General features: G+C 44.9%; 4 protein-coding genes across 5 annotated transcripts in view; all 4 read right to left on the minus strand.

The window, feature by feature from the left end:
* Positions 1–23,958, minus strand: part of LOC144894349 (ribosomal protein S6 kinase alpha-5-like) — a 37,054-nt gene extending 13,096 nt beyond the window's left edge. The window contains exons 1-2 of the mRNA XM_078787080.1: positions 23,882–23,958; positions 1,941–2,012 (exon numbers count right to left, since the gene is read on the minus strand). Of these exons, the coding sequence (XP_078643206.1) occupies positions 1,941–2,012; positions 23,882–23,927 (118 nt within the window). The 5' untranslated portion in view covers positions 23,928–23,958. The remainder of the gene's footprint in view (positions 1–1,940; positions 2,013–23,881) is intronic.
* Positions 23,959–27,431: 3,473 nt separating this feature from the next.
* POLE (DNA polymerase epsilon, catalytic subunit) lies at positions 27,432–153,458 on the minus strand. Its single transcript, XM_068131122.2, has 49 exons — positions 153,320–153,458; positions 151,331–151,469; positions 145,268–145,348; positions 143,231–143,275; positions 142,644–142,736; positions 132,620–132,774; positions 121,452–121,587; positions 119,523–119,603; positions 118,931–119,038; positions 114,758–114,868; positions 111,867–111,952; positions 105,306–105,425; positions 104,478–104,610; positions 104,156–104,269; positions 103,842–104,054; positions 103,474–103,581; positions 98,627–98,755; positions 96,758–96,860; positions 96,477–96,623; positions 95,599–95,744; positions 94,092–94,240; positions 93,504–93,596; positions 88,780–88,924; positions 88,468–88,625; positions 87,527–87,722; positions 87,180–87,394; positions 86,691–86,793; positions 84,844–84,924; positions 84,206–84,328; positions 83,750–83,995; positions 83,414–83,623; positions 83,142–83,285; positions 78,957–79,097; positions 78,688–78,841; positions 76,642–76,748; positions 66,419–66,595; positions 64,082–64,305; positions 62,648–62,874; positions 61,617–61,818; positions 60,877–61,050; positions 52,431–52,556; positions 44,382–44,514; positions 42,694–42,892; positions 38,654–38,770; positions 38,346–38,551; positions 36,329–36,526; positions 33,400–33,519; positions 30,784–30,873; positions 27,432–27,797 (listed from the first exon to the last, which is right to left on the minus strand). The coding sequence occupies exons 1-49, from the start codon at positions 153,376–153,378 to the stop codon at positions 27,696–27,698; spliced, it is 6,867 nt and encodes a 2,288-aa protein (XP_067987223.2). The 5' UTR covers positions 153,379–153,458; the 3' UTR covers positions 27,432–27,695.
* Positions 153,459–162,702: 9,244 nt separating this feature from the next.
* LZTR1 (leucine zipper like post translational regulator 1) lies at positions 162,703–209,224 on the minus strand. 2 transcript variants are annotated; one of them, XM_078787083.1, is made up of 23 exons: positions 209,166–209,224; positions 208,833–208,985; positions 203,922–204,083; positions 203,527–203,589; positions 200,960–201,016; positions 193,052–193,131; positions 192,586–192,697; positions 192,350–192,433; positions 185,105–185,162; positions 183,345–183,484; positions 181,973–182,174; positions 181,675–181,785; positions 178,961–179,053; positions 177,994–178,089; positions 177,697–177,865; positions 174,012–174,181; positions 172,580–172,624; positions 172,375–172,489; positions 171,650–171,776; positions 166,802–166,951; positions 165,336–165,441; positions 165,039–165,119; positions 162,703–164,912 (listed from the first exon to the last, which is right to left on the minus strand). In XM_078787083.1, exons 3-23 carry the CDS (start codon positions 204,062–204,064, stop codon positions 164,784–164,786), a joined length of 2,331 nt encoding a protein of 776 aa, XP_078643209.1. In that variant the 5' UTR covers positions 204,065–204,083; positions 208,833–208,985; positions 209,166–209,224; the 3' UTR covers positions 162,703–164,783. The 2 variants fall into 2 exon arrangements, with proteins under 2 accessions (XP_078643209.1, XP_078643208.1); XM_078787082.1 differs by having other exon boundaries at positions 208,833–209,220.
* Positions 209,225–213,873: 4,649 nt separating this feature from the next.
* RPS27A (ribosomal protein S27a) lies at positions 213,874–232,179 on the minus strand. The gene is made up of 5 exons (XM_068131119.2): positions 231,960–232,179; positions 231,620–231,674; positions 229,961–230,046; positions 227,509–227,640; positions 213,874–214,083 (listed from the first exon to the last, which is right to left on the minus strand). The coding sequence occupies exons 1-5, from the start codon at positions 232,005–232,007 to the stop codon at positions 213,934–213,936; spliced, it is 471 nt and encodes a 156-aa protein (XP_067987220.1). The 5' UTR covers positions 232,008–232,179; the 3' UTR covers positions 213,874–213,933.
* Between the last annotated feature and the right edge of the window lie 32,786 nt (positions 232,180–264,965).

Below are 264,965 nucleotides of genomic sequence, written 5' to 3' on the forward strand. Positions count from 1 at the left end.
GTAAATGTTTCATGATATTTGTTATATTATATATCACCTTTATCTATCAATATTGTAGAAATGAAGATCAAATAGCTGTATGTTGAAATATGTTGAAAAAGTCAAAACTTTACATGGGGTGTACTTACTTTTTCACGTGACTGTATATACCTATTCAGTAAATTTATGGATGAGATTTATCGCCAATACACTGCTCGCAGTTATAAGTAGCAGTTCTTGGGATAGACTAGCCATGAGAAATACAGTTTGATAAAAACGACACAATAGGATGGCATTGTAAGCGGAATGGGTGACGTGACATGACACGACATTGTTGTTCACATACATACTCACATTTGGGGTCTGCCTATTAGGTACGTAAGACATCGGCCATTATAAAGCTTGCAGTGTTCATGTGAGAAATTTATGAGGACATTCCGAAGACTCAATAGCTCAGTGGACTGTCGCTATTGAGTCTTCGCTATTAGTAAGTGATGAAGCCCTTAAATTTGAGTCTTGGGTTGGGTTAGACCATTTTCACACTAGCCCACACAGGAATTTATATATGAATTTTGTGTACTGTGTACAGGAATAATTTATATATGAAGTTTGTGAATATATATATGAATAAAAAAAAGAGCAGTTCCAGAGAAGATGTCCAAAGTTTTCCTTTTTTTCCAAATGGCTGCCATACCACATCACCTATGACATCAGTTATCATTCAAATTCTCCCTGGGTAGACACTCCTATGTTGAAGGCTTTGTGTCAATCGCTCAAGCCGTTGCAGAGAAAGCCAATTTAAAAGCAAATAAATAGTGAAAACGTCTGGCGGAATCACCATTACAAGAATAATCCATACAGATATAAGAGGGTACCCTTCAGTACCCCAATTATAATTGCGAGCAGTTATGCCAGGTACCGAATGCCACCCGTTCCAATGAAGTAGCCATTCCCATGCTAGCCGTTCTAACGACGATGCTATCCTATGACGATGTCGTGTCATGTCACGTCACCCGTTCCGCTGACAATACCATCCTATTGCGTCATTTTTTATCAAACTGTATTTCTCATGGCTCGTCTATCCCAAGAACTGCTACTTATAACTGCGAGCAGTGATTTCTACGTGTGCATTTATAAAACTGCGTGCCACGAAGAATAAAGTTTCATAACTATGACGTCATAGTTCAGCTGGGTCAGCAGCCATATTGAATCAATGGAAAACATTTAAAATCTCTCTTTGAAAGCATTTCACCAATTGATGTGAAACTTCAAATATATCATCCACTAACCCATGGGGATAAATATTTGATAACAATGATGTCATAGGTCACATGGTGTGGTAGCCATATTGTATTGAACAAAAAGTTGCTTTTTTTTATTCCTTCTTTTGAACTGCTTAATCGATCAATTCAAAACTTCGTAAATGAGATCGATTAGTCACATCCTTTAAATGTTGGTATTAAGCTTTAGGAATAACCATGACTGTACAATAAATGAATTAGAATTGACGTGAAGAACAGCTTTATGGAAGAATAAAACAAAATGTGTGCGAGTATGTGGATGTGGGGGGAAGTGGTATACTTTGGAGGGTACACAATTTTTATACATTATAGAGTACATGCTTTGGATGGTACACAATTTTTATACATTATAGAGTACATGCTTTGGATGGTACACTTAGCAAAGTATTTTAAAGAAATACCAGAGGTACCCAAACCATGAAAGTGCCAACTCTCGTCCGGAGGTCAAGGCCGGCAGTTATATTTCCAAAATAAAATTGCAAGAAGCAATTGTCGACAAATGGATATATTATATGACCAAAGTGCCAGTTTTTCACCAAAACCAATGAAGTTGAAGAAAATGATGGAAACAACTCTTTCTTTGCTTGAAAGTAAAGCACTAGCACATGCAAAGAACATAACTTCCACTTATGCACCCAGTGGAAGTCACAAAGGCCTTACCTCCAGTGCCTAAGACTTTCAAAAGTTCAAAGTTTTCCATTCCCACCCGCTCCGCATATCCGGTAAGATTGGCTGTCAAAAGAAGAATTAAAAATTAATGCACATCCCAACAATTTTCACAAACAACTTCCATACAATTATTATTCATAAACATAACAAAACAACCACCAACTACAAATATTTTTACTCATGTGACAGTGAAAAACTCACCAAAGATAAAATAATCAAAAGTAAGCAAACTTTGCCAAGCCGAAACACTGTTTATTCAGCGATGATGTTTGATATGAACGTTTCATTGTAACAACACCATTTTGTCTTTTTCAAAATTTGTTAAAACGTCCACTCAAAATGTAACAAAAACAATGTCAAAATCAACAATCTTCTTCCAGGTGGGTTTTCGCTGCATTCAAACATGCTTCTTTCTACTCCAAGAGCACAACAACAACATGCATTTTAAGGCCATTTTCCCTGCGAGAGCGGGGGTTAGCCTTGCGGCCCCCATGACAATCTTCTCCATTTTGCCCTATTGTCTGCATCTCCCCTTGTTAACCCCCTTGCCCGCATTTCTTCTTCCACCATCTTTAGCCAAGTCTTTCTCGGTGTTCCCCGTCCTCTACTTCCTTCCACATTCATTTCCATCACTGTTCTCACCCAGCCACTTTCATCCTTCCTCAACACATGACCAAACCATCTCAACCTGTTTCTCTTCACAGCATCCATCACAGGCTCTATTCCCATCATCTTTCGCAATTCATCATTTGTCTTCCTCTCTCTCAACGATACTCCGCACATCCACCACACACACCACATCCACCATTCGCATTTCCACCCTTTCCAGCATTCCTTGCTGCTCTACGTTCATTACCCATGTCTCGCTCCCATAAATCATAACACTTCTCACACATGCAGCATACACCCTTTCCCTTCAGCTTCAACAACACTCCCCTCCTCGACAGCACGCCAGTACTCCAAGAGCAATACCTACAAATCCAAGGATACTGTTCGGGATCAGTCATGTCAAAAAACTGCTGCTATTGCCATTTGCAGTGTTTATAGTTCTGGTGTATGCTCTGATGTATGCTCCATCCTCTCCCTTGACACCTCAAATGACTTCACAAGGCTAAAGAATAACTATGCTCAAAGACAAGAAGACTAAAGATCTCAACTCAGTGATTGCCCCCAAAGCTTGTTAACTAGCCCATCCCTCTATGTGAACCTATTGTTTTTGCGATACAAGGGTCCAGCCTCAGGGAGGAACTAAATGACAAAGGGCAGCAGGTTCACAAACAACCAAAGGGTATGTATGGTATGGCAGTGGGTGGGGGTATGGATATACACAAGGAGGAAAAACACAAAAAACGAGTAATAATGGTCCTTAGTGGAACAGAATGAGAAGGAACAGGAAAAAGGAATGAAATGAAATGAAAAGAAACTCGAATGATGATGATGAGACAACAACAACAGGTAAAGGGAAACTTATTTTGTATACATGATCGTGGCTTGTGGAAGAGCCAGAGCAGAATGAAAGGGAAGAAAATTTAAAGGGAGAAACACCAACAGCAGAATATAACCAAGTGTGATATCAAGGAGACGTGGAGAGGTACATGTGGGTGTGAACAAGCTGCATACAAGTTGAATGAAACACAGCAAGAAGAGGAAGGGGAAAAGAGGAATGAAAGAGAAAAAGAACAAACCAACTGACAACCAGCAAAAAAAAAAAAAAAGAGGTGAGGGATGGTTGGTGGGGGGTTCACAATAACCTTGAGAAAGAGAGCACTCAGGAATGGGATAATAAGGGGATAACCCAGGTTGAAAGTCCCATAGAAAGCCAATCGGACAAATCCCATAGGAACATGGACCAATAGGATCTACTGCTTTCAATAAGGAAAGTGAAATACTGGACCAGCATAAAATACCAATAAACTAGAGCAATGCATCTGTGTCGCCAATATGCATCCGCATAGTCGCACAATGGGTAAATGCCCTCGCTCACTGTCCTAAAAATAAACAAGTTTGATTTAAATCCCTTCAGCTGTTTACAAGTATCACATTTTCACCAGCCATGGCAGGTTTCACATCAATCGGTGAAGCGGTTTCAGAGAAGGGATTTTTTTTAAATATCGGCTTTCAAGCTAATATGGCTGCCATAACACATGACATATGACATTTAAAATGTACACACTACATATGTATGGGTCGGGGATCACGTTTGTAAAGTTTCGTGTTGATCGGATAAGGTTCATTTTTCTATCCAAGATGGCTACCAAACCCCATGACCTACAACATCATCATTTTCAAGCTATATGCAACAGTGGTGTTCGATGGTATTTGTAAAATTTCACATCGATAGGGTAAGCGGTTTCAGAGATATAATTATTTAATATTTCCCTTCAATCCAATATGGATGCCACACCATATGATGTTTTTGCGATCATCTTTTAATCAACATGCCTAGTCAATGACACACGTAAAGTTTCGAGTCAATCAATTTGGTGGTTTGGCAGAAGATGTTCTTTTGGGTTTTAGGTTAAATCGAATGATGATGGTTCAGCGGTTCATCTACACAGACAGAGATCTTGTGTTCAGAGCGAACCTGGTAAATGGCAACAGCAGATTAGAAATCTTACTGGAATGCGCAAATCATCGCCATTGCTGCTGGATTCAGACAAACTGCCATCAGAGATCGCACACGAGTTGAACTGTCATTTTGCCCAGGTATGCAATGAACTGCCTGGTTTGGACTTGACTGCATTACCAGCCTACCTCCCTGTGCTGCCTCCCCCAACCATTGAAAGACAGGAGGTTTATAAATGTCTCTGCAGATTGAATGCATCGAAGGCTGGACGTCCGACAGATGTCCCCATTCGACTGTTAAAGGAATTTGCATTCGAGATTTCACTGCCCTTGATCACCATCTTCAATGTTTGCCTTCGCAGTGGTTATTTTCCAAGCAGCTGGAAAACTGCATCTGTGTGTCCTGTGCCGAAGATATCACCAGTCACTGAATTTAGTCAACTTCGACCAATATCAATCACACCGATAATAGCACGTGTTTTGGAAGGCTTTCTGGCACATTTGGGTGATGGCTGATGGCTGATATTAAAGACCAAATTGATTCAAAGCAATTTGGTAACATGAAAGGCAGCTCTGTGTCCCGTTACCCTATCAGCCTGCTTGATGAGCTTCATCATGCCACCATCTGTACAATTGACTTCATGAAAGCCTTCGATCATCGACCACACAAAGGCTCTTCAGAAGCTGATTCAGCTGGGGGTCAACCCGGCCATTATCCCAGTGATCGCTGGCTTTCATTTCGCGATGCCTGCAGACAACTCGATACTGTGGTGCATCTTCATCCGAGCAACAGCTGTCCTGTGTATTTCCGCAGGGGACCAAACTTGGTCTGGTAATCTTCCTGATTATGATCAATGATGCTGCCTTGACTACTGACAAAAGATGGAAATATGTTGCCGACCTTACCATCGCTGAAGTTGTCAATAAATCACATACCAGTCATTTACAGGCTCATGTGGATGCTCTTTTGGAGTGGAGCTGTTTGAATGCAATAAAACCAAAAGCTGAAAAATGCAAAATAATGCATGTAAGTTTTTTGGCAATGGTTCCCCTCCCCCCTTGATTACCATGGGAAATTAAGTTCTTGAATCTGTGTCGACACTTCGCCTCCTTGGTGTTACCACACAGTCGATCCTTAAGTGGGATGCGCAGGTCGAGCAAATCATCAAGAGCGCATCCCGCCGCCTCTACATTTTGTGCAAATTGAAGAGTAACGGTGTTTCAGACAGAGATCTTGTGTTCATCTACACAGTGTATATTCGCCCTTTGATGGAATTCTGTGCACTGGTTTAGAGTAGTGGCCTGACAGTACAGCAGTCTGATAGCATAGAGAGAGTGCAGCGAAGAGCTCTTAGGATGGTCATGTACCCTGATCAACATCATTACGAGGAACTCCTAAGCAGCTTTGGCACTCCTTCCCTGGCTACGCGAAGAAATGATATACTCACCAACTTCGCAAAATCGATCCTGGCTTCCTTGCGACATCGTGATCTGCTCCCAACTGAACGGCAAAGCCTCTCTCGAACTGGACTCAGACATTCCCACCACATACACATTCCTCAATCAAGAACTCAGCGATATAAACAATCTAGTGTCCCTGCTCCAGTGAAACTGTTAAATGTCCAGTTGAAACATGATGAATGTATTTTAATCTTTCAAAAGAATTTTTTTCTGTTTGTTTTGATTTTCTGCATTTCTTCAATAATTTCAAAAGATTTCAACTTTTATTAACAGCATGTGTAATTTAATACAAAGTAAATATATTTTTCCTGTATTATTGAAATAAAATGCATAATTTGGGGAGCATGATTAATGTATTTTAACTTTTTTAATTTATTTATTTTGTTTTTGTTTTGTTGATTTTCCGAATTTCTGTAATAATCTCGAAATATTTTAATTTTTATTAATAGCATGTGCTTCTTGACACAAAGTAAATATATTTTTCCTGTATTATTGAAATAAAATGCATAATTTGGGGAGCATGATTAATGTATTTTAACTTTTTAAATTAATTTATTTTGTTTTTGTTTTGTTGATTTTCCGAATTTCTGTAATAATCTCGAAATATTTTAATTTTTATTAATAGCATGTGCTTCTTGACACAAAGTAAATATATTTTTCCTGTATTACTGAAATAAAATGCATAATTTGGGGAGCATGATTATTGATTAATGTATTTTAACTTTTTAAATTAATTTATTTTGTTTTTGTTTTGTTGATTTTCCGAATTTCTGTAATAATCTCGAAATATTTTAATTTTTATTAATAGCATGTGCTTCTTGACACAAAGTAAATATATTTTTCCTGTATTATTGAAATAAAATGCATAATTTGTGGAGCATGATTAATGTATTTTAACTTTTTTAATTAATTTATTTTGTTTTTGTTTTGTTGATTTTCCAAATTTCTGTAATAATCTCGAAATATTTTAATTTTTATTAATAGCATGTGCTTCTTGACACAAAGTAAATATATTTTTCCTGTATTATTGAAATAAAATGCATAATTTGGGGAGCAGGATTAATGTATTTTAACTTTTTAAATTAATTTATTTTGTTTTTGTTTTGTTGATTTTCCGAATTTCTGTAATAATCTCGAAATATTTTAATTTTTATTAATAGCATGTGCTTCTTGACACAAAGTAAATATATTTTTCCTGTATTATTGAAATAAAATGCATAATCTGGGGAGCAGGATTAATGTATTTTAACTTTTTAAATTAATTATTTTGTTTTTGTTTTGTTGATTTTCCAAATTTCTGTAATAATCTCGAAATATTTTAATTTTTATTAACAGCATGTGCTTCTTGACACAAAGCAAATATATTTTTCCTGTATTATTGAAATAAAATGCATAATTTGGGGAGCATGATTAATGTATTTTAACTTTTTAAAATTAATTAATTTTGTTTTGTTTTGTTGATTTTCCGAATTTCTGTAATAATCTCGAAATATTTTAATTTTTATTAAAGCATGTGCTTCTTGACACAAAGTAAATATATTTTTCCTGTATTATTGAAATAAAATGCATAATTTGGGGAGCATGATTAATGTATTTTAACTTTTTAAATTAATTTATTTTGTTTTTGTTTTGTTGATTTTCCGAATTTCTGTAATAATCTCGAAATATTTTAATTTTTATTAATAGCATGTGCTTCTTGACACAAAGTAAATATATTTTTCCTGTATTATTGAAATAAAATGCATAATTTGGGGAGCATGATTAATGTATTTTAACTTTTTAAATTAATTTATTTTGTTTTTGTTTTGTTGATTTTCCGAATTTCTGTAATAATCTCGAAATATTTTAATTTTTATTAATAGCATGTGCTTCTTGACACAAAGTAAATATATTTTTCCTGTATTATTGAAATAAAATGCATAATTTGGGGAGCATGATTAATGTATTTTAACTTTTTAAATTAATTTATTTTGTTTTTGTTTTGTTGATTTTCCGAATTTCTGTAATAATCTCGAAATATTTTAATTTTTATTAATAGCATGTGCTTCTTGACACAAAGTAAATATATTTTTCCTGTATTATTGAAATAAAATGCATAATTTGGGGAGCATGATTAATGTATTTTAACTTTTTAAATTAATTTATTTTGTTTTTGTTTTGTTGATTTTCCGAATTTCTGTAATAATCTCGAAATATTTTAATTTTTATTAATAGCATGTGCTTCTTGACACAAAGTAAATATATTTTTCCTGTATTATTGAAATAAAATGCATAATTTGGGGAGCATGATTAATGTATTTTAACTTTTTAAATTAATTTATTTTGTTTTTGTTTTGTTGATTTTCCGAATTTCTGTAATAATCTCGAAATATTTTAATTTTTATTAATAGCATGTGCTTCTTGACACAAAGTAAATATATTTTTCCTGTATTATTGAAATAAAATGCATAATTTGGGGAGCATGATTAATGTATTTTAACTTTTTAAATTAATTTATTTTGTTTTTGTTTTGTTGATTTTCCGAATTTCTGTAATAATCTCGAAATATTTTAATTTTTATTAATAGCATGTGCTTCTTGACACAAAGTAAATATATTTTTCCTGTATTACTGAAATAAAATGCATAATTTGGGGAGCATGATTATTGATTAATGTATTTTAACTTTTTAAATTAATTTATTTTGTTTTTGTTTTGTTGATTTTCCGAATTTCTGTAATAATCTCGAAATATTTTAATTTTTATTAATAGCATGTGCTTCTTGACACAAAGTAAATATATTTTTCCTGTATTATTGAAATAAAATGCATAATTTGGGGAGCAGGATTAATGTATTTTAACTTTTTAAATTAATTTATTTTGTTTTTGTTTTGTTGATTTTCCGAATTTCTGTAATAATCTCGAAATATTTTAATTTTTATTAATAGCATGTGCTTCTTGACACAAAGTAAATATATTTTTCCTGTATTATTGAAATAAAATGCATAATTTGGGGAGCAGGATTAATGTATTTTAACTTTTTTAATTAATTTATTTTGTTTTTGTTTTGTTGATTTTCCAAATTTCTGTAATAATCTCGAAATATTTTAATTTTTATTAACAGCATGTGCTTCTTGACACAAAGTAAATATATTTTTCCTGTATTATTGAAATAAAATGCATAATTTGGGGAGCATGATTAATGTATTTTAACTTTTTAAAATTAATTTATTTTGTTTTGTTTTGTTGATTTTCCGAATTTCTGTAATAATCTCGAAATATTTTAATTTTTATTAATAGCATGTGCTTCTTGACACAAAGTAAATATATTTTTCCTGTATTATTGAAATAAAATGCATAATTTGGGGAGCATGATTAATGTATTTTAACTTTTTAAATTAATTTATTTTGTTTTTGTTTTGTTGATTTTCCGAATTTCTGTAATAATCTCGAAATATTTTAATTTTTATTAATAGCATGTGCTTCTTGACACAAAGTAAATATATTTTTCCTGTATTATTGAAATAAAATGCATAATTTGGGGAGCATGATTAATGTATTTTAACTTTTTTAATTAATTTATTTTGTTTTTGTTTTGTTGATTTTCCGAATTTCTGTAATAATCTCGAAATATTTTAATTTTTATTAACAGCATGTGCTTCTTGACACAAAGTAAATATATTTTTCCTGTATTATTGAAATAAAATGCATAATTTGGGGAGCAGGATTAATGTATTTTAACTTTTAAAATTAATTTATTTTGTTTTTGTTTTGTTGATTTTCCGAATTTCTGTAATAATCTCGAAATATTTTAATTTTTATTAACAGCATGTGCTTCTTGACACAAAGTAAATATATTTTTCCTGTATTATTGAAATAAAATGCATAATTTGGGGAGCATGATTAATGTATTTTAACTTTTTTAATTAATTTATTTTGTTTTTGTTTTGTTGATTTTCCGAATTTCTGTAATAATCTCGAAATATTTTAATTTTTATTAATAGCATGTGCTTCTTGACACAAAGTAAATATATTTTTCCTGTATTATTGAAATAAAATGCATAATTTGGGGAGCATGATTAATGTATTTTAACTTTTTAAATTAATTTATTTTGTTTTTGTTTTGTTGATTTTCCGAATTTCTGTAATAATCTCGAAATATTTTAATTTTTATTAATAGCATGTGCTTCTTGACACAAAGTAAATATATTTTTCCTGTATTATTGAAATAAAATGCATAATTTGGGGAGCATGATTATTGATTAATGTATTTTAACTTTTTAAATTAATTTATTTTGTTTTTGTTTTGTGGATTTTCCGAATTTCTGTAATAATCTCGAAATATTTTAATTTTTATTAATAGCATGTGCTTCTTGACACAAAGTAAATATATTTTTCCTGTATTATTGAAATAAAATGCATAATTTGGGGAGCATGATTAATGTATTTTAACTTTTTAAATTAATTTATTTTGTTTTTGTTTTGTTGATTTTCCAAATTTCTGTAATAATCTCGAAATATTTTAATTTTTATTAATAGCATGTGCTTCTTGACACAAAGTAAATATATTTTTCCTGTATTATTGAAATAAAATGCATAATTTGGGGAGCATGATTAATGTATTTTAACTTTTTAAATTAATTTATTTTGTTTTTGTTTTGTTGATTTTCCGAATTTCTGTAATAATCTCGAAATATTTTAATTTTTATGAACAGCATGTGCTTCTTGACACAAAGTAAATATATTTTTCCTGTATTATTGAAATAAAATGCATAATTTGGGGAGCATGATTAATGTATTTTAACTTTTTAAAATTAATTTATTTTGTTTTGTTTTGTTGATTTTCCAAATTTCTGTAATAATCTCGAAATATTTTAATTTTTATTAATAGCATGTGCTTCTTGACACAAAGTAAATATATTTTTCCTGTATTATTGAAATAAAATGCATCATTTGGGGAGCATGATTAATGTATTTTAACTTTTTAAAATTAATTTATTTTGTTTTGTTTTGTTGATTTTCCAAATTTCTGTAATAATCTCGAAATATTTTAATTTTTATTAATAGCATGTGCTTCTTGACACAAAGTAAATATATTTTTCCTGTATTATTGAAATAAAATGCATAATTTGGGGAGCATGATTAATGTATTTTAACTTTTTAAAATTAATTTATTTTGTTTTGTTTTGTTGATTTTCCAAATTTCTGTAATAATCTCGAAATATTTTAATTTTTATTAATAGCATGTGCTTCTTGACACAAAGTAAATATATTTTTCCTGTATTATTGAAATAAAATGCATAATTTGTGGAGCATGATTAATGTATTTTAACTTTTTAAATTAATTTATTTTGTTTTTGTTTTGTTGATTTTCCGAATTTCTGTAATAATCTCGAAATATTTTAATTTTTATTAATAGCATGTGCTTCTTGACACAAAGTAAATATATTTTTCCTGTATTATTGAAATAAAATGCATAATTTGGGGAGCATGATTAATGTATTTTAACTTTCTAAATTAATTTATTTTGTTTTTGTTTTGTTGATTTTCCGAATTTCTGTAATAATCTCGAAATATTTTAATTTTTATTAATAGCATGTGCTTCTTGACACAAAGTAAATATATTTTTCCTGTATTATTGAAATAAAATGCATAATTTGGGGAGCATGATTAATGTATTTTAACTTTCTAAATTAATTTATTTTGTTTTTGTTTTGTTGATTTTCCGAATTTCTGTAATAATCTCGAAATATTTTAATTTTTATTAATAGCATGTGCTTCTTGACACAAAGTAAATATATTTTTCCTGTATTATTGAAATAAAATGCATAATTTGGGGAGCAGGATTAATGTATTTTAACTTTTTAAATTAATTTATTTTGTTTTTGTTTTGTTGATTTTCCGAATTTCTGTAATAATCTCGAAATATTTTAATTTTTATTAACAGCATGTGCTTCTTGACACAAAGTAAATATATTCTTCCTGTATTATTGAAATAAAATGCATAATTTGGGGAGCATGATTAATGTATTTTAACTTTTTAAAATTAATTTATTTTGTTTTTGTTTTGTTGATTTTCCGAATTTCTGTAATAATCTCGAAATATTTTAATTTTTATTACCAGCATGTGTAATTTAATACAAAGTAAATATATTTTTCCTGTATTATTGAAATAAAATGCATAATTTGGGGAGCATGATTAATGTATTTTAACTTTTTAAATTAATTTTTTTTTTGTTTGTTTTGTTGATTTTCCGAATTTCTGTAATAATCTCGAAATATTTTAATTTTTATTAACAGCATGTGCTTCTTGACACAAAGTAAATATATTCTTCCTGTATTATTGAAATAAAATGCATAATTTGGGGAGCATGATTAATGTATTTTAACTTTTTAAAATTAATTTATTTTGTTTTGTTTTGTTGATTTTCCAAATTTCTGTAATAATCTCGAAATATTTTAATTTTTATTAACAGCATGTGCTTCTTGACACAAAGTAAATATATTTTTCCTGTATTATTGAAATAAAATGCATAATTTGGGGAGCATGATTAATGTATTTTAACTTTTTAAATTAATTTATTTTGTTTTGTTTTGTTGATTTTCCGAATTTCTGTAATAATCTCGAAATATTTAAATTTTTATTAACAGCATGTGCTTCTTGACACAAAGTAAATATATTTTTCCTGTATTATTGAAATAAAATGCATAATTTGGGGAGCATGATTATTGATTAATGTATTTTAACTTTTTAAAATTAATTTATTTTGTTTTGTTTTGATGATTTTTCCGAATTTCTGTAATAATCTCGAAATATTTTAATTTTTATTAACAGCATGTGCTTCTTGACACAAAGTAAATACATTTTTCCTGTATAACTGAAATAAGACGCATAATTTGAAATACTTTGATTAATTGATTGAATATTTTATTTTTGTAATGTTATATATTATACCATTTTAAGTCAGTGTACAAACAACAAACAACAGGCATTTTAAGGCCATTTTCCCTGCAAGAGCGGGGGTTAGCCTTTTTATTTATTTATTATTTTTATTTATATATAAATTATTAAATTATAAATTCGGCAGATATATTAAAATTATCATTTTAAGGCCATTTTCCCTGCAAGAGCGGGGGTTAGCCATTTATTTTTATTTTTTAATTATTTATATTTATATATAAATCATTAAATTATAAATTCGGCAGATATATTAAAATTATCATTTTAAGTCAGTGTAGGCTATTTAATACAAATATTTAGATATTTTGAATGTAATTATTGACATTCATATATTGACTGAAGCATTTCAACCTTTTAAATGAATTTCTTCTGTTTTGATTGATTCACCAATGCAAATAGATAATTGATTTATTTTTGGCTGTATAATGTATTTGTTACTGTGTGAAATTATTTATATTGTAAACTTGACATTATTAGTCCTTGGACTACAGTCATGTATATTTTTTCTTTTTTTCTTTTATTCTAATAAAACTGAATTGATTTTTTTTTAAACACCTTTAGAGGCCATTTTTCCCCGCAAAGCGGGGATTGGCCTTTTTCGGGCACCGTGGTTGTTGTTGTTTTTGTTGGTCCCCTTTTTGAAGCAATGTTTTACGACCGGATGCCCTTCCTGCCGCCAACCCTGTTTGTCGCCTTTTACGACTTTTACGACAATAAAACTGAATTGATTGATTGATTGAAATCCAATCAAAGCCAAACCATGTGACCCATGATGTCATAAATTTCACATTTCCATACAAATGGGTCATATATCATGTGCATGCAATTTCAGATTTTTAGGATAAGGAATTCGATTAAAACATTTTTTGTTGGTATACCACTTCACCTATGATGTCATTATCATGCTTTGGTTCCCCATTGGGAGTACTTGACAATGTGCCAAGTTTCAATTTTTTCCATTGAGCGGTTTCCGAGAAATATTATTAAATTATTTGCATTTAATCCAATATGGCTGCCATACCACGTGACCTATGACGTCACAATTTTCATAAAAACATTCTGCATGGGAGTCACTCCTACCCTGAAAGTTTTGTCTCAATTGGACATATTGTTGCCGAGATAAAATAGGTTTAGCCTGTACGGATGGACAGACGGACGGACAACCGAAAACATAATGCCTCCGGCCACCTTCGGGGCGGAGGCATAAAAAACAGTTGTAAAATTTCCTAAGACGTGCACTTTTGTTATAAAGTTGATCTCCAGCAGGAGATAAACTGAAAACCAATACATAAATGACCAGGAACGAAAATAACCAATCGACATATGTGGGAACATTACATTCCCAGACTGGGAATTGAACACAAGTCCCTCTGGTGAACTGTACCAGTGCTCTACCAATGAGCTATCTGATTCTTGCATTCACACATACATTCCAAACAACTTGCATTCACATATACGGTACATTCCTGTTATAAAGAACATGGCTGTAACTCAATTCCACATGAAACTGTGTGGTTTGCATTTGTTTAAAACAAAATAGAATTTAAGTATTTTGGTTGGTATATGGGATTTCAGACCAGTTAACCCTAATGGTTTCCACAGAACCAGTTTAACGTAAAGGTTCCTATTGGTTTCCATGGTTTGTATTGGTTTCAACCGAATCTGGTTAGGTTTCTACTGGAAACTGTACTGGTTCCTGTAGAAACCAATAGAAACCGTGATTTCTAATAGAGACCCATAGAAATGTCCCACTGGTCTCTTTTGGTTTTTATGGGATTTTCGACCTGGGAAATAAAAGTAAGCAGGCAACCAACTTGGGAAGGATGAGAAGGTAAGGGTTGTTTGAGAAAGCATTAGACCTGGTGTGCCTTAGGGAGGGCAGAGGTAAGAGGAGTGTGGCTAGATATAAGCTTGTATAAATGAGAAAGTCTGTCAGCTTGCCACTGGTGGGAGAGTTTGACCCTGGGTATGCACCCCCTGATTTAAATGGTGCAGAAGACCTTCTTTATGACTGCCTCAAAACGAGTAATGTGGATGGCAGTAACGCGAGCTCAGAGTGAGCAGCCATACTCTATGGGACCTCCGTCTGAAAGCCTTATGCACCACAATGAGCTTGGTGTGGCTCGGGAATGCCTCAGCTCTTCAGATAATATCCAAAGGTTGACTTGCATTTGATGCTTGTTTGTAGGTATAATACTCCCACGAAAGTTTATGACAAATAGTGATGCTAAGGAGTTCCCAGCACTGCACCTCTTCCAGTGGGTGCCCAGAGAAATCGATGGGATAGTTCCATTGCTGATTTGTGCGACAGAGTGAGAATGTGTGATTTGCCAGCATTGAATGTCATGTTAGCTTATCTTGTCCTGGTCTGATAAAAGGCATTCGGGAGCGGCTGACTTTTCACAAGAATGATGTACCACTCTGCACAGGGTGGAATCATTGGCAAAGTGGTAAAGTTGGTTTTCAAAAGAATCAGACATCATTAATATCGATTAAGAATAATAACAAGCAAAGCCTGCAAGCAGCCATCTCTTCATGAATGGTCTCCCATATTTACTACACCTGATATTAGCTCAGCCTGGGAATTCTTCCACCGAAACCTTCTTTTTTTTTCGTTTTTTTTTTTTTTTCTCTTTCTCTTTCTTTTTTTCTCTCTTTCTCTCTCTCTCTCTCTCTCTCTCTCTCTCTCTCTCTCTCTCTCTCTCTCTCTCTCTCTCTCTCTCTCTGTCTCTGTTTCTCTCACTCTGTCTCTGTCTCTCTCTCTGCTTGCCTTCTCTTCCTGGAAGGCAAATCTGACCGAAAACAATTTTTTTTAATGGATATCACCCCAGACAAGGCATGCGCCACTCGAGGTAAGGGGCTTAGAGAAAGTCAGAAAAATATAAGGATAAAGCAAAGCAAAATAAAAATAAATAAATTAATTAATTTTAAAAAAAACCCAAAAAACATCCAAGACACCAGAAGTCGCAGAGGTCGGGTAAAATGCGATTAAACCTCAAAGATGTAGGAAGTATGAATTGACATTCCTCTTGAAGCAGAGTAAATCGTAGTATAATGGGAAGCATGTTACAGGTAGTGAATTCCAGAGCGAGACAGCACGAGGGATAAAACTATCTGCATAGCCTTTCGTTCTGCACTTTGGATCAGCTGTAGTGTATGTGTGAGCGGAGATGGCAAACCGAGTCTTGCGTCCAAACACTCGTATGGGAGAAACCAAGTTAGAAAGTTCAACAGAACATTTGCCATGAAAATATCTGAAGAACAAACCAAGAGTAGCAATCGACCTACGGTGAGAGAGCGTTTGAAGAGTTGAACCCATCTCCACCCCAACCAGGTTGACTATGTGTTTCTGGAGCCTATCAAGTGAAGATAAGTGGCAGGCTGGTGCTCCAACCCAAATGTAACAGTACTCCATGAGGGGACGTATAGTTGCCTTATACAGGTACAAAATGGCCTCAGGAGGTAAATACCTCTGCGCTCGATAAAGACAACCAACTTGCTTGGAAGCACTCTTTTCTCAAGTCCTGCTTGGTTCAAAATTGAGGAAATGGCAAATTGCTTGACTGAAAACTTCTCTTGGAAAGGAGAGCTCAAAGCTGAAACAATGTCTGAGTCTCTCAAGTTGGGACATTTGTCAGCAACAAAATCTGCTGTTGGAAATCGCGAAAATCACAAAAAGATAATCTTTCTCCGGAGTGGATTTCATCAAGTATTGCTTTGTTGTTAGATTTGACTCTCAGCTCAAGAACGATCCTGCAGGAAAGAAAGCAGATTCTTCAACTTGTCAAATAATTAAAGCTGAGCTGCGTGACTCTCAGCTACAGAAGTGAGGTGCTGTCTCATATGTCGAAATAAATTGGAAGACAGAAGAACATCATGTTAAGGTTGCAGTGGGTAAGTCGATAGACATTGGAGATTTGCGCAACTTTGTATTTGCCTGTGCTGTTTCCCATAGTTCTGAAGTTAAAGAGGAACTGTGTTGCTTTGACGAGTGGAAATCAATGTGGTTCAATTGCACTACTGAAGAAGCATCTTGGTCAGACGATTCCCACATTTCATTGCATCGCACATCAGGAGTCTGTGTTCCAAGTTGGCAAGAATTAACGAGTTGCAAGAAGTCACGTTAGTTGCATGTTACACGTAGCGAGTTGGCAATCCGATTCCTTTCAGATCCTCACTCCTTACATCATCAGCAGATCCATGCTCTCCTGCGTCGAGGAAGAAATCAAGGCAAATTATTTTGACATTCCTTATTCCAAACAATGGCTGATAGCAGTGTTGAGGTGCAGTTTTGCAATGATGTGTTTGATCTGCTGCAACCAATGTGCAACCTTTTGAAAGAAAAGGGAAAGGCCCTTTTGGAGAAATTGGAAAAATACGAACATTGCTTGCGCTTTTCTTCCCAAATGACCCGAGAAGACATTTAAATGATCTGAACCTTCACCTTCACTGCAAGAACTGGAATATCACTCGGTAAAGCGCATACCTCCGCCAGGCTGAACAGTTTACGATTTGGATCCCACTGATAGGCCAGATCTGCATCTGGACCTGCACCAAAATCTAATTGGCTTGTTCTCGTCACCAAACCAACTCATCCACCTAGTTTTGTCATAATCCATCCACAACCTTTTGAGATATTGTGGTATGTATAATTTTTGGGCCCATGTCTCAATGGTGAAGATTCACTTTTTTAAAACAAATAATAAAAATTTCCATCCAGATGCGGATCTTCGCCAAAATCAATTCAATTCGTCCTCGTCACAAACCCAATCTGTCCACCAAGTTCCGTCCGAATCTGTCCATAACTTATTGAGATATCCTGTTCAGAAACATACAAACAGGAATGAATACATAACGTCCATCCACCTACAATGGCGAAGGTGATAAATAATCATGGAGATGATCACCAAGGTTCAAATGATGCAGACTTCACTCACTTTGCTACATCAGCTCAATAAATGAAGATTGAATTTTTCTGAATGACTGCCACTGTATGTGAGCTTTCTTTGTAGCTTAAAAACCTACATTTTCCACCAGATTCACCGATTTTAAAAATAGAAAGTCACTTCTGATTTCCCGAGAGACCTCTTCCAGTTTGATCCTTCAAGGACATTGGATTCGGCAGGAGTTTTAGACATTGATAGCGGCACTTTTGATACGTAAGCAAACTCGCAGCAGGAGTGAAGAGCCAACGGAATTGCGGCATGCAGAGACTCGCTGCCAGTTTGCTATCAGTGTTTGCTTCAAGGAGAGGACTTGTTCTGCATTATCAAATACGCTGAAGAATAAAAAAGAGAGAATCGTAAATATCAGCTGAGAATGCAAGTGGCTCGTCATTTGAACCCCATTTCTATCAATTGAGGATGAAACAAACTCAGATCGCCCATTAGATTTAACGTACAACTTTTGATAATCTCTAAAAATATAATATCAGCCTCACCAATAGTTTTATTTTCACCCCAAGCAAATAATGCTACCCATATCCATGTGCTGCATACAAAAAAGAACAAGATTTCTTTTTAAGTTTATCAAAGTAAAGTTCCCCCCCTTCCCACGCCTCCTCCCCCCAAGCCCTCTCCCTCCCACACATCTCCCTGCTCTCAAATGTTGTGTTTGTGCGCTTCCCCTTCTCTCCCCATCTTGTCTTCCGCTCCCTCTTTTTATATATTTTGTCTGTCTGGTTGATTTGTTTGTGAAATAAATGTTAGCTCTTTCACGAGCCTCGATTCTGTATACAAAAAAACAAAAAAAGTAAAACCTGATTTCCTGGTCAGGGCATGTAATTTTCCTGCATATATCAATTTAATTAATTAATCCTGTTCATTAATCTAATTGTTTCACTACGCCCTCAGTGTTGTTTATAATAGAGGACATGGATTTGACTCGCCATTGGAGGAAGACCCTCTCGTGTTCAGGCCGTTGGTGCTGCTATGGTTGGCAGCGAGTGCCCCGGAAGCATTGACGGAAAGAGAGTGGCAATCATATATGTGGGAAAATTACATGTTTGGTCGCCCAGACAGCTCAGATGGCAGAGCACTGGTACGGTTTTCCAGAGGACATGGGTTTGATTCTTGGTCTGGGCATGTAATTTTCCCACATATATCAATTTAAAACGGTTTGCCACGGTTTACTGTGGGAGTTGTTGTATGCAGATGATCTGGTGTTGATTGCAGAAAGTATGGATGGACTGAAGGAGAAGATGAACAAGTGCAAGGAATGTATGGAGGTAAAAGGTCTGAAGGTGAATATCGGAAAAACGAAGGTGATGGCAAGTGGTAAAGCATGTGGTGAGGTGGAAAGAAAAGGGAAGTGGCCCTGTGCTGTGTGCAGGAAGGGTGTCGGAGTGAACTCCATTCAATGTATAATGTGCGCTGAGTGGGTTCATCAAAAATGTAGTGGTTTGAGAGGGTCATTAACCAGTGTGGCAGCTACATTCAAGTGTAAGGTGTGCACAGAGGGAGCTGCAGATGGAGGAAATGTTGAGTTGGATCTTGGAGACGGCGTGAAGCTGGAAGGTGTGAAAACATTTTGCTACCTCGGAGACATGCTGAATGCAGAAGGTGGATCAGACTCGGCAATGGTTGCTGGAGCAAGATGTGCATGGAAGAAGTTTCGGGAACTGAGTGGCGTGCTGACGAGGAGGGGAGTGTCGTTGAAGCTGAAGGGAAAGGTGTATGCTGCATGTGTGAGAAGTGTTATGATTTATGGGAGCGAGACATGGGCAATGAACATAGAGCAGCAACGAAGGCTGGAAAGGGTGGAAATGCGAATGGTTCGGTGGATGTGTGGAGTAGCGTTGAGAGAGAGGAAGACAAATGATGATGGGAATAGAGCCTGTGATTGATGCTGTGAAGAGGAACAGGTTGAGATGGTTTGGTCATGTGTTGAGGAAGGATGAAAGTGACTGGTTGAGAAGAGTGATGGAAATGAATGTGGAAGGAAGTAGAGGACGGGGAAGACCGAGAAAGACTTGGCCAAAGATGGTGGAAGAAGAAATGCGGGCAAGGGGGTTAACAGGGGGAGATGCAGAAAATAGGGCAAAATGCAGAAGATTGTCATGGGGACTGCAAGGCTAACCCCGGCTCTTGCAGGGAAAATGGCCTTAAAATGCATGTTGTTGTTGTTGTATATCAATTTAAAAGTAAAACCTTTGCTGCGCTTGGTTCCTTTAATATTTAGGACTATATTGCAAAAATAGAAAGACACAGTATAGAGCATACCTTCGCCAGGTTGAACATTTTACGTTTTGTATCCCACTGAGGTTTGTCCGAATCCGTTCATGACATTATATGTATGTATATATATATATATATATATATATATATATATATATATATATATATATATATATATATATATATATATATATATATATATATATATATATATATATATACTGTATATAGTTTTTGGCCCTATTCTCAATGGTGAAGAATCACTTAAAGATTCTCTGATCCAGATTTGAATCTTCACCAAAATCAAATCAAGTCATCCTTAATACACGCCAAAACTGTCCACAAAGTTTAGTCTAAATCCGTCCATCAGTTTTTGAGATATTCTGCCCCACAGTCAGACATACAAACAGACAGGGGTAAAAACATAACCTCCGTCCACCTGCGGTGGCAATAATGGTCAGAGTTAGAGTCAGTGTTAGATGGCACTGGGATATTTCAGCCAATGAAGCCTGCACACTGGTTGCCAACCTATGATTACCTGTGCTCTATCCTTTTTAAATGTTGAGCATCAAGCAAGGAAGTAGCACGTACCATTTCTAAAGTCTTTGGTATAACTCAGCCGGGGTTTGAACTGCCGACCTCCCAGACGGGGAGGACTGTATGCAACCAATGCACCACCGATCCTCTTGTTCAATGAGCCACCCAATCATGAGGATGTGTGAAGAGACATTGAGGACAGATTTGACAGGTTGTGGTGTTGGCCCAAAGAACCACTCTTTTCGGACAGCACCACAGGGTTTAGCTCGTACACACAGCAGGATTGTCAAAAACTACTGGTGAAAAGCCTATGGAATCGATCGATCGAACACACACACACACACACACACACACACACACACACACACACACACACACACACACACACACACACACACACACACACACACACACACACACACACACACACCTACCCCTCATCCCCCTCTCTCTCCTAGCATTAATCGGTGTTGCAGGGATCACATGACTATCCAAATCCGCATATCTACTTCCTGGCGATGTGAAATACAACAGGGTCGACAGGTAGCCACAGCCACCTGATATTACCAGCCGTTTACTCTCACGTTAAAGTTGCGACAACTTCGAAAGAGATCCCCGTAAGCCACCTGGAGGAAGAAACCGGCTTTTCTGACGAGTATCACTGGAAGCCACCACAGGGCGGTGAAGATTCCACGGGATACGTCGTTTAAATGTTAAATAACATTAACCTCCTTCGTTTTGATGTCCACGTGCCCCAAGGATGGATTTGTCGCACCTGAGGCTGAAGTCACGGCGGCGCACAATTACCACTTCACTTCCATTATACACAGAACAAGCACTTACGGGGATTTATTAAATACATTCAACGTGTGAGAGTTCAAATACAAGTCTATTATTAAAAAGAGGGGTTGGGGGCGGTAAAATGTGAGGTAAATGCTGCGAGTTGGTCACGGTGAGGTAAACACCGAGGTGATTAAGGTGAGAACAATCAGTGTAAAATGTGAGGTAAACAGAGTTGATTAAGGTGAGAACAATCAGTGTAAAATGTGAGGTAAACAGAGTTGATTAAGGTGAGAACAATCAGTGTAAAATGTGAGGTGAACACTGAGGTGATTAAGGTGAGAACAATCAGTGTAAAATGTGAGGTAAACACAGACGTGATTAAGGTGAGAACAATCATTGTAAAATGTGAGGTAAACACAGAGTTGATTAAGGTGAGAACAATCAGTGTAAAATGTGAGGTAAACAGAGTTGATTAAGGTGAGAACAATCATTGTAAAATGTGAGGTAAACACAGAGTTGATTAAGGTGAGAACAATCAGTGTAAAATGTGAGGTAAACACAGACGTGATTAAGGTGAGAACGATCAGTGTAAAATGTGAGGTAAACACAGAGTTGATTAAGGTGAGAACAATCAGTGTAAAATGTGAGGTAAACACAGACGTGATTAAGGTGAGAACGATCAGTGTAAAATGTGAGGTAAACACAGAGTTGATTAAGGTGAGAACGATCAGTGTAAAATGTGAGGTAAAAACAGAGTTGATTAAGGTGAGAACGATCAGTGTAAAATGTGAGGTAAACACAGAGTTGATTAAGGTGAGAACGATCAGTGTAAAATGTGAGGTAAACACAGAGTTGATTAAGGTGAGAACGATCAGTGTAAAATGTGAGGTAAACACAGAGTTGATTAAGGTGAGAACGATCAGTGTAAAATGTGAGGTAAACACAGAGTTGATTAAGGTGAGAACGATCAGTGTAAAATGTGAGGTAAACACAGACGTGATTAAGGTGAGAACGATCAGTGTAAAATGTGAGGTAAACACAGAGTTGATTAAGGTGAGAACGATCAGTGTAAAATGTGAGGTAAAAACAGAGTTGATTAAGGTGAGAACGATCAGTGTAAAATGTGAGGTAAACACAGAGTTGATTAAGGTGAGAATGATTAGTGTAAAATGTGAGGTAAACACAGAGTTGATTAAGGTGAGAATGATTAGTGTAAAATGTGAGGTAAACACAGAGTTGATTAAGATGAGAACGATCAGTGTAAAATGTGAAGTAAACACAGAGTTGATTAGGGTGAGAATGATTAGTGTAAAATGTGAGGTAAACACAGAGTTGATTAAGGTGAGAACGATCAGTGTAAAATGTGAGGTAAACACAGAGTTGATTAAGGTGAGAACAATTAGTGTAAAATGTGAGGTAAACACAGAGTTGATTACGGTGAGAACGATCAGTGTAAAATGTGAGGTAAACACAGAGTTGATTAAGGTGAGAATAATTAGTGTAAAATGTGAGGTAAACACAGAGTTGATTAAGGTGAGAACAATCAGTGTAAAATGTGAGGTAAACAGAGTTGATTAAGGTGAGAACAATCAGTGTAAAATGTGAGGTAAACACAGAGTTGATTAAGGTGAGAACAATTAGTGTAAAATGTGAGGTAAACACAGAGTTGATTAAGGTGAGAACAATCAGTGTAAAATGTGAGGTAAACACAGAGTTGATTAAGGTGAGAACGATCAGTGTAAAATGTGAGGTAAACACAGACGTGATTAAGGTGAGAACGATCAGTGTAAAATGTGAGGTAAACACAGAGTTGATTAAGGTGAGAACGATCAGTGTAAAATGTGAGGTAAAAACAGAGTTGATTAAGGTGAGAACGATCAGTGTAAAATGTGAGGTAAACACAGAGTTGATTAAGGTGAGAATGATTAGTGTAAAATGTGAGGTAAACACAGAGTTGATTAAGATGAGAACGATCAGTGTAAAATGTGAAGTAAACACAGAGTTGATTAAGGTGAGAATGATTAGTGTAAAATGTGAGGTAAACACAGAGTTGATTAAGGTGAGAACGATCAGTGTAAAATGTGAGGTAAACACAGAGTTGATTACGGTGAGAACGATCAGTGTAAAATGTGAGGTAAACACAGAGTTGATTAAGGTGAGAATAATTATAATTAGTGTAAAATGTGAGGTAAACACAGAGTTGATTAAGGTGAGAACGATCAGTGTAAAATGTGAGGTAAACGCTGCGAGTTGGTCACGGTGATGACGATCAGGATCAGTGTAATCCCTGCCGTGCCCGAGAAACGAGTCCAGTCAGGGAATCCGGGAGGACAGGAGACAAGGCCAAGAACAGAGGGTTGAAAACAGAGGGAACGCCTCGACTCGAAAATGAGACGGAGAGCGCGCGAATGCACGATCCCTGCACCTCACTCGGCCCCGTCACGGTCGCCTGAGCGAAGCAGCTACAACCCACCACTCCGTAATTCATGCTCCACCGTCAAGACGTCCTCCTCCTCCATTGCTCCTCTTCCTGCCGTAACCGAGGGCGGGTCGGAGGTGGAAAGGGGGCGGGGCTAGCGGAGACCGTTTCGCTGGAGGAGCAGAAGCTCCGCCTCTTACTCCGTGTCGTCCTCGATTTCGAGTTTTTTTTCAATGATTGTTATCATTATTCTGCTAGTATATGTCATATCTGTACGTACCTTCCCTCGAATTGACGTACACCTTCCATTGGAGATCTTCGTTGAAGTTTGACATGTAAAGAGGCTTATGTGTATTTTCTAGGCTGATATGCAAGGGTAGTGGAGAGCAGGGTCAAGAATAACAGAGAAAGAGGATGGCATTCCATGACTTGGATTCCATCATCACAGTTGACATTAAAAAAATAGTGGCAACACCTCTGGGTTCTCACCAGGTAAAATAAAACAGGAAATGACACTAAGGGTAAACTCCCACCCCACGTACCTGCTCAGACCCTGATTTTTTTTTTAATGCCATGTGCAAATTTTGGTACATCATGGGTGGTGAAGGTTGTTGTCAAGTTTCATCAAAATATTGTGTGTAGTTTTAGAGGAAAAAACAAATTCCTATTTTTGGGGGGGGGGGGGGGGGGGCGACCTTCCCCTCCCCCTCCATAGACTGCCTTGAACCCCGAATTTTTAAATGCCGGGAACAAACGTTGGTACATCATGGGTAATGAAGGTTGTGGTCAAATTTCATCAAAATATTGTGTGAAGTTTCAGATGAAAAAACAAATTTCTATTTTAGGGGGGGGGGGCAACCCTCCCCCAAACCCCCCCCTCCATAGACTGCCTTGAACCCCGAATTTTTAAATGCCGGGAACAAACGTTGGTACATCATGGGTAATGAAGGTTGTGGTCAAATTTCATCAAAATAGTGTGTGTAGTTTCAGAGGAAAAAGCAAATTCCTATTTTTGGGGGTCAAACCTGGATCCACTTTGACCCCCAGTAAACCCCAATTTATTTAATGCCGTGAACAAACTTTAGTCACAACATAGCATACAGGCTTCCTTCTTGTGACTACAGTGCAGTAATCGGTCTTTATTTTGATTGTGCCAAGTTTGGTCACAATCCCATCAGCGGTTTCAGAGAAAAAGTTGCAAGTGTTTACGGACTGATGACGCGCCATCGCATAAGCTCCCCGGAACTGCGTTCCAGGTGAGCTAAGAATCATTCAGACCAGGTTACTCCACCTTGGATATGCTGTTTCTACTCACCCAACAATGGATGGAGGCCCAATGTCAGACATAAATTCAGGGCAGTTTCTCTGGACATATCTGGAGCTTTCGATACAGTCTGGCATCCTGCATTGCTCTCCAAAATGTCTGCCGATGGAATGCAAGGCGAACACCATTCTTCGATTAGTGACTTCCTCGACTCTCACAGCCAACGTGTGGCTCTCAACGGAACCCTTTCTTCTCCCCACCCTGTCAATTCTGGAGTATCCCAAGGCATGTTCGAGGTCCCATCTTATTCCTAATCTTCATCAATCATCTGACTGACTCTGGAAAATCCTCTATCTCTTTGCTGACATCTCCATTCTCTGTCGTGACATCCATCATCCTTCTGCTAAACAGGCAGCAGCCTCTACCATCTCTTCAGACCTCAACAAAATCACAACCTGGTCAAACACCTGGAACGTCTTTCAATCCTTATAAATGCCACAGTCACTCTCTTCCCCTCAGAACTGTTCAACAAACCCTCCCATCAACTTTCTCAACAACCGTCTCAAAGAGTTTCAGTCACTCAAACTCTTGGGTCTCACTTTCAGCCATGATCTCTCTTGGGCAAACCAGATTTCAAAGTGGGCCTCCAAAGCCAGATGCCGACTAGGCATCCTCCGTCGTGCAAAGTCCTTCCTTGGCACACCTGAGCTCCTATCCACCTACAAGGCTTTCATTCACAGCTTGATGGTGAAACCGATGTAAACTTTGATTCGTCGGCCAAGAACCTTGGTGTGGTTTTCGACTGTAACATGACATTTTCCAAGCAAGTACTTCAAACTTGCAAATCAGCATGCTTTCAGCTGCGAAAGATCGCATCCATTCGCCACTTTCTTACTCCTCAAGCTGCTCTAACTCTGGTCTGTGCCCTTGTCCTCTCAAGGCTAGACTATTGTAATTATTTGTATGCTGGCTGCCCTCAGTTTCTCTTGGATAAGTTACAAAAGGTTCAAAGCTCTGCCGCTCGTCTTGTCTGTAAGGCGAAGAAGTCTGACCATGTTACTCCGCTCCTTGAATCTTTACACTGGCTGCCTGTCTCTGCTCGTGTGCAATACAAAATTTGCACACTATGTTATACATCATTGTGTGGAACGGGACCTCACTATCTCTCCGATTTGCTCACTCTCTATGAACCTCGGCGACGGCTTCGTTCAAGCGACGACTCTGTGACCTTAGAGCCGCCGCGCACCAGCACCAAGTCGTTTGGCGAGAAATCCTTTTCCTTTGCTGCACCTCCGCTCTGGAATGACTTGCCTTCCTCTGTTCGACATGTTGACTCTCTTCCTGCCTTTAAAACCTCCCTCAAAACCTATCTGTTTCACAAGTCTTTCAAAGTCCAAGTCCTGTTTTCCCTTTGGTTTGAGGTGGGACAGAGATCGAGAGTATGTCTGTGTACATGTGCGAGGGAGGAGGAGGGGGAGTACACATCTGTGGGTTTTGAATGGGGAGGGAGAGGAATAGGGCAAGAGTGAAGGTGTGTCTGTGTGTGTGTATGTTTGTGTATGTGTGTGCGGTGTGTGTGCGTTCGCATGATAATGTAAAGTGCCATGAGGGTCGTTTACTCTGCTTGATGGGGCTATATAAGACTATTATTATTATTATTGATGGAGTACTGCTCTCCCGCCTGGGCGGCTTTCCTGCTTCACATCTTGCTCATATTGACGCCGTGGAACCCAAGGCTTACAAGATATTTGGAACCTCTCGCGATGAAGCCGAGTCTGTTGTCTATCACTTTGTTATCGCTGACAGGTTGGTGTTCTCTCTGCCTCATTTCTGGTCTTGCTCCCTCTGCCCTCTCTGTGCTCTGTCTCCCCCAAATATCTGCATGATGCACATGATCCACCAGCCACCCACTCCTTGTGACTGCCAAATTCAGAACCACTGCTCACCTCATCCACTCATTTATTCCTCTTTTCCTGCCTGTAGAACCACCATCTCTTTGATCCAATTCATCGCTCCGGATCTTCAAGACAGCTGTTCACAACCATCTCAGGTCATCCACCATCCAAAGCCATGATCTTTTCTACACCTGTTAAACCACCCCCAATCCTCCCAAAATTTTGCTTTTGTATCCATCTTGTCCACCCCTTGCATTCTTCCTTACCCCTCATAGTTACCTACATTCCATGTTTGTCCATCTCCATATACCTTCTCCCTGCCATTGGATTTTCCCCCGTCTCCCACTGTTCCCTTGGTTATGTTGTGTCCTGATCTGTTGTGTCCAAGCTCTCCCATGAGTCTAGCTAGACCATGTATAAAAAAAGCAAAAAACAGAGGCAAGCATTAAAAAATTTTTTTTAATAGTCTGAACAAACATTGAAAAACCACAGTTAAAATGGGAAATTAATTAAATACAACAGAGCCAAAGTGAGTGGAATTTTTTGAAGAGTACCTGCATGTAGCAAGGTAATCACAATAATGTGTTTTCCACTCCCAATCCCATGCTCATGATTTATTTATTTATTTACTCTCATAAACTGCTCAAAACTAAATATACAAACAGCATATTCTTACATACATACACCAAAAGCTAATAACACAGACGTCTCAGTTGACGGCAGACATGTACCACTGGGACATTTCGAGCAGGAATGGCATCTCGTGAAGTTCAGCCACCTTCCAGAACACCTGCAACTGCTCCATAAATCCCTAGCAGGCGCAATGGGAAAACAACAACACAATAAACTATCACCTGCAATACGTCTTGACAATTAAGCATCACAAGCATTCATCGTCGCAATTAACGATCACCTGAATTCCTCAGAATCAAATATTACCTGTGATTCATCTGCACAATTAACAATCACATGTGAATTAACAATCACATGTGAATTAACAATCACAATTAACAATCACATGTGACTTAGGGGTTAGGGTCAGGGAAGATATCCATAGCTACATCGTATTGAGTCTCTGACTTCTGGTGAAAAGCCAATGGAATCGAACAGACATCTGCCTGCTTCACATCCCCGAATCCTCCAAATCCTCCAAACACGGTGGGCACAGTTGTATACAATCATTACCAAGACACTTAATCCAGGAATAGTTGGGTACGACTGGGACGGATGGGTACAGTGAGAGAGGGGTTAGGGACAACATTTTGAAGCAAACACAGAATTGAGGCATCATTCTCACGAGCAGAGTTGGTTGTGGTGCCATTTGATGAGATGAAAGTGATGGAAGGGAAGCATACACCGGAGACAGACTTAACAAGGCACCACCGGGTTTTAGAGGATGGAGACAAGTTTGAAAGTTCATTCTTGAGGTTGGGCAGATGTTGTTTTCTGGCTCTCCTGAGTGGACAAACACTTGAGCGGACTTTATGGAATGCACTGGGATTGCCTTCGGTCGGATCTGCCTTCCACGAAGAGAAAGCCAGTTGCTTTGGAGCTTGCCACACTACATGATTCAGTGTACCATGGGTGGAAAGAGGGGTAGGATAATTGAAGACGAGATGGTATGGATCTGTGCATGAGAGAGAGAGAGAGCAGGTTTCTGTGGAAGAATTCCCAGGCCGAGTTAATATCAGGGCCAGAAACATGTTGCTTCCTTGCTTGAAAAGGATAGAGCACTGACAATGCCCATTGGTTGGCATCCATGGGGAGGAGGAAATGCCCCGCTAAGTACGGTGAGAAAAGCGTTGTTATAACGTTGCTGGTACCCAGAGTATCCCGGGAAGTCACAGTAGTGACGGCACTTCCCTCAAGCTCAGTGGCTGTGTTAATTGTTTGTCTCTTCAGTGTGTGTGCGTGCGTGCGTGTGTGCGTGTATCAGCTCTATTACGAGCCTTAGCCAATGTATAAAAAATATATAAAAACTAAAAAAAAAAGTAGATATGGGAGACCAGTCCTGAATAGAGATGGCTACTTGCAGTCCCTGCCAATCTGCTTAAGTGAACTGCCACACTCGCTGATGTTTGGGACAGCTCACAGAATAGACAGAGATGGGTTGCCTCTCAAGCATATGATCAGATAAATCAATTGGAAGAGAGGAAGTGTAGGAGACATTTGCAGGGGAAGTTGGTCATTACCAAGTCCAGAAGGGAGGATTTGACATTTGGAGAAATCCGGGTTGGAAAGTCCACAGATTGAGTCAGTCCCATGGAGGCACAGAAGTCCTTTACTGAAGTGTCATGGCTGGTGAGAGAGGTACTAGCACCCAGCCAATTTGAATGGTGACAATTGAAATCACCACATGTGAGGAAAAGAGAGTTGGGATGAGTGGTTAAAGTTTGTTCATGTTGTCTGAGAGAGGGAGTGAGAGTGAGAGTGAGAGTGGGAGTGGGAGTGAGAGTGGGAGTGGGAGTGAAAGAGAAAGAGAAAGAGAAAGAGAAGAGAGATGTAGATGGAGTTGTCACCGTTTGGAGGATGGTACAACACACAGACAAACAAGAGGGGGGGGGGGGGCGGGGGGAAACAATATTTATTAACAATAACAATTAACCATCACCTGTTATCTCTTTTAACAATAAACCACCACTCAGTTGATCATACAGGTTAGATGTACTGACCTTATCCACCAGTGACACCTGGAATTTGACACCTGGACTCAGTTGCCCCTCACGCCCGAGTATCAGACGATGAATCGTGAGAGGCTGGATCCCTTATCTGAGAGTCCTGAGTGTCTGTGGTGCTCTAATCCTAATGTAACTGTTGTACAACATCATTTCCCACAACTCGGTAAACATGCCCCTCATTCTGATCATCTGTTCTCACCGGTAGGCATAGACCGAATGCTCTTGCCACGAGGATGGCACCAAGTGAAGCATCAATAAGGAAATAACCCCTAATGGTTCTTGCCAAAGCTTTTAGTATTTGCATGTAAGGATCAGTATTTGGTTCATACATGACTTCAAGGAGTTCTTTCAGGCCTGACCCTCTTATCATGTGTCCTATGCAGCCAAGAAAACCCACCTCCATGTGAAATCCACCTAGTTAGTGTAAATATGTGTTCCTTTTCATCTTTTTCCTCAGCGGAAAATTGGTGGCGCAACAACGCCGGTCTGAATATTTATCTCCGTGGTTTGTACGACGGACTGAGCATGACAAACTACGAGGTATGAGGTTAGGTCTGATGAAATGAAGAGACAAAGGATTTGTGTTGCATTCAATATTTTTACATCCAAATAAATCATGTTCCACCAAGAAGGTTTTTCTGCATTTCATGTTTCTTTAATCATATTTCTGTGTTTGTTGCAGTAAAAATAAATTATTTTGCAATTTGTTTGAGGTTAAATCGTAGATTGACTGGCCCACTATTGCAAGCAATGAGTTTGCGCAACTGCTCACCACCGGTTGCATAAATGTCTGCATACCAGCCATTATATTGCATGCACCCAAGCTATGCAACAGAGCACTCACTCACAGGTGTGGATCCAGCAAAGGTAATCATTGTGCTTCCAGAGTCGTGAACTTTTTTCCATACTTTTCACCATATTATGCTCTTGGTATTGCCAATTCCTATTTTATTTGCAAGTTTCAGGACTGGAAGTAGTTTTCATGTTTTGTGTGCTGAAGGATTAAATTTTTATTTCCAGCACTGAGGCCGACACAACAGATGGCGAAATAAAACAACTTAATGCAGTGTGATAGTGGATTGCAGGCCGTGTTGCTCACAATCCACAGGACAAACGCACTTTTGCAGACAGAGAAAGTTGGAACTCTCCAGCGCAAGGACAATGGTACGGCATGTTAGCTTCTTTCACTCCTCCACACTTGCTGCAGACCTGAGTACAAAACACAAAACAAGTCAGGAGACGACGATGGTTCACGAGCGAGCGGTATTCAATGACAAAGGACGGACTATAACCGAAACAGGCCAGGCCCGGAAATGTCAAAACGAAGGTTACTGACCTTGAAATGAGATAGAAAATATTGTATAATCAGTTATGAGGTTAGTTAGCTACACAATACCGAAAATTCGGTGAAAAATGAAAGGGGAAAAAAAAAAAAAAAAAAAAAAAAAAAATCGAGCTCCGTGGGGCTAGACACATGACATTCGCCTCACCAAATATCGAAACCCCTGTCAGATTCCACCAAACCCCTCGGAGAAGATGTAGCTTGAACTCGATTACCCCCTAAAAAGACATCTTTTTCGGGCGTGGCTCCGCCCACAATGGGCGCAATACGCCCACTCTAGGCAGGATACAACTAGATCATGATATCAACCTCCCACCCAAGTTTCATCAAGACTGGATGATATCATCGGGTAGTTATGCTGCGGACAGACAGACACACAGACACACACACACACACACACACACACACACACACACACACACACACACACACACACACACACACACACACACACACACACACACACACACACACACACACACACACACACACACACACACACACAGACGCACACACATGACGAATATAGTGGTCACTTGATAACTCATGAACCAATACATATAAATTTGCATCATCCGTCTGCCTTTGTGCATCTCCCTTTCTTTGAATCCATTCCAAGTACAGTCGGAGCCACACTCACACTGAGCAATAAAAAGGTCACAAACACAAACGAGTACAGTATACTGTAAATACATGGACTATAGAACAAGTCAAAGTAGCCAAAGGCAAAGCATTGTTTATTACAGTCAATTTACATTGACAAATAACTATGATAGGCAATGTTGGTCCATTGGTTGGTACGCACAACTAGCAACCAGATGCTGCGGGTTCAAATCTAGCTGGACACAGCAACACAAAGTATTAAGATTTTTACATCCGGAAACTGAGCTGAGTCTCAACACTGAATGGTTGTTACCAAATTTCTCATCAATGATGCTCGGGAAGGGGGTCATCCGAGTTGACCCCTGCCTGGTTTAGTCTACAAGTAACTCTTAATGTCATCTGGGCAGGTTGAGGATGGGCATGAAATTCAACCTCCAAAAGTCATTTTTACAAAATGTATCAGGAAACCATTAACCATTTATCAATGAGATATCAGAACTTCAGCTGAAGCATTCTTTGGAAAAATTTGATTAGCAAGGACTTCTGAGCGACAACAACAGCGGCCTTGAGACTGCACCAAAGGACTGGCAATAAATAGCGAGATCGAAAGGGGCGTCAGATGAGGCAACACAATCTCACCAAGATTATTCACCGCATGTTGAGTCTTCAACTACTTACATGAGGGGGAAGAAAGGAAAAATATGTCCACGTCGAATGACTAAACAAACTATGAGTCATGGATATTGTTTTAATTTCAAACATCCCTGAAGAATCAAAGATAATGGAATAGTTAAATTCGGAGTCATGATTACGCAAAGAGAAAAAACAGAGACAAAACACAAAAATAATGTTGAACTGCAATGCAAAAAAAATATAATAATAATCAAGAAATTCAATTGAAAAATTGGAAGTTTGAAGAAACTAGGAGGAATAACTACTTCGACCAAGTCCTAAAAATGGATGAAGATCACTGATGAAATGAAGCGACAAACCAGAGCATGACGGACAGGATTTGGAAAAATCAAAATAAATGTCATTAAAAGGAAACCACCTTGATGTCTGATAAAGAAAGTTTCCAATCAACACTCGATACCAGCGATGACACATGCTCTTGTACAAAGATGGAGCAAAATAGATTACCACGCAAACAGTCAGGGAAAGATGCCATCTCAATGTAACAAAACGGAGAGAGAAACCATACTGAACGCTGTATTGGTCACATTCAAAAATTGAAATGGCACGAGATGGACACGTATCAAGATTAGAGAACCAATTGACCAGAATAATTACAAATTGGCCACCTTGAGGAGACTTGGAGGAATGAGAACAAAACTAAAGATTAGATGGAGAGATGAAAGTTTAAAACGTACTGCAGTACAACGGCCCCGGATTGTTAAGAAGAGAAAACAACGGAACACATTCATAGCACGATAAGAGGTCTGAATGTACATGCATTTGTCATCAGTCTCTTTGCATTTCCTTCTCCATCATCAGACATAGATATACACAACTTATGTTTGCCAAGGGTGATACATAAATAATAATCGACACCGGGCATTGTTCCGAGCTTTCTTTGCTAATCTTGGGGATCCCTGTCCTTCCCTCCTCCTATTTTCTCTCCCCTTACTCCATCTCACCCTCATCCTTTCCTTTTCATGTAAATGTTTTTGGTTTTTTTCCAAGCTGAGACGTAAAGACCAGCCTGAGATGCTATTATGCGGTAAAGCCCTTGTGATAAAACTAGTGCTTCACCATTGCAATGTGAGGTTGATGTGCAAGTTATACTGTACCAGGTCCTGCATGGTGTAACCAATGGCTTTCCTCTGCAACACCTCGATGAGCCGAGCCTCGATAGAGTCGTTTTCATAAGGTGTTTTACAATGTGGACAAAGCCACCGTGCACCCTCAGTCTGCATGGGATGACAACACGCTTGTTAACCTCGGTAAAGTGCACAAGTAAAACACCATGTTAGTTTTTACAAGAGCTCTGCATTACTGTTGTTGGTGTGGAGGTTGTTATTGGGGATTGATTTTTGAAATGTGCACCCATTGGTCGGCTAGCTGCCGGACCACACCCACATCAGTTGCTTGACTCCACCCACCATAGCACTGAAACAAAATGATATGGCCACCATCTTGGTTTTCTGGTGGGCCTAACACAATAGGCCTGTAGGCCTCTGCTGATTAAATACTGACTGTGTTTATTGTGTCAAATTTCCATTTGCTTTGTTTGGGTCATGTGCTGACAATAAGGGACCCCGAAAAATCGAATCATATGTCGAATAATAGTAAGGCTTCATCCAGCCCGTTTAGAATGTATAGCACGTCAAAACGCACGATTAATCAAGGGTTATGTTACACAAATTACTAAAACCATTGGCTTTGTTTGGGTCGAGTGTTATTGATGATGAGGGCTTCAGCATGGAAGGAGAAGACGTCTGAGGCCTTCGGAATCTGGGTCAATACTTTAATAACCGCGACAAAACAAACCCGCCGGTCTCACTTCCGGTTGTACCTGGTTCTGGAAAACTCTCGATCAACCTGAGCTGAAGCATATTTACCTCCACCACCAAAGGTGGATGCAGGTTATGTTTTCACCCCTGTCTGTCAGTCAGTTTGTTTGTCCATTTGTGAACAAAAAATTTTCTTCATTTTTGATGGACGGAAGAAAGGACATCGTCAAACATTGAAGCAGCTTCACCACTAAAAAATCTAAATAAACAGGCAGACATCAGACCAAAACAAACGGAGCGAAACCTGAAATGCAATGTTTTGGCGACATCTTTACCACCAACGTGAACTTGTGCGTAGTTGAAGTGAATATTTTCACAAATCAGGATCTTGAGCACAAATCCAGATAGTTAAGGCATCGACACAGGAACAGAGACTGCTGCTCCCTGTCCTGTTATCTGTTCCATAATGATGATCCGTCGCCACAGACTTCGATTTTGAGCCAATGTTTGTGCCTCTGCCAGTGATGCTATTTGTCTGGCACTGCAATCTGCCTTGACCATCCACCTTTTTGGTGGCCTTCCTCTTGGTCAGGTGCCATTTACTCTTCCATCTATGAAGATTTTTGGAAGTCTGTTCTGGGGCATCCTTTTAATGTGTCCAAATAATGTAATCCTTCTTTGTGTTGTGTTATTTGTTGCTGCATGTTTTACTCCGAGGGTTTCCCTTATAGTATTCCTTATTTGTCCAGCCGAGTTACTCCCATTATTTTTCTAAGGCATACCATTTCAAAAACAATGAGTCGATGTTCATCTTCTTGCTTTAATGTCCAAGTTTCTGACCCATACATCAAAATTGTGAGAACCAGAACTCTATACAGTTCAACTTTGGCGTCACGTTGGATGTCTTTCACCGTCCAAAGCTTTTAGCCACTGAAATGTTCTCAATGCTTTCCCAATTCTATGTTTGATGTTTTCGGTGTCTGTTTGTTTCAAAACTATGCCGTTTATATTGATGTTAATTTGATTTGGGTGGTGCCTACTGATGACTTGTGTCTCTGTTTTTGTGATGTTGACCTTCATGCCCAGAGCACTACTGCTGCTGTAAACACAATCTATGAGGATTTGCAGGTCTTCTGCAGTCTCTGCTAGCAAGACAATGTTGTCTGCCAATCGTAGGTTTGATATAACTTTTCTTTGGATGCTAACTCCTTGCGGCATATCATGTATTGCATGCAGCATTACAAGTTCAAGCAGCAAGTTTAAGAGCTGGGGTGATGTCATACATCCCTGATGGACCCCAACTGTTGTACTGAACCAATCAGTCAGATCTCAATTCACGTTACTGCGCTCTTTGACCTGCTGTAGAGTGCCCGAAGTAGCTTGGTGATTTTAATAGGAAAGCCGAAGAATTTAAGTGCCTTCCATAAGCCATCTTGTCACACAGAGTCAAAATCTTTTTCAAAGTTTTTCTAACAGCAATATACATCCTTGTTCATTTCCAGGTATTTTTATATTATTTGTCTTGATGTGAACTGTTGATCTTCCTGGGCGAAACCTAGTACTCGGCAGTTGTGGGATGTTATTTATCATCTCTTCATTTACAAAGTTTTGTTTGTTGTACATGTCTTCATAGTTTTCCTTCCAGTGCTTTTTAACAGTCTGCAGGACTGTCAGTACTTCCCCTTTCTTACTCTTTACTGTTTGCATTCTGGTTTTTGACTTACTGGTAATTTTATTGATGGTCAAGTGCACCTCTTTGGACTTCATAGTTTGGTGGGCCTTCTCCACATTCACATGTATATCTTTTAGCCACTTGTCTTTACATATTTTAAAGGCCAAATTATAGATTAGTACAAAACACACTGATAGTCAAAAAGTCAACCAATCACCATTACATTCCATTTTCTTTCCAAAGACCCAAATGCATAAAGTACAGTCCTCAAATATTGAGGAGAGAAAAATAATGCCCATTGGAAATGTTTTTGAACAATTCCTTGGTTTCTGTTGGTGTTTTCCAATGTGAAAGACTTTTGCACGTTTGGCATCACCAATCACTGCTCCCTCCAAAATGTTTTCCTAAACCCCCATTTAAAAGGCACCCTCCCGACAGACGAGATATTTCCAGGCAAGCATAAAAACTTCTTCAGCACACAATGGGTAGTGATATTAAATAATCTTAAAACTTTCTTGCCACTTTTCAGCAAACGTTCATAAGACGTGATCAATCGGTTCATCATTGCAAAAAAGAACCCATTCCAAAACCTGCCTGCCCTGTGACGTCACGGCACAGATCAAGATCTCGACAGAAGTTGCAGTTCGCACAGATGACCTCTGGCAAGAGTAGAGAGCGACAAGGGTCTCGGAACTGGGCTACGTCAGAGAACTCGCCCACATCAATGAGGCGCAGGAGAGAGCGCCGTAATCGCTCCACCTCATTGGCTACACTACCGTCGAGTGCCAGCACCTGCAGTAGAAGAGAAGCAGTCCAAAGAACATGGCAAGAAAAAAAAATCTACAACTTCATAACAAACTTCTGCTACAAAGATGAGGCAGAAGCAAGAAACAGAAGAAACTAGAACGACACTCGGTAGAGCGCATACCTTCACCAAGCTGAACAGTTTACGTGTTGTATCCCACTGATAGGACGGATCTGGATCCAGACCTGAACCAAAATCTAATCGGCTTGTTTTTGTCACTTACGCAACTCATTCACAAAGTTTTGTCATTGGACATGCAAACCTTTTGAAATATCATGTCACATATAGTTGTTTGCCCTATCATTGGTGAAGAATCACTTGAAAATGTTTTTAAAACTCTAATATCTGGATTTCACCAAAATTGAATTGATTCGTCCTTGTCACACACCCAACCTGTCCACAAAGTTTCATCTGAATCTGTCCACAACATTTTGAGATATTGTACTATATATCCTTTTTTTGCCCCATCTCTCATTGGTGAAGAATCACATAAGGCATTCTCAGATCCAGATCCGGATCTTCACCAAAATCAAATCTTTCCGTCCTTGTGACATACTCAACCTCTCCACCAAATTCCATGCAAATCCATCCACAAGTTTTTTTAGATATCCTGTTTGCAATCAGACAAACAAGAAGACGTCATGCAGAGCACGATACTTGCAAAATCCAACCCCTCCCCCCCTCAAAAAAAAGGATGCCATTGATCAAATTGTCCATTTCGTCCAGATTAAAATTGATGATCTCGATCAAAGCTCGGGTTAATAGGATGAAAAGTGACGATCTTTCAAATGAAAATGGATGATTTTAGAAGTTTCACCATGAGTTGACCTTTGACCTATTGACCTCAAAAATAGTAGGTTTCCCAATTCAGGGAGGCGCTATGCAAATGTTGTTAAATTGTCAGGTCAATCGGATGAAATTTGACGGTTTTTCAGATGAAAAGTGATGATTTTGGAAGGTTGACCTTGAGTTGACCTTTGCCCTATTGACCTCAAAAATAGTATGTTTCCCAATTTAGTGACTCGATATGCAAATGCTGTTCAATTCAAGTCAATGGGTTGAGAATTGACAGCTTTTTAGATGAAAATTGATGACTTTTAAAATTTGACCTTGAGTTGACCTTTGACCTTTGACCTCAAAAATTGTTCATTTCCCAATTTATTGACTCAATATACAAATGTTATTCAATTTTCAAGTCAATCGGATTTAAAATGGCGATTTTAGAAATTTGACCTCCAGATGACCTTTGACCTCAAAATCAATAGGCTTCTCAATTGGGACGACCTAGACAACTTGGTGAAGTTTCGTGACGATCGGTTTAGAATTGTGACCTGTAGGCGACTGACATACAGATAAACAGACAGACAGAATAACGCACAAAACCAACCAACATACTTGCAAAAATCTTTGATTTTCGCAAGTAACAAACAGAGAGGAGCAAAAAGCATGACCTCCATCCACCTAAAGTGGTGGAGGTAATTAAAAAATAAATAAAGAGTTCCCAATCTGAACCCAATCGATCTGAACTCAATCAATCATTTATGGGATATTCTAGAACAACCCTTCGACAGCGTTTTTTAAAATCTCCATCAAACAGGTGTGAGATGATTGACTTTCTCTTGGAAGAATGGTGCCGCATCCCTTCTGCAGAATTCCAGACTTTGTTGGACTCTATGCCATGGCTCATACAGGCCGCACTAGCCGCACGTGGTGGCCCAATGCCCTTTTTAGTGACTTTACATTGGTGCTTCCATTTTTGGTCCACTACCTGTACAGTACTAAGGAAAAGAAAAAAAATAAATTTACCTGGCAAACTACTTTGACAAATTCCAACACCGGATTGCTGAAAACAAGGTGGGATCCAGGAAGTACAGGAAAGAGGTCATGTGATGTTCCATTTGGCTCCTCATCTTGCCTTCCTAAAATCATCTTGCGCTGAATTTTCTGTGTGAGACTGAACATGGTGCTCGTCAGTTCTCCTTCCACGTACTGCTGGCGGAAGGCCACAGAACCTGTAGAGACAAGTGACGTCACGTTTGAGACACAAAACCTTAAGAGTTAGCATGGTTAAGATTAAAGAGGAAGAAAATAAAGGGGAAGAACATTTGTCCAACCAGGTAAACTCTCAGCTTGAGTAATGTGTTTGTTGCTGGAGCTGGGAGAGCTATTGATGGAGGTTGAAGCAGACTTTCTGTCCTCACGTATACTGTGATAAGACGCCATGATATAGGCTGTGAAAGCATGTGGAGGAGAAAACAAAAAGGTGCCATTAAATAACCTTAACGGGTCAAACATGTAAAGCGTCCACAAAAAATATAATAAAAAACGAAGCAGGTCAAGCTTCCACAAAAAATGTCGTCCGGTCAAAACAATTTCCACATTTAATTTACTTTTCACCCATTAATAGCCATTGCGTTATGGAGTCTGGATGAGAGTGCAGAGTGAAAGGAATCCGAGGAAACAATCTATGGAGATTTAAATTGCCGGTGGAGATCTACGGAGACCATTCTAGGTGGCTGGGAGGTGGCATGATAATATCCAGCGATTCCGTGGATCTGCTCAATCTGCGACCTTCACATCCCAGATCTGAAAACGGTATGTCCTCACGCCTGAAATTGGAAACGTTCCATCCAACCCTCTCCTGTTCCTCCTCCCCTCCACTTAGCCCCACTGGCCATGTTCTCTTGAAAGTCAAAATTATCTGGCTGTTGATAGAGAGCTACCAAAGCATCAGTGTCTGGATATTCACTCAGGTTGACTGGCAGGGACTGCAATTTGCACTCGAGCAAAAGGATTGGTCTTCCATCTCTTCATCCTCACCGAATGTCAAAGCTATCACAAAAACCACCTCCACAAAAGATCGTGCTCCTATCCGTTAATTGTTGGAGGGGATGACACAAGACCTATTTTTCGAAATTATTTCGGGCTCATAAAGCAACATGAACAAACGAGGGTAGTTCAATGTTGATGTCGATTTTAAAGTTTACGTAGGCCAGAGGGGGGGCCCTCCACCTTGTATTACTGAAGAAGCTCTGTTGCAAGTGGCCAAACGAGTTTCCTATTGATCCAGGGGAAGGTCCCTTCACCCCCACCTTGCATCCATTTGATTGAACTTCAAGGGAGAATGAATGATCGGTTCTGCACTTTCAACACTGACATGAAATTCTTCTGAAATAGCAACTATAGTGATCCGGTGATTCACCAAAATGATCCGTTCACCGTTTAATTTCCACTCGAGCGAGTGCAGCTTGTTACATTTGACAATGCTCAAAATCGCTCACCAACTCATGGTCATTTTGAACTCACAGCAGAATGCCATGGCCAACCAGGTGAACGGCATGCATCCATAAACTGTGCAGACGGTCCACTGGGAATTCAAGCCGGTTTGATTTCACGAGAAACCTTCATGAGAAACATTCATTCTCCTTCACGAGAAACCAAACAACACACCTCTCCTCCACAGCACACGTGACTGTTAGCCACCATCACAGTTTTACCCCTTTACTTTGACCAACAATGTCACTCTACCTGTACAACTTGCTCAGGGCCAATCAGCATTTAACTATTTTTAACCCTTGCGCAAACGAAAGTCCAGATCAACCTTGAAGTACCCTCTTATATACTGTGTGCAGATATGTGAAGATTATAACAATTTGTATCACCTTCGATTGTTTACGAGTTGGATTCTTAACTTTATTTATTGCAGACTTTGTTTACAATAGATTGCAGGAATCTTCTGGCGATGTCTGTTCAGTTACACGTCTTTCCTTCTAAGACTTTTGAGCTGTGCGTCGAGCTCTTGAGGTTGTCAAATTTGTCAACCATTTGGAGTTTTTTCATTCACACAAGGAAATTGGGGGATTTATGACTCCAAAGTGCTGCACATTGCTTTCCTACCTGCTACGCCCATTGCTGATCATGTATCCGGTCAGTTTTCCATTCGCACACAATAAATTAGCTACCGCAAAAAGCTCAACGCAGTTGTGCTGTGGCACCGTGCTTGTTAAAATGATGTCACGAACTCGCATCACGTGATCACATGTCATACTTCTGATTCTGGTGTACTGCACTCTGTTTCAGTATGTCGGTGCAACTGAAGCAGTTTCTGGACAAAGGTTATACTGGATGGTTTGTCATTGCCTTCCCAACAGTAGTTGGGGCAGGAATTTGGAATTTGTTCATGGTGCTCGTGATAGCTTGCCTACTCTTTCCAAAGGACACTGTGGGGATCTTTAACATCCGCCAACTAATGCCAGCAGACGGGATGCCAGCTGAACGTGACCCATCCGAGGGACGACTCACGTTGATGAATCACCGTTTGTGAAACACAGTTTATAGCTGGGTCGGCATTTGAACCAGTTTAGAGGCGAGTGCACGTACATCTAGGCCATTCTGCAAGCCCCAGGTCATACTACTTGGTTATAAAAAATGAGGTAAATATGGCTCGAAAGTGATTTCATCGCTGTTGTTACAAAATGTCTTTGAATTGATTGGGTTTTTGTTGATCTGGAGAAAGCATTCAATAGGGTTCCACGTGAAGTATTGACATGAGCATTGAGGAAGTTAGGAGTGGAGGAATGGTTGATCAGAGTAGTGATGGCAATGTACAAAAGAGCGCGCACAGCTGTAAGGACGAAGGACGGGAACAGTGGTGAGTTTGAGGTGAAGGTGGGAGTGCATCAGGGGTCGGTACTACGTCCACTACTATTTGTCGCTGTGATGGAGGTGGTGGCTCAGAACGTAAAGGAGGGTTTACCGTGGGAGTTGTTGTATGCAGATGATCTGGTGTTGATTGCGGAAAGTATGGATGGACTGAAGGAAAAGATGCACAAGTGGAAGGAATGTATGGAGACAAAAGGTCTGAAGGTGAATATAGGAAAGACGAAGGTGATGGCAAGTGGTAAAGCATGTGGTGAGGTGGAAAGAACTGGGAAGTGGCCCTGTGCTGTGTGCGGGAAGGGTGTCGGAGTGAACTCCATTCAATGTACAATGTGCACTGAGTGGGTTCATCAAAAATGTAGTGGTCTGAGAGGGTCATTAACCAGTGTGGCAGCTACATTCAAGTGTAAGGTGTGCACAGAGGGAGCTGCAGATGGAGGAAATGTTGAGTTGGATCTTGGAGACGGCATGAAGCTGGAAGGTGTGAAAACATTTTGCTACCTCGGAGACATGCTGAATGGAGAAGTTGGATCAGACTCGGAAACGGTTGCAAGAGTGAGATGTGCATGGAAGAAGTTTCGGGAACTGAGTGGCGTGCGGATGAGGAGGGGAGTGTCGTTGAAGCTGAAGGGAAAGGTGTATGCTGCATGTGTGAGAAGTGTTATGATTTATGGGAGCGAGACATGGGTAATGAACGTAGAGCAGCAACGAAGGCTGGAAAGAGTGGAAATGCGAATGGTTCGGTGGATGTGCGGAGTATCGTTGAGAGAGAGGAAGACAAATGATGAATTGCGAAAGATGATGGGAATAGAGCCTGTGATTGATGCTGTGAAGAGGAACAGGTTGAGATGGTTTGGTCATGTGTTGAGGAAGGATGAAAGTGACTGGTTGAGCAGAGTGATGGAAATGAATGTAGAAGGAAGTAGAGGACGGGGAAGACCGAGAAAGACTTGGCTAAAGACGGTGGAAGAAGAAATGCGGGCAAGGGGGTTAACAAGGAGAGATGCAGAAAACAGGGCAAAATGGAGAAGATTGTCATGGGGACCGCATGGCTAACCCCCGCTCTAGCAGGGAAAATGGCCTTAAAATGCATGTTGTGTTGTTGTTGTTGTTGTTGTTACAAAATGCCTGCAGAGATTGTGCGTGAACTGTGTGTGATTTTGCAAAGATCTCTTCAGGTGTTTTTCCATGACGTGTCTGGCCTTCAATAAAGGTGTTAAAAGGAAATGTTCAATAAATAGAAAACTTTGCTCATCAACTTAGCACTTTAACAACAAATATCCAACAGAACGTTGTGCCTTTTCTTCAACTTTTAAGTTTAACATTCCACGATTCGTGAGATCGGATGGGTTTCGTTTTTTTAATGTGTCCAACATTGTACCATACCGGATACCATCCTGTTTTGTGAAGAATTCCACAAACCTTACCTTTGTCTTTTATGAGCCACAAATAAATAGCTATAAAAATGAAAACTTAAAATGCACTCAAAGCTTACCAGAGACAACAGTGATGAAGTGGCTTTGACAAGAAGCAGCGGTTGGAATAAACCTCGCAAGCAGCCAGCAGTTTTCCAGGGTTGAATCACCCCACTCTTCGCTCATCTCCCCTTCTTTACACTCATCTTCACCCTCTTTTACAGTACCGTCTCCATCTCCCGCCTCCTCTCGCTCATCATTCTGCCTCTCTTTTTGTGTCTGTTGATCGATCAGCAAGAAATGAATAACATAGAAGAGCTAGAACGGCACTCGGTAGAGAGCATACCTTCGCCAGGCTGAACAGTTAATGTTTTGTAACCCACTGATAGGCCGGATCTGGATTTGGACCAGAACCAAAATCGAGTTAACTTGTTCTTGTCTCCTCACCAACTCGTCCACCAAGTTTAGTCATAACTCGTCCATAACTTTTTATGCCTCCGCCGACAAAGTCGCCGGAGGCATTATGCTTTTGGATTGTCCGTCCGTCCATACGCCCGTCCGTCCGGGCTAAACCCCATTTTTCTCACCAACCATATGTCCGATTGAGACAAAACTTTCAGGGTAGGAGTGACACCCATGCAGAATATTTTTATGATAATTGTGACATTATAGATCACGTGGTATGGCAGACATCTTGGAGTAAAAGCAAATAATTAAAAAATTATTTATCGGAACCGTTGAATGGAAAAATTTGAAACTTGGCACATTGTCAAGTACTCTCAATGGGGAACAAAAGCATAATGATGATATCATAGGTGAAGTGGAATACCAGCCAAAAATGTTTTAATCGAATTACTTATCCTAAAAATCTGAAATTGCATGCACATGATCTATGACCCATTTGTATTGAAATATTAAATTTATGACATCATAGGTCACATGGTTTGGCAGCCATATTGGATTGAAGGAAAATATTAAATAATTATATTTCTGAAACGGCTCACCCTATCGATGCAAAATTTTGCAAATATCATCTAACAGCAATGTTGCATATAGTTTGAAAATGATGTCATAGGTCACATGGTTTGGCAGCCATCTTGGATAGAAAATCGAACCTTATCCGACCAACACGAAACTTCACAAACGTGATCCCTGACCCATACATATGCAGAGTGATGGCATCTACCCGTTGTGGAACTATGCGGAAGCATATTGGGGACACAATCACATTGTTCTAGTTTAAATATCATGTTATATATCGCTTTTCGCCAAATCTCTCGATGGCGAAGAATCATTAAAAAAATTAAATAATCCTCGTATCCGAATCCATATTCTGTCCGATTGAGATTGACCCGATGATGATGATGATGGATCGATATTCAGATCTTCAAGAATGAAGATTATCAAATACAATTTTTGTTCAAGGTTGACTGATGATCATTTGCATCGTTGTTTATGCTTGTCAGTGACAAATGTCGAGGTGAATATCAGCGATTATACCTCGCACAACAGACCAACATGAAAACCATACCATTCCATGTTTAAACTGTATACATAGTACATACCTCAATTTTAACAATCAATGAAAAAAAAAAACTCTTCTAACTTCTAATGACTTCGGTTATCGTTCCGGCTCATACAGGGACAGGCCATTGACAATCCTGCCCGCCACTAATAAAAGGTTGTTGACCACTGTTGTAGAGCAACTAAGTTATGTTTCTCTTTCACTAAATGTGATGCACGCAATGATCCTCGAATAGAAACAAACCATTTGGCTGTGCGCAGATGTAGGTATAACGCCAGGAACTCCACCATAATTTGAAGGGTCCATCCAAATCAAAAGGTTCCAGCAGCGAGTTACAGAGAGCGAAATGGAGTGGAAGAGTTCTCTTGAGCGGATGCTTGGACAAGAGAAAATGGAACACGGAAGGAAATGACAAGTAAATGCTGTGCACAAAGGATTAATCGTAGGCAATAAAATCATGACAGGAACTGTAAAATCAAGGCCACATGTACAAGGATGGATGTACAGGAATATTTGATGCAAGAGGTTACTTTATCCATCATTAGTCTTGCCCTGAAGGGGTTACAAGACTGTGTGTGTGTGTGTGTGTGTGTGTGTGTGTGTGTGTGTGTGTGTTTATCTCCACATGTGGGTTTCATAAGGTGTAACGGAGCCCTCCCAGGTCTTAAAGTAGTCATGTGGGTGTGTTTGTGTGTGTCGGTGTGTGTTTGTGTGCGTGTATGTGATGCAAAACTTTAAACATAAGAGGGACTTCCCATGGAGAATATTTCATTGATAACCGATGTAATAGATCACATGGTATGGCAGGCATATTGGATAAAAGGGAAAAAATTGGACATATTCTTCTCCAATACAGCTCAACAAAAAAAATTGCAGCTTGGCATATGTCATCAAATCCCTATGAGGTATACAGCAGGATAATGATGACCTCATCAGTGAAGTGGTATTCCAACCATAATTGGTTGAATCAAAATCCTTATCCAAAAAGTCTGAAGCTTCATACATCTGATCTATGACCCGATGGGAATGAAGATTTAAATTTATGACGTAATCGGCTATGTGGTCTGGTGGCCATATTGGATTGAAAACAAAAATAAAATAAAAAACCTTCTCCAGAACCGTTTCACAGATCGATACAAAACTTCGTACATACAATCAACTAGCCATGGGGACTATAGTTTGAATTTTTTTCATATTCACCTTTATTGATGCAATTTACCCTCAATGTGCACAAAAGTTGTCATTGAATATCCTAAAAATCAATCAATCAAATCAATAATTGTTAAAGCTACGGATAATGGCAATGTACGTGACTTAATAGGGTGTATTGGTGAGACAGGTATATGGCCACAATAGTTGCATGTTCAGTTAACGATGGTAGTTTTGTTCAGATCGAGTGCTTGAGGTGAGACTATGCACTCTACTGAGTGCCGTTCTGGTTTGATTTTTGTGTCGGCAGACAAGGGTAAGGCTATTGTAGTGATGTAGTACAGCTGATAATCTCTCATATCATAAGAATTGTGCAAATTATGACTAAAGCATGAAATTTCTACCAGTGTTAGTACATGCCATAAGCTTCATTTTAAGATTGGGAGGTAAGGCAGATTTGACCTCTGAGGACCGTGAGAGGTCAATGACCTCAAAATAGCAAAATATTGATGTTTGGCTTCATTCGTTAATGGTAAACATGTTTATGATGTACAAACCATGCATTTGTGTTCCAATAAAAGTGTCTACATATTCCACACAGTGTTGGTAGTTATTTACAGATGTCTAGCATTGACCTCTGAGGACAGGGAGAGGTCAATTACCTCAACATATCAAATATTGATGCCAATGAATGTAAACTGTGGTGGCTGGTACTAACACAATTGTTGTACTTGTGTGTTGCAGGATTCCCTGCCTGATGATCGAAGCCAAGATACAAGCATCCCAGACCTGATCGTCACTATGGCAAAGCGTCATATCCTCATAGACCCAGCCCAGCCCTCTACGTCCAAGCAATCAAGACCACCCCCAAGAACTAACTGGGAGCTTTGTATTCTTTGCCAAGCAGAGACAGATGAACCTTTGCAGTGCCCACTAAGATCAACCATGAAACCGAGTGGTAGTGGCTATGCATCATTGACAGAAGACCTCCTCCAGTTCATGGGACTTCGGCACATGCCAATGGAACTCAACGTGAACAGACTGGATGATGGCGATGGCGTAGAAGCTACCTTGAGGACACACAGTGCTCAGTGGCACAAGAAATGTCGTTTAAAGTTTAACAAAAAAATGTTTAACCAGCAGAGCAGAGCAGAATCAGCTTCAGGACAGCAATCTAGTACCGGTACTCCAACCGTGCACACACGATCAGCAGCTGCCCACAGGCTTCCACAGTCAACCGAGTCTATCTGTTTCTTCTGCAATAAGCCAGCTGGCACTGCAGACTTGCACGGAGCAGCTACAAAGGAAATTGACAAGAACGTTCGGAGATGTGCCACTGAATTGGGGGACACTGAACTGCTGCCAAGCTGTCTGCAGGAGACATGATTGCCATCGAGGCAAAATACCATCGCAACTGTCTCCGTGCATTATACAACAAAATCAGACCAGCCGCACTCAAGGACGAGGATGCGGATCGTCTGCATGGCATAGCCTTTGCTGAGCTGGTGGTATTCATGGAGGACATGCATGCAGATGAGGACAATGCGCCTGTATTTAAACTCTCAGACGTGGCTAACCTCTACAAGACGAGACTGGAGCAGCTGGGTGCCACGGTAACCAACAGAATACACACAACCAGACTGAAGGACAGACTTCTTTCTGTGCTTCCTGATCTGAGAGCCCACTCTCAGGGCCGAGACACACTTCTCTTGTTTGAGAAAGATATAGGTCCCGCCCTGAAGAAGGCCTGTGATCATGACAGTGATGCCATGCACCTAGTAAGAGCAGCACATGTAGTACGTAGAGAAATGTTTGAGACCAGGTTCACCTTTGACGGTGCGTTCCAAGCTGACTGCCAGAAAGATTCTGTGACACCATCCCTCCTTGCTCTGGTGAACATGATCCTCGATGGGGTGAACATCAAGCACCAGACTCAGTTGGCTAACACAATCACCACAACTGCTGCTCTTACAGTATCGCAGCTACTGGTGTTCAACAGTGTAAAGCATGCACGCAGTGTGGTCAACCTCAGTGCGCCACAGCCGCGAGAGAGAAACCCCACTCCCACTCTACTTGTCCCTCAAGATTCACGCTGTGACCAGGAGCAGAGGTCTGATTGACAAACTGTTCAGCCTAGGGATGTGTGTGTCATATGATAGATTCCTACAGCTCACAGCAGACATTGCCAATGGTGTCTGCCAGCGCTTCAACATGGAAGAAGTTGTTTGCCCACCCAAGCTGCGCCAGGGACTGTTCACTACTGGGGCTGTCGATAATATTGACCATAACCCCAGCTCTGCGACAGCCAAGGATTCTTTTCATGGCACAGGTATCTCCCTAATGCAACATCCATCACACACGAATGGCGGACTCGACCGTGGTGTAGTGGTGATTGGGCAAGACATCTCTTCCGCCAAGTCGGTAGCACCTCTGCCATCAGTGTACACAAGTGTGCCACCTGCTGCCATGAAGTCGAAGCACTTCACTGCACCGGCTGTACAACGTCCTGCAAGGCCTCCCGACCTCCTGGCTGCTAAAGCTGCCGTGGAAGAAGAGTATGGGTGGCTGAGGACAGTGAAGACAGCTCGAGAGAAGCAATCCATAGATGAATGGGTGTCATGGTCTGCCTACCATGCCGATGTCCAGTAAGCAGTGATCCCACCTGCCGCGATCAATGCACTGTTGCCTCTGTTCCTAGACAGCGCACACTCGGTGGCAATGATAAGCTGTTCACCAACTGGCTGCCGCCATGAACCCAAGACAATGTGCTACTCTCCCCATCTTTCATGCCCTCACAGGGTGCGACACTGTGTCTTATTTCGCTGGCAGAGGGAAGAAGACTGCCTGGGAGATTTGGAAAGTGTTCCCACAGGTGACTGATGCCTTTGAAGAACTCTTACGCATGCCAAGTGATGTCAGTGAGGAGTCAATGTCACTGCTGGAGCGCTTCGTTGTGCTGATGTATGACCGCACCAGTGACACCATGGAAGTGAACGATGCTAGGAAACAGCTCTTCGCACACAAGTCTAGGGCTCTAGAAAACATTCCCCCAACGCAGGCAGCACTCCAGCAGCACATCAAGCGTGCATCTCTCCAGGGCAACTGCTGGAACCAAACTCTGGTCCTGAATCCAGAGTTACCAATCCCATCTGACTGGGGCTGGACAAAGGAGGCCTCTGGGTGGCAGCCTCTTTGGACGACACTGCCAGAGGCATCAAAATCTTGCCACGAACTGATCCACTGCGGCTGCAAGAAGGGATGTACCGGCTGCTGCAAGTGCACCTAGGCTGCACTCAAGTGCACTGCATTATGTGCATGTTCGGGAGACTGTTAGGTGCAATCAGACACCTTTATATTTATGCGTCTATATCTTACAACACGATTTCATGCAAGCTGTTCTGGACACCACAATAACCTAAATGTATTTTTCAATAAATTTGTTTTCTGAGGTCACTGACCTCATTTAAAGCACTTGTTCAGTCATGGTTGCATCCTGTGATTATGTATAAAGGCTCTCCAGAAGATAAAGGGACCAACACATGGCAACATACCTTTTTAATGATTCCCAAAACAGACAAACTGCACCAGAATCGTGAAAAAATGACAATTTCAATGTAATTGAGGTCATTGACCTCTCACTATCCTCAGAGGTCAAATCTGACTTACCTCCCGATCTTAAAATGAAGCTTATGGTATGTACTAACACTGGTAAAAATTTCATGCTTTAGTCATAATTTGCACAATTGTTATGATTATCTGCTGCCCTAATGGGTAAGGTAACCTATCATACAAAAAGGTGCAAGTATTGTACTTTTGAACGATGAGAGTGTATACCAGAAACTCCATAATCTCAACAACAATGGACTCTCAACACCAAAATGTCACAAACCGGTACATTAGGTAAGCAGGACTACCATTGCCTATACGTATACTCAAAGGAAAGGCACCTACATTTTATGGTTAATTTAAAATCTATAAACAAGATGTACCATTAAGGTCACTTGTGTCCTTTATAAATAATCTTTCATACAGACTGAGTGAGGTTATCCATCAGCAGACTGGTGGCCAACACTGAAATTACTGCTAACATTAGTGGTAAAAAACCCTGGTGTTGGGCTAGCGGCTAGGGTGCCGGTTTAGGATCCGAGGATCCTGGGTTCGAATCCCGGTCGATCGCTGAATTAACGCCAGGGGGGTTGACTCAGCCTGTCATCCTTCCGAGGTCGGCAAATTGAGTACCAGTTCACTGGTAATTCCCTGTTTGTCGTTAAAGGCGGCAAAAAGGGTTGGCGTCAGGAAGGGCATCCGGCCGTAAAACATTGCTTCAAAAAGGGGACCAAAAAACAACAACAACCACGGTTCCCGAAAAAGGCGAACCCCCGCTTGCGGGGAAAAATGGCCTCTAAAGGTGGTTATATTAGTGGTAAAATTGTGGAAAGATTGAAAAACGTTAGATTCTGTGATTATGAGGTAAGTGTCATTTGATGCGGTTTCACTCTTTACGAATGTCCCACATCATTTGGTCGATAAAATCAAACATGAGAGTTTCAAACAGTCCAATGATTAGGAAATGGCTTTTCCAAACAGCCGGCTGACACAGGGCGACCAACGTCTCAGGTCTGCTGGAGTGTGATCTGGATAGTGTGATGTTCATGTGCAAAGCAGCGTACCATCGACTGATTTTTGGAATAGGAATGGGCTCTGGTGTCTGAAGTGGTATCTAATCTGGTAATGGAGGGGTGAGAATGGAAAGTCTTAGGGAAAAAAGACACGTTGTTGGAACAGGTGTGTGGACGATACATTCATCATTGTGCATCGGTACAAGGTTAATCACCTTCTTGTACAACTTGGCCATGTTTTTCCGAGCATAAAGCTGACAAAAGAGATAGAGAAAGATGGGCCCTTATAAATGTTAAGGTTCACTAGCAACTTTATGGTTCTTTGGAGATGTCTGTGCACAAAAAAAAGCCCCAACCAATTGCAAGAAAAGACTAGACTTCAATTTGTATAATCCTATTTGTCCTTAACATAGTGTTTCTCAAACGCTAACATACCATGCATGGTTTATTTGGTCATCCACCGATGCTGTAACCAAGGGGATAAAACAAGTCCATCACGTATTATGGAATAATGGGGGGCTAACAAAGTGGATTCAAGAAATCTAACATTACAAAACGCAAGGAGCTGAATTTGATTGGGTGTGTGTAGAGTACCTGTATAAAGAGAGTTGCGCCATGCGCTGACCCGAGATTTATGGTCACGTGATTTCGTGGCGCCATTTTGTGTCTAACTTCACCGTGCGTGAACGTCAGCTTGGTACGGGAATGTTGTTTATTGCCAAACAAAATGACTGGTTGTTCTGCTTTTGGTTGTTCAAACCAATCTGGGAAATATAAGATGTATAGATTTCCAAGTGATAAAGTCAGAAGACAAATTTGGGAAGCGAAAGTCAGACGAAAGAGCTGGAAAGCGATCGACTCCTCGAGACTCTGCTGACTTGCAGCTTGTTAAATCATTACAATGGAAATTGAATATAAATGTCGATAAAACTAAAGTTGTACACTATAGAAATATGGCAATACCACGTACAGAATTTGTTTTAAGTGTGTTAGACTATATGTCGGCTGGAAGTCCTACACCGGAATTGCTCTCGGCACCCTTTAAAAAATATTGGATATGCCCACACTCCTTTCTAAAAGTTATTAAAATTCAGAGAACGACAGCATTGGTTTGTCTTACTTATAATGTTAGCTCTTATATGCAGTGTTGGCTTGTAATATGCATTGCCATACCACTTTTAATATCACCACACAGCTCTTTTTCACGGCAATAGCTGAGTTTTTGACAAAACAAATATCACCTGTATGTAAATAATAAGACTAAATATGTGTAGTAAAATTTTTTTTAGCAGGTTTAGAATATATCACCCCATATCGCGAATGTACATGTATATCTAATCCGACACACTTAGACACAAAATGGCGTCCAAATTTGAGTTGACACAACTCTCTATATACAGGGACTCGGTGTGTGTACCAAAGGAGTTGGATATGATTGGGTGTGTGTACCAAAGGCATTGGATATGATTGGGTGGTGTGCACAAAAGGAGTTGGATATGATTGGGTGGTGTGTACCAAACTGTGTGCAGGAAGGATGTCGGAATGAACTCCATTCAATGTACAATGTGCGCTGAGTGGATTCATCAAAAATGTAGTGGTCTGAGAGGGTCATTAACCAGTGTGGCAGCTACATTCAAGTGTAAGGTGTGCACAGAGGGAGCTGCAGATGGAGGAAATGTTGAGTTGGATCTTGGAGACGGCGTGAAGCTGGAAGGTGTGAAAGCATTTTGCTACCTCGGAGACATGCTGAATGGAGAAGGTGGAGCACACTCGGCAACGGTTGCTAGAGTGAGACGTGCATGGAATAAGTTTCGGGAACTGAGTGGCGTGCTGATGAGGAGGGGAGTGTCGTTGAAGCTGAAGGGAAAGGTGTATGCTGCATGTGTGAGAAGTGTTATGATTTATGGGAGCAAGACATGGGTAATGAACGTAGGACAGCAATGAAGGCTGGAAAGGGTGGAAATGTGAATGGTTCGGTGGATGTGCGGAGTATCGTTGAGAGAGGAAGACAAATGATGAATTGCAAAAGATGATGGGAATCGAGCCTGTGATGGATGCTGTGAAGAGAAACAGGTTGAGATGGTTTGGTCATGTGTTGAGGAAGGATGAAAGTGACTGGTTGAGAAGAGTGATGGAAATGAATGTAGAAGGAAGTAGAGGACAGGGAAGACCGAGAAAGACTTGGCTAAAGGTGGTGGAAGAAGAAATGCGGGCAAGGGGGTTAACAAGGGGAGAAGCCGAAAATAGGATAAAATCGAGAAGATTGCCATGGAGCCCGCAAGGCTAACCCCCGCTCTCGCAGGGAAAATGGCCTTAAAATGCCTGTTGTTGTTGTTTGTTGGTGTGTACAAAATCAGTTGGATACGATTGGGTGGTGTGTACCAAATGAGTTGGATACTTTTGGGTGGTGTATACCAAAGGATTTGCATCCAATTGGGTAGCAGACATGAGTGTACATCAGTCAACCCAAATCTAAAACAAGGCAATATGAGGCAGATTACCCATTATGGACCATTTGACACACCTGTTGGTGACAAACTCGACGTAGGCCAGGGCATCAGCAACGTTGCGTTTTTTGGTGCAAACCAGTAGTCTGTTGAAGTCTCCATAGACAATGGTAGAACCAAGTCGTTTGAATTCAGCCACTAGCCTGGAAAACAAACAGGTACAGATGGATTTCAGGTTTGGTATTTTAACAACGTGGGGAGAGTGGAGGGAGGAGGATTCTCTATACAGAGAATCAGGTGAAGTCTGGCCCTCGACCTTTACTTCCAGAGCTGAAGTTACAGCTGGGCCAGATGTTAATACCTTGTTGAAGGGACCGTACTCGGGAGTCATGCAATTGACAACGACCAATGCCATTAACAATGACATGATGATGCAACGATTTAGGGCACACGCGCCAGGCCAAATGGAAGTCACATTTTCAAAATCCCAACCGTGGATCAACTGGTGAGAGTTTGTGTGACAACTTTAGATCAGGTGAGACCAATTAAGGTTGGACAATTTCATACAATATTCGAGTCCAGGTGCAAGCCAATAATTTGACAAGAGCACTTATGGAATGCATCCACCCACCTGCCAACCATACTGTGTGCACTTGCTGCGGACCAGTGCTGCATATGAAGAGAGTGTGGCCAACTGAACAATAGGCACCATGTCGCTCCCCAGAGAGCTCGGAGCTTGGAAGCTCGGATCAGAAAATATGGAATAATATCTTTGTGTTGAGTGTGTTAAGGGATTTGTACGAAACAGAATCAAGAAAATGATAGAATTTTATTGGAACAAATTGGGACACCACGATTTAAATCAAAAGTATGAACAAATAAAAAAATACACGACACTTGCGACAAAACACGGAGAATGAAAACAGGAGTTTCCAAACCAACCAACCAACTAACCACCTTTAGAGGCCATTTTCCCCTGCAGAGCAGTGGGTTGGCCTTTTTCGGGCACCGTGGTCCCCTTTTTGAAGCGATGTTTTACGGCCGGACGGATGCCCTTCCTGCCGCCAACCTTGTTGGTCGCCTCTTGCGACACACAGGGAATTACCAGTGAGCTGGTACTCAATTTGCCGACCTCGGAAGGATGACAGGCTGAGTCAACCCCCCTGGCGTTAATTTAGCGATCGGCCGGGATTCGAACCCAGGATCCTAGCATCCCAAGCCAGCACCCTAACCGCTAAGCCAACACCAGGCTTTGTATTCTCAACCAAACCGACACCGTCATTAGTAGTACACGTTTGCGGGGAATCGTAGATAGGACGAACTGTATCACGTGATGACGACCGGTCAGATACGGCTAATGATGCCATGGATGTATATGGAGCATTCGAGTGCCGACAATGATTATAGAATGGTGGTCCAAAATCCTAGCGCTTGACATGAATACAGTCAAAGTCAGCAGTAGAAACAGATCATTTGAGTTTTGTTCACGACAGCACGAATGGACGCACTCATACTGCTGGGTTTGCCTCCAGATTTTGAGTCCTGTATTCTCCACTTCTGATTGTCTAGTTGCTTCTGCGCAAAGATGTGTATAGCCTCACGGTATAAAACTTTCGGAGCAAGTTATCCTTCACATCATGGCAGGATGGAATATGATCACAATTGAGGTCATCAGCTTGCTCAACGAGTTTCATGAATAAGTTCTTCCCTTTCAGCTGCCCTTCAACCTCTCTAAAGTAGCGTTCTCTAGTGATGAATAGTTTCATTCCTATGTCCGAGCAATGGAAGCGACAGCCTTCCTTGCATTTCTTGAGCACAGTCAGAGCTGCTCAAATGAGGAGCAACATGGCACCTTGAAACCACGTGACTGTGATCAGCCAATCACATCGCTCCATGGCGAAAACATAAGATGGCCAGACTCTATATACGGCACTGCTGTGGACTTCACATACATGGAGAGGTAACAGAGTAGAAGTGATGTTGCACACGGCACCAGCACTGAAAACCATTCGCATGAAACACTCTTAACCTATGGTGTTAATGTTTGCTGGCAGCTGTAATGAAAAACCTGGAAGTAAGAAGTTCAGAGCTTTGGTCGCTCGGTATTCTACAAGACAACATACATCGGCAGTGCCATGGATGATCAAGCAGCCCTTTTCACGACAGCACTGCTCACATTGCATCAGAAGATGGCTAGAAAATGTGCCCCAAACATTGCCTGCTTCACCAGGCCAGTACAGCTTCCCATGGCTATTCTCAACTCGAAACTCAAAAGGCACAGCAAAATCATCGCTTCATGATACAGAGCTCCGCAAAACAAAAATCATCACTTGTCCTGAATAAATCAAGGATAGGTAGGGAACCAACTCTGCACCGGTGAAACCAGACTTGCAGATGAATGGCATACCACCAAAAAAAAGGAGTAAGATACACCTACAGGATAGGAACACCTGAAACTTAACCACAGGCATACAACAACAACAACATGCATTTTAAGGCCATTTTCCCTGCTAGAGTGGGGATGCAGGTAGTAACCACAGGCATGACAGGCCAAATTAGTCTTCTCCTTCATACAACCTTATCGTATCATAAAACAAACCTGTATCATTTCAAGATTGCGTGGCAGAACCCCCGACCCCAGATTAAGTGAATAAAGGGTTAACATGATGACAATAAAGAACAAAGACCCAAGACCAGATGGAACACTAACAGAAATGTACCAGCGTGGCAGCTTGACTCTCAGTGACAATGTACACACTGTATTTGTTACAACCAGGAAAGCAGAAACTGTGCCTCAAGACCTGAAATAAATCAGTAATTGCCACCTTTGACAAAATAAAGGTGTAAAATTGGAACTGCAGCATCTATCATGGCATGAGATGTTTTTCCTTTGAATCACAGGAAAGATTCTCATCCAACACCTGCTAGAACATTCCAACATAACACACAGAATGTAGCACCAGAACATAATGTTTTATTACTCGATTAAAGTTTCATCGCAGTGTCAAAATCATTTTGAAAACATCTTTGTCCAGACACCAATGAACAAAGGTGCATTTTTATGTTGGGTATGCGGGTGTCTTCGAATACCTCAGGGAGATGGATGTCCCTGCCTTGCATAATCCCAGGTCAACTGTGGGCAAGGTGTAGTACCTTTCAGGTACTACCTGTCAGGAGACTCGACATCATTTATGCTGAAGGCTCCAGTCACGGACTATATAGACCTCATCGAGGCCAGGCCTTAAATAAAAGAGCTGCATTGATAGAAAAGTGAAGAAAGAGAGAATAGTCTAAGAATTTTTGAGGAAGTAAAAAATCTGCTTTTTGAAAAGGGGAAGGCCATAAGTGTTTGGAAAGATATGGGAAGGTAAAGAGTTCCAGAGTTTGGCAGTGGAGGGGAAGAAACAAACATCATAAGACCCACCCTTGAGTTACCAATGGCGACACAGTAATCATGCGATGTAGTGACTTGTCGAGTATTCCGTGGTCTCGCTAATGGCGGAGGTACACAAGCAGCAAGTTCTTGGGAGCAGAAACCGGAGTAATATCTTTAGAGAAGAGAAATAGAGCCAACTTTGCAGTACAATTCAAGCAGGTCGAGTTTTGAGGTCAGATTGGGAGAGTTGATCAGTCGGATTATTTTGGATTCAATTCTGTCCAGTAAGTATGTGGAGCTAGAACCTCCCCAGGTGTGAGAGCAGTACTCTATACAAGGACGAATCGATCCTTTATATAGTTGAAGCAACTGTTGAGAGGAGAAGAATCTTCGACATCTGAACAGGACTCCAAGTTTCTTTGAGGTAGACTTAACTATTTGTGAAATGTGTGGATTTCAGGATAAATTTGATGTTAGGGTAATACCTAGTAGGTTTATTGTATTACATCGTGTAATTGTGGAGCTTCCAAAGGAGATTGGAGAGTTGAGAGGAGTTTTAGACAGAGATGGGAAGAAATTGAGTTCCAGAAGCATTAAACTTAACTTGTTTACATTTACCCCACTGTCCAAATATCTTGTATATAATATCCAAATAATATCTTGTAATATCTTGTAAATATCTTGTAACAAATATCTTGTATAAATATCCAAATATCCAAATATCTCCAAACTGATATCTTGTCCAAATCCAAATTTAAAGAGGGGGCTGTGATCAAATGAGATGTAGATCGAGTGAGGAAAGATGGGGCACATGGGAAATACGGAAATTACAGAGATAGCGTGGTCGGAGGGAAAACTCCAGAAGAGAGAGCAGAGTGAAGGAAAAAAGCTGATAGAGGGAAGCTTGGATATCAGACCCTGATGCCAAACCCTGTCAAAGGCTTTTGAGATGTCAATGCCTACAACAAAGGATTCCCCAAAGTGTCTCAGAGAAGAGGCCCAGACATTCGTAATGCAAGAAAGGATATCACCGGTAGATCTTGCCTTGCGAAAGCCATATTGATGGACAGATAGAAGATTGTGAGATTCAAGATGCTTGAGGAAATGGTTATTGCAAAGACATTTTAAGACTTTGGAAATAGTAGAAGTCAGAGCAACAGGACGGTAGTTGGAAGGGTTTGAATGGTCACCCTTCTTTAAATAGGCTGCACTAAGGCACGTTTCCAGGAAAGAGGAAAGGTTTGGGTTTTTAAACGAAAATAAAACAAACAAACAAGCCAGAGAGCAAGTTCTAAAGCACACTCCTTCAGGATACGAGGAGGAATGCCATCTTGTCTGTATGCTTTACTTGTGTCCAGAGAGAGGACCACTTTTTGACTGCATTGAAAGAGATTATAGGGAGGGGCATGGGATTGGTAAGAGGTGCATCAGAGGGAGATGAAATGTTGGAGTCATCCAGTGTGGAATTACAGGAGAAAAGAGAACCAAAAAGAGTTGCTTTATCTGACGGAGAAACAGCGATAGTACAATCGGAACAGAAAAGCGAAGGAAAGGAAGAGCGACAGAAGTTGTTGGAGATACTTTCAACTAAGGACCAGAAAGACATATTGGTGGAGGAAGATGAGAGGTTGTCACATTTCTTTTGGATAAAGGAATGCTTCACTTCACGAATAACATGTATGCAATGATTTCTATCAGATATGAAAGCTGAATGTGCGAGTCGGAGGAAGAAGAGTTTTTGCATGTCCAATATGCCGCATCCCTTGCACGAATGGTCGCAGAGCAGGAACTATTGAACCAATAGTTGGTAGGAGAGATAGACTTGAAAGAGAAGGGGATATAAGCCTCCATTCCTGCAACAATAACCTCAGCTATACGTTCAGCAGAGATAGAGGCATCGCCCGACGAGAGGCAGTAATCTTTCCAGGGGAAAATCAGAAAACAAGTTTTGTAAACCCATGCAATCAACGCTATTGAAATGCCAATACTGGTGTTCAGTCGGAGCAGGAGTGGTAGTAAGTAAAGTAATGTTCACTAGATTTTTGTCAGAATAAATAATTGGAGGTGAAATTGTGTAGCTATAACGTAACGGATTGGAGGTGAAGAACAAATCCAAAGTATTGGAAGAGTGGTCATGACGATCTGGGATATGGGTAGGGTGGGTGATAATTTGTTATGACAAAATGCATAATTTAAGAAGCAAAAGGGCCCAGAACGGTCTGCTGATGCTTTCATTGAGGTTCACAATTACACTAACCTACACTACATATCTACAACTACCTCCAACATAGACATCTACATACAATTACACCAACCCACACTACAAATCTACAACTACCTCCAACATAGACATCTACATACAATTACACCAACCCACACTACAAATCTACAACTACCTCCAACATTCTGCATACAATTACACCAACCCACACTACAAATCTACAACTACCTCCATCATTCTGCATACAATTACACGAACCCACACTACAAATCTACAACTACCTCCAACATAGACATCTACATACAATTACACCAACCCACACTACAAATCTACAACTACCTCCATCATTCTGCATACAATTACACGAACCCACACTACAAATCTACAACTACCTCCAACATTCTACATACAATTACAGCAACCCACACTACAAATCTACAACTACCTCCACCATCTACATACAATTACACCAACCCACACTACAAATCCACAACTACCTCCACAACATGCTACATACAATTACACCAACCCACAGTACAAATCTACAACTACCTCCACAACATGCGGCAAACAATTACACCAACCTACACAAGAAAATCTACAACTACCTCCAACATAGACATCTACATACAATTGTGACTATTCTCACCTATGACGAAGGCCGGGAACAGTGGTGAGTTTGAGGTGAAGGTGGGAGTGCATCAGGGGGTCGGTACTAAGTCCACTACTATTTGTAGCTGTGATGGAGGTGCTGGCTCGGAAAGTAAAGGAGGGTTTACCATGGGAGTTGTTGTATGCAGATGATCTGGTGTTGATTGCGGAAAGTATGGATGGACTGAAGGAGAAGATGAACAAGTGGAAGGAATGTATGGAGACAAAAGGTCTGAAGGTGAATATCGGAAAAACGAAGGTGATGGCAAGTGGTAAAGCATGTGGTGAGGTGGAAAGAACTGGGAAGTGGCCGTGTGCTGTGTGCAGGAAGGGTGTCGGAGTGAATTAAATTCAATGTACAATGTGCGCTGAGTGGGTTCATCATAAATGTAGTGGTTAGAGAGGGTCATTAACCAGTGTGGCAGCTACATTCAAGTGTAAGGTGTGCACAGAGGGAGCTGCAGATGGAGGAAATGTTGAGTTGGATCTTGGAGACGGCATGAAGCTGGAAGGTGTGAAAACATTTTGTTACCTCGGAGACATGCTGAATGGAGAAGGTAGATCAGACTCGGCAACGGTTGCTGGAGTGAGATGTGCATGGAAGAAGTTTCGGGAACTGAGTGGCATGCTGACGAGGAGGGGAGTGTCGTTGAAGCTGAAGGGAAAGGTGTATGCTGCATGTGTGAGAAGTGTTATGATTTATGGGAGCGAGACATGGGTAATGAACGTAGAGCAGCAACGAAGGCTGGAAAGGGTGGAAATGCGAATGGTTCAGTGGATGTGTGGAGTATCGTTGAGAGAGAGGAAGACAAATGATGAATTGCGAAAGATGATGGGAATAGAGCCTGTGATTGATGCTGTGAAGAGAAACAGTTTGAAAAGGTTTGGTCATGTGATGAGGAAGGATGAAAGTGACTGGTTGAGAAGAGTGATGGAAATGAATGTAAAAGGAAGTAGAGGACGGGGAAGACCGAGAAAGACTTGGCTAAAGATGGTCGAAGAAGAAATGTGGGCAAGGGGGTTAACAAGGGGAGATGCAGAAAATAGGGCAAAATGGAGAAGATCATCATGATGACCGCAAGGCTAACCCCTGCTCTTGCAGGGAAAATGGCCTTAAAATGCCTGTTGTTGTTGTTGTTGTTGTCGTCACCAATGACATTTTTGTCAAAAGTGGCAATCTTACTATAATTCACCAAATGTCCGTCCATCCGTTCGAAGGTACCGCAAAAACGGCTCAACCGATCGCAACGATATTTTGGGTGGGTATTCCTGGGACCCCTGGGAGTAAAATAGGCTGAATTGTTTTTCGAATTTTTCCAAGTTTTTCAATTTTCCAGTTTTTCCAAACAAGATGGAATAATATTTACCGATATGAATAGTGATGTGGCTTTTGTTGAAATTCTACAAATACTATTTATTCTACGTACCAGGAGAGAGTAGATCGACTCCTGACGAACTCTTCCTATATAAACGTGCGGCTCCGAAGTAACATGGCAGCGTGTGCAAAGTGACTGAGAAATGGGTGTAGTGGCCGCTTCCATGTTACAGATTCGGCGCGCACTCTTCATACATAAACGTGCGACTGAGAAAGACGTGTAAGCGGCCGCTTCCGTTTTGCAGATTTGTCGCGCGCTCTTCCGCATCTCAACGGTTCTGTTGTCATTGGCATCATTCATCACAAAATGCAACTGAATGCAAGTTTAGAATACAAGTACACGGAAAAAAACGAAATACAGTTTACCTGAAGAGATATGTTTTTAACACGCACAAAAGCAATATGACGTCATTGACCGCCATGAAAATCCGCGAAGTATTTTACGGTATTAAAACTGAGCCGCTCTTTGCATACTTAGGGGCAAATAAAAAAAACACCAGTTGATTGTCTGGATTTAAAATAAATAAAAAAAGGATGAGGCCCTTTTAATTCAATCTTTTTTCAAAATGGGTGCCATGTACTTTTTAGATTTTAATGATTTGCGCGTGATACGATTTAATGGATGTTTACATAAATCGTTTAAAATAAAAAAGCCTTCAATTTCTGATATTTTTCCTTTTCATTTGGGCTTCCCAATTGAAGCCCCGCCCATATGGCGGGTACCGTTGCTCGTAGTCACAATTGACCAATATATGACAAAGAGTGAAGACCCAAAAAGTCAGGGAGCATTACAATTATACTTCGTCCCACTTCAACTCCATCGTGTTGGTAAGGTCCTGCGATATTTCCTCAACCACACAACCGTCGCTCACCACAGTCTTCCCACAGTGGAGGACTCACTGTAAGAACAACTTGCTCATCATGCTGTGCAGCGAACGATGCAGTGCCGGTTCGTAGAGCAGCGACGAAGGAAAACTCAGCCAACGGTAGAAGTGAATCAGCTGGTTATCAGCATGCACGTTGCTGTACTGAGTCACCTCTTTCACCCAACCAGCCACCATCCCCTTCACAAATCTGCAAACAATAGACAAAAACAAAAATTTGGAAAAATTAAATTAAAATAACATCACTTTGCAAAACATATCTTCCTTTTCACAGATCACTCCACATTATGTTGTGCAATACCCCCATCACTCTAACTGCCGGAGAGTAGCTGTGTCACGTGCTGTTCATTTGGAATTTACAAGACGCTGGTGTTACAAATGGAACCTGTCCTTCAATCCTGAAAAAAACTCACAATCGCTCCGTAAGGATCATCAATTAATCTGGATGAAGTCATTCCTTCAAAAATCACAAGAACTCATCATAGGTCATTGTTGATCACTCATTGCAGTACTGCTCTCACTATGGACTGGGACCCCACAATCACACGTCTCTCCTGCATTCTGTGGAATCGAAAGTTATCGACGTTATTAATTGCCATCTCCCATAATGAGAGCAAAGCCCAATTCCTGTTGCTCTCATAGCAGACACGTCGTTGGCCTGTTTTTAATCCCGTCTTCTAAAGTCTAGTTCCCACTGCTCTCTCTGACCTCCAAAAGCGAAAACCCTCCGGAGACGAAACCGAACGGTACACATGCCTGAAGGCTTGGGAGCAAAGTGCCGTCTCGTCGTAACTGGGTATGCTTGGAGCCGGGCCACCAGACAACATGTCAGGAAGAGAGGTAGCTGGCATGGCATCGAAGGAGAGGCACGCAGCACCTCCTCCTTCCATGTCGTTGACGTGATGTGACTGCAGCAGTGTGTTCACAGCCAGGAACTGGAGTTGCAGCTCCACACACACTGTGCGGACACAAAAGGCTCAAACAACCAATATTTCTCACAAAAGGAACTCTGCAGAAAATTGCAGACATCTTGAGACAAAATATTGGCGATCAAATATTCAAATCAAATTCAAATCAAATATTGATCAAATATTGGTCGAGAATCAAAAGGATGAAAGATTTTGTTTCAAAACTGATAAAGAAAAAAAAAAAAACTTAAATAGGGGCAATACCCCGTGGCGCTCACCTGGTAGAACAAAGCAGTATACCACATTGACTAGAGGTATTTTAAACAGTATCACGGTATTTTAACAAATTTCACTGGTTGCTAGAAGACAGGGCAGCATGTAGAATCATACAAACGTAATCATAAAACTTTAAACAAACAAAACAATAGCTATTGTGTGGGGCAACCCTCACCCCCCCCCCCCCCCCCATCCCCTCCTCCCAGCCCCTCACCCGTATACCTCCTCCAACCCCGATTTTTCTAATGCCTTGAACAAACATTGGTACATCATGGGTGATGAAAGTTGTGATCAGGTTTCATCAAAATTGTTTGTGTAGTTTCGGAAAAGAGAGCAAATATCTATTTTAGGGGGTCAAACCCCCCACAAATCCCCTGAAACCCTGATTTTCTTAGTGCCGTGAACAAACGTTGATGCATCACGGGTGATGAAGGATGGGGTCAAGTTTCATCGAAATAGTGTGTGTAGTTTCAAATGTAGTTCCCTCTCCTTTGACGAGGATAATTAACACGAGGAAAACGTTCAACATTGAAGAAGAATCTCTAAAACTGGCAAGAACATCATGAACTATTAAACCAGAAATCGCAGGAACATCTTCCGTACCACTATCGTAAGCACCGGACTGTGAGAGCTCAACGGATGAGCAGCGGCCGCCGGCTCCCTCCGCCACCAACATTGCTTCGTCCACTTCGCGGCCTCCTAGGTCAGGCCGTGACCCGGGAGCCAGCCAAAGGAGGTGGCCCTGCTGCTGAAGGCGGCGAGACAGGAAGAGGTCACAAGCAAAGGTCGGCACGTCTTCGGGTAGATTTCCCACCGGCACAGACAGGTACCTGTATAGGTTGGATGAAAGGTTTGAAATGAATGAAGCACAAACGAGGCAGAGAGAAGGAAAATAAAAAATAAAAACAAACCCTTTTTTACATGAACAATGGCAAGAGAGCGGATTGGGATTTAAATTTTTTTTTTACTCTGTCTGCCTGCCTGGCAGTCAAACCAAATTGAAAATCATTCCAAACAGGAAATTTACCGTTTTAAATTAAGGACATCATAACGTACACAATTATCAGCAATGAAGAACTAATGTAACGTGTTAGATAAGGTGGTGTAAAAGACGCTGCTTCATCGGCGGTAAACCTCTTGCTTTTTTTTCTCGACGACCTTTAAAACCTTTATTTAATTTAGATTTAATTATATGCTCTACTTGAACACTGCAGAACACAAATTGCCTTTTTGACACCTTCAAAATCCTTCCGTTTTGCAGTACGGTACTTGGACATGTTAAATAAGGTGGTGTATAAGACACCATCAATGGCGCTAAACTTCCGGACTATTTTCAAGACGACTTTTAAAATCACTCTTTTATTTCAAGTGAATTATATCCCTGGTGTTGGGCTAGCGGCGAGGGTACCGGCTTAGGATCCTAGGATCCTGGGTTCGAATCCCGGTCGATCGCTGAATTAACGCCAGGGGGGTTGACTCAGCCTGTCATCCTTCCGAGGTCGGCTAATTGAGTACCAGTTCACTGGTAATTCCCTGTTTGTCGTAAAAGGCGACAAACAGGGTTGGCGGCAGGAAGGGCATCCGGCCGTAAAACATTGCTTCAAAAAGGGGACCAAAAAACAACAACCACGGTTCCCGAAAAAGGCCAACCCCCGCTTTGCGGGGAAAAATGGCCTCTAAAGGTGGTTATTTCAAGTGAATTATATACGTTGGGTAAGATGTTCTATGAATTCTCCAGTTATGATATGCAAAGCAATTCGAAAATCTAGCATGTGCTTCAGGTGATTATAGAGCTCCACCAATGGAGCAAAAGCAATTTCTATGTCTGGATTTGAATATTTATTGAACACGTATTACTCTGTGGTAGGAGAGGAAGATCCAGGGTGTAAAGTAATAGCCTTACAAAAGAAAGACCATACGAGGAGAGAAGGGGTAATTGTCGAAAGAACAAACTACATTTGCAAAAAGTGTTGTAGAGAACGACTGAATGAAGTGGCTGTGTAATGAATGAGGGAGACAGACAGACAGCACGGCGACCTGGCCATGTGGAAGGCCTCGGTGAGACAGGCGTCGAGCGAGAGGAATCCCTGAATCATGTGTCGAGCTGAGTGGCGCTGCCAATCGAGGGGGGAGAGCGATGAGTGCACGGCTGGTCCGATACACACGCACGGGAAGTCCAACAGAGAGGGTATGCAGGAAGCCAAGCGACTGCACGGCCACGGAGAATGGACAGACACCAAGGTGGGACCGCGGCGTTCATCCTGAGAAATTAAAATGTGATAAAAAGGCAGGAAAAAACACATTGCTACTGAAGACACAAAAGCACCAAACAATCAATTCCATGTTGAACGTCCAAAGGACACAATCAGGATTTATACCACGAGGCTCTCGGGAAACCGTGACTGTCACACATTGCCAGGTGTTTCAAACACAATGCAAGGTTGTCCTTGTAATTCCAAACACAATACTCAGGCTGAGGCAAAAGTAAAGAAATAATTAAATAATCACGACGACAAAATAAAATTTCCCTATTGAATGTTATATATTTTTTTACAAGGGCTGAAATAATTTCAAAAATGCATCTGCGAGGGCATGCTTCACAGAGGTGGTTAAGCTGACCATCCTATATACTCGTACAACCACGTAGGATGTGGAAAGATCGAAAAGATGTGGAAGGAAAATATCGTTTTGTTTTTTTTGTTTGTTTTTTTGTATATAAGATCGAGGCTCGTGTAAGCGCGAACATTAATCACAAAATGACAAACTGACACATAAAACATATGATAAAGGGAGCGGGAGACAATATGGGGAGAGAGAGGGAAGCACACAAGTACAACATTTGAGAGCAGGGACATCAGAAGATCTGTGGGAGGGTGAGGGCTTGGGGGGGGCATGGGAAGTGGGGGGCAGGGAGTGGGAGAGGTATAAAACACATTGACACTGCTAGGACTTCCAGGAGAAAAGTTGGCATTTCAAAAAAGTGGATCAGGGGTGAATTAACGGGGGTAGAAAACATCAAGGTTTTGGATGGGGGAAGATAAGAGATGGTGGTGAACAGCTGTTTTAAAGACCTGGAGGGAGGAGTGGGATTTAAGAGAGTGAGGGAGTTTGTTCCAGAGGCGGAAGAAAAGAATGAATGAAAAAGTGGAGTTGAGCAGAGTCTTCATTTTGACAGTTTAACCATAAGAGGGTTGCAGGCAGATCTTGTGCAACCTGCAGGAATATTTGGGGGACAGAGCACAGAGAGAGCTGGGGGAGCTAGGCCGGAGAGGAGTCGGTAGAAGACAGAAAGACCACCAACCTGCCTGCGGTGAATGAGTGAAAGGCCCTCGGAGTTAGCTTCATCGCAGGAGATTCCAATGATTCTGAAAGCTTTAGTTTCAACAGCGTGAAGCCGAGCTAGGTGTGAGGCAGGAGCACCGGCCCAGAGGGGAGAACAGTATTCCATTGAGCTGCAGATGAAAGCCTTGTATGTGGTGAGGAGCTCAGGTGTGCCAAGGAAGGACTTCGCACGACGGAGGATGCCCAGTCGGCGACTGGCTTTGGAGGCCAGCTTATAAATGTAGTTTTCCCAGGAAATATCATGGCAGATAGTGAGACCCAAAAGCTTGAGTGATGGAACTTCTTTGAGAGGATTGTTGAGAAAGTAGATGGGAGGGTTTTCCAGCCGGTCTTTTTGGAGAGACATAGTAAGAGTGTGAGATTTGTCAGGATTGAAAGACATGTTCCACTTGTTTGACCAGTCTGTGATTTTGTCCAGGTCTGCAGAGAGTGAGGAGGCTGCAGACTGCCGATCTGAGGGATGAGGAATGGAGCGGCAGAGAGTGCAGTCATCAGCAAAGAGATAGAGAGGATTTTCTGTAGAGTCAGAGAGATCATTGGTGAAGACCAGAAAAAGCACAGGGCCCAGAACACTGCCTTGGGGAACTCCAGCCTGAACAGGAAGGGGAGATGGGAGAAACCCATTCAGGGCCACACGTTGACAGCGACCAGAGAGGAAGTCCGCAAGCCATGCGTGGAGATTCCCATGGATACCATAGGAGGAGAGTTTGGAGAGCAGAGTGGGGTGCCAGACCATGTCGTGATGTCGTGATCCATTCCTTGTTCCAGCTCCTCCACAAGCCGAAACTCTGCATCCAAAATAAATAAATAAATAAAAATAATGAAAAAGTCAACCCAAAGATGGACCAAATGTCATTCGTGCATCCTTGTGTACAGGGGACATTACTGGTCAGCGATTTAAAAAAACATTGTTCTGGTCACATGTTCTGGTCTGGGTTGAAATGTTTCTTTAAATGCCCCCCTCCCCTCTCCCCCAATCCTAACACAACACTTTTCACGGGACAGTACAACCCGGAAACCACAATTAGTCACCTTGTATGATATCAAGAGCTTGTGCAATGCCTTGTAGATGGTACGAGGATCAGTCTCAGCACGGACCTGGAAGGTGGTGCCAGGTGGAGGCAACATTTTGTCACCCAGCACGGGCAGCAGGGCAGCCCTCTCAGTAGCACACAGAGCTGACAGACTGGGCAACTGGTTGCTGCGCACCTGCCAATGTATAGATATATATTTGAAAATATACACAATAACAACCTCGACTCCACGGTATGTCTCAGAACGCGTTCTATTTAACACCAATTTACACACATGGCAACCCTAACAGAAAAAGCACCACTAGTTGATCAAGAAATAAGTTTCAGCAAACGTGTTAACTCACAAATCATCAACAATGTAATGGGATCAATAACTGCAGACGATACGGTCATCGAGAGAGCAATTGATCAGCTGACCTTTGCAAAGCAGACTCTCATTAGAAGAATGGTGCTGGGGGACTTTGTGTGGTTATAAGCTGTTGTCCACATTATAGTTCATTCTAACATATAAATGGAAAATAACAAATACGTACAAGAGGAAGTAGAAGACAATTCCAGAAAAGCCATGAATGTTTACAGCTGGCCCATATTGAGAGGTTGAAGACAAATCCTTACTCAAATGCTTGGGACCTATGGGGTCCTTAGGCCAGTTTGCAATTTCATAGGTGGGTAAGGGTGCAACATACAAGATTTGGAAAGAGAATAAATTTGGACACAGGAGGAGGACGTTTGGCCCATTATGTCTGTGCTTTACTTAATTTCATTGGGTATGTGGCAGGGTGAGGGAGGAGGGAGAGGAGAACAGTGGGGCAGGCACAGCCAGAGGCGTTATGATGGGGGAGAGGGTAGGAGGGGGCAACCGCGCCAGGCGCAAAGTGGATGGGGAGCCAAATTACACCCTCAAAATACCGTTTTCATGCTCCATTTGTTTGTATTGTGTATCTTACTATAATTCACCAAATGTCCGTCCGTCCGTTCGAAGGTACCGCAAAAATGGCTCAACCGGTCGCAACGATATTTTGGGTGGGTATTCCTGGGACCCCTGGGAGTAAAATAGGCCATATTGTTTTTCCAATTTTTCCAAGTTTTCCAATTTTTCCAAACACGATGGAATCATGTTTACCGATATGAACAGTGATGTGGCTTTTGTTGAAATTCTACGTACCAGGAGAGAGTAGATCGACTCCTGACGAACTCTTCCTAGATATAAACGTGCGGCTCCGAAGTAACACGGCAGCGTGTGCAAAGCGACTGAGAAACAGGTGTAGCGGCCGCTTCCGTGTTACAGATTCGGCGCGCACTCTTCACACATAAACGTGCGACTGAGAAAGACGTGTCACGGCCGCTTCCGTTTTGCAGAATCCAATCATTTTTCAAAATGGGCGCCATGTACTGTTTAGATTTTGATGATTTGCATGTGGGTATGATTCAACGGATGTTTATATGAATCGTTTAAAATTAAAAAGCCTTAAATTTCTGATATTTTGCCTTTTCATTTGGGCCTCCCAATTGAAGCCCCGCCCATAGGGCGGGTACAGTTGCTAGTAAATTATAATACAACAACGAACTCGTGAGATCATGAAAAGCAACTTTCAGAACTACGTTTTACAGTTTAAACTCCGTGCTCCGTGTCAATGTGTCATGTCGATGTTTACAAACTCCTTACATCCGGATTCACTTTTTTCCTAATTCCTATTTCTATCACCTCCATTATTTACCTCAGCGCATTTCAGCGCACGGAATTAAAGCAGGTGGGCGCTGATTCGCTCAGAGCGATCACGTGATGATGCTATGACGCTATGAACGCTATGACACTATGAACGATATGACGCTATGAACGCTATGAACGCCAGATCCCTGGTGTTGGGCTAGCGGCTAGGGTGCCGGCTTAGGATCCTAGGATCCTGGGTTCGAATCCCGGTCAATCGCTGAATTAACGCCAGGGGGGTTGACTCAGCCTGTCATCCTTCCGAGGTCGGCAAATTGAGTACCAGTTCACTGGTAATTCCCTGCTTGTCGTTAAAGGCGGCAAAAAGGGTTGGCGTCAGGAAGGGCATCCGGCCGTAAAACATTGCTTCAAAAAGGGGACCGAAAAACAACAACAACCACAGTTCCCGAAAAAGGCCAACCCCCGCTTGCGGGGAAAAATGGCCTCTAAAGGTGGTTTTTTTTTTTTTTTTAATGTCCGTGAAGTTAGCACACTTTACCCTTTACCCGATTCAAAGTTAGGATTGTACCATCACAAAAATGGGGGGGTGTTGTGGATTTCTTTGTAAAAAAGGCGGCCTCTAAAGGCCTGAGAAACATAATGCAAGACGCGAATAGGGCAATGGTTCCCATCCAGTAATGGTTTGAATCCGGTAAAATAAAATCTAATCCGGTAAACGTTTGATTCGGCCAAAGGTTCGAATCCGGTAAACGGTTGAATCGGTTAATGGTTCGAATCCGGTAAACGTTTGAATCGGCTAGAGGTTCGAATCTGTTAATGGTTCGAATCAGGTAAAGGTTTGAATCGGGTAATGGGAAGAATCGGGTAAAGGTTTGAATCGGGTAATGGTAAGAATCGGGTAATGGTAAGAATCGGGTAATGGTTTGAATCGGGTAACGGTTTGAATCGGGTAACGGTTTGAATCGGGTAACGGTTTGAATCGGGTCAATGTTAGAATTGGGTAAAGGTTTGAATGAGGGGCGAGTTGGGGAGAGGGGTGGGTGGTGAGAGTTGTTATTGTTGTTGTCGTGCTTGTTGTTGTTGTTGCTGCAGTTATGTTTATCAGGCCATTACCGATTCAGTCCACTACCGGATTCGAAACATTAACCGATTCAAACATTTACAGGATTCGAACCATTATCGGATTACCATAGTTCATCATTTACCCTATTTACGCATTCGCATCCGCCTTTTGTACAAAGAAATCCACAACACGCCCCATTTTTGTAATGGTACAACCCTAACTTTGAATCAGGTAGAGGGTAAAGGGAAGCTAACTTCACGGACATATCTCACAGTAAATAAATCCGTGTTACGGTGTTTGCTGTGTAGATCTCTCATCTTGTATAATGAGGTTTAATATGCACTCAGTAACATGGAGATCGCCCATTGGCCCAAGGAATGGAGGGGTGTAACTGTTGGACGTTTATTATGTAATTATGTCGATCAAATCTAGATATCTCACGGTGTTATGTCCCAATCAGCGATGGACAGGATCACGTGTCAAGTGAGTTCTTTAACCTCGTTGTCTTCCTCTGCTGCTCTGTCTCATCAGCTCTAGTCTCTCGGCCATAGAAATACCACACCATGCTGCATGCATGTTTGATGAAGTTTTTGTTAACGGTCTTGGACCATACAGTGCATTCAGAAAGTATTCAGACCCCTTCACTTTTTTCACATTTTGTTATGTTGCAGCCTTATGCTGAAATCGTTTAAATTCATTTTTTCCATCATCAATCTACACTCAATACCCCATAATGACAAAGAGAAAACAGGATTTTAGAAAGTTTTGCAAATTTATTAAAAATAAAAAACTGAAATATCACATTGACATAAGTATTCATACCCTTTGCTATGACGCTTGAAATTTAGCTCAGGTTCCTCCCATTTCTCTTGATCATCTTTGAGATGTTTCTACTCCTTGATCGGAGTCCACCTGTGGTAAATTCAATTGAATGGACATGATGTGGAAAGGCACACACCTGTCTATATAAGGTCTCACAGCTGACAATGCATATCAGAGCAAAAACCAAGCCATGAGGTCGAAGGAACTGCCTGCAGAGCTCAGAGACAGGATTGTGTCGAGGCACAGATCTGGGGAAGCCTACAAAAAAAATTCTGCTGCATTGAAGGTTCCCAAGAGCACACTGGCCTCCATAATTCTTAAATGGAAGAAGTTTGGAACAACCAGGACTCTTCAAGGGGCTCCAGAAAGCTCCACTCCTATCCTCAGCAAGAGGATGCGGGTGGGAGCAAATTTCAGACACACAAACATGCAAAGTCCAAGCCCTGCCCTAACCTCAGCAAGACGTGAGTACGCCTCGCAAGTACATAGTACAACATGAGTACATACAAGTATGTAATACAACGTGAGTACATCCATAACGACGTACGTAGTAAAATGGAGTTGTAGCTTGAAGGCGCTCATCTATATTATAAGCGCGAAAGGTTGTCTGTTTGTTCTGAAACAGCGTCGCCATTTCTCAACGGATCTTCACCAAATTTGGCACGGGGGTCCTTATGCACCACAGAATCACTGATGAAGCAAAAAAATTCCTCCGCCCCCCCCACCCCTACCCCACCGGGGACCAAATTTGCCATTTCTCAACGGATCTTCACCACATATGGCACGAGGGTCCCCATGCACCACAGAATCACTGATGAACAAAAAAACCCGACCACTGCCACCACCACCACCCCCCGGGGACCAAATTTGACATTTCTGCACTGCCTCCAAATCAAAACTATTTCATCCTAGGATACTCTCTCATGGGATGTTTCAGTACGTGATTGTTCACAGCCATTTGCAATAATGTTTACAAATACTGGCATTTTCAGTACAAAAGGTAAGATATAGTTATATTGATTTTGGTGTATGTTTTTCAGTCAATACGCATATTGTTTTTCACTCAGTGGTGTCATATACTACTCAACACTAACGTATGTTTTTCAGTCCATACGGATATTGTTCTTCACTCAGTGGTGTCATATACTACTCAACACTAATGTTTCAATACATGTGTTTTTCTCCTTTCTTACAGACAATCACTTCTCAGTAACTTCGTAAATGGGACCTAAGAGGCAACGTTCTGCAAGTGCAGATGCACATGCAATACAAGTACAACAAAAGAGACAAAGAGAATCCTCAACAGAGAGAGAAGCTCGACTTGCAGCCCAGCGAGCCAGACAGGCACAACTGAGATCAGCTCAAACTCCTGCTCAAACACAAGTGCAAATTGCTGCACAGCAGACTAGACAGGCCCGACTGAGATCAGCTCAAACTCCTGCTCAAACACAAGCGCGAATTGCTGCACAACAGACCAGGCAGACAGCACTCAGGGCTGCAGAAACTCCGGCCCAGACAACTTCTAGAAAAGCGGCTGATTTAGCCAGACATTCAGCAACCAGGGCAGCAGAAACTCCGGTCCAGACAAGAGCACGACTTGATGCATACCGCACCAGGCAGACAGCAGTGAGAGCAAGCAAGTGGCAGAACAAGAGGCTTGCTGCCTTTCAATATGACTCCTCCATCAACTATGAAGGTGATTCTGTTGTTCACATAGGTGGAATGTATGTCATCTGTAAACACTGCAGAGCAAAGAAGTGGAAGGCTGAATCACCTGGAATGTGTTGTGCTGGAGGCAAAGTGCTTCTCCCACCCCTCACAGAACCACCTGAACCACTAAAGTCACTTTTAGCTGACAGCAACAGAGACTCCCACCATTTCTTGGCAAACATACGAAAGTACAACTCCTGCTTTCAAATGACCTCATTTGGTACTACAAGCATTGTGCAGCAACAAGGATGGATGCCAACTTTTAAGGTTCAGGGACAGGTTTACCATTTGGCTGGTTCGCTTTTGCCCTAACCTAATGAAGACCCAAAGTTTCTTCAAATTTATTTCATGGGTGATGAGCAGCAGTAGGTACAGCAGCGCTGCAGAAATATTACAACTGTCAGAGAGGAAATTGTGCTGGCCCTTCAGCAGATGCTCCATGCTCATAATAATTATGTTAAGAGTTTTCGCACTACTTTGCATAATCTAACACAGCCAAACTGGAAAGTAATCATCCATGCTGACAGAACTCCAACAGGACAGCATCCACGGCGCTTTAATGCTCCTACTGTTTCGGATGTGGCTGTCCTCATATCTGGACAAGATTTCAATCGGCGAGACATCATTCTCCAACAGCAAGATGACAAACTGATTCGTATTTCTGAAACTAATAAGGCCTATGATGCCTTGCAGTATCCTCTCATATTCTGGAAAGGTGAGGATGGATATCACTTTGAACACCAAAGACGTGATGGGAAAAAAGTGTCTGCCAATGACTTCTATTCCTACCGAATTATGGTCAGACAAATGGACAGTCATATTTTGCGATATGGTCAGGTCTGCCACCAATTCATTGTTGACATGTATGCCAAGATTGAGTCTGAGCGATTGTGCTACATCAGACACAACCAGAAGAGATTAAGAGTGGAAAGCTATGTTCACCTTAGAGATGCTGTTGCAAATGATGGTTATGCTGCCAATGTTGGACAGTTATACTGCCCTCTTCCTTCACAGGGGGTCCTCGCTACATGCATGAGTACACACAGGATGCCATGACTTATGTTCGCTACTATGGTAGACCTGATCTGTTTAACACTTTTACCTGCAATCCTACATGGCCCGAGATCACAGCAGAACTTATGCTTGGTCAGACAGCCCAAGACAGGCATGATTTTCTTGCCAGAGTGTTTCGCCAGAAGGTTATTTCACTTATGAATCTCATCACAAAAGGTGCTGTTTTTGGAGATTGCAGATGTTACATGTACTCCATTGAATGGCAAAAGCATGGATTGCCACACATCCACATTTTGGTCTGGCTTAAGGATAAGATTCGTCCAGCTCAGGTAGATGATATCATCAGTGCAGAGATTCCAAATCCTACCGAGGACAAAATATTGCATGAAGTAGTGGTGAAGCACATGCTCCATGGTCCCTGTGGTCACATCAACACTCATTCTCCTTGCATGAAAGCAGGAAAATGCACAAAACGATACCCCAGACCTCTTCTTACAGAAACTCAGACAGATCAGGATGGATATCCTTTGTACAGAAGAAGAAAGCCAGGTGATGGGGGCTTCACCACTACTCTCAGAGTGAAACAACAAGAAATTGTCATTGACAACCAGTGGGTGGTGCCCTTCAACCCTCTCCTTTCATGCATCTTCAAATCACACATCAATGTTGAAGCATGCTACTCAGTCAAGTCTATCAAGTATGTCTTGAAGTACATCAACAAAGGTACTGATCAGGCAGTCTTTGGTCTGCAGAGAGAGGAAACCAAAAATGATGAGGTATCAGCATATCAGATGGGTCGTTACATCAGCAGTAATGAGGCTGTGTGGCGTATTCTCAACTTTCCCATTCATGAACGCCACCCAAGTGTTATGCATCTTGAGATCCATTTGGAAAATGGGGAAAGAGTTTACTTCACAGAAGAAACCGTGCTGCAGCGAGCCCAGCAGCTACATAGGACCAAACTAACGGCATTCTTTGATTTGTGCAAACAGGATTCCTTTGCTAGAAGTCTTCTCTACTGTGAAGTGCACAGATATTACACCTGGCAAAAAGGGAAAAATGCATTTCAGCCAAGAAAGCAAGGTGCAACAATCCCTGGACACCCTCACATCAGATCCAGTCAAGTGTTAGGTCATCTCTACACTGTTCATCTCAGCAACTCTGAGTGCTTTTATCTCAGTCTCCTCCTGCACAACATTCATGGTCCAACCTCATTCCAGGATCTCAAGACAGTTGCTGGACATGTCTGACGTCTGTGCAACATACCATGAAGCTTGCCTGAGAAGAGGTCTCTTGGAAGATGATGCACACTGGAACAGTACCTTGGAAGAGGCTGCAGTCTCACATTCTCCAAGCAAGATGAGGAGCCTCTTTGCTATCATTATCTGTGCCTGTTCACCTGTGAAGCTTGCCTGAGAAGAGGTCTCTTGGAAGATGATGCACACTGGAACAGTACCTTGGAAGAGGCTGCAGTCTCGCATTCTCCAAGCAAGATGAGGAGCCTCTTTGCTATCATTATCTGTGCCTGTTCACCTGTGAAGCTTGCCTGAGAAGAGGTCTCTTGGACGATGATGCACACTGGAACAGTACCTTGGAAGAGGCTGCAGTCTCACATTCTCCAAGCAAGATGAGGAGCCTCTTTGCTATCATTATCTGTGCCTGTTCACCATCCAATCCTGAGCAACTTTGGCATAATCACCAGGACAGCATGACAGAAGACATACTGTATCAAACACAACAAGAGTAAAAAAACCCAAACCTGCAGTTTACCTCTGCCATGTACAACCAAGCACTGGTACTCATTGAAAATACTGTACAGTCCATGGCTGGCAAGGATCTTCAACAGTGTGGACTGCCTGCTCCTGTACCAACTGAACCTGCAACTCTCAGTCGAGAGATGCTTCAGGCAACCACCTATGACATTCAACAGCTGCAACAGTATGTCCACCAAAATGAACCACTCTTGGTTCCAGATCAAAAAGAAGCTTATACAAGGATCGAACAATTGTTGACATCTGACTCAGGTGGAATTGTTTTCCTTGATGCCCCTGCTGGTGGAACAGGCAAAACGTTTTTGATCAACTTAATTTTGGCACAAGTTCGTTCACTACAGCAGATTGCTATGGCAGTGGCCTCATCTGGAATTGCTGCAACTTGCTCACAGGTGGCAGGACTGCTCATTCTGCCTTTAAGCTGCCACTCAACCTGGTCCACAATGAGAGTCCTGTGTGCAATATTGGCAAAGGATCTGGACAGGCACAGGTTCTAAAGCAGGCCAAGCTGATAGTATGGGATGAGTGCACAATGTCTCACAGACTTGCATTTGAGGCTCTCGATCGCACCTTACAGGATCTCAGAGGTAACTCTAAAATCATGGGTGGAGTCACACTCTTGCTCTCTGGAGATTTCAGGCAAACTCTACCAGTCATTCCAAAGGGTACACCTGCTGATGAGTTGAGAGCATGCCTCAAAGAATCCTATATTTGGAGACGAGTGGAAAAACTCCATCTTTCTACCAACATGAGAGTTGCACTTAATAGAGATGTCTCAGCAGGCCAGTTTCCTAAGGTTTTGCTTCAACTGGGCAATGGTCAGCTACCAGTAGACACTGAGACTGGAAATGTCACAATACCCCCAAATTGTGGAACAATCATCAACACATCTGAAGAAATGCTATTAAAGGTTTATCCGAGCCTCTCACAGAATTATAAAAACCATGAGTGGCTTTGTGAACGTGCCATCCTTGCTCCCAAAAATGACATTGTGCAGGATATTAATGCCACCATCATTCAACCGCTACCAGACCAATCCACATGGTACAAGTCAGTTGACACTGTAGTTGATCTTGACGATGCTGTCAACTATCCAACAGAGTTTCTAAACTCTCTTCAGCTCACTGGCGTTCCACCTCACAATCTGCAACTGAAAGTGGGAGCCCCCATTATGTTGCTACGAAATTTGGATGCACCAAAACTCTAACGGTACAAGACTCGCTGTCAAAACTCTTATGCCCCATGTGATCGAAGCCACCATTATGACTGGTTGTGCCAAGGGAGAGGATGTTTTTATTCCACGGATTCCCATCATCCCAACAGATATGCCATTTCAGTTCAAGCGTCTTCAGTTTCCAGTGAGACTATCATTTGCTATGACCATCAACAAGTCTCAGGGACAGTCTCTCAAGGTTGCTGGAGTTGAACTGACAAGTCCATGTTTCTCTCATCGTCAACTCTATGTTGCATGCTCACGTGTTGGGGCAAGCACACATCTTTTCATCAGAGCACCAAACGGCAGAACAAGAAATGTTGTCTACCCCAGAGCTCTTGCTGACTAAAACACATGTCTGTTAATACTTTACCGAGGCAGCGCTGGTGGCCCAGTGGATCATGTGCTTGCTTGCCACGCAGACGATCCGCGTTCCAATCCCAGCAGCGGCAAAAATTTGTGAAGCCACCAAATGTGGCCCGTTCTGAGATATAGTCCCTAAATGGATTGAACTTGGACCTAAATCACCAACTCGCTCACTCTTTTTTAACTTAAATGACTTAACTTATAGCAAGTTCTTATGTTATGTACATATAATTAGATACAACATGAACTACATAACAACTTGCTGTAAGTCAAGTCATTTACTTTCTACATATTTGGAACCCGGGCAACGCCGGGTACCTTTGCTGGTAGATGTATAAAATGAAAAACAAAAAGCATAAATACGATAAAATACCCGATCAAGAGAGATGATAGTACAAAACAAAAGAAAAAAGGGAAACAGAAAAGTGAAAATGAAGAAAATTAATTTAAAGTGAAAGGGAACAAAAGTTCATGAACTCTGTGTGAGTTTCGATTGAGCGTAATCAACTGTAGAGTGTACACACAGTGCAACGAGCAGTCCTACCGGGATACTCTTTGGACCTTCCATAGCTCAGATTTTGCAAGCAATTACCGTGTCGAGAATGAAGACGGAAGCTTTCCTTTGGGCAGGGAAGAAAAGGCCAAACATTGCACGGCTTGCCCAGCACTGATGAAACAGATACAAGTGCTTGATACTTCCTGCAAAAGAAGGTGCAAGCAAGGTCAACACTGGTGCTCATACCTTGATCATGTGCAAGGAAATGATATTACGGTGTTCGGTTTGGGATTAGGGAGAAAGCAGGGTAGTGCACATCGGAGAAAACAGTCCAGAAATTCGATTCCACACCAATCGATTCCATTTCTGGAAAGCCAGGGAGTTTCAATGTGAGATATTGATCAGATTGGGTTGGCCTGTTTGTTGTTCCCATCTGAACCACTGGGTTAATGGTGTTGGGAGCCCAAGTTTCAAATCCCATATACTGTGTCGGTTTGTCTATCGTTTAGTAATGGCCTTGTAAATCCAAGTAAAGGTACACTGGATTCTTACTAATGTCTTTGGCCCGCGTGCCATTTATACATTTCAAAACTTCTTCACAGGACCTGAACACTAACAATGGGCTACATTTGCTCGTCATTATCAGACTCGGTGGTGAAATTGTTAGAGTGTCCGCTCTGAGTCTGGTAGGCCAGAATTTAGAATCCCAACTGAGTCATACCAAAGACTTTAAAAATGGTATGTGCTGCTTACTTGCTTGTCAATCAGCATTTATAAGGAATAGAGGTAAGACAAACAAACATGGGTTGGCAACCATTGCACAGGCTTGATGGACCAAATGACCTCCTCCTGTAATGAAGTTCCTTGTAAGGGAACTCGTTGATTACGCGATCAAACACAGTGCCATCTTTTAGAAAAGGCCAACTGTCGACTTTCACAAGCTTAAACGCACAACAACGAGATAAACCTGGAACTGCAAACATCTTTCATGAAGACTCATGAAATAATGCTCGTCACATGTGATATTTTCACATTAGATCTTCAAATTAACATCAACAGGTGCCCTTACAATACACAAGGAGCTGATACTCGAGGTCCCCCGCCTTTTGGGTGGTATGAGGAATCGATCTGTGCAATGTGAAAGCTAAATCTTCAATGTTTATTTAAATATCTTGTACACAAGCCAAGTTACTGAGATGATTGCCATGGCAACAAAATTCAGCCAATCACAGTCGTGACCTAATCAGGTTGAGATAATATCATGAAGAATAGACATCCGCAAAATGAAACCTAAATGCTCAACAGTTTTTGAAATATCGCGTACACAAAAGCACATGGACAGATGATCGATCATTGGGTCGGTCGGAAGGAGCTCAACGTCCCCCTTCTCCGATTTCGTCAGAAGGGCGGGGGAGAAAAAGGTGATTTTGACAAATTCCTCTGGAATGTAGATTATCACGTCTCGTCTGTAGTTTCTAATGAAGCATGCAACGTCGCGCACGTGTTTCAGCCAAATACACCATCTGGCTACCTCTGAAGAAATCAGGAGGAGGTTTGCTTGGATTGCATTTACCATTATATTGCATTCGTTTCCCGACATGGAATATATGAATGAATGATCGTTTTAAGGCCATTTTCCCCACTAGAGCAGGGGTTAGCCTTGCGGGCCCCATGACAATCATGGTTCCCTGTTTGAGGCAATGTTTTTATGGCCGGATGCCCTTCCTGGCGCCAACCCTTAGTCACCTCTTACGATGCGCAGGGATACGGTGTACCTATTCTAAACCGGGGTACACACCGGGATCATTCATCCCAGCAAGCTGGTACTCCATTTGCCGACCTCGGAAGGATGACAGGCTGAGTCAACCCCCCTGGTGTTAAGTTAGCGATCGACCGGGATTCGAACCCAGGATCCTAGGATACCAAGCCGGCACCCTGACCGCTAAGCCAACACCAGGCTATCATCGTTTCCCAACATGGGAAAGTAAAAATTACATTGCGAACAGATCGAATAATACACAGCTTTTTAAATTCCACATCAATGATAAAGGCAGAAAAAGCAACGATCATTCACCACATGTGCGTACATGTGTACAAAACTTGAGGCCGATTAAAGACACAAGACAAGTCATAGAGCCGTACCGGGTTCAAGGTAAGAAACCTGCGCCAGAGACTTCATTTCCAGGTCCTCCAATGCAAATGTCTCCACCTCTCGGGTATTGGGGGTTCGACCAGAATTGCGCTTCACTGAACATACACAACCCAGCTGGGTGAGGGCACGGAACAGCAGAGGAACCTGATAAGGAAAGGGGGAGGAGAAAAAAAAAAGTGGTCATGTGTTTGAAAGTAGAACAAGCTCATTGGGGTACTCAACGTGGCTCCAAAAAAGACCCCTAAACTGTTCAGCTAACCTGCGTCTCATACACCCCTTCAATTTGCGGACCGGCAAGCTCGGTGAGAATACGGTTGCAGCTAGCAACCCAAGTTTCCTCAGGCATGGAAACTTCATAGAGGTACGGTGCAGGCCTGGATCGAGGTAAAGTCCGATTCACCTGCAAAAATAAAGGAAGGAACAATAAAATGGTTGCACAGTGGTTGTTGAAATTAAAAACTTATTTTTGTTTAAATTAAGCACAATGTCAGATTGTGAATGGCCAAATATAAATTTGTTGCACAAGACAGCTCTAACAGTGCTTTACATTATTCAAACGCTTTATTTTTCATACAAGATCAAAACTCATGAAAGAACAAGGTGAGAGAGGGTTAAACTAGAGCTTCCAGGGAAGCAGAACTCAACTGAACTGACTGGACAACTTTAAAGTAGGTCAATTGTCTGTACTAGATTTGACTTAAATGAAAAGCCAACAACCTTGTGTAATAGTTTTTGTGGATGTTAAAGTCTTCACGTCGTTTGAGCTGAAAACAATATGGCGGCCTATGGCGGCCATTTTGTGACGGATCGGGTTGGAATGCAATAGCAACCTACCTTGTGTGGTAAGGGTTAAACATTCTAAGTTTGATCAAAATCTGTTAATATTTATGGACGCCAGAGTGTTAACGTCGTTTTCATGACAAAAAACAAAATGGTCGCCTAATTCCACCATTTTTCAACGGATCGGGCTGAAATGTAATACCAACCTGGTCCTTGGGGGTAAGGATGCTGCATGTCAAGTTTGATCAGAATCGGTTGATATTTGTGGACGCTGGAGTGTTAACGTCGAAAAGTTAACAGACGACAGACGACGACGACAGACGCCGGAGGGTTCAGTATGTGATGAACTCAACTGGACGGTAGTCCAGTTGAGTTTTAAAAAGCCAAAGACTCAACAGTTGGGCAAAATAAGCAGGGGAACAAATGGACAGAAAAGAGGAGGGGGGAAGGAGGAGGAGGAGCAGATTAGGGGTGAGGAGAGGAGAGGAGGAAGAGGAGGAAGAGGAGGAGCAGGAGTAGGAGTAGGGGGTGGAAAGAAAAAAACGACCTGCAAGTAAGAGGGATGGGATAGCTAGGGTTCATGGGGGTAGAAAAGACTGCATGTTGGGAAGAGGTATGGTTGCTATAACAGGAGATAACTAGAACGGCACTCGGTAGAGCTCCGCCAGGCTAAAGTGTTTATGTTTTCTATTGATAATAATATGCCACCTTATTGAAACCCTGGAGGAAAGAGTGGCCTAGACCAGCCTCTGAAAGCTGGTTCAACATTGGGGAGAACTGAAAGCTGGAAAAGGAGTATTAAAAACAAGACCGAAAGTCTAACAGCGGTGTAGCCGCTTGTTTGATAGTTTAGTTGAAGAGGATAGTATGACCTGGGTGGAGGTTATCAAATATACCAGATATCAGATATACCAGATAGTATACCAATTATCAAATCATGTAAGTATTAAATTATTTTTGAAGTACTCTAAGCTGTCTGTCACCATTGAAGTGAAGAGATTGCACCGAGACACTGGTTTATTCTATATGTTGGTCAGTTAGTCAACACTATCAAAGTGACCTCAGCGCCATCCCGACACACACCACTGTGTGTGTTACGGAATGAGGTGTTTTGCAGTGGCCAGAATGCAAATCTTGCCATGAACCTCCTTGAGAGAGGACCCAGTACCCTGATACTCATTTTGCCTACCTCGGAAGAATGCCAGGCTGAGTCAACCCCACCTGGTGTTAATTCAACAGCTGACCGGGATTCGAACTCAGGGCCCAAGGATTCCAAAACCTCCACCCGAACCGTTAAGTTAATCAAAGTTTTAATTATATATGATCTGGGGGGCATGCACCCCCCTCCACCCCCGTCATACATCATCACAATGTTGTCATAATTTCAGTTCTCCCCAATCATCAAGTGGGATAATTTTCCCCAACCAGGTGTAGAACGCAATATATGAACGTTCCCTAAAGGGAATTGAAAAACATAACTGGCAAAGCCAAGTGGCATTACTTTCTACCATTCAGAAGCGCAACTGTCGGCTATAAAATTCACCCAATATGTAGGATAAATATGTGAGGGACATACCTACACACGGAGAGACAAACGCTGTAAACACAGGAACCAAACATCTTTGGCGGGAAAAAGAAAATCGTTTGTTTAATCACGAATGTGCCAGTTCTAAAAGCCTCTTTGCGAGCTTGAAGAAGAGGAAGAAGCGCTAATGTATGGCTTATTCACACCGCAGTTTGAACGGGAACATTTATTATTCTACGACAGTAGAAAACCTTTAGAAGGACACGGAATGAGCATACAAAATTATATATACAATAGTGATATTTTGCGAAGCAATAGAAAAATATATAAAACTACACAGAAGCAACCCACATACAACAACAACAACAACCACAGCCACGACAACAATCAAGTCAGGTCAGGTATGGGCGCATGCGCCGGAGTCGTGAGTCGCCGCATCCACTTTCCGACGGTACTCCAGGGGCCTCTGTCTGGCCATCCCCCAGGCTGATGCCTGACCCATCCCTATCTCCTTGAGATGCCGATCAACCTGCTGCAACCACGAGGCACGCGGTCGGCCCGTTGGCCTCCTACACTCACGAGACTCCCTTGCTGAGAGTATCTGGTGAGCTGGATCAGCGTCCGGAAAACGAGCCACATGTCCATACAGCCGCAGCTGATGCTCACGGACAATACAGAAAACAAATCTCATCTGAGTCTCTCTCAGCAACCGGTCGTTGGACACAAAGTCCGACCAGTGATAGCCAAAGATTCTCCGGAGACTTGGTTCCAAAGGAATTAAGTCTCATTCTCTGGCCCTTGGTGAGGGTCCAAGTCTCGCATCCATAGAGCAAGACTGGAAGCACCAAAGACTTAAAGACTCTGACTTACAATCAATGACTAACCCTAACAACCGAGTGTTATAAAAGATCCTTATTTTCACATGTTTTACTTCATGTGTTTCACGTGTTTGTTTGTGTTTCACACTGAATGAAAAACGTTAAGGTAGAGCATGAGCCTGGTGTTGGCTTAGCGGTTACGGTGCCGGCTTGGGATCCTAGGATCCTGGTTTCGAATCCCAGTCGATCGCTGAATTAACGCCAGGGGGGTTGACTCAGCCTGTCATCCTTCTGAGGTCGGCAAATTGAGTACCAGCTTGCTGGGATGAATGATCACGGTGTGTACCCCGACTTAGAATAGGTGCACCGTATCCCTGCGCATCGTAAGAGGCGACCAAGGGTTGGCGGCAGGAAGGGCATCCGGCCATAAAAACATTGCCTCAAACAGGGAACCATGATTGTCATGGGGTCCGCAAGGCCAACCCCCGCTTTAGCGGGGGAAAATGGCTTCAAAACGATCATTCATTCATTCATTCATGCAGATTGTGATACCTGACAGGTTCAACGATATGACCGGCCTGAACGGCATAGGAATCAAAATGGTGGTGTGTGGAGTCAGCAGTCATACCACCATATGACATTACATCACCCCTGTCATGTGACCAGATCCTCAGCTCTGATTGGTGTACGTTTGAAGGGACATACATGCATACATACGGACAGCCAAAAACTGTTCCAGACGGCTTTGCCCTATGGGCTACGCCGTAAAAAAGAAGAAAAAATAAAAAAAATTCCAGAAAGTTTAAAGTTTACAACACTGGATTTTGGAAGTTTAACCAGGAAGGGGTTACTGAAAGAACACGTGCGTCCTGGAGAGGTTTGGAGTACTGCGAGAGTGGAGGAAGCTAGACTGGAAGAGAGGCGATAAAGATCAGAGGTCAACAACATGTCTACTTTTTTTTCTTTTTTAAACACCCTGTGAGGTCGAGTACAATATAATTGAGAAACACAGTGTCACACCCGCACTGTGTAACCACGTGGGGCAGACATGCATAGCATTCCAAGATCACAAATAGGCCATTATGCAGCCCTCAACTCCATGGGAATTAAATATCGATGTGGAATGGCAGTTCTGTCTAACTTACAGAACTTGTGCCAATGGCTGAACCTTTATCCCCTCTCATCTCTGCTCCGTATTTTCTCGATGACAAGACGCATTCAGATGAATCCTCTACTGATGAAACCAACCCCTTCAGTCCCAACATTATTAAGCTTCCTATCTTTGGCAATTCATTTCAACCCCCCACGGTCAGGTCAGCACCTTACGGTAGTTGTAATCTTCAGTTAGCCGGGGACTGTGCTGGTTCACATAGAATACCCGAGGGATCTGGACTCGGAAGGCATGAAGCTCTGATCCAAGAAGAGCCCAAAGACGAAAAATGCCTGGACTGTCCGTCTCCACCACCTGAGATGCAGGTGCAGGTGCCATTTGGGTGTGGGGCGAGGACATATTGCGAAGATGTAAAGATCAATAAAAACCACAATCCTCAAATAAAATTCACGCTCTTTCCCAAAGGCTCCTTAAGCACTCACCTGGACAAGCTGCCAGGCAGAAGTCAATATGGAACGTGCAGTGCGCTGTAGGTAATTCCCAATCCCTGCACTCAGAAATTTGCGAGCAGTTCCGACATATCCTGTTGCAGTTCCACCATCCATTTTGGAACACTTAACTCGTGACGCTCTCTGCTGGGCCTGGATTTCCCATTTCTTCTTGTGAAACTTCAGCCATGCAAGTTTCTCATCCTGAAAGAGGATTTCATACGACTGGACACAATAACAACCTCTTCATGTATTGTTTCTACCACCTCAGCACACCTGGCTTTGCTCACCTTTCCTCTCCTATCTGATCAATTATTTTGCTTTGCTTACCTCGGTGCGACCAAAAGGTGGGGGGCTCCCCAAAATCTCTCTCCAAGATGTAAAGGGATCAACCGTTCCAGAATGGACGGTCAACCGTCCCCTCTTCTGCTTTGTACCAACCACGATACAAGCGCGGGGTACAGGTGAGGATGTAACGGAAGCACCATTGGTGACATTCCCCTTTCCATCAGCCAAGTCTTCAACATCAGCAACTTGGGAGCCTCGAGTCGATTCCAACGACATCGCTGCCGAAACCTAATTATCAAGTTTTAAAGAATAATAAACAAACAAAACAAAAAAAGAGGAGGATTTTTGGTTATTACCAAAAGAGGTATTTGTCTGCACAACCAGAAGATATTTTATCACAAGAAAAATACATAATGAGCAATCAAAATAATTAATCATGAAAAAATAAAAACATGGCATCTCCGCAAATGCAAATGAGGACACACCTCACAAGCTTACCTGTCGGGTGGCAGTTACGGAGAAAATTTCACCGATTTTCTTTTGCTTGTAAATATCGTTCTTTTCCAAGAGCTTCTTGTGAAGCCAGTCTGGGTGTCGCACTCGAGGGACTGGATTTTTAATCTGAAGGGAAATGTGTTCAGGAACCATTAATCAGCCTGATCGACTTTATCGCTCATATCAAGGTATCAGGTTCGTCAGGTGCATAAACAATTAAAATATGCTTCGATGTGTATCACAAGGAACATTAAGCTGGTTGTGTCATAAGCAAATAGGTTATCTTGTAGAAATCCACTCAAGCAAAATTGATTCTTTGCACTGCTCAGTTTCATGAATGAATGATGGACCCACATAGGTCCGAGAGAAAACGTGAGGGAATAGGGCTGACACCTCACGGGAATTTAGGGAAAAGCAGAAGTTAAATGACACAGGGTGGAGTGCTCAGAAAGCAGGACAAAGGGAGATAAAGGAGCAAGGTAGGCCGAGAGGTTGAATTTCAAAAGGTCAACTCAGATGATGCATCTGTATGTTCGTAAATGGTTTTATGACGATGTGCAAAAATAATTCCTCATCTCGAATGTAATCACAAGCATTCTCACATCCGGGCTGCCCTCGTCCCCATAATTCTGATAACTCACCTGCTGAAGAGCTGCGGGGATGGTAATTATCTTCTGAATGGCACTTGCAAGACGTTCAATGTAATACTCCCAGTCAAGCACCTGGTTGGTAGATTAGGGTATAAAACGGTGAAAATGGTTATATATTATATTTAGAGAAATCAGCAAAAAAAAACTGTTTAAAATGCACTTAAAACATAACACAGTGGCAAGAAGAGTGGAGCAGGATTGCAGATGTTAAGAGTTCAAATCATTAGGAGCAAGGTAGGCCGAGACTTAGAGGTTGAATTTCAAAAGGAACTTGTGATGTGTATATAATGTGGCTGAGTGTAGCAGATAAATTATGAGTTCAAATTATTCGAAAGGATTTAGATTCCAAAGCCTTTGTAAATCGGGTCAGCAGCAGGAGCATTACCATCTCATGATGGGATTGTCAATAGAAAAACATATCTGGGCCATGACCTTCAGAAAGAAACCGAACTGCAAGCCCCAATCGATTTTCCTGAACCACCCATATCCCTCACCTCCCCACCCCAATCCCTCACCTCCCCAATCCCTCACCTCCCCACCCCAATATCTCACCTCCCCACCCCAATCTCTCACCTCCCCACCCCAATCTCTCACCTTCCCACCCCAATCTCTCACCTCCCCACCCCAATCCCTCACCTCCCCACCCCAATCCCTCACCTCCCCACCACAATATCTCACCTCCCCACCCCAATCCCTCACCTCCCCACCCCAATCCCTCACCTCTCCACCACAATATCTCACCTCCCCACCACAATATCTCACCTCCCCAACACAATCTCTCACCTCCCCAACACAATCTCTCACCTCCCCAACACAATCTCTCACCTCCCCAACACAATCTCTCACCTCCCCAACACAATCTCTCACCTCCCCAACACAATCTCTCACCTCCCCAACACAATCTCTCACCTCCCCACCCCAATCTCTCACCTCCCCACCCCAATCTCTCACCTCCCCACCCCAATCCCTCACCTCCCCACCCCAATCCCTCACCTCTCCACCACAATATCTCATCTCCCCAACACAATCTCTCACCTCCCCAACACAATCTCTCACCTCCCCAACACAATCTCTCACCTCCCCAACACAATCTCTCACCTCCCCAACACAATCTCTCACCTCCCCAACACAATCTCTCACCTCCCCAACACAATCTCTCACCTCCCCAACACAATCTCTCACCTCCCCAACACAATCTCTCACCTCCCCAACACAATCTCTCACCTCCCCAACACAATCTCTCACCTCCCCAACACAATCTCTCACCTCCCCACCCCAATCTCTCACCTCCCCACCCCAATCTCTCACCTCCCCACCCCAATCTCTCACCTCCCCACCCCAATCCCTCACCTCCCCACCCCAATCCCTCACCTCTCCACCACAATCTCTCACCTCCCCAACACAATCTCTCACCTCCCCAACACAATCTCTCACCTCCCCAACACAATCTCTCACCTCCCCAACACAATCTCTCACCTCCCCAACACAATCTCTCACCTCCCCAACACAATCTCTCACCTCCCCAACACAATCTCTCACCTCCCCAACACAATCTCTCACCTCCCCAACACAATCTCTCACCTCCCCAACACAATCTCTCACCTCCCCAACACAATCTCTCACCTCCCCAACACAATCTCTCACCTCCCCAACACAATCTCTCACCTCCCCAACACAATCTCTCACCTCTCCACTCCAACCATGCCCACCTCTCCACATCCCCAACCCAATCCCTCTACGTCCCCACCCCCAACCACCTCCATCCCTCAACCACCCCACCCCCAACCACCCCTATTCTCCACCACCACCCAAACCCTGCCAACATGCAGAATTCTCACCGATCGTATTTCAAAGTCCTGCTGGGAAGAAGAACGAAGCCATTTTTTCAAAAAGTGTTTCCGTATGCTCGGTTCAGCCTGGAATATGGCTAACGGGACTGCTCTGCAACAGCAAAGAGAGAAAGGAAGAGCAAAGGAAGGAAAACACATGGCTGGAAACGAGAGAAAAAAACAAGAAGATATCTCAGCACAGAGGACACCCACTTACAAAAATGTACAAAGTTTCTCAACATGGTGGATACCAGCTCACCAAAACAGTATGTTAAACCTTCCATAAAATTGTCCATTATTCAGAAAACTATTTGAGTGACTTGAAGCAGCAGGTTCTTCTTGATTTGATCAAAATTCAACTCATTTTATTTCTGCTTCAATGGATAAACTAAAAAACGTGCACTTCGATCGGATGCAATAAATAATTAATTAGACCTCGTCAGGCCGAGTGTGATTTGCCTAACTATTATGGATGGGATGCGCACGCTCGCCAAAGACCTTTCGGTGACGGGTGCACCATCGGGTTTTCGACTGATGATGAAGCGACAGCTGAGCCCGGCATCGCGCACCATCTGATCGCCCAGGAACTCCGCGAGACGACGCGCCGTGCTGAGGGACGTCGACTTCTGTTCGCCGTAGTCTGCCAGGCAGCGGGACATCGAGCGGTTTTCAGCTACAAGTTCAAAGAGCTCTGAATCAGGCATGTTCTGCGCCTGGAAATGAGAAGAAAACAGATGTTGGGAAGATCAGCAAAATATTCAATAATACTTTCTTGACCGAAGTCTTATATAAATTGGAAGTTCATCTCAATCCTGTTTTTAAACAAAGTCAAAACCAGGCCTCACCTTGCTGTATAGAACATCAAGCCAATAATCAGCCACTTTCGCCACAGATGCGTAGACTTCCTCCAGGGTAGAGCCCTGCAAGAAGGACTCAAACACTGATGACTGGAAGATCTTTATTAGTTGGAGCTCTCCTCGCCTCTTAACCTCAAATCCCTTCAGTTCAGCAAGGGTGCCGTCCTCATTGAATACAGCGTATCTGAGGGCGTCAGTAAGAATCAATGGGAGGGAGGGAGTTTGCCAATGTCTTCAGGCAGAGTTAGGCGGGCGATTAACGGGTTCTAGTCTTGAAAATAAATAACTAAATCAATAAATCGGCAATCAAGTAGATAGCTACTACTACAACTAGATAAGGAGCAAAAATAAATAAATAAATACAAGCGTTACGCCTAGGTCCCCCGTCGGTGAAGTGATATGAGTTGACAAAGTGGAAGATGCAAGGCGGCCATCTTGGATTTTGACGTGGCGACCCAATTTTCAATAGCGTTCTTCCTTATGCGTAGATACACCCACACACCAGATTAGAAGTTAGTAGTTCGTTTATATTTCAAGATATTTCGCTCACAAGGTTCAGACATATATATGGTGGCGGCCATCTGAGATTTTGACGTGGCGACCAAATTTTCAATAGCATTCTTCCTTGTGCCTAGATACACCCACACACCAGATTAGAATTCGGTCCTTCACTTACGCACGCACGCACGGACGGACGGACAGACAAACCATAGTCCCCTTTTCGCTCCGCGGTGCGACGGGGGACAAAAAGAGCACAAGTAATAAAAACTCTTGTCGAACGAGCAAAACTAATCCAATAAATCGATTACGACATGGCCGACGACAGTCAGAAACAAAGTCACTTCATTTTGCTGAAACCAAACAAACTAATAAAATTGAGAGAATATTTTACGTAGGGCCAAAAATAATTGATGACGAACAAAGCACACCTCTTTTTCAGCTTCTTTCCCTCCTCTTTAGAAGCAGGGAGAATCATTGCAAGGTAAGGTCCATCCACTTCAAAAAATATGGAGTTTTCCGAGCGTGTTTTGAACGTCAATTTGACAGGATCCACAAGCTCCTGATACTGGTGATTAGTGAAACCTTCCTGTTGTGAAATGAGAAATCGGCATAAAATACAAGATTATCAAATATTCTTTTTTGGCTTCACGGTTGTCCCGTCACAACTAAGAATATTTAAACGGTTTAAATTTCAAGTCCATCTCCATTGGCTGCACCCACACTTTACATCCCCGACAAACCTTCACCACGAGGTTGAGCATGGCTCCAGGGTAAGAGATGGTCACTTGGGGCCTTTTTGCATTTGAAGTCTTAACAACAAAGTTCTCAGGGAAAGAGTTAGGAAGAACGCACCATATGCCATCTGTGTCTAACTCCAGAGGACGTCTGACAGAAACACATGCACATGATGGAGGTTAGACATCAATATAACAACACGCATGTGGAACTAAGGTCTTCTCAGTTAGTGATTCGTATTATTAGCAATTCAATTAGCAACATGATATTGAGCAATATATTGCACAATACACACACTAAGAAAAAAAAAAAAGGCTCAGGTTGGTTCTCACCCAGGATGAAGGACACGAGGGCCAGATCGGCCTCAAGACCGTTCCATACAAATGGTCAATATTCCATACAAGGTGTTTAAGATGTGGTGGAATAAGGTTGAACGGTTGTACTTGTCTACCTAGTGAATTCAGTATGTCAGCAGGGGTAAAGCATCCCAAAACAAAAAGGGAAGGACATATCAGTCAGTTCTAGACAACAGCGTTGTTGGATAAGGACAGGAAGATTTTGAAGCAGATTTTTCCTGCTCCGCTTTTAACCTTGATCAGACGGAATGGGTGCAATTATGCTCCGTTGGAAGGCATGCTTACTAGGGATGCAATAAGGGTGTATCGTGCACCTGGCTACTGGGACGAACACACTATACTGCAGGAAGCAAAATATCGGAGGAAGGACAGAAGCAAAAGCAAAATATCGGAGGAAGGTTTGTAGCTGGACTTGACAAATGCATATCAGTCTGCGATGCATTCCTTCATCCAAGATGCGTTGGAATTATTCCAGATGGCATAGATCTAGGAAGTTTTTGATGGCATATTAAGATGGTTTTTGGATAACTTTTGTGACACGGTACTCTCAGACCTCGGTTTACTTTGGGGATGTGTTCTTGAAAAGTGCAACGAATATCGAAAAATCAAAGCAATTTTTCTCATACAAGACTTGATGGAATAAGCGGGGGACGCATTCCTAGCGATGCCAATTCACGTATTATATTTCACTTTGAACCGATGATATTACCTTGTTTTTGATTAATAAAAGTTGTATTCAAGTACACACATATAAATAAATAAATAAATAATTAATTTAAAAAAGAAAACAACAACAACAAAAAAAATTACCAGACAAATTTAAATAAAAACAAACCTCTTCCCCAAGTGGTCAAAGTTTGCAGTACCACTTCTTCTTCCTCCTCCAATGAGCGGCGGCATTTTTATGGTTCCCAGAGGGAGGCATTAAGTGTTTAGTCTTGGTGTCCGTGGTGTCCAATTTTTTGGAAAAAATATATTTTAAAACCTTATTCTCATTATGAGGCAGAATTTCAAGTGCTAGCAAATGGCTAATATGACAAATTGGCAAAACTGGGAACCATCAGTGATCGCAGCAAAGATGGTACCCATCGGAGTCGGAGGCAAATTTAATAATCCGGCACCATCAATGGCACGCTCACCAACCAGCATCCATTTGACAAATAACATAAAATTTCACTTCTAAGGCAACACTTTTACAATGCCTCTTAGCCACTCTACAGTACGGTAGAGTACATTTCTTTATGTGCAAAGCAAAGTACTGTAGATCTTTCGGCGATTGTGCAATCTCTCAATTTGGTATGTTAGAGATGTATTCTGGCATCTTTATCAGTCTTGTCAGTTCTAAAAACACTCAAGAATAAAGGTATGGCTCTTAAAACGACGTAAGAGTGAGTTAAACGACGTAAGAGTGAGTTAAACGACCTAACTGTGAGTTAAGCGACCTAAGTGTGAGTTAAGCGACCTACGTGTGAGTTAAGCGACCTACGTGTGAGTTAATCGACCTAAGTGTGAGTTAAGCGACCTAAGTGTGAGTTAAGCAACCAAAGTGTGAATTAAGCGACCTAAGTGTGAGTTTAAGGACGTAAGTGTGAGTGAAAACGACGTAAGTGTGAGTGAAAACGACGTAAGTGTGAATTCAATGGCGTAAGTGTGAGTGGAAGCGACCGAAGTGTGAGTTGAAGGACGTAAGTGTGAGTTGAAGGATGTAAGTGTGAGTTGAAGGACGCAAATGTGAGTTGAAGAACGTAAGTGTGAGTTGAAGAACCTAAGTGTGAGTTGAAGTGACCCAAGTGTGAGTTGAAGCGACCCAAGTGTGAGTTGAAGCGACCCAAGTGTGAGTTGAAGCGATCCAAGTGTGAGTTGAAGCGACCCAAGTGTGAGTTGAAGCGACCCAAGTGTGAGTTGAAGCGACCCAAGTGTGAGTTGAAGGATGCAAGTGTGAGTTGAAGGATGTAAGTGCAAGATGAAAAACGTAAATGCGAGTTGAAGGACGCAAATGTGAGTTGAAGGACGTAAGTGCGAGTTGAAGCAACCTAAGTGTGAGTTGAAAGATGTAAGTGTGAGTTGAAGCAACCTAAGTGTGAGTTGAAAGACGTAAGTGCGAATTGAAGCAACCTAAGTGTGAGTTGAAGGACGTAAGTGTGAGTTAAGCGACGCAAGTGAGAGTTAAGCGACGTAAGTGTGAGTTAAGCGACGTAAGTGTGAGTTAAGCGACGTAAGTGTGAGTTAAGCGACGTAAGTGTGAGTTAAGCGACGTAAGTGTGAGTTAAGCGACGTAAGTGTGACTTAAACAACGCAAGTGTGAGTTAGAGGTTGGAGGTTAGCATTCTGACGGGATGTGCCATCTCCACCATCTTGTTTGTAATGGAGACGGAACTGTTACCAAGAGCTTTGAAAAAATATGGGAAAGAAATGGAGTTTGGCCAAGCCAAGGCTTCTCAAGTATTTACACTTACGGACGGCCCAACAATGGTCCTCCAAAAATGTTTATGCGAGTGCAGCAGATAATGTGTTGTGGCGACTGGAAATGTTGATGCAGTGGGACAAGATGTCTTTGATATGGAAGGGCGGGTGGTTGGTGGGGTTTGAGCAGGTGGCAAAGCCTGCCATTGATGTCGATGGAGGTTGAAGGACACTGAAACACAAGATAAATGCATGCCCACCCAGTAACACTGGCAGCAAGGAGGTAACACTAGTGTCATGAAGAAATATCTTCGGTTGTGGTGCGAGATGGAGAGGCAGATTGGGGAGGACAAGGATAATAAAAGAAAGAGGAGCGAAAAGAAGTTTGCAGTGGAGAACTTAAGCTGGCGTTTATGCAAGAGTGTGATGCTCGGATAAATGGAAGTCAGAGGCGTGAAAGAGGAGTGTTGGCAACCGCTGGCAAATGGGAAGTGTTGGCAGATGTAACACTGCAATTTGCGTTTCCAAAGAAGATGTTGGTGGTGAACCCTGGTGTTGGGCTCGCGGCTAGGGTGCCAGCTTAGGATCCCAGGATCCTGGGTTCGAATCCCGGTCGATCGCTGAATTAACGCCAGGGGGGTTGACTCAGCCTGTTCATCCTTCCGAGGTCGGCTAATTGAGTACCAGTTCACTGGTAATTCCCTGCTTGTCGTAAAAGGCGGCAAAAAGGGTTGGCGGCAGGAAGAGCATCCGGCCGTAAAACATTGCTTCAAAAACGGGACCAAAAAAACAACAACAACCACGGTCCCCGAAAAAGGCCAACCCCCGCTTTGCGGGGAAAAATGGCCTCTAAATGTGGTTATTTATTTTTATATATAAAGAAGATCTCCGTGACACACTGCAGCCTGATGGTTATTTTGTGAGCTTCAACAAGGCAGGTCGTACGTGGGTAATCACTACCATGGGAATCAAGAATGGAATATTTGAATGAGTAATAAAAGGGGAAGATATAGCGAACTTGAGGTGGAATGTAGGGAGAGAGGAAGGCATGTTTTTGGCCAGCAGTTTAGGATAGGGTCAAGAGGAAATGTTGGTCAGTCTTTTTATACTTTTCTGTCTCCGACTACGGTATGTGGGAGAACGATGTGGAATGCATGTGAGAAAAGGGCTAAACTTGTGGTTTAGAGGTTCAATGTAGATTTGGAAGAAGCTTGCAGAGATACAGGAAGTGGACAAAAAAAAAAAAAACACAAACCGGAAACACTAACAGAATGTCACATTGTAGTGTATTGGGCCACACATTCACCAGAGAAGTGGAGGTATAGGATGTGTGAAGGAGTGTTGGCATGGAACCACCAAGGATCTGGAACTATCATTCTACAGTGCATGTTTGTATGTTTGTGCATGTGCATGTGCATTTGCATATAATCATGACGTGTGTCTGTATGTGTGTGTGCATATGTGTGGGTGCGCGTGTGCGTGTGTGCATATGTGCGTGTGTGTGTGTGTGTGTGTGTGTGTGTGCGTGTGTGTGTGCATATGTGTGTGTGCATGTGTGTGTGTGTATGTTTATGCATGTGTGTGTGCATGTGTGTGCATATGTGTGTGTGCATGTGTGTGTGTGTATGTTTATGCATGTGTGTGTGCATATGCGTGTGTGCATGTGTGTGTGTGTGCAGGTGATGATTATAGATTCAAACTCAACATAATGTGCATTGTGTGGCGTCTCCCCAGTTATGGAGAAGACTTGCAATTTTGCACTGTATACCTGGTATACAAAAAGTGCTTCACTGACCTCTGTTACAGGGAGGGGTATTACACTCCCATAGGGAGCAGCCATGTCTGGTAGTCAAATAGGTTCTCAAAAATATAATGGGATTTCAAAAACAAGTGAAAATGGACTCAGGCTCAAACATATCTGGGAAATATTGAACTTTTGGCAACTGAAGAAAGGTGGTGTTGAGATTCACCCAATCTGTTCGATGATTTCTCTCGCTCGGGTTATGATGTTGGCTCCAGTATTGCACACAATGCCAGCCATTTCCATGGAATACCAGCGAGCACTACACGCAACACACAACCACCATTATCAATCGCACAAGTAACAAATGTAATACATTGTGAACTAATACAGCTGTAATACGTTACACAACAAAAGCAACCCAGAGCAGAACGCATTGTGCATGAGATGTGTGAAACCAGAGGTTTTTTTTGTCAGGTTGCTAGTGGCCTGCGTCATGCGATTACTGGTCTAACATGATGGGATTTTGACCAAAATTGGTACAAGTATATATTATGATGCAAAGATGAACTGAGGAGTGAGGTGATTTTGTGACTTTTGTGAGGTCATAGGTCATGTTAGATAAAAATGTGACACTTGAGAACAGCTGACTGGATTTAAATCGAACTTGGTACAAGTATGTATAATGATATAACAATGTGGGCGGAGGTATATCAGTCGACGTCATGATGTCGAAGAGTGTCGTTCTAGTTTACATATCAAACTCTGTGCAAATTTTGCTGCTGGAAGCAAGCAGTGCGTAAAGCACAATACATACCCTGTGCGCATGACATAGCCATAGAAGGAGTTCAGGATGCATTTGTGGGCGAGCTGCAGGGAGTCGTAAAGCACTTCCATATTTCGACACCGCTTAATGGCTACAGCATCACCTGCCTCTGCGGCCTGCGCAAGCTTTCTTTTCCAAACCTGCAGCACAGCATCACATATCATCAGCACACCGTGACCGAGTTGGTTGCACATTCATCACAGACACCAAGTCAAAGTGCATAATGAAGATAAACTGCTGGTGTGATGCAGTACTACATCCCCAATAAGAAGCGTACGTTTTTGGAAAGCTGTTCACCACCATATCTTATCTTCCCCCATCCAAAACCTTGTTCTTTTCTACCCCCGTTAATTCACCCCAGATCCACTTTTCTGAAATACAGACTTCTTTCCTGGAAGTCCTAGCTGTGTCCCTGTGTTTTTTTACCTCTCCCACCCCAACCCCTCTTCCCACGCCTCCTCCGCCCAAGCCGTCTCCCTCCCACAGATCTCCCGATGTCCTTGCTCTCAAATGTTGTACTTGTATGCTTCCCCCTCTCTCTCCATCTCGTCTCCCGCTCCCTTTATTTGTCTTATGTGTCCGTTTTTGTTATTTTTTGTCATTAATGTCAGCTCTTACACGAGCCTCGATCTTGTATACCACAAAAAAAAAAAAAAAAAAAAAAAAAGAAGCTGGGGCAGCCCTGTGCGCGAAACTGTTCTGCCATTGGCATCAAAGGTTCACTCTTGATAGTGGTTGGCAAGTCCAAGTTCAATCCACCTTCTCACTATCACTCACAATCAGCCATTAACTGGCAATGCAATGAAGCATTTCTCTCCATTATAAGTCAGGGCCACAGAATCTCACTTGGCACTCCTTGACATAGTGGTGAATCTGTTCTCACACATTTCAAGGAGTCGCGACGCCTCTCATGGCAGGACACTGAGGCACTCGGCCCGATTCTCTTACTTCAGACAGGTTAATGACCACATGGTTTTCACGTCTTGCTGTGCTCAATTCACTCACCCTGCCATCTGCCCCTTCCCAGCCAAAGTAGACCACACGTAATATGCTCAAACTCATGCCTCGTCCACCTTTTCAAGTCTAGACTGTCCACTCAGCTTCAATCATTTATCCCGTCTATGTATCTTGCTTGTTGCAGTGTCCATTTGCGCTCCACATATTCATCGTTCGTTTCTTCATGCTGCAGGGCTATGTTGCTCAGATCTTCCATGATTTAGAGGAAGACGTGATGGACATCTTCCATTATTGATAACTGTATATAAAAAATGACTGTTTATAGATATTTAAATAGTTTGTCCAAAACTCCAAATCAGTCCAAAAAAATGTCCAAAATGGAGAAGATTGGCATGGGGACCGCAAGGCTTACCCCCGCTCTTGCAGGGAAAATGGCCTTAAAATGCCTGTTGTTGTTGTTGTCCAAAAATAGTGGCTACATTTAATTACTACAAATAAGCATGTGATTAAAATAAAGGTTCTGGGGTAAAGGGGCCATCACCTTGTGTTGACCTTTGAATTCATAGCGACGATCTCTGAAGGCACGAACTGTGTCGACGTAGAAAGAGTTCTCTCGCTGGCAGACTGTTGTGTCCCTCTCTTCCAGGCGAGTCACTCGTACCTTCTTATACGCTTTGTGACAGTAATCTGGAGCAAAGGGGTTGAAACAAGAGACACAACAACAGCTGTAGAGAAAGTTGGGCTTCAGTGGGAAAGTTAACCACCTTTAGAGGCCATTTTGCGGGGGTTGGCCTTTTTCGGGAACCGTGGTTGTTGTTGTTTTTTTGGTCCCCTTTTTGAAGCAATGTTTTACGGCCGGATGCCCTTCCTGACGCCAACCCTTTTTGCCGCCTTTAACGACAAACAAGGAATTACCAGTGAACTGGTACTCAATTAGCCGACCTCGGAAGGATGACAGGCTGAGTCAACCCCCCTGGCGTTAATTCAGCGATCGACCGGGATTCGAACCCAGGATCCTAGGATCCGGAGCCGGCACCCTAGCCGCTAGCCCAACACCAGGGTTTCAGTGGGAAAGTTGATATAAAATATTGGGAGAAAGGGACTGCGAGAATGGGTTTGACATGCGACAAGTCCTCATAAATAAAAAAAACCACCTTTAGAGGCCATTTTTCCCCGCAAAGCGGGGGTTGGCCTTTTTCGGGGACCGTGGTTGTTGTTTTTTGGTCCCCTTTTTGAAGCAATGTTTTACGGCCGGATGCCCTTCCTGCCACCAACCCTTTTTGTCGCCTTTTACGACAAGCAGGGAATTACCAGGGAACTGGTACTCAATTAGCCGACCTCGGAAGGATGACAGGCTGAGTCAACCCCCCTGGCGTTAAATTGAGGCATCATAAAACTGTGAGAGAGAGCGCAGAGTACCAGCAAGTCTTTTCTTCTCGTGTGTTGCCTGCTCCTCTCGACTGAGCTGATGAAAAGCCCTGGGAAGACCAAACCCCTCTGCTGGTGGAAATTTCTCAGACTCGAGTTGATACTGGATACGTTGCAGCTCACTCCGTGTCGCTGGCACTGGGGCCAAGTTCACAAATGCATATTAAAAATGCAGAGCAGAAGAAATTCTTAGTACCAGACATGGTGTTCTAAATGCTAGTGTTCTATTTATCAACCAGACAAAGGAGGCAGTATAAAGATATTAGTCTTACAAAAGTTTCCTCTCCATTTCCATGTCATAGAGCGCTGGCATGTAGCACCGGGGCGGTTAAAGCTGCATGCAGCACATGTAGCTTCCTCGACCATAGCTGATGGCTGCAGATTAAAGAGAATGCAACAAAAAGAAGATCAAGAGATTGACAGAAAGGAAAGAAAAAAGGCAGGATAGCGTGAATTGACTAAAAAGTGGCAAAGCAGCCGAGCGAGGAAGGCTGGTACAGGGGGAGGCGAGGCAGGAATTGAAAGGGGAAAGAGGGGAGGACCTGAGCGATCGACTCGTGTGGGAGGGTTGAGAACCCAAAGGAGGGATGGGGGAAGGGGTGAGAGAACTTGAAGTAGGCATTTAAGGTGAGGGTTTGGGGGAGGGGGGGGGGGGGAGCTGAAGGATGCATTTTGGATGACGATGGGACAAGACCCAAAGGAGGCATTTTGGGATGAAGAGAGGAGGGGGTGCAAAGGAGGCTTTTGAGGTGATGGGGGGAGGGGGCAAATGAAGCACTTGGGATGAGGAGGAACCCAAGGGAACATGGGGGGGCCATGGGGAGAAAGGGCCAATGGAGAAGCAAGGGCACAGGACATTTGGGGGTCCACGGGGAGATTTGGAGGTTCATTGGGGGAGAGAGGGGAGGTGGTCGATGGGGCAGGGGGCTATAAGCAGGAGTGAACGGAACGGGCCAGAAGGAGGCGTGAAGGGGAGTAAAGAGGTGTGGGGGCCCAGAAAGAGGCATGTGGGACAGAAGGAGGTACGGGGGCCAGAAGAAGGCACAGGGGCCAAAAGGAGGGGCGGGGGGCAAAAGGAGGAGTGGGGGGCAGAAAAAGGCATGGGGCCACAGAGGGAGGAGTGGGGGCCCAGAAAGAGGAGTGGGGGCCCAGAAAGAGGAGTGGGGGCCCAGAAAGAGGAGTGGGGGCCCAGAAAGAGGAGTGGGGGCCCAGAAAGAGGAGTGGGGGCCCAGAAAGAGGAGTGGGGGCCCAGAAAGGGGAGTGGGGGCCCATAAAGAGGAGTGGGGGCCCATAAAGAGGAGTGGGGGCCCATAAAGAGGAGTGGGGGCCCATAAAGAGGAGTGGGGGCCCAGAAAGAGTGGGGGCCCAGAAAGAGGAGTGGGGGGCCATAAAGAGGAGTGGGGGCCCAGAAAGGTGAGTGGGGGCCCAGAAAGGTGCGTGGGGGCCCAGAAAGGCGAGTGGCGGCCCAGAAAGGCGAGTGGGGGCCCAGAAAGACGAGTGGGGGCCCAGAAAGACGAGTGGGGGCCCAGAAAGACGAGTGGGGGCCCAGAAAGACGAGTGGGGGCCCAGAAAGACGAGTGGGGGCCCAGAAAGACGAGTGGGGGCCCAGAAAGACGAGTGGGCGGCCAGAAAGACGAGTGGGGGCCCAGAAAGACGGGTGGGGGCCCAGAAAGACGAGTGGAGGCCCAGAAAGACGAGTGGAGGCCCAGAAAGACGAGTGGGGGCCCAGAAAGACGAGTGGGGGCCCAGAAAGACGAGTGGGGGCCCAGAAAGATGAGTGGGGGCCCAGAAAGACGAGTGGGGGCCCAGAAAGACGAGTGGGGGCCCAGAAAGACGAGTGGGGGCCCAGAAAGACGAGTGGGGGCCCAGAAAGACGAGTGGGGGCCCAGAAAGACGAGTGGGGGCCCAGAAAGACGAGTGGGGGCCCAGAAAGATGAGTGGGGGCCCAGAAAGACGTGTGGGGACTACAAGGAGTGGTAGGGGCTAGAAGGAGGGGTGGAGCCAGAAGAAGGGGTGAAGGATAGGAAGTGATGTAGGTGCAGGACAGGAGGGCTGGGGGCCAGAAAGAGGTTCAGACTAAATATGAATATCAACAAAGCAGGATGCAAATGATGGTTAAAGGCTGTGTAGGTAATGAAAACCTGCAAGCGGTTGGTGAGGATGATGTTTGGGTACATGGCACCAACATCAAGATGGTAGATGAGGGGACACTCAATCCTATTCGGAAGCTCCTGCAGGGCTTTCAGTTTGATACAGATATCTTCACACACCTGTGGCAAAGTAGAGAAGGTGTGAGCAATACATGAGAATACAATCGTGATAAAACAAAGACGCTATAGCAAACCTTTAATGATTTTAAACAATCATTGATTGATGTGTATTATCCAGATACCTGCAATAAATAAATAACCGAAAATTTTTTTTTGTTTGTTTGTTTTTTTTTTTTTTTTGTATACAAGATCGAGGCTCGTGAAAGAGCGAACATTAATCACACAGAAAGACAAACCGACACATAAAACATATAACATCGGGAGCGGTAGACAAGATGGGGAGAGAGGGGGAAGGACACAAACACAACATTTGAGAGCAGGGACCGAGAGACATGGAGACATCGAGAGATCTGAGAGAGGGCGAGGGCTTTGGGGGGGGGGCATGGGAAGGGGGCGGTGGGAGAGGTATAAAACATATGGACACTGCCAGGACTTCCAGGAAAGAAGTTGGAATTTCAAACAAGGTGGATCTGGGGTGAATTAGCGGGGGTAGAAAAGATCAAGGTTTTGGATGGGGGAAGATAAGAGATGGTGGTGAACAGCTGTTTTAAAGACCTGGAGGGAGGAGTGGGATTGAAGGGAGTGAGGGAGTTTGTTCCAGAGGCGGGAGAAAAGAGGAATGAAAGAGTGAAGGTGAGCAGAGAGCCGAGATTTCGGCAGTTTAACCATCAGAGGGTTGCTGGCAGATCTTGTGCGACCTGTAGGAATATTTGGGGGACAGAGCACAGAGAGAGCTGGGGGTGCAAGGCCGGAGAGGAGTCGGTAGAAGACAGCTATTAATTACAACAGTTATTAATAATAATAACCGAATAATAACCGATAATAATAACCGATATAAATAACAATAAATAACCGAAAAATAAGGAACATGAATAAACAGGAAAGATGGAATTTCAATTAGACAATGTTTTGGTTAAGGAACTGCACCAATTCTTACTGATGTATTCAAATATAATTAAATTATGTCACAAATTTAATGTGATTCAGCAATGGCAAAAGGATACGAGTAAAGCACGATTAACTCATACATGTCCCACATGCAACACAAGCTCAACTGAACCACTTTCATCAATGACAACCACTCTCGGGCACGTCTCCATTAATCACAAAAAGTATCCACAAAAGGTTGACTTCAGGCAGTCTTCTTCTTTTTTTTTGGATACAGAAATCTCGGCTCTTTGGAAATAAACAACAGAGAGCAGCAGGTTCACAGACGGACTATCAAAGGTGAGAAAAGAACAACACACATGAGTGGAGGATTGGCAAAAAGGAAAGGAGAAGGGGGTTTGGGAATGGTCAGCGAGAGAAGTGACCGGGGCCGGGCATGCCCATGGGAGAAAGCACGAGGTGACGATGGGCAACACCTCTGAAACTAGAACGGCACTCGGTAGAGAGCACTCCTCCACCAGGCAGAAAAATTTATGTTTTCTATCCCACTGATAGGCCGGATCTGGATTGAGACATGAATCAAAACCAAATCGGCTTGTTCTTGTCACCTAACCAACTCGTCCACCAAGTTTATTCATAACTCGTCAAAACTTTTTTTGACATCATGTTAAATATCGCTTTTCACCCGATCTCCCAATGGTTAAGAATTACTGAAGAATTAAATAATTCTCGTATTCGAATCCATATTCAGATCTTCACCAATTTAGAATTCAGATTTTTAGAATTTAGAATTTAGAATTTAGAATTCAGATCTTTACCGTGGGAGTTGTTGTATGCAGATGATCTGGTGTTGATTGCGGAAAGTATAGATGGACTGAAGGAAAAGATGAACAAGTGGAAGGAATGTATGGAGACAAAATGTCTGAAAGTGAATATCAGAAAGATGAAGGTGATGGCAAGTGGTAAAGCATGTGGTGAGGTGGAAAGAACTGGGAAGTGGCCCTGTGCTGTGTGCAGGAAGGGTGTCGGAGTGAACTCCATTCAATGTACTATGTGCGCTGAGTGGGTTCATCAAAAATGTAGTGGTCTGAGAGGCTCATTAACCAGTGTGGCAGCTACATTCAAATGTAAGGTGTGCACAGAAGGAGCTGCAGATGGAGGAAATGTTGAGTTGGATCTTGGAGACGGCGTGAAGCTGGAAGGTGTGAAAACATTTTGCTACCTCGGAGACATGCTGAATGGAGAAGGTGGATCAGACTCGGCAACGGTTGCTAGAGTGAGATGTGCATGGAAGAAGTTTCGGGAACTGAGTGGCGTGCTGATGAGGAGGGGAGTGTCGTTGAAGCTGAAGGGAAAGGTGTATGCTGCATGTGTGAGAAGTGTTATGATTTATGGGAGCGAGACATGGGTAATGAACGTAGAGCAGCAACGAAGGCTGGAAAGGGTGGAAATGCGAATGGTTCGGTGGATGTGTGGAGTATCGTTGAGAGAGAGGAAGACAAATGATGAATTGCAAAAGATGATGGGAATAGAGCCTGTGATTGATGCTGTGAAGAGAAACAGGTTGAGATGGTTTGGTCATGTGTTGAGGAAGGATGAAAGTGACTGGTTGAGAAGAGTGATGGAAATGAATGTAGAAGGAAGTAGAGGATGGGGAAGACCGAGAAAGACTTGGCTAAAGATGGTGTAAGACGAAATGCGGGCAAGGGGGTTAACAAGGAGACAACACAACAACAGGCATTTTAAGGCCATTTTCCCTGCAAGAGCGGGGGTTAGCCTTGCGGTCCCCATGACAATGTTCTCCATTTTGCCCTATTTTCTGCATCTCTCCTTGTTAACCCCCTTGCCCGCATTTCTTCTTCGACCATCTTTAGCCAAGTCTTTCTCGGTCTTCCCCATCCTCTACGTCCTTCTACATTCATTCCCATCACTCTTTTCAACCAGTCACTTTCATCCTTCCTCAACACATGACCAAACCATCTCAACCTGTTTCTCTTCACAGCATCCATCACAGGCTCTATTCCGATCATCTTTCGCAATTCATCATTTGTCTTCCTCTCTCTCAATTCATCATTTTTTTATTTTTTTTTCTCTCTCAACGATACAACACACATCCACCGAACCATTCGCATTTTTTTTTTTTTTTTTTTTTTGTATACAAGATCGAGGCTCGTGAAGCAGCGAACATTTATCACACAGAAAGACAAACCGACAAACCGACACATAACCGACAAACGGACACATAAAACAAAAAGCATCGGGAGCGGTAGACAAGATGGGGAGAGAGGGGGAAGGACACAAACACAACATTTTAGAGCAGGAACCGAGAGACATGGAGACATCGAGAGATCTGTGGGAGGGAGAGGGCTTTGGGGGGAGGCATGGGAAAGGGGGTGGGAGAGGCATTAAACATATGGACACTGCCAGGACTACCAGGAAAGAAGTTGGAATTACAAACAAGGTGGATCTGGGGTGAATTAGTGGGGGTAGAAAAGATCAAGGTTTTGGATGGGGGAAGATAAGAGATGGTGGTGAACAGCTGTTTTAAAGACCTGGAGGGAGGAGTGGGATTGAAGGGAGTGTGGGAGTTTGTTCCAGAGGCGGGAGAAAAGAGGAATGAAGGAGTGAAGGTGAGCAGAGAGCCGAGATTTTGGCAGTTTAACCATCAGAGGCTTGCTGGCAGATCTTGTGCGACCTGTAGGAATATTTGGGGGACAGAGCACAGAGAGAGCTCGGGGAGCAAGGCCGGAGAGGAGTCGGTAGAAGACAGAAAGACCACCTACCTGCCTGCGGTGAGTGAGTGAAAGGCCCTCAGAGATAGCTTCATCGCGGGAGATTCCAATGATTCTGAAAGCTTTGGATTCAACAGCGTGAAGCCGAGCTAGGTGTGAGGCAGGAGCACCAGCCCATAGGGGAGAACAGTATTCCAATGAGCTGCGGATGAAAGCCTTGTATGTGGTGAGGAGCTCAGGTGTGCCTAGGAAGGACTTCGCACGACGGAGGATGCCCAGTCGGCGACTGACTTTGGAGGCCAGCTTGGAAATGTGGTTTTCCCAAGAAAGATCATGGCAGATAGTGAGACCCAAAACCTTTTCCACCTTTTCCACCTTTTCAATTTCCACCTTTTCCAGCCTTCGTTGCTGCTCTACGTTCATTACCCATGTCTCACTCCCATTAATCATAACACTTCTCACACATGCAGCATACACCTTTCCCTTCAGCTTCAATGACACTCCCCTCCTCGTCAGCACGCCACTCAGTTCCCGAAACTGGGTTAACAAGGAGAGATGCAGAAAATAGGGCAAAATGGAGAAGATTGTCATGGGGACAGCAAGGCTAACCCCCGCTTAAGCAGGGAAAATGGCCTTAAAATGCATGTTGTTGTTGTTGTATTCAGATCTTCACCAAAATCAAATCGTTTCGTCCTTGTCCCATACACTACGTCTCCACAAAGTTTCGTCCAAATCTGTCCACAACTTTTTGAGATATCCTGCTATGTATCGTTTTTGTCTCTCTCTCCCAATGGTGAAGAATCACTTCGAAAATTCTACTAGCCGGATCCGAATCCGGATCTTCACCAAAATCTAATCATTTCGTCCTTGTCACATTCGCTACATCTCTGCCAAATTTCATCCGAATCCGTCCACAACCTTTTTGAGATATCTTGTTCACAGACAAATAAACAAACAGACAGACAGAAAGGGGTGAAAACGTAACCTCAATCCACCTACGGTGGCAGAGGTAAAAATGGAAAGAGGGGCACAAGACAACAGACATTAGGGAGGGGACCGGGGGGTGACTTCTAATGGCCAACGACAATCGACACTTGCCTCATCAAAGTTAATAACCTCATCCAAAGGGATTTTCTCTTCCTCCTCCATTGCATGCTGCACTGTCTGCCTCACTTTACCGATCAGATAACCAAACGCAGAGGGATTCTGTGTGCAGACGTGGAGGACAAAGCATAAAGGATACATACAAACTTTACATTTCTAGACATCAAAAAGAAACAAAACTACAGAGCACCTGTACAAGGTAAGACACCAATCTAAACAGGTTCGACAATCAAGTTGGGTAATTAAGTAGATTAACAAATAATGTACACCTGTTCAATAACAAGAGCAAAATCAAGAGCAAACATTAACGACAGCACCAAAAAGCTCCAAATACACAAATCCAAGGATTTTCCAAACCTGACCATTCTGAAACGACAAGGCAGGTCGCTCCTAAAGACTCCAACTTCCAGGGCTTCCACATGACCACCGACGTACGTCTCAGTGTCCAGCAAGTGCCCATCTGTAGTGAGCTTGCCTAGAACACTCTCCTGCTTATTAGGAAAGATCACGTTCGCTTGGAATGCTTGAACCATGAGCAGAGCCTCGCACAACGTACCAGAGCCTTTCCGCAGAACCTGTCGCAGGTGGCGACGAATTAGTCGGTCACGACGAGGAACGGTCACGGCAACATGGTCTCAAAACGGAAACTTAATTGACGCGATTGTGCGAAGCTCACGTTATCGGGTTCCATCGGGATGATGGTACACAGGGCAAAAATGTACGGATGCACGTACTTCTGGTACATGTAGAACGTGGCTACAGCATCTGACACGGAGTACGTGGCTAAGATCTGGAGAGGTAAAAGTATGCAAATTACACGATAAACGTCAGATATACCAAGAAACCAGTGACATTTTGTGGGTTATGTTGAAAAAAAATGTATCCTAATTAACTTGGAGGAACTTTTTCACATGCTAACTTCCTCAAACCCACAAACGAGCACCAGACTTTGGCTGCAGTAACTACCACCGATATTAAACCCTCAAAAGCCCCCAAACCTGCGGCTGTTCCGCTGCCATGCGACACATTTCTTCTGGATCCAGCTCCACTGGATCGTAGCCAAGCTTGGCTTTCGCGGCGGCCTTGAGGTTGTGGCTGCCGACAGGGAGGTAGCTGTCTCGCTTCACCCACCTAAGAAAAGTTTTTGTTTTAGGAGATTAAAACATGTTTTTAGGGATATTTATTTGTACTCTCGGACCCCACTATTCGTGGGGGTTACGTTCCTGGAAAATACGCGAATAGCGAAACCCGCGAATAGCGTGGCATTGTTTCAATGGAAAAAGGGGGGATAGATTCCCGAGTCACGAAAATCTGCGAATGGAGAGGACCAAACCACAAATAGAGGCAAAATCCGCAAATGGAGAGGCAAAATCAACGAATGGTGAGGCAAAATCCACGAATGGCGAGGCAAAATCCACGAATGGCAAGGCAAAAATTCGTGAATGGCGAGGCAAATTCCGCGAATGTTGACGATCATCCTCAAAAGGTCTTATAAATACTGTATGTAAAGCTCGTGAAAAAAAAATTTGCGCCTCTTAAAAACCACAAACTCACGGAACACGGCCGCGAATAGCAAAAAAAAAAAACGCAAATTTGTGGGACACTTTTCTGCAAATACAGAAACAGGTCGCATTTTATCACCCGCGAATACGCGGAACCCGTGAATAGCGAAACCACGTATAGCGGGGTCCGACAGTATAACGTAGATTTATTTGGAGATTCTGACAATTAATTAGAATATTAAATTTTGACGAGTCAAATCTTTAACTTGTCTTTGCATGAGTCGAGCTGCGACTTGGTGTATCCTTGTACCACTCAATACAAACCTGAGGCAGTCCATATGCAGGCTGTGAGTAGATCGATAGTCTCCCTGGTTGTCTTTGGTAAATCCAATCTCAGTCTCCAGACTGAGTCCGTGCACGATAGCACGTGCCTCCACAAATGGCCTGCGGTAATCAGAAGGGGAGGGCGGGATCGCTGTCCACTTAGAATCGATACGTGCCACAAGTGCTGTTTGAAATGTAGAAAAGGACAAATTAAACGCCAGACAAAGGATTAAAAAAAAGTGTGGAAGAAACTGAAAATCAACTTCAATTTTTCTCCGTTTATTGTTCAATTGCAACATGTTTCTTGCTCGATACATGGGCCACAAATTCAAATGGCAGAAACTGCTTTGATTGGTCCATCGTCTTTTAATGACCTTGCAATTTGTGGTACAAGTACAATCGTATCTCTTCGTGACCTTTATCCGACATGCAATTTTGTAGGTCACCAATAAGCTTCAGAGAACATTATAAAAACACACATATTGAAAGATGAAAGAGTGAAGGAAAGGAAAGGAAAGAAGGAAAGAGAATGAAAGAGTGAAGGTGAGCAGAGAGTCTTGATTTTGGCAGTTTCATCAAAAGAGGGTTGCTGGCAGATCTTGTGCGTCCTGCAGGAATATTTGGGGGACAGAGCACAGATAGAGCTGGGGGAACTAAGCCGGATAGGAGTCGGTAGAAGACAGAAAGACCACCTACCTGCCTGCAGTGAGTGAGTGAAAGGCCCTCACAATCAGCTTCATCGCGGGAGATTCCAATGATTCTGAAAGCTTTGGTTTCAACAGCGTGAAGCCGAGCTAGGTGTGAGGCAGGAGCACCAGCCCAGAGGGAGAGCAGTATTCCATTGAGCTGCGGATGAAAGCCTTGTATGTGGTGAGGAGCTCAGGTGTGCCAAGGAAGGACTTCGCACGACGGGGGATGCCCAGTCGGCGACTGGCTTTGGAGGACAGCTTGGAAATGTGTTTTTCCCAGGAAAGATCATGGCAGATAGTGAGACCCAAAAGCGTGAGTGACAGAACTTCTTCGAGAGGGTTTTTGAGAAAGTAGATCCGGATTCCATAATTTCAAAAGTGATTCTTCACCATTGAGAGATTGGACCAAAAATGATACACAATATAGCATATTTCAAAAAGTTGTGGACGAGCTATGACAAAACTTGGTGGATGAGTTGTGTTGGTGACAAAAACAAGCTGATCAGATTTTGGTTATGGTTGAAAGGTCCAGATGCAGATCGTGAACTGCCAGTGGGATACAAAACGTGAACTGTTCAACCTGGCAGAGGTATATGCTCTACCGAGTGCCAATCCAGTTTGCTTCTGCATCCATCTTGTCCACACCTAGTCCTCATTCATCCTCACAAACCTCATCTTCAAATTTGGTCTCTCACTTTTGTCCATGAGCCCTGCTGTTGTGCGTTTCCCCCTCTCCGTCTGTTGCATCCTGATCCGTTCTCTGTTCTAGCTCATTCACGAGCCTCAACTATACACAAAGAATTAAGTTAAGCACCCCCCCCGTTTTTTTACAACCTCACACATTACAAGTTTGTTGTCGTCAAAACAGTGTAATATACCCATGATATTGCTATATTTTCTGGAGAAGTGATATTATGGTCACATAATAACATAACAATCATGCCGTTTTCAATATTTTATTCTGAATAATTTAAGGTGAAATTTTTTGGGAATTTTAGGCATATTTGCACCTCAATTTAAGTATGGAGCTATAGGTCCATCACGGACAGTGTGGATGACGTTTATGTTTTCTAACGTACAGTCATTGTTCTGAGAAGACCTCTAGCGATCTTTGCGTCAATAACGTGTGTAGGACCCACGTGATCGGATCACTGACTCAACCCTACGTCTCATAGACCCTGTAAGCCGTCGTATGCGTTGCTGTGGCAGGTTGTTCCATTCCCGATGTAATGCACGTTCCAATTCATCCAGATTGGCTATTGGAGGGACCATCTTCGCAATTTGTCGTCCCAACATGTCCCAAACGTGCTCGAGGGGGTTCAGGTCAGGACTGTACGCAGGCCAGGGGATGGTTGTCACAGCGCCTTGCTCCAGCAAGGCTCGGACGTGTCTCGCACGGTGAGGCCTGGCGTTGTCATCCATGAAGATGGGTCTGCTGGCGAGGGTGTGGTCATCGAAGTGCGGGATTACGGTGGTATTCAGGATTTCCTCGGCATATCGCTCTCCGTTGAGGTTACCTCGCACAGTTATCAGGTCCAACTTACAGTCATGGGAGAAGCATCCCCAGACCATAATCGAGCCACCACCAAAGGGTACCGTTGGTTGAATGTTTTTAGGTGCATACGCGGTGTTTTTGTGGCGCCACACCCGAACACGCCCATCTGTCACGTACAGCAAGAACCGGCTTTCATCCGACCAATGAACTCGCCTCCAAGACCGGATGTTCCATCCACGTCGCGCTAGGCACCATGCCAAACGCTCCCTCTGATGTCGTTCGAGTAGCCTTGGACGCTTGATCACTCGTCTTGACCTTAAACCGGCCGATTTCAGGCGGTTCCTCACGGTACGGTGACATAGCCTTCTGTTGGGCAGCCAGTTGTCCTTCAGGAAATGGCTCGAGGCGAAGGGATATCGTCGCACCAGTCTCAAAAGCGCTCTATCTTGGCGGACTGTTGTCACGCGAGGTCTTCCAGACCTTGGGCGGTCCTTCACCGCATCCGTTTCCTGGTGTTTCTGCACCAACCGACTGATCACCGAATGGTGGTAACCAAACGTTCGAGCTACAGCTTTTCTGGACATTCCGGACTCGATCATGCCTATTATCCGCCATCGTTCTCCGTCCGACAACCGTCTACGAGCCACCATTACGAGAAAATGACCATGTAACCCCCACACGAGCTCAGGCGTGACTTGCAATAACCCGTGATGATAGTGCATTTACAGAAAATCACGACCACGTGGATGATAACACGTGCTGCACGAGCGATGGGCGTCACAGATGAGTGCACTCATCTGCATTTCATCAATGGATAATTGCTAATGTCATACCAATCATTATTTGATCTCACATACCTTAGAATATATGCCAATGTATACATATACACAAAGAATATATATTAGGGGGTGCTTACCTTAATTCGTTGTGTAGGGGTGCTTAACTTAATTCTTTGTGTATATATATATACGTATATACAGACATGGCATTTAATATGAAATATTTTTTTTGTGGGGGTGAACTTACTTTTAAAGATGATTTAGAACCAAAAGTTCATTGGAATTATGTTGAAATTATTCTAGATTTTGTTAATGTGACCTTTAAAAGAAACAAAAACCACATTTGACATTTCGAAACAAATAAATTGATCCTTGAAAGTGATGCAAACTGATATCGAACTCAATTCATGGACAGTACTGTGTTAAACTTCTATACGTTTTCCAGAAGTATCTCTTTATTTTGCACATTAGCCAAATTTTTTTTTAACAAAAACAAAAGTTAAATCACGACTGGGATTACGGACAGTAAAATTACAGTTCAGTACTTCGTGTAACCCCCACGAGCATTCAGGAGAGCACGTACACGTTGAGGCATGCTGTTCACGAGATTTGCCAAGGTTTGGACAGGAATCGCTTGCCATGCAGTGACAATAGCCTGCTGCAATTCACGCACAGAGGTCGGCTGCTGGTCCAAGTGGTCGATTTGACGCGTTAATTCTGCCCACAAGTTCTCTGTCGGATTCATATCCGGGGACATGGCAGGCCACTCCATATGCTCTACACCACGGTCAGCAAGAAAGTGTTGGATCATGCGAGGACAATGAGGCCGTGCATTGTCATCTTGGAAGACAAAGTTTCCTCGAAAGGCGGCACGAGCAAATGGAAGCAATGTTTCTTCCAGAATGGCCCTGTACTTGAACTGGTTCAGGTTTCCATTCAGAACAACCAGGTCAGTTTTGTCCCTGCATGAAAATCAGCCCAAACGGTCACCCCACCACCTCCAGCTTGGACTCTTGGCACTATACAATCTTTGTTGTAGGCTTCATGCACTTGTCTGCGCACTCGGACGCGGCCATCTTGACGATAAACCAGAAATCTAGACTCGTCACTGAAGATCACGTGATTCCAGTGTCCTGGCTGCCATTGACGGTGCTCTCTGGCCCACTGCAATCAGCGGTGGCGGTGTTGTCTGGTCAGGCGTGACTTTCTCAGGGGACGCCTGGCACGATAGCCTGCTTGAACCAGTCGTTGGTTGACTAGCCTTCTGGATACAGGCACATTTGTCAGTTGCTGCCACTCAGCCCTAAGCCGATTAGCTGACTTGGTACGGCCATTGCGGACTAACCGGTGCAGCTGGCGATCATCCCTCCTTGTGGTTCTGCCGGGACGTCCTGGCCTCGGTATTGGAGTAGGGACACCCCTCTGAGCATTTCGTTTCAGGATCTTTGACACCTGACCTTGAGTGATGCCATACTGCCGAGCAATAGCACGCTGTTTCATGCCGTAATTTCGTAAAGCCACCACTCCATGACAAACAGCATTGTCGAGTTGACGGACCATCTCCAGAGGAAGCGGCAATAACTTTTGGAGACGTGCAGCAGTTGTTTTCCACTAATACAGAACGCAACAACCCTTGTATACCCGACTGTGAAGCCAATCATCAAATGCACCTGTCCGTACATTTTGCCACGCCACCTGTGATATAATCCTGTTGTTGACTTCTTGCTGCGACAGACAATCAGTGACATGGTTCTTTTAACAAATAAATAACCAAAGTGTAAAAGAAACTCACCAGATTGATATACTGAGTTCAGAAAGTAAACCCGTCAAGAAAAAAAAAAAATTCCATATTAAATGCCAAGTCTGTGTATGGGCTAGCGGCTAGGGTGTCAGCTTAGGATCCTAGGATCCTGGGTTCGAATCCCGGTCGATCGCTGAATTAACACCAGGGGGGTTGACTCAGCCTGTCATCGTTCGGAGGTCGGCTAATTGAGTACCAGTTCACTGGTAATTCCCTGCTTGTCGTAAAAGGCGACAAAAAGGGTTGGCGGCAGGAAGGGCATTCGGCCGTAAAACATTGCTTCAAAAAGGGGACCTAAAAAAAAACAACAACAACCACGGTCCCCGAAAAAGGCCAACCCCCGCTTTGCGGGGAAAAATGGCCTCTAAAGGTGGTTTATATATATTTATATACATATATATATATATACATATATATATATATATATACAGTATATATATTTAAAAATTTTAATGCATCAAATATCTTGCCATTTACCATGACTGAACAAGCACTCTGAGTATTGCGCTGCAATACATGTCCCCTACCGGCAGTCTGTCGTCCGGAAAACTGTTGGGGAAATTACCAACGTTCAAAGTGCCATAACTTTGTCAAAAATGATCGAAACGTCGTGAAGTTCGAACTTGATCTGTAACTTATCATGAGGAAACCATGTACCAAGTTTGAAATCATGAGCATTAAGAGTTTAGAAAAAAAGTCCGGAAAACTGTTCTTTGCGTGACGGACTGACAGACGGAGAAACGGAGTGCAAACCTATAGTCCCCTCTGGTGTACACCGGTAGTGGACTAATAATCTTCTATACTGTATAACAAAGGTGTCATGGCTAGCACGGTATATACAGGATGAGAAAATTTTCTAATTGACCCCCACCTGCGAACGGCACACTGAACAGACGGATCTCAAAAAATATGCAAATTTATGCACGGTTCATGCTGGTTTTCAAACTTGATCTGAGTTATGCTGAGACACATGTGTGTACAAAATTTTGTTGAAATCAGCCAATATTTGGTGGAGTTATCGCACGGAAACCAAAGTGTGACAGATGAACCTCATTAAAGATGCAAATTTATGCACAGTTGAATGTGGGCACGGATGATGTGAGACCGGGTTATCCTGACCGGGTTGTCCGCGGACCGTGGAAGCTAGGTTACTTCTGACACGTACTGTATATACTGCTAAGAGGGCAGAGTATCAGATACATATTAAAAGAAGTATTCATGCAATTCATACGCACAGAAGCATATGGTAAAGTGACACTCCAACCTCCCTAGGTGTAGTGTTGATTTATTGGTAAACTATGTGAATTCAATGTATTCTTGCCTGATATGAAGAATTGTGTTAATGGAAACAAAATTCAGTGAAAACGTTTTTGACTTGATGCTTATTCCAGGAAAGCATTTTAAAGAACAGTCCACGATTACAGCATATTGTACACAAGGAATATTAACAGCTTTGACTTACCGCACTCCAAATTATAGTCCGAAAAACTGTTGGGGAAATTAAGTTCAAAGTGCCATAACTTTGTCAAAAATGATCGAAACGTCGTGAAGTTCGAACTTGATCTGTAACTTATCATGAGGAAACCATGTACCAAGTTTGAAATCATTAGCATTAAGAGTTTAGAAAAAAAAGTCCGGAAAACTGTTCTTTGCGTGACGGACTGACAGACGGACAGACCGACAGACGGAGGGACGGAGTGCAAAGCTATAGTCCCATCCGGTATACACCGGTAGGGGACTAATAACGGAGAGTTACTGCACCAAAGGAGAATGCTAAGGTAGTGAAAGAACACTTGCCAATCAAAACCGTCTCCATTGTAAGTCACAAATATGTTTGGCTTGGTCTCTCTGATGTGCTCAAAAAATCTCTGCAACAAACTTGCCTGTGGCGAGAAACATCACGGACATAGCAGTAAAGTCAACATGCGGCAAGGCATCAAAATATGTAAAAACATCAGGATGCTATCTGAAAAGAACAAGTACAAAAAGTTTTAATTAAAACAAAAGCCGCGTCGATGTTATACAATGCCTAGATGCAGCTGTGCCTATAACGTCGATGTTATAGGCACAGGACATTCCTATTGATTCGATTACATGATGTTATTTTTGTGCAAAGTGAAAATATATCTCGGCAATTTCCCGTGTGTGGCGACGAATTTTTAATAGATCTCGGCATTTTCCTGTCTGTTATTTCAGGCGGTGTATGACTGACCATGCCGCGATTTAAAAAAAAAAAATCTCGGCAATTTCCCGTGTGTGGCGACACGTGAACGAAGCTATGCTCCTCTCTCCACATTATTGTGACGACGTATAAATTAAATATTTCATCGTGACGATTGTCATCAAATGGACGAATTTTTAATAGATCTCGGCATTTTCCTGTCTGTTATTTCGGGCGGTGTATGACTGACCATGCCGCGATTTAAACAAAATATATATATCTCGGCATTTTCCCGTCTCTTATTTCGGGCGGTGTATGACTGACCATGCCGCGATAAAAAAAAAAAAATCTCAATGGACTTGAAGTTACAGGCCTTTGAGAATTCATTTCGTTCTATAAAGGGCAACTTTCATCGGATTTTCTTCCCGTTTTTTTTCAACTGAGTCTAAAACTATGTTAGCGACTGTGAAAAATGAAATGATATATCGAATTTGATTTGAAATAAAACTGTGTGAGAGAGGAAGACACCACGGGCCTACAAAACAGGCCTCAAAGCTATGCGAGTTAATAAAATGGTGGATATTTGTTTATATGAAGCCTCTCCCAGAATGGGTGGAGCTATGGTTCCCAGAATGGGTGGAGCTTTGAGGTTTTGTCTTCTCTGCAAGAAGAAGAAGAAGAAGAAGAACAACAACAACAACAACAACAACAGCAGAGGGCACTCTATGAGCAGCGTCTACGACGCGGCTAAAAACAAGAATTAACTCAGTAGAGAGCATACCCCCACCAGGTGAACAGTTTACGTTTTGTATCCTCGAGTAAATCAAAAAATCACAATACAGATTCACATTTAATCAAAATCATCCGTCCATAACTTTTTGAGATATCCTGCTATGTATCGGTTTTGGCCCTTTCTCCCAATGGTGAAGAATCACTTTTAAAATTCTACGAGCCAGATCCAGATCTGGATCTTCACCAAAATTGAATCGATTCTTCCTTGTCACACACACACACCAAGTTTCGTCCTAATCCGTCCATAACTTTTTGACATATCCTGCTGTATGTTGGTTTTAGTCCTATCACTTAATGGTGAAGAATCACTTTTTAAAAATCAAATAATTCTCATATCCGAATCCCTATTCAGATCTTCACCAAAATCGAATTGAATAGTCCTTGTCACATACACAATCGGTCCACATAGTTTCGTCCAAATCCATCCACAACTTTTTTAGATATCCTGCTATGTATCGTTTTTGAACCGATCTCCCAATGGTGAAGAATCACTTTAAAAATTTGAGTAGCTGGATCCGAATCCGGGTCTTCACCAAAATCTAATCATTTCGTCCTTGTCACATACGCCATATCGCTGCCAAATTTCGTCCGAATCCATCCACAATTTTTTGAGATATCTTGTTCACAAACAGACAGACAAACAAATGAAAAATCGGTCAGAGACCGAGGACTTGACGGAATGTACCTTTTTAAAAATCGGCCATTTTGGATCATTAAAAGTAAATAATGACCTCTGCCAAAGTTCAAACAACGTGGGTTTAACTTCTACATGAGAGAATTCCACATAGCTATTTGGGCGGTGTATAAGCTAACAGATCGCTGTCTCCATCGATCTTGCCAAGGCCGTAACACCTATCGGCTCAAAATCCTTTTAACTGTTGACTTGGTAGTTTTTACAATGAAGGAAACACGTATCGGGAGTACATACGACATAGCGATTGTGAATGTGACAGCTCTGAGGCGTCTTTCGCTTCGCATCGCAGTGACGGCGAGCACCAACATGGCGGCTGCAAGATTAAAATCTGGCTTCAAGCCCCCCTCACTCTCACCACCCAAAGCCTTCAACCAGACATATTAACACGCTCCTCCCCCTTCATTCCAGTTCTTCAAAGCAAAGCCGTAAAAATTGTTGTATCGCCATTATATACGACGAGCAACGGTACCCGCCCTAAGGGCGGGGCTTCAATTGGGAGGGGCAAATGATTGGATGACCATCGTTTTGGGTGACCTTGAGCTTGACCTTGGACCTAGAGAGTTAAAAATTGGGCACAGTTTATTCCAGGGCAAGGCAAATATGTGTGTAAAGTATGGCGATGCTATGTGCAACGATGTAGATGTAGTACTGCACACAAACAGACAAACCAACCAACCAACATACTTGCCAGAATCTATTCCAGCAAGTAACAAACAGACAGACAGACAGGGGTGAAAACATAACCTCCATCCACCTTTGCTGGCGGAGATAACAAATTGAAGCTAAAGTGAGTGCAAAAGTTTCGGGTTATTTTGTTAATAAATTTTAAGCTGCAAATGTAAGAACCAAACGATCAAAGAAAGAAAATTATTTGGAAAAAAGTAGAATGGCTGGGGACGAGGGGGACAAAGCAGCTTCGTTTGGTAATGTACGTTCACAGCCCAAGAACAATTTCATGAGCTATTGTAAGGTAAGAAACCTCCACGGAATCTCATGCATGAAAAACTGACGTCACATTAAACCCTTAGTCCAATTTCTCACCTCATCAGCTTCATTAAAGATGGAAAAAGGGCCCTCGTACTCCGGTTTCGGAGTGTATTCAAAGTCTTCAATGTCTTCGGAGACTATCTCACGGTTGGTGATGAGAAATCCCTGGAAAACCAGGCAAACCAAGGGGCCAGAGAAGTGCATATGATATCAGACGACAACACTGATCGATTATGTTGGCCATCAAATTTGGGTGCAAGTGGTAGGCGAAATGAGTGATAAACTGGGGCAAAGCTTCCGCTTCCGGTCCGGTCTGAAGAGGACGCAGGCATCACATGCTCGCCGCTTCTTCGACTGGGCCACTGTCTGTGGCTTGCTTTTTTGGTGGTCGTGCGGATTTTTTGGCCATTGAGTCTGCCCTCCGCATAGTCCCGGCTCTGCTCCCTGCTTCGCCTACCCGGCTCCTTCGCCTGCTCGCTGTTTCCTCGGGCACGCTCTCGTGGGTTGTGTCCTTCGCAGCGGTGTGGCGGCGGTTTTTCCCGCCGTGATCTTGATTTGTAGCGGCGGCGGTTGATTGCCGCTGCATTTCCCACTTTGCCGTGATCAACCTTGGCCTCGTGATCGTCTCTTTGCTCCTGTTTGCCCTCTGCTTGGTCCCGAATCTGCTCCTGGCTTCACCTACCTGGCTCCTTCGTTTCCTTGGGCCTGCTGCCGTGCGTTGGGACCATTGTTTCACCTCCTCAACCTTGGCCTCGTGCTCGCCTCTCCGCTCCTGCCTGGCATAGCTCTGCGGTACTCCGCCGCAAGGCTCCTTCTGCTCAATACCCGCTCCACCCCATCATGCATCTCTGCCATCAAATCAAATGGACTCCTCCGACGACCCAGGTACATTCACCGTGGCTCCGGTCATAAGTTTGTATATGTACAATCAGGTCACTCCATCCCCGTCCTCTGGTCTGCTCAGCGCACTCCCACTCATCGTCCCAGCGCACCTCGTCACGGCAACGCACAAAATCGCACCTCCTGCCTGCGAACCCTGGCTAAATCACCTGAATTCATCCCCGCTGTTCAAAACAACATCAAGCTCACCCTGTTCAACACCCGGTCCCTCAACAACAAATGCCTCATCCTCAACGACTACATCCTGGATAACAAACTGGACTTTCTCTGTCTCACCGAAACCTGGCAACAACCACTGGACTACTACACGCTCAACCTCACCACACCCAATGGATATTCCTACGTCAATAAACCACGCTCGGAGGGCCGAGGTGGTGGAATTGACGTTATCCACCGTCAAGACATCAGGACCAGCCTCATCCCCATTGCCTCATCCTCATCCTTTGAACACCTGGCTTTTAAACTCTCTGGTCGCACGCAGTCAGTCATGGCTGTCGTCTACCGCCCTCCCAAACCACACCCATTATTCCTGTCTGACTTCTCCTACTTTCTGACCCAGCTATGTTCCCTCTCCCCCTCAATCCTCCTCCTTGGTGATTTCAATATCCACATGGACTCCACTGACTCCACAATAACCACTGACTTCACTGATTTACTCACCTGCTTTAACCTCACTCAACATGTCAACTTTCCTACGCATATCCGTGGTCACATTTTGGACCTTGTCTGCTCCACTGGATTAATTTTGCACCATCTCTCTGGCTCCGACCTCACCCTCTCTGACCACTTAGCCATCACTATGACCATCAACATCCCCACCACAACACCAAGACATTATCGCACTATCAACTTCCGTAAGCTAAACGCTCTTTCACCTACCTCATTCTCATCCACCCTCTCTGAAAAAATGTCCACTTCTCCCTTCATTGACCTCCACACCCCTTCCGACCTCACTGACTACTACAACCACACTCTCTCCTCCTGCCTTGACCAGCTTGCGCATGTAAAAACCAAAACAGTTTCTTTCACCCATTCTGCTCCCTGGTTTACCCCTGAACTCCGCCTGATGAAAACTCGTGCTCGCCAACTTGAAAGACTCCGCAATAAAACAGGTCTCACAGTTCACTCCCAAGCCTACAAGGACCACCTACAACACGACAAAGATGCCCTCTCCCACGCCCGCTCCGCCTACTACTCTCAAATTATCCACTCTGGCTCCGGAAACCCAAAAGCACTCTTCTCGACAATAAACAAACTCCTCCGCCCCCTGGACACCACCACCCAGTCATTCACAGTAGACAACTGCATCTCCTTCCTTTCTTTCTTCCAACGCAAAATTGACAACATCTACAACAGCTTAACCACCACCGCACCTGCTCCCCCTCCAACCACCTGCCCCCCCTTATCCTGCCTTCCCCTGTCTCAATTCTCCCCTGTCTCCCCTACTGACCTCTCTGAACTCCTCATAGGAATGAAAACTGCCACCTGCACTCTTGACCCCATCCCCTCCAGCTTTGTCAAGGCCTCCCTCCCTGCTCTCTCTCCACTTATCATTGCAACAATAAACTCCTCCCTGTCTACAGGCATCATCCCACCATCCGTCAAAATTGCTGCTGTTACCCCCATTCTAAAAAAACCTGGTCTAAACCCTGACACCCTAAACAACTTCAGACCCATCTCCAACCTACCCTTTCTGTCGAAAGTTTTGGAACGCGCTGTAGCCACTCAACTCAAACATCACCTCTCTGCCAATAACCTGTATGAAACATTCCAATCCGGATTCCGCTCCAACCACAGTACTGAAACTGCTCTCCTCAAAATCACCAACGACCTTCTCCTCTCCTCTGACGCTGGCAACCTCAACATTCTCGTCCTCCTCGACCTCAGCGCTGCCTTTGACACCATCGATCACACCATCCTCCTCACCCGACTTGAATCCACCTTTAACGTTACCGGCACTGCCCTCTCTTGGATTAAATCATACCTCTCTGACAGACGCCAGTTCATCTCCATCAATAACTGCAAATCCCCCACTGCTCCCCTCCCCCAAGGTGTCCCCCAAGGTTCAGTTCTTGGCCCCCTCCTCTTCATCCTTTACCTGTCCCCCCTCGGTCACTTAATCCGCCGTCATGGTCTCCAATTCCACTGCTTCGCCGATGACATCCAGCTTTTCATCTCCACCAAGTCCGTCTCCACCGACACCCACTCTATCCTGACAAACTGCATCTCTGAAATAAAATCCTGGCTTCAAATCAACTTCCTCAAACTTAACTGTGATAAATCTGAAATAATCATCATTGGCCCAAAAACGCTCACAAAATCCACCCATAACTTTGCCCTCAACATCGACGGTATCCCAGTATCCACCTCCCCTCTCATCCGGAATCTTGGCGTCATCTTTGACCAAACCCTCTCCTTCGACAAATACACTAAACAGATCACAAAGACAGCCTTCTTTCACCTGAAAAACATCGCCCGTCTCCGCTCATCCCTCTCCTCCACGGCTGCAGAAACCCTCATCCACGCCTTCATCACCTCCCGTCTGGACTACTGCAATAGCCTCCTCTATGGTTCACCCTCAACAATCACCAATAAACTCCAATACATTCAGAACTCCGCTGCCCGTCTACTCACCCATTCCCAGACCCGTGACCACATCACCCCCGTCCTTTACAAGCTTCACTGGCTCCCCATCTCCCAGAGAATCCAGTACAAAATCCTCCTCTTGACCTACAAAGCCCTCCATAACCTGGCCCCATCCTACCTGGCTGACCTCCTCTCCAGACACACTCCCACCCGCAACCTCCGCTCTGCTGGTACCAACCTCCTGACCCCCCCCCATCCGGACCAAATTCAGATCCTAGGGGGACAGGGCCTTCTCCATCGCTGCTCCCACCCTCTGGAACTCACTACCTCACACCATCAGAGACTCCTCCTCACTCACCACATTCAAAACATAACTCAAGACACACCTGTTCAGCACTGCATTCAACATTCAACCCACAGCATTTAACCCCTGACTATCTCTTCTCCTTCTCCCTCCTTTTGCTTTAAATATTTCCCTATTGATTCTTGTCTTTTTGCAATTGTTGTTTTCATGTTTTGTTATGCATTATGTTTTGCACTCTGTCAAAGCGCCTTTGGGCTTCATGAAAAGCGCTATACAAAATAAATGAATTATTATTATTATTATAAATCAGACATGTCCAGACAAGAAGTGAGGAACATGCAAGAACCTAAACTGAAACATCTGGAATGATTAAAAATTCACAAAGAACTGAAAGTGTCATGATACCGGTATGTACTAACAAAATACGCCGGGAGTACCTGTCCATCAATCATGTAAGATATCATCATGATCTGATCAATCTCAGCATCTGGAAACTTCAGAGGAAGCTTGGTGGTCTCTATGTCATAGGCAAATATAACTGGATCCTGGCAGGGCACAAAATGAGAAAAGAAAATATCTCACCCCCTGAAGGACCAATAAAATACATAAATATAATCGGAATATTAGGAAGGCAGGATAGCTCGGGTTGAGTCTGTGTGCCTAAGAGTTAACGGCTCAGAGGTCCGATCACTGGAAGAATGTGATGTAACTAGAAAACTGTGTAAAGCTACAAAAGCCAAAATGTTGCATCTACGATCAAGCTGTTTTTCAAAGGAACATCAAGCAGGTCATCCCAAGTGCAAAACATATGGATTTAAAATAACAAACACCAAAACGCCTATAAGAGCAGGCGTTTCAGACGACACTTCAAACTTCCTCCCGTTTTAAAGTAATGCAGCCGACAAGCTAGCTGCCTGGGCCAGATTTTGCAAGATCAACGATACACGCAAAGCAGAAGAAAAAAAATAGCATCAACGAGTCGACCCAACAAGAGCAACAAGTTCCAACGGAACGAACAGACGCACTTACCGGCCGTTCAACTAGGTCAGGCCTTGGAGATATTTCTGGAGGATTGGAACCACCGCGGACCCGTACGTTATACCAATGTGCCTGCAAACATCCACAAAAAATGACGAATGAAATTTTAAAAATAGAACCACGGGTCCTGAAGCTCACCTGGATCAGGAGCAAGTGACTCAAAACCTCCACAAGCCCCCCCAGACCCTAATATTTTTAATGTCGTGAACAAATATTGGTACGTCATGTTGTGATTAAGTTTCATTGAAATTGTGTGTGTAGTTTCAGAGAAGAAAACACATACTTATTTTGGGGGGGTCAAACACCCCCCACCCCACCCTGTAGACCCCTTCAATGAGTGCAGATTTTGATGCGGTCAAAGCACCTTCATTAGGCATCAGATATGAAGCTTGTGGCTGAGTTTCACCAAAATCCGGTGTTGTTTCAAGCGATAATGACTGAAGTGTTATAGACTCACTGACTGACTGACCCATGGACACTGCTCGATCACATAAGACATAAACGCACCAGACTAAAATCCAGTTGAGCTTAAAATGGTGGTTTAGCACTCCTAAGGGTCGAATAAACTATTTTGTATCATTTAAATTGGGGGACCCAATTGTAGAAACATATCCTACAACAGCAATACACCTTTCCCTTTGCAAGATGTGGAGGCTTTATAAAATAAACCCACATTGTGCTGTTTCTGAACATTTCAAATAGGAATATATATGTATATGTCATTACACCACCGAGGCTGGTCATTACACCACCGAGGCTGGTCATTACACCACCGAGGCTGGTCATCACACCACCGAGGCTGGTCATCACACCACCCAGGCTGGTCATTACACCACCGAGGCTGGTCATTACACCATCCAGGCTGGTCATTACACCACCGAGGCTGGTCATTACACCACCCAGGCTGGTCATTACACCACCGAGACTGGTCATCACACCACCCAGGCTGGTCATGACACCACCGAGGCTGGTCATGACACCACCGAGGCTGGTCATGACACCACCGAGGCTGGTCATTACACCACCGAGGCTGGTCATGACACCACCGAGGCTGGTCATTACACCACCGAGGCTGGTCATGACACCACCGAGGCTGGTCATGACACCACCGAGGCTGGTCATTACACCACCAAGGCTGGTCATCACACCACCCAGACTGGTCATCACACCACCGAGGCTGGTCATCACACCACCGAGGCTGGTCATGACACCACCGAGGCTGGTCATGACACCACCGAGGCTGGTCATTACACCACCGAGGCTGGGGTCATTGCACCACCGAGGCTGGTCATTGCACCACCGAGGCTGGTCATGACACCACCGAGGCTGGTCATCACACCACCGAGGCTGGTCATGACACCACCGAGGCTGGTCATGACACCACCGAGGCTGGTCATTACACCACCGAGGCTGGGGTCATTGCACCACCGAGGCTGGTCATTGCACCACCGAGGCTGGTCATGACACCACCGAGGCTGGTCATTACACCACCGAGGCTGGTCATCACACCACCCAGGCTGGTCATTACACCACCGAGGCTGGTCATGACACCACCGAGGCTGGTCATTACACCACCGAGGCTGGTCATTACACCACCGAGGCTGGTCATTGCACCACCGAGGCTGGTAATTAATTACACCACCCAGATGCAAGCTGATAATGTTCTTCAATTTTCTTCTTCCTACCCCCGCTCTTGCAGGGAAAATGGCCTTAAAATGCCTGTTGTATTGTAACCAGCTCAAGCTAATAATGAACATGAAGAAGAACAAAATCCATTTTCTCCCTTTCTCACCTGAGAGGTTGCTGAACCAAATCAATCCACTGCACGCAAACCAGCCTTGCGCCTGTTCCCAAATGGCAGAATCACAGTGGAATAGCACAACAACCATAAATATATAGCTGCTGACATGAAACACTCACCACATTCAGCTTGAGGTCGATGGCGACCCGCATTTGATAAGGGACGTCGTGTTCACGAATATCCACAATGTTATCCATATGATCAGACATCCTTCCATGTCCTGATGCTTCCTCCGTTCCTTGTCCCCCGAGCACACTGCACAAGTTATGATGAAAGTGTGAAGAGATTAAATTTCAAAATTAAAAAAGATTAAAATGATAGATTATGTGGTGGCATATAAGGTGGGGATCAATCATTGTGGTCATGTTCAAGATCATCAAAGTCTCAACTTATAACCAAGTTTTCTTATAATTATCATTAACATTACATTTTAATAATGAAAAAGACATAAAATGTCATATCCCCCACCTTAGTTTGAGATATTTTGCTGTAAGGAGTTAAAAGTGAATGCAGGGAAAATGGCCGCTCTAGCAGGGAAAATAGCCTTAAAATGCCTGTTGTTGTTTGTTGTTGGAGTTAAAGGCTGTCAGGCGGCCATCTTTGGTCAGACGGCAAAACAAAATCTTCTGCATATATGTATACTCTTGTATTGTCTTTGTGCCAAGTTAGAAGAAAATCGGTCCTTGCATGTCCAAGAAGTGAATGGGGACACATTTTAGTAACAAAATGACTGCCAGTCAGCCATCTTGGATCTGATCTCGAAAATAAATGACATGCATGTGTAAGCCATCAGTCATTATCTGTGTGCAAAGTTTGAACAAGATCGGTAAATGCATGTCTGAGCGAAGGCTGAGGACATGTTCAATATCAGGTTTTTTTTAGAACTAAAATGGCCGCCAGTCTTCCAGTCGGCCATATTTGATGATCGCAAAATAAATTGAGGTGCACATGTATGCATGTGACGGGGCTCGATGTCCGCTCGTCTGAGAATAACTTAGGACAAACGCTTTGAGAATATGAGCCGTTTTTATTACGGAGCCATTGCACATGCGGGAAAATAGGAGGGCACGAATCTGGCCGGTTCCTTTCTCAAATACAATTCCCAGTGAGCTTCATTTATATACAAGCAGGCAATGTCCAGCGCAGTGCAGATAAGAATATTGCAAGTGTTTCCCTCCAAGCACGCATACAATCTTGAAGGTCAGATTCCAACACGGGGCGGCCTGTTCTCCTGAAAACCCCACAATGTGTTTTAAAATCTTCAGATAAGCAGACAGAAACAGACCAGCTTTGTGGTCAGAACAACAAATGCAAGAGAAAAAGACCACAGAGAATGAGATATGCATTCTCAGCCTGTTCAACAAACTAATGAGAAAAGGATTGATAAAGCAACCATCAGATCCCACACATGCCATCATGTAGTTCTGCCAAGTTTGAACAAAATTGGCAATTGGCAAAATTGGCAAACCCTCTTAGACTAGGCTAAATTTCTGATTTTTTTTTGGCAGAGGCATTTCTGAGTAAAAGTTGGTATCCGGGCGTTTTAGGTGGATATGAGGGTGCTGATCACGAAAAAAACGGATACCAAGCTGAAATGTGCATATTTAGGGCCTAAATCAGCAAAAAACAAAATGGCCGCCAAAAAAGTTTATGCGATATTTGTTTTTTTTCTTCAGAAAAGTGGAATGTCGTAGTAATACTTGGTATCCATGCTTATTAGCTGTATATGAGGGTGCTGATCACGATAAAAAATAATACCAAGCTGAATATTACATATTTAGGGCTTAAATCAGCCAAAAAACAAAATGGCCGTCAAAAAAAGTATACGTGATATTGACATTTCTAATTTTCTTTTAAAAATAGGAATGTCATAGTAGCACTTGGTATCTATGCTTATTAGCTGTATGTGAGCGTGCTGACCACGAAAAGATAGGATACCAAGCTGAATTGCAGGCTTTCAATGGAAGATGTTTCATACACCATATTGGCTTTTATTGCCGTTTTACCTTGATTGGCATTACATTGCTTTCAGATCACTGTCAACTGTATTTTCTAGTTAAGGTTGTTATCATGTCTAGTTAAGGACGGTTTATTTACCGGGACGGTGACATGCAACCTCTCTTTCTTTTATTTTCAGACTAAATCAAGATGGATCCTGTTGCTACTCTGAAACGACCATCATCGATTGACTTCGCCTTATGCATTTTATGCCAAACAGATGGGGATTTGCGATCTGCCAGCAATCAAGGTCTAGCCACACTCGCTAAGGCTTACGAAACCAGAAAGAAATTACGCGACCCAAAAAACCGCAATATAATTGAGCGTCTGGATCTGGCGTTGGGTTCGAATACCACCTCAATCGTATGGCACAAAAACTGTTATGTCCAATTCACCGATAAAAATAAACTTCTTCGCCTAGAAAGACTGGAAGATCATCATCAGGACCGAGAAAATGTACCAACATGCAGCTCAGTTGTTGGGTCTACCCAAGGTCGTGTCATACGTCGGAGCTCTGTCAAGCCAGTTGACTGGACGCTGTGCATGTTTTGTCAGGATCGTACGTCAAAACAACGATTAAGTTCAGTTATGACATTCAATGTCAGCAAAGATATTTTAGAGGCATCTAAATTACATCACAAGCTATGCTTCAGTTTGGCAGGCGTTAGTGACCTCATCGCAGCGGAAGGTAAATATCACCTTCCTTGCTTAAGTTCGTTCAAAAGAAGTACATCCAAAGTCAAAGAAGATTTTCACACCAGTCAAGACTTACCTTTGATATGGCTTTCTTCAGAACTTATGTATGCAGCCCAAAAGGGTCATGTGCTGAGGCTAAGTGACGTCTGGGATCGGTATGTAAATCTTTCAGAGGAAGCTAACACAGTTATTCCGAAGTCCTTTGTAAGTCGTCGGACAACATTCAGGGAAAAACTGCAATCTCGAGTAGGTGATACCATCCTCTTTGTTCGACCTGATGGTGGGACATCTCAGAGAGAAACGTTGTTGGTACCATCTAAGTATACCGGCAATGCTGTATCTGGACTGACGGATGAAGCAGACGAACAACTAACAATGCCTAGGTTCGGGCCTGAAGAGGACATCTTCCTGTCGCTGGTGCATGTTGCCCTAAAACTTCGAGGAGATTTGCTTGATAAGCCTGGCCACGTGGGATTTGAAGTGAGCATCGGAAACGCACTAAGTTGCGTACCAGAGACTGTCTACATGTTCCTCAAGCTCTTATATGGTGGTCCGTGTCAGCTTGAAATAGAACCATGCGTTGCCAAAGAAGATGATACGAAACTAGAACAACAAGTCCTCAGCAGTGCTCAGGACATGGTATATGGAGTGAGCGGAGGCAGTAAACTGACGCCGAAACATATAGGGCTCGGCAGCACCCTGCACCAAACTACACGATCTAAGGAGTTGGTGGAAATGTTCCATAAGGCAGGACACACCCTCAGTTACCATCAAGTGTTGCAGTTGGACACAACCTTAGCCAAGTCCACAATTAAGTCTATGAATCCAAACACCGGTGCCGTCATACCACCTAATCTAGTTCCTGACCGCTTTCTGTTCTACACTGCTGACAATATCGACATACTGGATGAGACATTGGACGGAAAAGAAACCTTCCATGCCACTCAGCTGGCAGCGTGGCAGAGAGGACCATCCGCAGACGTGAAGTGGGACAGCATGGTTCTTTCTAAAGACCGAATGCTGCATGTCCCAGAGGTCATGGACACCTTAAATGCTGCAACTATGCCTGCCGTCAGGGCCGAACCATCTTTCAGTGGCCAAGTGGAAAAAACTTGGTATCATCAACCGTCCAAGGACACTGATTGTGCAGCAAGGGCCCAATCGGTGGATTTAGCGTTCAATTTCATGCGACTCAACTCAACAACGGAAACCAGTTGGACAGTATTCAATGAGTCCCTGACACAAAATGATCCTCCACAAACTACAGTTGGCTATATGGCCATAATCCTGGCACCAGCGCACGAGTTTGATACACTCAAAACAGTCGTGGAGCGATGTTTGGAAGTTTCATCTCGCTTCGGACAAGAATACACGGTACTGAGTGTGGATCAAGCACTTTATTGCAAGCTCATGGAGTTGAAGTGGTGCAATCCGGAGTACAAGAAGAGACTCATTCCACGTCTAGGAGGGCTACACATTTCAATGAACTTTTTAAAAGTTATTGGAGAACACATGCACGGATCTGGATTGGCAGAGGCCTGGGTTGAAGCTGGTCTAATGGGACAGAACACCATTGAAGCAGCATTGGCTGGCAAAAAGTTCAACAAAGCCATGCGAGCACACAAAATTACATGCCAGGCCCTATGGCGACTATTAGGACCCAATCTACTAGACTATGTGAAAGAAGCCGACGAGCAACTGCATATTCAAATATCCAAGGCTGCATCCGACCTGGCAGCTGTTGAGATCCTTGTCACCTTGCTGACAAACCCAACGTTTTCATCATTGATGTCAGATTTCCTGGAACGCAGAAAGGAGGACAATGTCAACTTCTCTTTCTGGTGGGGATACCTGGAAATGGTAGCAATTCTACTTATGTTCACAAGAGCCCAACGAGATGGACTTTGGGACCTTCACATCCATTCATTCACCTGCATGCTACCTTTCTGTCTCAGGTATGACCATGTAAACTATGGACGCTGGGGTCCTGTCTACTTGGCTGAAATGAGAAACCTACCAGAGTCAGTTCTCGAAGAATTCAAAAAAGGAAATTTTGTGGTCAAACGGTCGGCGCGTAAGTTCAATCAGGTTGATCCCGACCAGGCACAAGAGTGGTTGAATGGAACTGGTAAAAGGGCCGGAGGAATCGTTGGTATCACCAAAACCAATACAGCCTTGAACAGATGGGCATTGTCTTACAACCTGAGAGCACATATTGCAGCAGATACGCGTGAAATGTTGCAGATATATCCAAAAGACTTGCTCAGCCATAACGAATCGAAACCAGCAAGACAACAACATGACAATGCAGACGAGAACATTCTGCTCAGCATATTGGAACGCTTCCATGTGTTTGCACCTGATACGCATCACGCTGCGCTGCAAAACATTGCAACAAAAGACGTTGCTAGCGAAGAAATCCAAACATCGCTACTGAACGCACGAGTCATGGGTCAGAAACAACTGGATGAATTTGTGGAGGATAGACTTGTTGGAGACGCAGAAACCTCAGTGCCTCAGCACTCATTGTATGACACCATCAAGAAGAACAATGCTCCAACATTCGACGATCTTTATAAGGTAGTACAACACAGTGCCGAAAAGAACAAACGCACTGTTCTGAAAGCTGATCAAAACTTCCTCCAACGTTTGGTAACGGCATATGCATCTGGCCGCACGATCAACTTGGACAACGTGTTGAACCACGAACTTCTTCGAGTACCAGTCTCGCTGGCAGAGCTCAATGGCAATTTAAGGACAGGAAACAAATCGTTGCTGGCTGATATGTTGACAGCAGATGTTCCATGTCCTGCTACGCTCGATCTGCACGGGAAATCAGCTTGTCTTGTTATAGATGGACAGGCTCGAGTCGTGGCCATTGGGAAACCGGTTGCTGCCAAGACATTTGGAGACTTGGCAGACGTTTTCACAAGATCAATCTTCCAGTCAGGAATGCAATATCTTCGCATAGACGTTGTATTTGACAGATACCGAGATGAGTCGATCAAAGCAGGAACAAGAACCAAACGAACAAAGACAAGTCGTCCAATACGTCGTATTGTAGAAGGACGGGAGGTGCCACTGCCTAACTCCTGGATAAACTTCATTGCCCTTCCAGAAAACAAGGCAGCCCTTGCTCGCTTCCTCTCGGAAGAACTTCTGGCACATGCTCCTGGTGATACAGAGATTGTGGTTGCAGGGGGGTTTGACGATGAGCGTGAAATCAGGTCATCACGTGGCAATACTGACCTCACTCCACTAAAAGCAACACACGAAGAAGCGGACACACGCATAATTCTACATGTCATAGATAGTCGGCTGGACACTGTAGTTGTATGTGCGAGAGACACTGATGTCATGCTGTTGTTGGTGGCACATTTTCCGCGTGTCAGTTGCAGAAATCTATGGATGATGGCTGGTACTGCCCAGAAGAGAAAGTACATACCCATAGGTCCATTATATCACAACTTGCCATCAAATTCAGTCCAATCACTTCTGCCATTTCACGCTCTTACGGGATCGGACACGACATCGCACATCTGTGGACACACGAAACGTTCAGCATGGAAAGTCTTCCTTGAGTATCACCACCTTCTTGTAGGTTTGGGAGTAGGGAATTTGACCCCTGAAGTGTCAAAATCGACAGAAATATTTGTCTGCAAAATCTACGGGATGAACAATCTGGAGACAACAGATAGCGTTCGTCGGGTCATGTTTGAGAAGGCCTGCAAACCAGAAGCGATGCCACCCACGAGCGATGCTCTCAAATTCCACATCCAGCGTGTGCATTACCAATCTCTGATATGGAAGGAGGCACACTGCCCACTTCCGAACCTGCCGAATGTCACGGAGTTGGGATGGAAAAGGGTCGCTACCAATTTGCAACCAGTGCTGATGACACTCCATCCAATTCCTGAGTCGTGTCTTGAACTTGTTTCTTGCAGTTGCAGGTCACGGTGTCGTACCATGCGCTGTAGCTGCCGTAAAGCAAAACTTGGCTGCACAGCTGCATGTGTATGTCGGCAAGAAACTGACCAGGACGGTTGCTTTAATGACAATGTGTAATGTGTTAACGACATTATTCAACTTACCGTCGAGCCTGCATATCGTAAAAGACGTCATGACTGTGCTACCTGTATATAGTTAAACGTTCATATGTGATTGTTCACTGCATGTAATCGTATTAATCAATGAAGATCAAAAGTAAAGTTGTATTGCCTTGTAATCGTGTTGTTTATTATATGAGCTGTGTGGCACAAGGGTCCATGTGTAAGTGTCTGTAGATATCATTTTAGCTGCAGTTAGCCGATATTTAGAGCTATTTTGTGAGCAACCACCTTGAATGTGTCCTGTTTCAGTATATAGCTTTGGTCCAACACTAATAATAGTGCGCTCATATGCTTCCTTGACCTCGATAACCTGGGGCTAGACATCAAAATAATGATTCTATGTTCACTAGAACTGGAGATATCGTCAATATAAGATTTGATGGCGGCCATCTTGGAAAATGGCCGAAACATCGATTTCTGCTAAAATAGTATATACAAATTTGATTGCCCGGAAATATTCATCTTGTTTCACGTAAAGTGTACTTGTTGAAATGTCTTCCTGTGTGATTCTGAGTTCAGCGGCTAAAAGTTAAATATTTTGGCGGCCATTTAGTTTTTTCCAGATTTGAGCATCAAATACCAAAAATTCAGCTTGGTATCCTATTTTTTCATGATCAGCACCCCCAAAATAGGTTAAAAACACTTGTTACCAACTTTTACTCAGAAATGCCCCTATAACTTGTATTAGATGCATTTCTGGAAATTTAGCCTAGTCTATCTCGGCAAGTCCGAGAAATGGCTGAGGACGTGTTCACCATCGGGTTATTTTTTTTTTTTTTTTTTTTTTTTTTTACAACTAAAATGGCTGCCCACTATCTTTGATCGCATCGTGAAACAAAATGATGTGCATATGTATACCGTCATGCATTGTCTTTTTTCCAATTATGAACAAAATCAGTCCATACATCTCTGAGAAATGGTTGCAGACACACGAGACCAAATCCATAAGCCCCCGTTTCGGACCAAGTCCAACGGGGACTAAAAAGCAAGGCAGAATACCTGTCCATTTCACTTGAAATGACGACATGCACCTTGATGGTGTTTCACATTTTGTTTTGTATACAAGATCGAGGCTCGTGTAAGAGCTAACATCAATCACACAAAAAAAAAAACGGACACATAAAACATACAATAAAGGGAGCGGGAGACAAGATGGGGAGAGAGAGGGAAGCACACAAGTACAACAGCAGAGAACAGGGACAACGGAAGATCTGTGGGAGGGAGAGGGCTTGTGGGGAGGAAGCATGGGAAGGTGGGGTTAAGGTATAAAACACATGGACACTGCTAGAACTTCCAGGAAAGAAAGGTCGGTATTTCCAAAAAAAAAGTGGATTTGGGGTGAATTAATGGGGGTAGAAGAGATCAAGGTTTTGGATGGGGGGAGATAAGAGATGGTGGTGAACAGCTGTTTTAAAGACCTGGAAAGAGGAGTGGGATTGAAGAGAGTGAGGGAGTTTGTTCCAGAGGCGGGAGAAAAGAGGAATGAAAGAGTGAAGGTGAGCAGAGAGTCTTGATTTTGGCAATTTCACCAGAAGAGGGGTGAACCCTCTTCTGACAAGTGTTTGGGGAGAGAGAGGGGTGAACCCTCTTCTGGTGAAATTGCCAAAATCAAGACTCTCTGCTCACCTTCACTCCTTCATTCCTCTTTTCTCCCACCTCTGGAACAAACTCCCTCACTCTCTTCAATGGCAGATCTTGTGCGACAAAAATAGGGTTACTGGCAGATCTTGTGCGACCTGTAGGAATATTTGGGGGACAGAGCCCAGAGAGAGCTGGGGGAGCTAGGCCGGGTAGGAGTAGACAGATAGTAGACAGAAAGACCACCTACCTGCCTGCGGTGAGTGAGTGAAAGGCCCTCGGAGTTAGCTTCATCGCAGGAGATTCCAATGATTCTGAAAGCTTTGGTTTCTACAGCGTGAAGACGAGCTAGGTGTGAGGCAGGAGCACCAGCCCAGAGGGGAGAACAGTATTCCATCAAGCTGCAGATGAAAGCCAGAGGAGTTCAGGTGTGCCAAGGAAGGACTTTGTACGATGGACAATGCCCAGTCGGCAACTGGCTTTGGAGGCCAACTTTGAAATGTGGTTTGCCGAAGAGAGATCATGGCTGGTGAGACCCAAAAGCTTGAGTAGATTGAACGACTGAACAAGAGAAATGTTAAGAAAGTTGATGGGGGGGGTTGTCAGATAACTTTTCGGAGTATGATAGTGCGAGTGAGATTTGTGAGGATTGAAAGACATGTTCCAAGTGTTTGACAAGCTTGTGATTTTGTCAAGGTGTGAAGAGAAGGAAGAGGCTGCACACTGCCTGTCTGAAGGATGAGGGATGTCACGGAAGAGGGTGGAGTCACCAGCAAATAGATAGAGGATTTTCCAGTCAGAGAGATCATTGATGAAGATCAGGACTAGGACTGGGCCCAGAAAACTGCCTTGGGGCACTTCAGCCTTGACAGGGAGAGGAGGTGACAATATTCTGTTGAGAGCCACACCTTGGCTACAAAGGTAGAAGTCAGTAAACCATGTGTAGAGTTGGCCTTGGTGCCATAGGCAGAGTAATGCAGGATGACAGACTGCATTGAAAGCACGCGATATGTCCAGAGAGACAGCTCTGATGTCATGTCTGACATCATGGGCCGCCATCCTTTGTTGGGTGGGTAGAAGCAGCATGTGCAAGGTGGAGTGACCTGGTCTGAAACCAAATTGGTGATTTGAGATGAGATTGTTATTGGAAAGGAGGGATTTCATGTCAATTGCGATGATGAATTCCATGATCTTGCTGATGATTGGAAGCAAGTTGACTAGTTAAGAGGATCGGTTTTTGCACCTTTTTATGTAGTGCGGTGAAGTTGGCTGATTTTCAAGCAGATGGATGACCGAGCACAAAAATAGGGAGAAAAGGGCAGAAAGAGAATGTGCAAGAGGAGCTGAGCATGTTTTTAGGACACGTGAGTTGATGCCGTCCGGTCCAGTAGCAGAGTCAGAATTCACAAGCAGTTGGTTGTGACTCGGTAGTGTGGATACAGAGAGTGAGGGGTTCAGGGCACAATATTTAGAAGCAAACACCGAATAGAGGCATTCGGCCTTCTCATGAGCGGAGTCAGTTGTGGTGCCATTTGAAGAGAGGGAAGGGATAGAATGGGGAGCATACTCAAGACAGACTGAACAAGGCACCACCAGATATTAGAGGACGGAGACAAGTTTGAAAGTTCATTTTTGAGTTTGCACAGATATTTTCTGGCTCTCCTGAGAGTAGACACACTTGTTTGCTGACTTTTTGGAATGCACTGAGATTGCCTTCAGTCGGTGTTTCCTTCCAGGAAGAGAAGGAAAGTCGTTTCAGAGCAACTGCCTCACCTTTGGATTCAATGTACCATGGGAAGATGTAGAAGTAAATGATGTAGAAGATGTGAAATGAATGTAGAAGGAAGTAGAGGATGGGGAAGACTGAGAAAGATTTGGCTAAAGATGGTCGAAGAAGAAATGCGGGCAAGGGGGTTAGCAAGGGGAGATGCAGAAAATAGGGCAAAATGGAGAAGATTGTCATGGGGACCACAAGGCTAACCCCAGCTCTTGCAGGGAAAATGGCCTTAAAATGCCTGTTGTATGGGAAGATGGGTAGGATAAATTGAAGACATGATGGTATGAATCTGTGCATGAGAGAGAGCATGTTTCTGTGGAAGAATTCCCAGGCTGAGTTAACATGATGGGCAGCAGATGTGGGAGACCACATCTGCTGCCCATCATGTTAACTCAGCATGAAGTGTCAGGTCTGAAGCCTCAGTTCTAAAGAGATGTCTGCTTGCAGTCCCTGCCAATCTGCTTGAGTGGCTTGGCAGACTCGCCTGTGCTGAGGCAGATCGCTGAGAATAGCCAGTGAGATGTTGACTTTCACTCGCATATGATCAGATGAACCAATTGGTGCAGGAGAAGAGCAGGAGACATTTGTGGGAAAGTTTGGCATCACCAACTCCAGAAGGGAGGATTTGCCATTGGGAGAAGTGCAGGTTGGAAAGTTCTGCATTGAGAGAAATCCAGGTTGGAATGCTGCACACACTCAATTTGAAAGGGCGAAAAACTTGATTGCTAACAGTCATGCACATGCTTTGTTTGACCCTACTATACTCTGCCCGCCATTGTGACCACAGATGCCTCAGATTATGGACTCGGAGCAGTGCTTTCCCACCCCACCCCCTCCATCCCCATTGGCACAGCAGATAGGTCACCGGACACTAGAGCCACCAATAAAAGCAGTACAAAATACTTTTCTGTTTCCATGTTAGGTTACACGTCTGTGGAAGTTTTCTGGTATGTGAATTGCATTGTACATGTGGGGTAGTTTGTTTACTTCAGAGTTGTACTGTATTTGAATGTGTTGTACGTTTTCACAAAGTTGTCAAACCATTTAACTTGATGAATAAAAAGTTAACTATAGTACCATTAGAAAGTGATGGGACGTGCTGTGCTGTGCAAAATTACAAGACTGGTACCGGGCCAAGAGGGATGTGTACGCCTCCGAGCTTGCCTCACGATTCCGATTCTTTCGTGCAGCTGGAGCAATCTCTTTCTTTACCCTCATGAGATCATCCACAGTCATAAACAGAAGGCGAAGGTACTGGCGCTTGAGGCCAGACAGGTGGTTTGGCTGCAAAACAAAGAAAAAAAAAATGAATGAACTATAGTTCATAGAACACACCCTACTGTTGTATGGTAATGGGCAGCAACAACAGGCAGTTCCAGCTCAACAGTTTAATGGCGTCTTTTCTCCAACCCTTCTCTACACATCACTTGCACGCCACAACTGGTTCAGCATCATCATTGCCGGTTCATCGTGCATGCATTAGCATTCAAGTAACTCTCAATGGCATCCCTGGTGTTGGGCTAGCGGCTAGGGTGCCGGCTTATGATCCTAGGATCCTGGGTTCGAATCCCGGTCGATCGCTGAATTAACGCCAGGGGGGTTGACTCAGCCTGTCATCCTTCCGAGGTCGGCTAATTTGAGTACCAGTTCACTGGTAATTCCCTGTTTGTCGTTAAAGGCGGAAAAAAGGGTTGGCGTCAGGAAGGGCATCCGGCCGTAAAACATTGCTTCAAATAGGGGACCGAAAAACAACAACAACCACGGTTCCCGAAAAAGGCCAACCCCCGCTTTGCGGGGAAAAATGGCCTCTAAAGGTGGGTTGTTTTTTTTAACTCTCAATGGCACACCTACTCAGTGCCACACCTGCTCAGCGCCGTCTTGAGAAAAAGGACATAGGACATGGGACTTTAATGGAAAGAGTTTATTGAAAGAAGAAGAAGAAGAATCTCAAGTTCCCACACCGTGAGAGTGGCAAATTTGATTGGTCAGGACGGCGATCAATTTTGTCCTCCTATTGCTAAACTGAAGGGTATTGAAAATGTAAACAAGGTGATTTGTGTTGTAAAGTGTTCAAGCATATAATTAAATTAAATAACAGTTTTAAAGGTTGTATAATTTTTTTTGGGAAGTTTACCGCTGTTGATGCTGTCTTTTACATCACTAGGGCATGCCCGTACTATATATATAATATCTAAAATTATATCCCCCCCCCTCTATTTACATGAAATGGTTTGGTCCATTCGCAAAGCCAAAGCGAACGGCTTGCGAGTACGGTGACAATCCCCCCCCTCTATTTACATGAAATGGTTTGGTCCAAAGCGAACGGCTTGCGAGTACGGTGACAATCCCCCCCCCCCCCCCCCTCTATTTACATGAAATGGTTTGGTCCAAAGCGAACGGCTTGCGAGTACGGTGACAATCCCCCCCCCTCTATTTACATGAAATGGTTTGGTCCAAAGCGAACGGCTTGCGGAGTTTGGTAAAGAAATCGCCATAGCTCGGTAACTACTTGTCCGATTAATATGAAACCTTGAAAAGGCACATCCTCGGGTCCCCAGCAATATACCTGGCAAGTTTCAAGTATATCGGACCCGTGGTTGTCGAGAAACAGCGGTCACAGACAAACACACAGACACACAGACATACAGAGATTACTGGAATTATAGATAGACTAGGACGTGCCCGTACGTGCGTGCAAAAAAACATGCGTGCAAACAACAACAACAAAAAAAAACTTTGAAACCACGTGGCAGTAACGACCACAGAACCCCCCCCTCTATTTACATGAAATGGTTTGGTCCATTCGCAACGACCACAGAACCCCCCCCTCTATTTACATGAAATGGTTTGGTCCATTCGCAAAGCCAAAGCGAACGGCTAAATCGCCATAGCTCGGTAACTACTTCTCCGATTAATTTCAAACCTTGAAAAGGCACATCCTCGGGTCCCCAGCAATATACCTGGCAAGTTTCAAGTATATCGGACCCGTGGTTGTCGAGAAACAGCGGTCACAGACAAAAACACACACACACACACACACACACACACACACACACACACACACACACACACACACACACACACACACACACACACACACACACACACAAACACACACACAGAGATTACTGGAATTATAGATAGACTAGGACGTGCCCGTACGTGGGTGCCCGTTCGGAAAAACATTCCAAACCGCGTGGCAGTAACGACCACAGAACCCCCCCCCCCCCTCTATTTACATGAAATGGTTTGGTCCATTCGCAAAGCCAAAGCGAACGACCACAGAACCCCCCCCCCCCCCCTCTATTTACATGAATGGTTTGGTCCATTCGCAAAGCCAAAGCGAACGGCGAACGGCTAAATCGCCATAGCTCGGTAACTACTTCTCCGATTAATATGAAACCTTGAAAAGGCACATCCTCAGGTCCCCAGCAATATACCTGGCAAGTTTCAAGTATATCGGACCCGTGGTTGTCGAGAAACAGCGGTCACAGACAAACACACACACACACACACACACACACACACACACACACACACACACACACACACACACACACACACACACACACACACACACACACACACACACACACACACACACACACACACACACACACACACACACACACACACACACACACACACACACACACAGAGATTACTGGAATTTTGATAGATAGATGCAAACATGTTACTGAAGGAACTGCGCTCCAACGTGAGTCGAAAGAATTGACGCGACCAAAGACGGAATTCGTCCGAGTTGCTTTATTGAAACAAAACAGCTCAGATATTCTCTCAAGCCCGTTTATCGGGCAGCAATATATATACACATTTATGTCGGGAAGTTTGCCCGGCAAAAGCTATACCGGGCATGCCCGGGTGTCAAGGGCGAGCCTTGGAAAGGCGAGTCTGGACCTGCCCGGGCGTGTTTGGCTGCGGCCTGGCAAGTCGAGGCTGGGCGTGCCCGGGCGCTCTGGACGAGCACTGTAAAGGCGAGAGCGGGCATGCCCGGACGCTCTGGGCGAGCCCTGGAAAGGCGATAGCGGGCATGCCCGGACGCTCTGGGCGAGCCCTGAAAAGGCGATAGCGGGCATGCCCGGACGCTCTGGGCGAGCCCTGGAAAGGCGAGAGCGGGCATGCCCGGGAAAGACGAGACCGGGTGTGCCCGGGAGGTTCGGGCATCCCCGGGAACAGTGAGTCCGGGCATGCCCGGGAGAGGCGCGTCTGGCCGTGTTCTGGCCGGTGCAAGGCGATTGTGTGCATCCAGCGGTAACCGCTACACACGCCCCTCCAGAATCGACCTGCACCGGCAGGGTCAATTTAAGGGGGGTCCGGATGACCCGGCCGAAGCGACCCCTGGAGGGTCGTGGGGAGGGGTCCGACGTGGTGGTGGGTGGTCGAGCGGGGGGAACTGTGGACGGGGGGGCGGCCTCGCCGCGGAGGAAGGGCCAACCGTGGTGGTCGGTCGACGTCCATGTGCGCCGGTTTGAGGCGGTCCACATAAATCCGGTCCGGCCGGCCGCCGAAGTCGACGATGAAAGACTTGTCGCCCCGTCGCAGGACCCGGAAGGGCCCGTTGTACGGCGGCCGGAGTGGCCCCCGGTGCGCGTCATGACGCACAAAGACGTACTCCGCTGTGCGAAGCGCCGGGGGGACGTAGGACTGGGGGCCACCGTGGCGGGACGTCGGCACGGGGGCAAATCGTCGGGCGGCCTCCTGGAGGTCCGAGCGCTGGCGAGCGGCGGACCAGGGACTGGTAGCGTCGGGCACGAATTCGCCCGGGACGCGGAGCGGCTGGCCGTAGACGAGCTCGGCGGCGGACGCCTGGAGGTCTTCCTTGGGGGCCATGCGAAGGCCCAAAAGGACCCACGGCAGCCGGTCGGCCCAACCGTCGTCCTGAAGGCCGGCCATGAGTGCGGCCTTCATGGAGCGGTGAAACCGCTCGCATAACCCGTTGGCTTGGGGGTGGTAGGCCGTGGTGCGGTGCAGCGTGACCCCCAACGAACGGGCGACCGCGCCCCAAAGCTCAGACGTGAACTGTGGGCCGCGGTCGGACGAGATGTCCGCTGATGCGCTGAAGCGCGCGACCCAGGTGGCGATGAACGCCTGCGCCACGTCGGCGGTGGTGGTGGAGGTGAGGGGCACGGCCTCCGGCCACCTGGTGGTCCTGTCCACCATGGTGAGCAGGTGTGTGAACCCCCGCGAGGGGGGCAGGGGACCCACCAGGTCCACGTGGACGTGGTCGAAACGCCGTTCAGGCACGGCGAAAGGTGCCAGCGGGGCCTGGGTGTGGCGGTGGACCTTGACCCGCTGGCAGGCCGTGCAGGCGTTGGCCCAGTCGCGGATGTTTCGTCAAAGGCCGTGCCAGACGAAACGCGCCGACACCAGCTTCTGAGAAGCTTTCCGGCCCGGGTGAGAAAGGCCGTGGATGGAGGCGAAGATGCGGCGCTGCCAGGAAACGGGCACGATGGGGCGAGGCTGGCCCTGGGAGACGTCGCAGAGCAGGACGGTGCCCGCGAAGGGAATGTCGGCCAGGCGGAGGCCCGTATCCGACGCACGGAGTGCCTGCACCGAGGCGTCGGTGGTCTGGTCGGCCGCCATGAGCGCGAAGTCCACGCCGAGGTGGACCGCGTTCGCGCTGGTCCGAGAAAGACAGTCGGCCACGGCGTTGTCTTTGCCGGCGACGTGCCGGATGTCCGTGGTGAACTCCGATACGGCGGTGAGGTGGCGCAGCTGGCGGGCCGACCACGGCTCCGTGACCTTAGCCATTGCGTAGACCAACGGCTTGTGGTCGACGAAAGCCGTGAACGGGCGGCCCTCCAGGAGGTGTCGGAAATGGCGAACGGCCAGGAATAGCCCGAGCAGCTCGCGGTCGAACGTGCTGTAGTTTAACTCGTTCGGCCGGAGTTGCCGGCTGAAAAAAGCGAGTGGCTGCCAAACCCTGTCCACCCATTGCTCATGGACGGCGCCCACCGCGTAGTTGGAGGCGTCCGTAGTGAGGGCGATGGGCGCGTTGAGCACCGGGTGAGCCAGCAGCGTTGCGTCGGCGAGGGCCCGTTTAGCGCTGGCGAAGGCCGCGTCCATGGCCGCGGACCAAACAATGTCATGCTTGGCCGGCTTGCCCCGGAGGGCCTCGTAAAGGGGCCGCATGAGCTGAGCAGCGCGGGGCACGAATCGGTGATAAAAATTCACCATGCCGAGGAACACTTGGAGGGCCTTGATGGAATGGGGACGCGGGAACGTGGTGATGGCCTCGACCTTGGTCGGCAGCGGCACGGCCCCGGTCTTGGTGATGCGGTGGCCCAAAAAGTCAACGGTCGTCGCGCCGAAGTGGCATTTGACCGGGTTGACAATTAAGCCGTGCTCGCTGAGGCGACCGAACAGTGTTCGGAGGTGGAGGAGGTGCTCGGCGCGGGATGTGCTGGCGAAGAGGATATCGTCCAGATAGACGAAAAGAAACGGCAGGTCGCGCAGCACGCCGTCCATCAAGCGCTGGAACGCCTGGGCCGCGTTCTTGAGGCCAAACGGCATCCGCAAAAATTCGAACAGGCCGAACGGCGTGATGACAGCCGTCTTCGGGACGTCGGCCGCCCGGACAGGTACCTGGTGGTCGCCCCGTATCAGGTAAATTTTCGAAAAGATGACCCGTCCCGCCAAACGGGCGGAAAAGTCCTGAATATGCGGGATCGGGTACCTGTCGGGGGTGGTAGCGTCGTTGAGACGGCGGTAGTCGCCACACCGGCGCCATCCACCACCCGGCTTTGGCACGATGTGCAGTGGCGAGGCCCACGCGCTATCGGAGCGCCGCACGATGCCGAGGTGCTCCAACGCGTCGAACTCGGCCTTCGCCATGGCGAGCTTGGCCGGGTCGAGGCGGCGGGCCCTGGCGTAGACCGGCGGGCCCGTAGTGGGTATGTGGTGCTCGATCCCGTGCCGCACCGCGACGGCCGAAAACGTCGGCCGCGTGAGGGCCGGGAATTCCGCGAGCAGGCGAGCGAACTCGTTCGCTGCCGGGAGGGCGCACGCCAGTTCGGTCGGCGCGGAGCTGCTCATTGTGCACGCCAGGGAGCTGAAGGTCTCGGCGTGGACAAGGCGACGTCGTTCGACGTCGACCAGCAGCCCGTGCGCGCAGAGGAAGTCGGCGCCCAGCAAAGCCACGGGGACCCTGGCGGTAACAAGGCGACGTCGTTTGACGTCGACCAGCAGCCCGTGCGCGCAGAGGAAGTCGGCGCCCAGCAAAGCCACGGGGACGCTGGCGGTAACAAAAGTCCATTGAAAACGCTGGCTGCCGAAGCAGAGGGTGACGACGCGTGGGCCGAAAGTGCGTATGGCCGAGCCATTAGCAGCGACCAAAGAGGGGCCGCAAACGGCGTCCCGCCTGTCCTGCTCGGAGGCGGGTATGACGCTCAGTTGGGCGCCGGTGTCACACAGGAAACGCCGCCCAGACGCTTTGTCCCGAATAAAAAGCAAGTTGCCCGAGTGGCCGGCGCTCATGGCTGGGAATGAACGCCGGCCCGGCCGTTTCCCGACCTGCCGAAAGTGCACGGGGGCCGGCACGTCCGAGCCTTGTGTCCGAACCTGGCGTGGTAATAACACCACGCCCGGTCAGGTGGAGGCCCCGGCCGTCGTGTCGGAAGCGGGCGGTGCGGCGTGGCAGCCGCCAGTTGCACCGGCAGTTCGGCCTCCAACTGCGCAGGGCGCTCGGGCGTCGTGGGCGTCGCCTCGGACGGCGGCGGGCTCCAGGTAACCGCGCCGATGTGCTGGCCCGCCGAGGAGATCTTATCGGCTTCCCTGGCGAGGGCGCGGGAATCCGTGATCAACGTGCCAGCCAGGGCGAGGCGTACCGGGTGAGGCAGCTGGCGAAGGAACAGCTCGCGGAACAGAAAATCCGGAGAGTGCTCACCGAGCAACGAGAGCATATAGTCCATGCGCTCGGACGGGCGCGTGTCGCCGAGCTCGGGCAGAGCGAGCAGGCGCCGTGCGCGTGCTGCCGGTGAGAGGGCGAAAGCGTCGAGGAAGAGTGTCTTCAGCGCGTCGTATTTGTCAGCAGCCGGCGGGTGCTCGAGGAGGCTCAAGGCGCGGGCCGCGGTGGCAGAACCGAGCGCCGCCACAACATGGTGGAAGCAGGTGTCGTCCGCGGTGATGCCTCGCAGGGCGAACTGAGAGTCCGCCTGAGCGAACCAAACAGCCGCGTGAGCCTCCCAGAAGGTAGGCAGTTTAAGCGTCACTGCCGTATCCATGTCGGTAGGTCACCAATGAAGGAACTGCGCTCCAACGCGAGTCGAAAGAATTGACGCGACCAAAGACGGAATTCGTCCGAGTTGCTTTATTGAAACAAAACAGCTCAGGTATTCTGACAAGCCCGTTTATCGGGCAGCAATATATTGTTGCGGATATGGCATTTGGCCTCAATATCCGCTTGTAAATACTCCCCTATTTCCCCAATACTCCCCAACTATCCCCAATCCCCCATTCCCTAGTCCCATTGCCTGTAAATAACACTCTGTAGAACCGACCTTCCCCTTTTTCCCCCATTAAATGTCGTGCCCAGGTCCACCGCATCTCACGTAGACAACTTTCGGACATCTTGCTAGTTATTCTTAGTCTATGTCAGTTAAGGACTCGTTTCCATTAATTCTGACTCTTCGTTGCACCAGAATGTGATTATATGGCACCAGTAGTGAGTTTAGGACCTTCCCATACCTCCTCCCATCTTCTTCCCCAAACAACAACTACAACAACAACTACAACAACAACTACAACAACGGCGCGGGGGAGTGTGCGTCCTCACACCGGCTCGGTTAGCCGCCATTGACCATGCGCTCCGACGGGGTTACCACGAAGGGGCTCCTTGTCAGCCCCTCGTCAAGGGCGGAGCCGGTAACCCCCCCCCGCACGCACCCAATGAGAAGCAACGGGCCGATTCCATCTGGGGCGGAGCTAACGAGCCGAGGGCGTGTCACTCCCCGCCGGATATACGCGGCCACTTACCGGACGTGACGGGAGATGCGCCCCCGACTGAAGAAGACAAGTCGCGACCTCCAAGCGCTGAGCGAGCTTCACGCATCGACCCGGTATTGCAGTACCTCCGAGAACGGTGCACCCCCTCCGAGAACGGTGCACCTTGAGCCATCGACGGCCCGCTTTCCTTGCCATCAATCCCCGTGTGAGTCAGTTTTTGTCCTGTTTATCTGTCGTCTGTCGGGGCTATTATAAGAGTGTGTCTAAGTGCCTGTCTTCCTATGCTGTCCCTCTTGTCGTTGTAATCTGACCTTCCGCCCTAATATAACCTCCTCCGGAGGTCTTGAGAACTGAACCCTTGGTGTCGTGTCATTTTAATCCAGCCGTTGTGTCTTTTCCATCATTGATTTAGCATAGCGCGATTTAGTCAACGTTCGAGTATAATCGGGTAACTTGTGCGGACACGGCGGCCATTCCGCTCGGCCCACCCTAACATCAAAGTCGTGTCTGTAACAATATATACACATTTATGTCGGGAAGTTTGCCCGGCAAAAGCTATACCGGGCATGCCCGGGTGTCAAGGGCGAGCCTTGGAAAGGCGAGTCTGGACCTGCCCGGGCGTGTTTGGCTGCGGCCTGGCAAGTCGAGGCTGGGCGTGCCCGGGCGCTCTGGACGAGCACTGGAAAGGCGAGAGCGGGCATGCCCGGACGCTCTGGGCGAGCCCTGGAAAGGCGATAGCGGGCATGCCCGGACGCTCTGGGCGAGCCCTGAAAAGGCGATAGCGGGCATGCCCGGACGCTCTGGGCGAGCGCTGGAAAGGCGAGAGCGGGCATGCCCGGGAAAGACGAGACCGGGCGTGCCCGGGAGGTTCGGAGGTGCCCGGGAACAGTGAGTCCGAGCATGCCCGGGAGAGGCGCGTCTGGCCGTGTTCTGGCCGGTGCAAGGCGATTGTGTGCATCCAGCGGTAACCGCTACATTACATTATTTATTTGTGCCTGTTGTTTATGTTCTTTATGGTGTCCTTAAAAACACAGTTTTCTGTTTGGAATGATTTTCAATTATGTTTCACTGACAAACAGACAGGCAGACAAAAAAAACAAAAAAAAACCTTACTCCTCAGTGCGTGATCGGGACGATACTCTCTACAATTTGGCAAATTCAGAGCCAAGGTCCTACTAAACTGCAGGTTCATGTTCCGATTGAGAGTTAACCAATTATTGCTAACCCCATGTTGTACAACGCATTCGTAAAAATGGAAAATACTATGGGGTAAAAACGAAAATAAGACACCCAACACCCAAGGTTACACTTGAGGACCAAGTGAAAGTATGAGTAGAGAATTTCAGTGTGGTCATTAATTCCTAATACACATTTGCCCCATTATAGATAAAGATATAGATGTAACTATTCCAGCAAACATTGCTCAAGATTAAATAACCAATGCAGCCTGTAAGCAATACAATCAAAAAAGAGCCTCCTGGGTGGGCTGGTGACGATCTCTTGAGGTTGTTGGTCAGACCTCCTGATTTGGGGGAACTCTCCAACCCCCCAGGAGCTCCCTGATCCAAAATCGAAAAATCTAAGACTGTGGACCATGTGATCCTGCGGACCCTCGAGTCGAAGGGCTGTATCGGGACTCAGAGCAATCAGTTGGTAAATGAGGGACGAGAAGGGATCCAAAGTTTCAGGAGATAACCCCTCTCCCATTGAGCCCCCATGATCCGAAATCCCCAAAAAATTAATCGAAGCCTGAGCGATTGTGTGAGATACTGTCTTGTAATTCATGTGTAAAGTTTCAGAACAATCAGCTCGGTGATAAGGAAAGAGCAGCAAAAATAGCAAAAATTTACCGGATGGACGGACGAACACACATCCTGACATCATGACCCATTTTATAAGTTAATCTCTTCGAGAAACGAGATGAGATGACCGAATAAATCTCAGACTGAAAACATGCGGCGTTCTCACAATCTTGTCAAAAGATGGATAACGTTTACCGTTCCACAACATTTGCAGCTCAGGACACCGATGATGTCATTACGAAAAATATTTAGAGGGATCTTTCTGATTATAGAAGGTAATAGTATCATCAGCGCACTCTAAGGGTAGTCATATAAAACGACAAACAAACCACCCTTTTAAAGAATCAAGACAGGGTTGTAAAATAGAAAAGAAGAAAATGTATTCACCAGGTTTAGGTCTTCCTTGTCCACAAACTCCACACGAATGAGCTTCCCTTGGAACTTCCGTGACAGGAAAGCAGACACCTCCCTTTCACAGCCCTAGATGGACAGAGGGTAAAAATAACAAAATGTGCTATTGTGTCTGTCTGTCGTTAAAAAATGGACGGTGTGAGAGATCTCTCCATAGTAAACCCTGAAGGTTAGCTGTGCAAGCTCAGCACTTTCAACATCATGATTAAACTTTTGTTTGTGTATTCAGGCCTTTGAAGCAAAACAAACAAAATCTCAGAATGCAGAATTTACATGACAACATGTACACTGGTGGAGATCACATACCATGTTAGGTTCCACTAAGGAAAGTGAAGCAAGATGTATCTTTTGCAAAATCAAACAGATAGTCAGTGAAATCATTATTTACACCAATTGCTCTGAGCAATCACCAGGAATACCAAGTAGAGGAAAAAAGGAGACAGGAGGAAGCAAGTTTAAGAAAATACAAACTCGAGTAAAGGATGCTGGTGAAGAAGAAAGGGTAAAACATAAGAACTACAAGGTGCGTAGAGAGATTTGAGGAAGTGCTGGACATCTCTTACCGATTTTGTGGCAATGTAGAAATATGGCATAAAAGGCAAAGCGACCTAGGAGAGACAAGGTTGGGAGCTGCAATAAAGAAGTCTATAAAGATTCAAAACAACATGGCACTTACAAGGATATCCAGTTAGTTCCAAATATGGCAAAATAACGATGTTGACACAAATCGGACTTTTTCCAAGAGCGGCACTTAGTAGAGCGCATACCTCCGCCAGGCTGAACAGTTTACATATTGTATCCCACCGATAGGCCTGATCTGGATCCGGACCTGAATAAAAATTGAATCGGATTGTTCTAGTCACCGAACCAACTCGTCCACCAAGTTTTGTCATAACTCGTCTGTAACTTTTTAAAATATCATATCGCTTTTCACCCACTCTCTCAATGGTGAAGAATCACTTAAAAATTAAATAATTCTCGTATCCGAATCCATATTCAGATCTTCACCAAAATCAAATCGATTAGTCCTTGTCAGACACCCAACCTGTCCACCAAGTTTCGTCCAAATCCGTCCACAACTTTTTGAGATATCCTGCTATGTATCATGTTTGGCCCTATTTCCCAATGGTGAAGAATCGCTTTAAAATTCTAGTAGCCGGATCCGAATCCGGATCTTCACCAAAATCTGATCATTTCGTCCTTGTCACATATGCTACATCTCTGCCAAATTTTGTCCGAATTCGTCCACAACTTTTTGAGATTTCTTGTTCACAGACAGATAAACAGTCAAACAGTCAAACAGATGAAAAATCGGTCAGAGACCAAGGACTTGCCAGAATGTACTTTCTTATCGGCCATTTTGGATCAAGTTTTTCGGTTTTTCCAAGATGGCGGCCGAACCACATGACCGATGACGTCATCATTATTTGTTTTATAAACTAATTTATTCCTAGATTATGCTCAAGAAATTTCATCTTGATCGGATTAAGTTTTGTACTTGTCGAATTATGATGTCACAATGGAGGCACCTATGACATCATCATTAACATATTTTATTCCCCATGGAGAGTTCTTTACAATGAGCCATGTCTCAATTTTTTCAATTCAGCACTTTCGGAGATATAGAGGTGCAAAGTTTTTCGGTTTTTCCAAGATGGCGGCTGAACCACGTGACCGATGACGTCATCATTAATTTTTTTCTCCACCAGTTTATGCCGACATGGCGCTCAAGAAATTACATCTTGATTGGATGAAGTTTTGTACTTGTCGAATTATCGAATTATGACATCATAATGGAGGCCTTGGGCCGAGAGAGTTAACAATTGGGCACAGTCTATTCCAGGGCAAGACAAATATGTGTGTAAAGTTTGGCGATTATATGTGCAACGATGTAGACGTAGTACTGTGCACAAACAGACAGACAAACAGATGAAAAATCGGTCATAGACCGAGGACTTGCCAGAATGCACTTTTTTAATCGGCCATTTTGGACAAATATGGCGGCCGAACCACGTGACCGATGACGTCATCATTATTTGTTTTCTAAACTAATTTATTCCTTGGTGATGCTCAAGAAATTTCATCTTGATCGGATGAAGTTTTGTACTTGTCGAATTATGATGTCATAATGGAGGCACCTATGACAATCATGAACATATTTTATTCCCCATGGAGTTCTTCACAATGAGCCATGCCTCAATTTTTTCTGTTCGGCACTTTCGGAGATATAGAGGTGCAAGGTTTTTCGGTTTTTCCAAGATGGCGGCCGAACCACGTGACCGATGACGTCATCAATTGGGCACAGTCTATTCCAGGGCAAGACAAATAAGTTTGGTGTGTAATGTTTGGCGATTCTCCGTGCAACGGTGTAGACGTAGTACTGCGAACAAACAGACAGACAAACCAACCGATCAACATACTTGCCAGAATCTTTTCTGGCAAGTAACAAACAGACAAACAGACAGGGGTGAAAACAACCTCCATCCACCTTTGGTGGTGGAGGTAATAAGCACCAATGGCGTGTTACATCAGTGAGACGCTGCTGACACATTGAGCGTGCACTCGACCTGTTGCAGCGAGTCTATCTTCTGGCGACTTACTTTGAACCGCTCACCATCATCCTGTATGAAGTAGAAATCCACAGCACTGACAAGTCTCTTATCTTCGTCCATTATATCTGTCTGCAAAAAAACAACAAACACAATGATGCACAAAATGCAGTTACCTTGTTGTTGTTTAAAATGACGACTGGCTTCAGATCTACAAACAAACTCAAAAGAGCATTTAAGGGCCAACTGAGCTGAACATGAGCTGCACATTAATGCAGATTTTGTATCCTAGGTGGCATCTGGAGAAGGCACAGCAGAACCAGGGAGAGAGACAAGGGAAAGCTTCAAAGGACCCTCCCGATTAAGATCTTTTGACAAACGAGCATTGTTACAACAGAAACAAAGCTTGGATAATATAACAACAGCATCCCTTAAAAGGGATGCCTGGTGTTGGCTTAGCGGTTAGGGTGCCGGCTTGGGATCCTAGGATCCTGGGTTCGAATCCCGGTCGATCGCTGAATTAACGCCAGGGGGCTTGACTGAGCCTGTCATCCATCCGAGGTCGGCAAATTGAGTACCAGCTTGCTGGGATGAATGATCCCGGTGTGTACCCCGGTTTAGAATAGGTACACCGTATCCCTGCGCATCGTAAGAGCGTGACCAAAGGTTGGCGTCAGGAAGGGCATCCGGCCATAAAAACATTGCCTCAAACAGGGAACCATGATTGTCATGGGGCCCGCAAGGCTAACCCCCAGCTCTAGCGGGGAAAATGGCCTTAAAACGATCATTCATTCATTCATTCATCCCTTAAAAGGGAACCCAAGCATTCAGGCCACCTCGACACTAATCTATCCTTTGATACCCTACCAGATAGATATGATGTCTTTTTCCAATTTGCGATTCATAAAGTCGGTAATTTTACAATTAAAAGTCGAAATCTTCTTCTTCATGATTAGCCTTCATGATTAGCCTTCATGATTAGCCTTAATTAGCCTCCAATTACATTTAGGTGAATCATTTTCGAATTCCTACAAATATGCCCAGTCAATGCGTCCTTGGCTGCAGCAGTTCAAACTAAGATGGTTTCATGCCACACCAATGGACAAAATATCCCAGGGTTGCCAGAAATTGGACGAGGTTTGTCCGAAATACCAGAGTGTGGATCGGGCCTACAAAATGTTTGGTTTTTTTTTGTTTGGAACATTTTACAGAGAACTGTTATGAAACAACAGAGATTGCTATAGATTTTGTGGTTTTCCACCACAATTGAGAGAGGATGCCCCCCCCCCCCCCCCCTCCCACGATAAACGGGAAAAACCAACCATCGCACGAATCTGCAAGACCATCTCCGTCGAGCAACCAGCATGTGGATATAGGTGATTTGAATGGTGAATCGAACACCTGTGTCGATCTGCTGGCAAACGATCTCACTTCGCTAGATGCGTTGGCTAACATCACCGCCACGTCACCACCACGCATCTGAAGAGCTCAAACACCCGAGCTAACAATACTCATAACCTCCTCATCCTCCCCCTTCAACATCCTCCCCCTTCAACATCCCCCCCCCCCCCTCCCACAATCCCCCATCAAGGCCATCAACCAGACAATACCCACCACCATCCCACACGAACATCCGGACAAACTTGATCTTTAAATTAATTTTCATTCTGAAGGAGAGGAGATGTAATGTAATGCTGTTCCCGTTCCGTGTTTTGTGAAATAATATATATGCTCTTGCGACTCGAGTGGGATTGCGTGATCTGGCGAGAGTATGCCACAGCGTAGACCTGACAAATAAGGCTCTTACACCACCTCAGACAACCTCACACCCCACCTCCACAACTTCCCCATCAACGATCACTCCCACAATACCCACCACCACAATACCCACCACCACCATCCCACACCCTCCACAATCCCCTATCAACCATGTGCCTGGGTGGTGTAGGTGTTGAGTCCGTTCAGCACCGTATTTCCTTTGGTGTTAAATATAACTGATTTTATTTATCAATTAATACAAAAACCCTGATAAACCATCAATTGAATGGAAAAACAAACCGACCAGTCTGTGGTGAACATTTGATCGACGTTTTCATCTGCACTCCCAACATCGCCATCTTCACAAACTCCATCTTTGTCTGATTCGCTCGCACAAGGCTCAAAACGATACGGATCCACAATTTCCCCGAAAGCGTTTCCATCACTAATTTTGTCTTCAATACAACAACAACAACAACAACAACAACAACAACAACAACAACAACAGGTATTTTAAGGCCATTTTCCCTGCTAGAGCGGGGGTTAGCCTTGCGGTCCCCATGACAATCTTCTCCATTTTGCCCTATTTTCTGCATCTCCCCTTGTTAACCCCCTTGCCCGCATTTCTTCTTCCACCATCTTTAGCCAAGTCTTTCTTGGTCTTCCCCGTCCTCTACTTCCTTCCACATTCATTTCCATCACTCTTCTCAACCCATCCGTTCATCCGTTCATCCATCCGTTCATCCTTCCTCAACATATGACCAAACCATCTCAAACTGTTTCTCTTCACAGCATCCATCACAGGCTCTATTCCCATCATCTTTCGCAATTCATCATTTGTCTTCCTCTCTCTCAACGATACTCCACACATCCACCGAACCATTCGCATTTCCAGCCTTCGTTGCTGCTCTACGTTCATTACCCATGTCTCGCTCCCATAAATCATAACACTTCTCACACATGCAGCATACACCTTTCCCTTCAGCTTCAACGACACTCCCCTCCTCATCAGCACGCCACTCATTTCCCGAAACTTCTTCCATGCACATCTCACTCGAGCAACCGTTGCCGAGTCTGATCCACCTTCTCCATTCAGCATGTCTCCAAGGTAGCAAAATGTTTTCACACCTACCAGCGTCACGCCGTCTCCAAGATCCAACTCAACATTTCCTATATCTGCAGCTCCCTCTGTGCACACCTTACATTTGAATGTAGCTGCCACACTGGTTAATGACCCTCTCAGACCACTACATTTTTGATGAACCCACTCAGCGCACATTGTACATTGAATGGAGTTCACTCCGACACCCTTCCTACACACAGCACAGGGCCACTTCCCAGTTCTTTCCACCTCACCACATGCTTTACCACTTGCCATCACTTTCGTTTTTCCGATATTCACCTTCAGACCTTTTGTCTCCATACATTCCTTCCACTTGTTCATCTTCTCCTTCAGTCCATCCATACTTTCCGCAATCAACACCAGATCATCGGCATACAACAACTCCCACGGTAAACCCTCCTTTACGTTCTGAGCCAGCACCTCCATTACAGCTACGAATAGTAGTGGACTTAGTACCGACCCCTCATGCACTCCCACCTTCACCTCAAACTCACCACTGTTCCCGTCCTTCGTCCTTACAGCTGTGCGCGCTCTTTTGTACATTACCATCACTACTCTGATCAACCATTCCTCCACTCCTAACTTCCTCATTGCCCATGTCACTACTTCACGTGGAACCCTATCGAATGCTTTCTCCAGATCAACAAACCCAAGAAACAACTTCTTCCTCTTCTCCATGTACTTCTCCTGCAACTGCCTCACAATAAAAAGCGCGTCTGTCGTTCCTCTTCCTGGCATAAATCCAAACTGCATTTCGTCGATCTTCACTTTCTTCCTTATCCTCCTCTCCAACACCCTTTCCAATACCTTCATTCCATGCTCCAATAACTTTATCGCTCGATACGAGCCACAGTCCAGAGGGTCACCTTTCCCCTTGTATAGAGGGACGAGGGTACTCAGTTCCCAATCCACTGGAATGCGGCCTTCTTTCACCACCAGATTACAGATCTCTGTCATTCTCTTCACACCCCAACTTCCTGCTGCCTTCAACATATCTCCCACAACTCCCGTCGGCCCTCCGGCTTTTCTAATCTTCATTGCTTTTATCGCTTCCTCAACTTCCTTCTCGGTTATCTTCTCTGCCGGTCCTAAAACTGGGTTACTCTCTATGTTGCCATCCCATTCATTCTCTGTATTCAACAGTATTTCCATATATCTCTTCCATCTTCCTTTAATTCCATCTGGGTCCACAACGATTTGTCCCACTTCATCCTTCAAGCAACTCACCCTTCAATAGTTTCTTCAAAATCTGTCTGATCAGTTTCAACATACTGAGACCCTTCAGAGTTTCTAATGATGGAGGAATCAGTATCGGAATCCAAACTCGGCTTACAATTTTTCGATGCAAACTGCCATTTCGAGGTGATATCATTCCGTGACGTCACTGGCAAAATCAAAAATCGACTCAAGGGATATTTTCGACACTTTCTGATTTCTGATATATCATATATATTGTTACGGAAACGGGGACGGCGCTCCCCTTAGCAAGGGGGTGGGGGGGTTAATCCCCCTTCTATTTGCACTGGCCGTCTCCGATGCTGAAGCTACCCCGCTCCCCTGTGGGGCGGGATTGGCTGAAGTGATTGGTCAAGGGATTCCCGTACACCTCCGCCAATCCCTCCACAAGGCAGGTGGGTAACTCCGCTCAAAACCACGGACAAGATGGTATTTGCCGAGCGGGTTAGCAGTCCGAAGTTCGAGCCGTTTAACAAAGACTAACCCGATTCATAAGCGTTGGCCGAAATCGCACCACTGGTACTCAATGGGGAAATCACAAAGACGATCGGATGTGAAGGAAAAATAAACCAAAGGTAAGAAATAACAGGATTTATTATTATTTACACCAAAAAAACCCAAAGAGGAAGAAGAACGAAGAAATGTAATTTGCAGGGAAATGGAAGGAGCAGAGGGACACAGAGCAATTCCTTAAACAAGCTTAACTTATACCCAGGACAATACAGACAGAACGAACTCACTCACACGAATGGGATGGAATGGGAAGGATGGTATGGGAAGGCAGAGAAGGGTCCAGGCAGATGGTAGGCGTCGAGGTCCGGCCCCAAGCGCGCGCTCCGATCCACGCTTTGGGGTCGAGGCGAAACCCCGGCAAACAGCTCCGCTCCGGGCTGGCAGCGAGGAGCCGGCAGCTCCACGTATTCGGCTTCACACCGGCAGCTTTCTCAGGCGTACTCTGCCTCATGCGCGTCCTCTGACTCATGCGTCTCCGAAGTTCTCTCAACACTCCACAGAATCTGCCTCTGGTCCAGCGCACCTCCCTCAAAACTCTCTCTCTCTCTCTCCTCTGGCCCCTTACGCATCTCTCCCGGTGGGGGCTGAGGCAACGGGTTTTATAACACAGCCCTCTTGAGCCATACCCACTCATCCTTGGTTGGTCGGCAAGGGCTTTCCTGGCTCCACCTTCTGATGACGATGGGCGGGCAACGCCCTTCTTCTCCGGGCTGACCGCGTGCGTAATGGAGTCAAATGCAGTTGGTAATGCGGTTGGCAATGCGGTTGGCAATGGAGGTTCTGGGGCCATTGAAAGGGGATCTATCTTATTTGATTTTGGTGCAGCGCAAGGTCAACTAGTGGACACAGAGCCTTACCTGAGACATATAATAACGAGATAACTATTGAGGGAAGCCTATTATTTGCTACGTGATGCGATGGACTAAGGTGCAAACAATTAACAGCCAATTAAGGGGAAATGTACACGGGGGGTTATTAGGGATTTTAATACTAAATTTGATAAAGTGAAGGTTCTAAAAACCGTAACAATATACATATATTTATTTTTTTTAACTACCCTTCACATTAGACCGTGATTAATGATTTTCAATGGTTTTCAGAAAAAAACAAAAATTTGCATTCGGGTTCCTCTTTAAATCTCCCACCATTAACCTCATCCGGTTAATTCAGGAGTAAAGGATTATGCAGATTTTTTACATTGATGGATGCATTTGTAGAATTACAAATTTACATTGTACACACACCTGTCACTCACAGGTCGCTGTATCTCTTTCCCTTTCTCTCTGCTCAATTTCCTACTTGTTTTATTCAACTGTCACAACACTGTCAGTATGTTTCCATTTTTGTTTTGTTCTCTGTTACTTTCCTCTTCCACAAGCTGGCATCTCCATTTGTATAAAAATGTCAATTTGAGCATTTACCTTAAAATTAAAACAACAATAAACATATGAAAAGTTTGTACAGGTATGACTCAGACAACATACAGGATTCATGTTGATAAGCCAGCCAGTGAAGGTTCCAGGATTCCGTGGACGACAGAATCCAAAGACGGAATCTGCAGCGTCTGTCCGGATGCCATGCTCATAGCGATTGAAGCTCGATGGTCCGGCCTTGGAATAATCTCTGCGCACAAATGCAAGAGGAAAAGGGTTACTGAGAAATGCATGTCACAAAGCAAAGTGCGGGCATAATGGTAAAAGTTGGGGGAGAGGTGAAAGAGTGGTGAGACAACAGATAGAGGGGAAAGAAGAAGAGGGCAGAACATTGGGTGGCGAGGAGAGTCGGGCAGAATGTTGACAAGCGGCAGAGGGGATGGCAGAACATGGATGAGTGGCAGAGAGGGCGGCACAATGTTGACGAGCGGAAGAGGACAGCAGAACGTTGACGAGCGGCAGACAGGACGGCACAACGTTGACGAGCGGTAGACAGGATGGCACAATGTTGACGAGCGGTAGACAGGATGGCACAATGTTGACGAGCGGTAGACAGGATGGCACAACGTTGACGAGCGGCAGAGGATGGCAGAACGTTGACAGGACGGCACAATGTTGACGAGCGGCAGAGGACGGCACAATGTTGACGAGAGGCAGAGGATGGCAGAACATTGACGAGTGGCAGAGAGGACGGCAGAACGTTGACGAGCGGCAGAGAAGAAATGTGTGACCGCAATGGTGATTATGTTGAGAAATAAATGTACACCATGATAGAATAAAGATTGATGTTCGGATCTGTCTTTTTTTTTTTTTTTTTTTTTTCAAATATCTTTACCTGCTTTGGAGAAAAAGAAAAGGAAGGATTACTTTTTAATACACCCTCATATACATGTACAAAACTCTCAATGGTGTAAGAACTGGCCGGTGAAGGACAATGTAGGTACACCACATATCATGAATCGCTTGGTGTTGGCCTTCGACCTTTTTATTTATACTGAGGGAACTAAATCAGATTTTTGTTATTACTCGTCTACATTCCACCACCAACCAATGTAAGAACATAAAATAAATACATATCTTCCAGTGCGCATGATCATGAGGCTTGTTCACCTGATTCAGCCAAAATTATATTGGGATATCATAATCGGTGCAGATTGCACATCATTTGATCAACATGTACAACAACATACATGGGATGATGAAACATCATATCACAAAACTTTGATCAACCTGTACAACAACATACATGGGATGATGAAACACATCATATCACCAAACTTTGATCAACATGCACATCAACATACATGGGATGATGAAACACCATACCACCAACATTTGATCAACATGCATATCAGCATACATGAGATGATGAAACATATCATATCATCAAAATTTGACCAACATGTACAACAACATAGATGGGATGAAACACCATACAATCAAAATTTGACCAACATGTACAACAACATACATGGGATGATGAAACACCATGCCATAAAAATTTGACCAACATGTACAACAACATACATGGGATGATGAAACACCATACCATCAAAATTTGATCAACATGTACAACAACATACATGGGATGATGAAACACCATACCATCAAAATTTGATTAACATGTACAACAACATACATGGGATGATAAAAGCCTTTGTAGTTTGTGGATTGAATTGCTAGTGGATGGAAAATTTCCATACATCACGTGGACAATAAAAAAACATAATCTAATGTGATGGATATGGAACGATTCTTCATGCTTGCACACACAATCTCATAGAACTAGAAATAAACTATGACGGAATCATCAGCATCATCATCATCATGATGATGATGCTGATGAAAATGATGATGATGATAATGATGTCGATGATGATGAAGAATTAAGACTAAGTGCGAATCAATGCACAAACACAACACAAAACGAGCGCCCGAAGCTAATTGGGGAATATATTATAATAAATAATTTACATTAATATTAACATAATATTGTACTTTTTTTCATCTTCCTTGTTGAGGATTCACAAACAAACCTACCCGTCATCTCCATCGCCCCTGCGCGTCTTCTTGGCGAACTTCTTCCCATATAAGGGCATCTCCCGCTTGGCACAAGGAAAGTCTGCAGAAGCTTCTCTCGTCTTTCTGAAATCCTTTCAGTGTGGTATCGCGAAGTGAATAACTTTCGCGCCAAATCCGCCGAACGAACTCAACACTGACGCGACTTCCTGCGTTTACTGTAATCAAATGTTAATTTGACTTTGATTCACTATTATTTCTTCACATATTTTAGTATGATGTTAAAATAATGTATTACATGAACTAAACTGTACCTTTTCAGAGTGATGAACAATGTTGCAAAGGCTGTTCAAATTTTATACACCGCTTATAAATTACATATGAGCTCCACGGAGGTATATCCGTGATGAGCTCATGGAGGTATATAATATGGAGAGCCAATTGGCCACCTCGCAGCATTAGCCGCCGTGAAGCCACCGGAAATAGTCTGGCGGCCATATTGGGAAGCCGATCGTAAGCCTGTCAAAGCAAAGGCGTGGCGCACTGATGATGCAGCTGGAGCGAATTTTAGGACCGCCGACTATTTAATTAATATAGAATACTAATATTTGAACTGATATTCGGGCTCAGAATCCCGTTCTTTAAGGAAATGGTGTTCATTAAGTTTGAAGTTGGTTCTAGACGCATTTTTCCTGGGGAATCCAATGGTTTAGAGCTTGTTTGAAAAAAAAGTGCCCAAAATTACCGCTCGGTGTTCTTTATCGTTCTTCTCATGACCCAATCACCCACTAGTAGGAATAAGAATCCTGACATGTTACACCCCTGTTTAACTCCTGTCTTCACCTTGAACCATTCTGTTGTTTCACCTTGGTCGACGACCGCACATTGAAAGTCTTGGTAAAGGGCTTTTACAAGGTTCACTAATTTTCCAGGTATGCTGTATTTCTTCATTATGACCCAGACTTTCTCTGGGCAAGGAGTCGAAAGCTTTCTAGAAATCTATAAAATTGAGGTACATCGTCGTTTGCCATTCTTTGGCTTGTTCTATAATATTCCTCAATATAAAGATCTGATTTGTTGTCATGTTATATGATGTTACTTAATTCAGTCATTATATTGTAACTAAGATGTGTATGTTTCTATTACCAAGATGTTAGAAACCACGCAGATATAATGATAACCAGAGTTTATTCTACACTGACATGGGTCAGCAACACATCAACAGTGAGTCAGTCACATAAATGACATGAAACGCTGTCATGTAGTTAACCCACACAATTCACAGTTAACCCACAAAACACACCCACACCATGTAGAGATGAGGTCGCTCTTATATTTCAGCTTGCTCTGGTGTTGCCTCACTGGTGAGCAAACAGGACCAGTTTGCAATATTTTTTCCTGATGCGCTCTTCCTTCATGTCATCATCGAGTGTTCTCACAACATGATGGAAACGTATCTTGCTGTATGATTGTGATACAGAATGTATTAAAGCAAACACATGGTTGCTGTCTGCCTCACAGTCAAACATGTGCCGATCCAAGGAAGCAAATGTAGACCGACCGACCTCAGAAAGGACAGAAGTGGAAATTGCCACTCTTATCCCACTTTCACGAGGCATTTTGCCATTGCTTACAGCCAGGAGCCTCTTGACACAGCGTTCAGTCGCCTCACAGACACGAACAACACTGTGCGAGGGAACTATGAGGCCACCCCTGTTCTTGGTAACAATCAGGCTGTACATTGGTGTGGTTTGCCATTCTTCGTTGTTACTGGTCAATGCAGAAAGACATTGGCTACACTTCAGAGTCTTCCTCACCATCCTCACCACATAGCCGGCAATATAGCCAACACATGACTCTGTAAAGATGGAAAGTTGCTCAAAATTTGGAATATCCGCATAGTCGTGGTCCTCTTTTGCCGGCGATCTCAACTCCAGGTCGTATCGTCTGGCCACCAACATGTCGTGACTCTCGTCAGGCACAGCCTGCTTTGCAACGCACTTGAAGGAAGCCGCATTCAGGATTCTGGTTGAGTCCTGTGCAGAACAGTTCCCACTTGCAGACTTGATGTCATGTCGCATCAAGAGGCGCTTATATGCGGCAACAAACTGCCGGGCCGTTGGGTTATTCCCACTTCCACATGCAATGCGGACCGCTCCAAAGAAAAAGTTCAATGTGGTCTTGGCTCATTTTGTACGTGAGCAGGTATCGCAGGGGAGATGAGGCAGGTTTGACATATGTGAAATACAAAATTTTGACACTCTCTATGCAGATCATGAAACCAATGAAGGGGGTTTTCAAACGCGTATTGGTCATAACTTGACCATTCATGTTTTTGATGTTGGACAAGTAACTGTAGGCAGTATCCAGGAATGGCAGGAAAAGTCCTTCTCGTGATGTCATGAGTGGTGCCTTGTAGTTTCGTGCCAATGGATTGCGAGAATTTAGAATGTCAAACAGTTTGTCCAATGTTTCAATGTATTGGCAGGTAGCCTCACTGCCCTGAAATTCTGATAGTTGCAAAGTGTCCCTGCAAAACCGAATTGCATCTGCCACACTAGTGCTCAATGTCTGAGCGGCTGTGTCCACCTTCATGACATTGCTCTTCCACTCGATGTGTTTCCGGGAGAGCTTATTTCCCAGACGCAAGCCTTCCCTCTTCTGCAGATCAAAGAGTGCCTGGATGTATTTCCACGCGATGACTTTTTTGTTGCCATCCTCCATCATTTTCATGGATCCAAGACAGTTTCTTGCAAGTTTAAGCATGTGACATGCATCGAGTACAACACAAATTTTCTTTTCGGGATTTGCTGGGTGGGGAAATGTTGGTTTCACATTCTGCGGCGTGATGTCGGCACCTAGCTCACGTAACATTGTCAAATGAGCGGACGGTCCATCGCAAGTTAAGGAAACCACCTCTGCACCGATATCATGCAATTTTAGTAGACATTGTGTCACCAAATTCGCCTGTTCCTTCCCCGACAATCCATTTATCATAAAGTATGCTACAGGCACTTTCCAACTGTCATTCAGCTTCCATTCCCCGATTCCGATTCCCCGATCGACGTGGGAGCCCCAGCTCCTTCACTAGCAGACAAGACAGCCGGCTTAACGTTCGCCAGGATGATCAGTCGCCCTGCCCGTGAAATACCAGGATCGGGATTCGTACCAGGACCCTGAACAACTTCCTGCCCTACCTACTGCTACTGCGAAGTGGGAAGGCAATGGCAAACCACCTAGTGCTGTAATTTATACAACCCTCATTTGCAGTTATTGGCATCAGATAGCTAAGGAAAAATAACAACTATTGAACAATAAACTTCCAATTTAGTTGCATGTTCGAGTCCGGTGTATTGTATTACTTGCCCTGATGGATGTGGACGAATGTCACAATCGGCTTCCCAATATGGCCGCCAAGCAACTTCCGCTAGCTTCAGCCGACAGCCGTCATTGGCTCTCCAGTTTATTATATACCTCCGTGGATGAGCTCTAATCGATAAACGCCAATGTAGATTACTTCCGGTTAGCGACGGCCGCCGCTATTTTAGCGCGGTGAAAACAATTCCTTAGCAACGATTTGAATGCCACTGCTGGCTGTGATGGTCCGTCCTTAGATTCTAAATCAGAGCAATGAGTAAATAAACAGGGTAATGGAGTTTGTGTTCATTGGACCGGAAGCGCTGGCGGGTGGACTAATAGAGGAAGAGTGCCACAGCGCGGTGCATTGTGGGGCTTCGCTTGCTGCACTATGATCCTGGGACTGCACTACGAATAATATATATATATATATATATATGAATTATATATCTATATAAATAAAACAGTTTGTGTGTGTGTGTTTTTGTTTTTGTTACCTATAGACTCCTAAACGGAGAGGCTCACGTACGATTTTTGGCATAGACATGGCCATTGGGCCTGGGAAGGACATGGCCTACCGAAAAATGACCTCCGATGACGAGATCCATATTTTTTACTCATATTTACCTCAGCGCATTTCAGCGAGGAACATTATGCACTGATCTCAGCCTGTGCCAGAGAAGCTCGCTGATTCGCTCAAAGCGATCACGTGATGTTCCATCCTCGCCGCCAGACGTGCTCACGTACTCGATTTTTGGCATAGACATGGCCATTGGGCCTGGGAAGGACATGGCCCACCTAAAAATGACCTCCGATGACGAGATCCATATTTTTTATTCATATTTACCTCAGCGCATTTCAGCAAGGACATTATACACTGAATCCCAGCATGTGCCAGGGCAGCTCGCCGATTCGCGCAGAGCGATCACGTGATGTTCCATCCTCTCCGCCAGACCATTGAACTGAAAATATATCGAATGACCATTGCCATTCACACCACACAGGTGGAGATGCAGCTACCGGGCGCCATCTTGGTTGGCACTCGATGCTGGGCGATGGTGATTTCCATCACGCGTTTGCACGTAATTCAGAGCGAAAAGCGATTGCGTTTTTTCACCTTTTGTGCGATCGTGTTTTGTGTCGATTTTGTGCGACATGAATTAAACGTCTTTGAAACAGCTGTGAAACGTCTTTCCACAACCCTTCCTTAACCGATTGGAGCAGTTTATTGCCGCACAAAATGGCATTTAAACAGTTGTCTGGCTTTTAAAATCTGGGACACGTTCAAAACAAACGAGATCCGCGAAGCGAGTTGGTCGAGTCGTGCTAACCAAGATGGCGACACGGCGGCTACACTTTTCACGGAGTATGAGCGTTCTATATATTTTCAATTCAGTGCGCCAGACTCGCTCACGTACTTGATTTTTAGCATAGACATGGCCATTGGGCCTGTGCCAGAGCAGCTCGCTGATTCGCTCAGAGCGATCACGTGATGTTCCATCCTCGCCCCCAGACTCGCACCATATATCACGGTGTAATTTGTGCGAAGCCTTTGTCCGAGTGAGCTTGAGTCGAGAGGGTGAATGTACAGGTTGGGAATGTACGGGTCTCCCTTCCCCTGCCCGGCAACGCTGGTACTCGAGGGCGTCATAGGATCGGTGAGTCTCCGAAATCTGCTTCGTGCTCCCCCCTCTCCCTCCCCTCTCCCTCCATCCTCCCCCCTACCCTTCCCCTCACCTCCCCTTCCCCTCCCCTCCCCTCACCTCCCCTTCCGCTCCCCTCCCCTCACCTCCCCTTCCCCCTCCCCCCTCACCTCCCCTTCCCCTCCCCCCTCCCCTATATATATATGTGTGTGTGTGTGTGTGTGTGTGTGTGTGTGTGTGTGTGTGTGTGTGTGTGTGTATGGCTACCGTACACTTTTACACAGATGAAATAAAATGCCCTCAATTTAAAAAAAAATTAATTGAATGCAAAGACACCTATGGTATTATGTTGTAGCAAATAGTCTTGATACGGTATTGTCATTGTCTTTAAATAGCAATATGCATTGATCATTAAAATTGTAATTAAATAGAATGTTTGATGTCTAGTATGTCTCCTGGTGTTGTTTTTTACATTTTCTAAAATTCCTTGAAATGTGCAATGCATGGCAAAATAAGTGATTTGTGAATAACGCTTGGTGTCCACCAATTTCACAATAATTGTGATGTCCGTTTATTTTTCAAATCACGAAGGACTCGTGAAATGAATTAGGTGTGTAGGTTAAGAAATACCTTAAGAAGAATGCGCTTTATGTTTATTCAATCGATCAGTCAGAAAGTTAATTTTTTTCGTGATAATCTTGTCGTACTTTTTTTTCGTGTCCGCCCCGTTATGCACAAATCACATCCCAGCAAGAGTTAAAAGAAACCCGCATCGCTCGAAAAATGATTATGTGTAACGTGGGTCCCGTTTGTTGTGAAAGCAAAGCAGTCACTCGCTGGCAGACGACCACTCGTTTACGGATGACGTCAGAACTGGTTTTCGTTTCCGTGTCCTCCGGTGCTGCGTTATGCACGAATCTAGCAGGTGGAAGTGCACTCTCGTTTTCATTTTGGTGAAAACGAAGCATGGAGCAGGTCTGATGCCTCAAACTCGGATACTCCAATATTTACAGAACAACATCATACAGCATACTTAGTACTTACTGTTTCCTGAAACTTTATTTTTCCACTCACATGTAACACTTAGTGGACCCAGTTTTGTAGCCATATATATATATATATATCTTCATCTTCTTCTATGTTCCATCTTCTATCTTCTATCTTATTATTATATATATATAAAAGAAAGTTTTTGTTACTTGCAAAATCGAAGATTTTTCAAGTATATTGGTCAGTTGCGTTTGTGGTTCTGTCTGTCTGTCTGTTTGTTTGTCACCGGCCTACAGGTCACAATTCTAAACCGATCGTCACGAAACTTCACCAAGCTGTATAGGTCGTCCCAATTGAGAAGCCTATTGTTTTTAGGGTCAAAAGGTCAACATAGGCCAAAGGTCACCAACTTTGCCAAATTTCTAAAATCCTCAATTTTCATCCGATTGACTTGAAATTTGAAGAGGACTTGCATATCTGGTCACTGAATTCAACCACCAAGTATTTTTGAGGTCAACATAGGCCAAAAGGTCAACATAGGCCAAATTTCTAAAATCCTCAATTTTCATCCAATTGACTTGAAATTTGAAGATGACTTGCATATCTGGTCACTGAATTCAACCACAAATTATATTTTGGGTGAACATAGGCCAAAAGGTCAACATAAGCCAAATTTCTAAAATCACCAATTTTCATTCGATTGACTTGAAATTCTAAGAGGATTTACATATATGGTCACTGAATTCAACCACCAACTATTTTTGAGGTCAACATAGGCCAAGTTTTTTAAATCCTCAATTTTCATCCGATTGACTTGAAAATTGAACAGCATTTGCACATTGAGTCACTAAATAGGGAAACTAAATATTTGAGGTCAAAAGGTCAAAGGTCAACTCAAGATCAATCTTACAAAATCATCATTTTTCATCTGAAAAATCGTCACTTTTCTTCCTTTTGACCCGAGCTTTGATCAAGATTGTCAATTTTAATCTTGATGAAATTGACAATTTGCTGTATCAATGGAACTTTTTTTCTTGGGGTTGGGGGGCGGATTTTGCAAGTATCGTGCTCCGCATGACGTCTTCTTGTTTGTTTGTTTGTTTGTCTGCACGCGCTAATCTCCTGAACGGTGAAAGATAGGAGGAAACCTCTGAAACAAAAAAATGTCGGGGCGGGCCCCAGGAAGGTTATAGGCTAGGTGGTGAGGCCGGTCGAGGCCGCCTTGGCTTGGCTGGGCCCGTTTCGCAATTAAAAGCTGAGCTGAATTATAGTAGTCAATCTTCTATCGGAAGCCTCTCCTTAGTGAAAGACATTAAAGCCCGCTTGGAGTTTGCAAAAAAGCACCTAAAGGACTCTCAGACTGTGAGAAACAAGATTCTGTGGTCTGATGAAACCAAGATTGAACTGTTTGGCTTCCGTCTGGTCACTCTGCCATAAAGCCCAGATCGGTTGCAGTGATGGTTGTCCTTCTGGAAGTTTCTCCCATCTCTACACAGGATCTCTGGAGCTCAGCCAGAGTGACCCTCGGGTTCTTGGTCACCTCTATTACCAAGGCTCTTGTCCCCCGATTGCTCAGTTTGGCCGGGCGGCCAGATCTTCTTTAAGAATTATGGAGGCCACTGTGCTTTTGGGAACCTTCAATGCAGCAGAAATTTTTTTGTAGGCTTCCCCAGATCTGTGCCTCGACACAATCCTGTCCCTGAGCTCTGCAGGCAGTTCCTTCGACCTCATGGCTTGGTTTTTGCTCTGATATGCATTGTCAGCTGTGAGACCTTATATAGACAGGTGTGTGCCTTTCCAAATCATGTCCAATCAATTGAATTTACCACAGGTGGACTCCAATCAAGGTGTAGAAACATCTCAAAGATGATCAAGAGAAATGGGAGGCACCTGAGCTAAATTTCAAGTGTCATAGCAAAGGGTCTGAATACTTATGTCAATGTGATATTTCAGTTTTTAATTTTTCATAAACTTGCAAAACTTTCTAAAATCCTGTTTTCTCTTTATCATTATGGGGTATTGAGTGTAGATTGATGAGGGGAAAAATGAATTTAAACGATTTCAGCATAAGGCTGCAACATAACAAAATGTGAAAAAAGTGAAGGGGTCTGAATACTTTCTGAATGCACTGTATGTCATGGCAAACATGACACTCGATCCTGGGCATCGCTAATTGTGCTCGTACGGTGACTGACGCAAGACATCTGGATCTGATGGACAAGTGATTACAAAATAAACGTCCAACAGTTACACCCCTCGATCCCTTGGACCTATCATAAGCGATCTCTGGATTACAGAATGAACAGTCACAAAACAATTCGATAAGATAAGGGATTTACACAGCAGGCAGCTCCATAATTACTAATATGAATTTGTTTTACTGTGCGGAGGCGATTAGCAATTAAGAAAAAAGTTAATCCGGATGTAAAGAGCTTGTAAACGTCGACATGACACATTGACATGCAGCACGGAGTTTAAACTGTAAAACGTGGTTCTGAAAGTTGCTTCTCGTGATCTCACGAGTCCGAAGTGTCTAGCTCTATAACGCCAAACGACAATATTATGGTAGGGTCAAAAGGAGATGGAGATCGCGCTCAAGGATATGCTCCCCCTACAGAAGATGCTCGCGCTCAAGGAGACGGAGATCTCGCTCAAGGAGATGGAGATCGCGCTCAAGGATACGCTCCCCCTACAGAAGATGCTCGCGCTCAAGGAGATGGAGATCACGCTCAAGGATACGCTCCCCCTACAGAAGATGCTCGCGCTCAAGGAGATGGAGATCGCGCTCAAGGATACGCTCCCCCTACAGAAGATGCTCGCGCTCAAGGAGACGGAGATCTCGCTCAAGGAGATGAAGATCGCGCTCAAGGAGACGGAGATCTCGCTCAAGGATACGCTCCCCCTACAGAAGACAGAGATTTCGCTCAAGGAGACGGAGATCTCGCTCAAGGAGACTGAGATCTCGCTCAAGGAAACGCTCCCCCTACAGAAGATGCTCGCGCTCAAGGAGACGGAGATCTCGCTCAAGGAGATGAAGATCTCGCTCAAGGAGACGCTCCCCCTACAGAAGACAGAGATTTCGCTCAAGGAGACGGAGATCTCGCTCAAGGAGACTGAGATCTCGCTCAAGGAAACGCTCCCCCTACAGAAGACGCTCCCACTCAAGGAGACAGAGATTTCGCTCAAGGAGACGGAGATCTCGCTCAAGGAGAAGAACCAAGAGAAGAAGGACGAGGACAACATTCAGCTAACTCCGAAGGTGTACGTCTCACCCCCTTCAAGATCCACCTGCAGCGGGCCATATGTGCCAAGTAAGACCAAGTTATTTGAAGATGAACGATCAAAGGCTAACGATATATGAAATGTATATTGCTTGTGTGAAAATTCTAATAAAGGATTGAAACAAAAACAAAATGATGTTTTGTACATTTTTTTTTCATTCATTCATTCTTCTTCTTCTTTGAAGTTGAAAGATTAAAGTGCATTCCAGGAAAAATCACAAAACAGTTGGAAAATGTCCTTAAACGAAAATATCCGCAAGTGAAAGTTTTCGTGCAGCCTCAGTCTGCTCACTGCAGGTCACGTGATCCAAGACAATGGACAAATAAATGAGCACATAAGTGGCATCAGGATACACTTAGCACATAAAGGACAACGAACCCTTCCTTTTCCCCAACGGTCTCATTTCAGATCATCAGTTTGGTTTCAGACCAGGTCACTTTACCTTGGACATGTTGCTTCTACTCTCCCCCCGAAGGGATGGCAGCTCTCAATCTCAGACATGGGATCAGGGATGTCTCTCCATACATGTCTCAAGTATTTGATAATCTGGCACCCCTGCCTTGATCTGCAAACTCTCGGCTTATGGCATCCAGAGCCACCACCTCTCATAGATCACTGACTTCCTCCACTCCCATATTCAGCATGTAGCTCTTAACAGGATCTTCTCCTCTCCCCATCAAGGCTGGGGTAACCCAAAGCATCATCTTGGACCCAATCGTGTCCCTCATCGTTGTCATCAATGATCTTTCTGATTCCCTGGAATATCCTGCCTAACTCTTTCCTGATGATTCCACCCACTCTATCATTTCCCATCCTTCAGACAGGCAGGCATCAGCCTCTTCCCTCTCTGCAGACCTGGATAAAATTAGGAGCTCGTTCAACACTTGTAATATGTCTTTTACCCCCGACAAATCCCACACATTCACCCTGCCTCTCCGAAAGGACCGTCTGACAAGTCCTCCCATGTACTTCCTAAACAAGCCACTTTAAAAAGTTAAGAAACTCAAACTTTTGAGCATCACCATGAGCTTTCTTGGCCAGACCATATTTCCAAGATGGCCTCCAAATCCAGCCGCCAACTGGGCATCCTTATTTGTGCAAGGTCCTTCCTTGGCCAATCAGAACTTTAGACAACCAACAAGCCCTTCATTTTCAGCTTGAGTGCTGCTCTCCTCTTTGGGCTGGTGCCCCTGCTTCACATTACCCTCCTTGATGCCATGGAAAGTAAGGCTCTCAAGATCATTGGGATCTTCTGCAACAAAGCTGAGTGTCTTGCGCCTCTTGGCCTGTTACTTTCACATCGCAGACAGGTTGGTAGCCTCTCTGTATTCTACCACCTCCTTTTTGGTCTTGCACCCTCTGCCCATTCGTGGCTCCGTCCCTCCCAGGTTTTTGCGGAGCACACAGTATGCCAGTAACCCCCTTCTTGTTAAACTCTCAAAATCCAGGCTTACTGCTCATTTCCTCTCACCTGTGGAACCAACTTCAGTCTGTTCAGACCATTCTTTCTTCCAGGGCTTCAAGACAGCTGTGCACCACTACATCAGGTCATCAGGTCATTCCAGGGCTGTGCACCACGACATCAGGTCCCCCATCCATACTCGTTATCTTTTCTACCCCAAATTACCCCAATCCCAAGCATTCCCTTCTCCCCCTCTCCTTGATCTCACTTTCACTTCAACTCTACTGTTGTCGTTTCCCTCTTTCCTATTTTGTTCCATTTCATTCTGCTCTAGCTCATCCAAGAGCCTCGACCATGTAGAAATCCTGCATGGTCCCGTATCTCAGTGGTCGAAACATCCAACCTGACCCTCGCTTTGTTTGGTACAGGTTAGTTGTAGGTGCCTTCAGTTTGGAATTTTGAACCAGCATTCAAGTCGCTTCCTTTAAAAACTTGCTCAGCGTAGGCAAAATCATTCACAGAATTTCAGTCTTATCTATCAAACGTTTTTATTTTTACAAGTTCTACAATAAAAAAAAGTCCACTTCAACCTTGAACTGCCTTCAGTTGTACATTATACTCCAAACAAATTATATCATTGTGCTTCGCTGCAAAAATGTACAAACGGGGACATTTAAATAAATTCCACAATAAGTCCATATGTGCAGTATTTACAGTTGCTACAAATTAAAGTCTAAGAACGAGAGAGAACATTTACTTTTGATTTGATTTGTCGTCGAGTTTCATACTACAACGAAAAACAAACTGCCCATCAGATATCAGGAATTGTGATCTCCCCGATGCCAACATTGCCTCCTCCTGCCAAGTAATCCGCAAGAGAGGCCAGCACATCCAACAGGAGCTCCCGGGTAAGCGTCCTCAGCTGCGGTAGCTTGCTCACCTTTGTACACGCGAACATACATGGATCCTACCATTTACTGCAAAAGGCTAAATCATATGGCGGATGCATGATCAGCAAGCATAGGTAACCAGTACTGTCATCTCCAATAGACCATATGCATCTCACCTTCGGAAAATGATGCACGATGATATGGAGACAATGCTTTTTCATATCCCATGCCTGGGTCTTATCTGCCGCTTCCAATATCTAGGGACAAAGTGCACACAACAAGAAAAACAGCGAAAAGCATAGGTGACAACACAGAGGAGGAATTACGGACCAGAAGAGATTCTCCAATATGTGCAGATACAACGATGGTGATGCAAAGCCAACGATTATGGCCAAATTACACTCCCAGGCCCTCAATGGCAGGTCAAGTAGGCAATAAGCATGACGAGGATAACATTGAATCAACACGCTGACCTGCAAGACATTCTGGAAGGTCACGTTCATTTCAAGGTTGTGCCGACAGTAGGCCCTCAGGCGGTTGTTGGTAAATCCATAGTAGTAAGGAGCAGAGAACAGGTAGCTCAGTAAGAGAATGTCAAGGTTACAAAAATAAAACAGCCCGCCTGTCATTTCTCAGTCTCCAATGTAACCAACGGGAAGAGGGAGCATGGTCGGAAGACGAGCGGGATGATGCTTAACCTCTGAAGGCAACCAAACTCAAACTTCAAAATCTGACAATCGCCACATCTCATAATAAATTTTGCACATCAAAATTTAATTTTATTTGAATTTAATTTTTTTAAGCTTTAGATTAAAAAATGTTTTATTTTTTATTTTAAAAAGCCATGTGTTGGCTTAATGGTAAAGGTTGCTGGCTTGAGAGTGCAAGATCCTGAGTTCAAGCTCCTGTCATGCTGATTAATTAACACCAGGTGGGGTTGACTCAGCCTGTCATCCATCCGAGGTCGGCAAAATGAGTGCCAGCTTGCTGGGATGAATGAGCCATTCGGGTAACCTGTGTCGGAGTGGCGACCCATCCAGGATTGTGCCAAATAGCCAAGGAAACTGCTTCGGCAGTCGTATACATCGTCACGGTGCAAAAAGGAGAGGGCGTCATCACATTTATTTAAAAATTGATCACACCAACTGAAAGAAAAAAGAATGTTCGGTTTAACAATAAATACACTGCAGGGAATTTCCTGGCAATTTTGGTGGAAGCTAACCACCACCGCAAACCCCTGCTTTAGCGGGAAAAAAATGGCCTTAAAACGATCATTCATTCATTCATTCATATTCATTCAGTCCATTTTTTCTGTACAAGGGTCTAGGCTCATGGAGAAGCCAAACGATGAAGGGCATCGGGTTTACAAACTTCCACAGGGTATGGGGAGGATGAGCAAACAAGGAGAAAAGGAGGATAACACAAAAATGAGGACATCTGGAATGGCACTCGTTGAGCTGAGTGCATATCTCCACCAGGCTGAACAGTTTACGTTTTGTATCCCACCCATAGGCCAAATCTGGATCCGGAAATGAACTAACATCTAGTCGGCCTGTTCCCGTCACCTAACCAACTCACCATACACGATAAAGGGCATCACAGACAAACACAGACAAACAGACGGTCACAGACAGGTTTACTAGTAACAATGGCCTGGATAGTTAAACAATGGGAGTCCGTGAATGTGACACACACATGACATCACGTGCATTGTGGCCACAAATGACGACATGGTCAACTCCATAGAAATTACTTTCAAATTCATCAGAGCTGGTTGAAGTGGTGATTCGTTAGGAAGTGTGCTTTTTTAATAAATAAATAAAAATAACTTTAAAAAAGTAATTTTCAAAATATGAAAATATTAATTTGGGTTTACTCGAATCAAGATCATTTAGCAAAGTAAAGTAATAAGCAGTCTCAGGAATATCAAAGTGGATACAGGGAATCCTCAGGAGGCATATGAACATCTCCATGGTAGATGTAACGAAGAAGTGACTCGAAGGCCTGTGGGCTGGGTACCATTTCCCCGATGCTGATTGTTACACGGCCATCCTTCGGTGAAAAAGACCGAAACATGGCTTCAAAATAGCTGCAATACGAGAGGGAAAGAACAAGGAAACGAAAAAACATGTTTTAGGGTTACACACTTTTTTTTTAAAGTTATAAACCTTTATATATATACCAGCAGAAGTACCCGGCATTGCCGGGCGGGGGAGGGGAGGGGAGGGGAGGGGGGAGGGTAGGGGAGGGGAACGGGGGGGAGGGGAGAAGAGGGGGGGGAGGGGAGAAGAGGGGGGATGGGGAGGGGGAGTGTGAGGGATGGGAGGGATGGGAGGAGGGAGGGGGGAGGGGAGGGGGGAGGGTGAGGGATGAGAGGGTGAGGGATGGGAGGGTGAGGGGGGTGGGAGGGGTTTTGGGGGGAGGGTGAGGGGGGTGGGAGGGGGGAGGGGGAGGGGGAGGGGGAGGGGGAGGGGGAGGGGGCAGGGAGGGGGGAGGGGCGAGGGTGGAGGAGGGAGGGTGAGGGGGAAGGGGGAGGGTGAGGGGGAGGGGGGAAGGGGAGAGGGAGGGGGGAAGGGGAGGGGGAGGGGGAGGGGAGAAGGGGAAGGGGTAGAGTGGAGGGGGGAGGGAGGGGTGAGGGGGGGAGGGGAGGGGGGAAGGGGAGGGGGAGGACGGACGGGGGAGGGGGAAGGGGGAGGGAAGGGGAGGGCCAGTCAACAATGACGTTGCAGTTCTCATGGTCGGAGAGCAGCACAACAATCGCGACATCGTCCTGCATCTTCGCAAGAGCACGAAGCGGCTTTTGGAGACTCACCGATCCTGTGACCCACGCCCTCCAGTACCGGCGTTGCCGGGCGGGGGAAGGGAGACCCGTACATTCCAAACCCGTACATTCGCCCTCTCGACTCAAGCTCGTATTCGATTCGTATTCAAAATCGAAAGTGGAAAGGGGAAATCCTTCGTATTCGAATTCGTGAACACAAAATATGAATTAAAATTTAATTCATATCGCACAAAATCGACACAAAACACGATCGCATAAAGGTGAAAAAACGCAATCGATTTTCGCCCTGAATTACGTGCAAACGTGTGACGTGTGACGGGATGGAACATCACGTGATCGCTCTGAGTGAATCAGTGAGCTGTTCTGGCACTGGCTGAGATTAGTGGGAACTTCGCTGAAATGCGCTGAGGTAAATATGAATAAAAAATATGGATCTCGTCAAATATGGTCTCGGCCATGTTCGTCCCAGGCTCAATGGCCATGTCTATGCCAAATATCAAGCACGTGAGCCTCTCCGTTTCGGAGTCAATCGGTAACATCACACACACACACACACACACACACACACACACACACACACACACACACACACACACACACACACACACACACACACACACCCAGTGTTTTATATATATATATATATATTTAATTAAATTCTGAGAGATGAAAATGTACCAGAAAAGAGGACGGTGGGCCAAATTTCAGCTCTCCAGGACGGATGGAACTTCGAAAACGACCGGCTCAAATATTTGAAACGGGACGAACAAACAAAGCTCAGATGAAGTTAAATACAAGTGTGTAAATAAAATAAAAAAAGGCCGACAGACAAACATACGACGTGACAAGTGAGATGACAAAGAACAAGCCTCGACTCTGATTCTGCAACTGGACCAGACGAATTCAGCCCACGGGTCCTAAAATCCTGCTCTGCCGCTCTATCTCACCCTCTCTCTATTCTTTTCACCCTCTCTTTTGCTCAAGGTCATCTGCCATCATCTTGGAAATCAGCAAACATTACCGCTTTACACAAAAAGGTGCAAAAACAGATCCTTGCAACTACAGACCAATCAGCCTTCTCCCAATTATCAGCAAAGTCATGGAATCCATCATTGCTTCGGTTATCAAATCCTTCCTCTTCTCCAATGGCTTGATTTCTGATCATCAATTTGGATTCAGACCAGGTCACTCCACTCTGGACATGTTGCTTCTGCTGTCTCAACAATGGATGGAGGTCCTCAACGCCAAACAGGAAATCAGAGCTGTCTCCCTTGACATATCACATGCCTTCGATACGTTCTGGCACCCCGCTCTGATCACCAAACTCTCCTCCTGTGGTATCCATGGAAATCTCCATGCATGGCTTGCGGACTTCCTCTCCAGTCATAGTCAACGTATGGCCCTGAATGGATTTCTCTCATCTCCCCTTCCTCCTGTTCAGGCAGGAGTTCCCCAAGGTAGTTTTCTGGGCCCTGTGCTTTTACTGGTCTTCATCAATGATCTCTCTGACTCTCTGGAAAATCCTCTCTATCTCTTTGCTGATGACTCCACTCTCTGCCACTCCATTCCTCATCCCTTAGATCGGAAGTCTGCAGCCTCCTCACTCTCTGCAGACCTGGACAAAATCACAGACTGGTCAAACAAGTGGCACATGTCTTTCAATCCTGACAAATCTCACACTCTTACGACGTCTCTCCGAAACGACCGACTGGACAACCCTCCCATCTACTTTCTCAACAATCCTCTCCAAGAAGTTCTGTCACTCAAGCTTTTGGGTCTCACTATCTGCCATGATTTTTCCTGGGAAAACCACATTTCAAATCCGGCCTCCAAAGCCAGTCGCCGACTGGGCATCCTCCGTCGTGTGAAGTCCTTCCTTGGCACACCTGAGCTCCTCACCACATGCAAGGCTTTCATCCACAGCTCAATGGAATACTGTTCTCCCATCTGGGCTGGTGCTCCTGCCTCACACCTAGCTCAGCTTCACGCTGTAGAAACCACGAATTTTAGGATCATTGTTATCTCCTGCTATGAAGCCGATTCTGAGGGCCTTTCACTCTCTCACCGCAGACAGGTTGGTGGACTTTGTCTTCTACCAACTCCTCTCCGGCCTAGCTCCACCAGCTCTGTCTGTGCTCTGTCCCTCAAATATTGCTGCAGGATGCACAATATCTGCCAGAAACCCTCTTCTGGTGAAACTGCCAAAATCAAGACTCGATGCTCACCTTCACTCTTTCATTCCTCTTTTCCCCCATCTTTTCCCCCATTTTCCCATTTCCCCATTCATGGAAATCTCCACGCATGGCTGGCGGACTTCCTCTCTGGTCGTAGTCAACGTGTGGCCCTGAATGGGTTTCTCTCATCTCCTCTTCCTGTTCAGGCTGGAGTTCCCCAAGGTAGTGTTCTGGGCCCTGTGCTTTTCCTGGTCTTCATCAATGATCTCTCTGACTCTCTTGAAAATCCTCTCTATCTCTTTGCTGACGACTCTACTCTCTGTCGCTCCATTCCTCATCCCTCAGATCGGCAGACTGCAGCCTCCTCACTCTCTGCAGACCTGGACAAAATCACAGACTGGGCAAACAAATGGAACATGTCTTTCAATCCTGATAAATCTCACACTCTTACGATGTCTCTCCGAAAAGACCGACTGGAAAACCCTCCCATCCACTTTCTGAATTATCCTCTCCAAGAAGTTCTGTCACTCAAGCTTTTGGGTCTCACTATTTGCCATGATCTTTCCTGGGAAAACCACATTTCAAATCTGGCCTCCAAAGCCAGTCGCCGACTGGGCATCCTCCGTCGTGTGAAGTCCTTCCTTGACACACCTGAGCTCCTCACCACATACAAGGCTTTCATCCGCAGCTCTATGGAATACTGCTCTCCCCTCTGGTCTGGTGCTCCTGCCTCACACCTAGCCCGTCTTCACGCTGTTGAAACCAAAGCGTTCAGAATCATTGGAATCTCCCGCGATGAAGCTAACTCCAAGGGCCTTTCACTCACTCACCGCAGGCAGGTTGGTGGTCTTTCCGTCTTCTACCGACTCCTCTCTGGCCTTGCCCCCCCAGCCCTCTCTGGGCTCTGTCCCCCAAATATTCCTACAGGTCGCACAAGATCTGCCTGCAACCCTCTTATGGTTAAACTGCCAAAATCAAGACTTTCTGCTCACCTTCACTCCTTCATTCCTCTTTTCTCCCACCTCTGGAACAAACTCCCTCACTCTCTTCAATCCCACTCTACCCTCCAGGTCTTTAAAACAGCTGTTCACCACCATCTCTTATCCTCCCCCATCCAAAACCTTGATCTTTTCTACCCCCGCTAATTTCGGTCCCCATGCGTTTTATACCTCTCCCCCCCCCCCCCCCCCCCTCCTCCCCTTCCCACGCCTCCTGCCCCCAAGCCCTCTCCCTCCCACACTTCTCCCTGCTCTCAAATGTTGTGGTTGTGTGCTTCCCCTTCTCTCCCCATCTTGGCTTCCGCTCCCTCTTTTGTATATTTTGTTTGTCTGGTTGATTTGTTTGTGAAATAAATGTTAGCTCTTTCACGAGCCTCGATTCAGTATACAAAAAATCTCTGGAACAAAGTGCCACACTCTCTTCAATCCCACACCTCCTTCTAGGTTTTCAAAACAGCTGTTCACCATCGTCTCTTATCTTCCCCCATCCAAAACCTTAATCTTTTCTTCCCCCGTTTCCTGAAATGTTTCTACCATGAAAAGAAAATGTTTTCATTGTTTTCATGAAATGTAACTGCCATGTTTCCTGTTCTTTCCTGAAATCGCTTGTAATGTCCATCTTGTTTATCCCGTGTACCCTGGCCCCAGCCCTCTCTCTTCCACAGATCTCCCGATGTCCCTGTTCCCTACTGATGTTGTGCTTCCCTCTCTCTCCCTCTTGTCTCCCACTCCTTTTATTCTATGTCCTATGTGTTAGCTCTTATACGAGCTTCGACCAAGTATCCAAAAAAAATGAAATTGGAAGCAATAGTAAGTGGGTGCTGCGTACGTACCTGGAGCGTGCGGTGAGGATTGCTTTATGAGCTGGGGTCGTTTGGTCATCCAGTTGAAGCTGAACATCACAAAATTCTGCTCCGCCACCTTCGAGATAAGCTTTCATGTCTTGCTCCAGTGAGGTGCCTTCAACACATTGTGTCAGCTTACTCAGTTTACCTGGCTCAGGTTCTACACAATTTACTCTCATAAGTAAAATGAATGTCTTCTTTATCTGACTCCCTGCTACCCCAAAGGAACCCAAACGCTCAATCCTCCCTTGATACCCTACAAAATAGATATGACGTGTTAAAATAGATACCGTGAGAGGGGAGTTAAAACAACAAAATATCCGTACCATGGGAGGGGGGGGGGGGGGGGGGGAGAGGTGTACATTACAAAATGTTTCCCTAATGTGAAAAGGGGGCTAAAATTACAAAATTTCCCTCTCACCCGCCTTCCCCCTCTCCCCCACACCCCTCATCTCCCTCCTGCTCCCTTCGCTCCCTTGCACCACCAATCCTTTTCATCGTACCTCTTTTTATCCTTTTAATGTTGGCAACAATGGAATTGTGAATTTATAACTTTGCAATTTATGTAAAAGTATACTGGGGCTTCCACTGTCCTCCACAATGTGATAATTAAGTTTGAAAAAGATATTAAAAATATGATAAGAATTAAGCAACCATAGGGCACCATTGGGGATGGAAGACAAAACCAAATATAAAATCATTAAAATTTTTACCGATGTCTGTAGGAGTGTCGGGTGCAGTGCGAAGAGGAGGAGGCTGCTGCTTCCGGCGGACAATCTCTACAAGCAGGGCTGGTGAAAGCTTTTCAAATTCCTCACTCATAATCACCTGCCAAGTACAACCAGACAATAAAGACCAATCTTAAACAAGGGGCACGTTAACCAAACATCCCCCAAAGTGCGACACAACCCAACTCACCTGAATGTAATGTGATTCCTTAATCACGAAGTTCAGGCAGAACTCCTGATAAAAAATAATAAGGGAAAAGCGAGGGAAGGGAAAGGGAGATGGAGAGAAAGAAACATTAATATTGTGTACTTCTTTTTTATTTTAACTGACTTGCTTTCACAAATATCTAGCATCTCAATTTAATACTAAGGAATGAGAGTGGGCGCTTGGTATTGGCTTAACGGTTAAGGTGGTTGGCTTAAGATCTTAGGGTCTTGGTTTTGAGACCATGTCATGCCGTTGAAATAACACCAGGTGGGTTGACTCCGCCTGTCATCCTTCAGAGGTCGGCAAAATGAGTGCCAGCTTACTGGGATAATAAGCCATTCGAGTATCTTGCGTCGGAGTGGTGATCCATCCAGGATTGTACTCCTTAGCAGCTCCTATATGCGCTTCACAGCATGAAAGGAATGGTTATTGTTAATGAGAGGGCGAGAGGGGTGCTCAGGTTGGAAAAGTTTTAATTAAAGGGAGGAATGCAAAGGAGGGGAAGATAAAATGAAGTAGGGGAAGGGGGAAGTGTGGGAAGTGAGGGGTTGGGAAGACACAGAAGAGATTAGGTATCGTAATAATGCTCATTGTTGGATAATGGAGTTTTTGAAAATGCACGCACGTGGCGGACGTGCTGCACAAAAGTTTGTAAATTTATGTAATTGCCTTCGTTGCCGGTGTAAGGTAAGACAAAGTAAACCCATTAACTACAACTCAAAAAACAACTGAAGACAGTGGCCATTTTTTAAACTTTGCTCAGAATACCTTTTTGCTCTGATGACAGGTAAAACCCGAAACGACAGCACCTTGTGATCCTTGATGGTGGATGACTCAAATTATTTATTCTTATGTTTGTATTCTCTTGTGCCACCAACACAGACCACTAGTTTTGTGCTGAAATTTGCAACCACATTTTACACCAGAAGGAGGTTGCATTTGAAGAATGAAAGGAATGAAAGGCATGAAAAGTAAACTTCAACAAATGGCCAAACACGAAAAATATCTCAGATATTATGTAGTTCACGTTTCTATCGCCTTGTTGTCGATGTGTAATCAGGCCTTCGGGTTTGTTGATAAAGGCAGTTTTGCCACTCCCATTGGTTGACATCAGGGCTTAAAGGCAGAACAGATGGTATTTTAAGGAATATCTTAACCACAACACAATTTAAACACAAGGTATTTATCATATTGTAACCAGATCTATGCACTCGGGGCATGTACACATTTGTTCTACAGCTCACAGAAGGTTGTGAAATTACCTTTGTATGTGTGCAGTAAAAGGCAACCTCAATTAGTGCCTTGTAGTGCATGTAGTGTGGTGCATGTAGTGTGGTGCATGTAGTGTGATGCATGTAGTGTGGTGCGTGTAGTGTGGTGTGTGTAGTGTGGTGCGTGTAGTGTGATGATTTGCCTTTAATAAATCAAGCCGGAGACGACAGGCGTTTGCCAAAACAGCCAGCACGTTGGAAAGCCCCACCGAAACGTGCAGAGATTGCAGGGACAGTTGCTCGAGGCGAGCCAGACCGAACCGGAGTGCTAGGCGATACACCTCGCTCATGAGCAGCACATCTTCCACATAGCCTGGTTCAGGGGAGACATGGGATGTCGATTTCACATGCTTCTTGGAAGTTCGTTTAACTTTAATTCATAAGCAATACAGTATATCAATAACCCAAGATTATCAACATTCTGTGGCCAAATAATGCAATTTTCTTTTTCTCCGTATATTTTCAATGCAAAGAGAGTCCAGGCATTCTTCATGGACCTGCCAGGTTGAGTGCAAAACGGTAGTTTCACAAGATTACTGCTATGTACAGAAAGTGCAACCACTCGGCACAAAAGGGAACAGCTGGTTGGTGTCACTAGAAGTTTCCGTGGTGCCAGTCAGGCTCCGTGGATGGGATCTCACCTGCCCACCGGGTGCATAATGAGGTGATGCTTCACCTTTCTTGTGAAGCTCCCAAAATCCAGAATCACTGCTCACCTCCACTCATTCGTTCCTCTTTTTAACACACTTGTGGAACCAACTTTCACATTCTCTTCAATCTCATTTTCCCTCCAAGTCTTCAAGACGGCTCTTCTTCACCATCTCAGATGTTCCCCCATCCAAAATCATGATCTTTTCTACCCCCGTTAACTGCCCCTCACCCACATCCACAAGCCCATCTCCTTCCAAATTTCCAGTTTTTTCTTTCTGAGAGTTTCCTTCTGGATCCATCTCGTACACTCGTACATAACATGCATACTCCTCTACCCCTCATTCCTGCCCAAATCCCGTATTTGTCGAAGTCTCTCTCTATTTTATCATTCAATCATGCTGCTGGTGTTTCCCTCTCTTTCTACTGTTCCTTTTGTTCTGTAGTGTCCTGATTTGCTCAGTATTCTAGCTCTTCCATGAGCCTTGACTTTGTCCACAAGTACAGATACAGTACAGCACAAGTACAGTACAGATTGAGCCTGGTGTTGGCTTAGTGGTTAGGGTGCCGGCTTAGGATCCTAGGATCCTGGGTTCGAATCCTGGTCGATCGCTGAATTAACGCCAGGGGGGTTGACTCAGCCTGTCATCCTTCCGAGGTTGGCAAATTGAGTACCAGTTCACTGGTAATTCCCTGTGTGTCGCAAGAGTCGACTAACAGGGTTGGCGGCAAGAAGGGCATCCGGCCGTAAAACATTGCTTCAAAAAGGGGACCATGGTGCCCGAAAAAGGCCAACCCCTGATCTGCAGGGAAAAATGGCCTCTAAAGGTGGTTCTACAGATACATTCAAAGTACACCGCCACCATGCCAAATAAATAAATAACATATCCTCCAGCGCGCGGCATGGGGTTGCCGCCATGCAGCACATATAGATGGCATTGGGAGGGAGAGATGTACAATAATTGATTGGTTAACTGTGTAATTAAAATAAATAATAATAGTAAAATAATCAATTTATTAATCAATTGGCTGATAGCATACCTAAACCACCAGTGTTTCGAAGCTGCAGTTTTTAGAAAATTAATTAAATTATCAAAAAATTAAACAATTACATTACTTGATTGAGCAATCAATTATAAATCAATTATTTGATTAATCAATAAATCAAAAATATCCTTTATAGCCAAATCACTTGGTCAATGTTGTGTACAAATATCAGCTTCCTAGCTCAAAAGGTGCCCAAGATATTGCCGAGATGAGAAAAAAAAAAAGTGATTAATAATGAAAATAAATAAATAATAATGGCAAAATAATGAAATTATTAATCAATTGGCTAATAGAATACCTAAACCACCACCCTTTCATTTGAATCTGTAACTTATTAAAAAACTAGAGAGGTTCCAGGGAACCTGAACTCAACTGGTCTATATCAATATGGTTAGCATATGGCCAATATGGCCACCAATATGGCCACCAGGTCACATGACCTATGATGTCATCGTTATGATATGCATCCAATCAAGTGCCATACCATACGTGGTCAAAGTTTCAACTCAATCAATCGTAAAATGAAGGCAGAGATGCATTTTAAATGTTTTCATCCAATCCAATATGGCCGCCATGTCATGTGCCCGATGACGTCATAATTAGGATATACATCCGAACAAGTGATATACTATAAGTGGTCAAAGTTTCAACTCAATTGATTAAAAAATGAAGGCGGAGATGCATTTTAAAGGTTTTCATGAAATCCAATATGGCCGCCATGTCGCGTGACCTATGATGTCACCGGTATATATAACCGTAATATATGTGTTGAGGTTTGTTGCATACTGTCTACACACCAAGTTTCAGCCTTCTAGCTACATTAGGAAGTACCAGATTGACAAATATTGATTTTTCAATATGGCCGCCCTGCCGCACCCACTTTTGGGCGTGCAACGCCCAAATGCAATCCCAAACTGGTTTATGTCTTAAAGATGCTGCATAACAAGTTTCATCAAATTTAATCAATATTTGTGACTTTTAGAGTGTAGATGTCGAATTGTTTACAGATGACAGACAGACGACAGACGGACGACGGACACTGGGTGTCGCAAAAACTCAGCTGGACATAGTCCAGTTGAGTTAATAATGAAGTAATTAATAGATTAATTAACTAATTAATCGATGAATTGATTAATCAAAAAGGCAAAAATACCCTTTACAGTCAAATCACTTGGGCATTGTTGTGTACAAATATCAGCTTCCTGGCTCAAAAGGTACCTGAGATATTGCCCAGATGAGAAAGAAAATAAATAAGTGATTAACAAATTGATATTAATTAAATAAATAATCAATTAATTGATCGATTAATTAAAAAATAAAAAATACTGTTTTTGCCAAAGCACTTGCTCACTATTATGCCCAAATTTCAGTTTCCGAGCTCAAAGGATGGCTGAGATATCGCCCGGACAAACAAGAAAGAAAGAAAACAAGAAAGAAACCGGAGTGAAAACTGAGAACTCCCTTTCAGTGCGCGTCATCGCCGCCCTCCTCCCACCCCCCCATGCAGCACTTTTTCCCCAGCAGCATGGAGATGGAATAGGAAAGGAGCGGTGTGCAAAAACAAAAGCACGAGTTACCTCATTTGGCTGATAAAGCAAACGTCTTAGTTGTTTTGACGAGCAATCCGACTGGAATCAGTCATTCGTTATCAGATTTACTTGGAGTCAACGCCATAGAATTTGCCCTACCTCCTACTATGTATTCCTCCCCATTTCTCCTCGTGATTATTGCTGTTTGTTTTTGTCATTCATTGTCTACAACAATAGGGCAAAATGGAGAAGATTGTCATGGGGACCGCAAGGCTAACCCCCACTCTTGCAGGGAAAATGGCCTTTAAAATGCCTGTTTTATTGTTTACAACAGCAGTTCCACATGTGCATATGCCATATTCTGCTGCCATAGTGCATTTGTTCCTTCACCATGTATAATCTACAGTAAGCTCTGGAACAACAACTTTTATAGACCATTTTTAACAACTGATGACATCGGCATCATTTTCTCATCGAATCATCTCTCTTGCAATTCTCTATTCTTTGTCAACACCTGCACACAAGCCTGCAAGTCAATGACAGGAAATCACACAACTGCACAACTGGACTTCTCTTGCAAAATGCAACAACCCCCTCGGCTTGCCTTTACGAGGATGACTGATGCGATCGGTGTAGAGAAACTGGAGCAGCATCTCAAAGGGCTGCAGCTGCGCCTCTCGAATAACAACACGGATAGCCGGTGGCCGAAGATCGTCCGCATCATCTGCTCCCGCGTCATTCTCGGAAGTGGGTGCCCTGCCCTCCCTGAGGCACTGTGCGGCATGAGAAGAAGCACTGTAAAATGTCATATAATGTTACATGGCGTAATTTGAAACTATGTTGTACAACCTGGATTGGTTTGGTACACACAACCAGCAAAACCTGAACCACATCGCCACACCTCCTCTCGCTCTTCCTTTGCACTGCAGATTTTCTCTCGCAGTTTGCGGCACCTGGCTGTTACTATAGAAATGTGCGCCCGCGTCCTTTGCTGTTCCTGTAAAACCCATAAAATCATTTGTCCATTAGGCAAATAGAAAAGTGACATCAAATATTAATGGATCGGGAATTCGAGAATAATATGAAGGATAATGGAACCAAAGAAAAAGAAAATAGCTTATATGTTGAAATCACTCAGACAAAAATGTATCATAGTGGGAATGGCAGATATGATCATGAGAACATTGCGCGTTCCTAGACAAAACTAGATTTTGGCAGCACCGATGACGATGCAAGAACCATCCATCTCAACAATGATTTTTGTGCTCTTAATTCTGGTCCCCTTTGGCCTATCATAACTGCCTTCACTGTCCAATGGTGCGTTTTCATGGAATCGTGTCATATTGTTTGTTTAGGATAAACAGGAAGTACATGAGCATGACCAAAACTATGATTATTTATTTCAATCACCGATCGGTATTTCGTTTCGAATATAAACGAGTCATGCCTCCTCTCCATGCAAAGAATGCTCTTCTCAGGAGTCTTGGTCACACTTTTAGAATACCCCAAAGAGCCCAATAAAGCAAACAGCCAAAAAACAACATTGTAAAGGAGATCGAAAACAAACATTTCCCCTTCGCGGAAATGGCACAACTTATGCAATATCAAAACCAACAATTATGGAAGATATATGACCCCGGTTTCAAACTGATTCTGCTCAAGGTGTTGTGCTTTAAAAAAAAAAAAGTGGCCTAAAACCACAGGTGAGCAAGCACAGTCTGAAAGGTAGTGCTCAGTGACAGATTTGATCATCGAGCACCATCCACATCGTCCTACAGATGAAGAGCATGAATAAAGATATGCTTAGCATTCAATATCCGGCAAGGCAGGTGTACATCCAGGTATGCTGTAGCACAACAATAACTTACTTCTGGAAGAATGAACTCGATGTCACAAAACTGTTTGTTCTCCCACAGATTACCGTAATCATCATGCAGCGTACATCGAGGGTAGGATGAGAACTGCATGGTTAAAAAAAAGGGAAGGAAACAAACGATTTATCAAAATTATTTACAGCTTACAAATTGCAACACATCTTGGACAATTGAAAAGTAGAACATGTGCCGTGAGAGCCAGGTGGGCGCACACCACCTAGGAGTGCCAATAATCACATTTTATCAATAGTGTCTCCATAGTGATTATGAGGGATTTGAGCATTGTTTATTTGCACAATGGAGGTCCTTCATGTCTCTTCGTCACTGTTCAAAAATATACATACAAAGATACTGACATAATACAACTAACACTACTCCTACGACAGCCCCAATTACTTCCAACTTCTTGTGGTGTCGGGCAACGCCTTTCACAAACCAGCTGGCCAGTCATTCAACAGTGGACAATTTGAGCAGGAATTGTAATCGGTTCAGGGTGCTCGCCTACTCTTCGTGAAATACGTCATGGGCTCTTTAATGTCCACCACATAATGGCAGACAGGATGCTCAATTTAATGTCAATCCGAGGGATGGTGCTCCTTGTACTGCAACGTCTGGCCTGTAAATCACGACTCCGACCGTTCACAGTTGGATCGGGTAGCAAATCCACACTAGACAGTTCAAACATGAGTGTGCTGCTACCTCTCCATCATCCTGCCGAGACCACACTGTAAAACCGTCCAGGTTATAAAAAGCAGAACCAAGAAAGTGCAAGTTAGGCCTACACCATACACAGAATTACCTTACATAACATGGTCTACATTTGCAATTGTCCCCCAACCTCCACAAGTCATGAAGCACAGTCTGCGCAGCAGCTCAAACACAAAGAACCACTTCACCCATGTGCATATGTAAAATGTAGATGCCCCCTTAGAGGCATTAACAAAACTTAGAAGGGCACTCGGTAGAGCGCATACCTCTGCTAGGCTGAACAGTTTATGTTTTGCATCCCACTGATAGGCCGAATCTGGATCCTGACCTGAACCAAAATCTAATCGGCTTGTTCTTGTCACCAAACCAACTCGTCCACCAAGTTTAGTCATAAATCGTCCATAACTTTTTGAAGTATCATGTTATATATCGCTTTTCTCCCAATCTCGCAATGGTGAAGAATCACTTAAAAATTAAATAATTCTCACATCCGAATCCATATTCAGAGATCTTCACCAACATCTAATAGATTCAGTCTTGCCACACACGCAACCTTGTCCACCAAGTTTCGTCCAAATCCGTCCACAACTTTTTTAGATATCCTGCTATGTATCGTAAAGGAGGGTTTACCGTGGGAGTTGTTGTATGCAGATGATCTGGTGTTGATTGCAGAAAGTATGGATGGACTGAAGGAGAAGATGAACAAGTGGAAGGAATGTATGGAGACAAAAGGTCTGAAGGTGAATATCGGAAAAACGAAGGTGATGGCAAGTGGTAAAGCATGTGGTGAGGTGGAAAGAACTGGGAAGTGCCCGTGTGCTGTGTGCAGGAAGGGTGTCGGAGTGAACTCCATTCAATGTACAATGTGCGCTGAGTGGGTTCATCAAAAATGTAGTGGTTTGAGAGGGTCATTAACCAGTGTGGCAGCTACATTCAAGTGTAAGGTGTGCACAGAGGGAGCTGCAGATGGAGGAAATGTTGAGTTGGATCTTGTAGACGGCGTGAAGCAGGAAGGTGTGAAAACATTTTGCTACCTAGGAGACATGCTGAATGGAGAAGGTGGATCAGACTCGGCCACGGTTGCTCGAGTGAGATGTGCATGGAAGAGGTTTCAGGAACTGAGTGGCGTGCTGACGAGGAGGGGAGTGTCGTTGAAGCTGAAGGGAAAGGTGTACGGTACATGTGTGAGAAGTGTTATGATTTATGGGAGCGAGACATGGGTAATGAACGTAGAGCAGCAACGAAGGCTGGAAAGGGTGGAAATGCGAATGGTTCGGAGGATGTGTGGAGTATCGTTGAGAGAGAGAGGAAGACAAATTATGAATTGCGAAAGATGATGGGAATAGAGCCTGTGATTGATGCTGTGAAGAGGAACAGGTTGAGATGGTTTGGTCATGTGTTGAGGAAGGATGAAAGTGACTGGTTGAGAAGAGTGATGGAAATGAATGTAGAAGGAAGTAGAGGATGGGGAAGACCGAGAAAGACTTGGCTAAAGATGGTCGAAGAAGAAATGCGGGCAAGGGGGTTAACAAGGGGAGATGCAGAAAATAGGGCAAAATGGAGAAGATTGTCATGGGGACCGCAAAGCTAACCCCCGCTCTTGCAGGGAAAATGGCCTTAAAATGCCTGTTGTTGTGTTGTTGCTATGTATCGCTTTTAGCCGATATCCAGATCTTGACCAACTCAATGGTGTAGTATCACTTAAAAAATTATACGAGCCGGATCCAAATCCGAATCTTCAACAAAATCTAATAATTTTGTCCTTGTCACATACTCGACCTCTCTATCAAATTTCGTCCGATTCCATCCACAACTTTTTGAATATCCTGTTGACAGACAGACAAACAGACAAAAACAGACAGACAGACAGGGGTGAAAACATAACCTCCATCCACCTTTAGTGGTGGAGGTAACAATTTCATTTCTTTGACATGCTCAAATAAGAACTTGAAGTGTTTATTACGTTTGACCATTCGGCTGTTTCGTTTCAAGTTTATTACCTGAAATCGATACATTTCTCCACTGCGGACATTGTTGTCTACAGTACCACCAAAAATGAACATTCCGTCATCAACAACAGCAGCCGCGTGGAACACCCGTCCAGATGGCAGCTTTGGAAGGGATGCACAAACAGAAGAGAGAGAGGGGTTTGAAGTGGTACAGAAAGAAATGATTTGCCCTCTTTCGTGAAATTAGAGCAGATGACATGTAGACATTTTAGATTGTAGATGATAAAAAGAAAGTGAATGAAAAATAACCAAATAATTACTATTCACTCAGCTCAAACATCATGTTTACCTCACTGTCCTGCGCAGGTGTAACAACATCCCAGGTGAGGCCATCAGTGTCATATACATGAAGCTCGCTGGGCAGTGTATTGTCAGCAGCACCAGCGAAAACGTACAGCCTCCTGTTGTATGCCACCATCGTGTGCCCGTAGCGCCGCTGAGGGGGCGCTGGGGAACCCCTAAGCAAGTGTTCCGTGGGAATCCGGAACCACCTGGGCAAAAAAAAAAAAAGACAGATTGATAAGGAAACATTGCAAAAGCAACATGCATTTTACAGCTGAATCTTATCTATAGCATGAACTTCTGGCTCATGGAAGAATGAGAAAAAGCAACGTACTAAGGGAGTGGAGCAACAATTAAAGGAGAGAGAGGAACCAGTAACCATGTTCATGACATGGAGTAGTTGCAGGGCTGCAGAGCTGAGAAAGCAGAGGCAGCTGCACCAGAGGATAGGCAGTAAAAACCAAGCGGCCTCCAACCTGTCTGCAATGTGTGAGTAACAGGCCTTGTGCTTCAGCCTAATTGTGACAGACTCCAATGAGCAATTTACATTTCCCAGAATCCAGGAGACAGAACATTTCCATTGAGTTATGGACTAAGCCTTGAACACCTAATAGTTCAAATTTAAAAAAATTTTTTTTTTAATGATGGAGGATACTCAGTGCCTGGGTTTGTCGGAGAGGTAGCTCCCCCAGCTCTGTCTGTGCTCTGTCCTCCAAATATTCATACAGGTCGCACAAGATCTGCCAGCAACCCTCTTATGGTGAAACTGCCAAAATCAAGACTCTCTGCTCACCTTCACTCATTCATTCCTCTTTACTCCTGCCTCTGGAACAAACTCCCTCACTCTCTTCAAGCTCACTCCTCTCTTCAGGTCTTTAAAATAGCTGTTCACCACCATCTCTTGTCTTCCCCCATCCAAAAACTTGATCTTTTCTACCCCTGTTAATTCATCCCAAATCCACTTTTCTGAAATACCGACCTCTTTCCAGGAAGTCCTAGCAGTGTCCATGTGGTTTTTTTTTTTTTAACCTCTCCCACCCCTCCCCCTTCCCATGCCCCCCCCCCCCCCCCAAGCCCTCTCCCTCCCACAGATCTCCCGATGTCCCTGTTCTCTACTGTTGTACTTGTGTGCTTCCCTCTCTCTCCCCCATCTTGTCTCCCGCTCCCTTTATCATACGTTGTATGTGTCAGTTTGTTTGTATGTGATTAATGTTAGCTCTTACACGAGCCTAGATCTTGTATACCGAAAAAAAGGAAAAAAAACGTTTTGTAGTGTGTCTTAGAGGTTGTTTAGTTATACGAGGAACAAGACTCGGGCCACGACACTGCTGGGATAAAATGTCCAAAAGACATTGGCAATTCGCCCTGTATAACCTTACGTTTTCTGATTAAAGTTGAAGCAGTAGAGATTGTTGGTGATATTTGCTCCACTCTGACCCGAGAACACAAACAGAGAATTGGAGCAAACGGCCACCGGAAAGTTGCAGCAGGATGGCGGAATGTCCCCACGCTGCTCTATCTGTGAATAGAGATAAAACAGGGTGGAAATACGTAACTGAAAATCCTCTATGCCATCTCAAGTGAATATAAACTAAGTAGACGACGACACAAGCAAGGGACTCACTCAGAAAAAGTTACATGCTGATGACACAATTTGTCAAATCGCCGTCCTCAGTTTACCTCCACAATATAGCAACATGTTCGATCCCGTGAAGTCATGGAATCCATCATCACAGACGACATCAAATCCTTCCTTTTCTCAAACAGTCTGATCTCAGCTCATCAGTTTCATTTCCGACCCCATCACTCCAAGCTGAACATGCTGCTCTCCAAACAACATATGGAAGCCCAGAATCTCAGACAAAAGGACAAGTTTCTCTCTTTTGTTGGACATATATCAAGCACAGTCTGCCATCCTGCCCTGCTCTCAAAACACAGCCGAGTGGCATCCAACACCACCTCCCTTCGTGGCTGGCTGACTTCCTCCACTCTCGTAATCAGAACGTAGATAGCAATGGCATCCTCTCATCCCCTCTCCCTGTCAAGGCTGGAGTACCCCAAAGCAATCTCTTGGGCCTAGTCCTGTTCTTCATCTTCAACGATCTGATTCTCTGTAAAACCCTCCTTATATTTTCACTGACAACCGCACACTCTGTCATAGCATTCCTTATACTGGACATTCAGATAGGCGGGCAGCAGCATCTTTCATTTCTGCAGACCTTGACAAGATCAGGACCTGGTCCAAAACCCTGACATCTCACACTCTCACTTTGTCACTCGATAAGGACCGTCTGTCAAACTCTTCCATCTACTTCCTTGGCAAACCATTTGAAGAGGTTCAGTCCCTCATCATCAGCCACGATCTCTCTTAGGCAAACCACATACGAGAGTCAGACTCCAAAGCCAGCCGCCGACTGAGCATCCTACTTCATGCTAAGTCTTTGCTCGGCAAATATGAACTTCTAACAACATACAAGCCCTTCATCCACAGGTCGAGGGAACACTGCTCCTCCATTTGGCCTAGTATCCTGCTTCACGCTGTGGAGACAAGGCCCTTCAAATCAATGGAATCTCCCATGATGAAGCTGAATCTCGAGGCCTGTTACTCTCGCAATGGAGACAGGTCGATGGCCTTTACCCTGCTGTTAATGTGTTCCCCCACTTCCCCCAGCATTCTAGCCATTCCATTCCGTTCTGTGTTTTCGCTCTTGCACGAGCTGCAACCTTATACAAAAAATAAAACAAAACGTGTGTCATGTCCAAGTAAACCGCACGGTTCGCAAGGGTGTTTGGCGGCATCCTGATCGACTATAATCCACATTGTTCATTCTAAGGTGTGTTCAAAACCATTTCACCTGCACATCGCTTTACACAGCAATTAATTAGGGAGGGTTATACATTTTACATTTTTAAAATGTGCTGAAAATACATTAAAACGTTTTATTTATCCACAAGGGGATTGTTGTATGAAAGGGATCACTGAAACAAATACCCAGGTGAGGCTCTGCATTAAAAACCACAATCTTGATAGATATAAAACAACAAAAGCTACAAGTGATGTATTAAATAATAAGTTTTAATGATTCATTAAATTTACATTTTAACATCTGATGTGTGATCCTTGGGATTTAGCCTTTACCTCTTCCCAGTTGGCTTCTTCACGGAACTGCAGACAAATCGTCCACATGTCATTGAGCCTACAGGGGACAGCGAGTTAGGGAAGAAGAAGAAGAAGTTAACATACAACCCCTTAGCATCGTCGGACATTTTTCCCCCCCAATAGATGCTGCCTGCATATTAAACATCAAGCAAGTCAAAACCGACTGGGAAAGCAATCCGATTGAATTAAAACAATTGAACCTTCGGTTGAACGCGGACCTCATAGATGGTGCCGCTCCCCTACAGCTCCCTGGAGGGTACATCATATTGCACGAGAACATTATGGTGCCCCTCCCCAGGGCGAGCTAGCCCCTATAGGTTGAGAATGTAATAATGTTATCATGCCCATTACAATGCAGTAGCACAAACCCTGCAGGGCGCTCTATCGAGCAGCAGTATTGCTTTGCGGCATGCGTACTTCCAAAGTTTTAACCTTTTAATTGCAATGGTTTTAACCGAACGTTTAACTTGGCTCCTTCTTCAGATCTGAGGACTACCAACAGTATCGTCTCTGGAACACACACATTCTGCTGGTCAGGATCCATGTAGCAATATCCGGTGTGGTATATGGTTCCTGGTGTAATTCAACAGTGAGGGGCTTGTATTTGATATTCAGTTATCCCTCTTTTGGGTGGCCACACATCATTGCAACCAGTTAAGCTTTGTAACAACGGAATTCCCCTTACGGTAAACCTCCAGTGACCACCTGTCTAATGTGACCTCCATAAGCAGACTTCTTGTGGTCGAAAATGGTCACTCACCCAATTGTAACTGAAAATCCAGGACTGCACAGTGTTTAATGTCAAGGCAGATTCTTCTTCTGGGTTTTGTCAGAAGCTGCTGTTATTAGTCCCCTACCAGTGTACACCGGAGGGGACTATAGGTTTGCACTCCGTCCCTCCGTCTGTCAGTCTGTCCGTCCGTCGGTCATGCAAAGAACAGTTTTCCGGACTTTTTTTCTAAACTCTTAATGCTAATGATTTCAAACTTGGCTCATGGTTTCCTCATGATAAGTTACAGATCAAGTTCGAACTTCACGACGTTTCGATCATTTTTGACAAAGTTCAAAGTGCCATAACTTTGGGAATTTCCCCAACAGTTTTCCGGACGACAGACTGACGGTAGGGGACATATACTGCAGCGCAATACTCAGAATGCTTGTTGTTTTATGGCCATCCTACCCAGTGACAGTTTTGAGCCTGCTGAGGAACTTATTTTTGTCTACATAGTCGAGGCTAATAATGGAAGAACTAGTACACTGAACATATCAGGATGTAACAGACAAAAACAGGACACAAACATGCATGCATGGGATGTACAAAATGCATACAGACAGAAACTCCAAGGAGGGAAAATTGGGAGGAGGGATTTGGCTGAGGTTAACGAGGGGAGAAAAGATCATGGTTTAGGACATGGAACAATCTGAGATGGTGGTGAACATCTGTCTTGAAGACCTGGAGGTAAAATGAGATTGAAGAGGATGTGGAAGTTGATTCCACAGGTGGGAAAAAAAGAGGAACAGAAAGAGCAGTGTGCAAGACCAGAAATGAGGTAGTAGCAGACAGAGACCACCTACCTTTTTGTGACAGTGAAGTGATAGGCCCATAGACTCGCTTCATTGTGAGATATTCCAATAATCTTCGTTTTCACAGCATCAAGCTGAGCAAGATGTGAGGTGGGAGAGTCATCCCAGAGGAGACAGTCATACTTCACCAAGCAGTGGACAAAGGCCTTCCGGGTGGATAGGAGTTCAGGTGTGCCAAGGAAGGATTTTATATGATGTAGGATGGCTTTGGAGGCCATTTTATAAATTTAGTTTGCCCAAGAAAGATCATGGCTGATAGTGAGACCAAGGAGTTTGAATGACTGCAAATAGATAAAGGAGATGTTCCAGAGAGTTAGAGAGATCATTTATGAAGATCAGGAATAACACTAGGCCCAGAAAACATGCCTTGGGGCACTTTAGGATTGACAGGGAGAGGGGATGAAAGGATTCCATTGAGAGCCACACGTTGGCTACGAGGGTAGAAGTCAGTAACCTAAGAGCAAAGCTGGTCTTGGACACCATAAGAAGAGAGTTTCAAGAGCGAGGTGGGATGCCAGACTATAGCAAAAGCACGAGATATGTCCAGAGGGACAGCCCTGATATCATATCTGACATTGAGGGCCTCCATCCATTGTTGGGTGAGTATAAGCAGCATGTCCAAGGTAGAGTGACCAGGTCTGAATCCGAATTGATGATCTTCGATGAGGCTGATAGGTGTGTACTCAAGGAGATCAGTGTTTGCTCCTTTTTATGTAATGCAGTGATGTTGGCTGATTTTCAAGCAGATGGAAGAAACCTTGGGCAAATTGTCGGGTGAAAAGAGCAGCAAGAGGAAGTAAAAGAGCAGCAAGAGGAAGTAAAAGAGCAGCAAGAGGAAGTAAAAGAGCAGCAAGAGGAAGTAAAAGAGCAGCAAGAGGAAGTAAAAGAGCAGCAAGGCTGGTTATTAGGACACGTGAGCTGATGTCATCCACTCCAGTTGCAAAGTCAGAGCTGATGGTTGTCAGAAACGTCTCCACCTTCTCAAATGCAAGAGTCCAGGAGCATTTGGGTGTGACTCGGTAGGGTGGGTACAGAGAGCGAGGTGTTGGGGACAAAACATTTTGAAGCAAACGAAGTTAATAATAATAATAATACATTTATTTTATATAGTGCTTTTCAAGAAGCCCAAAGACACTTTGACAGAGCACAAAAAAACAAGTGCAAAAAGACAAAAATAAATAGGTAAATAATCAAAGCAAAAGGAAGGAGAAGGAGAAGAGATAGTCAGGGGTTAAATGCTGTGGGTTAAATGTTAAATGCGGTGTTGAACAGGTGGGTCTTGAGTGATGTTTTGAATGTGGTGAGTGAGGAGGAGTCTCTGATGGTGTGAGGTAGTGAGTTCCAGAGGGTTGGGGCAGCGATGGAGAAGGCCCTGTCCCCCCCAGGATGGAGGATTTTGTACTGGATTCTCTGGGGGATGGGGAGCCAGTGACGCTTGTAAAGGACGGGGGTGATGTGGTCACGGGTCCGGGAATGGGTGAGTAGACGGGCAGCGGAGTTCTGAATGTATTGGAGTTTATTGATGATTATTGAAGGTGAACCATAGAGGAGGCTGTTGCAGTAGTCCAGACGGGAGGTGATGAAGGCGTGGATGAGGGTTTCTGCAGCCGTGGAGGAGAGGGATGGACGGAGACGGGCGATGTTTTTCAGGTGAAAGAAGGCTGTCTTTGTGATTTGTTTAGTGTATTTGTCGAAGGAGAGGGTTTGATCAAAGATGATGCCAAGATTCCGGATGCGAGGGGAGATGGATACTGGGAAACCGTCAGTGTTGAGGGCGAAGTTATGGATGGATTTGGTGAGCGTTTTTGGGCCAATGATGATTATTTCAGATTTATCATAGTTACGTTTGAGGAAGTTGATTTGAAGCCAGGATTTTATTTCAGTGATGCAGTTTGTCAGGATAGAGTGGGTGGCGGTGGAGATTGACTTGGTGGAGATGAAAAGCTGGATGTCATCGGCGAAGCAGTGGAATTGGAGACAATGACGGCGGATTAAGTGACCAAGGGGGGACAGGTACAGGATGAAGAGGAGGGGGCCGAGAACTGAACCTTGGGGGACACCTTGGGGGAGGGGAGCAGTGGCAGATTTGCAGTTATTGATGGAGATGAACTGGCGTCTGTCAGAGAGGTAAGATTTGATCCAAGAGAGGGCAGTGCCGGTAATGTTAAAGGTGGTTTCAAGTCGGGTGAGGAGGATGGTGTGATTGATGGTGTCAAATGCGGCGCTGAGGTCGAGGAGGATAAGAATGTTGAGGTTGCCGGCGTCAGAGGAGAGGAGAAGGTCGTTGGTGATTTTGAGGAGAGCAGTTTCAGTACTGTGGTTGGAGCGGAATCCGGATTGGAATGTTTCATACAGGTTATTGGCAGAGAGGTGATGTTTGAGTTGCATGGCTACAGCGCGTTCCAAAACTTTTGACAGAAAGGGTAGGTTGGAGATGGGTCTGAAGTTATTTGGGGTGTCAGGGTTGAGTCCAGGTTTTTTCAGAATGGGGGTAACAGCAGCAATTTTGAGGGATGGTGGGACGATGCCTGTAGACAGGGAGGAGTTTATTGTTGCAGTGATAAGTGGAGAGAGAGCAGGAAGGGAGGCCTTGACAAGGCTGGAGGGGATGGGGTCCAGAGTGCAGGTGGCAGTTTTCATTCCTATGAGGAGTTCAGAGAGGTCAGCAGGGGAGACTGGGGAGAATTGAGACAGGGGTTGGCAGGATAAGGGGGGGCAGGTGGTTTGAGGGGGAGCAGGTGCGGTGGTGGTTAAGCTGTTGTAGATGTTGTCAATTTTGCTTTGGAAGAATGAAAGGAAGGAGATGCAGTTGTCTACTGTGAATGACTGGGTGGTGGTGTCCAGGGAGCTGAGGAGTTTGTTTATTGTAGAGAAGAGTGCTTTTGGGTTTCCGGAGCCAGAGTGGATAATTTGAGAGTAGTAGACGGAGCGGGCGTGGGAGAGGGCATCTTTGTAGTGCTGCAGGTGGTCCTTGTAGGCTTCGGAGTGAATTGTGAGACCTGTTTTATTGCGGAGTCTTTCAAGTTGGCGAGCACGAGTTTTCATCAGGCGGAGTTCAGGGGTAAACCAGGGAGCAGAATGGGTGAAAGAAACTGTTTTGGTTTTTATAGGCGCAAGCTGGTCGAGGCAGAAGGAGAGAGTGTGGTTGTAGTAGTCAGTGAGGTCAGAAGGGGTGTGGAGGTCAACGAAAGGAGAAGTGGACATTTTTTCAGAGAGGGTGGATGAGAATGAGGTAGGTGAAAGAGAGTTTAGCTTACGGAAGTTGATAATGCGATAATGCCTTGGTGCTGGGGTGGGGATGTTGATGGTCATCGTGATGGCTAAGTGGTCAGAGAGGGTGAGGTCGGAGCTAGAGAGATGGTGCAAAATTAATCCAGTAGAGCAGACAAGGTCGAGAATGTGACCACGGTTCTGGGTAGGAAAGTTGACATGTTGAGTGAGGTTAAATCAGGTGAGTAAATCAGTGAAGTCAGTGGTTATTGTGGAGTCAGTGGAGTCCATGTGGATATTGAAATCACCGAGGAGGAGGATTGAGGGGGAGAAGGAACAGAGCTGGGTCAGAAAGTAAGAGAAGTCAGACAGGAATGATGGGTGTGGTTTGGGAGGGCGGTAGACGACTGCCATGACTGACTGTGTTGACCAGAGAGTTTAAAAGCCAGGTGTTCAAATGATGGAGCAGATGAGATGGAGATGAGGCTGGTCTTGATGTCCTGTCGGTGAATTACGGCAATTCCACCACCTCGGCCCTCCGAGCGTGGTTTATTGATGTATGAATATCCATTGGGTGTAGTGAGGTTGAGTGAGAAGTAGTCCAGAGGTTGTTGCCAGGTTTCAGTGAGACAGAGAAAGTCCAGTTTATTGTCCAGAATGTAGTCGTTCAGGATGTGGCTTTTGTTGTTGAGGGACCGGGTATTGAACAGAGTGAGCTTCATGTTGCTTTGTACGGTGGGGATGAACTCGGGTGATTTTGCCAGGGTTTGCAGACAGGAGGCGCGATCGTGTGAGGCATTCGGCTTTACTATGGGCAGTAGGAAGGGGAACGGACACCAGAGACAGACTAAACAATGTACCACCAGCTTTTAGAGGAGGGAGACAATTTTGAAAGTTCAACATTGAGGTTGGACAGATGTTGTTTTCTGACTCTCCTGTTGCAGCCTTTTGAAAGCAAAGGCAATGAAACAGAGCTGCAAGAGGAAGACTCAGCTTGGAGCAACAAGTGCGAGTGATTCAGAACCATAATAACAGGAAGTCAGCCTGAGCCATCACTGAAAGTCTTGATATCAGAAAGACAGTGACAGTCTGATCAACCTAACTGATTGGATATTACAGTTGTGGGGAAAAGGGGTACCTCTTAAGGTCCAACAGACGACATGCACGTTGGTGTGGAATTGGTTTTTTGTTGCCTTTATGCCAAAGACATAATATAATGCAATATATGTGAATTATATGTTTACCTTATTTTGTATAATTTCAAATGCATCTAAATGAAAGGGTTTTCCAATCTACATTTTGCTTCCTTCCTTCTTATGAGAGACCACCTGTCTTGAGAGACCGCTTATGCTTGCCAGAAGGGATGGTCGCACAAGAGGCAGAGACCATAAATCCAACAGAAATATATTTTGGATTTCACATATCTCACAGATATTTCCAGCTCTTCCATGAGCCTCGATCATGTAAACAAAAATTCCAGATTCAGCAAAAGTTTGAATTCCAGCAAAGTAAACATCAAACCCATTCCAGGTTAAACATACTATTCCTGAATCAGTATATACCACTGCAATTACCTTGTGTGATGGTAAATGTTATGTAATGGATAAACACCAAACACAAACTGTCAGGCAAATTTTTTTTTTTTGGGGGGGATACAAAATCGAGGCTCGTGAAAGAGCTAACATTTATCACAAAAACAAATCACAGAGACAAACAAACAAAGTATATAAAAAGGGGAGCGGTAGACAAGATGGGGAGAGAAGGGGAAGCACATAAACACAACATTTGAGAGCAGGGACATCGGGAATGTGTGGGAGGGAGAGGGATTGGGGGAAGGCGGCGTGGGAGGGGGGATTGGGAGAAGTATAAACACAAGTACACCAAGGACTTCCAGGAAAGAAGATGGTATTTCAAAAAAGTGGATTTGGGGTGAAATTAGCGGGGGTAGAAAAGATCAAGGTTTTGGATGGGGGAAGATAAGAGATGGTGGTGAACAGCTGTTTTAAAGACCTGGAGGGAGGAGTGGGATTGAAGAGAGTGAGGGCGTTTGTTCCAGAGGCGGGAGAAAAGAGGAATGAAGAAGTGAAGGTGAGCAGAGAGTCTTGATTTTGGCAGTTTAACCATAAGAGGGTTGCAGACAGATCTTGTGTGACCTATAGGAATATTTGGGGGACAGAGCCCAGAGAGAGCTGGAGGAGCAAGGCCGGAGAGGAGTCGGTGGAAGACAAAGACCACCAACCTGCCTGCGGTGAGTAAGTGAAAGGCCCTCGGAGGTAGCTTCATCGCGGGAGATTCCAATGATTCTGAACGCTTTGGTTTCAACAGCATGAAGACGAGCTAGGTGCGAGGCAGGAGCACCAGCCCAGAGGGGGGAACATATGGCATAATATGGCATAATTACCTGGCATAATTACAATATGGCATAATTACCTGGCATTTCCGTCATAGCCAGCAAAGATCCACAGACGATCCTCGTAAACTGTGGAACCATGAGCAGAGCGAGCAACAGGCACCCTGTGGAATCTCAAAAGAGTAAGGAATCTCAAAAGTGAAAATAATTTTGGAAAGCAATTTAACCCTGAAATCTCAACTATCAAAATTAAAACAATTTTGGGTTAGATTGTGTTTGGTGTGCGGGTGAGGTGTGTAAATCTTCCTCGCCTTACCTGCCACCCTCTGTTTTCCATTCAATCCACTGGCCGGTGGCAAATTTGTACTCAAACAGGTCATTCTTGTTTTTCAAGTTAGAGTTTGAATAGATGTCTCCTGTGTAGCCACCTAATAAGTACACAAACAAACATGTAAACATGTGTACCTGAAACGAAGAAATAGGGAAAAATACAGGAGAGCATCACAAATCTTCAGGAAAGAAAAATTCAACTCAAAAACATGCATTACTGTGTGTGTGTGTGTGTGTGTGTGTGTGTGTGTGTGTGTGTGTGTGTGTGTGTGTGTGTGTGTGTGTGTGTGTGTGTGTGTGAGGGATTGCAAGGATAGGGAGGTGGGGGGGGGGGGGGGGTAATATGAGAGAAAGGCAGTCAAAGAAACATTTGCTTAAATATTTGAGAATGGTGCAAGTGTGGGTTAGATAAAGGGTAGACAAAACAAAGTGCAGTGTGGGAAGACTCGAACCGAAAATGAACATGCTGCTGCCATACACCACGGCCGAATGGTGGTACCGTGGAGCAGGAGGAGCACCTGTCGTGAAAGCCCTGATGGAAGAAGAGGAAGGAACTTCAAAAATCAGCCTTATATTGTGTAATGCTTATATAATCAGCTCTCTCTCAATGGTGAAGGTACAAAATTCTCATATCTGGATCCGTATTCGGATCTTCACCAAGATCGAATGAATTCGTCTATATCACACTCTCAACCTGTCCACCAAGTTTCATCTGAATCTATCCACAACTTTTTGAGATATCGTCCTATATATCATTTTTGGCCCCATCTCTCAATGGTGAAGAATCACTTTTAAAATTCTACTAGCCGGATCCGAATCTTCACCAAAATCTAATCATTTCGTCCTCGTCACATACCCAACCTCACCACCAAATTTTGCCTGAAGCTGTCCACAACTTTGTGAGATATCTTGTTCAGAAACAGACAAAGAGACAGGGGGAAAGAATAACCTCCATCCGCATTCGGTGGAGGAGGAAATAAATAAAAAATGCACTGCAAATCAACACTCGAGGAATAAATAAATAAAAAACTAGAACGGCACTCTTCAACATCGCAACGTCGACCGATATGCCTCCACCCACATTATTACATTATACATACCTGTACCAAGTTTGACTTGTATCCCTTCAGCAGTTCTCCAGTTATTAACATATTACAGACTCTGACCTTTGACCTCTTGACCCCAAAATCAAATCACTTCATATTTGCATCAGAATACATACCTGCACCAAGTTTTACTTAGATCCCCACAGCCGTTCTCAAGTTATCGCGGTAACAAAAACTGATCACGGACGGACGGACGGACGGACGGCCCGAAAACATAGTGGCGCACATGTGGGAAACTCACGGGCATAGACGTGTACGACATTTGGACATCTTGAGTTAGATGCTGCACATAGAGTTTTCCAAAATGGGTACTGCCAATTAATCAGATCCAGAAATGATGTAATCTACACAGTTTATTTACTTCACATAACATGTGAATGCATGTCCATTGTCCATGCACATGGGAAATACAGTTTGTAATGTGGAATTACATGTAATGTAAAATGTGAATTCAAGACCTCAAATCTTCCTCCTAACCCCTCCTCATCACACACACTGCACAGAGGAGAGGATCGCATACAGGGAAGAGGAGAGGATCGCATACAGGGAAGAGGAGAGGAGGAAGGGCAGGGGGAGAAGCGATAAAGTGATACTTCTACTTTGACTTGAGAAGGGGCAGAACCTGCCGTGACTGACTTACTTCTGTTGTTCATTTTTAAACTTGAAAACATCAAATACACTTCGCTTTACAAATTAAAAATAGCTTAAAACCAAAAGTTATGATTTAATAAATATTGTATTCCATATTTCGTCTACAAATACAATTTATTCTGGACAAGGTTTTTCGAAGTATATTTCTTTATATATACTCTGGGAATATGAAAAAATATAACTGTGAAATATAACTCTGGGAATATAACTCTCTTATAACTCTGGGAATATGAAAAAATATAAGACCGGTTGAATCCATAACTTCTATTTTCAGTCCCTCATGTAATTTTACAAAGTACAATAAATCAAAGTGAGGCACAAAGTGCCCCTCCATTTATATAAGGGATCGTTTATCTGTATGCAGCTTTTACATGGGGACTGAAAATACGTTTCTCGGCTTCTACTGGACGAAATTGGCTGCAAATTTCGGAAGTAAATGCTTTGTACGTTGAAGTAATAATTTCCACATTTCAGTAATGCCCGTTTATGCATTCTTGAGTTATATTTAGAAAATCCTCGAAATCATGTTGGTGTCTGTCCGTCCGTCCACCCAAAATGTGTTGGCGCTCATATCTCAAGGACTATACATTGAAACTAGCTGAAACCTGGAATATACATTGGCCAATATATCTAGTTAATGGCTTTCAAAACAAATTCCACACACGTGCTGTAGTTTTTGCTTTAAAATTAAATACATATATATATATATATACAGTGCATACAGAAAGTATTCAGACCCCTCCACTTGTTGTTTTTTTTTTTGTTTGTTTTTTTGTTTGTATTTTTTTGTATACTGAATCGAGGCTCGTGAAAGACCTAACATTTACTTCACAAACAAATCAACCAGACAAACAAAATATATAAAAAGAGGGAGCGGAAAACAAGATGGGGAGAGAAAGGGAAGCACACAAACACAACATTTGAGAGCAGGGAGATGTGTGGAAGGGAGAGGGCTTGGGGGGAAGAGGCGTGGGAAGGGGGGGGGGGGTGGAGGGAGAAGTATAAAACACAAGGACACCAAGGACTTCCAGGACAGAAGTTGGTATTTCAAAAAAGTGGAATTGGGGTGAAATTAGCGGGGGTAGAAAAGATCAAGGTTTTGGATGGGGGAAGATAAGAGATGGTGGTGAACAGCTGTTTTAAAGACCTGGAGGGTGGAGTGGGATTGAAGAGAGTGAGGGAGTTTGTTCCAGATGCGGGAGAAAAGAGGAATGAAGGAGTGAAGGTGAGCAGAGAGTCTTGATTTTGGCAGTTTGACCATAAGAGGGTTGCAGGCAGATCTTGTGCGACCTGTAGGAATATTTGCGGGACAGAGCCCAGAGAGAGCTGGGGGGGCAAGGCCAGAGACGAGTCGGTAGAAGATGGAAAGACCACCAACCTGCCTGCAGTGAGTGAGTGAGAGGCCCTTGGAGTTAGCTTCATCGCGGGAGATTCCAATGATTCTGAATGCTTTGGTTTCAACAGCGTGAAGACGAGCTAGGTGAGGTTGGAGAGACGAGCTAGGAAGACGAGCAGGAGCACCAGCCCAGAGGGGAGAGCAGTATTCCATTGAGCTGCGGTTGAAAGCCTTGTATGTGGTGAGGAGCTCAGGTGTGCCAAGGAAGGACTTCGCACGACGGAGGATGCCCAGTCGGCGACTGGCTTTGGAGGCCAGATTTGAAATGTGGTTTTCCCAGGAAAGATCATGGCAGATAGTGAGACCCAAAAGCTTGAGTGACAGAACTTCTTGGAGAGGATTGTTGAGAAAGTAGATGGGAGGGTTTTCCAGCCGGTCTTTTTGGAGAGACATAGTAAGAGTGTGAGATTTGTCAGGATTGAAAGACATGTTCCACTTGTTTGCCCAGTCTGTGATTTTGTCCAGGTCTGCAGAGAGTGAGGAGGCAGCAGACTGCCGATCTGAGGGATGAAGAATGGAGCGACAGAGAGTAGAGTCATCAGCAAAGAGATACAGAGGATTTTCAAGAGAGTCAGAGAGATCATTGATGAAGACCAGAAAAAGCACAGGGCCCAGAACACTGCCTTGTGGAACTCCAGCCTGAACAGGAAGAGGAGATGAGAGAAACCCATTCAGGGCCACACGTTGACTACGACTAGAGAGGAAGTCCGCCAGCCATGCGTGGAGATTTCCATGGATACCAAAAGAGGAGAGTTTGGTGAGCAGAGCGGGGTGCCAGACCGTATCGAAGGCACGTGATATGTCAAGGGAGACTGCTCTAATTTCCTGTTTGGCATTGAGGACCTCCATCCATTGTTGAGAAAGCAGAAGCAGCATGTCCAGAGTAGAGTGTTCAGGTCTGAAGCCAAATTGATGATCAGAGATCAAGCCATTGGAGAATAGGAAAGATTTCATATCTGAAGCAATGATGGATCCATGACTTTGCTGATAATTGGGAGAAGGCTGATTGGTCTGTAGTTGCTGGGATCTGTTTTTGCACCTTTTTTGTGCAAAGCGGTGATGTTGGCAGATTTCCAAGCAGATGGAAGATGACCTTGAGCAAAAGAGAGGGTGAAGAGAACAGAGAGAGGGAGTGAAAGAGCGGAAGAACAGGATTTTAGGACCCGTGGGCTGATGCCGTCAGGTTCAGTTGCAGAATCCGAGTCGAGGGTTGACAGAAACTTTTCCACCTTGTCAGGAGGAAAGGACACAGAGTCCAGGAGCAGCTGGGTACGACTGGGTACGGTGGGTACAGAGAGGGATGGGTTTGGGACACAAGATTTAGAGGCAAACACAGAGTTGAGGCATTCAGCTTTTTCACGTGCGGAAAAACCGCTGACAGCGGTCTGACCGCTGACTTTTTTCACATTGTTATGTTGCAGCCTTATGCTGAAATCGTTTAAATTCATTTTTTCCCTCATGAATCTACACTCAATACCCCCATAATGACAAAGAGAAAACTGGATTTTAGTAAGTTTTGCAAATTTATTAAAAAGAAAAAGAAAAAACTGAAATATCACATTGATATAAGTATTCATACCCTTTGCTATGACACTTGAAATTTAGCTCAGGTGCCCCCATTTCTCTTGATCATCTTTGAGATGTTTCTACACCTTGATTGGAGTCCACCTGTGGTAAATTCAATTGATTGGACATGATTTGGAAAGGCACACACCTGTCTATATAAGGTCTCACCGCAGACAATGCATATCAGAGCAAAAACCAAGCCATGAGGTCGAAGGAAATGCCTGCAGACCTCAGAGACAGGATTGTGTCGAGACACAGATCTGGGGAAGCTTAGAAAAACATGTTTGTTGCATTGAAGGTTCCCAAGAGCACAGTGGCCTCCATAATTCTTTAATGGAAGAAGTTTGGAACAATCAGGACTCTTCCTAGAGCTGGCCGCCCGGCCAAACTGAGCAATCGGGGGAGAAGGGCCTTGGTAAGAGAGGTGACCAAGAACACAATGGTCACTCGGGCTGTGCTCCAGAGATCCTGTGTGGAGATGGGAGAACTTCCAGAAGGACAACCATCACTGCAACACTCCACCGATCTGGGCTATATGGCAGAGTGGCCAGACGGAAGCCAAACAGTTCAATCTTGGTTTCATCAGACCACAGAATCTTGTTTCTCACAGTCTGAGTCCTTGAGGTGCTTTTTTTTGCAAACTCCAAGCGGGCTTTCATGTGTCTTTCACCGAGGAGAGGCTTCCATCTTGCCACTCTGCCATAAAGCCCAGATCGGTGGAGTGTTGCAGTGGTGGTTGTCCTTCTGGAAGTTTCTCCCATCTCCACACAGGATCTCTGGAGCTCAGCCAGTGACCGTCAAGTTCTTGGTCACCTCTATTACCAAGGCCCTTCTCCCCCGATTGCTCAGTTTGGCCGGGCAGCCAGCTCTAGTAAGAGTCCTGGTTGTTCCAAACTTCTTCCATTTAAGAATTATGGAGGCCACTGTGCTCTTGGGAACCTTCAATGCAGCAATTTTTTTGTAGGCTTCCCCGAATCTGTGCCTCGACACAATCCTGTCTCTGAGCTCTGTAGGCAGTTCCTTCGACCTCATGGTTTGGTTTTTGCTCTGATATGCATTGTCAGCTGTGAGATCTTATATAGACAGGTGTGTGCCTTTCCAAATCATGTCCATTCAATTGAATTTACCACAGGTGGACTCCAATAAAGATGTAGAAACATCTCAAAGATGATCATGAGAAATGGGAGGCACCTGAGCTAAATTTCAAGTGTCATAGCAAAGGGTATGAATACTTATGTCAAGGTGATATTTCAGTTTTTTCTTTTTAATAAATTTGCAAAACTTTCGAAAATCTTGTTTTCTCTTTGTCATCATGGGGTATTGAGGGTAGATTGATGAGGGTAAAAAGGAATTTAAATGATTTCAGCATGAAGCTGCAACACAACAAAATGCAAAAAAAGTGAAGGGGTCTGAATACTTTCTGAATGCACTGTACATGTAAATATATATATTGTTGCGAATATGGCATTTGGCCTCCATATCCGCTTGTAAATATTCCCCTATTTCCCCAATACTCCCCAACTATCCCCAATCCCCCATTCCCTAGTCCCATTGTCTGTAAACAACACTCTGTAGAACCGACCTTCCCCTTTTTCCCCCATTAAATGTCGTGCCCAGGTCCACCGCATCTCACGTAGACAACTTTCGGACATCTTGCTAGTTATTCTTAGTCTATGTCAGTTAAGGACTCGTTCCCATTAATTCTGACTCTTCGTTGCACCAGAATGTGATTATATGGCACCAGTAGTGAGTTTAGGACCTTCCCTTACCTCCTCCCATCTTCTTCCCCAAACAACAACTACAACAACGGCGCGGCGCGGGGGGAGTGTGCGTCCTCGCACCGGCTCGGTTAGCCGCCATGACCATGCGCTCCGACGGGGTTACCACGAAGGGGCTCCCTGTCAGCCCCTCGTCAAGGGCGGAGCCGGTAACCCCCCCGCACGCACCCAATGAGAAGCAACGGGCCGATTCCATCTGGGGCGGAGCTAACGAGCCGAGGGCGTGTCACTCCCCGCCGGATATACGCGGCGACTTGCCGGACGTGACGTCAGATGCGCCCCCAGCTTGAGAAGACAATCACCACATCCGAGCGCTGCGACCTCCCCGCATCTCTAGACCGGACCGGGTCGATCCTGCCCTGAGCCCAGGTGCACCTGGAGCCATCGATTCTGCCTTTCCTTGCCATCAATCCCCGTGTGAGTCAGTTTTGTCCTGTTTATCTGTCGTCTGTCAGGGAATAAGATAAGTGTGTCTAAGTGCCTGTCTTTCTATGCTGTCCCTCTCATTCCTGTAATCTAACCTTCCGCCCTAATATAACCTCCTCCGGAGGTCTTGAGAACTGAACCCTTGGTGTCGTGTCATTTTAGTCCCAGCCGTTGTGTCCTTTTCCTTCATTGATTCAGCGTAGCGCGACTCGGCAACGTTCGAGTATAATCGGGTAACTTGTGCGGACACGGCGGCCATTCCGCTCGGCCCACCCTAACATCAAAGTCGTGTCCGTAACAATATATATATACATAAAATATATATATAAAAATATATATACACGCTTTATAATCCTTTAAAATATTTTTTTAAATCATTCTAACATGCTGGCTCAATGGCCTAATAGATAAAGCATCAGACTCCCAAGCTGGGGATTGTGGGTTCGAATCCCATCTGGGTTGAACATTTTTTCCCCTCACCTTTTCAAGTCTTTTATATCGTCTTGAATAAAGTCTTGTATGATGAACAAATGCATTTTGTTCGTATTTAAAATGTATCTTGTGAAAAATGCCAGGGGCATATAAATGGCCCCTTTATATGGGATGTGTCATGTGGCAAACTATAGAAAAGAAGGGACATTCTTGGGTAAAATGCCAGGGGCATAGAAAAAGCCCCTTTATATAAGGGTACGTGCCATGTGGCAAACTATAGAAAAGAAAGGACATTCCATAGCTTGGAGAAAATGCAAAAAAAATACAAAATAAGGGGCATTCAAAAAAATCTCGTGTGCATGCTGGACTACCCTTGTGTTCTTAGGAAGAACCAAGTAATGCTCTAGAAAAGTTCACATAAAGGGGCACCCTACATCTGGCAAATAAAATACCTTTACTTCTTCGTGCATGTGTATGAATCAAATTGGCACCCCATTATATGAACTTTTCTTGAGCATAACTTGGTGTTTTCTCCCCTTTCATCCCTATCTGTGTCTCTCGATCCACCAGTTCTTTCCCATTATTTATGGACTTGTACATCCTCATCACCATATACATTTTAATAAAACCTTCACTATAAGAACCATCTTCCCGCCTTTTGTCTACCCACCCGCAAGCAACCGCCAGTTTTGGAAGGTCATGAAACAATCCATGGGGAAAGTATCATCGTCAAATTAATGTAGTAATTTGCTAAAAGAACAGTGCAAGTATGAAGATCGTTTGGGTCATTCATGGAGGTCTTTGCCTGATGCAGAGCATCTGCGTTAGCTGGGCCTCTGACGCGACAATATTTTACCACCACCACCACCACAAGACACAATTTGTTAACCACCCACATCTGCTCTTCGTTGCAATGGCCCAAAAAAAAAAACCACAGAGATGATGCTTAGATATATTTTTTTGTTAGTCCAATAGAATGAAAAGCAAGATAAAGTGTAAACTTACCGACCCCAGGAGCAATCTTTCACATCAAATCGCAGCAAGTCATTCAGCATGTTCTTGCTGGTTAACATGAGGGAGCGTGGGGGTGACGAGATTAAGAGATAAAGATGATAACATTAGGCATGTAGATGATAAAACAAAGTTAAGGCCAAAATTAAGTGAAGGAAAAGGAAAGGCCTACACAAGGCATTACAGTTGAACACGACCCCCGAGAGGCAGCTTGCAACAGTCAAATGGATTTTCAAAAGTTAATCAACAGTTTTAATCAGAGCTTTTAAATTTATTTTTTATTTTTTGTTGTATACAAGATCGAGGCTCATGTAAGAGCTAACATTAATAAATAAATTTTAAAAAACGGACACATAAGACAAAATAAAGGGAGCGGGAGACAAGATGGGGAGAGAGGGAGAAGCACACACGTACAACATTTGAGAGCAGGGACATCGGGAGATCTGTGGGAGGGAGAGGGCTTGGGGGGAGGAGGCGTGGGAATTTGATACAATTCCCTCATTAGCAACACAAATGAGGTTCTATGGAGCCACATGTAAATAAGCATTTAGAGAAGCAAGCAGCATCAAATGTGACAGAACATTTTTTGACGATGAAGATAAGGTAGCAAACATGTAATGATGATGTCAAAATATATTGTTGCAGGGATCATGCCAGCCAATCAGTCCAGACGCCCCGAGCCGGTTCAACGGCCTATGTACTCCTATACTTAGCCCAGTTGGTACGCCCGTGGATGATCAGGTGGTGCGCCAGAATTCTCTTCACACCGGGGACCCAAAATAGAGGTGTAAGCAGACACCTCGCTCGGCAGAAAAGTGGATTTCATAGAGTGGTATGCACTCAAACCCGATTATCCTCAAAGGAATTATGAAAGCCAACGCATCTATTCTGCCTCAGCAATCGCAACAGTTTGAATCACCCAAGAGACACAGCGAGTTCAATCATGCGTGCTTATAGCGGGAAAGGAGAAACCAAGAAAAGACACTCATTACAACATGTTACACAGTTTTAGTTACACAAGAAATATACACCCTGGAGTATCGTACGGTCGGCAAAGACCTTACCTATCCTCAAGGCCTCAAGCATTTCACACTAGAGGACAAGAGAGATACCAACGAGAAACGGAATATCCTATGTGCGGGCGGCGCAAGTCCAAGGGAGTGTGTCCAGAGCACGAGAGGCAGGCACAGACCCTGCTTCTGCAGGTCAAAAGGGGAGCTCGGCATGCAGTACTGGTCTGGAGAGGAATAGATGTTGCAATGATGGGAGGTGTTGGCTCCCCCTCGGCCTGCACACTCGAGCCCTGGACTTAACTGACTCACCTTAGGTGATTGGCGTACTGTCCAGAGCTCCTTTCAACACCTCCATCCACGACCCTCCCTGTGACGTCCCCCAAGCCTGCCCACTCTGCGCCTCATGGCCGTTGAGGCATCACTCAGACCAAAGACCTGCCCTCAAAATTCTCAGGTTCTCCTGAATGTTTGAGGCCCAGCCTGAGCGTGCCTGAATTACCACCCTGCTCTGCCAGCAAGGCCTCTTTCTTTTAAAGGACATAAAAGACAAACTTACAGACGATAAAACATTAAAAATGGGTTTAGGGAGAAGCAGTTTTAGAAACAAACATTGGGAGGGGAGACGACGTGCTTTATATATGATTAATTATCAACGCATATTCCTATCACAGTTAATTTTACCTCAATTTAAAACTGAAACATACACTAAGGGAAATTTAACTATTCTAAACTACAGGGTATCCACAAAGTCACGCATCATAGGCAAAACATCTATGTGTAAAGTTGGCTTCATCAGTTGTTCGAAACGTGTCCCACCAATCTCAAAACATATTTGTAAACGGAAAAGCAGATTTTCTGAATGTTCTTCAACATATCCGGGCTAATTGTTGGATTAAATAATTTCATTTCCCATGATAAATTATCAATTAAATAATTTCCTATGATGCACAATTTGGTGGACACCCTGTATACATGAATAACCCTTAGAAGTCATTTCCACAACATTATAGATAACATCCGGTGTCTATTTGTGCACCTTCAATTTTGAGCTGGTTATGCAGAAAACCGCAACAGCAGCGAGCTAAGTCACACCAAGGCAGTGGAAGCATGGGTTGGAACTGTGGTTATGGTCTTGAACAGTGTAATTGGCTGAAGTGCACCAACAAAGTCACTCCAGAAAGTAGACAGAGTGCTTTTGGTAAAATTACATTGATGCTTCAAATTTGACCCGAACCACACACATTATTCTGTCTTTTGTTTAGGTTCAAATTGAAAACTTGAAAACAAGCACACACTTGAAATCAAGCTTCTCATTCCATAACCAACTGGTACCACCACTGCCCAATTTGACAAAAGGATAAACATTTAGAAGTTTAAGCACGATTGTACAGAAACATGTTTTAAAGTTTACATTTAAGCTACTTGAACAATGAAGATAAGAGCAAAGCACAAATAAAACAAGAAGTATAAAAGAGATAGTAACAAGGAATCGGGCAGCATATCGACGAACATGATCGGTTAGTTTTGAAGTTTGAACATTTTGCTCACCCATTGTCTCCTCCAAACACGTAGATAGCATCCTTGTAGGCCACCACGGTGTGCTTACTGCGCCTGGAAACAACGAAAAATGTTACAGAACACACCTCTGAGAACTCAATACGGAAGGGAGTGCAATTTACCGAGTAGTGCAGCAACCTCTGGAAGCCGCTCCCACACCTGTGGACATTCGGGTTCCAGAGGTACTTTATGGAAATGGCCTACAGGTGACGGAACAATGATAATGGGAAAACTAGACTTTAAAAATGACCCAAATATATAAAATAAGAAGAGTAAAAGTTTTTAATAAATAATGCGCCAACTTAACGACTTTCACAGTTCAGATCGCAAAGTCAATGATAAGATTACTGCTAGTTGTGGTACAAAGCAGCTACATTGGGTCCCACCTAGCGCCAACAAACTCATCGCAGGGAGGCAGACGGCGCCAACGATGCGTAGTCTCAAAATGACCAAAATTCAAGGTGAGGAACTCAACACAATCTGATGAGCCAGGTTCAAGAGGCTTGCTGAGAGCTTCAACTGCTGCCATGGAGTTTGAAGAAGAGAAGCTGGATAAAGAAAGAGGAAAAAAATGGGAAAATGGTTAATCATGAAAACATGAGAGGAAAAGGTAAATAGGTAATTATGGTAATATTTAAAATAAACAAAGAATCTTTAAATTGGCAGACATCAATATTAATAGGAGCCTTGAACATATGTGCAAAATAGTAGACAATCTTGCAAACCCAGCACAGATGCCACAAACAATACCCCTTCTTGCCCATCCATCACTCCCAACTTGCACCCTCAGTTTCCTTTTATATCCAATCTTCCCACACTCCCATGACATCGATCTCCACTCTCACACACACGTACATCACGCCCACTCACATACATCACAACTTAAATAAAGAAAGAAGCCGAAATAAAGAAAGCTGGAGTGTAGATGAGAAATAAATCATCCTCCACTGTAAAATGTATTCAATGCATGAACAGTGGAAGATGCTTGGTAGGGGTGCAGGATTTATGGACCAGCAAAAGAAAAAAAAATTGGACATCAGAACAGATACAGTTCCAGCTCATAAATTTGAAAGAGGAGCATCAACAACCCATATATACCTGAAGAAAAGTAGAATGAAGGAGATAACAGCAAGGACGAGAAAACAAGTGGAAGATATGAGGATGATGGGAGATGAGAGCGTGCCGGGGGGTGGAAAGAGGAATGGTAGAGATTTGGCCATGGTGGTATGGGGAGGGGCTAAGTGGCAAAGCCAAAGCTCAGAACAAGCTGAAACACCGGGAAACCAGCAGCAAAGCCAAAGTGTGACGGAGGGAGGGGATATGGGCCCGGCCCAGAGGGGAGCAGACATGACCCAGTGACATGGACCGGGCAACAGACACAACAGATGGAGGTGTCAAAAAGGGGAATGGCGGATTATGAAGAACAGGAAGAGAAGGAAGAATGGCAGAATGGAGGAGAGGAGGAAGACGAGGGTTGATGAAGAGTAGCGTAAATTGGAAGAAGAGTTGGGAAACAAAGAAGAGATAAGACCGACACCACTAAAGAAAAGACAACTCTTGAATAAGAAAACAATAAGCGTACAAAAATACTAGTCAGGAGAACCAACCAATCAGTTGGTAAAAAATACCAAAATCATTCCCTTGAAGGAAATCAACACTCTGCACTTTGCCGCGACATTGCTCATTCAAGAAAAAAAGTAAAAGGAAAACAAAGCTGCAATAAGAACGGACCAGGACCCATGGAAAAAAAAAAACCAAACACCACCATGGAAAAAGAGGCTAGAGACACACAGAGCAACTAACGAAGGAAACGGAACAAATACTGTACAATAATTCATGAGAGCAAACCGAAGCCCAAAGCCAAAGAAGGGAATCCCCCCCCAAAAAAAAACATAAAATCAAACAAAGACCATCAAAACAAAACCAGATGTTTGAAAATAACTAAAAAAAGATTATACCGCAAACAAGGGGAAACAAAAGCAAAATGTATCAAATCCTGCTGAAAAAGATAAACTTGAAAATTTCTGGAAAGGAATTTATGAAAATCCAAAATAACAATACAAGGCCCAACACTTGGAAAACAAGCATTCTGAGTATTGCGGTGTACACCGGTCCCTCCGTGTACACCGGTAGGGGACTAATAAAACACAACATCCAAGGGAAATGCCCCCCAGTGATCATTGATGAAGAAAAAAAATGAAAAAACAACTTTGAAGAAAAACTGCAAACTTTAAAAGCCCTGGCTGGCCCAGATGGGATCCCAAACTTCTGGTTAAAGCAATTTGATGCTCTCCACATTCACTACGCTTGAGCATTCAATGAACTTATTCAATGGGATCAGGAAATGTATGAATGGCTCATGGAAGGTAACACCTTCCTCATTTCAAAATATGAAGAAACCCAAATACCCCACAAATACCAGCCAATAACCTGTCTACTAGCAACATACAAACTTTTAACAGGAATCATCACAGAAACAATGTACCACCACATATCACAACAAGGAGGCCTAGAGGCAGAACAGAAGAGATGCAAGAGAGGATGTTGCAGAACAACAGACCACCTATTACTAAACAAGGCCATACTCGAAAAATTGCAATACCAAATTGTCTACACCTCAAGACCTCAAGAGAAGAACCAAATTGTCTACAGCATGGCTTGACTGTAAAAAAAAAAGCTTTTGACAGTGTCCCACATTCATGGATGATGAAGTGCATGCAAATGTATAAGTTAAATCTCCAAATAATCAAGCTGATTGAGAAAGCTATGGATCTATGGAATACCACACTAATCCTGCAGCACTCAGAAGGAAAGATTGAAATACCAAGAGTAAAAATATGACATGGGATCTTCCAAGGAAACAGCCTTTCTCCCCTCCTGTTTTGCCTGGCCCTGGACCCACGAAGTAACCTCATTAATGAGCAAGGACATGGATACACCAGAACACCCAATAAAATAACGTCCAAAGAAACAAGAATGGTGACGTATCTACTGTATATGGATGATTTAAAACTATTTGCACCGAACAACGAAAAATTGATTGGCAAAAAAAAAACCCACCGTTTAGAGGCCATTTTTCCCCGCAAAGCGGGGGTTGGCCTTTTCGGGGACCGTGGTAGTTGTTGTTTTTTTGGTCCCCTTTTTGAAGCAATGTTTTACGGCCGGATGCCCTTCCTGACGCCAACCCTTTTTGCCGCCTTCAACGACAAACAGGGAATTACCAGTGAACTGGTACTCAATTAGCCGACCTCGGAAGGATGACAGGCTGAGTCAACCCCCCTGGCATTAATTCGGCGATCGACCGAGATTCGAACCCAGGATCCTAGGATCCTAAGCCGGCACCCTAGCCGCTAGCCCAACACCAGGGATGAAAAATTGATTGGCAGAACAACTGAAATTAGTGAAACGGTTCTCTGACGACATCCAAATGGAATTTGGCCGAGATAAGTGTGCCAAGTGCACATTTGTGCAATTTGACCAACAAAAACAAAAATTGACCGAAATACACCAATACAGGAGCTAGACAAGGAAGCATCTTACAAATACCATGGAGTAGAAGAGAGCCACCAAATTTGTCATAAAAAATGCACAACACAATTACCAAAGAATACCTGCATAGAACAAGGCTGATCCTGAAAACATATCTCACACAAAGAAACAAAATCAAAGCCATAAACCAACTAGCAGTCCCAGTGTGTCCAGTACAGCTGTGGAAAAGCAAACTGGTCACAAGCGGATATCAAAAAACTATATATCAAAACAAGGAAACTCCTCACTATCCACAAAATGTTCCACAAAAATCAGTGCATCCCAAGAATGTACCTATTGAGGAAAGGAGGTGGCGGCCTGATGGAACTCAATCAAGTGCACAGAGCAACGACTGTAGGATTAGCAGAGTACGTGAAACACTCAACAGACTACTGAATAAAATTTGTGTACAAACATGAATACAACAAACCAGAAAATGTATCTCTCACTCACCTTGCCAAAAAACTTCCAAAAACAGGTGTGATTAGAAGATGTCACGTGCCAAACAAAGCAGCAACGAATACAGCCCAAATGATTGCAAAAAAGACAAAAGAAAAATACATGATGAAATACCGGCATATATATAGTGACAACTGGGAGAAAGACAGAAGAGAAGGGAAATATAAAAAAAGAGTTGGACAGATTGAAGATAGACAAAGAGGGATCACTGGAATGGCTAAGAAGTGGTCAGCTCAACTGGGACGGAGAACGAATCATTTTTAATGCCCAAGGCCAAGAACACTACACCATTGGCTTTAAGAAGATGTCAAGACTGAGTCAATTGGACAACTGTAGGTTCTGCAAGGCAGAAACAGAAAGCACGAGGCACCTGTCAGGATGTAAAAAGTCATATCAGAGCAGCTGTACACACAAAGGCACAACAAGGAATGTAGAGTGGATCCACTGGCACATCTGCAGAAATTTCAAGATCCCAGTTCCACAAAACTCATGGAATCATGAACCAAAAGCAATCATTGAAAACAAGGATCTAATGCTCACGTATGACCTGATGATCCCATCCAGAGTGAACACAGAAAATAAAACATTATGACCGGACATAGTACTCGGGAACAAAAAGGAAAAGACAGCATTGCTGATCGAGATATCAGTACCCAGCGATTTTGGCCTAAATAACGCAGAAATCAAGAAAATGACCAAATACCAAGACCTCAAGAATGAAGTGGAAGGATGCTGGAAGTTGAAGAGTTCCAAAATTGTACCAGTGATAATTGGGGCAACAGGAATGATAAAGAAGAACCTTGCAGAGATCCTAAAAGCCATCCCTGGGAACATTACCAAAAATGAACTACAGTTGAAGGCTGTACGGGGCTCGATGACGATCCTGAAAAGAGCCCTTGGAACAAAATTCTGAGAACAACAAAACTTCACAACTTAGTCCATGAATCGCAATCCTTAAGCGAAGTGGGGGATCCTGGGAGGACTCCATTCAACCTTCTAAAACCCAAGTTATGGCTATAACAATCAAAAACACACACATATATATACACACACACACACACAAACACAGACACATATACACAGGCAGGCACGCGCACACACACACACATCTCGTTTTTTCATTTCTGTTCCTCACAATTCTATCTACACACACACACACACACACACACACACACCACACACACACCCCACACACCCCCCCCCGCCCACACCCCCCCCCCCCCCCCACACACACACACACACACACACACACACACACACACACACACACACACACACACACACACACACACACACACACACCAACCTACCTTCCGGGCAACTTTCTCACGCTTCTCCCTGTAAGAGGGAAATGCGATATTGTTGCGAGATTGGACGAAGGTGTATCTGGGGAACCCCTTCGGGAACCCTCCCCTTGTCCGAGGAAATGATGGTCATTCAGCTATCAACAAATAACTTCGGGCCTGACACGGACAGGAAGCGTTACGACGTCAAATGGGAAGTTTGTCGTTCTTCGTACTTTGCTTTTCCTTGTACACGACACATGTGGTGTGGACAAAAACCACTCCATCATGTTCGTTCAATCACATTATCGTTTCCATCAAGATAACGATTCATTGTATAAAAAAGAGGGAAGGGCCCACCGTGCCGACGACCTCTTCGCAACAGCCTTACACGAGCCTCTTATACACCGCCAAACAACGAGTTACTTACTTATTTTATTACGAGTAGAAAACTACGGGATATTTGCTTAAATATTTTGCTTATGACTGGTGAACTTCAAGTGTTATTGCAGAAGGATCTCAGACAGAAGGTCTAACAGGGTATATTGGGTTTTAAGGCACTATACTATGGATTTGATAGGGTGTAGGCCCCATCATGGACGTACTCATGGTCCGACTGACGTTCACACAGTACGTAATTAATAGACATACTCACAGGGGTCGACCAAAGCTTCACCTCGACGAGGATTCACCATCCACCCGCTTTCATTTTTAAACACAAACACAGCATATACTTAAATATCATGTGAATCGATTGAAAATTGACGATTTATTTGACCTTGACCTTTTGACATCAAAAACAATAACCTTCCAGCTTCTCACAACCTCGACCAGATGGTGACATTTCATGAAGATTGGAGTAAAAATGTGACGTGTAGGCGGTTGATATACAAACAGTCCTACCAACCAATATACTTGCGAATCTTTCATTTCGCAAATAACAAAGACAGACAAACACGGATGAACACATAACCACGGCCCAACTTCGGTGGCTGAGGTAATTATGTAATTGCTTCCTCCATAATACTCACCTTAACCTGCCCAGCAGATAATAAAACAAAAAGACATCATGCGGAGCACGCACGATACTTGCAAAATCCGAAAAAAGTTTTCCATCGATACAGCAAATTGTCCATTTCATGAAGATTAAAATTTACGATCTTGATCAAAGCTCGGGTCAACAGGATGAAAAGTGACGATTTTTCAGATGAAAAATGATGATTTTAGAAGTTTGACCTTGAGTTGACCTTTTGACCTCATAAATAGTTGGTTTCCCAATTCAGTGAGGCAATACACAAATGCTGTTCTATTTTCAAGTCAATCGGATGAAAATCGATGGGTTTTCAGATGAAAATTAATGATTTTGGAAGTTTGACTTAGAGTTGACCTTTGACCTTTTGTCCTCAAAAATAGTTGGTTTTCCTATTTAGTGACAATGTGCAAATGCTGTTCAATTTCCAAGTCAATCGGATGAAAATTGATGGTTTTTCAGATGAAAATTGATGATTTTGGAAGTTTAACCTTCAGTTGACCTTTGACCTTTTGACCTCAAAAATAGTTGGTTTCCTAATTAGGTGAGGCAATATGCAAATGCTGTTCAATTTTCAAGTCAATCGGATGAAAATTGACGGTTTTTGTCAGATGAAAAGTGATGATTTTGGAAGTTTGACCTTGAGTTGACCTTTGACCGATTGACCTCAAAAATAGTATGTTTCCCAATTTAGTGACTCGATATGCAAATGCTGTTCAATTTTCAAGTCAATCGGTTGAGAATTGACGGCTTTTTAGATGAAAATTGATTTTTAAAATTTGCCCTCGAGTTGACCTTTGACCTCAAAAATAGTTCATTTCCCAATTTATTGACTCAATATACAAATGTTATTCAATTTTCAAGTCAATCGGATTTAAAATGGCGATTTTAGAAATTTGACCTCCAGGTGACCTTTAACCTCAAAATCAAGAGGCTTCTCAATTGGGACGACCTAGACATCTTGGTGGAGTTTCATGACGCTCGGTTTAGAATTGTGACCTGTAAGCCGGTGACAAACAGACAAACAAGAAGACGTCATGCGGAGCACGATACTTGCAAAATCCACCTCCCACCCCCAAGAAAAAAAATTCCATTAATACAGCAAATTGTCCATTTCATCAAGATTAAAATTGACAATCTTGATCAAAGCTCGGGTCAAAAGGAAGAAAAGTGACGATTTTTCAGATAAAAAATGATTTTGTAAGGTTGGCCTTGGGTTGACCTTTGACCTCAAAAATAGTTAGTTCCCCTATTTAGTGACTCAATGGCAAATGCTGTTCAATTTTCAAGTCAATAGGATGAAAATTGAGGATTTTAAATACTTGGCCTATGTTGACCTTTTGGCCTATGTTGACCTCAAAAATAGTTGGTGGTTGAATTCAGTGACCATATACAGTCACGTGAAAAAGTAAGTACACCCCATGTAAAGTTTTGACTTTTTCAACATATTTCAACATACAGCTATTTGATCTTCATTTCAACAATATTGATAGATAAAGGTGATATAATATAACAAATATCATGAAACATTTACATTTTGTAGTCCATTGTATAATTTAAATAAACATAAATGCAAATTTCACGTGTGGAAAAAGTAAGTGCACCTCTACATTTATCACTACTTCAAATACCTAAAATTAGAATCAGGTGCACCAGCTCAGGATTTTAGAAATTTGACCTCGATGACCTTTGACCTCAAAACAATGGGCTTCTCAATTGGGACGACCTATACAACTTAGTGAAGCTTCGTGACGATCGGTTTGGAATTGTGAACTGTAGGCCGGTGACAAACAGAGACAAACAAACACAGACAGAACCACAAACTCAACCGACCAATATATACTTGGCAAAAAAAGAAACGCAAGTTTTATGTCAAAGCCTACCGTACCCTATCCCTAACCCTAACCCTAACTAACCTAACCCGACCCTAACAACTCGTGGCATTGTCGTCTGCTGAGTGAATTCGGTTCAAGCCTCCAAGGACCATAGACTACCACAGGAACATCAACATTCTTATGTAATTTAGCCTTGGAAGCCACAGTAAGTGATTGGATTTTCAAACATTCAACCCTCATTGTGGTGGTTCAGTGAGGCATGACGCTCAAGAAATGTGGTTGAAAATACAGGTGCTTAAAATGGTATTACAAATCTTTGTCATTGATTAATTTGTGCACAACAATGCACATTAAAAAAAAATGCATCTATCAACTTGCGTTTCTTTTTTTGGCAAGTATACTTGAAAAATCTTCGATTTTGCAAATAACAAGAAGACGTTGTGCTCACTTGCAAAATTTACCCCTACCCCCCAAAAACAGGTTTCCATTGATCCATCAAATTGTCCATTTCATCAAGATTAAAATTGACTATCTTGATCAAAGCTCGGATTAATAAGACGAGTGTGACTCGGCACGCTCCGCGCGCCTCACCACACGTCGTTTCAGACGGATAGGCATCTTCGACCATTTCGGTGTCTTTTGGGTCTTCATGGTGTTTTGGGTCTTCAGAGTGTTTTGGATCCTCTGGGCCTTCAAGGGTATTTTGGGTCTTAAGAGTCTTTTGTTTCCTCTGGGTCTTTAAGTCTTTGGGGTATTTTGGTTCTTCGGGGTATTTAAGGGTCTTCAGGGTGTTTTGGGTCTTCGGGGTGGTTTGGGTCTTCAGGGTCTTCGGAGCCATTTGGGTTTTGAGGGTCTTTTTGAGAGTTTGGGCCTTCAAGAGTATTTTGGGTCTTTGGGGTGTTTTGAGCCTTCAGGGTCTTTAAAGGTATTTTGGGTCTTCAGGGGTCTTGATGATGTTAAGGGTCTTGGAGTAAATTAAGGTCTGAAGGATCTCAGCAGTCTAAACGTAATTAATAGGGTTAATTTTATTTGAAGAAGAAGAAGACGTTTGCTTCGCATATAAACAAACATACATAACGACATAACTACATAACCATATACGTTTGCGTTGCTCTATTATAATGATATATGATATGATATGAATAAGGCTTACGGTATAGTGTCAGTGTACCCAGAGGTAAAATGTCAAGTGTACCCCAAAGTGATGTGAACGGAGTCGGGAAGCACGACATGTTCCTGGGTGTCATGAGTTATCCACCGATTGCGTTTCACGTCACAACCAGTAAGGTCGAAAGAAAACGAAGCGTATCCAGAGGTGTTGGCAAAATAACGTTCGATTGGAGACCAAAGCTAAAAATGCTGGAGACCAAACCTGAAATTTGAAAAACAATATAGCCGATTTTACTCCAAGGGGTCCCAGGATTACCCACCCAGAATATCGTTGCGATCGGTTCAACCATTTTTGCGGTACCTGGGAACGGACAGACGGACATTTGATGAATTATAGTAAGATGAAAAGTGATTTTTTCAGATGAAAAATGATTGTGGAAGTTTGGCCTTGAGTTGACCTTTGACCTCAAATAGTTGGTTTCCCAATTTAGTGACTCGATGTGCAAATGCTGTTAAATTTAAGGCAATCTGATTTAAAATGGCGATTTTAGAAATTTGACCTCCAGATGACCTTTGACCTCAAAATCAATAGGATTCTCTATTGTGAGGACCTATACTTTTGGTGAAGTTTCGTGACGATCGGTTTAGAATTGTGACAAGTTGCCAGTGCCAGCACAGGATTCCAAATGGGGTATGAATGTAGGTAGGGATGCAAAAAATACAAATGGCATCTTCTGTCATCGAGCTGGCAAGCAACAATTCGCATTTATTGCCACATCTGATTCAATTCAATACTCTAATGGTGGTGACGTGCCCCGTTTGAAACTCTTTGTTCGATATATGTGACTTTTAGTGTCGAGGGTCCGTAATAAAAATTTGTATTGTCAAGGCCAGTGCTTAATTTCAAATTAATAGTAGGATAATCATCGAAGCATAAAGAAAAACAACAAATTGCTTTCAGAAAAGTCTTCACTCTTTATAAAGGTGTGGACATTTCACTCTAATCTCACCAATCATAATCAAATCCCATAATTATAAAACACATCATGCCAAACGCAGACCTTCTCCCAATAAGAAGCCAGAAACAACAAAATCCAGGGCAGCAACGGATACTGAGTCGCCTTTATTGTTTCAGATATTTCGTACAGGCATTTCACTTGTCTTCAGGCTTGTTGAAGACGTACGTGAGGCAGCACTTTCCACAGTACTGTCGATTGTAATGACTTGCCATGAAGATGCCGGCTCCGCATTCCTCCGAGGGGCATTCACGACGCAGGCGCGTTATCTTGCCGTTTTCATCCACCTGAGAGGACGAAAATGGAATATAATTTTGACTTTACACACGACTTTCACCAAAACCCTCAAACCCTGTAACACGAGTGACTGAGCACAATAACTTCCTCGTCCAGGTGTAAAATGGAGCAATATTCACAAATAACTCTGGGGTATTTAAAAGTAAATATTGAACCCCGGCATTTCACAACGTTCGTGAAGTTTAACCATGCTGTGAGAATAACTGAAGTGAAGAAGCTTTCATTGGCACTTCGTCACACTCTGAAAAAGCTGAACATTCCTTATGGCTCCATTTTGCCACCATGGCGACTTCTCTTTCACTTTGTACTGTACATGGATATCCGATAGAAGGAACAAACGTCCACTCCCCCACCACTTCCAATTAAATGAGACACCGTACAAGGACAAAATCAGAAATCAGGAAAACTACAAAAAATTTAAAAAATCGGGGCAAGACCTCCGACACTCACCTGGTAGAACAAACAGTTTATTCCACCGATTGAGGGTATTTTAAACCAATTTCAATGGTTGCTAGGAGACAGGGCAGCATGTAGAATCATACTAACATAATCACAAGACTTTAAACAAAGAAAGAAAAAAATACCCATTTTGGGGGGGAAAAATACCAACCCCCCCCCCCCCCCCAACTCCTTTTACCTCCAAAGACCCCAATTTTTCTAATGCCTTGACCAAACATTGGTACATCATGGGTGATAAAGGTTGTGGTGAAGTTTCATTGAAATCGAGTGTGTAGTTTCTGAGAAGAAAGCAAATACATATTTTGGGGGGAAACCCTCCACCCATAGACCCCCAAAGGGGCAGATTTTTTTAATGCCGTGAACAAACTTTGGTGCATCACGGGTGGTGAAGGTTGTGGTCAAGTTTCATCGAAATCGTGTGTGTAGTTTCTGAGAAGAAAGCAAATACCTATTTTGGGGGGGGTCAAACCTGGACTCACTTTGACCCCCCGTATACCCCCATAGACTTTGATTTTCTTAGTGCCGTGAACAAACTTTGGTACATCACGGGTGATGAAGGTGGTGGTCAAGTTTCATCAAAATCGTGTGTAGTTTGAGAGGAAAAAGCAAATTCCTATTTTGGGGGGGTCAAACCTTGATCCACTTTGCCCCCGGTAAACCCCCTTAGACCCCGATTTTTTTAAATGCCGTGAACAAACTTTAGTCACAACACAACAAATATCATTTGTGCCAAATTTGGTCGCAATCCCATCAGCGGTTTCGGAGAAGAAGTTGCAAGTGTTTACGGACGGACGCACTGACAAACGAGCCATCACATAAGCTCCCCTGAACTTCGTTCCAGGTGAGCTAATGATGCGAATGCGTTGATGGAAAGGCCTCGCCAATGTTTGATGTCAACCCACTGTTAAGTTTGATCTCGATTTAAGGGTGTAGTATTGGTGAACAGGTGATTTTTTTTTTTTTTTTAGCTGAACAGTTTCCTTATAGTCTTATAAACAAGAATCATGCTATTAGAGGTCATAGAAGTACCCCTAATTATTGTTATCTTTACACGCAATTTACAAGAAATATAATACAGTGGAACCTTGACTTACGAGTTTAATTCGTTCTGTGACCGAGCTCGTAACTCAAATTGCTCGTTTCTCAAATCAAATTTCCCCATTAAAATGCATTGAAATGCTATTAATCCGTTCCAGCCCGCCAAAAACCACACCAATTTTTTTTTAAATATACAGTATATATAAAAATATCTCGCGCTTTATATTTCACCTGTATGCAGCATACAAGTTGGCAGGATGGCCTGGACTGGAGGTATGCACACTTGACTCTAAAGTCTAAACTGTCCAGCCTGGGTTTGAATCCCGACCCAGCTATAACCTGTCATGGGTGAATCACAGGCAGGGTGATTCATCAATGTGTGTACCGCTAAACTGGGCGCCCCGTTTGCGTCCCATTAGTTGTTGGATGTTAAGGATCTCACCGTGTTTTCCACAAAGAGAAGGCGAGCTATCGCCGGCACTCTGAACAAGTTGTGGCCTGGCATGCTCTTCTCCTCTGCCGTTATATACGTCCTCCTCGGCATCTTTTTCCAGAAGAGCCCTGTCTCGTCACAGTTGAAGATTTGCTGGGGGATGTATCGTTCGGCTTCTATCAGTTCGGCAAAAGTTATAATAAAATCTTCAGCTGCCTTCACATCCGCCTCACCAAGTCGACAACACGCACACCTCGCTCATGTTTTTCGACGATTGCGTGTTTTATAGCCAAGCTCATCATCCTCTTCTTCTTCTCAGCACTGCACTTGGCACTCACTTTCTTAGGCCCCATGGTTAAAACTAAGAAATTTTCCAAAATAACCAAAATGCGAAAACAAAAATGCAGCGATATACGGCAGAGATACTGTACTTGCACGGCAAGATAACCACGTGACCGGAACCCACCTGGTGGCGGCTGGCGTAAACTCAAAATAACCAACATGCGAAAACAAAAATGCAGCGATATACGGCAGAGATACTGTACTTGCACGGCAAGATAACCACGTGACCGGGTGGCGAAAGCTCGTAACTCAGATCTCGGCTCGCATCTCAAAGCAATAAACCGCCCGAGCGACGGCTCGTATCTCGAAAAACTCGTAAGTTGGGGCACTCGTAAGTCAAGGTTCCACTGTATTTTGCATGAAATTTGTTATAACTTTAATTTGCATCATTCTTTTGAGCTGAAATTTGGACAGGATATTCAGAATATCACTTCCTTTAAAATGGTGAAGGCTTTTGTTTATGGGAGTAGCCATTGTGGATTTATTGAAGGACAACCAAGTTTTATCTGGTAATTGGCATAATTAGCTAATTAGTGAACATTTGACATAATTTCACAAAATCCTCTCATCAGGTAGTAGAGTAACATGTATAATACATGTACCAAGTTTTGTGTGAAAAGAATGATAGGTGACATAGAAGATAGAAGTAGAAATGTGTTCTTTGTTTTTCCTTGTTTTTTATTGACGGTCTAATTTATGCCAATTATATGCATGTCATATGACAAAGAAGCGTTGAAACTGGTCAGCGTTAAAGCCAAGATTATATCTTTCAAGAAAAACTGAAAATTAGATATTAACTTGACTTTGTTTTTGTGTAAAGGCCTCTCAAAGATACCTATGTAGTTTTCTCAATTTTTCACCAGTACTACACCCTTAAGGTCACATGAAAAATTAACGGTCACATGAGGGAGTGCGCAGAGGCGAACGAGAGATAAGTAGAAGAGACATCAGATGCTTGCAACTCAGGTTACAGTCTGCAAAATGATTTTCAAAGGGCCCATGCCCTTTGACCTTTTGAACCCAAAATGTACTAATTTCATCTTTCTATTACAATCTACACTTGCTCCAGGTTTGGTTGAAATCTCTTCAGTTGTTCACAAGTTATTTTGGTGACAAAAGAACGATAAAGGATGGACGAACAGAATGACAACCCAAAAATGTAATAGACTCTGACCTTCAGCTGCGGAGGCATTAAAAAAAAAAAACACGAAAACAAAGTACGAGCAATTAATGTGCAATCATTCATAATTAATTAATTACCATGCTGTTCATGAGAAACCACACCTGCACTGAGAACATGTTGCTGTTTTATAAAATAATTTTCCTCTTCACATCTCAGAAACTAAATTTAATCCAATACTGTGAGTATTTTATTGCCCTGGTGGTGTTGGGCTGGTGTTGGGCTAGCGGCTAGGGTGCCGGCTTAGGATCCTAGGATCCTGGGTTCGAATCTCGGTCGATCGCCGAATTAATGCCAGGGGGGTTGACTCAGCCTGTCATCCTTCCGAGGTCGGCTAATTGAGTACCAGTTCACTGGTAATTCCCTGTTTGTCGTTGAAGGCGGCAAAAAGGGTTGGCGTCAGGAAGGGCATCCGGCCGTAAAACATTGCTTCAAAAAGGGGACCAAAAAAACAACAACTACCACGGTCCCCGAAAAGGCCAACCCCCGCTTTGCGGGGAAAAATGGCCTCTAAACGGTGGGTTTTTTTTTTTTTTACTGTGAGTATTGGGTGTTGGGCTAGCTAGCGGCTAGGGTGCCGGCTTAGGATTCCTAGGATCCTGCGTTCGAATCCCGGTCGATCGCCGAATTAACGCCAGGGGGGTTGACTCAGCCTGTCATCCTTCTGAGGTCGGCTAATTGAGTACCAGTTCACTGGTAATTCCCTGTTTGTCGTTAAAGGCGGCAAAAAGGGTTGGCGTCAGGAAGGGCATCCGGCCGTAAAACATTGCTTCAAAAAGGGGACCAAAAAACAACAACAACCACGGTTCTCGAAAAAGGCCAACCCCCGCTTTGCGGGGAAAAATGGCCTCGAAAGGTGGGGTTTTTTTTGTTTTTTTTACTGTGAGTATGATATGCCATGTGTGTCAATATGGATATATTTGCGCTTTTACCTGGGAGTCAATAAATGGGTGTTTATTGCCATTCTCAAATCTTAGTGATTACATTTGGTATTTCAAAGCTAAGCTGATGCTAAAAATTCTCAAGAATGTGCAAAATCTGTGTGCTGTGGCTAAAGAAGTTTGCGGCTTTCAGATCCCGTCGCAAACACCATAAACCGGTCGATATAAAGCGCAATGTGTACATGCATGGAATGGAGAGAGAGAGAGAGAGAGAGAGAGAGAGAGAGAGAGAGAGAGAGAGAGAGAGAGAGAGAGAGAGAGAGCACCTTTAGAGGCCATTTTTCCCTGCAGGGCAGGGGTTGGCCTTTTTCGGGCACCATGGTCCCCTTTTTGGAGCAATGTTTTATGGCCGGATGCACCTTCCTACCACCAACCCTGTTCGTCGCCTCTTGCGACACACAAGGAATTACCAGTGAACTGGTACTCAATTTGCCGACCTCAGAAGGATGACAGGCTGAGTCAACTCCCTGGTGTTAATTCAGCGATAGACCGGGATTTGAACCCAGGATCCTCGGATCCCAAGCCAGCACCCTAACCCATGGAATGGAGACGGACCACATATCCTGGAAAGATTGTACTGCGGCATCAAACCCTGGTTGTTGGGCTAGCGGCTAGGGTGCCGGCTTAGGATCCTAGGATCCTGGGTTCGAATCCCGGTCGATCGCTGAATTAACGCCAGGGGGGTTGACTCAGCCTGTCATCCTTCCGAGGTCGGCAAATTGAGTACCAGTTCACTGGTAATTCCCTGTTTGTCGTTAAAGGCGGCAAAAAGGGTTGGCGGCAGGAAGGGCATCCGGCCGTAAAACATTGCTTCAAAAAGGGGACCGAAAAACAACAACAACCACGGTTCCCGAAAAAGGCCAACCCCCGCTTTGCGGAGAAAAATGGCCTCTAAAGGTGGTTATATATATTGTTGCGGATATGGGATTTGCATCCATCCATATCCGCTTGTAAATATTCCCCTATTTCCTCAATACTTCCCAACTATCCCCAATCCCCCATTCCCTAGTCCCATTTTCTGTAAACAACACTCTGTAGACCCGACCTCCCCCTATTTCCCCCATTAAATGTTGTGCCCAGGTTCACCGCATCTCATGTAAGACAACTATAGGACATCTTGCTAGTTATTCTTAGTCTATGTCAGTTAAGGACTCGTTTCCATTAATTCTGACCCTTCGTTGCACCAGAATGTGATTGTATGGCACCGTTAGGAAGTTTAGGACCTCCCGATACCTCCCCGCAGCTCTTCCTCACGGTTCAGCAACAACAACAACAGCGACGGCAGCGGCGGGCGCGGGAAGTGCGCGTCCTCACTCCGGCTTGGTTGGTAGGGGGTGTTGGGAGGGCATCAGGCCTTCCCAACGAGCCGCCATCGAACATGTGCTCGACGGGGTTACCAAATAGGGGCTCCCTGTCAGCTCGTCAAGGGAGGAGCCCGGTAACCCCCGCACCCAATGGAAGCGGCGGACCGGCCCCAGTGGGGCGGAGCCAACCAGCCGAGGGCGTGTCACTCCCCGCTGAGCATGCGCAGGGAGAGGGAGGTGACGTCAGATGCGCGCTGAGCTTGGAGCAAGCAAGACCACCTCCGAGCGCTGTGAGGCCTCCCCGCATCTTCTGGACTGGACCGTGCTTTATCCTGTCCCCGAGCCAAGGTGCACCTTGTGCCATCGAACTACCTGTCCCTCCCTGCCATCAATCCCTGTGTAAGTCAGCCTTGTTCCGTTTGTCTGTGGTCTGTCCGGGAATAGATAAGATTGTATTTAAGTGCCCATCTCTTCTGTGTCTTTTACCTCACTCTGCCGTGTAATCTACCCCCTTTTCTCCACCACTGTAATTATACCCTCCTCCGGAGGTCTTGAGAACTGTACCCCTTGCGTCGTTTCCTCTTTCCCAGTCGTCGCGTCCTTTCCATCATTGATTTGGCATAGCGCGATTTGGTCAACGTCTGGGTGGAATCGGGGTCTAGTCGGGGAATAACTGTTCGGTCGCGGCAATACCACCGCTCGGTAAATAACATCTAAACCGCATCCGTAACAATTGGTGTCAGGAGTGGGATACGGACCCGAAGCGCGCTTAACGCGCTCAAAATTATAAGTCACCGAAATTTGATTTTGTTTTACAAAAAACCCGAATTTTGAAAGTCGCGCTATGGGAGATCAAGACGGCTGGGTTCCGGTAGAGGAGAGTGAGGCAGGGTCGATCCAGGACCAAATTGAGGGACATGAGGAGAGCGAAGCAGTGAGGGCGGCAGGTTCGCAAAATGGCGTCCTCACGCACGAGGTTACGGGCGCGCAAAATGGCGCCTCGCAGATGGCTACGGCGACCGCGCCCGCGACCGAAGCAGCGCCGCTGGTGGATTTGAACCTTTTCTTAATACAAATGAAGGCCCTTACGGCCCAGAATAGCGAACAATTGGAACAAAGAATGGGCAAGCAATTAAGGGAGGACATGGGGGCCAATAGCCAATGGTTAGAACAAAGGATGGGGTCCAATAGCGAGAAATTGAGGGAGGACATGGGGGCCCAGATCGGAGGATTAGGGAGTAGAATAGAGGGATTAGACAATAGATTAGGGGAAATACAGGAGGGGTTAACGGGGGTAGAAAACAGAATGGCCGCTCAAGAGAATCAAATGGAAGGATGAAAAAGGGGTTAGAGGGGTTAGAAAACAGTATGGAAGGCAAATTGAGGGACATGAGGGACCAAGCGGAAAGGGAAGTTAAAAAAATGGGGCAGCAGATAGAGGGGGTCAGAATGGGGGTAGAAACTAAATTGGATGCTCACAGGGAGGAAATGGAGCAGATGAGGGTGGCATCTGGGCAGGAGATGCAAGTGATGGGAGAGGAGATCAGAAGAGGTGTGAGTGAGGTCGGAGGAGTGCGCGAGGAGGTGAGGCACTGTAAGGAGCGCATGGAGGAGGTGAGAAAGGGGACTGTAAAATTGCAAGGTGGTATAAAGGAGTTTATGCTGGGAGTAGAACAACTGACAGTGGGACAAAAGGAGTTGGGGGACCGGGTAAAGAAGAACACAGCGGTAATAGGAGGGTTAAAAGCGACACAAAACGACCTAAAAAATGACTTGATAGCGACACAGAGGCAATGTCAGATGGTACGTGAGGGACTGACAACGAGGTTGGACGAGGTGACAGAGGTAATGGAGACGAAGGACCGGCAGGTGAGGACGCACATAGAAACGGTCAAGGTGGCCTTAGAGGACGAGCTTGAGGAGACGCACCGGGAAATAAAAGAGGTGAAGCAGAAATTAGAAGAAGTGGAAGAAGGGGTAAGCGAAATTAAGAAGTGACGGAGAGGGGATAAGAAAGAGATCAAAGAGGAAGTAAAAGAATTGGTCCAAAGTCTGTGTTCGGATCGTGATGATGTGCTCATTAACCGGATGAGGGATTCGCAGGTGATGGAGGAGAAGCGAAGAGAAAGAGGACCCGGTGTAAGTGGTGACCAATATGGTCGTGCGTATGATGCGCCAGGTGATTTAATAAGCTTGGGGGTCGAGATGGACCCGGGTGTTCGTGAGAGGCCGTTGGTGAAGTGTGTGACAGGTCTGGTGTGCGAAAAAGGAGGTGTGTGAGAAAGTCCGACTCTGGGGTGCATGAGGAAAGAGTGCGCTGTCAAAAGTAAGTAAGAATGCACACCTGTGGTGAGTGTTACAGAGGGTGTAACGGGAGAGTGTGCGCGAGAAAGGTGTGTAACGGACAGGTGCATGGGGAAAGAGTGCGCTGTCAAAAGTAAGGAAGAATGCACGCCTGTGGTGAGTGTTACAGAGGGTGTGACGGGAGAGTGTGCGCAAGAGTGTGCGCGAGAAAGGTGTGTAACGGACAGGTGCATGAGGAAAGAGTGCGCTGTCGAGAGTAAGGGTGAGTGCGCTGTCCAGAGTGGAGGTGGAGTAGTAAGAGTGACACGGAGCGTGAGTTGGTTGTGACAGGTGAGCAAGGATGTACACCTGGAATGGAAGGATGCACACCTGGAATGGTAGAACGTCTGTGGGAATGCACACTTGAGTTGGTCGTGAGGCACGTGGTTGGGTGTGCGAGTGAGAGCACACCTGTGATTGTCACAGAGGAGGTGACCGAGGAGGGGGCGCGAAGAGGTGTGTTGGTGAGGTGTGCGAGCGACGAATGTGTGCCAAGGTGTTCGGTGGTCAGGTGTGTGACCAAGTCTGTGAGCGGAATGAGTGTACCTGGGTGTGTAAGAGAGGGTGCAATGACCAAGAGCAGGGAGACGGCTGGATGTGTGAGCAAGGGACGGGCTGCGGGGTGTAAGCATGCAGGTGAGGCATCGACGGTAACCGGGTTAGCGGTTAGAGCGACTTATAGCCGAATCGGGCCCTCGGTGCGTGCCGGGCTTCGCGTGCCGCGAGAACCAGCGGGGATCCGAGCCACGGCGGGTTCGAAAGGACCGCCGTACGCGATCCACGCTGGGCCTCGCTTTGAACGGCCGCGTCCGTGCTCCACTAGGCGGAGCGGGCAGCCCGATAGGAAGGGTCGTCATGGCGACCACTTTTTGTTGAGGCATTCCGGCAGGTCGAGATCGGGCCATGGGATGGCTCCGTGCCGAGATGCTGCGTGGGACCTCGGCCCGGGTAAACCTCCTTCCCTGCACCGAATGCGGGACGTATCCAGCCGCTGGCACCAAACAACCCGCATTCATGGCTTGGCTGTACGAAGCCGAGCTTTAGAAGTGAATTGGCGCACCGAGAGGCATTAGTAAGTAGACTGTAATGACGAGGATAGTGTTTTGGCCCCGAAATTAGAAAAACAAAATTTGATGATTGGCAAAGGATTGGCAGTAATGATTGGCAGATGATGGGTAGTGATTGGCAAATTTTTGATTTGTTGAAATTTGATGTGCAAAATTGGTAGTGGGAGATGCCCGATGTGGTGGGATGGCAACTCTGTCATCCCTCACAAAAGGGGGGCAAATGCACTAGTTTATGGGGTTGATGGCAGTGAAAACTAGCCCGGGTGGGTTAGGATATCGTGTGTAGGGATCTAGCGAAGATGACATTAGGTGACGTTAAGATTAGTTAGTGACAATGATACCTGTAGTGGGGACGCAGGTAGATTAGAGTGGATTATAATGACGTGGTATGTGCTTAGTTTAAAGGGAAGACGGGGAGCACTAGGTTAGCAGGGCAACAGGTAGATGAGATGATGCTGTGTGAGAACTGGACAGGTGTGTGGAGCAGTGTATGAGTAGTGAGTGTTGTGGATCAGCGCGAATGCGCTTGGGGGAGAGAAGGGTGCAGGCGGCACCAAGTATGAGAGCACAGGTGTGCAAGTACAGGTGTGTGGAATATATGGAGCAGAGAATGAGTGGTGTGGAGAGAGTTAGAGTAAGTGGTACGGAGTGGTGTGCATGGTGCGAAGGTGTGGATGGGGGAAGAGTGGACCCCTTTTCACGAGTACCCAGGGAGGGTAGTTTAAAGAATAGTTAGAAGGTATAGGTAAATTGTGGTTGGATATTGGCATTTGTGGTGCGGTTGCAGAATGGTATTGTGGATGGGTGCATTGGTGTGGTGAAATTGGCTGGTCGTGTGGCCTGTTAGTATGAGTGTGAATGGTTGGGCACTCCGCCACTGTTAGATGTCGGCCAGGTGAGGCCGCAGGTGGGCTCCGGGAGCCGTTAGTGTCAGTGGGTGCCTGAGGATCCCGGGTGTGGATCGGGCAGCCCGTGCCAGAGAGGGCACTGAGGGGGTGAGAGTGCGAGAGGGCCTTCCCCAGTTAGTTAGGTTAGGGTGGGGAGCAGGTGAGCTCGGTAGGCAACAACAGTGGTGGAGGTGTGCAGGTGGGCGGACCAGCTGGGAGCGTCACACGACCCAGCCACCGAAATTGTGCGGGGGCACCGAGTGTTGAATCGGGGAGTGAGACCCAAATTGATGGTGTGCACCACAGATGGTCAATGGGATTTTGGTTCTTCGAACCACATGGAGTAATGAGGGCCAATGGTTTGGCAGGAGAAAGACCCCGGGTAATGTAAAGTTGTTAAAGTCATTCAGGAAATAGTTAGGATTGATGAACCTGTCGCGCCATACGCAGCCACTTACCTGAGGTGATGATGATGACTCCACACCTGTGTTTTCTTTGTTTTGTGTTGCAGGAAATGAGAATTGCTGTTTGGATTTGTGAGACGCATCACGATGTGGATAAGACATTGGGGTGATTCCATCTCTCCCTCCTTAGGAGGGACTGATGATGAATTGGTGATGGCAGATTTTGATGTTGAGTTGGAGATGGCAGATTTTGATGAGAGTTGGAAATGGCAAATTTGATTGGTTAGGAGGGAGAGAAGACGAATTTGGTTTATGGGAGGAACGGGGAAGACAGTAGGGACGTTTGTTGATGTGTAAAGTAGATGTTTATGGGTAGTGTTGTGTTTTGTGGATACAGTAAGGGGTAAGGGAGGGGCAATGTAGGTTACCTGGTGGGGGGGGGGGGGCGTACGGTAGGAACGTACCTGTCTCACCTGGTTCCCATGTGCCCCCAGTGTGCATTACCTTGGATTGCGTGCACTTTTGCGCCCTTACCACCTTACTCACTTGTCTTCTTTTGTCTCCCACCTCCGAGGATCTGGCTTTGGGGCAGAGAGAGAGGAGAGAGAGGTGCTGGCTCCGCAGTTGTGGACCTGTACTTCCGCTGCTTGCTGCCTGGATCGATACACCATATGGACCGCAATTTTTGTGGCCGCCCACAATGGACCGCAGTTCTTTTGCGGTCAAGCACCACCCGTGGATGGACCTCTGGGTCAACGTGGCACCTATGCCATACAGGTGAACCACTTTTAGTTGGCCCCCTGACGGCCACAATTAAGAAATGGACGCGGTTGGCGCCTTTCTTTATTTCTAAAGAAGCCAGAAGGCCAAGTGCACTCCATGAAGGCAAGACCAGCGGCAGAACATCGGCCGGCTGCGACACCACCGGTAACCATGGACACTTAATTGTGCATTTTTATGAACACTTTATTGGTGCACCGGATGGTGCTGACTGTGCGTAATGGGGTGGTGCTTTTGGTGCTTGGACGGGGTGCTCTGCACATTATTAAAGGCCGTAGGGCCACAGGGCACTCGTGGGTTGGTGTATCGATGCTGGCATGCGTGCTCTCTCTATGCATAACATCTGCATGTGTTCCTCAAAGAACAGGTCCTGGATCGTAGTGTAAATATCAGTGTTGTATAAATAATGCTCCCTACCGGCTGTATGTTTAGTTTGAGGATGCTTTCCGCGATTCGGTTATCCTGTGGGTGTGTTTCTGTTAGGAGAAGGGTGCAACGTCGCAGGGGGACATATTTACTCATTTGTGAACATCTGTAAAACTGTCGCACTCAGGGTTGAGTTAATAGTAGAGGGAACTACGTCTGAGTGCCACACTAAAGTAGGTAAAAATTTATCGGGTCGGGACGCCCCGAGGTAGAGAAGGGTGCAATGTTGCGGATATGGGATTTGCATCCATCCATATCCGCTTGTAAATATTCCCCTATTTCCTCAATACTTCCCAACTATCCCCAATCCCCCATTCCCTAGTCCCATTTTCTGGAAACAACACTCTGTAGACCCGACCTCCCCCTATTTCCCCCATTAAATGTCGTGCCCAGGTTCACCGCATCTCATGTAAGACAACTATAGGACATCTTGCTAGTTATTCTTAGTCTATGTCAGTTCAGGACTCGTTTCCATTAATTCTGACCCTTCGTTGCACCAGAATGTGATTGTATGGCACCGTTAGGAAGTTTAGGACCTCCCGATACCTCCCCGCAGCTCTTCCTCACGGTTCAGCAACAACAACAACAACAACAGCGACGGGCGCGGGAAGTGCGCGTCCTCACTCCGGCTTGGTTGGTAGGGGGTGTTGGGAGGGCATCAGGCCTTCCCAACGAGCCGCCATCGAACATGTGCTCGACGGGGTTACCAAATAGGGGCTCCCTGTCAGCTCCTCGTCAAGGGAGGAGCCCGGTAACCCCCGCACCCAATGGAAGCGGCGGACCGGCCCCAGTGGGGCGGAGCCAACCAGCCGAGGGCATGTCACTCCCCGCTGAGCATGCGCAGGGAGAGGGAGGTGACGTCAGATGCGCGCTGAGCTTGGAGAAAGCAAGACCACCTCCGAGCGCTGTGAGGCCTCCCCGCATCTTCTGGACTGGACCGTGCTTTATCCTGTCCCCGAGCCAAGGTGCACCTTGTGCCATCGAACTACCTGTCCCTCCCTGCCATCAATCCCTGTGTAAGTCAGCCTTGTTCCGTTTGTCTGTGGTCTGTCCGGGAATAGATAAGATTGTATTTAAGTGCCCATCTCTTCTGTGTCTTTTACCTCACTCTGCCGTGTTATCTACCCCCTTTTCTCCACCACTGTAATTATACCCTCCTCCGGAGGTCTTGAGAACTGTACCCCTTGCGTCGTTTCCTCTTTCCCAGTCGTCGCGTCCTTTCCATCATTGATTTGGCATAGCGCGATTTGGTCAACGTCTGGGTGGAATCGGGGTCTAGTCGGGGAATAACTGTTCGGTCGCGGCAATACCACCGCTCGGTAAATAACATCTAAACCGCGTCCGTAACAATATATATATATCAAACAAATTATTTATTTGATCAGACGTTATACCCCATCTGACAATCTCTTCCAATGTTGTTAAACCAGCACCAGAGCTTTCCTCAACGTTTTACCTGCAGAGCTCATTCGTCATGTAAAATCAACCACAAGGTGTACAAAACGGAAAAGGCGTCAACCGCATGCTCTGCCTCAGATAGTCTTTACGTGGTCATGGTGTGCACCAGAGTTCTGAATCCTTGTTAAAACAGGAGGTTAACATTTATACTTCAATTCATTGCCAATTGCATATAGTTAATGGGTTTACAACTTCATTTATTTAATTAAATACCAGACAGTTTAAAGCAAAGACAAATGGCAAGTGAAGTGTGACAAAGCCAAGATTGTCCAAATAATTAAAGTGGAAAATAAAGCCATTATTCCGACCATGAGGTGAGGCCTTGCTTTACTGCTTAGGCAAGCATGACACACCTTGTAGTACTTGAGGACAGAGAGCTTGACCTTCTTCCGCTTATGCTTGTTTTTCTTGGGAGTCGTGTAAGATTTCTTCTTCCTCTTCTTGGCACCACCACGAAGCCTCAGCACTAGATGTAGAGTGGACTCCTGCAAGGAAAAAGAACAATATTTAGATTCAAATTCTTATTCACTTGACATGATCAGCAGCAAACTACTGCTGCATGATAAGTGTACGAGGAACCATTTACAGAAGGTAGAGGAAGAATACACTTCAGCCAGCACAAACACACCAGCATGTTGGGGCTATGTATGTATTACATATTCAGCTGCAGTAAGGGAATACAATGGGTAAAGGAAAGACTGAGGGGAATGGGAGATGAGGTTGTAGGTAAGGAAAATGGATAAGGGGAGGGGGAAATATGGGATATATGAGGGCAGCAGGGCAAGTTCTGCCATTTTGGCATAAGCAATATGTAGAATGTAGATAGCCCCCGTGTAAATATTGATGAATGAAACTTTGTAACAACCTTGAGATATTTAACCCATATAAGCAAACAACAAGAAAACCTGGAAGATAAAACAAATAAAACCAGTATACAAGTGAATAAACCCATATTAAAAACATTCAAAACCAGTATTAAAATAAAATTGAACCCATAAGAAAACTAGAACGGCACTTGGTGGAGCGCATACCGACGCCAGGCTGAACAGTTTATGTTTTGTATCCCACTGATAGGCCGGATCTGGATTCGGACCTGAACCAAATCTAATCAGCTTGTTCTTGTCACCCAACCAGCCCATCCACCAAGTTTTGTCACAACTCATCCATAACTTTTTGAGATATCGTGCTATACATCATTTGGCCCTATCTCTCAATGGTGAAGAATCACTTTTTAAAATATAAAAAACATTCACATATCAGACTCATATCGGATTCGCATCTTCACCGCATCATGTGGAGGACCGATTCACATATCGGATTCGTATCTTCACCAAAACTGAATCGATTCGTCATTGTCACACACCAAACCGGTCCTCCACAAAGTGTCATCCGAATCCGTCCACAATTTTTTGAGATATCGTGCTGTATATCGTTTTTAGCCTCATCTCTCAATGCTAAAGGTTCGCTCAAAAATTATCGGATCCGGGGATCTTCACCAAAATCGAATCATTTTGTCCTTATCACATTCCCAACCTCTCCAAATCTTGGCTGAATCCATCCACAACTTTATGAGATATCCTGCTCCCAAACAAACAGACAGAGACAGGGGTGAAAACATCACCTCCGTCCACCTTCAGTGGCAGACGTAAAAATCATAATCATAGTCCTGGAGGGAGGGAGTGGGGGGGACCCCAATTCTCTCTATGTGAATGTGTAATGTATCATATAGCACCACGCGGTGGAAGCCTGTATTTCAAGTCGGAATAAAATATGCCACAGACATCATAAAAGGGAGAATTAACCTGTCCATGAGTACTGGTTATTTGCTAGTTGAATGAATGAATGATCGTTTTAAGGCCATTTTCCCCGCTAGAGCGGGAGTTAGCCTTGCGGGCCCCATGACAATCATGGTTCCCTGTTTGAGGCAATGTTTTATGGCCGGATGCCCTTCCTGACACCAACCCTTGGTCACGCTCTTAGGATGCGCAGGGATACGGTGTACCTATTCTAAATCGGGGTACACACCGTGATCATTCATCCCAGCAAGCTGGTACTCAATTTGCCGACCTCGGAAGGATGACAGGCTGAGTCAACCCCCCTGGTGTTAATTCAGCGATCGACCGGGATTCGAACCCAGCATCCTCGGATCCCAAGCCGGCACCCTAACCGCTAAGCCAACACCAGGCCCAGGTGACGTAATCAAAGGTAAAGTGGTCTCAGCACACGATGGATAATGGCCACACATCTCGCTTCAGACTCGGCAGAAAGTGAATTTGACTGACTTTTCTGATGAAGAATCCTGATAGTAAAAATCATTTTTTAAAAATTTAAAAAAACTATCAGCAGCAAAACTATCTTCGAGATGATGTAGCAGGTTATGTGGGTAATCAAATCGCCATTTTTTTGGTGGGTGGGGCCAATCGAGCAAAAGAGGACACCAAAATACAATACCACCTTCCTTCCAATCTTTTTTTTTTTTTCCAAAAAAAAGAACGATTAAATGTGAAGTGAAGCCATATGTATTAATTAAACCAAACATGATGTCTGTGTCTGTGGCCTTTTAAAGTTGAAAATTTCACAAAGTCATTTTGTAGGTTATTCTGTTATCATTTGATGCTCATTTTGTCACCGTGATAATCAACTTCAATAAGTTATTCAATTTCAATAATGGTTATTTGCTAGTTATGGGAAAATAAAACCCATATTTAAAACATTAAATACAAAAATCCCATACTCCTTTGTACTTTCTCAGTAATTGCACTGCAGTACAATTTTATAATGAAACAACCCTCATTGCGGTCAAACCTTCTGAATGTTGTAATCAGAAAGTGTGCGTCCATCCTCAAGCTGCTTGCCAGCGAATATTAAACGCTGCTGATCAGGGGGAATTCCTGCAGCACAAGCCAAAGGAGCAATCAACTTGTGGATACGACACAAAACACACAGGGATGCTCATTCATCTTTACAAAATAAACCAGAAACATTTCATCTACAGTGAATAGATCATTGTTGAAAAACCGGAACAAACTCAATGCCGTCTCTGGCTTCTTTATTTACACAAAGAACAAAGTCAACAACATCCCAGCTGGAAAATTGGTGAGAACGAGTCAGTTAGCAGCTACATTTGTGGTTACAAGTGGTGCACATCAAAAGCACACGGTGAGTGACCAGCAATCTTGAGGTCACTACCCCCCAAGCTCAGGGGCTGTCTGAAGTCAGGTGAGGTGTTGTCTCATTTCATGTATGTTTTCATGTGTGTGCGCAACCCACTGCACAGCTGGATATTTAACAATTGCACTTCTCCTCCTCCTCCTCTTCTTCACCTTCCCTTCATAAGGAGTGGGGCTCAATGGTACCAAGCTTCTGCCCTGCCTTGACCACGATACTCCTCCACTCCCCTTAATTAATCACACATGGTGCACATTTACATGTATGAAAATCCAGCCAGGCCACACATGGTAAACTAGAACGGCACTCAGTAGAGAGCATACCTCCACCTGGTTGGCCGTGTCTCTCAATGGTGAAGAATTACTTTAAAATTTTAATAATTCTCATATCCGAATGCATATTCAGATCTTCACCAAAATCGAATCGATTCTTCCTCGTCAGATACCCAACCTCTCCACCAAGTTTCGTCCAAATCCGTCCACAACTTTTTGAGATATCCCGCAATGTATCGTTTTTGGCCTCATCTCCCAATGGTGAAGAATCCCTTTAAAAAATTTAATAATTCTCATATCCGAATCCATATTCAGATCTTCACCAAAATCGAATCGATTCTTCCTCGTCAGACACCCATCCGATCCACCAAGTTTCGTCCAAATCCGTCCACAACTTCTTGAGATATCGTGCTATGTATCGTTTTGGCCCTATCTCCCAATGGTGAGGAATCACTTGAAAAATTATAGTAGCCGGATCCGAATCCAGATCCAGATCCAGATCTTCACCAAAATATAATAATTTCGTCCATGTCACATACGCTACATCTCTGCCAAATTTCGTCCGAATCCGTCCACAACTTTTTGAGATTATTGTTCACAGACAGACAGGGGTGAAAACAACCTCCATCCACCTTTGGTGGCGGAGGTAATGAGTGCTCGTTGGTTGTTCTTGTAGGGTGAACTAGACCTCAGTCTGTCCGGTCTAATTTGGGATATGGGAACAAATATCGTCCATGATCACAGAGAGGTGCAGACACACTGTCGGTCTATTGAATGTGCAATAACATTTCTGTGCCAGAATTTGCATTTTTATCGTGTGGTGATGGTGCGTGTGCAGACTGTGGCTGCTGGTTGCATCATTTATTGTGGGGGGCAGTTGTGCCCCCCCCCCCCCCCATTACCAGTCAGGTGGTACTCATTTTGCCGACCTCAGAAGGATGACAGGCTGAGCCAACCCACCTGACCTGGTGTTACCTTTGTACTCAAAAGGATCTCATCATCGGAAACGTTGAATCAAGTTTACCTTCTTTGTCTTGAATCTTTGCCTTCACATTTTCGATTGTATCTGAGGGTTCGACCTGTAGAAGAAGAGCAAAACAACCACAGCTTTAATCCGCACAACCGTCACAACCAAACAGCCGTGTAACGTTACAGGGGCCGTTAACCCCAGCTAGGCCCGATACCCGACAGGCAAAGCTTTTAGGCCTATAATACAAATGTCAATTCGACCGACATTCGTGACGAAACTGAAACAATGGGCCCCTTATAATGTGAGGAGATGCTAGTCTTATAACCCCAAAGGAAAAGCCAACATTCCTGGGGTGCGATGGGATCACAACTCGGCCACGTGTTTCCTTCCCTACCTCCAAAGTGATGGTTTTACCAGTCAAGGTTTTCACAAAGATCTGCATCTTGACACCTCGTCTTTTTGCCTCAGAGGGCAAACGGCGACGAGACTAGACGTTCAAATCCTCACGAGCGACGTTTCTCACACGCGCCAGGACCCTACAACCATCAAAAGCAAAGAAAATGGCGGAAAAGGAAGATGGAGCTGGGCTGGAAGCTTGGTCCGGAAATACCGTCATGAAGGAAAAAAAAAACGTAAACGGTGTTATTAATTGATTTAGAAACACGAACGTTATTTAATCAAAATGTCGATATTTCTAAACCCGAAGATTCATTTTACGAAGCGATTTAATTTGTTCTGTCACGTGACGTTGCCCAGGAAACGCGTGACTGTTTCAAACATGGCGCTTCGAGGACTGGTTTTCTCTTTCTTAACATATTCTATTAAAACACTTTTATGTCATTAAAATTATAGTTTTTTTGTTTTATTCTTATTAAAATAGATTAATTAGAGTTATTTCATTACACATATCAAATTTCACCAAACATTCTCACCCTATGACTCTGAGCGGTGTATTTTGATACGTAGCTTGTTACTAATCCTCAAAATTATGTACGTTGAAAAGAGCACAAAATAACTAATTATTTGTCACTTTCAAATATATAATTAGTTATAATGTTAGTATCTCCATAACGATGGCTTCTCTTCTCTCGTTAATGGTCGGACACATGATATTCTCTACAGGAAACGCCGTACGGGGTGGGGGTGGGGTGTGTGCACTGGGTGTGTCCACTGATCTGCATAGTATAGATCGATCCGCTATTCCGCTTTGAACGCATGTGTCCCTCCGCCGCTGGCAGCCCTATTTCGTCCGCCGTAACCGGGGCCGGGGTGCTTCCAAGCACAGCGACAAGCCGACAATGTGTGTTGCAAATTGCAATGGAATTGCCGTAAATGTTCGATCGCTCGGTCACCTTCCTATTTTTTAACTAAAGGAAAGGTAACTTCCTTTTGCATTCTTTACATTTCATTATGACTTTGTACCTGAGAGTTTATCCCACCTGAAGACCGGGCCAAACTGACATCAAACACCTTGGTTCTTCGCACGTGTTTTGATCCTTTCGAAATACCTTTTTTTCAATCACGTGTCTTTGTGCCGTCAGACACGAGTGTATTTCTATTCCAAGACCCTAATTGTGAACTAAGTGCTCCTAACATCATCATCCCCGGGTTGTACTCTCACAATCCTCTGATCCTTATTCTTGAACCCAAGGGATGTTTCGGTAATGACACCCTCAATGCACATCGGTGGTAACCGTGGTAACCATGGTCACCAACCATTCACACGTGTCCCTCTTGCGGGTCACCTGCTCTGCACATGACTTGAGCATCACCTGCTCAAACACCTGAGCAAAAAATGTTGTATTGAAATGCCAATTTTCCTTATCTTCACGACATCATTGGTGTTTCACCAATTTATGTTTGCTTTCTGGAAAATGACATAACGTAGAAAGCTGATTGATATATAGTCCAAGCTCATGGAAGAGCGAATACACTGAATGGATCACGGATTAGGATGTAACAGGACAAAAAGAGGATGCAAGGTCATGCTTTTGGATTGGAGATGATCTGAAATAGTGGTGAACAACTGTCTTGAAGACCTGGAGGAAAGAATGACATTGTGGAGAATATGGAAGCTGGTTCCACTGGTGGAAGAAAAGGGGAAAAATATGTGGAGGTGCGCAGTGATCCTGCATTTAGGTAGTTTCACCAGAAGGGGGGTGATGGTGGACCATGTGTGCCCTGCAGAAACCTGAGGAGGTGGCAAAGCACAGAAAGAGCAAGCAGCAAGATGACACTTCTTGCTCCACCCCCCTGAGTTAATACTTGGTGGAAGCACCTTTGACAGCAATTACAGCTGTGAGTCTGTTAGGATAGGTCTCTACCAACTTTGTGCACCTTGATTGGGCAATATTTGCCCATTCGTTTGTGCAAAACTGTTCAAGCTCAGTCAAGTTAGGTGGGGAGCGTTGATGGACAGCAATCTTCAAGTCATGCCACAGATTTTCGATTGGATTTATGTCGGGGCTCTGACTGGGCCACACTGGTCGAGGCTCTTTGTCATACTGAAAGGTGAACTTCCGTCCCAATTTCAGCTTTCTTGCAGATGGAAGCAGGTTTTCCTCGAGAATTTTCTGTATTTTGCTCCATCCATTTTCCCTTCTATCCTGACAAGTGCCCCAGTCCCTGCTGATGAGAAACATCTCCATAACATGATGCTCCCCCACCATGCTTCACAGTAGGGATGTTGTTCTTTGGGTGATGTGCTGTGTTGGGTTTACGCCAAACGTAACATTTTGCATCTAGGCCAAAAAGTTCCATCTTGGTTTCTTCAGACGACGAAACTTATTGTCCCATGGCTTCAGAATATCCGGAGTGGTTTTTTGCATATCTCCCATGGGACTCAAGGTGGCTTTTTTGAGTAATGGCTTCCTTCTTGCCACCCTACCATACAGGCCAGACTTGTGGAGTGCTTGGGATATTGTTGTCACATACACACAGTGACCAGTCTTTGCCATAAAGGCTTGTCGCTCTTTCAAAGTTCCCATTTGCCTCTTGGTGGCCTCTATGATCAGTCTCCTTCTTGCTTGGCCATCCAGTTTGGGGGGACGGCCTGTTCTCCTTGGCTCCTTGGTGCTCATGGTTTTAATAGCCAAAGCCTTTTTTATGAACAAAAAAAGGTTTAAAAAACATCAAAACATCAAACTATAAATCAAAGTCATAATCAAAACCAAATAAATCAAGAACAATAATCAAACAATAAATAAATCCACAACAAACAAGTCAATAACAATAGATCAAACCAATAAACAATAATAAATATAATCAAAAGTCCACCAAAATATCAAAGTTCGCTTTTTCCTGCATTTAGCACCCCTCTCCCCCTCCGCCCCCCTCCCCACTCATCCCGCCCCCAGCAGGGGGTCCAGGGCTGGGACCCAGGCGGCGTCCTCGCGGAGAGCGGGATCGGGAGTGGGCGGGAGGAGGCGCATGCTGCCATTTATCAATTTCCGCATCCAAAGTCACTTGAGGGTCGGGGCAGCTCGTTCTCGCCTCCTTGAGGTCCGTCTCCCGAACACTCAGGCGTTTCGCCTTATAAATGGGCCAGGGGCCTTCCTTCACCAGGGCCTTCCCCTTATTGCGGCCCTTTCTCCCACGTTTCTTCATCTCCCAGCCCCCTGAGTCTTTGTCCTCATAGTCCGAGGAGGACACGTTATCCTCCCCTCCTCCCCTCGAGGGCTCGGCCTCCACTGATTGTGGATCGATTGTGGATAGTTTTGTATTTTTAATTAATTTTATGAAATTTGTTTTTCACTTGGAAGTTGTGGGTTACTTAAATCTGACTTTTTCCACCTTTATTTACATATCGTAACCGGGTTACGATATGTAAATAAAGGTGGAAAAAGTCAGATTTAATGCATTTTAATTCCAGAGTATAAGGCAACAAAAGGTGAAAATTTTTAAAGGGGGTGTAGACATTCTATAAGCACTGTGTATGTATTTTTGTGGTTGCAGGAATCGGCCCTGAAGGTAATTGCAACCAACATATAGGTCCCTCAGTTAGTTATCTCCATAGTATAAGTCCAGAGTCGTCCCTTCCCCTTGTACAGGGGGTTGATTATGGTAGTATGCATTGGTGGGAGGTTAGAGAGGTTCCCTCCGCCCCCTCCCACACCCCCTCTCCCCATTTTTCTCACCATTTCATAACACCAGTCACAAATTCCTTACGAACTCCATGCGCTGTGCTGGACCGGTGCCAGCAAATTTAAATATTGCGCCAAATCCCGGTTTGAATCATGCGCCAAAACTCAACTGCTATTTACTTAATTCCACCATAATCTTCCTCCAAACGCAATAATGATCACACAACACTTATCATTTATTAGAATACATTTTTATTCACGCTTGGTTTTATTTTTCACATTAGTTTACATTGTATTAAGACATAATACTCGTACATGCTTTTTTATTGCTCCACGACTTGAAAATACCACGCCTGAATAACCACGACTTCGCCTCAACCACACGGCTTACTCACATTCCCCCATCATCATCTAACAGCATCACAGACGCCCGCCGCCAACTTGGGAGCACGCTGAAGAGGTGCAGGGAACAGCGGCAGTGGTAAACGACACTCTCCCTCTTCAGACATAATTAAAGACCAGAACATGGAGGCACTAATTGGCTACTCGTTCGCTGTTTGCTTGCAAAAGCAATTAGAGCTCCCAGTGTTCACTTCCTCGCCTGTGAGCGTCACGAGATGCTGGCCCAATGGCCCATGTTAATTGAGGAGAACGCGGCGAGTGGCACAGTCGGACGAAGTGAGCTAGAGTCGTGATGGCGGTTTCGCGTGGACGGGGATAATCCTGGGAAAGCAGAGATGCACCAATCGGCAACAGTTTTCACGCGAAGAGCCTTTCTTAATCCGAGTGCAAGCCCTGCCATCACCAGGCGATTATATAAGCACCTCGAGCAGTGTCTTGGAGTGTGGTTTTGGCTTGGTGCTCGTCCGGTCCTGTGCTTCATCCATGGTGCTTCGAGGGTGGAAGATCTGGGCTCGATTGGTGGCTCTCACATTTGGCGGGTTGGAGCCGGAGCATTGGGCAAACGAAGCGGATGCTGTGCAAATGGCATGTTAGGGCGAAGCCAAGCCACACATACACATTCTTTATAACTGTCACACATTAAGCACACCTCACATTCTTTTCCCGTCCCTTTCTCTGTATCATCCCACTTTGGATGCACAGAGCATCAACAATTAGGGGCTTTGTCGCAGCCATACTTCCCCAGAGTGGCCACCACTGATACGCACATCTCCACAGTTTCCTCATGCATTCACACACCTCATGCACCTTAGACACCGAGTATTACTCCTCTTAACCCCCTCCCTTAGCGTTTGGGTACTAGGGGCACAACGGCCCCTCCCGTTGCACCAAGAAGCTGATTATACCTTGTTCTTTCTTTTTCTTTCTGCACCTGTCTCTCTTCTACGGATGGTCTGATTGAGTGCCCTTGTATTGTGTTTAGCCAGTAGGTAAGGCATAGGGATAAGCTATGCTCCTCGTCCATTTTTTTCCTGTAAATCACTGCAGCCTCTCACTATCTCTCTCCGAAAGGACCATCTAGCCACCCCCCCATCTACTTTCTTAACAATCCACGTGAGGAGATTCAGTCATTCAAACTCCTGGATCTCACTATCAGTCATGATCTTTCTTGGGTAAATCACATCTCAAAGTTGGCCTCCAAAGCCAGCTGCCGACTGGCCATCCTCCGTCGTACAAAGTCCCTCCTTGGCACACCTGAACTTCTATCCAACTACAAGGCTTTCATCTGTACAATGAACCTGAGTCTATGGGCTTATCACTTCGCCATCACAGACATGTTGGTGGTCTATGTCATTTACCGCTTTCTGGTATTGCACCCTCTGCTCATTTCATGCTTTGTCATCACAACCTGTCTCCCCTTCACCTCCCCCCCCCCCCCTCCACTCCTCCCTTCCCCCCGCCTCCGCCCCCCCCCCCCCACGTTTCTGCAGAGCTCACATGGTCCAGCATCAGCCATCTTGACTTTTGGTGAAACTACATACAGGATCACTCCTCACCCTCCACTCATGTGTTCCTCTTTTTTCACACCTGTGGAACCAACTTCCATATCCTCTTCAATCTCATCCTTCCCTCAGGGGTCTTCAAGACAGCTGCTCACCACCATCTCAAACCAAAACCAGGATAATTTCTACCCTTGTTAACCCCGCCAAAATCCCTCCTAATTTCCATTTTCCTCTAAATTTCTAAAATTCCAGAAAATCTCAAATTACTTTCCACTTTGACCTTATGGGATATTATATGTAGATCAGTGACAAAAATAAATCTCAATTAAATCCACTCTAAATTCAGGCTGTAACACACCAAAATGTGAAAATGTCAAGGGGTGGGAATCTGGCTGTTGTAGTAGGAAGTGGGTGGGAAATGCAGGAAGTACTGGGTGAGTGGAAGGAGGCATTTGAGAAACATGGGCTGAAGATGAGCATGGAGAAGATGGAGATGATGTGGGTCGGGCAGCAGAGCAAATAAATGAATATCAGTTTCGAGGGGAAGACTATCAGTCAGAGAAATGGGTTAGAGTATCTGGGGGGAACAGTGACCGGGGATGGTAAGTCAGAGGTAGAGGTGCGGAGAAGGATTCAGGTGGGTGTGAATGTGTGGAGGATGGTGGAGGGTGTAATGGTAGATAGAAAAATTTCAAGGAGATTGAAAGGAAAGGTTCTGATGTCGTGTGTAATGCAGGTATTCCTTTCCGGTCTGGAGCGGTGGTGCTGACAGAGGCAACAACAGAGGCTGCAGGTTTATGAGAACAACTGGGTCAGGAGGATTGCGGGAGTGAAGGGGGTGGATAGAAGGTGGATGGATGAACTGAGGAAGGAGATTGGTGTGCAGATAAGCTTGACGGGGAGATTGGTGAAATGCCGGCTGAGATGGGCTGGGAACTTGGTGCAGATGGGGGAATAGAGAATGTCAAAGAGAGCGGATAGGTTGAAGGAGCACGGTATGAGGAAAAGAGGTTGACCATGGTTGAAATGGCAGGATTGTGCGAGGAGGGATATCAGTAAGGTGGGGGCGGTTGGAGAGTGGAGATAGTTGGCTGAGGACAGAGTGGAGTGGAGGAGTATTGTGTTCAAGGCTGGAGAGGAGCTTGGTACCATTGGACTTGCAAAGGGAAGAAAAAGAGAAGGAAAGTGTGATAACTGCCTGCCATACACGGTCTGGTCTATTTATGATGTGAGTCCACTCAGTTTGGTTCACTCTTTTCCCCTTCCCTTGTTACAGGAGATCATCCTTAAACTATGGGCCTACCCTTATGCTATACATTCTACAGTATCTTAAAATATAATATAATTTTGTTTTTAATCTTCTGCCTGGAATCCGTGGACAGAAGGGGAACCAATATTGAGCAAACCAAGCTGTCTTCGAGAGTTTCCTTTAGTTTTTCACAAGATGGACTTATACACGTACTTATTCTAAAAGGTACTCACAGTACAGGTGTGGGACGTCCGTCTCTAAGTCGTGCGATCTGAGAAGTAAACTTTTGCATGCACGAAAAAAACACCAATTTCACTCGAGTGGCAAAGTATTTACTCAAAAATACATTTCTGCCACCAAATTTACAAGTCGTCGTTCATTTGCAGCACTTGGCTGAGGGTGTCATCAGTTATTGCATGGAGTGAGTCAGTGCACATACCTATAGGCCATCCTAACATGCACAGTAATGTTATAGCTAATGACGAACAAACTTCTCCCATTAGGTCTGGCAGGTGTGTTGTACCGATATGGCGAGGTTCACCTGCCGATGGTAATGTACGTCCAGCTTTGAAAACGTATGGAAGTCTAGATCTAGATGGGAAAGGTTGTGAGGAAGGCAGCAAGGCCACAGGAATGAATGGGCCATGCACGGGCTCAGAGGAGTGGGGGGCACAAAGCCTAGCAGGGGCCATTCCGTATCATTATGTAGATATAATGAGCAACATTCCTGATATTGAATGGACCGGACAGGTTGTAACCTGGGAAATCCTGAGTAAATCATAGTGGGCAAGTCTCCAGACCCTGGGTAGTTATTTTCACAGATTAAATATAATAAGGACAAGTGTGGGCTGGTGGACATTTGGAATGAACTGATGATTTCAACGTAGTTATCGTTTTCCGGTCCGAGGAGTGGAAGCGACCTGGGAAGGGTACGTTGTCAATTTTATTCTCCTCTTTGTGGTTCAATTTCCTGTCATTTTCCTTTGCTTCCGTTTCCATCACACAAATTGTGGTCCTGACATCCAGATGCCAAATCGGAGAAAAACCTAATCTGGTTTAAACCGGTCGCTGATGTATAAAAAGAAACCCCACCCCATCATTGCAAACTTTTTTCTACAAAACCGTTTCTCGTCACATTTGCTTTATTACTATTACCTGCGGGATGCAAAGTTTTCATCCATGTTTGGATCTGTCTGTCTATCTGTCTGTCTGTTTGTGAGTAGGATATCTTAAAAAGTTGTCGACTGATTCGGACGAAACTTGGTGGACAGGTTTGGTGGGCGACAAGCACAAGCTGAGTAGATTTTCGGTTCAAGTCCAGATCCAGATCCGGCCTATCCGTGGGATACAAAACGTAAATTGTTCGGCCTAGTAGTCGAAAATACCGAGTTGCCGTTTTCCATGGTGGCCACAATGTCCTGTCACCCCTTATAAAAATGTTGACATTTCCTTTGAGGCTTCATAAGAGATTGTTGCGCAGCAGCGCCAGGAAACCACTGATGACCTCAAGCAAGCAGTGAGACTTACTTTTAATCGTATCGCCCCACAAATGATGATTTATCGAATCACCCCTCAAACTTAAGGCTTGGGTCATATGCTGTAAAAGGCGTAATAAAGCAACAAAAAAGAACTGCGTACAACTGTATGTGGGTAATATAACTGTATAAGTGTATTTGGTATAATTTGAAGAACCCTTCAGTGTTGTCAGCTCATATGATAAAAGGAGAGCTTGATGTTTCGGCATCAAGTTAGCACATGGTCCCTTTACCCGATTCCAAGTATGGATTGTACCATTACAAAAAAGAGGAGTTATGGAATGTACCATTACAAAAAAAGGGTGGGGGAGTGCGTATAAAACCTCAATAGGCCTACCAGTGGAAAGCAAAAATTGGTTTTTGCAACTAGATTTGTATATAGATTATATTGTGTAATATTCATATGTCCACTGTACTGTGCGTGTATATATTGTTACAGACACGACTTTGATGTTAAGGTGGGCCGAGCGGAATGGCCGTCGTGTCCGCACAAATTACCCGATTATACTCGACGTTGACGGAGCCGCGCTACGCTGGATCAATAAAGGAAAAAGAAGACACCCGGCTGGATTATAATGACAGACACCAATGTTTCGATTCTCAATTATATTCGTACGGAAAGGTTAGATTACAGGGGCTAGAGGTATATCACAGGAAGACAGGCACTTAGACACACTCTTATATTAACCCCGGACAGACGACAGGTAAACGGGACAACGGCTGACTCACACGGGGATTGATGGCAAGGAAAGGCAGATAGCGATGGCTCAAGGTGCACTCTTGGCTCAAAGCAGGGTACAGTCCGGTCCAAAGATGCGGGGAGGTCACAGCGCTCGGAGGGGACGTTCTTTCTCAGGCGGGTCTTTCTCTCTCAGCGATCGCAGGCAACGTTCTTTCTCAGGCGGGGCGCATCTGACTCAGCGCTCGCAGGTACCTCTTTCTCCTGCTGGGGGCGCATCTCCTCAGCGCTCGCAGGTCCTTCTTTCTCTTCAGCTGGGGGCGCATCTCCCGTCACATCCGGCGCGGGGCCGCGTATATCCGGCGGGGAGTGACACGCCCTCGGCCCGCTAGCGCCGCCCCAGATCGAATCGGTCCGCCCTTCTGATTGGGTGCGGGGGGTTACCAGGCTCCGCCCTTGAGGAGGAGCTGACAGCCAGCCCCTCCGTGGTAACCCCGTGGAGCGCGTGGTCAATGGCGCTAATCGAGCCGGTGTGAGGACGCATCCTCCCCCCCCGCGCCGCCGCGCCGCCCCCATCCCCTCCGTTGCTGCAGCCATAGTTGGTTGGGGAAGAAGATGGAAGGAGGTATGGGAAAGGTCCTAAACTCACTACTGGTGCCATATAATCACATTCTGGTGCAACGAAGAGTCATAATTAATGGAAACGAGTCCTTAACTGACATAGACTAAGAATAACTAGCAAGATGTCCGAAAGTTGTCTACGTGTGGTGCGGTGGACCTGGGCACGACATTTAATGGGGGAATAAGGGGAAGGTCGGCTCTACTGATTGTTGTTTACAGACAATGGGACTAGGGAATGGGGGATTGGGGATAGTTGGGGAGTATTGGGGAAAATAGGGGAATATTTACAAGCGGATATGGAGGCCAAATTCCATATTCGCAACATTGCACCCTTCTCTACCCTCGGGGCGTCCCGACCCGATAAATTTTTACCTAGTTTAGTGTGGCACTCAGATGTAGTCCCTCTACTATTAACTCTACCCTGAGTGCGACAGTTTTACAGATATTCACAAATGAGTAAATATGTCCCCCTGCGACGTTGCACCCTTCTCCTCACAGAAACACACCCACAGGATAACCGAATCCGGAAAGAATTCTCAAACTACACATACAGCCGGTAGGGAGCATTATTTACAAGACTACGCTGCTATTTACACTACGATCCAGGACCTGTTTTTGGAGGAACACATGCAGATGTTATGCATAGAGAGAGCGCGCTTGCCAACATCGATACACCAACCCACGAGTGCTCTGTGGCCGACGGCCTTTAATAACGTGCAGAGCACCCTTCCCGAGCATCAAAAGCACCACCCCACCACCAATCGGTGCAGTCACCATTGTTCATTGGAATAAAAATAAATTCGACAACCCCTAACCCTGCAGGTGTCTCTTGCTCTTCTTGTGGTGCACTTGGTGTTAACTAAAAGTGGTTCACCTGTATGGCATAGGTGCCACGTTGACCCATAGGTCCATCCCCGGGTGGTGCTTGGCCGCAAACGAACTGCGGCCCATTGTGGGTGGCCACAAACATTGCGGTCCATATGGTGTATCGATCCCGGCAGCAAACAGCGAAAGTGCAGGCCCACAACTGCGCAGCCAGCACCTCTCTCTCCTCTCTCTCTACCCCAAAGCCAGATCCTCGGAGGTGGGAGACAAAAGAAGCAGACAAGTGAGTAAGGTGGTAAGGGCGCAAAAGTGCACGCAATGTAAGGTGATGCACACTGGGGGCACATGGGAACCAGGTGAGACAGGTACGTTCCTATCGTACGCCCCCCCCCCCACCAGGTAACCTACATGGTCCCTCCCTTACCCCTTACTGTATCCACAAAACACAACACTACCCATAAACATCTACTTTACAAATCAACAAACATCCCTACTGTCTTCCCCGTTCCTCCCATATACCAAATTCGTCTTCTCTCCCTCCTAACCAATCAAATTTGCCATTTTCAACTGAACATCAAAATTTGCCATCACCAATTCATCATCAGTCCCTCCTAGGGAGGGAGAGATGGAATCACCCCAATGTCTCATCCACGTCGTGATGCGTCTCACAAATCCTCACAACAATTCTTACTTCCTGCAACACAAAACAAAGAAAACACAGGTGTGGAGTCATCATCATCACCACAGGTAAGTGGCTGCGTATGGTGCGACAGGTTCATTAATCCTAACTATTTCCTAAATGACTTTAACAACTTTACACTACCCGGGGTCTTTCTCCGGCCAAACCATTGGCCCTCTTACACTATGGGTTCTAAAAACCAATTCCCATTGGCCAAACTGTGGTGCGCTTCAATTTGGGGTCTCACTCCCCCGATTCATCTCCCGGTGCCCTCGCACAATTTCTGGGCTGTGGCGTGTACCTCTCCCAGTGGGTCTACCCACCTGCACACCTCCACCACTGCAGTTGCCTCCGAGCTTACCTGCTCCTTACCCTAACCTAACTACCTGGGGAAGGCCCTCTGGCACTCTCCCCACTCGGTGCCCTCTCTGGCACTGGGCTACCCGGGTCCATCCTCCGGATCCTCGGGCCCCATCCACAACTCTACCGGCTCCCAGAGCCCACCTGCGGCCTCACCTGGCCGACATCCTCACAGTGGTGGAGTGCCCAACCAACTACACACACTAACAGGCTACACGCCCAGCCATTTCCACAACACTAATGCACCCATTCACAACACCATTCTGCAACCGCGCCACAAATGCCAATATCCAACCACAATTTACCTGTACCCTCTACCTAACACTTACACTACCCGCCCCGGGTATCCGTGATGGGGGTCCACTCTTCCCCCATTCACACCTTCACACCATGCACACCACTCCGTACCACTTACTCCAACTCTCTCCACACACCTGTATTTGCACACCTGTGCTCTCACACCTGGTGCCACCTGCACCCTTCTCTCCCCAAGCGCATTCGCGCTGATCCACACACTCACTACTCACACACTGCTCCACACACCTGTCCAGTTGCACACCTGTGCAATCACACCTGTTCCATCCTCACACACACACGGCATCATCTCATCTAACTACTCCCTTCTGAAACTTGCGCTTCCCAGTCGTCCCTTTAAACTATTGCGCTCCCTCGTCATTATCATCCATACTAATCTACCTGCGTCCCCACTACAGGTATCAGTCACTAACTAATCTTAACGTCACCTAATGTCATCTTCTAGGGCCCTATCAATATAACCTAACCCACCCGGGCTAGTTTTCACTGCCATACACCCCATAAACTATTGCTCCTTTGCCCCCCACCTGTGAGGGATGGTGGATTTGCCATCCCACCACATCGGGGGTCTCTCACTACCAATTTTGCACATCAAATTTCAACAAATTAAAAATTTGACAATCACTGCCCATCATCTGCCAATCACTACTGCCAATCCCTTGCCAATCATCAAATTTTGTTTTTCTCCAGTTTTGGGTCCAAAACACTAACCTCATCACCCAGTCGACTCACTAATACCTCTCGGTGCGCCAATCCCTGTCCAAAGCCCGGCTTCGTAAAGCCAAGCAATGGATGCTGGTTGTTTTGTGCCAGCGGCTGGATGCGTCCGGCACTCGGTGCAGGGACGGGGGCTTACCCGTGCCGAGATCCCACACACCACCTCGGCGTGGAGCCATCCAATGCCCCGATCTAGACTTGCCGGACTGCCTCAACAAAAAGTGGTCGCCATGACGCCCCTTTCTATCGGGCTGCCCGCTCCGCCTAGTGGAGCACGGACGCGGCCGTTCAAAGCGAGGCCCGGCACGCACCGAGGGCCCGATTCGGCTATAAGTCGTTCTCAACTCTACCCCATCTAACGTCGATGCTTCACCTGGACGCTTACACCCCGCAGCCCGTTCCTTGCTCACACATCCAGCCGTTTCCATGCCCCTCGTACCTTTCCTTACACACCTCGGTACACCCATTCCACTCACAGCCTTGGTCACACACCTGACCACCGAACACTTTGGCACACATTCGTTGCTCGCACACCTCACCAATACACCGCTTCGCGCCCCCTCCTCAGTCACCTCCTCTGTGACAATCACAGGTGTGCTCTCATTCGCACACCCAACCACGTGCCTCACCACCAACTCCAGCGTGCATTCCCACTCACGCTCTACCATTCCAGGTGTGCATCCTCCCATCCCAGGTGTACATCCTCGCTCACCTGTCACAACTAACTCACGCTCCATGTCACTCTCACTACTTTCACCTCCATTCCTGACAGCGCACTCACCCTTACTCTTGACAGCGCACTCTTTCCCCATGCACCTGTCCGTCACACACCTTTCTCGCGCACACTCTCCCGTCACACCCTCTGTAACACTCACCACAGGTGTGCATTCTTCCTTGCCTTTGACAGCGCACTCTTTCCCCATGCACCTGTCCGTCACACACCTTCCTCGCGCACACTCTCCCGTCACACCCTCTGTAACACTCACCACAGGTGTGCATTCTTCCTTGCCTTTGACAGCGCACTCTTTCCCCATGCACCTGCCCGTCACACACCTTCCTCGCGCACACTCTCCCGTCACACCCTCTGTAACACTCACCACAGGTGTGCATTCTTCCTTGCCTTTGACAGCGCACTCTTTCCCCATGCACCTGTCCGTCACACACCTTCCTCGCGCACACTCTCCCGTCACACCCTCTGTAACACTCACCACAGCACGCTTCCATGTGCTCCCTCGCACACGCGCTACGACCGACTCACTCTCGCCAGCACCCTCACTCCTTGGCACGCACTTTTTCCTCACACACCCCAGAGTCGGACTTTCTCGCACACCTCCTTTTTCGCACACCAGACCTGTCGCACACTTCACCAACGGCCTCTCACGAACACCCGGGTCTATCTCGACCCCCAAGCTTATTAAATCCCCTGGCGCATCATACGCACGACCATATTGGTCACCACTTACACCGGGTCCTCTTCCTCTTCGCTTCTCCTCCATCACCTGCGAATCCCTCATCCGGTTAATGAGCACATCATCACGATCCAAACACAGACTTTGGACCAATTCTTTTATCTCCTCTTTTATCTCTTTCTTATCCCCTCTCCGTCGCTTCTTAATTTCACTCATCCCTTCTTCCACTTCTTCTAGTTTCTGCTTCACCTCTTTCATTCCCCGGTACGTCTCCTCAAGCTCATCCTCTAAGGCTACCTTGACCGTTTCCAGGTGCGTCCTCACCTGCCGGTCCTTCGTCTCCATTACCTCTATCACCTCGTCCAGCCTCGTTGTCAGTCCCTCACGTACCATCTGACATTCCCTCTTCGTCGCTACCAAGTCATTTTTTAGTTCTTTCTGTGTCGCTTTTAAACTTCCTAATACCGCAGTGTTCCTTCGAACCTGCTCCACTAACTCCGTCTGTCCCACCGTCAGCTGCTCCACCTCCTGCGTCAGGTCCTCTATGCCCCCTTGCAATTTTACAGTCCCCTTTCTCACCTCTTTCTCCATGCGCTCCTTACAGTGCCTCACCTCCTCGCGCACTCCTCCGACCTCCTCACTCACTCCTCTTCTGATCTCCTCTCCCATCACTTGCATCTCCTGCCCAGATGCCACCCTCATCTGCTCCATTTCCTCCCTATGAGCATCCAGTTTGGTTTCTACCCCCATTCTGACCCCCTCTATCTGCTGCCCCATTTGGTTAACTTCCCTTTCCGCTTGGTCCCTCATGTCCCTCAATTTGCCTTCCATACTGTTTTCTAACCCCTCTAACCCTTTTTGCATCCCTTCCATTTGATTCTCTTGAGCGGCCATTCTGTTTTCTACCCCCGTTAACCCATGTTTCACTCCCTCTATCTGATTCTCTTGAGCGGCCATTCTGTTTTCTACCCCCGTTAACCCATTCTTTACTTCTTTTATCCCGTTGTCTAACTCCTCCCCAGTACCCCTCGCTTCGTCCCTCATTACCCCCATTTGGCCCTCCAATCGCTCACCCAATCGCTCATTATCAGCCCTCATTTCCTCCCTCATTTTCTCGCTATTCTGGGCCATAAGGGCCTTCATTTGTATGAAAAAAAGGCCCCAATCCATCGGGGGCGCTGCCACGGTCGCGGGCGTGGACGCCGTGGCCATCTGCGAGGCGCCATTTTGCGCGCCCGCTACTTCGTGCGTGACGGCGCTATTTTGCGAACCTGCTACCCTCACTGCTTCGATCTCCTCGCGTCCCTCAATTTGGTCCTGGACCGACCCTGCTTCACTCTCCCCTACCGGACCCCAGCCGTCTTGATCCGCCATAGCGCGACTTGCAAAATTCGAGTTTCGTAAAACAAATCCAAATTTTTTTCTTTTTTCCGTTATAATTTCGGCGAGCGCAGTAACCGCGCTCCGGATCGATTTTGTCGAGCGCCGTACGCGCTCCGGCTCGATTTTCCCTCCCAAAATTTGGGCCTAACTAATTTAGTCCCGGGTCCGAATCTCACTCCTCGACACCAATTGTTACAGACACGACTTTGATGTTAAGGTGGGCCGAGCGGAATGGCCGTCGTGTCCGCACAAATTACCCGATTATACTCGACGTTGACGGAGCCGCGCTACGCTGGATCAATAAAGGAAAAAGAAGACACCCGGCTGGATTATAATGACAGACACCAATGTTTCGATTCTCAATTATATTCGTACGGAAAGGTTAGATTACAGGGGCTAGAGGTATATCACAGGAAGACAGGCACTTAGACACACTCTTATATTAACCCCGGACAGACGACAGGTAAACGGGACAACGGCTGACTCACACGGGGATTGATGGCAAGGAAAGGCAGATAGCGATGGCTCAAGGTGCACTCTTGGCTCAAAGCAGGGTACAGTCCGGTCCAAAGATGCGGGGAGGTCACAGCGCTCGGAGGGGACGTTCTTTCTCAGGCGGGTCTTTCTCTCTCAGCGATCGCAGGCAACGTTCTTTCTCAGGCGGGGCGCATCTGACTCAGCGCTCGCAGGTACCTCTTTCTCCTGCTGGGGGCGCATCTCCTCAGCGCTCGCAGGTCCTTCTTTCTCTTCAGCTGGGGGCGCATCTCCCGTCACATCCGGCGCGGGGCCGCGTATATCCGGCGGGGAGTGACACGCCCTCGGCCCGCTAGCGCCGCCCCAGATCGAATCGGTCCGCCCTTCTGATTGGGTGCGGGGGGTTACCAGGCTCCGCCCTTGAGGAGGAGCTGACAGCCAGCCCCTCCGTGGTAACCCCGTGGAGCGCGTGGTCAATGGCGCTAATCGAGCCGGTGTGAGGACGCATCCTCCCCCCCCGCGCCGCCGCGCCGCCCCCATCCCCTCCGTTGCTGCAGCCATAGTTGGTTGGGGAAGAAGATGGAAGGAGGTATGGGAAAGGTCCTAAACTCACTACTGGTGCCATATAATCACATTCTGGTGCAACGAAGAGTCATAATTAATGGAAACGAGTCCTTAACTGACATAGACTAAGAATAACTAGCAAGATGTCCGAAAGTTGTCTACGTGTGGTGCGGTGGACCTGGGCACGACATTTAATGGGGGAATAAGGGGAAGGTCGGCTCTACTGATTGTTGTTTACAGACAATGGGACTAGGGAATGGGGGATTGGGGATAGTTGGGGAGTATTGGGGAAAATAGGGGAATATTTACAAGCGGATATGGAGGCCAAATTCCATATTCGCAACAATATATATATTGTAGCGGTTGCCGCTGTACATACACAATCGCCTTGCACCTGCCGGGGACGCAACCGGGGAGCGATCGCTGTACCGGGCTCGCCCAGACCGCCCGGAGACGCTCAGTCTCGCCTTTCCCGGGCATGTCCGGACTCGCCTTTCCCGGGCTCGCCTAGACCGCCCGGAGACGCTCAGTCTCGCCTTTCCCGGGCATGTCCAGACTTGCCTTTCCCGGGCTCGCCCGGGCCGCCCGGAGATGCTCAGTCTCGCCTTTCCCGGGCATGTCCAGACTTGCCTTTCCCGGGCTCACCCGGGCCGCCCGGGCACGCCCACTCTCGCAGCATTTGATTGCATGTATATATTGCCGCCCGATAAACGGGCTTTTCAGAGTACCCGAGTTTGGTTTTGTGGAATAAAGAAACTCGGATGAATTCCCGTCTTTTGTCGCGTCAATCCTTTTAACTCACGTAGGAGCACAGCTCCTTCATTGGTGACCCACGACATGGACACGGCAGTTGCCCTTAAACTGCCTACCTTCTGGGAGGCTCACGCGGCGGTTTGGTTCGCACAGGCGGACTCCCAGTTTGCCCTGAGAGGCATTACCGCCGACGACACCCGCTTCCACCATGTGGTAGCGGCACTCGGCTCCGCCACCGCGGCCCGCGCCCTGGGCCTCCTCCAGCACCCGCCAGCCGCTGACATGTATGGCGCGATCAAGACGCTCCTCCTCGACGCATTCGCCCTCTCACCGGCAGAACGCGCACAACGCCTGCTCGACCTGCCCGAGCTCGGGGACACGCGCCCGTCCGAGCGAATGGACTACATGCTCTCGCTGCTCGGTGAGCACTCCCCGGATTTTCTTTTCCGAGAGCTGTTCCTCCGCCAGCTGCCAAGCCAGGTACGCCTCGCCCTGGCAGGCACGCAGATCACGGATCCCCGCGCCCTCGCCAGGGAAGCCGACAAGATCTCCTCGGCAGGTCAGCACATCGGGGCGGCTACCTGGAGCCCGCCGCCGTCCGAGGCGACGCCCATGGCACCCGAGCGCCTGGTGCGGTTGGAGACTGAACTGCCGGTGCAACTGGCGGCGGCCACGCCGCGCCGACCGCTCCCAACACGACGGCCGGGGCCTCCACCTGACCAGGCGTGGTGTTATTACCACGCCAGGTTCGGACACAAGGCTCGGACATGCCGACCCCCATGCACTTTCGGCAAGTCGGGAAACGGCCGGGCCGGCGTTCATTACCAGCCATGAGCGCCGGCCACTCGGGCAACTTGCTTTTTATCAAGGACAAAGCGTCCGAGCGGCGCTTCCTTTGTGACACCGGCGCCCAACTGAGCGTCATACCCGCCTCCGAGCAGGACAGGCAGACCACCGTTTGCGGCCCCTCCTTGGTCGCTGCCAACGGATCGGCCATCCGCACTTTCGGCCCGTGCAATGTCACCCTCTGCTTCGGCAACCAGCGCTTTAACTGGACCTTTGTGACGGCGAGCGTGCCCATGGCTTTGCTGGGCGCCGACTTCCTCTGCGCACATGGGCTGCTTGTCGACGTCAAACGGCGTCGCCTTGTCAACGCCGAGACTTTCAGCTCCCTGGCATGCACGATGAGCAGCTCCGCGCCGACCGAACTAGCATGCGCCCTCCCGGCGGCCAACGAGTTCGCTCGCCTGCTCGCGGAGTTCCCGGCCCTCACGCGGCCGACGTTTTCGGCCGTTGCAGTGAGACATGGTATCGAGCACCACATACCAACTACGGGCCCGCCGGTCTAAGCCAGAGGCCGCCGCCTCGACCAGGCCAAGCTCGCCGTGGCAAAAGCCGAGTTCGACGCGTTGGAGCACCTCGGCATCGTGCAGCGCTCCGATAGCGCATGGGCCTCGCCACTACACATCGTGCCGAAGCCGGGGGTCGGCTGGCGCCCATGTGGCGACTACCGACGCCTCAACGACGTTACCGCCCCCGACAGGTATCCGGTCCCGCACATCCAGGACTTTTCCGCCCGTTTGGCGGGGCGGGTCATTTTCTCAAAAGTTGACCTAATACGGGGATACCACCAGGTACCTGTCAGGCCGGCCGACGTCCCAAAAACGGCCGTCATCACGCCGTTCGGCCTGTTCGAATTCTTGAGAATGTCGTTTGACCTCAAAAACGCGGCCCAAGCGTTCCAACGCTTGATGGACGGCGTGCTGCGCGACCTGCCGTTCCTCTTCATCTATCTGGATGACATCCTCGTCGCCAGCACGTCCCGGGCCGAGCACCTCCTCCACCTCCAAACACTGTTCGAGCGCCTCAGCGAGCACGGCTTAATCGTCAACCCGGCCAAATGCCACTTCGGCACGATGGCCCTTGACTTTTTGGGCCACCACATCACCAGAAACGGGGCCGTGCCGCTGCCAACCATGGTCGAGGCCATCACCGAGTTCCCGCGTCCCCGCTCCATCAAGGCCCTGCAGGAGTTCCTCGGCATGGTGAATTTCTACCACCGTTTCGTGCCCCGCGCTGCTCAGCTCATGCGGCCCCTTTACGAAGCCCTCCGGGGCAAGCCGGCCAAGCATGACGTCGTCTGGTCCGCAGCCATGGACGCGGCCTTCACAGGCGCAAAGCTGGCCCTCGCCGACGCAACGCTGCTGGCTCACCCGGTGCTCGACGCTCCAATCGCCCTCACTACGGACGCCTCCGACTACGCGGTGGGTGCCGTACACGAACAATGGGTGAACGGGGTTTGGCAGCCACTCGCTTTTTTTAGCCGGCAACTCCGGCCGAACGAGCTAAAATACAGCACATTTGACCGCGTGCTCCTCGGTCTATACCTGGCCGTTCGCCATTTCCGCCACCTCCTGGAGGGCCGCCCGTTCACGGCTTTCGTCGACCACAAGCCGTTGGTTTACGCGATGGCCAAAGTCACGGAGCCATGGTCGGCCCGCCAGCAGCGCCACCTCTCCGCCGTTTCGGAATTTACCACGGACATCCGACACGTCGCCGGAAAAGACAATGCCGTGGCCGACTGTCTTTCTAGGGCCAGTGCGAACGCGGTCCACCTCAGCATGGACTTTGCACTTATGGCGGCTGACCAGACCACCGACACCACGGTGCAAGCCCTCTGGGCGGCGGACACGGGCCTCCACCTGGCCGACGTCCCCTTCGCGGACACTGTCCTGCTCTGCAACGTCTCCCAAGGCCAGCCTCGCCCCATCGTGCCCGTTACCTGGCAGCGCCGTGTTTCACCTCCCTCCACGGCCTTTCCCACCCGGGCGGGAAAGCTTCCCAGAAGCTGGTGTTGGCGCGTTTCGTCTGGCATGGACTTCGACGGGACGTACGCGATTGGGCCAACGCCTGCACGGCCTGCCAGCGGGCCAAGGTCCACCGCCACACCCAGGCCCCGCTGGTGCCTTTCACCGTGCCCAAACGGCGTTTCGACCACGTCAACGTGGACCTGGTGGGCCCCCTTCCCCCATCACGAGGTTTCACACACCTGCTCACCCTGGTGGACAGGACCACCAGGTGGCCGGAGGCCGTTCCCCTCGTTTCCACCACCACCGCCGACGTGGCGCAGGCTTTCATTGCCACCTGGGTCGCCCGCTTCGGCGCACCGGCGGACATCTCTTCGGACCGCGGTCCGCAGTTCACCTCCGAGCTGTGGGGCGCGGTCGTCCACAACCTGGGGGTCAAGCTCCACCGTACCACGGCCTACCACCCCCAGGCCAATGGGTTGTGTGAGCGTTTTCACCGCTCTATGAAGGCCGCGCTCATGGCCGGACTTCAGGACGGCGGTTGGGCTGACCGGCTGCCGTGTGTCCTTTTGGGCCTCCGCATGGCCCCCAAGGAGGACCTCCAGGCGTCCACCGCCGAGCTCGTCTACGGCCAGCCGCTACGCGTCCCGGGCGAGTTCATGCCCGACGCTACCAGTCCCTGGTCCGCGGCTCGCCAGCGCTCGGACCTCCAGGAGGCCGCCCGATGGTTTGACCCCGTGCCAACGTCCCGCCATGGTGGCCCCCAGTCCTACGTCCCCCCAGTGCTTCACACAGCGGAGTACGTTTTTGTGCATCATGACGCACACCGGGGGCCACTCCGGCCGCCGTACAACGGACCCTTCCGGGTCCTGCGACGGGACGACAAGTCGTTCCTCATCGACGTCGGCGGCAGGTCGGACCGGATTTCGGTGGACCGCCTCAAGCCGGCGCACGTGGACGTCGACCAACCACCACGGTTGGCCCTTCCTCCGCGGTGAGGCCGCCCCCCGTCCACGGTTCCCCCCACTCGACCACCCACCACCACACCGTACCCCCCCCCCACCCCCCCACGACCCTCCAGGGGTTGCTTCGGCCGGGTCATCAGGGCCCCCCTTAAATTGACCCTGCCGGTGCAAGTCGATTCTGGGGGGGCGCATGTAGCGGTTGCCGCTGAACATACACAATCGCCTTGCACCTGCCGGGGACGCAACCGGGGAGCGATCGCTTTGCCGGGCTCGCCCAGACCGCCCGGAGACGCTCAGTCTCGCCTTTCCCGGGCATGTCCGGACTCGCCTTTTGCAACTTATGTTTGCGCCTCGCAAACTTATGTTTTGAAAAACTCATGCTCCCTCGCTCCCATTAAGCATTTGCTTCATGTTAGCTGGTCTCCATCCTGAACATTTGAATAGCATTGATACAAACAAATGTAAAGAAGTGGGATTCGAAGAAGAGGAGGAAATGAAACTGAGCATTTTACATTAGATGACATACCAGTCATCCTGTTATCAATACTGATTTGGCTCTGTTGACTCAGGCCCAAAGGTAGTGAGTGCTCCAAGACATAACAGGGTAGTTTGACTCGGTTTATGTCAGGCTTTAGGACGCTCAGTCTCGTCTGGGCGGCCCAGGCTCGCCCAGACCGCCCGGAGACGCTCAGTCTCGCCTTTCCCGGGCATGTCCAGACTTGCCTTTCCCGGGCTCGCCCGGGCCGCCCGGAGACGCTCAGTCTCGCCTTTCCCTGGCATGTCCAGACTTGCCTTGCCCGGGCCGCCCGGGCACGCCCACTCTCGCCGCGTTTGATTGCATGTATATATTGCCGCCCGATAAACGGGCTTTTCAGAGTACCCGAGTTTGGTTTTGTGGAATAAAGAAACTCGGATGAATTCCCGTCTTTTGTCGCGTCAATCCTTTTAACTCGCGTAGGAGCACAGCTCCTTCAATATATATATATATATATATATATATATATATATATATATATATATATATATATATATATATATATATATATATATATATATATATATATGTATATATATGTATATATATATATATATATGTATATATATATATATATATATATATATATATATATATATATATATATATATATATATATATATATATATATATATATATATATATATATATATATATGTATGTATGTGTATATATATACTGAAACGCAAAAGAAACTTACCACCTTTGAAACCTTTAAATATCAACAATAACACTGCGTGTAGTAAATGTGTGAACTTATTTGTGGACAATAGTGTCCTCACTGTCAGACAAAACGGTCACGGATTGTCACTTGAACCTTCAATGGTCACTTCATAGCACAGCTGTTGAACAGCCGTTTTGACTGTCAGTGATTAGCCAAGAGGTACGGGATGATTTTAATGAGCTGCACGTGATGTCTTGATATTGGCTTTAAAAAGGCCAGTGCAAAATGGGCATTTTGACCGAAAAATTTGACCATTTTGATCAACTTCAAAAAGACCGAAAACACAAAAGAAACTTACCACCTTTGAAACCTTTAAATATTAACAATAACACTGCGTATAGTAAATGTGTGAACTTATTTGTGGACAATAGTGTCCTCACTGTCAGACAAAACGGTCACGGATGGTCACTTGAACCTTCAATGGTCACTTCATAGCACAGCTGTTGAACAGCCGTTTTGACTGTCATTGATTAGCCAAGGGGTACGGGATGATTTTAATGAGCTGCACGTGATGTCTTGATATTGGCTTTTAAAAGGCCAGTGCAAAATGGGCATTTCAATCAACATGCCACGATTGTCAAGGGATCAATGGCAGCGTGCCCTGGGCATGCTGCAAGGTGGACTGAGCTACCGTGAGGTGGCACGTCGCCTTGGCTGTTCACACCAGACGATATCGGCCCTGGTTTGACAGAGACACCCTCCACAACTCTGCAGATGACAGACCTCGATCAGGGAGGCCAAGAGTCACCACTGCAAGGCAGGACAGGCAGATGGTCTGAAGTCACCTGCGGGATCGATTCCGTCCAGCATCCCGCACTGCGGCAGAAACTCCGGGGCGTGCAAACCCACGGATCTCCAATGATACTGCACGAAGACGACTGCATGACTATGGTCTGACTGCCAGAAGACCATACAGAGGCCCCGTGATGATGGTTGCCCATCGCCGCAACCGTCAGAGATGGTGCCAGCAGCATCAGCGGTGGACCTTGGCGCAGTGGAACGAGGTCGCTTTCAGCGATGAGTCAAGGTTCTGTGTGGACAGTCCTGATGGGCGTGAGCCGTGAGTGTGTCTGGAGAAGAACTGGCGAGCGATATGCCGATTGTTGCGTGCGTCAAGCCAACAGGTGGGGTGGCCCAAGTGTGATGGTGTGGGCAGCCATATCAGGCCGGTACAGGACGCCACTGGTGGTTGTGGATGGGAATCTTAACGCCCAGCGGTATGTGGATAACATCCTGCGACCTCATCTGCTGCCATTCCTGCTAGACCACCCAGAACTGAGAACCTTTCAGCATGACAACGCTTGTCCCCATGCTGCTCGCTTTACCACTGCATTTCTCCAAGGCGAGGACATCAACACCATGCAGTGGCCTGCGCTCTCCCCTGACCTGAATCCCATAGAGCACCTGTGGGATGAGCTTGGGAGACGCGTAGTTGGCAGGGCCAGGACACGGGCAGAGCTGCTTCAGACATTGAGGACTGAGTGGGACAGAATCCAGCAGCAATCCATCCAAAGACTGGTAGGCAGTATACGCCGACGATGCACTGCCTGTATCCAAAACAATGGTGGCCATACACGCTATTGAAAGGGGACTGACATTGCACCCTGTGCTGTTCTGTACTGTAGAACAAACTGATGAGATGGTGTATCTTGGTCAAAAACTTGACATGCCATCAATAAAATGCCAATGTTTCAATTAGCAATTGTTGGTTTGTTTTATTTTGAACTGTTACAATTTTATTACATTTCAAACAAGTGGTAAATTTCTTTTGCATTTTCGGTCTTTTTGAAGTTGGTCAAAATGGTCAAAATGGTCAAATTTTTCGGTCAAAATGCCCATTTTGCACTGGCCTTTTTAAAGCCAATATCAAGACATCACGTGCAGCTCATTAAAATCATCCCATACTACTTGGCTAATCACTGACAGTCAAAACGGCTGTTCAACAGCTGTGCTATGAAGTGACCATTGAAGGTTCAAGTGACTATCCGTGACCGTTTTGTCTGACAGTGAGGACACTATTGTCCACAAATAAGTTCACACATTTACTATACGCAGTGTTATTGTTGATATTTAAAGGTTTCAAAGGTGGTAAGTTTCTTTTGTGTTTTCGGTCTTTTTGAAGTTGGTCAAAATGGTCAAATTTTTGGGTCAAAATGCCCATTTTGCACTGGCCTTTTTAAAGCCAATATCAAGACATCACGTGCAGCTCATTAAAATCATCCCGTACCCCTTGGCTAATCACTGACAGTCAAAACGGCTGTTCAACAGCTGTGCTATGAAGTGACCATTGAAGGTTCAAGTGACCATCCGTGACCGTTTTGTCTGACAGCGAGGACACTATTGTCCACAAATAAGTTCACACATTTACTACACGCAGTGTTATTGTTGATATTTAAAGGTTTCAAAGGTGGTAAGTTTCTTTTGCGTTTCAGTATATATATATATATATATCTTCTTCTTCTTCTATCTATCTATATTAGTATTATTATATTATTTTATTTATTATTATATATTATATATATAAAAAAGTTTTTGTTTGTCTGCGCAAGCTAATCTCCTGAACGGTGAAAGATAGGAGGAAACCTCCAATACAAAAAATGTCGGGACGGGCCCCGGGAAGGTTTTAGGCTAGATGGTGAGACCGGTCGAGGCTGCTTCGGCCGGGCTGGGCCCATTTCGCAATTAAAAGCTGAGCTGAATTATAGTAGTCAATCTTCTATGGCCGTGAGTAAAAGCTGAATTATAGTGGTCAATTCATTCAAAAAGAACCTGGGCAACGCTGGGTGCTTTCGGCTAGTATATATATTAAAGAGAGTTTTTGTTTGTTTGTTCGTTTGTTTGTCTGCACGCGCTAATCTCTTGAACGGTGAAAGATAGAAGGAAACCTCTGACACAAAAAATGTCAAGACGGGCCACGGGAAGGTTTTAGACTAGGTGGCGAGGACGGTCGAGGCCGCCTCGGCCGAGCTGGGCCCATTTCGCAACTAAAAGCTGAGCTGAATTATAGTAGTCAATCTTCTACGGCCATGAGTAAAAGCTGAATTATAGTAGTAAATTCTTTCAAAAAGAACCCGGGCAACGCCAGGTGCTTTCGACTAGTATATATATTGTTGCGGATCTCAGAGTACGGCACTCCCCTTACCGAGGGGGGGGGGGTTAATCCCCTCGTCTATTAAGCTGGCCATCTCCGGCCCTGGAGCTATGACGTCACTTCCGGTCAGCGATGAATAGGGTGATAGGCCAATTGTTCCTATTACCTAATTACCAGCGCCTTCCGGTAAGCGAGGAAATGAGCCCCGCCCGAGCCGCGGCTGTAATGGACACGCCGAGCGAAGCGAGCCACGACTCAGGCCGTTAACAAAAAGACTAAACCCGATTCTGAGCGGTTCCTATATCGTGCCACCGATACTCAATTGGGGACAGGACGCAAGCGATCGGATGAGAGGAAGCAAAGAATAAGAAGGGTAAAGGAAGAACAAATATGATTTATTACTATCTAAAAGAGGAAACGAAAGAAGGGAATATACAAGAAGAGGAAACAAAAGGACATGGGGAAACCTTATACACTCTTATATAACACACCCATGACAATACAAACAGACTCACACGGAATGGTAGCTGGTAGGGGAGGAAGGTCCAGGCAGATGGTTCCAGGCGATGGGGTGGTCCAGGCTCCGGGTCCGCGGGCGAAGAATGGCTGGCAGCTTAACGCGCGACCGGACCTTACAAACACGAGGGGCTGGAATGCGCGTACGTACACTCGTACAGCGTGCCGAACACTCTCAAAACCACGGCAGTTCGTATGGACAACGATTGCCCCATACGAACCTCTGCGCAATGTGCTTATGTTCGCCGCCTCTGCGCTGTTCTCTCGCATCTGCCGATCTCCCCCGCATCTGCTCTCTGCTCTTCCGCCTGGTGTCTGCCTCTCTCTCGTGAAAGGGCTCGCGCTCCCGCTTTTATTGCCAGCCTCGTATCAAGCCGCATCCGCTTTGCTCCGCCTACCGGTGAACACGCCTCGGCCCGGATTGGTCATGAGGGTTCATTTGTACCTCCCCTCGTGACGCGTTGATGAGGCCACGCCTGTGTTCCTGGCCGCTCCTCCCTTTTTCTCCCACTCTGACCGCGTGCATAATGGCGGCTTGGGGCCAGCAAACAAACCAAAAAGGCAGCGAATGCTGCAATACGGCTACTGGCACTTTGGAGCGAGGGAGAGATTGGGGATAATTGAAGCGGCCTAGGTTATTTGATTCATACAACGCAGTCAAACTATTGGAAACAGATCCTTAACTGAAACATAGACTAATGAAATAACTAAAGAAGATCCTATGGTGTCCTACATGGCCTAACTAGGGTGCAACCTTTACAAAGGGGGATATTTACAAGAATTATTATTTTACAAAGTGAAGGTTCTAAAAACCGTAACAATATATATATATATATATATATATATATATATATATATATATATATATATATATATATATATATATATATATATACATATATTATTTCAAAACACACCTGGTCACAAGTGTGCCTCACTGACTGGGTCCTCAGTCGAGGTCCTCAGCATCATCCTGTTTCGGCCCTTCATCCTCGATATGGTCAGCTAAGTTTGGCCAGCAGTGGCACATATGCCTCCACATGCAGCAGCTACACCTGGATGCGTACATACCCACACCCCCAGCCAGTGAGAACACAGACTACAACAACAAAACCGCATCCACTCCCAGAATCCACAGCCCCTCATCCACTCACTCACACACCAAAAAAAATAAATAACTGACCACCTACCCTTACAACATGCACCACTCAAACAAAAACAAATTCATGCAAAACCACACCCACTCCTGCAACACACACACATACACACACACACACACACACACACACACACACACACACACACACCATTCACACATCTCCATTTCTCTTCCACGCTCAGTCACTACCCCTTTAGGCTGAAATGAACCACCACCCACAACCTCAACCTACACCGTTTGACGTGCCTCCATAAACTCCTCCATATCCAAAGTGAGCCTTTCAAGGCAACCTGGGCCACTCTGTCACACATCCTCCTTCTTTCTGTCCCATACACTCCATGCCGAGCAAGAAATGCAGAAAAGGAATTGCCAATATATCCTCTACACCCCACCTCAAATGGCTGACAAGAAACTCGCCAACCCTTCTCCCGACACTCTGCCTCCAGCTCACTGTACTTTCTTCTCTTCCACTCATGCACCTCCTCCATTTTCTCTTCCCAAGGTACAGAAAATTCCCCTAAAATGACCTGTCTTGTTGCACCTGACCAGATGCCAATGTCGGGCCATTGTTATGTTGCACCAAATTTTCTGATTGGCAATGATGTTCAAATATTCTGTGGCATTCAAGCGTTGCTCCACTTTTATCAAGGGGCCCAATGTGTTTCATGAAAACACACCCCCACACCATCACACCACCACCACCAGCCTGCAATGTTGACACACGGCATGATGGATGCATGTACTCATGTGGTTTTCTCCATGCCATAGTCCTCCCATCAGCGTGAAACAGCAGGAACCGGGATTCATCAGACTAGGCAATGTTTTCCCAATCCTCCAGGGTCCAGTGTTTTCATTCCTTAGCCCACTGCAACCACAGGTTCTTGTTTTTTGCTGAAAGAAGTGGAACTCTGTACGGTCGTCGGCTGCCATACCCCATTCGTGTGAAGGTACAACAAGGTGTGCGTTGTTATATGGGTCTTTTGGCACCAATGTTGTACTGGACTGTCAGTTGACTAACTGTAGCCCGTCTGTTGTGGTCTGTGCAGTGCAAGCACTAAGGCCTACTTGAACCATCTTGCCCAACTTCTCCGAAAGTGATCTAGTTTACTTCTGGGATGAAGGGGGAGGGAAGGCCTGAGCTAAAGTCAATGTGTTGTAAAAATGTTCTGTGCCATTGATCAATCGGTGAATTCATTTTCCTGTGTTAATATTCCCAAGTTGTGCTCCATGGTGCTTCATATGGGTTATTAATTTGGGGAATGTCTTTACCAAAGTCAAAACTTAAATGATTTCTTTTACATTTTATCAACTGCTTGTCAAAAATGACTTTTCATATAATTATATCGAGGCTCGATGTAATGGAAGACAAAAAGGAAAGTCGTTGCAGGAATTGGTGCCACTGGTCCACCACACGAGGTCGACACGCACAGGCGCGCCAACACCACCATGCAAGTCTCTACACCACCCCAAACACACAACTCACACCAACACACACTTACATTTGCTTCGACTTTCATCACAATTAGGGATTATGAGAAATGTCATAGAATCTTCCATAGCTTAAGGCAGACATGTGTTTACCATGATTATAGGTTGTGTTATACACCCAACCCCATCCCGGATTCCCTACCCTACTCTCACCATCTACTCTTTCCAAAAGGGAATATTACGACGTCCGCACATATAGTCTGCATAGTCACCCTTGAAGGTAACTTGGTGAGTGGAATGTTAGGCCTGAGCCTTGTTGTGAGAAAGACTTCCTCGTTTGTTGTGTTTGTGGCCATGCTGCATAGTCTAAACATGATGTCTGTCTCCCGAACTCCACTCCTTTTATTCTGGTGTTTGTGTGTGTGTGTGTGTGTGTGTGTGTGTGTGTGTGTGTGTGTGTGTGTGTGTGTGTGTGTGTGTGTGTGTGTGTGTGTGTGTGTATTTTATACATGTAATAAAGTTTCTGATAAATAAACATATGTATTTTTAAAATATAAAATGTACAAGAGACGTCAGTGAGATGAGGCGGACTCGAATATTTTTCCTTTTCAAAAGGTTTCAGAGTCAAAAACACAACTTGTAATCTGAATGAATTACTAACACCCACGGGGAAGTGATGCACGCCCCTCAGGGAAAATATGTCACACTCAATGATGACTGTATACTGACTGATGACTGTATACCGACTGATGACTATATACCGACTGATGACTATATACCGGCTGATGACTATATACCGGCTGATGACTGTATACCGACTGATGACTGTATACTGACTGATGACTGTATACCGACTGATGACTATATACCGACTGATGACTATATACCGGCTGATGACTATATACCGGCTGATGATGATATACCAGCTGATTACTATATACCGACTGATGACTGTATACCGACTGATGACTATATACCGGCTGATGACTATATACCGGCTGATGACTATATACCGGCTGATGACTGTATACCGACTGATGACTATATACCGGCTGATGACTATATACCGACTGATGATGATATACCAGCTGATTACTATATACCGACTGATGACTGTATACCGACTGATGACTATATACCGGCTGATGACTATATACCGACTGATGATGATATACCAGCTGATTACTATATACCGACTGATGACTGTATACCGACTGATGACTATATACCGGCTGATGACTATATACCGACTGATGATGATATACCAGCTGATTACTATATACCGACTGATGACTATATACCGGCTGATGACTATATACCGACTGATGATGATATACCAGCTGATTACTATATACCGACTGATGACTATATACCGACTGATGACTATATACCGGCTGATGACTGTATACCGACTGATGACTATATACCGGCTGATGACTATATACCGACTGATGATGATATACCAGCTGATTACTATATACCGACTGATGACTATATACCGGCTGATGACTATATACCGACTGATGATGATATACCAGCTGATTACTATATACCGACTGATGACTATATACCGACTGATGACTATATACCGGCTGATGACTATATACCGACTGATGACTATATACCGGCTGATGACTATATACCGGCTGATGACTGTATACCGACTGATGACTATATACCGGCTGATGACTATATACCGACTGATGATGATATACCAGCTGATTACTATATACCGACTGATGACTGTATACCGACTGATAACTATATACCGACTGATAACTATATACCGGCTGATGACTATATACCGGCTGATGACTGTATACCGACTGATGACTGTATACTGACTGATGACTGTATACCGACTGATGACTATATACCGACTGATGACTATATACCGGCTGATGACTATATACCGGCTGATGATGATATACCAGCTGATTACTATATACCGACTGATGACTGTATACCGACTGATGACTATATACCGGCTGATGACTATATACCGGCTGATGACTATATACCGGCTGATGACTGTATACCGACTGATGACTATATACCGGCTGATGACTATATACCGACTGATGATGATATACCAGCTGATTACTATATACCGACTGATGACTGTATACCGACTGATGACTATATACCGGCTGATGACTATATACCGACTGATGATGATATACCAGCTGATTACTATATACCGAATGATGACTGTATACCGACTGATGACTATATACCGGCTGATGACTATATACCGACTGATGATGATATACCAGCTGATTACTATATACCGACTGATGACTATATACCGGCTGATGACTATATACCGACTGATGATGATATACCAGCTGATTACTATATACCGACTGATGACTATATACCGACTGATGACTATATACCGGCTGATGACTGTATACCGACTGATGACTATATACCGGCTGATGACTATATACCGACTGATGATGATATACCAGCTGATTACTATATACCGACTGATGACTGTATACCGACTGATAACTATATACCGACTGATTACTATATACCGGCTGATGACTATATACCGGCTGATGACTATATACCGGCTGATGACTATATACCGGCTGATGACGATATACCGGCTGATGACTATATATCGGCTGATTACTATATACCGACTGATGACTGTATACCAGCTGATGACGATATACCTGCTGATGACTATATACCAGCTGATGACTATCTACCGACTGATGACGATATACCGGCTGATGACTGTATACCGACTGATGACTATATACCGACTGATGACTATATACCGACTGATGACTATTTACCGACTGATGACTATAAACCGGATGATTACTATATACCAACTGATTACTATATACCGACTGATGATGATATACCGACTGATTACTGTATACCGACTGATGACTATATACCGGCTGATGACTATATACCGACTGATGACGATATACGGGCTGATGACTATATACCGGCTGATGACTATATACCGACTGATGATGATATACCGGCTAATTACTGTATACCGACTGATGACTATATACCGGCTGATGACGATATACCGACTGATGACGAAATACCAGCTGATGACTATATACCGACTGATGACGATATACCGACTGATGACTATATACCGGCTGATGACTATATACCGACTGATGACGATATACCGGCTGATTACTGTATACCGACTGATGACTATATACCGGCTGATGACTATATACCGACTGATGACTACATACCGACTGATGACTACATACCGACTGATGACTATATACCGACTGATGACTATATACCGGCTGATGACTACATACCGACTGATGACTATATACCGGCTGATGACTATATACCGACTGATGACTATATACCGGCTGATGACTATATGCCGACTGATGACGATATACCGGCTGATGACTATATACCAACTGATGACGATATACCGACTGATGACTATATAGCGACTGAAGACTATATACTGACTGATGACTATATAGTGGCTGATGACTATTTACTGACTGATTACTCGATACTGGCTAATGATTGTATATTGACTAATGACTATATACCAACTAATGACTACATACTGACTGATGATTGTATAAAATAAAATAAAAACACCTTTAGAGGCCATTTTCCCCCGCAAAGCGGGGGTTGGCCTTTTTCGGGGACCGTGGTTGTTGTTGTTTTTTGTCCCCTTTTTGAAGCAATGTTTTACGGCCGGATGCCCTTCCTGCCGCCAACCCTTTTTGTCACCTTTTACGACAAGCAGGGAATTACCAGTGAACTGGTACTCAATTAGCCGACCTCGGAAGGATGACAGGCTGAGTCAACCCCCCTGGCGTTAATTCAGCAATCGACCGGGATTACGAACCCAGGATCCTAGGATCCTAAGCCGGCACCCTAACCGCTAGCCCAACACCAGGGTCGACACTGATGATTGTATACTGACTGATAACTATATACTGACTGGTTACTAGATACTGACTAATGATTGTATATTGACTAATGACTATATACCGACTAATGACGATATGCAGTCACGTGAAAAAGTAAATACACCCCATGTAAAGTTTTGAGTTTTTCAACATATTTCAACATACAGCTATTTGATCTTCATTTCAACAATATTGATAGATAAAGGTGATATAATATAACAAATATCATGAAACATTTACATTTTGTTGTCCATTGTATAATTTAAATAAACATAAATGCAAATTTCACATGTGGAAAAAGTAAGTACACCCTTGGCTCTAATAGGTGGTATTGCCCCCTTTGGCAGAAACAACCTCAAGTAGGCGTTTCTTATAACTGTCTACCAGTCTCTGACATCGACTGGGAGAAATTTTTGCCCACTCCTCCATGCAAAGTTCTTTCAGCTGTGCGATGTTTGAGGGGTTTCTTGCATGCACAGCTCGTTTCAAATCCCCCCACAACATCTCGCTGGGATTTAGATCCGGGCTTTGACTTGGCCATTCCAGAACCCTCCATTTCCTTCTTTTCAGCCATTCCTTAGTGGATTTACTGGTATGTTTAGGGTCGTTGTCATGTTGCAAGGTCCACCTTCGGTTGAGCTTCAACTTTTCGACAGATGGCCTCACATTATCCTCAAGCACCCTCTGA

Source organism: Myxine glutinosa, chromosome 11, assembly GCF_964187855.1.
Source record: "Myxine glutinosa chromosome 11, kmMyxGlut1.1, whole genome shotgun sequence".
NCBI lineage: Eukaryota > Metazoa > Chordata > Myxini > Myxiniformes > Myxinidae > Myxine > Myxine glutinosa.

What these genes read in the sequence shown, in the direction of transcription:
- POLE (XM_068131122.2), bottom strand. Translation starts at nt 153,378, where the DNA reads ATGCCCTTATATGGGAAGAAGTTCGCCAAGAAGACGCGCAGGGGCGAT. An exon ending in TACACATCCCTCTTGGCCCG is followed by an intron (nt 121,588 to 132,619) that starts GTACCAGTCTTG and finishes TAACTTGTGCAG; the next exon opens with TGTGCTCGGGGGACAAGGAA. An exon ending in GGTGCACCCGTCACCGAAAG is followed by an intron (nt 86,794 to 87,179) that starts GTCTTTGGCGAG and finishes TTGCTGTTGCAG; the next exon opens with AGCAGTCCCGTTAGCCATAT.
- LZTR1 (XM_078787083.1), bottom strand. Translation starts at nt 204,064, where the DNA reads ATGGCAGCAGTTGAAGCTCTCAGCAAGCCTCTTGAACCTGGCTCATCA. An exon ending in AAGAAGCCAACTGGGAAGAG is followed by an intron (nt 183,485 to 185,104) that starts GTAAAGGCTAAA and finishes CTCTATTCACAG; the next exon opens with ATAGAGCAGCGTGGGGACAT. An exon ending in TTCAACTTTAATCAGAAAAC is followed by an intron (nt 182,175 to 183,344) that starts GTAAGGTTATAC and finishes TTTTTTGCCCAG; the next exon opens with GTGGTTCCGGATTCCCACGG.
- RPS27A (XM_068131119.2), bottom strand. Translation starts at nt 232,007, where the DNA reads ATGCAGATCTTTGTGAAAACCTTGACTGGTAAAACCATCACTTTGGAG. An exon ending in GTAAAACCATCACTTTGGAG is followed by an intron (nt 231,675 to 231,959) that starts GTAGGGAAGGAA and finishes CTTCTTCTACAG; the next exon opens with GTCGAACCCTCAGATACAAT. An exon ending in CTGTCCTCAAGTACTACAAG is followed by an intron (nt 214,084 to 227,508) that starts GTGTGTCATGCT and finishes TCGTCCTCTCAG; the next exon opens with GTGGATGAAAACGGCAAGAT.